The following is a 263887-nucleotide window of genomic DNA, read 5'->3' on the forward strand; positions in this document are numbered from 1 at the left end:
AAGCAGCCAATCCAGCCTCCAGGTCGGGGGTTGGGTGTTGGGCTAACAACCCCACCCCGTAAAACAACTTCTCGTTACAGAAACTTCAATAACACACCAACGAATGCCAGGTCCAAATGTTTCCCAGCAGGACACTGAGTTGTCACAAGATGGTCGATGTTATTTACGTCTTCTGTCAGTGGTCATAATGTTATGCCTGATCTGTGTATATATATGTATATCTCCTGTGTTTTGTTGATCCATCAATCCCTGTCAACCTCCTCTTTCTGTGGACTCTGATAACAGTCGTGATCGCTCCATCCTCTCGGGGGTAAACGGCTTCTTTACTCGTATATTTTAGCTGATATCAAATATCAATTCCATTTCCAGTTCCAATGCAGCTCAACAAATTCCTAAATGAAAAATGTCTCCTTGTGTTAATAATCTCACTGAGAAATTATGTTGCTTGTTTACTGTTTTCAAAGTAGTAGTTAAATGCAATTTCCAGGGGACAGAGTTGCCTGGAAACACAGACGATAGTTTCACTAACAAAGAATAAAACATCTTCTCTTCTCTTTAGTCCACATGCCCCGTGGCTGTGTGGTATTGTGACTAGTTGTTATTGTGCAATGAAACGGTGTTCAGCAGAGTCAAAAACACCCATGTAATTGGCTCACGCTACATCCTTAACGCAATGAACTGTTGGAGTATCTGCAGTGAGTTGAGAGCTAACGATTTTAGCAACACATTTGAATACCTCAACGTTGTAGCATATGCTCTATGTATGATCTGGGTTTCAGCATCTAAATCTAAATCTTGCCCTGGCCGCCGGTTAGCCGGATCGCTTTTAACTTCTTCACTAAACAAACCCAGCTGCAGTGAGACCACTTTAGCAGCGGAAATGCAGAGGCCGGCGAAGGAGCGAGATCTGGACGCCGTTGCTTTCATAAGGCAGTGGGCAGCGTCGCTAAAGCACATCCAGTCATTCTAAAAGCTCCCACTGGCGATGAAAAACCCTGTTTACAACAAAACCTCGCCTCTCAATTTTTCAGCGCATTCACCGAAGCCGCTCGGCCTTGACACGCTTCTTTTTTTTTTTTTTGAAACACTAGAAGAGAAGCGGAGCTGCAGATTTGCTGTCGACAGCATCGCCCAGCAAAACAACTTAATGGCCTATTCACAAGCCGATGCGCGACCTTGGCCCGCATGTGCTCAGATATTCAAAACGCAGCCGGAATCACCCTTAAAAGCCAAAGGGAATGCTTTTCTATTAAAATAAAAAAAAAAAAAAAACTGGTTTTATGCTGCAGGGGCACAGAGGCGTTCATGAATGTTACAAGTGAATTAAAATAGAATGCAGTTGCGAGCGCTTCCCACATAATCCGCATGTCGCTCCACACAGGAACCAGTTTTTCATTTCAATCATGCCAGCTGGGTAAAATGTTGATTCATGTGTTGGATTTATTTTTTTGAAAACGGCCCTGACTCCTCTCCGCTTGATTTTCGATATAAATTTCTGTTGTTGTGACATTTTGTGATCCTGCAGTCTTTCACGTCTCCCCGCTGACTCCGGGCCCCGGGATGTGAATGTCACCGTAATATTGCCAGCATTTATTTTTATTTTTTATTTATTTGCTGGTGTTCGCCTCTGATGCGTGCACGTTTGAAGCGATCGGCGAGTTATTTCTGTCCCCGTTAATACTAATGCAACACAAGGTGGGTCCTTGAAGAATAAGATGTTGCACGCCAAGCTCATCATCCTGTCTTTGCGTGCAGCTCTGCATGTAAGTGTGTGACACTCCTTAGAGGTTACTATGGGATGCGTCTTTCATTGTTCCACCGTGAACCTCATTCACTCACTCATCAACGTCTGTCATGCATGCACACTACCTTTTTAATGTTAGGATATCCTCAGTGATGCGCCTGCATGCAGAAATGCCAGGGCACACTGCGGCTCATTATAATGTGTTAAAATACCAGGGGAAGGAGATGCAGATGTTCTATAGGAGGCAGCAGCAGCAGCAGCAGCAGCAAGGCCAGGTACAGCTAGGGCTGACACGTTCAAAGCAAAAAATAAAAAGATTTCAGTCGAAGCCAAGGATCAATGTGTGCGTGTGATGTGAAACGGATGAAACGGCATGGAAACGCTGCATCCTCCAGAGGTATCCGGACAAACCTTTTCCAGGAAACAGAATCTTTAAGGTTACACTTCATCGCTCTCTGTTGTGCAGCGTAGTTCAGGGGAAAGATTGTGATTAATTGCTGTAATTTACTTCTCCTGCGCGCCGAGCCTGTGCTTCTGCCTCATTTCCTACGAATCCCCACAGTGACTTCAGGTAACCTCCGGAGGTTGGACTTGTTGCGTTGAGTTGGGGAGAACGCTCAAGAGTTTCACTGGGAGAGGATGACGCAGAGTTTCCAGTTTGAATGAGGTTTCTCTAATTTGGGAAATGAACCATCTTTGCTTTTTTTTTTTAGCAACCTTTCAAAAGTTTGCTTAAAGCCGCTCAATCGAGAAAACAACCTTTATCCTAATCAATTCATATCTCTATAGAACGCCAAAAAATAAAATAAAATAAAATCCAGTATGGCAATATAAACATTTTTTTACAATTTTTGCTTAAACTATTTTATTTTATTTTATTTTACTAGATGTGTACTACATTTTTTATATTTTATTTTATTTTACAAGATTTATACTAGATTTTTTATATTTTATTTTATTTTACTGGATTTTTACTACATTTTTTATATTTTATTTTACTGGATTTTTACTACATTTTTTATATTTTATTTTACTAGAGTTGTACTACATTTTTTATATTTTATTTTGCTAGAGTTGTACTACATTTTTTATATTTTATTTTACTAGAGTTGTACTACATTTTTTATATTTTATTTTACTACATTTTTACAAAAATTTTTACATTTTATTGTACTAGAGTTGTACTACATTTTTATATTTTATTTTACTAGATTTCTACTACATTTTTTTATTTTCTTTTTTTATTTTTAAACAATGTTTTTGAAGATCACCAGAGGTAATAAAAAAAAATCCAATAAACTTCGAATATATCATTAATTCCTGTCACTAAGATGTGATTAAACCAAGGCTGTGGGGATCACTTTACTTATTACCTCCTCTCCGTCATGACGCTGCTGTAATCAGCTGATTGGGGGAGTTTCTGGTTTAACCTGCCGCGACCCTCCTTCTGCCCCGTTCACCTCCAGTCTTCATATCCAGGGTCCGGGTCAAGCTCATCAGAGTCCACCTCTCATCCCATGCAGAGCTCCGGCTTTATTCTCCCACCACCGACACCACTGTCTAGACCCAAGGGGGTTTCCTACACTAAACCTAGACTTGACCCTCTACCCTCCACGTCTCTATTGGGTCTAATCGCCAAAGACTTGTTCATTTTTTTCCTTTTTGCATGTTTGCACAGAATAAAAACTGAAAATAGTAAAAACAGTGTTAACAGAGGGTTTTTGCTTGCTCCTGGAAGACGAAGAGGAGCATCCAGATTGATATTCTGTCATTAGTAACAAGCTACAACGTTGCTAATTATAAAGTACTCATTTGAGGACATTGGGATTTCATTGTTTGCAATTATGTCTTTGCACGACGGTGTTCAGGCATGAAAATTAACAGTTTTGAAAAGTTTTGTATTTGAACAATGGAAAAAAGGTGGTTGTTTGTAATGTTAGCCGTGTTCAGGTATTAAAATAAACAGCTTTATATTTTGTTACACATTGGTGACTTTATTGTAATATACAGTGAAATAATCCCCATGTCCACATATGAGGACATTAGTTTTTTCAAAAACTACTTCCTGATCAAAGATGATGTTTAGTTTTTCTACTTCTTAGATCCTACTAATCCCAGATATCCCAAATAAGCTCAGGTCTCAGGAGGATAGGCCGTGTTGTACAGAGACAAAGACATGCGATGATTCATAATCCTGCAACAACTTCCATAAAACGACAATGGTTGTCATACATGTCGTCTTCTTCTCAAGAAAATGTGTCTGCACTAACCGCATTAACTCTTCTTAGAGTTTAGAGAACCAAGGAGAGGTTTTTTTCCCCATAAAATGTTTTTTTAAGCTTCAAAATACTTTTAAAAAAACATGTTTTTTTCCTCTCTCGCTGTCTAAAATTGATCCAGTGTAGTCAGTGTAGAATACAAGCCTTTGCTTTTTTGAAAAGGTACAGTTGCTTCATCTCAACTCAAACACGGTTGAAGGCCTTTACGTGTCTCAAAGCCGAGTTTTGAGTAACTAGGCAACAAAAATGTTCTAGATATTAGAAAATCTTTTATCCCCAGGATTAAATTCTGTGAAATTAATTTTGTAGCAATTAAAATTCAATAGCCAAATGGAAATTAGCTGCGGTCCGTTGTATTGTGTGAACTGCAGCAGCTTGTAGACAATTTAAATCCCAAAATTAGACACAATGGAGACACAGACAAAAAAATAATAATAAAAATATTAAAGAAAAAATAAAACATTCAGCAGCTGTTGTAGCAAATTATAACCAACCTCATTACGGCACAGTCTAACACACTGAGAACGGCATTGCCAGCTTTGGGCTGCCAAGTCAGTGTAGTGTAGGATGAAATAAATGAACCAATAAATATATGTAAACAGCTGGCATACATTGGGGATGTTTGGGCAATAATATGTTTAATTTATACTGGATGTAACCATACTGTACTTACAGTACCATTAATCTATTGGTCATTACAACATTTTATTATCTTTATTAAAACCATAATGGAAGTATAATGAGTACAAAAAAAGAGAATCATGTAACGAGTGGAAAAATATAGAGTCATATTTTATATTCATCAAATCAGACACTGATTAACTTCCAGCTTCAGTCACTGAGGATGGTTTCCAGTTAACAGTTGTGTGCTTGTGTATGAAGGCAGGGTAGGTATACACCAAACAGTTCTATTCACCAGCTACAGCCCGTCAGAACTTTGAGACATGAAGGTCAAGCCTGCCAAACTTCAAAGTTTCTCCAAGTGCAGTCATGTAAACCCCTGCGATGCCGTGGGAGTACGTTCAATAGAGTTATCAACCTTAACAAATAAACTATTCATAGCGTCTCAGATTAGAGCCCACATCGCTGCTCCTCACAGTTCAAGTAACGAACGCTCCAAAATCTACTGGGTTTTTTTCGCAGGAGGAGGAGACCGAGTGAAGGGAAGCCAATATGGAGAAGATAAATTCATTGAGCCAAGACACACAAAGAAGAAGAAGAAGAAGGCAGGGGGAAATCTGTACTTTGGTTCCAATTTAGGATCTTGGTTCCAGATATCTCACAATGTCTCACTGTGGGATGCAGGGAAGATGATGCAGCTCATTTTTTTGGCTGTTTATTTATTTATTTATTTTTTAAATTAAATTCTGACGACTATTCTTCCACAAGGTAAATTGCTTGGTCACAGTAGCTCAGTTGCACATTAAAATTCTTTTTAAAAACACTATGAAAAGACTAATGAAAAGAAAAATAGGTTGAAGAAGATATTTAAAAAGGTAAAAATGAAAAAATAAACAAAAATAATTAATAACAAAAAATATAAAATAAAATAAATAAAATCTAGTAAACAAGTTCATTCATTCATTCATCTTCTGTAACCGCTTATTCCTGTTAAGGGTCGCGGGGTCTGCTGGAGCCTATCCCAGCTGTCATCGGGCAAGAGGCAGGGGTACACCCTGGACAGGTCTCCAGTCTATCACAGGGCTAACACAGAGAGACAGACAACCATTCACACTCACACCTACGGCCAATTTAGAATCACCAATGAACCTAACCGGCATGTCTTTGGACGGTGGGAGGAAGCTGGAGAACCTGGAGAGAACCCACGCAGACACAGGGAGAACATGCAAACTCCACATAGAAAGGAACCAGTCTGCCCATGGATTAGAACCCGGGACCTTCTCGCTGTGAGGCATCAGTGCTAACCACCTCGCCACTGTGCCGCCCAGTAAATGAGTTCATAAGCAAAATTTGTAAAAAATAAATAAATAAATAAAGTTGAATTTTTATTTTATTTTATTTTATTTTATTGAAAAAAGTTGTATTTTATTTTTATTTATTTTACTTATTTTCATTGAAGATCGCCAGAGGTAATAAAAGAAACCTCATAAACTTTGAATATCCCATTAATTTCAGCTTATTCCTGTTATTAAGATGTGATTAAACCAAGGCTGTAATTGCAGATCAATTTACTTATTACGTGTAATGCATCCGCTATTCATTTCTTTGGAGGCATAGAGTCCAGATCCCATATCATTGTTTCTCATTGTACTTATTCATGGTTCGGTTCAGATTTAATGATGTGTCCTTACAGACCCTGTGTCTGTTGTGATGAAGAAGTATGGAAGGACTTGAACTATAAGTTCCCTGAAAGCCACGATGCAGTGGCTAAAAAAAACAATCTCCTTGTGTAAATTGTCCTGAATGAACAAAAGAGACGGGAGCATGTAAAGCAGGATGTCAGAGATGGGAGGTAATGGAGGTTGTTTGGGAAGGAACCTAATTGTAATGAAAAGGTCAAAAGTCACCGGTGAAAGAGCGGTTGGGTTTATAATACCACGTTAACCATTGCTTTCTGGGAAAATTGCTTAAATTACCCACTTAACTGGAGTGTGAACCCAGCCAGGAGGGAACACACCCCCACCATTAGCCTCCATTTAACAAATTAGGCTACAGCTTGGGCTCTTTGCACCAATATATTAATTTGAGCCTCAGTGCGTTTGTTTTCGGACGCAGGTGAATGTGAAGACAGCAAGCCGCTGAGTGCCACGGGACATACGTAACTAACCTGGAGTCATTAATAATACGGCGGATCTGTCAGGCTCAGGTGGACGGGAGATCTCCAGGACCGCGCGCTCGCTCGCTGCTGCATTTCAGATCCCGCTCTGCACACCTCACAGCGAGATTTTACAGCCACATCCAATTCCACCTCCAAGTGCAATAAACCAATTAAGGCGGTCCAATTAAAACCCAATTCCAGCTGAGACCAGCATGCCTTGTGCCTAATGGTTATGTTGTAATTAGCTCCAGAGAGATAGGCCTCTGGGATACACTTCTCTGAATTGTCACTCAGGCACATATACACACATATTTCATCCTTTTATTCTTGGCATACGCTATTACACCTCAAAGGGTATTGATCGGGATGGACAGAGAGCATCTAACGCAGGCTTTTTAGCTACGTCACGGTGGAAAAGGCTGCCGTCGTGTCAGAGCTGCAACGCCGTAATATAAAGCACACACACCTTCAGTCTCTCTTCTGCCGGAGAAAGGAGATATAGAGTTCAATGAAAGCAAACAAAGCCTCATATTTACACCATCCGCAAAGGGCGACGACTCTTTATGAGGATAGATGACTTTAATGGCCGGACTGTATGTGTTCTGGGCACACTCAGGGCTGTTAAACAGGAGCGGCCAGATGGAGGCGAAAATTGCATTTTCACCTTTCACATATGTGTTCCACTAAATGATGAGTATTGATTTGACGGTTTATCTAGCACTTTCCCTGTACAGTGGCCGCGGTAATAAATTCCCTCTGGGCCACGGGCCACAATTTTACCCTCATATTCTCCCGTGACCTTGTGCAGGGGTCAGGTTTGAATGAGCGAGGGGATGGGAGGGGAGGGGAGGGGAGGGGGGGCAATAATTGAGATAATTACAGCCAAACGCGAGGCAAGAAAAACAAACAACGCATGCATTACGCTCGTTGGGTGCAGAGTGATTGTGGGAATGCTGCAGCGTTGCACCACATGATCAGTTATGATTTATTGATTGTTCTTCCCTGTAATGCGTAATGCAATTGCTTTTTATTGCTTTACATAGACCCGGGCTAATAAAACATCCTGACAGTCCGTGTGAAAGGTCTGGGAAAGTGCTGTTAGACGGAGAACAAAGGAAGAGTTTGTGAAAGCTCAGAGAGCGGAACATACTCTTGAAAGGAAAATACATCCTTGTATTGATCAGAGACTCCAGTTCATATTGAATACTGATGCATTATTACATCCCTATGCTTGCATGATATATTTAGAGCTACACTATTTGGAAAGGAAAAAAGAAGGCAGTGGAAAATCTGCAGTTTGGTTCCAATTTAGGATCTGGGTTCCAAATATGCCACAGCGTCTCCCTGTGGGATGCAGAGAAGATGATGCAGCTCATTTTTCTAGCTGTGTTTTAAATTCTGACAACTTAGATTTAGACTTTATTCATCCACAAGGGAAACTGCTTGGTCACAGTAGCTCAGTTGCACATAAAAGAACCACCAGTAAAAAGAAAAACAGGTGAAAATAGTTAAATAAATAAATAAATAAATAAATAAAATAATTGAAAAATAAAATGAAATAAAATAACATTACAAATCTAGTAAAGTAGTATAAACAAAAAATTTACAAAATATTTGCATATGAACAAATTTTCTTGAGAACCACTAAAGACAGTTAAAAATAAAAAATTTAAAAATTTGGTTCATTTATTTCATCCTACACTACAAAATTTAAATTATTTAAAATATTTAAAAAATAAAAAAATAATAATAATTAAAATAATTCATAAAAATAAAAAGATTATATTTTATTTCACTTTAATAGCTTTAGTATTTAAAGCAATGCTATTTTAATAGGATTTTCAGTGCTTTGTTCTGATGTCGTATCAGTTGTTTTCTTTAAAGACATAAGAGAATGACTGACAGCGGGCATTGCGCCGGCGTGAACGGAAGAAAGAACGAGAAATAAATGAGCAACTTCCAGAATCCTGTTTACTTGGACTTTTCTTTTAATTTAAAACATTTAAATTCAGCACAGCTCTCCCCTCAGTATCTCCTGCACATCAACATTTACATCCAGCGCCAACCACCAGCACCACTGCACAGGATGAAATACGGCTTAATACAACCGACCGGCAACTATACGTGCATCATATCTACAAACAAACCTTCAAGAGGTGAATACAATCTTTTAATTTTCACTAATCCTCTTTCTGTTCCATCACAATAACACCATTCTATATATTATTAAATAAATAGTTTCACATACAGTGATTCCTGAGCCACAGACCAATTTAATTAGTCTTGAAAACATGGCAAAAAGTTCCTTTTATTTGTAATTGCTATTTGATGCACACACATAAATAAACCCAGTAGACCGTGTTCATTTTGCTTCTGAATTCAAGCTGCAGCCTGATCAACATGCTTTTTGTACATTTTGAGCTCCAGCTGAGATTTTTTTTTGGTTACACTCCCCCAAGCACGGAGGAACTGTCATAAAATCCTCCCCTTTAATGGAGCACAGAGAGCTGCAGCAGGTTTGAAATTGATAAAAGGTCCGGTGGTATCCTGGTGCACATCCTGATTTAAATATGTTTGTTTTTATCTGCTCGAATGAATCAAACTAAGAGAGTAAACTCCTCTTAACATGCCTGGTTCACAGCAAGCTCTGTGGGAGATTCTACAAAGAGGAGAAAAAGAGAGGTATTTTTTTTCTGGTTTGAGCTTGTTGATAGTCCCTGTGACTCCCCCCTATTTATTTCTTAAAAAATTGCTAATGCATCTGTGTGTGACTGTATGGAAGATCAAGAGAAGGATGAGGAGGCGGATAAAGAGCAGGAGAGTGATGCATCGGCATAGGCTCCTTTCATTCCTCAGGGAGACGATGCAAGAGACACATAGCCGTCAGGCTTGGGAAGTTGTGCTCGGGAAAGGCTTGACAGCAGAGCCTTGGGCAACTGAGGGGAGAGTCCTCTGCTACGGCGCCATGAGAGCGACTGAAGAGCGCGAGTGCAGATAGAGGAGCGAGAGATGAAAAAAAGAAGAGAGATGGAAAAGAGTTGGTAGGGTGGCTTAAAAAGAACTGTGGTGTGAGGAGGAGCGGAGAGAGACGGAGGGAGGAACGAAGGGAGAGAGGGGACTGTGTTCTGCAGCCATCTGGCCCGTTCACTGATCCAGAACGTTGACACTGGCAGCTGAAGAAGAGGAGAGGAAGGGGAGTAAGGGAGCAGAATAGTCCTCAGTTCTGCGTCTGAAGAGAGAAGTCTGTTTGTGTTACTTTAATCTTATTCACTGCGGTACATGCACACACGTGTGCGCACGCGTGCACTCGCAGATATATGCACAGCGCACTGTAGTAATAATAGGTGGCTTTTGTTGAGCTTATCCAGAGCCGTGGAGGCACATGCAGGGACAGACTTTGCCAGACAGGAAAAGTGACGCCTCCCTCGTCATATAGACAACCAGCCGATCTGTTTTCTCAGCTTGCAGATATGCAGCCGCACAGGTGTAGGAAACACCTCAGGCGTGTAAACTCGTCTTTTGTGTGAGTTTGAATTAATTCCAATAACAGGCAGCAGCGTTGTTGAGGATGACTTGCAAGGATATCTAAAAGATGTGCAGAGCATACGAAGAGAAACGATTACAAGAACCTTAAACCTTTGAAATGTGACTTCATATTGTGGCCAAATAATAATAAAACATTTCTTTCTGTTGTTTCCACTGTGAATATTCATAGCTGATAGTTTTCTAGTTCCATAATGAAAAATTAAAATATTATTTCTCTTCTCGAACTTTTGAAATGAGATAAGACTAGCAATTAGGATTGGGTTTGGTAGGACAGACCCAGATGTCCACGCTAGTCAGCGCTGAGCCGAGGCTGAATCCAGCACTGAGGGTTGTTCACACACAGGATCGGAAAAAGATGGCATATCTAGCCCGAACAGATGGCATGTGTATGCCCGCATGAATGAACACACACAAGCACACGCGGTGCAGCTACCCACACACACAGACACACAAAGGTGCAGAGAGCAGGAGGCGGTAGTGGTGGCGTGGCGATGGTATAGAGTCCAGGACCAATCTGAGACCGTGCGGAGGCAGAAGTATGGAGGAGAAAGAAAATAACAGCTGGAATAAATGCAGTCTCTCACAGTGTTTACACTGAATGCTGTGTACGCTGAATGCACCTGTTGTGTGACAGTTAACTGGATGCATGCTGTTACATGATTAAATCATTAGAACATTACAAAGTGCCTCACGAAGACGCAGAAATCTGCAGTTTTAGAAACAGGCACGTCAAGCAACAAAAAACGCACAAAAATACAATAAAAAACTTAATTAAAGCCCAATTAAAACCTCATTTTAAACCCAGAAAGCCTCGACGACAGAAGTATGTTTCAAGTGGAGACGACTGACATGAGTCAGCTGACCTGATTTCCCCGGGCTGATCATTCCACAGCCGCGGGGCCGTGACTCATTCGTAACCGGCAGAAATGACGGCAGTCACGAAGAGGGTGCTCGGCTGTGAGCGAAAAAAAAAAAAAGCTCAGAAATCCTGGCAGGCTTAATTGCTGAATTATGTCTTGATGGTGCAGAATAATGAGCGGATATCTGGATGGCTGCTAATCTGATAGCACCTGTTTTCTTTTTTTAATCTTGTTTCACGGTTGAGTTCAAATTCAAAACATGCCTTTCTCACTTTCTTTTCCTTCTACCGGGGAATTTAATCCAGCGCCGTGTAGATCAAGGTCCCGCAATGCATTTCACCCAAGGGCCGAATTTTGTGAAGCATGCCGAGCTAAGGGCCAAAACATCCCAGTTGTTGTTTTTTTTTTCCCCCAATAACAGTTGTTTTATGTGGAGATTCTGGTTGCAAGAAGGTTCTGGGTTCTCATCCATCATGGGCTGACTGTGGCCTGGAGTTTGCATGTTCTCCCTGTGTCTGCATGGGTTCTCTCCAGGTACTCCAGCTTCCTCCCACCGTCCAAAGACATGCTGGTTAGGTTCATTGGTGATTCTAAATTGGCCGTAGGTGTGAGTGTCTCTCTGTGTTAGCCCTGAGATAGACTGGAGACCTGTCCAGGGTGGACTCCGCCTCCAGCCACTCTGCAACCTTCTAGAGCACAAGTGGCTACAGAAAATGAATGAATGAATGTTTTGAGCATCGTACCAGGAAAACGAATGCACATGAGGATTCAACAAAGTTCAAAAAGGTTTCATGACTGTGTTTCCCAATGTATGTGAAGGTTCTCAGTCATCCAGGTCATGTTCTATCCGACAAAGGTTCAAAAAAGGCAACTGGACTTGTAGAGTTTTTTTTTGAGAAGACGTTTCACCACTCATCCGAGTAGCTTCTTCAGTTCGAGGGGACTGTTGGGAAGTTTGAGTTTTAAATAGGAACTCCTATTTTGTTTGTTATGCTAGCAACCAAAAACTGGTGCAGCTAACTTCCATTAACGATTGGGTACTTACCTGTTGTTGAGGGGGGACTGTTTTTGTCCCCCTCCTCTTCCCTATGAATGGTGCTCTAACGACCCCTGTCCGTCAGAGGCTCCACCTCAACAACAGGTAAGTACCCAATCATTAATGGAAATTAGCTGCACCAGTTTCTGGTTGTTAGCATAACAAACAAGTTTTCAGGAGGAGTTTAAACCTCAAACTTCCCATCAGTCCCCTAGAACTGAAGAAGCTACCCAGGTGAGTGGTGAAACGTCTTCTCAAAAAAACTCTAAAAGTCCAGTTGCCTTTTTTGAACCTTTGTTGGATATGTGTTTCCCAGTGTTTCTAATAGATAATAAATCAGTTAATTGCTAATGAAGAAACTGCATATTTAATCAGAATTACAAGTATAATAATTACTCATTCCAGTCACTAATAAGCTGCACCGCCCTTCAACTTCTCTACAAGTCACATGAATAATAAAACCCTCCTACTGTAGCCTCACGTTCTCCGGCTCGCTCTTGAAGCTGCTCATACAGTAAAGCCCCCGCATCAAAGCGTCCTCCTCGGTGCGTCTACTGTAACTGCCAGCACGGAGTTCTGGTGATGTCTGTGTTTTCGTTAACAGCCCGTGGCTAAGGAGCAGCTCGTGGGACATCTCTCTCTCTCGTCCCGGGAATGAAACTCGCAGGGGGGGGCTGAGCTGCGAGAATCCACCAAAAATGGTTAAAAATGACGAGCAAAGTCGCAGCAGGAACTGTTTTTTTTTTTTTTTTTTTTAATAAAAGTTTCATCCCTGTGCTCAAACTGTGAAGTCTATAGGAAGAAAACTTTGATTCACAGATACTATGTCAGACTCTCCCAGTGACTACAGAGATCATTTATTAATGCCTTCTTTCTCTTCATCGCTGATCATCTACTTCGGTTCTTTTTTTAAACGGCCCCCGTAAGCAGCTGTTTTGCATAACGACTGCACAGCGAGACCCGCGAAGCTCAAATGACCTTTTCAGATTTGACACGGCGCTGTACTACACTGTCACCATCCCTGTTCTGCCCTCCCTCTCATTTTGTCCCCTCTGCTCATGTGGGATCAGTCTGTCTCTGTGCATGCAGGCTGGCAGCTCTCAGCCATGTTCACCACCCCTGAAGGAGAAGCGAGCCTGTCCCAAAGTCGCTGAGAGGGATTAGGCTGTCCTCTCTCTCTCTCTCTCTCTGTCTCCGCTCCCCATTTCAAACATTTTGGAAGGGCTGAGGCTGTAAAACAACCACAGGCTTAAAGGGTTGCCAAAAGTTTAGGCATTTGTTGAAGCAAGTGAAGGCAGCTGAGTCTTTCACAGGAATTTGAAATATTTTGAGTTTGAGTTAGTGAATCTGGATTAAGCTTAATGTCTACAGGCTGTGGGACACCAAGCCAGCGGTTAGGTGTCTGTTGGTGTCAGATCATTGTTGAGTATCTATGGGTGTAGTTTTGGGGATGCGCCCTGCACCGACTAAGACATTGTTTATTTATCCCACGTATGTCACAGTAGCGCAGAATCTGACAAGAATATTACAAAAAACTATAACATATATAAAATATATATACAAAAAAGTAACTATAAAACATATTGGACAAGACAGTGAGGTAGTCATTTGTGCAGCATAAGGCAGTGCTGTCACGCCTGCCGATATGATTTGGACACTATTCTCAAACACAAACCCAAGGCCAGTGGTTGTGGTGATAAAACCGGTTTATTGTAGAAAACAAGAAGCAGGTGGATCAGAACCAGATTGTGGGATTTCCAGGGAGAGCAGGGGAAGAGGTGCAGGGAGGAAGGCTGGCAGACTGGTGGAGCTGGTGAGGATCCCAAGGAGATCATGAGTGAGTTGATGGGTCCGGTAGCTGAAGACAAGGAAACAAAAATAAGTAATGCAACACTAGAAGAAATAGCTAGAGACATAAGCCACTGCACTGTACCACTATGGTAAGCAGACGATCTGGCAATGAGTGGAGGACTGAACCAGGATTATATTGACAGGTGTGTTTGCAGGTGTCTCCAGCTCCGCCCAGCTCCAGGCCAACCTCCAGTGAGAAACAGAGACAGACAAATCCAACAAGAAACATAGATCCTGACAAGTGCAAAAAGCAGATTTATTTGTGCAAAAAATAACTGTAAAAACCTAAAACAAGGCCAAGTCTAATGTGTAGGTTATTGTTGACTCAGGCTGGTGTTGTGCGGCCTGATGGCAGCTGGGATGAAGGACCTGCGGTAGCGTTCCTCCTTGCAGCATGGATGCAGCAGTCTGCTGCTGAAGGCGCTGCTTAGGTCCCAGACAGTCTGATGCAGTGGGTGAGAGGGGTTGTCCATGATTGATGTCAGCTTGGCCAACATCCTCCTATGGAGTCCAGAGAGCAGTCTAGGACAGAGCTGGCCCCATCTGACCTGGCTTGTCGAGTCTCTTCCTGTCTCTCTCTGAGCTCCCACTGCAGACCACTGCATACAGGATGGTAGAAGCCACCACGGAGTCATAGAAAGTCCTGAGGAGTGAACTGCAACACCTCAAAGGACCTCAGTGAGAGATGCACTTTTGAACGAGTGCACGAGAAGAGAAACAGACGTGATGAAAGTAAAGGAACAAAACGATGAAGGCACACACAGAAAGCTCTGCTGGTCTTAAATCTGCACCTAATCTGGACATTCGAATACGGCGCGGTCATCGAGAACGAATGAACCGAAGACCAGTTGATGTGCAGGATTTAGGAGAGGCCACAGATTTAGGGATTGCACTGCTTGCTGGACACCTAGCCTTCCAGTTTCCCCTTCTGAATGTCAGACAGAGACTACTGCCACCTGCTGGTGTGGAGAGTTATTTTCATTCACACACACAGCAAGAGAATGCATGAGTCAGCCGGCTGCTGAGAGTTGTCTTTTTATGTCAGTTTGGTGTGAATGTTCATTCCCTTGAGAAAAACATGAATAAATTAAGCCTGCTTTTGTGGCTTTGTTTTTAGACTTAGACTTTATTCATCCACAAGGGAAAATGCTTGGTCACTGTAGCTCAGTTGCACATAAAAAAACACTCTTGAGAACCACGAGTAAAAAGAAAGATAAAATAAATATAAAATAGTATACGCAAAAAAATTTACAAACTTAGCATATGAACAAATGTACAAGAAATAGAGACAGAAGTAAATGTATATTTATACACACTAGAAGGATTAATAAGGTGCAATAATGTGAGTTAACTTGAATGACATGGAGTTATCTGTGGCAGTGAATGGTCGTCTGTCTCTCTGTGTTAGCCCTGAGATAGACTGGAGACCTGTCCAGGGTGGACCCCGCCTCTCACCCAGTGAGCTGGGATAGGCTCCAGCCCTCCCCCTGCAACCCTACAGAAGACAAGCAGAAAATGAATGAATGAATAAATGAATGAATAAGTCTAGTTTTTACGAGCAAAGAAAAAAAGATTTATTCATTTTTTAAGAGATAAAGTTCTGCATGGCACAAGGAAGCTGCAGTATAGTCCACCTGACCATGAGAGGAAATAACCATCGCCTGCGTCTTGACATTGCTTCATTAGGAACTCTTAAACCCCTGCGTAAAGTTGACAAACTAATAACACTAGCATCTATATAACTTAAAGACTTGAGCCTAGATCAAAATAAAGCTTGATCAAGCTAAACAGACAAGACATAATCAGCAGGTCTCCAGTGAACTAAGAGAGCTTTATCTCATAAAAATGGATTTTATTGTCCCAAAAGAGAAGGGTAGGGAGAAAACTGAATAGTTGACAAACCGTCCTAATTACCACTGAGGAGTCTTCCATATTATCATCATTATGTCACTGAGCTGAAAGAATCTGAATTTTGAAGTCATAGTTGAAACCAGGCAGGTGAAGAGTAGGTTTGATTAATTAAGTCAACACGGAGCATAGACTGTATATAAATATGGATGGCAGAACTGCTCCTCAAAAGTGAAGCCAAAGCAACTGGAGCTCCCCCTGGTGGCTGGCTGCAGTATAGGTCATAAGCCCCACCCCCTCCATGTTAGTGGATGGGACTTAGGCCAAACTAAAACACTAAAATACACGTCAAATCAACAATTTTCAAGGATAGTTTCTGTAATTTTAGGTAGTTAATATAAATGTTGATTCGTGTTCAAGTGTTAGTTGTTTGGATAAGTTTAGTTTTAGTTCGTACTGATCAGACTCTGGCTCCAAACTCGCAAAATGGCGCTACCCGTATCCCTGGGAAAGTAGCTTCGGTTTGACTAATGAGAGGAAGTGGAGACGTTTTGTCCATATTTATATACAGTCTATGGAATGGACATGTTGTATGTGTAAAATACAATTAAATAGATATAGTTCCATAAATGTAAACTCTCACCTGGAGCTATGATGTTTTTTTTTTAGCCATTTCCTGGAAACAGTTTGCTCCAGTGAGCTAAATGCTTCAGCACCATTTGCATGCATGTGGGGTCCCACTTAATTGCACTTTTCTCATTAACTGAAAAAAGCCAAACTGTGAGTCATCACTCTACCATAAGATCCCAGCGGCCACCTACCTTAGCTCCTCCCTGGTCGATTAAAAAGCGCTCAACGCAGAATACTTCTGCATCTCAATCATGTCTGTGAAGTGCCAGGTGACTGTTGTTTGGATTAATTACGTTTTTCCGCCGCGTCGGGCGTCAAATAAAGACAAATATGAGAGTGAGTCTTAAGCTAAACTGTCTCACTAGCGACTCGACTCCTGAAACTTTTAATCAAAGGCCAAACGAAAGGTCGGCTTGGATTGCAAAGTTTTCAGATAACGCAGGTAGAGGTCTGCCTCAGCTGGGAACTCTGCAGAAATTGGTTGAATTGAGGTCCTCTGAATGCCTCCTTTCACATATCTCTCTGACAGGGTAAAGATTGCTTTTCAGACGGACAGATTTTTACTGTCATTTTTATTTCAGGCAGTTAACTCCTGTTTCCTGTGAACGCAATTAAGGAAAGACGGGGGCCGGGGATGGTTATACTCGCACAAATGTTGCAGATGTAAACCTCCTGCACGGGGCATGCACGCACAGCATGCACATACATCAACATATGCACCTGTTGCTAGACAAATATTACACTGCTCTATACATTTATTGGCCTGGCCGTATGCTTGTGAGCCTTTCCCTCCAGTTAGTGACTGGAATACAAATGTGGGCAGACGGAGCTCAGTACTTTGACCCCGGCTGTCATTATCTCGTCTCTGGTCAGTCGAACACGGTGTGGCATCACCAGCGAGCGTATCTATAATTAATGGCGAGGCCACTATGCGAGAGCACACAGGGCCAATCAGCTGTGTTTTCAGTCAGCCCCTCTAATGAAGACACTAAGTCGAGCTGTCTGTGTACACGGCCTCCCAAAGTGCTATTGGGTTATTCCAATGCATGTCCTCAATTTGATTTAATTCACAAGTCCCGTTTGAAGAGATGAGTGGCGCCCTGAAACCCATCACTCCTCTGACACGTCATTCGGCCCGCCACCAGTCACATAAATTGGTCAGCAGAAAGTTTCATTTTGTCCTTGTGAAGTTAATCTACTCATTGGAGCACCCATAACCCGGGAAGCAGCCCATTTATTGTCTCCAAAAGGGAGATTTCTTTTTTTGTTTTTTTTCTTTCCTCTTCCCCCGGCCTCCATGGCAAATAGGCAGAATCTCACATTAGTTTTCTCCCTGGGCGGACGGCCTGTTCTGTTGTAGGCTGGAGCCTGGAGTGATTGAATAGGTCCCTGAGGAAGAGGCAATTTCACAACGAGAGCTTCTCACCACTGAGAGAAACCACAGAGCAAGAGGAAGGTCAGAAGTGGAAGTGTCAATGACAGGTGCTGTGTGACTGTGTGTGTGGTTAACAGTGTTGGGCAACTTAGAGGAGCAGAAAATTACTCTGAACTTACTTCCTGCTGAAAAAAGTAATTCTTAAATACTTAAAGGAGCACTATGCAAAAAAATATTGCGTGAAGCCACAACATTATGACAACTGACAGGAGAAGTGAATAACATTGACCATCTTGTGACAGTTCAATGTTCTGCTGGGAAACTTCTGGACCTGGCATTCATTGGTGTGGATGTTACTGAGACATGTAGCACCCACCTAGACCAGACCAGGCACCCCCACCCCATAGCAATGACACTCCTTGATGGCAGCAGCCATCCCCAGCAGGATGCAGCCTGACACAGACACACACACAAAAACACTTTAGGAACAACTAAAAAAAAAAACATGAAGAACAGCACAAGGTGTTGACCTGGCCTCCAAATTCACTAGATCCCAAACGGATCAAGTATCTGTAGGATGCACCAGAACCAGCCTGATCCATAGTGTTGTCAGTCGCCCAGGTCATGGTGGATCCAAAAAAGCTGAAACAAGGTCACCTGGACTTTCTCGAAGACATTACATCCAGGTCTTCAGCTCTAAAAGACTGGTGAGGAGTTGGTGTTGTAACAGGTGACTATCTTGTCATTTACAGACCAAATTCATGTAAGTTTCTGATGGGTAACACCCACAGATGTTCTTATTTAAACCCCAACCTCCCCACCAGTCCTTCAGAACCAAACACTTGGATGAAACGTCTTCAGCGTCTCGAATTGTCTTGTAATATCCACATTCAGAACTTGTAACCCTTAGTCCATTCATTACAGCACAAGGTGTTGACCTGGCCTCCAAATTCACTAGATCCCAAACTGATCAAGTATCTGTGGAATGATCTACAGAGGCCCCTCCCCTCAAAGCCCCCCCACTAACAACATCCTCTCCTGGTTTTGAATTTTGAGTATTTTTCTGTGACCCTGTATGGTTTTCCTCGTGTTTCCAGTTTTTATTTCCTTGGTGTTTCTTGTCTTGTTTTCCCTTCTTTGATTGGTCGGTTGGGTTTCTCCTTTTGTCTCCATCCTCATTAGTTTCACCTGTGTCTCCCCTCTGCTCAGTTGTGTGTATATATAACCCTGTCTTTCCATTTCTTCTCTGTCATGTCGTCTGCGATATTTTTGTCTGTGAAGTCAGTCCTGTTGATTATCTGTGTGTTTTTCACCTTGTTTTTGTTCTGAACCTGTTTTTTTTTTGGTTTTGTTTTGGTTACCTTGCTTTTTTCCGCAGAGCCTTTTGTTCCCTCGAGTAATTCAGCATTAAACTGAACGTTATCATTTCATCTGTTTTTTTTTTTCCTTGTGTTTGTGTCCTACCTCGCCGTACCTCACCAAAGTTGACCACAGTTAATATCTCCTCCGTTTCCAAATAGAAATAGAGGAAAATATAACGGTAGCAAGAGAAAACGGGACATTTCAACAAGCAGGCATGTTATTTTGGGCGGTTCAGTGATCGCTCAGCAGACCCACGTTCGTGGATAATGTCATCTGTGGATGTGCGTGTTGTTTGAGTTTCCTGTTAAGCACATTGACGGGATGTTGCTCTGCAACTGACATGCACTCCGGGGTTAGCACCTCATGTCTGTATGGAAGTGAAAATTGAATTAATCTTTGTCCTCTTTACGTAATCTCTGATCCCTCTAGACTTAAGACTTTTATGTGGAATACATGTTTTCATGTTGGAAATGATGAATGGCAGGAAATACAAGTTATATCACCTCTGGCTTATTTTGAAAGGAACTGAAACATGTTGTGCAGCAGTTGTTTTCTTTGCCCTTTGCACAGACGCCAACCTGTAGCTTTTCAGTAGGCAAAAGAATAAAAGTAATAAAATAAAGAATCCTTTTCAATCAGTCTTTAACTGCTCTCCCGATCATAAACACAGATCTCGGGGTGTTCTCTGAGCAGCGCTGAGACAAATGTCTGCGTGACTAATTAAAAACCACAGAGCACACGGCGACAAAGCTGAGTCATAACGGATGCGCAGAGCCGGAGCTCACCGCTGCACGATCTGAGGATATCTTGTTACCTCCGGAGCGCTCCGTCACGGTGTTATGACAGCTCTTTAATTCAGTCAAAATAAACCGCTCGGGACATAACGTGAGCACAGGCCGCCTCCGTTTGAAACAAACTCATTTTGACCTTTGTGTTGGGTATCCTGCGAGTTTTTTGTTCTCCCCTCCACCTCGACCCGTGGCTCACTGACAGTCGTGCAGATGCATGTCGACAGCTCTTTTTTTTTTTTTTATTCCCTTCGGGGTGCAGAAGAAAACACAACTCTCAGCTCATGAGAACGATTTGGTGTTATTCTGAACGGCCTTGGCGACACAGAGCAGGAGTGCGTGGGCAGGAAGTCGTGCTGCTAAATGGGAACCGTTCTCGGCTTTCACAGGGTAAAAACTTTGGGAGAGGAGCATAAATTTCGTGCCAATTTCGCCGCTGTCAGGGTTTTCTCTGATGAGCTAAGGAGGCTTTGTGTAGTTTACTGGCTTAATGGGCCTCGTTTAGTGACTCACACCAGCGCTGACAGGACTGATCACATCCTGAGTTATGGTTTCCTATAAAGATGCAAAGACTAAAGTCACACTCCTCAACAGATATGACCAGGCAACTGAAGCAACTGTGCCGTGAGCAAGCTAATTAGTCTGGAAGCCAAGCCAAAGAGCCTAATGAAGGGATAATGCACCGTGCCTCAGAGATATTCCGTAGTAACGGTTTTATTTTTTTGTAGGTTTCAGGTTTAAAAAAGATTTTGTGACACCCGATCGTAGATATTAGCGCCTAAGAAGAAGGGTTCCTTCTGTAAGTTGTTGAGCAGAATTAACTGCCATGTTAAACCCCTGCAGATGCACACCGATCAGCCACAACATTATGACCACTTACAGTATAAGTGAACATCATCGACCATCTTGTGACAGTTCAGTGTTCTGCTGGGAAACTTCTGGACCTGGCATTCATTGGTGTGGATGTTACTTAGACATGTAGCACCCACCTAGACCAGACCAGGCACCCCCACCCCATAGCAATGACACTCCTTGATGGCAGCAGCCATCCCCAGCAGGATGCAGCCTGACACAGACACACACACAAAAACACTTTAGGAACAACTAAAAAAAAAACATGAAGAACAGCACAAGGTGTTGACCTGGCCTCCAAATTCACTAGATCCCAAACTGATCAAGTATCTGTGGGATGATCCACAGTGTCGTCTATAAAGGTTCTCAGTTGTCCAGGTCACGGTGGATCCAAAAAAAGCTGAAACAAGGTCAACTGGACTTTCTCGAAGACATTACATCCAGGTCTTCAGCTCTAAAAGACTGGTGAGGAGTTGGTGTTGTAACAGGTGACTATCCTGTCCTTAACAGACCAAATTCATGTTTCTGATGGGTAACACCCACAGATGTTCTTATTTAAACCCCAACCTCCCCACCAGTCCTTCAGAACCGAACACTTGGATGAAACGTCTTCAGCGTCTCAAGTTTTCTTGTAATATCCACATTCAGACTTGTAATCCTTAGTCCATTTATTACAGCACAAGGAGTTGACCTGGCCTCCAAATTCACTAGATCCCAAACTGATCTAAGTAGTATCTGTGGGATGATCCACAGAGGCCCCTCCCCTCAAAGGCCACAGGACACCCTCAGAAGGCCCATGTCCATTCTCTGATGAGTCACCACAAGTGAGACCTGCACAATATTAGGAGGGTGGTCATAATGTTATGCCTGATAGGTGTAGTATTGCCAATGGTGCGGTAAAATCACCGAGGTGATAAATAGGACTTTTCTTTTTATTCTGGTCAGGTGGAGATGAGCACTGGGTCATCGCAGGAAACTCTGTCTCCCTGCATGCACCTCAGTGGCGTGCAAATGTCGCCCTCAGCGCTCGGGGGACTGTTTACGAGGCTCGTCGCTCAAATTTCGACAGTGAAAGGTGTTACTTTCCCCCTGAACTCTGTCTAGCCCTGTGTCCGTGCTGAGAGCAGCAGCAGCAGCAGCAGTGAGAATGGTTCAATGGCAAGTAAAAGCTCCCAGCTTCACACTGCTGCTGCTGCTGCTGCTACTGCTGATGGCTTTTAGCACCAACTCAGCATCTGTGGAATCTGACAGGCTGGAAGCAGAGAATATATATAAAAAAAAAACTCACACAAGATGCTCAGAAAGCAAACGATTAATGCAATTAATCCTAACTTGTTTAGGTCTGTGCAGACATTTGCATCAAAATAACACTAATCGAGGAAAGTGTGAAAGATGAAAACAAAAGAAATGACAAAGAAAGATGTTCGGTGCAGAATCTAAAACTGGATTCTCCCTCAAGCAGGGAAAGAAGATATTTGCAGCAGGTTTTTTTGTTTCAATTCCACCTGATAAAACCACAAATGACCTATTTCCCAGGCCGGAATATTTCCAGTCTGAAAGGGAAAGTGTGGAATGCCTCGCTGATGTTGCTGACAACTTCGGAGTAATGAGGAGATTGCTTTTCTCAGGGAAGCGCAGCAAATCAAGTAATCAGGGGTCAGTTTCTATCCTCAATCAGCAAGTCACTTCTCAGAGCGCCTGGAATGGACAGCAGCTGCCACCGGCTGAATTCAAATGATCCGCGGTGATCACGACCCTCAGCGGCTTATCATCGCTGAGTCACGTTTCCTCTGGAAAAATAACAGACGCAACGTAAACTGATTTTGACTCATCCTAATAAAATCTGTTTGAGCAACTTGCAGTCCAGTGAAGACAGTGTTTTAAAATTAAAGCTGCGGTCGTGTTGTTTTGGATCACTGGGGGCCACAGATACATTTAGATATGCATCAGCAAACAGGTGTCTGTCTGTTTACCAAGCTGCAGCCTCAGGATGAAGAGCTGACAATGGGCCCTGAGGGCTGGGTCAGTCCCCTATAGCTGGGGAGTTAAACTCAGTTTGGTGATGTCAAGGGTTCCTAATATCCTCCTCTTCCTCATTCCCCTCCTCCCCATTCTTCTTTTCCCCTCTTTTTCATTTCCGTCTTCCTCCTCTTTCCACATCTTCCTCCTACTCACTCTTTTTCTTCTTTTTCCTTTTTGTCTTACTCCTTCTCCTCTTCCATCTTCCCTCTCCTCCCCATTCTTCTTCTCTCTTTCTCATTTTCATCTTCCTCTTCCTCCTACTTCCACAACTTCTTCTTCTCCTCTTCCTCACTCTCCCCTCTTCTTTCTCCTTCTCTTCCTCCTCCTCCCCTTCTTCATCTTCCTTTTTGTCTTACTCCTGTCCCCTTTTCTTCTCCTCTTCCTTCTCCATCTACTTCTCCTTCCACTTCTCCTTCTCCTCATCCTCCTTTCTCTCTTCCTCCTCATTCTTCTCCTCCCCTTCCTCACGCTCCCCCCTTCTTCTTTCCTCTTTCTCCTTCTCCTCATCTTCCTCCTTCTCCTCCTCCTTACTCTCTTTCTCCTTCTCTTCCTAGTCAGTCTTCTTCTTCTTTTTCCTTTTTGTCTTGCTCCTTCTCCTCTTCTTCTCCTCCTTACACATCTTCTCTTCCTCCTCCTCCTCCCCATTCTTCTTCTCTCTTTCTCATTTTCGTCTTCCTACTTCTCCTCCTTTCACATCTTCTCCTTCGCCTCCTCTTCCTCACTCTACTCCTTCTTTCTCTTTCTCTTCCTCCTCCCTCTTTATCTTCTTCCTTTTCCTTTGTGTCTTACTCATGTCCCCTTTTCTTCTTCTCTTCCTCCTCTATCTACTTCTCCTTCTCCTCATCCTCTTGTCTCTCTTCCTCCTCATTCTTCTCCTCTTCCTTTGCAAATTCATCCCACGGGGCCAGATCAGAATCAGAATCAGAATCAGCTTTAATGGCCAAGTATGACACATACAAGGAATTTGACTCCGGCAACTTTTCTCTCTGGTACAGCAGCAGCTTAAATAAGTGAAATAAAATTAAAATAAATAAAATAAAATAAAATAAGATAAAAATACAAATAAGTCTGAATCTGTACACATAAAATATAGGATAATATATACACCAAGGATTATTGTACAGTGAGTATATACAACAGTGCAGAGTTATTGTTTAATGTTCATGTGTATGGTCTGACACTCTGTGACTGCTCAGAGTTCAACAGAGCGACAGCCCGGGGGAAGAAACTGTCCTTGTGACGGCTGGTTTTGGCGTACAGCGCTCTGTAACGCCGGCCTGAGGGGAGGAGTCTAAACAGGTTGTGACCAGGGTGTGAGGGGTCTGTGGTGATTTTCCTGGCCCGCTTCCCGACCCGGGACCGGTACAGGTCCTGGATGGAGGGAAGATCGGTACCAATGATCCTCTCTGCAGACCTGACTGTTCTCTGCAGTCTGTCCCTGTCATGCCTGGTGGCGGATCCAAACCAGACAGTGATGGACGTGGTCAGGACAGACTGGACTATTGCTGTGTAGAACATGATCAGCAGCTCCTGAGGCAGGTTGAACTTCCTGAGCTGACGCAGAAAGTACAGCCTCTGCTGGGCCTTCTTCCTTTGAGTGAGATTGAACCCACTTGGCCTCACCCCTGCCCTAGAGGTTCACTTACTTTTGAAAGAACCCTCCAAATATGTAATATTGGCTGATGTTCCTGAATAAACCGATACCAAACCATAATGTGTATTTAATCACACTTTATACAATTGAATTGTTGAATTCCTAAATACAATCCTCCCGACTGTTCGCTTGTGAAAACTGCAAATTTCTGTGAATTACCCTCTTAGATCAAGTGGGACATGATGACAGCCGTCTCCATGAGCCTCAGGCTTGGCACGCCGCTCGCATTTTCACAGATGTATAATAGCGGATTATTCTCAGTGGGAGAGCACAGCAAAAGACTGCACGAGAGAACGCTTGCCATTTACTTTTACAAGGTTAGTTAACAGAGCAACATTTTGGGTTATTCAGCAGAGCAGAAAAACCCGAGCATCCCTCACAGAGCAGAGTTTCTTTATCACAAACCTCCAGCCGCTTGTGAGGAAACGTAGCACAGCATTAGCATAGTGCTGTGAATGAGTGGCTACAGAGTAAGAAGAATGAGAGAGTGCAGCAAACAAGAAGAGCAACCGGTGATTTACATTCTGACATGCAATAAAACCGCCGTGTCCTCCCGTCGCTGCTGCATCACTTCAAACACCAATAAACGATCTCCTTTCTTCTTATTAATAACATCAGCGTTGAATAACAATGAGGTCATTATGAACTGCACCAAATTACACTCTGACTTTGAGCAGGGCATTCCTCCTGCACTGTGGTGCAGTAAAACACGTGTCATTCAGGCTCAGTTTGATTCATAGCTTCAATTAGCGGCTTCTCTTGTGCCTCCCAGTATTGTGTTATTCTGTTGCATAGACTGTGTAAACATGGACAGCGAATCTGCTCCTCTAAAGTGAAGCCAAAGCAAGTAGAGCTCCCCCTGGTGGCTGGCTGCAGTATAGGTCATAAGCTCCACCCCCTTCATGTTAGTGGGCGGGACTAAAACACTAAAATACACGTCAAATAATTTTTTATTAAAGATGGTTTCTGTCATTTTAGGTAGTTTATATAATGTTGATGCATGTTCAAGTGTCAATTCTTTGGAAGAGCTTTGCTTTCGTTCGTTATTTGATGCTATATAAACAGGATGTGACATAATGGCGACCAGCAGTTGCCATGCCAACTGCTCCGTAAAGCAGGAAAGCGGAAAGTGTATAATTCAATGTTTACTTAGTGGAGGTAGAGTAGAGCGTATTATTAATTAAACGAAAAATGCGAGTGAGTCTGGAGGAAGTGTGGGCAGGGCATCGATATCCCGGCTCCGCCCTCGGACCGTACTGATCAAAATCTGGCTCCAAACTCAGATGGCGCCGCCCGTATCTCTGGGAAAAAAGCATCAGTTTGACCAATAACAGGAAATGGCCACGTGTTGTCCATATTTATATACAGTCTATGCTCTGTTGCCATTGTAAATATCAGTGTAGTTGTTTTAATTTAAATATGTTAATTAAGATGTTTCACTGTGTAATCAAGGTGGTGTAGATATTCTCGTATTACAGTGGATACTTCCTGTGTGTGTCCAGTTCTTTTCATCTTTACAGACTATTATGGTGGCTTTAAATTGCTTTACAGGTTGTAACCAGGCAGCTGTTTTCGGCAAACAAAGTCTGATAGCCCTGCCGCACAACGCCTGCCCGTCAGCACATGGCACAGGCAAAATTTGCACCTAACTGGTGCAGCGTAGTGTAGCATTTAGCAGCTAAAAGAACACATATGCTTCTCAGGAATTAGCAGAGACCAACACAGCTGAGAAAACAGTGACGTTTGCATTCACACCGAGCCTTTTTTACAAAAACAAAGCTCCAAATGAGTGTTAATTTTGCTCTGCAACTGTTTGCTCACATGCGCATCACTTCAATTAACGAGGTGACAATATGCCGGCGCCGTGTTTACAGCACATGGTGAAAAGAAACGGTTTAACTTACAATAATATTCAGTTTCTCCTTTCAGATATTTTATTCATTTATATTTCAGAAAAGTGTAGCCCTAAAGGCTCCTGAGGACTTACTTATTTATTTCTTTTCCCCCTTCTGGATGAAATGAAATCACATTAAAGGAGTTTTGAGGTGCACTGTACTGTAAAAGCTTCAGTGTCCTGGACTGCCGGATGCTGAATATGTGGTGGAAAATTTGTAAGCTGCAGATTTTTGTATGAGTAAATCCTAGTGTCCTTGTGCCAACATGTATTTTCGTACTTCAGTGAGTTGTTGTTATATCTTCCCCGCGAGTGAAACTCCTTTTACAGTCATTGAACTCTTGGCTCTGATTCAGGATTGTAAATAGTTAGAATTTGGGTCAAGCTTAAGCGAGACATTTTTCTCAAACAGTTCCTGTGCCTCGCGCTTCTTTTATAAACAGCTAGGGTCGACGTGTCAGGAAAAAATTTATCCCGTGCACAATGTGCATTTGTTACTGAAGTCAGGAACTCAATCCCTCCTTTCTCTAGCTACTAAATACTGCACACGCTCAAAGGAGAAATCAATGCTCTGCGGTTTAATAACTCACACGGAGGGATCAGTTTGGAAGAGTGCAATCTCAGTGCCCCAATTTCTCCTATATTTCCCATGCACACAGTGTTTGTAATCCGGTTAATAAATTATAAAGTGCAGTGTTTATGTAGACAAACACGTCTGAGCTGTATGTATCTGGTTCACAGAAATCAGCTCTCAGTCATTTGTTAACTTTCTGGTTGGCATGGCCTCGTTAAGGGTGAGTGACATACTGCATCAGTACTGTAGATCTACATGTTTCTCATTAATTATACATTTAATTCCTTCCTGTACCAACCACATGATACACAGTAGGGGTTTAATAGCTTCGGATTTTTAATTTCTTGGCGAAAGTCGAGTCGACGCCAACTAGTCGATGACGTAACACATAAAAACACAGTAGAAAGTACTGAAATCTATATTCTTGACCTGAATACATATTGTAGCATCACACACAAGAAAGCACTCTGACACTTCTAATATGTTTCTGTAGCTTGGCAAAAAAATAAATAAAAATACGCTCTACAACCACAGCAACAATGTCTACTAATAGAACACAACAGAACTGCACATAAACACATGCAGATATATTTAGTCTATATAAATCAGCGTTTAAATCAATAGCGTTTAATAGTACTTCACAGCTTGTTGTTAGATAATATAATGTAGCCGGGATAAAAAAAAAAAAGGCGGTAATTCTCTGAATCCTTCTCCGTGCACTGCAGTTAAAGGTCTAATAACTTTATCAAATAGTTGATGTGCAGCCTCCTTCTCTCTGTTACCACAGGACGTTTGGTGAAGTTGTTAACTGACTGCTGTCCAGAGGATTAGCGTTAGCCTTTTCAAATGCATTGCAGTTTGTTGTATTTCAGGACTGACATGTCACGGTAGTATGGGCTTCATCTTTAGTGAAGTATTTCCACACACTTGATGAACCGCTGCTAGTTTGCTGCAACGACCCACTGGACTCCTCACCTGTCTTCTAGGAGGCGTCCATGTTGTTACCGTCACGTGATCAGAGACTAGTCGACGTGATGCTTAAAGTGTCACGGCACAGCAGTGACGTCAACTAGTCGGTACAACCCATAATACACAGTAGCAAACATTAGCTGTCTAAAAATAAAAAGTCTCCACCTGGATTTAACTAATCATATAGGTAGGAGCCTCCTATTGGATAATTACTGCATGGGTGATTATCTTTCAGCTGGCAACAAGTTATTTAACCCCAACTGATGCAATGAGTAGCTTCTCATTTCTTAAACAACCATGTCTAAAGACACATCCTGTGGTCGTGGAAAAGATGTTAGATGTTTTCTCTGCTTGATGCATGCCAATGATTTGACCCTTCTCAAACAGACTAAGGAGATTGTAGAAACTACTAAAACTGCGTTAAGAACTGTCCAACGCATTATTAGAAACTGGAAGGATAGTGGGGAACCATCGTCTTCCAGGAAGAAATGTGGTCGGATAAAAATCTTGATTGATTGTTATTGAGAATCTTTGGGATGGGAACGCTGGATGGAAATGAATCTTGTGACATTCTAAAACGAATCTTATCCAAACAATTGACACTTGAACATGCATCAGTATTATATTAACTAACTAAAATGACAGAAACCACTTATAAACAGTGGTTAGAAACAATTATATATATTTGACGTGTATTTTAGTGTTTTAGTTTGGCCCAAGTCCCACCCACTAACATGGAGGGGGTGGAGCTTAAGATCTATACTGCAGCCAGCCACCAGGGGGAGCTCTACTTGCTTTGGCTTCACTTTACTCCACATCTATGATGTGTCCTATGAGGACTGGTGTATTATTGTACAAAGAGAAAACCTAAAGGGATGATCCATCTTGATTGTGATTGGTCCAAAGGAGTTATTGCATCTTTATCCTGCGTACAGAGCGCTATGATTAAAACATTATGACTCATGTAGCATCAACCGTAATGTACAGTGCATCTTAGAAGATAAGTCATGTGATAAAGGATATTCTGTTCTATTCTGATGTTGATTCACTGTTTGAATCTGATTGGTCCACAGGAGTTCCTACATCGCACGTGTGGGGTGACGGTGTGATTTACTTGTTACTATCTGAACCCTCTGAAGAAAGACTTTTCTCATTTCGTGAAGCTGACGTTAAGTGACTCCCTTCAGCTGGAGGCAGCTCGCGTTGCCATCTCTCCTGGAGTTTTGCAACGGTTTCTTATAATGAAGAGAAGTTTGTTTGAGGAGGGAGCGATGAGCTGGATAGTGAAGAACACAGGTAACGAAAAGATACTGAGAGGGAGTCGACGCTCCCCGAAGTCTGAGAAGACATTTATTTAAGCAATTGTAGGCACTCAATTACACTAGATCAATAGAAAGGCACCAGCCCTCACCCTCCTACCACTTTAGATTGCATATAGACATCAAATCGGTGCTTGCAAAGAAAGGAGAGGGGGACTTGTTTGCGCCCGGTGATTGAATGACCCCTGTCGGTATCTCTCTCTGCCGTAAACCGCCGAATGCCAGTTAGTGAGGCGGTGGAAGGGAGAGCGTGTAGATGTGCTAAAGGTGGGAAGAAAAAGGTAATACTTTCTTGATAATAAAGAATCTGACTCATGACACCTCCGTTCATTTATGAGCTTGATGTTTGATGGGGTTTGACTTGATGTGACTCATCTTGCTGGAGCAGGGGACGGCAGGGTGCGAATGAAAAGTCGATACGCTACTCTATTAAGACCAGAGAGAGGACTCGGAGAGAGATTAGCTATGATTGTGTCTCTGCAGGGGTGGGAAGACAATTTATATGTATATATATATATATATATATATATTTTTTTTTTATATAATAATTTGTGTAGCCGTGTTCTCGGTTTATTAGCCCTGTATTTCCTGTTTTGTTTTTTTTACGTACACGGTCAGTTTACTGCTAGTTTCAAATCATGAGAAGCTTAAAACAGTTGTATAATAATGTAAACTATAAGATATAATTATCTATATGATTAGTTTTGCATCACTTTATCATTATTATCAGTTTCTTTATCACCGAACATTCAGGCGATTTGTTTTTCTTCTTTCCTGTGCAGTGGGTTTAGTGAAGGCCTGTCTAGTCTGAAGTCGTTCAACAGAATCAAACAGCGTTTTCTGATTATTTAAACCTTTTATTTTTCTTTTCCTGTCTCTTCTCCGAAGACACATGACATGACTAATGCTAGATTAATGAACGTGAATGATAGATGGTTCAGTACGCAGCTCCTCAAGGTGCCATAGATTTTTTTTCCTGTTCAAGGTGTTTATTTTTTCCACTTCACTGGCGGCAGGCTTATTGAAACTGATCGTTGAAGATGAAGAAGGTGAAACTGTCAACTAGTGGGAGACATAATGAGTCAAAGCCTCTCCTGTATCAGTTCTATTTTACCTCTGATATGGAGGTTTTATTATTCTGACTCTTTTTCCATTAACCTTTGCTTAGAGTCGCGGCTAATCTTCAGATTCTAAGTTTCTTCTGTGGAAAAGAGACCGGAGCGTTTGGGTTCAGATGCAGAGGCGGTTCTAGTCTGTCTAGTGCCCCTGGGTAAGCATCAGTAATGCCGCCCCCACCGAACAAAAACATTTCACAAAGTAACCCTCACTGCTTATTACTAACACACCATTTAAAATTAAACATTACATATATCTCATAAATATGCACTCGACTACAAAGAACATATAGAAATAAAATACAGATTAGTCTAATGGAGGTGGACGTCTCCTCATCTTCACCAGAGGGTGCTCCAAAACATTTGAGAAGTGCCCTTAATGTTGTATTGAGAGGCAATACAAACCTTTACAGGCATTTTTGCACATGTCATTGTGAAAGTTGGAGGGTGCACATATTCTACATTCAAAGTGAAACCGTATCAAATTAACAAGACGTGCTGTGCAGGGCGTCCTGCCCCTGACGATATGGGCGTCTGCCCGTGTCGCCCGTACCTAAATCCACCTCTACTCAGACGTGAAGAATAAAGTTTATTGAGTATAGTATACAGCATATAAAACCTGAGTTGCCTCCAGAGAACAACTGGTTTAAGTTTGAAAATCCATCTCCTTTCATTCCCCAGAAAGTCCTTCTTTAAACTCCTCCAGGTCTTTCTTAATCACTCTCCAAACGCCTTAATTTTACTAAAGTCCATATACTACTTGGCTACTACTCATTGTCCAATTTACTGCAAGTTGTCAGTGTTATAGGCGGTTCCCACAGTACCTTAAATGATATTTAACTTGTGCAAGCAACAAAATATTGCCATTTAGATTCACTCATACACAACACTAGCTAGATGTCAAACATGAGAACACAAGCAGTGGTTAACAAGACTCATTTTAACAAGAAAAGATTGTGTTTTGTGACAGTCAGAGACTATTACTTGAGGAGGATACAGTGACTATACATGTCCAACCTACTGCAGTCCAGCTAAACAGCTACAGTATGTGACTATCCTTTCATGCATTTTACAAAGTTTAGTGTGCATTATCCAAAAAACAAAGACAAAACAAGGGCAGCTGGACTTGTAGAGCTTCTTGAGGCTCCGCCACTCATCCAAGGAGCTTCTTAAAGTCTAGTGGTGAACTGGGGTTTAATCTGTGAAACAACAAGTCCAGCTGCCCTTGTTCAGCTTGTTTATTTGGATAAACCATGAACTGGATGACTGAGAACCTTCACAGACAGGTTCAGTCAGTGGTTATCTTTATTTTTAAGGTTTGTGGCATTAGCTGTTACAGAGTTATTCGAGCTGTTTCTTTCTTTTGGGTTCAAAATGCCACTGTTCCGTATCCTGCTTCCCCTTCTCCCTCTCCCCTGGTTGATTGAACTCACCTGCATCTCATCTACTCATCAAGTCTTGCTTTACCAGGTCATTCTGTCTCATTTAGTGGTGATAGTTTACCTGGGTGAGTTTTTATCAACCTCTGCATTCTCCAGACTACGGTACTATGATCAGCTGCCTAGGGATTCCACCACCTTCAACCATTTTCCACCTCTTGTGTTTTTTTGTTGTCATTAAACAGTTCAGTTGCCTTGGTTTGTGTCAGTGTCTGCATCTGGGCCCTGTTGTTGAGGATACCTAATGCTGAAAGATTAAAAGGAACAACTGTGTGTAAGGATATAACAAAACACCAGCTGCAAAATGGTTATAGTATAACCAAATGGGTATTTATCTGCTTTTAGCCACTCAGAGGTTCTTATAGCATCGTGGATTCCTAGAGAGATAGACATGTGTGTCTAACAGAAGTCTTATTCAAGAAGAACTTTCACTCTGTCTCTTGCAGAGGGTCCGTTGCTGCAGGAGGAACAGTACAGGTCTGAGTGACAGATTTAACCATAAGCAGTAAAGTTACAGAACTGGAGCACAAACTATAGCTTGCTTTAGTCCCTATTAATAATTTTAATCCAAAAAAGAACAGATGGGGAAATAAAAAAACATGTTTAATAAAAACAATATCAGAAACATCCTTAAATAAGACTTTTTTTTTATGGTCAATTCTTTATTGAGATAAAAGAACATACAAACACAGACTTTTCCGTTAACACCCACACCCCATTGGTGACAAAAACTAGCTCTGGGGAACATCTGAACTTTTTACGGTCCATCATGTTGCACTCTGTCCTTCAGCAGTCTATGAGCTACCTCCCACGCCCAGAGACTTTTAAGGCTGGCTCCATGAATTCAGGCAACAGAACACTCCATCAAAACATTTTCCACAGAATACGTCTCTGTTGCAGGGACAGATCTAAAGGAGAGTCGTCATTAAGCAGAAGCAACAGCGGTGAGAGTGGGACCCCCAGTATATATGCATAAATGCATATGCATGCACCGCAGGACGCCTAGACTTAGACTTATATAAACTTTATTCATCCACAAGGGAAATTGCTTGGTCACAGTAGCTTAGTTGTACATAAAAAACACTCTTAAGAACCACAGATAAAAGAAAGATTAAATAAAATAAAAATAGTATAAGCAAAAATGTACAATTAGCATATTAGCATATGGACAAATGTACAAGAAATAGAGATGGAAGAATATATATTATATACACAGGGTAAGGTGTAAGGTGCACTAGTGTCCATTTACATGAACAACATGGAGTTATCTGTTACAGAAAGGTGAGTTGTTGTACAGCTGGACAGAAAATGGTATGAATGACGTCCTGTAGCGTTCAGTGTGGGAGCGGAGCTGGATCAGTCTGTTGGAGAATGAGCTCCGCTGTCCCTCTATTGTCTGGTGTAATGGATGTGACGGATTGTCCATGATGGAGAGAAGTTCGTCTAGTGTCGTCCTGTCCCTCACTGAGACAAACGTCTCCAGCCTAAGGAACAAAGTTCACAATTGGGAAATGCGACGCAGTTCTTCTCAAGGAAAGACAATGCAATATTTGGCTTGCTACAAATGTTAAGGTTGTACCAAATAATTTTTGACATCCTTTACAAGATTTCAAGACATTTCCAGATTCTTCATTGTCAAATACTCTGTAGCAATGCAGCGTCACTACCAGTAATGAAATTCTTGGTGCGTGGAGCCCACTCGACTTCACAGAAGCAAAAATACAATAAAATAATATAGAATACAAAAGATATGTGGCAAAATAAGATAAATATATAGAAACAGAGCAAAGAAAAGGGTGAAAAGGAAATTAGCGTCGACAAAGCTGAGGAATATGGCTCAAAAGCCTCCATTTTTGCAGGCTGCATCTAAAAATTACTTAAATATAACTCTAAATAAATCAGTTCTTACATTCATTCATTCATTTTCTGTAACCACTTGTCCTCTGGAGGGTCAGGGACGGGGGCTGGAGCCTATACCATCCTATCCCACCCTGGACAGGTCTCCAGTCTATCACAGGGCTAACACAGAGAGACACTCACACCTACGGCCAATTTAGAATCACCAATGAACCTAACCAGCATGTCTTTGGAGGGTGGGAGGAAGCTGGAGTACCTGGAGAGGATCTGGATTCAAACCCAGAACCTTCTTGCTGTGACGTGACATCTATACACGTATTTCTCTAGCTGGCATCACTTGTCATTAATCATTCCAGCATGTGAGTCAGCAAATGCAATTTAAGTCACGCGACTACGTTAGTTTGGGGGCAACCAAGTTGACAAAGCAACGAATGCAAACAGGTGCATTACTTGTCCGGCTTCTGCATATCTCGCCTTATTTCACGGAGCGTTGCTGCGGTAACTGTCATTGGAGTGTGTTTAATTATCCCATTAAAGTCGCAGTGCTACGAGCGGCAGCTGACTTTAGAAAAGTAAAGTATTACAAGTGGGACAAGCGAGCCATAAGGTAGCCTCTGAAATGGGATAGGTCTGGTGATTTATTTTTAACTCACCCTCCAGAGATGTACCTCCGGCCTGCATAGGTGTGCTCAAGTGTCATTACTGCCGACATTAGCATATTCCCGGAGACTTCCTCTGACACTTGCAATGCCCAAAGTAAAGCAAGTCTTTCAGTGAATGAATTACATTTGACTCTTTGACCGACAGAGGTTTAGAATCCTCCCCCAACGGCAATTAAGTCGATTTTCTCAAACCTCTTTTCATTCGGTTCCCCTCAGCAGCCTGATGAGTCAAACGTCGTGCGATTGAATCGTCAGCGTCTGTCTGAGGGAATATAATCGTCAACGGTTGCTCATTAACTTAGAGTACGTGAGACAAACCTGTCCGTTCATTTTATTAGCCGCAGCTGTGTTTTCCATGCTGACGCCTCTGTGCAAAGGCGGCGGCACGGTTCCCTCGAGAACTGAAGGTAGCTATTATTACAGCTGCAATTTATTTATTTATTTATTTATTTTCATGACTCTTTACCCGATGGTCCAGCGAGCTCTGGGGAGTTCTGTTGTTAATGCGGCATCATCACCGCGGCGCCTTTAAAGGACGCGTGGCAGGTTCATTGACTCATCAGTGTCCCCTCTGTTTAATGAAACAGAAACCTAATTAGTGGCTGAAATCCAATTCACCCAAGAGTGATTCATGACCTGCTGAACCAGGGACCAATTTAAGCTCGGTTTTTGTGTTTACCTTAGCAGCTGACCCTGTTCACTAGTATTGACTCAGGCTTGCTGCTGATTTTTGTCACTTTCAAATAAGCATGACCTGAGAACTGACTGTACTCCTGGGATAGGAAATAAAATACAGGAAATATTTCAAATGACTCAATAAAGTACAAAAAGCTAACTTTATTAAAAAAATATTCCACCGGAGATGGTGATGGTTAAGGCTAAGGGCAGGCTTAGGAAGCCCATAGTCATGTATGAATATACACCGATCAGCCACAACATTATGACCCCTGACAGGAGACGTGAATAACATTGACCATCTTGTGACAGTTCAGTGTTCTGCTGGGAAATATTTGGACCTGGCATTCATTGGTGTGGATGTTACTTAGAGTTAGGGTTAGAACAGCACATGAAGAACAGGACAAGGTGTTGACCTGGGGCCTCATGTACGAACGTTGCTTAAGTACAAAAACGTTACGTAAGTACTCGCTCACGTAAAAGTTTAGATGTATCAAGAGTGAAATGTCCGGGAATTTTGTACGTGGCTACGCCAACGACGTGGCTGGCGTAAGTAGGATTCTACAGATATCGATCCTTTGGTGACACTTAGAGGTGATGCCGGGAAACTGTCATCAATGTGTAAACTATTACTCCGACCGATCGGGACTGTGCCGGTCGACCCTGAGCAGAGCCATGCCAGCAGTGTGGGACGGAATTATCCTCATGTCAGCCAGGTATATCAGATTCCCATACAATGCATCTGAACAGGTCAACATTAAAGAGCAATTTGCAGCGAGAGACGGTTTTCTGACTGTAATCAGAGCTATCGACTGCACACACATTGATATAAAAGCGCCATCGCATGAATTTGTAAATGTCAGCAGGAAACATTTTCATTCGATCAGTGTGCAGATCATACGTGATGCGCAAATGCAAGTAAACATTGTGGCAGCGTGCCAAAGAGCACATTTTACGCATCCACACTCCAGTGAGTAGCGTCTCTAATTCTCTTTCTGTGAAGTTCTTCTTCTTTCCCGTCTTACTCATTCTTATGTTTTCGTTTTCTGATCGCGCAGAGATGGGAATCTCAGGTGCAGAGTCAATTTAAATATAATTTCCATATTTAAAATGGGCGTGGACGGGGAGTTGCATATTTAAAAGGGGCGTGGACAGGGAGGAGTCGGGTACGTTCAATCGGGATGTACAAAGGAAATGTGCTTCGAAATGCTTCTAAATCTGAGCTTACGTCACGATTTAGAAGGAAATCTACGCAACTGTTAGTACATGAGGCCCCTGGCCTCCAAATTCACTAGATCCCAAACTGATCAAGTATCTGTGGAATGATCCACAGAGACCCCTCCCCTCAACCCACATATATATTGAAGGTATACCAGCTAGCTTCAGCCCGTCCCATCTCTTGATACCACACGAAAAGTACAGCACTCCTTCTTCTATACCCCTTCCAGTGGTCATATTCTGACTTCTTGTCAATCACGTTGAAGCAATAATCTGTAAATGCATCAACGGCTGACGCTTTTAGCATTATCATTTGCTCCAGACATAAATCCACATTTAGCAGCTAAGAAAAGAAATACAAGAGTTAATGTTCCACCACTGGAGCCACAAACTGTTCCAGTAATACAAAGGATGTTTTTTAACTGTGCAAATATAAAATCAAAAGAAAAAACAAGACATCAGACTGTCAGTGCAGCTTGTAATACATCAGTGTTTGTCATCTGCATTTGTTGTGGTCTGGACAACTCAAGGGAAAGGACCCAGACGTGAGACTCAAGAGTTCAGGCTCAAGGACAGAACTTTAATGAAAAACAAAACTCGAGCGAAGTTTGATCAGGAGGAGCTGGCTGCCGAAAAAGGCTGAAGCACCTGGAGCAAACAAAGAAGAGCAGGTTAATCGGATTGTGCTAAACGACAATAGCTGGTTCTCGTGTTACTACCACGGGGGTAAACTGAAGAACTGGGGACGAGTGGGAGAGTGGAAAGTCCTTAAGTAGGGTTCAGCTTGATTGGATGATGAGAAGCAGGTGAGATAGTAGCCCAGCCCCAGCTAAACGACCAGGACCAGCTCAACTCCAAACACCTGAGGCAAGAAAGAAAGCAAACAAATGCAAAAGCAAACCAGTGGAGGGTGACAAGTCGCCTCCTAACAACAGTAGCTGTCTTGCAGACCCAGGGAGTTTTATGCAGAAAACAAACTAATCATTGTGACTTTTAGATTGAGGAACTTAGACTGAGGAACAAGACCATGCTCCATCTCATCTTGTGTCCCATGCTGTATAGGTGCGTCTTAACTGTCTCTCTCTCAACCCCCACCCTCCACGTCCCTCTGTCTACATTTTTCTTTCTCTTCCATCTTTCATTATAGAAATCAGGGGGACAAGGAGCTGATGCTTCCTCCCTTCCTCCATTCCCTTTGACCCCTCACATCTCTTCACGTCAGCCTCTTTCATCCCTTCAATCTCTCTCATCCTCATCATCATCATCATTCAAGGCTTGGTCTTTGTCAGTCAACTTTCTGGTAAACTGCCGCCCTCCTCTGTTGATCGTTTTAGTTAATTTTGGACGTCAAATCCCACACAACCCTTAATAACTGGAATAAAAATGCCCTTTCAGAGCATCCAGGGGTAGTGAAACCTATTGGTGAAGATTAATAGTTTTGCAACAGGTGTGCACCGTCATTAAAACCCAGGGCAGTTTCAAGAGGAGGCGGTTGACTTCTCTTTTCGGGTCGATAGCAGAGGCTCACCGAGAAGGACTATCCTGCAAAGCCCTCGGGGATTTGACTGAGTCAACGTTGTGTCCTTGCGCTGCTGCACCTCGGGGCACGGAGGAGCTGCGACGGCCGTGGTGTACGGTACATCTGTGGCGGCCGCCAGCCTCTCCGGGGTGACGGGGAAAACAGCAATCAATAATCTAACTATCACGTGTCAACGGCGGGATGCACGCATGCATGCACACGTACCAGTGCACATATTCTGTTAGCATACATCCTCTTCTCCTCTCCCCTCCCTGTCTTTCCTTCCCCTTTCTCTCACACAACATGTAACTTCCCCCCACATGACCATCCTGCTCTGAGCCCTCATTACTAGCTTATTGATCGTCTCCACGGCGTTTCTTCCTCATCCACCTCTGCGGGCTTTGTCGCAGTGGTGTCTGTGTACGGTAGCGCCATCACTTCCCGTTTAGAAACAGAAATGAGGTGCAGGTGCTGCCATCTCCTTAGCGATCACATAAAACAACTGCAGCGAAGGAAAAATGAAGGCATAGGATAAGGAGTATGTATGTGCGGGTAGAGGGGTTGGGGGGGAGTCGAGGAAACGGCGCCGCAGATAAGCTAAAACAATATTCATCCTTCAAAAAAACACAAAGAAGATCTTCTGTCAGGTCTGTGCATCTGTGCGTGCTCTTGTTTGCTCACAACCAAACCTCAAATCCCTGTCACTCCACTGTCGTTTCCCCACATCACTAACGCTCAGGTGTGTATACGACTGAGCTCCCCCAGCCGCAAGAAAACATGCATTATGGTGGGAGGAAAGAGAAACTAGGATCAAAACCCCGTCCCCCCTTTTTTCACCACTCTAGTTTATCCAAACCAGCCACCAGCTGAAGTGGAGGGCGGTGTCGTCACATAATATGACGGAGGTTTGGATCCACAAAGGACCTGCGTCTCTTATTCCATCCATGACAGAGAGCGCTGGGATGGTGGGCGTCGGAGAGGGGGCTTTGTGAATACTTGATGAGTCCGACCAAGGAGGTTCAATCAGGCCTGCGAGAGGAGAAGGAGAAGAGGGAGCGGTGGGTGGCAAGGCTCTCTCATCCCTCTCCTGTTTCTCTCTCTGAATACATTCTTTTCTCAATCTTCCCATCCATCCATCCCTCTCCGTCTCCACAGCCTCCCATTCCTCCCCGCTCGGCTTGACTCTCTGAATTCCTCCGTCGCTCCATCACTCTCTTCTGTCTCTTCCCCCCCGCTTGCCGCAGTCCCGTGAGGGCCACTTTAGCTAAACAAGGGATTTGAAGATCAGAGGCCAATCTTCTGCGAGGGGTAAACAAAGGAGACTTCTGTGCAGAGGCGACGACTGAGGATGAACGTATCGACAGGGCATAGTCAGTCAACTGCATGTTAAGGGGGATTACCGCTGATATGAGTCATTGGCGGTTTCTTTAATTGAAAAGCAGCGTGAGGGGAAATGACAGGGCAGCGGCGGCACGTGAATTCACAGCGCTGCGCTCCCGTTGAACGGTTCACCCTTCACCCATTCAAGTCGTGGGTCTCGAGTAATGTGGCTGAAAGGCAAAGTGAAAGGAGGGGAAGAGGAATGTCAACCGCATAACGCTGCAGAACAGACACAGATCATGTCTCATGAGATATCATGGTCTTGCATTAGGATTTTGTAGTGCCGAAACAATTAGAAAAAAATATTTGATTAAGTTTTAGAATGGCGGTTCAGTCTTGACCGGTGAAATAGTAGTTTGACAAAGCTGTGTCTTTGAAATGTCTATGGTTCATTAACAAAATCTGGCAAATTGGATAATCACTCAGCGTCACGTCTTGATCAGGCATAACATTATGACCACCTTCCTAATATTGTGCAGGTCTCCCTTGTGGTGACTCATCAGAGAATGGACATGGGCCTTCTGAGGGTGTCCTGTGGTGTCTGGAAACAGAAAGTTGTTAATGGGGGGCCTTTGAGGGGAGGGCCTCTGTGGATCATCCCACAGATACTTGATCATTTTGGGATCTAGTGAATTTGGAGGCCAGGTCAACACCTTGTGCTGTTCTTCATGTTTTTTTTTTAGTTGTTCCTAAAGTGTTTTTGTGTGTGTGCCGGTGTCAGGCTGCATCCTGCTGGGGATGGCTGCTGCCATCAAGGAGTGTCATTGCTATGGGGTGGGGGTGCCTGGTCTGGTCTAGGTGGGTGCTACATGTACAACATCCACACCAATGAATGCCAGGTCCAGAAGTTCCCCATCAGAACATTGAATTGTCACAAGATGTTATTATTTACTTCTGCTCTCAGAGGTCATAATGTTGTGGCTGATAAGTGCAGGTTACCTGAACAGTCAAAAAATAATTAATAATTGCCACATTATCATTATCCATTATGTAGCTAGGGTTAGTGTTAAAGCGTTTAGCTCCAAGTCGAATACAATATGCAAAGCGACCTTAACGCAGGTCACGTTAAACATTTAATGACGCCTCACTGCTGTCCTTCCCCTCAACATCAAAGTTAATGTTGCCCGCAGAGCAAAACGATGCGCATTGTTTCAGAGTCGGCCGTTTGTGGACCGAAATCCAAAGACCAACAAGCCCGCGTTTGTCACGGCCTCATTAAGGAGATGCGCCTCGACATTCCCAGTGATCCAAGATAACAACAAAAGCGGCGCGTGGCCCTTTGTTGTGGTTACATAAGAGCGCTCTACTGTAAAAGGTTTGCCGTCGGTTAAGGAACCGCGTAACCGCCAGTGGCACCGTGTCCTGGCAGAGCACACGAGGAGGCAACGTGATGCAAAGCGCGCCTGATGTAGGTGCACGCCATGCGTCACTTCCTGAAAAGTCAGCTCGTTCAAAGAAGAAGATGCACACGCTGGGGTTTGATGTGAGATTTGTTTTATGTCAAAGAAGGACAACTGTGGTGGAAGAGGATCTACAGTGGCTGATAAAGTGGCTTTATGAAGTGCACTAATGAGATGACTCTTATGGATAAGCCCTTATTAAAGGAAGAGGGTTGATGTAAAGAGAAGAAGACTACTCTGAGGAAGATGTTTAATCTTTTATTTCAAAGGGGGCTTCTGACGGCACTGAGGATGTTATGTATATTCAGAATTAGGGCTGGGTTTTAAAAAATAGATTTTCTGATTCGATCGATGTTCATTTGAAAGATAAATATTGATTCATAAAATTGCTGGAGACGTTTTTTAAATGTATGCCGTTTCCCTCATCCTCTCGGTAGAACATTTTGCTGCAGTCCTGCAAGACCGGATTCTCAGAAGTATCAAGTCTGTACAGGCCGGAAAAGCTGATGTGCGGCAAATTTGTTGAAGGACGACTTCTCTGTTGGACGACAACAGAAAGAAGCTGGAAAAGAAAAAGCGAGATGTGGCAACTCCAGATTAGAATACTGCGGAAATAGCACTAAACTAAACTAAATGAATGCGCTTGATCTGGACTGGATTCTTAGTAGCATTACTGGGCCTATTCAATACGCCGGTCAGGGCGTCGTGTGGTGTCTGGCTGCAGAATGTTTTTAGTGGGGGGGCCTTTGAGGGGAGGGGCCTCTGTGGATCATCCCACAGATACTTGATCAGTTTGGGATCTAGTGAATTTGGAGGCCAGGTCAACACCTTGTGCTGTTCTTCATGTTTTTTCTTTTTAGTTGTTCCTAAAGTGTTTTTGTGTGTGTGTCTGTGTCAGGCTGCATCCTGCTGGGGATGGCTGCTGCCATCAAGGAGTGTCATTGCTATGGGGTGGGGGTGCCTGGTCTGGTCTAGGTGGGTGCTACATGTCTAAGTAACATCCACACCAATGAATGCCAGGTCCAGAAGTTTCCCAGCAGAACACTGAATTGTCACAAGATGGTCAATGTTATTTACTTCTCCAGTCACTAGTCATAATGTTGTGGCTGATCAGTGTATGTCACTCTATATTGTGAGGTATCATGTTCTTAGTTATTTTAGGCGTTGTTATCTACAATAGAAGCAGTGGCACAAAGAGAATAAACACTGAAACACCCGTAGAGGGGATTCCACGACGCTCAGGTCTCGACTCACATTCTGTATTCATCCCCATGCCTATGTGCGCATTTCCTTCCCACGCTTACCCAAAATCCTCTGGGACGCAGAGAGTCTTCAGCTAAGGGTCAGCAGAAACGGGAGAGGTGTTGGCAAGTTGCAGGTGAGGCCTGGAGGAGGAATGTGCAAACGGTAGTTGTGTGAGTGTGACGCAGATAAAGCAGTGGAACCGCTGGAGCAGGTGTTAATTGGATACATCTGTGTACTGTGTTTTTTTTTTTTCTTCCACCCTCTTGAGTGTTGGAGGAAGAGAGCTGCCGCCGCAGGAGCAGCCGTGGCATTGTGATGACTGTGAACCGCGGCGGGGCGTTGATTATGCATCGCCGGATCCTGGGGGGGGGGTGACGGATGCACCGGGACGGGGCTGTATTTAACCAAACGCTCTGGATGCGGCCCCAGCGACTTTAACGTGGGTGTGTGCGTTCACACTCCTCCTCAAACCCCGAGGAATCAGCCTCGGGATGGAAAGGCTCTTCTGGGAAAGACTTATTACGATGCTTCCTCTCTGCTTCTCCACTGTTTTCTCCTCCCAGTACCTCCAGCATCTAATTTTTATCAGTTACCTGTCCAAATCTCAATCTAGCGGCGACCTGTAATGACAAACAATAGCAGTCATAACATCTCTCCCATGGCAACCATTATTTCAGTTTAATAGCAGCGCTCCCACCCTGGGTACTTCTGCTATTGTTTGCTGTGCTGTAAGCAAAAATAATCAAAGTCACAATGACTGCTAGGATGAAATCGATATTCTTCGCTGACTAGCATGTGGGGGATTGGGATTCAAACATTCATTTTGCTCTGTTAATCAGTGGGAGTTTGTGCAACAGACAACCAAATCCCATCAGAGGCCCCAGTTGCCACATGTCATCCTTCAGGCTGCGGGAAATGGATGTGCTTCATTTCGCCGCCCATAATATCTGCAGGGGTAACCACTCGACTCCCCAGAGGGCATGTGCTGCTGTATTAAAACTGTCCATCGTCCTGGCGGTCATGTCTCCCGCCTTTTCAGGCGACCTGCCCCGAGAGCCGAGGGAGATAAAGGTTCGCGGTGTGTGGAGCCCGACGTCTCGCGGCTCGAATATTGCTCATCTGCACGGCTAAAAGTGTCTGACTGAGTCAGTCGCCGGGCGGATAAAGTCACGGAAAAGTCTGCGAAGCGGTGAAGTGACGAGGCGAGGGATTGGAGTCAAAACACGTCAGAATTAGTTGCTTCTCTCAGCAGAAATGGTACTTTTCTTTTTCTCCCCCCCGCCGGGTTTCTTGACTTTATTAAAGTTCACGTTTGAGCATGAATATTACACCGATGCCGCTGCGCCCTATCTCTGCACCGGTGACAGCTGATTTCCTGCAAACAGCTGAGGACATGAAACTGTTTGAGCAGCTTGGGTTGAAGGGACGGGGAAACGTTAATCTGCTCATGAGCCAAAACGTTTTTGTGAAAATACCCAGTGATTGCCATGATCAGGTCACTACTCGGCACTGACGCACGTTAAAAAGTGAGAGGAAAACGTCCCATATGCCTGGATTATAAAATAATAGCGCGGGGGTAAAGCACGGAATGAGTTTCCACCGAGGAGGAGGAGGAGGCGGCGAAGGAGGTGATGCACTGAGGAGTTGGGAGGGTGAAGGAGCATGCAGCTCATAAACAAGACAGCCTGCTCGGATGTGCATTCATTTTCATCTTTTAGCAGCAGGGTGCAACGAAAATGTTTGCTCGTTCACCTCCATTGTTTATTCATCCAAGAGAGTATGTTCCATGAATATTGAGGGCTCCATAAAACCGTGGCAGAAGGAAAACATCTTACAGCGCCTTAACGTTTAGAGGTGAATACAGATTTTTAATTTCTGATCTTTATTTATCATCATCATCATTGTAGGAGTGTTACCTCTTTGATTTTATTTCCTCTTATTTCTACATTATCTTTTATAGTTGTTTTAGTGTTTTTTTTTATCAGTTTACTAGGGAGCAATGGATAACATCTGATGCTCATCTATAACTCTCACAGCTGCCCTAAAAACGTCACCGCGCCACCACCGCATCTCCCCGAGGGCCACTATCCTTCCCCGCGCTGCACCAGCGAGAGCCTCGTCCTCGCTCTCCGTCGTCTCTTACAGCCTCCCTCGCCCTTTCAACCGGTGCTGGGAGCCGAGGCTTTTCTTTTCTTTTCCCAAACAACAACAAAAAAAAAGAAGAAGAATCCCAGCATACATGATCAGACACGTTTTTTTAAACAAAGGCCTCAAAATGATGCAACTTAGCTCTTTGATTCGATGTCGTTTTTGCTGTTGATGCGGACGCCACGCCGACACGCCATGTTTCTTGTTGTACCCTGAGAAAAGGAGGGAGGAAGGAGGGCGATTAGGATTCAGCAGGAGTGGACCAACATCTTGGGGAATGCCCACAAAGATCCAAAACCGCATCCAAACTGATTCAGCCGAGCTCCTATCCTCTAATACAGGGGTGTCAAACATACGGCTCCGGGGGCCAAAACCGGCCCCGCCACATGGTCCAATCTGGCCCGCTGGATGAATTTTGTAAAGTGCAAAATTACATTGAAGATATTAACTGCAGTTTTTCAGTAAAATTAACTGTTTTAGTAAGAGTTATGGACATAAGACAACACTAAGACCTAGACTTAGAAACTGCACTTCTTATTCTTAAGAAATGTCCTGTTGCTGATTGCATGTTTTGTAATAGTACAGTTCATTAAATGTGAACTTTTTCATAACGTACTTGTTCTTCTTTGCACTAAAACAAAGGGAAACATTTGGAGTTGTCATTATTTATAGATTAATACGCTATTGTGTTACTGGTCCGGCCCCATTGAGGTCAAATTGCACTGTATGTGGCCCCTGAACTACAATGAGTTTGACGCCCCTGCTCTGATACTTCTCTATTACTACTCATGTATTTGTCTGCTACTGCTGTACAGCATGTTGATAGGTGTGTCCCTCCCCTCTCCTGTATTTCCTTCTATCATGATTCGTTTCTACATGTATGCATTTAAACCCCTGACAGGACATATAACTGGCTGACATACGGATATCTCCATCCCATGCTGCTGGCATGGCTCTGCTCATGATCGGCCGGCACAGTCCCGATCGGTCGGACTAATTGTTTTCACATTTATGACAGTTTCCTAGCATCACCTCTAAGAGTCACCAAAGAATCAACATCTGTAGAAGCCAGCGTACGCCAGCCACGGCGTTGACGTTGGCACGAACAAGTTTGTGGACATTTCACTCTTGATACATCTGAACTTTTCCGTGAGCGAGTAAACTTTGTACATGAGGTCCCAGGCCTCCAAATTCACTAGATCCCAAACTGATCAAGTATCTGTGGGATGCCGCTCCCCTCAAAGGCCACGTGACACCCTGAGGAGGCCCATGTCCATTCTCCGATTAGCCACCACAAGGGAGACCTGTACAATATTAGGAAGGTGGTCATAATCTTATGCCTGATCGGTGTATGTACCTATGAGAGGTGTTTATCGGCCTGGCCTCAAGCAGGCTTAAGGTTCTGCTGAAGGTTTCTTCCTGGTTTAAAAGCAAGTTTTCGTGTTTTGCTCTTAGAGTTTCTGTAAAGCGTCTTGAGACAACCCGCTTTGTTCTGGACGCCACATAAATAAAAGTGAAACGTCCTGCGTCGTCTCCAAATGACCTGATCATATCGCTCAAGGTCGCTAACCCTTTTTCTGCCGGCGTCTTCCATCACGTTGCTCCCCGTCCCTGCGCCGGCGGCCTAGAGCTGCTCTGATTACTGACAACTGCAGCATATCATCCTCTGCAGTGGGAGAGGAGGACGCCTCGGAGTGAACCGTCTAATTCCTCCCGCGCTGGCGTCAGGATAGATTAAGCGGTGGGAGGTTACCGTTCATCCTCTTCCGAACTCAGACAAATTTGTACAGTTTTTTTTTAATTCTGTGAAGCGAAAGCAGCGCCGCACGCAGAATTCCCCAAGGTGATAATGTGTATTTTTAGCAGGGACGGAGCCTGGCTATTGTTCCCGGAATAGGTTCATGATGGACGTACCCTAATGAGATACCAGCCTACTTGTAGCGTTGTGTGTTTTTTCTCCTCCAAACAGTGTGTGAGCTGATCTCCAGCGCAGACCCAGTAGGACTCCAATTTATCCAGCACAGCTTGATGTCATTGTTCGATCAGCTCTGTGAGGAATGCGCTTGGGCTGACTGACTCTGCCCTTCATCAGGATACGCAGGGACAAAGCTGCAGCGGCGAGCCCGGGCTTCTAGGTATGTCATGAATAGTGGTTAAATAAACAAGCATGTTGTGTTTATTCCAGTCCCAGCCGGGCCCTACTGGGGCATGTTAGACGTCCATGGCTGCAGGAGAGGCGGCAGAACAGAGAGGGAGAGAGAGAAGAGGTGCAGCTGCGAAATCACCTCCGCGGCCCTGATTTGTCTTCCAGCCCATCTCTGCGGCTCCCTCAGGAGAAGCTCATGCTGCAGTCTCTACCCCAGTGTTTGCTCTTGCTTTGCACTCCTTCTCGACTTCTTTGTATTCCGCTGCTCCTCCTGCAGCTCTCATTTTCGCAGCCAGTGAGATGCACGTGAAAATTTAAGATTACAGGGCGAGTGCGCTCCCAAAAAGACAGCCCCCTCCCCTCCCCACCCCCTACCCCCGGAGACGGAGAGCTTTTTATTCAGGGAAACATACTTGTTCAGTCACTCAAATGAAAGCTCTGCTAATTAGATTCTGGGAAAGAAAAAATTAAAAAAGGCACGAGAAGCTACTGATTTTCAATTACATCCCATATGAATCATTAGTCATCTAATTTACTAATATTAGATTAGGTGCTAGCATAATCCTGGTATGAAAAATGAATAACTCCAGAGGTTTTCCCTCCTCCTGGAAGGCCGTCCGCATCAAGCTGTACAGCCGTGAGCTTCTGCCTCAGTGTGGTGACTTTCAGGGGTGAATCCTGCGCACTGCAAAGATCAATTAGCCGCTCATTGTGCCGTTTGTTTCCAAAAACACGGCGACGAGTCGAGATCCATCGTCCTGCTGGCAGCAGATGAGAAGTTTCCAGTTCTCCTTCGTCTTTCTGAGATGTATAAGAAGAGGCAGATTGACCCAGATAGGTGGACGACGAGTGACGCAAAGGTCGGGCCTTGTAGAAAAATGCAGACATTATGAAGAGATAGATCAGGCTCACGAAGACTTCTGGATCCCCTCCACCCCCAGATAGCTGGGAGAGGAGAATCCTGTTAATATCCTGGCAAATTACACTTTCAGCTCGCCTCGAGGAACGAGCCGCTCCGAAATAAGAAGCAGCGCCTTTCTTAGGCCTCGTCGAGGACGCGCGGGATTCTGTGGCAGCACAAGCGCAGTGACTCTCACGCCAGGGGACTGAGAAACGCTTTGACTGTGATGCTAACCTGTCCTAATAGATTCCATTGCAAGGAGCCTCCTCGAGCGTGCAACCGAGATGACTGGAGTTTAGAGCAAACTTCGCTTAAGGGGAGTAACACTCCAGCAGTCGGGGTATGTTGCTCTGTCATCTCGGTTTACAGTTATGTGGAGTGGAGGGAGTTTGCTTTTGGGGAGAGAGTGTTCTTTTGTTTGGCTCTGAGGCACTGACGATGATACTGCTGAAGGCCTACGAACCAAATGGTGCAAGCCCTCGTCTCCTCGTCTAACTCCCACCGCAACTCTGACGCATATTATAGACCAGCAACTGAATCTGTACTATGAAACCAACTATATCCACATTAAACAAACTTTTGCACTGATTCTTTTTTTACAAACGACTTTGAGTTGGGAAACTTTTGGACCTGGTATTCATTGGTGTGGATGTTACTTAGACATGTAGCACCCACCTAGACCAGACCAGACCAGACCAGGCACCAATGTTTTCTGGAACTGAAAAGTCAAAGGTTTACAGAATGTTTTAATTGCAGCATAAAATAAAACCTCATTCACGCACAGAATTATGGGGGAAAAAAAGGCAATTATTTACTGACTTCTTTGTGAAAATGACAAATTGCAGCATGCAGCCACATTTGCTGGGACCTTAGTGCTCAATGATGTCAATGATGATAGAAAATAGAGTTAGATTCTAGTCCTAAATACACATTAAAACAGACACTCTCTCTGGTATTTCAGTCTACTCCAGTCAACTTTACGCTCCATCTGCTTCATATCAGATAGATTTATTGTGCTATTTATCCGACAGTGGTGTTTACCAGTTGCACATTAATATTTTACAGCCAAATTAAAGTTGACATTTTACTTTGAATCGGCCTCACCTTTCCGTTTTATGTGTTAACGCCTTAGCAGTCATCATCCATTTATATAATAATACGATATGGAAGGAGCCTTTTAATGTCATTTGTGCTTTTTTATAATACTTATAAAACACTAATATAATACTACGGTTCTTAGGGCGACACAGTGGATGTTGTGGTTAGAACTGATGCCTCACAGCGAGAAGGTTCTGGGTTCTAATCCATGGGTCGACTGGTTCCTTTCTGTGTGGAGTTTGCATGTTCTCCCTGTGTCTGCGTGGGTTCTCTCCAGGTTCTCCAGCTTCCTCCCACCGTCCAAAAACATGCTGGTTAGGTTCATTGGTGATTCTAAATTGGCCGTAGGTGTGAGTGTGAATGGTTGTCTGTCTCTCGACCTGTCCAGGGTGGACCCCGCTTCTGGCCCCAATGACAGCCGGGATAGGCTCCAGCCTCCCTTTTGCGACTCTCCAGAGGACAAGCGGTTACAAATGCATGAGAATGAATAAAATACCTTCAACTTCCTCCTATTTCCGCAGAACAAAAGGCCGTGAAAAACGAACTGCAGCTGGTGACACAAACGTAACTCAATGGTCAATAGTATTCCTGTAATAATCAGAATACTAACCCAGTTAGAATAAAACTACCTCAATGGGAGCACACTGAGAGCTGTGGTAAAGGCCTTTGAGATTCTGTTCATTAGCATCTAACATCCATGTAAACACTTGACTCTAATAAACTCTCTCTGGTTGGAACAAACACAATCCGGTTTACTCATGGCCCTGGTGCCTCAAACGAAAAAGACTCCCTGACATAAATACGTTCCAGAGTGGCCTGATTGGCTCTTAAAACGTTGATTCTTTCACCAGCGAGGTCACCCTTGCCTTCCACCCCCCTTCAGGGCTCCATGTAGTGGTGCTCTAACTCTCTTCTGTCAGCGGAGATCAGACTATCCGAATGCCTTTTTAACCTCCGGTCCTGGAGAGGAGCATTTATTCCAAACAAACCCTCCAAGCAAGCTGTCTTCTCTGGCACTTGCAGGAACTGCCACCACTAATCAGGATATAAGCGCTGTGGTGGACGGGCACGCTTCCCGCTGCGCCTGTTGATGCAGTCCCGAGTGTAAAGAACGTAGAGACGTGGACGCCGTCTCTACGCGATCGCATCCTTGACTCTGCGAAGACATAAAAATAAAAATCAGTTTGTTAGTGGCTGTGAGGAGTGAAACAGACAACACTGCAGAATCTCCATATTTAAGACACGTCTGCTAATTATGCAGCCATCCCTCAGGCCATATTCAATCAAACTGGCTCATTGAATTGCAAGTGAAGTCGAGGCTTATTTCTCTTCCTCCGCAAGAATGCAGCGCTTGCAGGAGTATATCATAACCCTTTGAAACTTGAACACTGACAGCCGGTGCAGCACTCTGCCTTGTTTTGAGAGCGGCGCAAACTATTGTTGATGGCAATTTTGTTGGGAGCAAATTAAAGCAAGCCGCTGCATAAATTAAAGCGGGCTCCTATTGTTGATTGCATTTCGGCTTAACAAGGCCCGGGCTTTCCGGACGGCCCCGGCGCTTCCATTAAGCCCCGTCGGAACAGAATGGAAATGGAGGAGCAGATCTTTAACATTCTGGCCTCATAATTGGCTGAAAAGGAGCTGAACGTTTAAGAGTTGTCCCCTGGCCCCCACCCCGCCCCATCCCCTCCCTCCTCCTCCACAGACCAAATATCGTTCTGCGGTGCCTCGTAATTAAGAAACACTGATTGTCGTTTTAATGACTTCCTTCCTGTGCTCGATATATTTGCAGTGTGTGTGCGTGCGTGTCTGCGCGTGTGCAGGTCTGAGAATAAAACAGCCATTGTGACAGGCTCTCCAGGGAGCCGAGGTGCCATTCTCAACCCATTATCAGACCGGATCCTTTTCATTCCCCTCGTCCACACCTGTGATTTCTCTCTCGTACAGCTCACACACACACACACCTGCACACATACACTTATTTTGACTACTATTAAGCCCAATTATTATCGATAGACAAATCATTTTTGCAGAGTTTTTTCTTATCTTAACTGATGCTCTCGACTACCGCGTCCTCCCTTTATGCGACGGAACTCGTGTAAAACCTAAACAACTTGGGAGAAAAAACATCCAGCTCTCTGACTCGAACACCCCTGGGTGCCAAGACGGTGCAACGTTCGGATGCAACACCACTGCGTCTGATAATTGCTGCCAGACTGGCAACGTCACTCTTTGAGAGGCAGCAGGAAACCAATATCGCTGGTGCCAGAAAATCACAGAGGCAACCTAAATTCGGTGGCTCGCCTTGCGCCGTATTCCTTTGTTAGTCAGGTTGAACATTTTAGGATGTGTCCACACTAGCTAGTTAAACTATCGCCTTCAAGAAAGTGTTGAGAAAGGATGGGTTTTGATAAGTTACTCAGCAAGGTTTTAGCAGCACCCTGTAGTGGTCTAGAAGAAGAAAGCCCAAATTATACAGAACGACGTTACTGACCAAAAATCTGTGTATGAGGTAGCATCCTGTTTGCCAGGTAAATGTTAAAACCTGAAATTTAGTTTGGCTTAAAATAATTGCATCTTTATAACTTGCTCATTTTATTTTATTTTATTTGTAAATGTTTTAATTTTGAATTATTTAATTTAATTACTAGCTCATTTTATTTTATTTTATTTTATTTGTAAATTTAAAAATTTTGAATTATTTAATTATTTTAAAAATTTAGTTTGGTTTAAAATAAGTGTGTCTTTATAACTTGCTCATTTTATTTTATTATATATGTAAATTTTAAAATTCTTAATTATTTAATTTAATTAATTTTTTTAAATAGTTTGGCTTAAAATAACTGTGCATTTATAACTTGCTCATTTTATTTTATTTTATTTGTAAATTTAAATGTTTCAATTATTTAATTTAATTATTTTTAAAATTTAGTTTGGTTTAAAGTAAGTGCGTCTTTATAACTTGCTCATTTTATTTTATTTTTAAATTTTTAATTAATTCATTATTTTATTTATAAGTTTTTCATTTTATTGTTTTAAATTAGTATTTTTTTCATTTATTTATTTATTTTACTCATTTATTATTTACTTTTACTGTTTTATCTGTCTTACACCTATGTTTCTTTTTACTACCAGTTTTCAAGGGTTTTATTTGTGCAACTGAGCTACTGTGACGAAGCAGTTTCCCCTGTGGATCAATAAACTCTGTCTAAGTCTTTGCTCACAAACATGTGGTGACACACATGTGGACCGCTGGACCTCTGTTGTTGCAGCCGTGCTGCTAATAAGCCATCACAGCTCAAACCTCACCAGTTTTTAGGAGATATTTACTCATGCTGCAGAAAGCGGCACCAACCCGCCCTGAGCCGGGTCGTGTTCCTCTCCGCTCGGTACATTACATTAGTCTTGATGAGCAAGATACCGGGGAGCTGCGGCTGAGAAGGCACCGGTGGGATCAAGAACAATTTACAGGAATTATCAGCCACTGTTTTACTTTCATTATCACACCTCCACTGCCGGTGTTTGCTACCGAGTGCTGCGTGCTCCTCGGTGGTGCCGGCTTATTCAAATAAATGTGTAGCCGAGGCAGATGATGCTGCGGCTCTGCTGAAAATTAACTGCCTCCTGTAGTCTATGGTCTAACCTAATCAGCCAGCGTAATGCACTGAGCCGCACCGTCCGTCATCTCTCCTGCGGGGGTCTCTCTCTGTATGGATCGCGCTCCGGCTTTCAGCAACAGGTTTTGGGAGCTAATGTGGAGATTTATAACCTTGAAGGTTTGATCATTAGATGTGTTCCAATGAAATTAGAAAGATACAGCAGTCAGCCACAATATTAAAACCACTGACAGGAGAATTCAGGAAACCTCTGGACCTGATATTCATTGGTGTGGATGTTACTCAGATGTGTAGCACCCACCTAGACTAGACCAGTCACCCCCACCCCATAGCAATGACACTCCTTGATGGCAGCAGCCATCCCCAGCAGGATGCAGCCACAAAAACACTTTAGGAACAACTCAAAAAACACATGAAGAACAGCACAAGGTGTTGACCTGGCCTCCAAATTCACTAGATCCCAAACTGATCAAGTATCTGTGGGATAATCCACAGAGTAGGCCCCTCCCCTCGAAAGCCCTCGCCACAGGACACCCTCAGAAGGCCCATGTCCATTCTCTGATGAGTCACCACAAGGGAGACCTGCACAATATTAGGAAGGTGGTCTTAATGTTGTGCCTGATTGGTGTTTTTGGTTGTTTTTGTAATCTGCTCAGATTGTCAAACAGTGATTTCTGTTTTAAATTCCTCTGCAATCCTTCCAAGTCCCTCCCGGCAGAAGTACCCCTGAGGTACAATGAGTTCTGGTTAGAAATCATTGCTTCGCAGCAACACAACAACACAACAACACAGCCGTAGTGAAAACATTTCATTTATCGAGGCAAAACATCATGATTTTGGAGAAAGGCCTGACCTGAGGAGACCTCTGAAGAGCTTTGAACCTCTCAGTTCAGCCTCTTGGTTTCTGCTTTGCCTCCTGTTGTGCTTTGAGTGGCGTTGCCAGAAGTAGTTGTTGTCTCGGGTTGTTTACTTTCTTTTCAGTTGCTTCGGTTTGGAATGAGCGCCGGCCCGGCCCCTGTCTGCTCGTGGCATGAGGTCGTTTTTTTTGTTTGCAAGAATCCCAGCATCTCTGCATCTGAACTCCTCTGGAGATGAATACATGAATGTCCAAACATCCTGGTCCAAGAAGTGCTGGGAGTCAGCTCTGTTTTCTTGCACATTAAGCAAGGTCAAGGTGTACTCTCGTGAGAGGGAGCGGGGGGGCTGGATCCGGAAACTTTATGAAACTCGACAAAAACGCTAATAAGGACAGAGCTCGCCCAAGGAGACCGGAAGCTTGACGAAAAAAAGAAAAAAGCGAAACTGATAAACGCCGATCAAGAAGTTGCTGAATTATTTATCACCTCTGCTCGTCTGTCAATTTGTTCCCGCCATTTGGTTTTGCTGTAAATGAAATCTGTTTGAGCTACAGATGGAATTCAGACGAATGGCCCGCGAAATATGAAGAGAGGGATTACGCCTTTCTTTTGTTTGACCGGGAGTTTTGTGCAACATTACCAAAGCCCCACGGCAAACAGAATCATCTCCCAATGAGCAATCGGCAAATAGCGTGGGCGCTGAGAGATTTAATTACGCCTAATTGCATCTGTTTCAGTGTGGTCCCATCAATCAGTCTGAGCCGTCTTCGGTCCCTTATGCATATTTCAAGAGACGGAATCACGATTCTTTGATATCGACGAGAGCATGGGAGGAGAAAGAAAAGGATTGTCGCTTATATAAGACGCCGCGGCCTCTATACTCGACATATCAAGGCAGTGCTGGCTTGCGCGCGAGCGAGCGTGCCATTGATGTTGTTGTGTTTGATCACCCGCTTCCATCGCTGCGATTCTGCATGATGCAACCGCCGAGAAAGCGCGCCGCGCACCAGCCCGTGGCTTAAAGAGTGGCACACCACCAACAACAAATGTCACGGCGTGTGCCCTCCAGACTGTTATCTGCAAACCTGTCTCGCAGCCTCTGCTCTCCGAGTCATCTGAGTCCGCCTGTGAATGTCCCTTCAGGCTGAGCCCCCCTCCCGAAACCACAAGATTAGTTCCACCTCCTCTCACCCCCTGAAGTATTCCTCTAAAGAGCTTAGCCTTCTTTATCTCCCCTCTGTTTATATTTACCACTATATATTTGTGCTAGTGTGGGGTGCTCTGACTTGTCAGCGCCCCTCCTTGAATCCTGCAGGTGTTCGTTTCACAACGCTCTTCGGCATACCGTCAGCTCTGATAACGGATCGACAACGGGCGGCTGCTAATAAGAGGAAGACCCGTGACGAATAAGACTTTTCTTATACATGATTTTACAGTGTCTGAAAGGCTGGACATGCTGTTTTCAGCTGAGACTAATACTTTTAACTGAGAGCCGTCAGCTGGTGAAACTGTTGAGGACAAAGACTGGAACCAGGCTCTGACTGATCTCTAGGCCCGGCTCGTGCAGCTAGCCGCGAGAATTAATGTGAATTGCAAGACACATTGATCTTCGACACTTCGAACGCACCTACGCCTGTCTGAAGGTCGCCTTGCCATCAATCGGGAAGCCTCTGCCTCCTATGGCTGGGGGCTTTTTGCAGGCGGCCTCGGCTGCCTTCGTCCCCCAAAGCGCAGACTGTCGTGTTTAGGGAATTTGAAGTCGATTCACTATCGGGTTACTCACTGATTGAACAATGTGTCTTTATCCAGTCAGGTAATTAACGTTGTTGGATAAAAGAGTATAAACTAAGGACAAATTAATCATTTGTGGGCTGGCATAGTAGGTGTGGTGGTTAGCACTGATGCCTCACAGCAAAGAAGGTTCTGGGTTCTAATCCATCAGCTGACTGGTTCCTTTCAGTGTGGAGTTTGCATGTTCTCCCTGTGTCTGCGTGGGTTCTCTCCAGGTACTCCAGCTTCCTCCCACCGTCCAAAGACATGCTGGTTAGGTTCATTGGTGATTCTAAACTGGCCGTAGGTGTGAGTGTCCAGGGTGTACCCCGCCTATCGCCCAATGACAGCTGGGATAGGCTCCATCTCAGACGATGCAGAGTTATTAATGTTAATGCACATTATTTCTCCTTATTAATCCTTCTATCATCCTATATATTTAATATATATTTACCTTTGTCTCTATTTCTTGTACATTTCTTCATATGCAAAGTTTTACAATTTTTCTTCACCTATTTTCAGCTATTTTCCTTTTTACTTGTGGTTCTCAGGAGTGTTTTTTATGTGCAACTGAGCTACTGTGACCAAGCAAGTCCCCTTGTGGATGAATAAAGTTTGTCTAAAGTCTAAGGTAGTTGGGGGCAGGACGCCCTGGGAGTCTAGACACTGGTGGTGGTAGTGGAGAGGAAGCAGAAGTCTGATTTAGACTTCCTGGATGACCATGAAGAGGAGGAGATGGGGAGGAGGAGGGTTTATAGTGACAGTACGACAGTTAAAAGCACAGGGACGATAGACTGGAGACCTGTCCAGGGTGTACCCTGCCTCTGCCCCAATGACAGCTGGGATAGGCTCCAACACCCCCACGACCATCAAGAGGACAAGCCGTTACACAAAATGAATGAATAAATGAATGGTTTGTCATTTCCCCCTGCTTTATTTCTGTGCATGTCTTTGCGTGGCTGTCAGCTGTCTCACCTGCTCCTGCTCAACCTATGACGGCCGGCACACCTGTGCTTCATCAACTCATCATCTCCTGCAGTATTTAAATCCTGATTCCTGAGTGTCACCTGGTGCAGGTCGCTGTGATTCAGGCCTCTGCTTGCGTTCTTATTATCATCTTGTGTTCTTACTGTGTTCTCTTCATCCTCATGCAGTAAACTAGTCCTCAACCAGCTCTCCAGTTTTCAGCCAGTCTACTCCACCTTCCTCAATCCAGCCATCTGCCTGCCCACTCACCACTGCCATGCCAGAGCTCCTCAGTCTACCAACACACTGGATCTCTGACACTTTGTAGAGTCAATCCCCTGAACCGTTCCCAGTCTGTGTCTGTATTTGGGTCCTGCTCAGTGCAAAGCCAAACATCAACATGTTTCCTAATCTTTCCCACATGTTGCCTTTTACTAGTTTTTATTTTTTTTTACGTGCAGCAACTGAACAAGAGTCCAGAGCACGGACTCAGTGATGAGCAAGATACTGGGGAGTCAGTGTCCGATTTAAAAACATATGAATAGGAACAGCTTAAATTCACCATTTGATTGTCTGCTTCCACACTAACTGGTTATGTTTCATATCCCATATCAGCTTTCTTTACACACATATAAGTAAGGGACATATTTGGCCAAGGAAGAACGTTAAAGCTATGCATGTGTGTGAAAAAAAAAAAAATGTATTTCAGTTTTGAAATGAACAAATTAACAAGACTATAACATTTGAATTGAAAAAATAAAACTAAATCTTAGATGGATAGATGACAGATACTTTATTTATCTCATGGGATACATAAATAACGAATAAACATGAATAAATATTCAGTTGTTTTTAAATCTTTATATTCTGATGATTTGATCCATTTTTAATTCACACTGTTCAACGAAAGTTCATTAATTATTCACCACTTCCTGTTTTTAACCAAAAGTCCAGTTTTGAGAAGTTTTTAAGTTTAGATATACAGTTTTCCATTTCGGGTATTCAGTGCATTTGACTCGGCGTAGAAGAAGACCAACAGCAGAACAAGCATGAACCTGTTGCTGGCTAGCGTCCTCTTCCATGAGGCAGACCATAGACAGTATAGTCTCTATGTGTTAGCCCTGAGATAGACCCGAGACCTGTCCAGGATGTGGAGACGCATTGTCCATATTTATATACAGATTATATGTCAGACCAGCAAAGCCTTTAAATCTTGAAATGGCCTCGCCCTGCCTTATCTCTCTGAGTTCGGTGTCTCCAGTCAGCTGATCAGCTGCTCCTGGAGGTACCGAGGTCCAACCAGAAGCTCAGAGGGGACACCGTTTTTTTTTGCCGCTGCCCCCAAATTATGGAACGATCTACCACTGCACATCAGACAAGCCCCCTCACTGTCCATTTAGTCTTAAAACACTAAAAACTTACCTGTGGTTGGGTTTTAAAGTGCTCTATAAATAAAGTTGAGTTGAGAGATTTCGCAGTTCGAGGTGAGGCCCAGCTCGTCGCCGTCCCCCCCGACTGCACGTCCCTGATGCTGACACCTCTACTGTCATGCTGTACTTCAAGGCTTAGAGACAGATGCCTACGTCTGCATTGTCGCACGCTTGCTCTAACACTCATTGTTATCTTCTCTTTCAGTCAGCCAAATCCTACGGAATAGATGATTATGTTATGTTTCGCATCCGGTCTCTGATGTCCTCACCACCCGTGGGGAAACATCAAGCTTAGCTCAGCGGGGAGCGAGGAGCAATGAGGCTATCTTCCACCTGAAAGGGAGCAAGTCAAACTGGGATCCTACAGGTGGACGCCGTGGAAGGAAGGCTGCGTGGAGGCATGCAGCGACAAACAAATCGATTTATAACAGTACACTGACATGATTAAAGGGTTTTGTTCATGCTAAATATTAGCCCCTTAACATGATGTACAGACAGGAAAGCAACAGGTTAAAGGGATTTACTCTGTAATGGTCATGAATGTCATTTATTATATTTTTCTTTATTTTTAGATTAATATAATTAGATTATATTTGATATTTTCCACATAACTGGTCTATACGCTGATCAGCCACAACATTTTGACCACTGACAGGAGAAGTGGATATCATTGACCATCTCGTGACGATTCAGTGTTCTACTGGGAAACTTCTGGACCTGGCATTCATTGGTGTGGATGTTACTTAGACATGTAGCACCCACCTAGACCAGACCAGGCACCCCCACCCCATAGCAATGACACTCCTTGATGGCAGCAGCCATCCCCAGCAGGATGCAGCCTGACACAGACACACACACAAAAACACTTTAGGAACAACTAAAAAAAAAAAAACATGAAGAACAGCACAAGGTGTTGACCTGGCCTCCAAATTCACTAGATCCCAAACTGATCAAGTATCTGTGGGATGATCCACAGAGGCCCCTCCCCTCAAAGCCCCCACCCCCCCCCCCCCCCCCCCCCCCCCCCAACTAACACCACAGGACACCCTCAAAAGGCCCATGTCTGATGATCTCTGATTCTCCTCGAATGTGATTCACTTTATTCCAACAAACAATTACACACCCACACACACACATACACACACAGGCGGTTCAGCTCTCCATCAACCAAATGTAACCGCACTCAACAGTTTGTATTGAAAACGAGAATGAGTTGTCGCTCCTTCTTGTTCTTTTCCAGAAATGAAATGTGCCGTTTCCCCCGGAATTGTTTCATCACACGTGCGTCGGCCTGCGTCGTGTGGAGCTGCCATATGGGGTGTAATGCTTACGGCTACAGCTGCAGTGCTTGTCATCGAACCCCCGAGCAGCTCCTGCTGTCTAATGGCACTGACATACTTCCTGTCATATCTCCAGTTACTGACATTACAAAAAGAGTACTTTCCAAGACGACTTATGCGGCCATTACGTTCATGTTTCATGTGCGGGCGGAGGGGCGGAGGGGGAGGGGGTTGTGATCTGCTATGGAAACTGATGGCCGGCGTGATATTTCAAAAGGTTACGCTGCATCTTGCTCAGCGATTGTTTTCCACAGATTTATATTTGTTTAAAGGGAAGAGGGGAGGGGGGGTTGTGGTTGTCAGCGATAACAAATGCACTGACAAATAGCCGGGCAGTGTGCCATTTGGAATTCATTTAGCACGACAAGGTAGAGATAAAGGCGCCACCCCCGGCTGTCTGCGAGCGACACTTCGTAAATCAGAGGACGTCACGGATGAATAACGGTCGCCGAGGAAGTCTCTCCGCTGAAGGACAACAGCAGTGGGCCTATTTACAAGCAGCCGGCCGGCAGCATAGGTCAGCGCTCGCTGCTTCTCGCGCTGTCCTTTTGAAAATGGTACAACGGGGCCACGATGCAAAGAGAAAGGACAGAGAGTTGAGTTGTTTGAAGCCACGTCGTGGTGGTATATCAGCTGCTCTGTGATCAGCGTGCCACATCTCTTCACTTACACAGGCAGTAAGCTAGCAGCAGACGGTAACAGTATTTGTCTTAGTGATGGATATCTGATAGAAATCAAATCAAGATTTATCACGTCCGGCTAAGGAGTTTTCTTCTTTTTTTACGGCCCCTTCCCACTGCATAAATGAAGTGCAGCATTAACCGTGGCGGTATTGTTTTACATCAGTGACACGGATGAGCAGTTTTGAATCTCTCTGTGGGGATCTAGCCTAAATGCATTCGAAGAATCCTATTAAGGGATGAGAGCAATATTCAAATTCACTTTCTGTGATGACAAATTAGTTTATGTGCAGAATGCAGATATGAAGGAAAAGGAAAAGCTGGAAAAGTCTGCTTCTACATTAATTTCTAAAACTTGCTTCGACATCGGGCTCAGTTTTCATGAATCCCGCCGCATCTTTGATTCCCAGATGAATACCATCACTACGCTTTTAAAAAAACTTTTTCCAAAATGATTTCCTGTTAAAGGGGAACTATTGCTTTTTACAACCTGGATCTTATGTCTGGCATAAAATACGATCGTTTACTCACCCATTTAAGTTTTGTGTAATTTGGAGTCGTTCGGGAGATATTTAGATCTGCATATATCCATATAGTGTGAGTGACTGGGGCACCGAAAAGCAGCCTCTAAATAACGTATTATCTGCCGCGAAGTAATTTGCTACTGCTAACCTCAGAATCGGAAAAATATTCTGCCATGTTGCAAAAAACTAGCAGCAGCAAATTACAGGTAAACAAGCCGACCGTCGCGGGTGCATGCGGCGCTCAGAGATGACATCATCCAGGCCAGAAGACATCATCCGGGGTCTGTAGGTCAATCTACAGACCCCGGATGATGATAACAGGTAACTCTGGACTCAATTTGGAATAGCACTAGTGTACGATAAAAAAAATATTGGTGAAAGTAACAAGTTTCGTGGCAGATAATGTGATATTTAGAGGCTGTGTTTCGGTGCCCCAGTCACTCCCACTATATGGATATACACCTATCTAATTATCTCCCGAATGACTACAAATTGCACAAAAGTTATATGGGTGAGTAAACAATCATATTTTATGCCAGAAATAAGGTCCAGGTTGTAAAAAACAGTAGTTCCCCTTTAATAGTGAACCAGAGTAATACCGTATGAACTCATCAGACCACTGAGCTAAATCTGATCATGATCAAATCTGTGGGAACCTTTCTTATTGTACCCTTCGGTCATTGTGGTCCAAGGAAAGTCAATCCACTCACCTCTGCTGAACTGAACGGACGTCATTAGATTTTACGTGCAGAATTGAAATAAAAGAAGACTTTGCTGGTGTCCTTTATTGTACCATTCTTTATTCACTGTTATTCCCCAAATTTCTAGTTTGATCAACAAGCTCTGCATGAAGCAAAAATATTTTATTCAAATTGCCTTTAATGAAAGCCACCGTGTGCAGAGTTTTTAAGTGATAGCATCTTTCAAATCACTGCTTCCCCCGGTGTCTTCTTGGTTTTTGTTTGTGTTTGTTGCTTTCCAGGCTGCACATAATTATCCTGCATTCATTCAGCATGAGGTCACGTTCAGGCTTAGCTCGACACGCTTTGTTTCGTGTTGCTCTTAACAAGAAAGATGTAACGGTGATATATGCTCAAACAACTTGTGCTACAATCTCCGCCATGTTCTCCTCTGGTTTCTCTGTCCAGTTGTAGGGAAGCTTGGATAACATCCTCGTAACCACCCGCTCCGTGATTCCCTGGTCAGACTCAGCCAGAGACTGAACCTGTGGTCATGTGAAATACACCGATCAGGCATAACATTATGACCACGTTCCTAATATTGTGCAGGTCTCATCAGAGAATGGACATGGTCCTTCTGAGGGTGTCCTGTGGTGTCTGGCAACAGAATGTTGTTAGTGGGGGGGCCTTTGAGGGGAGGGGCCTCTGTGGATCATCCCACAGATACTTGATCAGTTTGGGATCTAGTGAATTTGGAGGCCAGGTCAACACCTTGTGCTGTTCTTCATGTTTTTGTGAGTTGTTCCTAGAGCGGTTTTGTGGCTGCATCCTGCTGGGGATGGCTGCTGCCATCAAGGAGTGTCATTGCTATGGGGTGGGGGTGCCTGGTCTGGTCTAGGTGGGTGCTACATGTCTAAGTAACATCCACACCAATGAATGCCAGGTCCAGAAGTTTCCCAGCAGAACACTGAACTGTCACAAGATGATCATTGTGTTACGTCCCTAAGAGGGTCCAGGGGAATTCAGGGACAAACACAGTACAACCAATGAAACCAAGTCTGGGTGTAAGGAAAGTTTAACAGAATTTATTGGAATACAAAAGGGTGACTAAACAAAAATCTCCTCAAAGCAGAAACAGTGGGGAAGATTTTGACTGTGTGGTTGTGCCAAATAAATGAAACCAATAAAACAAAACTAGGCCTGGCCATATGGGAAAACAACAAACAAAAGGATTAACTATCTTCTCTACTAAAATGTTTCCAAAACTACATGGGTGGCACCAACCAATAATCCTAGTCTGCATAACAAAGGATTACCTACGTGGTGGGGTGTAAAGGGTACCCCAATCTTACCTCTCTCCTGTTCTCCTGTTGGTGGTTATAATGTTATGGCTGATTGGTGCATACGGTTGAAATGACAATTAAAGAAAAAAGCTTTGACCTTTGACCTAACGTAAGTCATAATGTGGCTAAATCTTTTAACTGGATGCAGCCTGACACCTTTTAACTGAAGACCCAGTTCATCTTCAGGATGACTTTAACCCATATCATCCTGAACATGTACACACGTTTCATAGCCAACTTGTTAACGTCCAACTTTTTTTCTCAGTTTAGGCTAAATCTGAAATCTATGCAGCAATCTGCCGCTCCTTTGCTCTGTGACATATGGATACAGTATGTCATTAGCATACTCTTACACAGCCTCTCTCTGTGGAAACATCTATCTCCACTACTACACCTCGAGCCCATACGTCCAAAATGTCATCATTTTTTAACTCACTCTTAACGTACCTCGTGGCAACTCTTTTTTTTTCTTTTTCACAGTGACAGCTGGTGTGAAATTGAACGGAACTGCTTGTTTTCTCTCTCTGATAAAATACATTGTCGGTACGTTTGTCGGTGGTCAGCTCGGCGCAGACGCACGATCCGTCAGCGGCGAACGAGTGGACGCAGAAACGACGCGACTGGTTCATATTTCTCCTCACTCCTTGTCTGCATTATGCATGCAGAGTCCAATATTTAACCGTGCCAGGAAACGCCCAAAATATGCTGAGATATGCAAAGAAATACTCCAGTGCGGCCTGTAACGTTTCTGACATGATTTATTTTCTCTGGATCTCTTTAGAGGAGAGGCGAAAGAAATAAAATGCAACTTTTATGCACAGAAAAGAAAAAAAATGCTGCACGGTCGTGGAGATTTTCCTTATCCTTCATCATCTCGGCCCGACATTTGTAGTCTGTGGACGACGGGGGCAAGTTTTAAAGCATGATTCAAAGTCACCTTAGCGTCAGTGTTTACAGGAGCTGATCCAGTCTGACACTCGAGCGCGATCGGTTGCGCGCCTTGTCAATACATCTTTGTAAAGTTAGCAGCGAATGATTATTTAGCCTCCAGAGATATTTTCATATCCCTTCTTTGTGGCCCGTTGCCAGATATGAAGTGATCAATGTGCTCACTGGAGTTCTTGTAATTTGTATTAAAGCGGAAAAGTCTGCGTTTAGATTTATTCTGCGATAGGATCGATTTGAGGTCAGCGAGTATTTGGCACTTCTGATTTTATGATAGCGCCATGAATTTTGCATTATTTAAATGGAATACCGATATCTGTTACGGGAACGTGTTATTTTAATTCGGTCAAATCTTGCGTGAAGCAGTAACATCAGACAGCAGACGGTGTGAGCCAGACAGCAGCCTGCTACACAACACCCACAGACTTTGAACAGCCCACGTTAGTTTTCCTTCTTATTTAATTATAAAAGGCGGTGGACCAGACCCACAGCCCTCTCTCTGTCTGTCTCTCTGTCTGTCTTCAAACACTCTTAATGACCTCAGACTAGTCTCCCTGTCTGATTCAGATTCTAGGATCACTCATTCTTCTTAGATGCAACAAACAATATAATGCAAATGTGCAAAGTGTAAAATCAGACGGGTATTAATTTAGAGATAAAAAATGTTAAAAGAGGTGCACGGATTGTTTTTCATGGCCTTTTGTTCTACGAGGCGGAAATAGGGGGAAATAAAAAAAATGAACGTATTTTATTTATTCTCATGCGTTTGGAATAAAGGTGTTTTATTTTCTACTGAAGGGGGGGGCTGGAGCCTATCGCGGGTGTCATTGGGGCGAGAGGCGGGGTACACCCTGGACAGGTCTAGAGACAGACGACCATTCATACTCACAATTTAGAATCACCAATGAACCTAACCAGCATGTCTTTGGACGGTGGGAGGAAGCTGGAGTACCTGGAGAGAACCCACGCAGACACAGGGAGAACATGCAAACTCCACACAGAAAGGAACCAGTCGGCCGATGGATTAGAACCCAGAACCTTCTTTGTTGTCTTTATTAAAGCCAAACTTTACATTTTCGTAGTGCAAAGTTACACTCTGTGAAATGCTAGCAGAAGAACGGTCCAAATCCTCGATGGGTCTCAGTCTGGGTTCTGTAAAGTTACTCGAGAATATCTGTATTGTTATTGACACTATATATATATATATACATATAAAGAATCAAATTAAAGTGAAACAGACATGACCCTTCTAATGACCCAGCTGAGACTAAACAGAAACATTCTCAATAATCCCCCCCCAAAAAAACTTTCTTCCTTCTTCTAAAATCATTAAATAAATCATAAAACAAAAGAAGATGATTAAATGTGACTTCAGTTGGGCTCACGCCGCCCGTTTTCACCGTTGCTGTGAACATCATCATGAATGGATTTAAAATAGCACCGAGAATTTAACAAGATTAATGTTTTTGTAACTTTCGGGACTGGATCTGATGACGCCCCGTCACAAATATTTCAATAAGGAGAGAGCAAGCAGGTGAAGAATGAACATTTATTGAGGAAACATGAACAAGGTGCAAGGTGATGGTTAGACTCAGAGAGTGACGGTATCATATAGCTGAATTTTCCTTTCTTTAACAGATAACTCCAAGTTATTCATGTTAATGTTCATTATTAATCCTTCCACTGTATTTAATGTATATTTACCTCTGTCTGTATTGTCTCTATTTATTTCCTCATATGCTAATTTTGTATATTTTTTGCTCATACTATTTGATTTTATTATATTTTATTTTGCTTTACTAGTTTTTTCTAGATTTTTACTTACTTACATTACATATATTATATTTTACTTCATTTTATTTATTTTATTATGTTGTTTTTATTTTTTTAGCTATCTCCACCTATTTTCCTTTGTACTTGTGGTTCTGAGCTACTGTGACCAAGCAAATTCCCCTTGTGGGTGAATAAAGTCTAAAGTCTGAAGTAGTTGGGGACAGGACGTCCCGTGAGTCTAGACACTGGTGGTGGTAGTGGAGAGGAAGCAGAAGTCTGATTTAGACTTCCTGGATGACCATGAAGAGGAGGAGGGTATGTAGTGACAGAATGACAGTGACTTTAAAAGCACAGGGACGAGGGAACTGAGAGAGGACGGGGTTCATTGGATGGGGGTAGCGATGTGCCGATTACGGGGCGGACTGATTTTGACAGCGTGGGAGCGATAAGGAAATACAGCGAGACTCGCGTTGACTGACCAGAGGGGAACAGACTATTAAAGTTTCGCCTGAGCTTCATTTGTGGGAGTATAAATTTTCATTTTGTTGTAGCAGCAAACAGAATATTTCCAGCCTTTCTTACCAATGTTAGTCCTTCTCTGAAAGCAAACAGATAAAACAGGAAAAATAAAAAGCCATGCTGTAAATTATGCACAAGATAAAAGAAAAAATAAAACACTACTTCCATTCATGAGAAAAATACAGATCAGTGGGGATGAGGCCGGTGATGGAGTCGGATCTTTGAAGGTTACCCTGAGTGTTTCAGGTGGGGCAGGGCAAGTGGTCGGCTTTGTTTCCTGAGCTGAGTGGCAGATACAGTACGACGCTCCAGTGCACTCAGAGCTCTTCACTGTGGGCCCAAGCATGTGGCCTTGATTTAGGTGAATGAGCACATCCAATTTATATTCAAGCAATCAGCAGTCGCTCACACAAACACACACACACAATCACGTTTGACTATCTCTCCTGCCGACTCTGCTCATTACGCAGCTCAGACGAGGGAGAGACGGGAAAGCAGACTCGGAAGGAGACCCCCCCACCACCCCCCCACCCCTCACGCCCCCCCCCCCCCCCCCTTCACCAGACACAGGGGAGATCTTGCTCCCACACCCGGCTGTTCAGTCCACGCCAGCAGTCAGAGAGTCAGTGATCCTGGAAGCAGCTTGTTTCTCCCTCTCCTCTCCGCCAGGGAGGTCGGGAGTGACAGGCCCCCAGACTCCAGACCTCCAGGCCCCCCCAAGAACCCTGCTCATGCGGTGCAGACCAGGTGTTCCCGCAAGGGACTTCAAGGAAGGGGGATAGAGGTGGCAGGTCGGTGAGGGTGCACGGAGAGGTAATGTGAGGACGGGTCAAAAAACCTGCAAGACACTGAAAAGAGAAAAAGTTAGAAGATGAAGAGAGAAAGAATGAGTCTGCACTTATGAAAACACAGGCCGTAACATTATGACCACCTTCCTAATATTGTGTAGGTCTCACTTGTGGTGACTCATCAGAGAATGGACATGGGCCTTCTGAGGGTGTCCTGTGGTGTCTGGCAACACAATGCTGTTAGTGGGGGGTCTTTGAGGGGAGGGGCCTCTGTGGATCATCCCACAGATATTTGATCAGTTTGGGATCTAGTGAATGGAGGCCAGGTCAACACCTTGTGGTGTTCTTCATCTTTTTTGGAGTTGTTCCTCCAGAAAACATGAAGTGTCAGGCTGCATCCTGCTGGGGATGGCTGCTGCCATCAAGGAGTGTCATTGCTATGGGGTGGGGGGCCTGGTCTGGTCTAGGTGGGTGCTACATGTCTAAGTAACATCCACACCAATGAGTGCCAGGTCCAAAAGTTTCCCAGCAGAACACTGAACTGTCACAAGATGTTGCATTGTTGCAGGAAGCTGAATGAGTCTGTTTGAGAGTGAGCTCCACTGTCTCTGCAGAGTTGCTGTGGAGTGGGTGGGATGGAGGGACCATGATGGAGAGCAGTTTGTTCAGTGGCCTCCTGCTCCTCACTGACTCAGACATCTCCATGTTCTGTTTCAATGAGTCTGCCAGCCTTATGGAGCAGTTTGTATCATCCTACAGCTCAGACCACAGCACAGCAGATGGCTAAAACAGACTGGTAGAAGATCTCCAGCATCACACTGAAAGATCTGAGCATCTTCAGAAGATAGAGTCTGCTCATCCCCCTTCCTGCACACAGCATCGGTGCGGTCCCTCAAGATCTCCATGCCCTATCTTAGGTGCAGACACTGGAGTGATGTCCACTAGATGCATCTTTGTGTCTAGTGTAAGCGTCATGCAGGTAGACACAGTGTCAGAGCAGCTCCTGTAGAAAGCCTGGTGAATTAAAAGCTTTCGTGCTTCTGCAGAGTCATCGCTGTAATTATTTTTTTTCGGGGGGGGTACAACTCGATGGCAGCGGGATCAGAACCAATTTCTGCCCCTTTGGTTCGACAGAGCTCGCTACCGCTTCCTGCAGCTGCCTCTCAAGATACGCACTTCAGTCACATACACAGGATTATTATAGGGAGCTGTCAGCGTGGAGGATTATGTTACCAGCTTAATTAGACTATTGCTGCGCTCGCCGTGCTGATAACAGTCATTACTATGTGTATGTAATTGTAGTCAATGATCAATTAAATCATCTCTTGCGTTGCTAAACTGAATTACATGTTCCACTCTCTCTGTGTGTTTATGGGATACCAGGATCCCTTGAATCCTAGTAGGTGTAGGTGTGCTACGCCGATATCGTTTACGTGGCGGCGGTTATGACGGCGACACACAACGCGCTATTGTTCCAGCAATTAAAGCAATAAGGGCGATGGAGGATGGATAAACAGGCGGGGCATGGAGAGATGTGCTGACGCGACAAGACTCGCAAAGGAGGCTCCCGCTTCGCCTCAGGCTTTTATCAGAAAACATCAATCTGCTCTTGTCCAGACTGACATAAACAAAACAAATAACACAATACCTGACAAGTGCGTGGTAAATAATAAATGACCGACTAAATTAACAATGATTCACCGTGTTGGATTATTTTCTCTGTAATAAATAGCAGTGTTATGCAGAGGTAAACGTCGAGTAATACGGGCGGACGTGACATCGTGCATGCCTCCCCCCGGGGGGGACGAGCTTTAGTTTAATCTGAACGCTGAAGATGGAGATAGCTCGAGTTTATTTGTTGTTGAGTGACGAGATTAAAATCAGCTGCAACAGGCAGCAGTCGATTTCATTAAGTGAACCTGATTGCCTGAACTGATTATTTGGATTTTTATTACCTTGGAGTGTTCTCATTGATGAGATACAGAATGATGCCCTCTGCAAAATGACACCGTGTCGTAAATATATATATTAAAAAAAAAAAAAAAAGGATAAGAGCAGAGACTGATAAACTGCAGGAGGACAGATATTACTTTGAAGTCCGGCGCTTGCTTTGAAACACTCCATAGGTCAGGTTTCATCTGTAGTGCTGGCAAGAAAATAATACAGCAATCAGCCATAACATTATGACCATCTTGTGACAATTCAGTGTTCTGCTGGGAAACTTCTGGACCTGGCATTCATTGGTGTGGATGTTACTTAGACATGTAGCACCCACCTAGACCAGACCAGGCACCCCCACCCCATAGCAATGACACTCCTTGATGGCAGCAGCCATCCCCAGCAGGATGCAGCCTGACACAGACACACACACAAAAACACTTTCGGAACAACTAAAAAAAAAACCATGAAGAACAGCACAAGGTGTTGACCTGGCCTCCAAATTCACTACATCCCAAACTGATCAAGTATCTGTGGGATGATCCACAGAGGCCCCTCCCCTCAAAGGCCCCCCACTCATGTATTTTTCTGTGACCCTGTTTGGTTTTCTTTGTGTTTCCTGATTTTATTTCCTTGTCTTTTCTTGTCTTGTTCTACTTCCTGTGTTTCCCCTTCTTCGATTGGTCGATTGGGTTTGTCCTTGTGACCTCTGCCCAGGTGTGTGTATGTATAGCCCTGCATTTCCATTTGGGTTAGGGTTAGGGTTAGGGTCAAGTCTTCTCTGTCAAGTCATCTGTCAAGTCAAGTTCCCAAGTTTTTGGTTTTCTGCAGCACCTTTTGTTCCCTCGAGTGATTCAGGACAGGACACCCTCAGAAGGCCCATGTCCATTCTCTGATGAGTCACAACTGTTTTGGAGGCCTACACCACATTAGGAAGGTGTTCATAATGTTATGCCTGATCGGTGTACATCTTCTACATGTATAGCTTGTATGCGGTGTTGCTCCTGCAGCTTATAAAGGCGTGCTGGACATGCCTGGACCCCCACAGAGACATAGATAGGAGCAAATTACATTCCCTGTCAACACTGAACCACATGTCTCGGCGTCGGTAAAGGATGTCAGCAGCGTGACTACAGTCTCAGGATACACCGACGAGTGTCAGAGGAACGGTGAAATGCTGTCGCGGGTTTTCTCACTCGCCACATGCCTTAGCAACCTGCAGCTCTCTTACTCTGCACACTCCCTGGATATAAGACTAATTTTGAAAAACTCGATGTGTGCTATTCTTTGAGCCGTGGAAAGTTCATGCAGGGTTTGTGGAAAACTTTTCCCTCCAAAAGCTTCAAAACCGGAGAGCTGACACTCTAATCTGCGTTGTCACATCGATGTACAGCCCGGAGCTGCTCCATTAACTATGATAACAGGGAGGAACAAACTCTTTTTTTTTTTTTTCTCCTGTTTCTGTCTGTGGCAGCCGGCGCTCACTGTTAACTAATACAGGCTGAACTCTCCTAAGGCGACGAGATGACATATCTGAAACCTCAATGCAGCGGTTCTCCCTTTTTGTATTTCCACCACCTCCGAGGCTCTAGCTGAGGGTTTGGTTTATTGTTATTTTAAGAACAAGGCTGAGATTTCCAGGGACAATGAAAAGAAATGAATATTTCAAGCGGGGATTCAAGAGCCAAACTGGGAGATTTTGGATGTAATTAAGCAATAATCACTCAAATTTCTGTCCCAGTAGTTCCCGGGAGAGAATGACTCAGCTGAGCACCCTTTTCCTCACCTCTGATTTGGTTTATTTCTTCTCTACCATCACTCCATAACCAGCAGGTATAAGTTCTAAACAATTGACTGTTTAAGATCAACCCCAAGGGAAGATTGTGCAATGATTTTTCTCAAGTACTCCTTAAAGGTGAACTACTGTTTTTTACAACCTGGACCTTATTTCTGGCATAAAATGTGATCGTTTACTCACACATATAACTTTTGTGTAATTTGTATTCCTTCGGGAGATATTTAGATCAGCATATATCCATATAGTGGGAGTGAATGGGGCACCGAAACGCAGCCTCTAAATAACGCATTACCTGCGGCGAAACTTGTTCATTTCACCAATATTTTGTTATCGTACGCTTGTGCTGCTTGTTTACTTGTAATTTGCTGCTTGTTTACCTGTAATTTGCTACTGCTATGGTTCATCTACAGCCTCAGAATCGGAAATATATTCAGCCATGTTGTAAAAAAACTAGCAGTAGCAAGTTTTGGTGCCCCAGTCAAATTACAGGTAAACAAGCGACGCTCAGAGACGACATCATCCAGATCAGAAGACATCGTCCGGGGTCTGTAGGTCAATCTACAGACCCCGGATGATGATAACAGCTAACTCCGGACTCAACGGGGAATAGCACTAGCGTACGTTAACAAAATATTGTTGAAATGAGCAAGTTTCGTGGCAAATAATGCGTTATTCAGAGGCTGCATTTCGGTGCCCCAGTCACTCCCACTATATGGATATACGCAGATCTAATTATCCCTCGAAGGAATAAAAATTACACAAAAGTTATATGGGTGAGTAAACGATCATATTTTATGCCAGAAATAAGGTCCAGGTTGTAAAAAACAGTAGTTCCTCTTTAAAAAGTGATAAATCCAAACATCTATCTCTGCCCCATTGTGTGAACTCGATTCAATAGATCTGGAAGTGTCTTTAACTAGAATCCTGTCTCTTTAAATAGAGCGACCATCTTAAACACACTCAGGCTATGTCCCTTCAGTCCCATCCCTCTGCTATATCTCCTCTTCCCCTTCAGTCTCTCTCTCTTGTTTGGCCTGGTCTCTCTCTTCCCCTCCCCTTATCTTCCTCTGCCCCCCCTCCCTCCAGTATTTTTCCCTCTAACGCTGCCTCTCCAGTCCATCTCTCCCTCAATCCCTCCCTCTTTTAGTCTTAAAAATCCCAGCTCCCATCTTATCTCCAGCCTCCATGTAGCATTGCCAAGCATGACCAAAAAATAAATAAATACAGCGAGGACTTACATTTCCTTGGCCGGTCGCCAAGTTCCAGCCTTTCTCCTTCCCCGCGGTTTTCAGCAGGGTCATGTATCTGCCTGCCAGCGAGCCAGGAGTTGCAGGAGGGACAAATAAATAAAAAAAATATAAAATAAAAAAAAGAAGAAGAAAAGAGTCCGCTTTGCCTTGAGTTGGCAGATTAGCACTTTTAACACGTTATCTCTTCAGACGTTGGAGCAGTCTGCTCGGCTATCGCTCATACGTTCGTGTCTACGCGGCCCCGTGAAGAACAGTTTAAAAAAAAGGGACAACTCGAGTTCTGAATGACCCGAGGACATTTCCAGAAACGTATTTCATGTTTCAGTCTCAGGGGACTTCTTATTTATGGCACAGAGAACAACTTCCAGCTCAGAACGGGGAAGAAGGTACAGCTCAACGTGGCTGTGATGTGAAAATGCCACGTTTATTCCACACAATAGCCAACAAGAAGATTTTTATTGTCAATATAAAATAAACACTTGAAAATATAATATATAAAGTCCACCTACACTGTATTGCCAAACGTATTCACTGACTCATCCAAATAATAGAATCCAGGTGTTCCAATCACTTCCATGGCCACAGGTGTATATATAAAATCAAGCACCTAGGCATTCAGTCTGCTTCTACGAACACTTGTGAAAGAATGGGTCGCTCTCAGGAGCTCAGTGAATTCCAGCATGGTACTGTGAAAGGATGACACCTGTGCAACAAGTCCAGTCGTGAAATTTCCTCGCTCAGGCCGAGACTCACGGTCCAACGAGCAACCTAAAGCGTGATTTTTACTCCTGTGATCGGTCTATGCAGCACCTATGCCGTAGGGTTGATACCTGTGCGCTGATGTGTCCGCTCATGCTGAATTTGAAGTTAATAAATGTGGATCAACAGTCAGTGCTGTTACATACCCCGCGAGAAGTGGGAAATGTGTTCTCGCTCCTTGGTTTGCGAGAACAACAACAAAAGCTCTCGCTCAGGAGTTCTTGCAGCTTGTTCTCGGCCAGAACCGGGCAGAACCTTTTTCACGTGTTGTGTCTGGTTACTGTTCTGTGATTAGGCTAGCGGAAATGCTAGGGCCGCTAGCGTAGCCGGCTTTGTTAGCTCCCAGATGCTAATATTCGCAGTGTGACTACTAATCTCTCCTGGGTAGAGATCGGCATACTGTGTGTTGGTGCAGGCTGAATGAACGTAGTCAGAACAACTGACCCACGTCTCCCATAATGGTTAGCATGTGTGATGTATGTTGCAGTGGGAGGGGCCTATGGAGTTCGGCACTTGAGTTTCTTGTGAAGTATAAATGACCTGGCCAGAATGAACTTTGTTCTTGTTTTCTCAGCCCTAGGAGTAAGAACAAATATCTTGCTTCTCGTAGAGTATGGAACAAGCCACTGAGATACGTGAGCAAGGAAATGCATTTCGGACTACGCCGTACCTACGCCGTCAACGTGACACTATAAATTGCGCTTTAGGCGTGAGAATGTACAGTACTTGAGTACGATATGACTGTTCAAATAGGATTCAAGTCAATATCACTGACTGCGTTTACATGGTCTTTAGTATCCCGATTTTGAGGCTTATCCCGGCTTTGAGCATATCCGGGATATGGTGTTTACATGGAACACAGAGAAACCCGGTTATTCATATCCCCGTATACATGATAAATACCAGTAACCCGTTTTCTGATCACTGTATCCTATCTGCGCATGCGTGTTTCACGTCTTTTTCAATGTTTTCCAATGCGACCTAACTTGTTCAACGGAGCGAGGTGGAAAACCAGCGTCACGTAGCTTTTCCCCAACAGATTTGAATACATCAGCATGTCGGTGTTTTCTGTCATCTAAACACGTCGTTATGTTTAGTTCTTTCATTACTTTAAGGGAAAATTCTGTCTCTTCGTCGCTCCAAAAGTGAGAAGTTCTCGTTGCCGCCATGTTGTTTGTATATCTAGTGCGTCACTTGGCATCACTCGCGCCTGCGCAGACAGTGGGCAGCCGTCAGAAATCGGGATAAGGTTTATACATGCTCCAGTATCCCGGCTTCTATCGGAGTACTCCAGGTAGCAAAACCGGGTTTCTTGAAATCGGGAAATGAGCATATCCCGATTTCTGAATTCGGGATATGGTGTTTACATGGACAAACACAAAAACGGGATACTTCAAAAACTAAAGATACTAAAGACCATGTAAACATGGTCACTGTTAGCACTGTGGGTGTGTAAATGCATATTATTAGAGAAGATAAAGACACTAGAGCTCATTGTCATAACTTTTAGTGAGGAGCAATACACAACCATCCAACTCCCAGACTCTATCAGATCCCTCTTTTGCTTTCACCCCAAAACAAAACAACTGGACTTCAGCAATAAAGCTGATATGACTGAACATGAAATAAATGAAAACACAACGCTCCACTGGAACATGAATGCCCCAACCGTTAAGGTACGGTAAATTACCAAAATGAATTACCTTATTAAATGAATTAACTAACAGCTCGTCACTATTTCTTCTCACATTAAGACGAGCAGGCGGAAACCAGAAGTCCTTAGCTTTCAGATTTAATATTTTCATTTGCAGACATGTGTTCACAGAGATTAAGAGGCTTCACACTACGGGGCGGCAAGGCTGCAAAATCAATCCTATGGCACCGAGAAGCGATTAGAGGGAACACCGGAGTGGATCGTATCAACCCTGCCTCTTATCAATTACTATTCTGCACCCCCAAAATAATTGTTTCAGAATCATTGTCTGAAGTGTGTTCAGGGGCGACGTGTAGCTAATGAGAAGATTAGGAAAATACCGGTTTGGAATAAATGTAAATAATCATCCGTCACTAACCATGAGCTGTGAGTGAGTGTCTAAAAATAACCACTGATAAGTTGAATGATTGAAAATATATATTGTGCAACGAGATTGCATATTCCTGTCAGTGAACATATTACTGGTGTGCTCAGTATTATCAGACATGTTTGCTACTTGACATGTTTCCTTTAAGACTCATTCGCTCTGGAAACATGTGTCCACACTTCATTCATCTGGAATGATTCATTCTCTGGGGATCATGTCTGTACTGAAGCTTATGCAATCCACTCAGTAATTGTTGTGTTTGAGTTTGCAATAAATTGAAGGACTGACACAGATGCATCAATCAGGCATAACATTATTCAATTCAATTCAATTTTATTTATATAGCGTCAATAACAATACAAATCGTCTCAAGACGCTTCACAAAAACCCGGCCTGAAACCCCCAGAGCAAGCCTGAAGGCAACGGTGGCAAGGAAAAACTCCCTTTTAACAGGAAGAAACCTCGAGCAGAACCCAGCTCATATGGAGGGACCCATCTGCCTAAGGCCAGCCGGGTACAGGCAGAAGAAAGAGAGAAGAGAACAGCAAGATAAACATACATCTGTCATAGATACACATATCTGACTAAAGCGTACATGTGGAATCTTATGATACAAACTGATGATGTTACATGACAGTTCGAAAATGTAAGAGGAATCATAGGCAGGTTGGAGAATTGTTCATTCAGGTAGGAGTGGATAACTTCAGGATTCCATGAAGACTGGGCAGGCTGATGAGACCACGACAACAGATGTAGTATAGAGCTCCACAGGAAACGCACAACTCCAGGCCAGAGATACTCACAAGAAGAGGGGGGAAGGGGGGGGGGGGCACACAGCATTAAACAGTCTACATAGTAATAGCACAGAATTGCATGACTAGTAGTAGATAGGAAATTAGAGGGCAAAAGCTCTGTGCCAGAGAAAAGAAAGTGGAGGATGCGCGAGAGGAGAGAGAAGAAAGAAGGAGGACATGTGTTTGGTGCATCGTCCCCCAGCAGCCTAGGCCTATAGCAGCATAACTAAGGGATGGTTTAGTCCAGCCCTAACTATAAGCCTGATCAAAAAGGAAAGTCTTAAGCCTGACCTTAAAAATAGTTATGACCACTTTCCTGATATTGTGTAGGTCTCCCTTGTGGTGACTCATCAGAGAACGGACATGGGCCTTCTGAGGGTGTCCTGTGGTGTCTGGCAACAGAATGAGGGGAGGGGCCTCTGTGGATCATCCCACAGATACTTGATCAGTTTTTTCTTAATTTTTTTTTTTTAGTTGTTCCCAAAGTGTTTTTGTGTGTGTGTCTGTGTCAGGCTGCATCCTGCTGGGGATGGCTGCTGCCATCAAGGAGTGTCATTGCTATGGGGTGGGGGTGCCTGGTCTGGTCTAGGTGGGTGCTACATGTCGAAGTAACATCCACACCAATGAATGCCAGGTCCAGAAGTTTCCCAGCAGAACATCGACTTGTCACTTCTCCTGTCGGTGGTTTTAATGTTGTGGCTGACTGATGTATGTCTCCCATGATATGCAACTTAAAAAAAAGATCTCATACAGGACCCTGTGGAACCAGTCATCACATGTAGCTGACAAACCAGTCAAAGAAACCGTAGCTGGCTATTTACTAACCAACACCAGCTTTATTTCCCATATTCTTTACAACATGACATCTGACCAGTATCAAAACAACCTTGGCTCTTTGAGACCAATTAAGGGGAGTCATAGGAGTGTCATTGCTATGGGGTGGAGGGGTGGGGTGCCTGGTCTGGTCTAGGTGGGTGCTACATGTCTAAGTAACATCCACACCAATGAATGCCAGGTCCAGAAGTTTCCCAGCAGAACACTGGATTGTCACAAGATGTTATTCCCTTCTCCTGTCAGTGGTCGTAATGTTGTGGCTGATTGGCTGCCATCAAGGAGTGTCATTGCTATGGGGTGGGGGTGCCTGGTCTGGTCTAGGTGGGTGCTACATGTCTAAGTAACATCCACACCAATGAATGCCAGGTCCAGAAGTTTCCCAACAGAACACTGAATTGTCACAAGATGGTCAATGTTATTCACTTCTCCTGTTGGTGGTCATAATGTTGTGGCTGATCGGTGTAGCTAAACAGAAAAGCGAACTGAAAGAACCCAATAAAAAAATTTAAAAACACAATAACCAAAAATGTGCAAGTTTCATTTAAGTGATGTTTAAATACATTTCCAACGAGTAGTTGGTCCAGTTTCCACAAGTCTTTGACTGTTCCTCATGTTTCGCAGCTTAGGAAACGAGATACGAGAATTGAGAGAATTAATCTTAGACTAAAAAGCGTTGGAGTCTTAACTGACACGTATTATTTCATGGTATTCTCCTGAATGGACCACTTCGACTGCTGTGAATTCTAGCAAAACCGAACGCTAACACAAAGCCTCTTTGCTCTGACGAAGGCTCCTAAAGATGAAAAACCTCTTCAAACATCTTTTGGAGCTTTGTCTTTTTTTATTTTATTTTATTATTTTTGGGATGGAGCAACAGGGAGCAGAGAGAGGAGGTAAGTACTCCAAACTCTGAACGTTAATGCTCTGTCATTAATGCTGTTTCAACCTCACTTTCACCTGATTTATGCAAATTGCGAGCCAACAAATTAGTATTAATGGACACCCTGCTGTTGTGTTGTGGGTGTCAGTGATGGGACACATTTGCATCATCGCCGGCCTGTTTTTGTTGAATAACCCTGTTTATGTGGCACTTTTCACCACGGGCTAGAGAGCCGTGTTCACTACATCCCAAATATTTAATCATCCTAAATATTTAACGAAGAGGGGGTTTTTATATATTTATGAGATGATTGCTATTAAATGTAGACCAAACTGCATCACAACGGATTCATGTGCGGATTCATGAATGGGGTTCTGGGGATGTCTTGATTATCTAACGGGGTCTGACGGCCTCTGCTTTGCTCCGAGACGCCGCGAGATCCCTCCTTCATCACTTCTTCCTCTGAGACACCGTTTTAAGCAGATTTGCACGTACGCCGCAGGTATTCTTTATGAACGCTGCCCCCGTAAAAATCATAATAACGCTCCACAACAGAGAAACAAACATTCCTCACGTCGCGCCTGGGAAGCCTCATAAATCGCCCGCGTGCCCCGAAGATCCGTGGCAAGCTGTGACAATCAATAAGCGTATTTACCATGGGTGCTGAGTGACTCATGAATTTAACATAGATGGAAAGTCTCTTTCCAAAGTCAATATGTCATTATGAATAATTCGTTGCATGTTGAACGCTCCCTCGAAGAAAACAAAAAAGAAAAAGGAAACATGAATCGAGGGAGGAGGATGAATCTTTAACAAGGTGGAGTGTGGGAACCGAGTTGGATGATGTATCGGCAGATGTGCTTTCCAGGGCAGTGAAAGAGAGAGAGAGAGAGAGAGGGAGATACAGTATTTGAGAATCACGTCTGTCGGTTGTTGGTGAAGTGGTGCAGCCTGCGGATGCCGGCCATCAGCTCCGGGGCACGAGGCTAAACAAATGTGCAACGAGTCGAAGGCACGAGGCGCGGCGGCACACGGCCAGCACCGTTTCCTGTGTGTTTGTTTTCAGGAACATAATTATGACACCCACGCGTTGATATTATTACTACCCAGGTTTCTGTTCTAGCCAAACAGTGTGAGCCTCAGCATAATAAATAATAAAGAAAACTGGGAGGAAAAAAAAAAAAAGAGACATAGAAAAGCCAAAACATATTTGCACTGGAAATGATGAATAATTGAATCTGGGAGGCATACACGCAGATGTAGACACAGACGTGCCTCCGTGCACACACACACACACACACACACGCACACATATATATATATACACACACAGGGGCGGATGGTGCACCGGGTCTCCAGTGCCATCTAGAGCTGCTTTGCAGAAATGTGCACAAAAAAACATGCTAAAATTAGAATTGTGATTTGTATGAGTGTTGTAGTCACGGTGGCTCAAAGAAAGGAAGCAGACCTTTAGCAGTTAGCATGCTCCCCTTTATATTATTTTCTCCCTTCCTATTCAAAGACATGCAATTACCCCTGAATGAATGACTGAATGAACGTCAGTTGTTTCTGTGCCTTCCAGTCAGCCCACCGTGACCCTGAGAAGAAACAAGCCGGTGCAGGACTTTAATGACTGAATATCTCTTTTGAGCCATTTGAAGGTCGTTATGGGAAAATTAAGACTTTCATGCTGCAAGCCCTGCAGCGTCAAGGTGAGTGCTCGGTTCTCAGCCGCCGCCATCAAACGGCCGAGGGCTCGCCGCGAGGGCCTCCTCGCCGCAGCCCCCGTGTCTGGCAGCTGTGCGCCCGCTCACATATGTTCCTTGCATTAATGAGCAGACGTGTCGTTCTTCCCGGCTGACCGCTCCTGACGAAGCGAGAAGCCGCGCGTGGAGTTTCATCAGCTTGTCGACACCAGCAGAATCGTCCTCCCTCAGTGCATCCGCTTCGTCTGCATTCCTTTTGAGGACTCCTTCCTCGTTCTGCTTGCTTGGCCAAAAAAAAACATGTGTTTCTGAATGTGTTTGAATGTGAAGATTTTGAACTACCTTCCATCATATTTTTCCTAACAAACCATATTTGATTATAATTTACAAATCTCAATGCAAATTGTGTATAATTCGATGTGGAAATGTGACGATCACCTTCGGCCTCAGCCATGCGTGACACACTGGATCCTAACCAGCGTACTTCTCGTTGCCTTGTGTGGTCAGAACCAGGCTGAAGATGCCTCTGTCAGGCAAACATCATACTGCCATCAGTGCTGGTAAATGCTGCCAACATTGTTTGGTGCTAAATCTGTTTAAAATTGTCTGTCATTATCGGAGTGTTTCAGAGGCAAACCAGTTCTCATCATTTTAAATCTTGTAATTAAATTCTCTATCCCCTTGGTCTGCATCAAATTACAACCGATTATACGCAGAGAAAAACAACTTCACACAACCGAAGCAATAAAGCAGCATCATTAAGCCTTTGTTTATACCACAACCTTGACTAGAAACCTTCTATCCTGTGCTGACAGTCATGGTGCTAACAGATAATGTGATGGAGAACCCTTCACTATTAACCAGGACACCATGTACTGCCTTACTTTCTAAATACCGCGAATGTGTGTAACATCTATTTCATCATGGATAGATCTATCTATCTATCTATCTATCTATCTATACTATGTAACTATGCTAACTAACTGACTAAATATACTGTACTATCAAACTATCTATACAGCTAACTGTGTAACTATGCTAACTACACTAACTAACTATGCAACTATCTATCTGTGTATCTATACTAACTATACCTACTACAATAATGATGCTAACTATACGAACTAACTAACTATGTCACAATCTGTGTAACTATGTAACTATACCTACTATAATAACTATACTAGCTATACTATCTATCTGTATAACCATGTAACTATACTAACTATACTAAATGTACTATGTAACTATCTTTCTGTCTAACTATATTAAGTATACTAACTATACTATGTAACTATACTAACTGTGTAACTATACTAACTATAGTAAGTATACTAACTGTGTAACTATACTAACTATACTATGTAACTATACTAACTATACTATGTAACTAACTATGTACCCATGTATCTGTGTAACTATATTAACTATACTAAGTATAGTATGTAACTAACTAACTGTGTAACTATACTAACTACATAACTATACTAACTATACTATGTAACTAACTATACTATGTAACTATACTAACTATAATATGTAACTAACTTTGTAACTATACTATGTAACTAACTATACTTTGTAACTATACTTACTATACTATGTAACTATGTAACTACGTAACTATACTAACTATACTATGTAACTAACTATAATATGTAACTAACTAACTTTTTAACTATACTAACTATAATATGTAACTAACTAACTATGTAATGTACTATGTAACTATACTAGATTTAAGTTTCAAGAATGAGTTTATTGTCATGAGCACAGTGTAGAAACATGTTTCCCTGTACAATGAAATATAACTAAACTAGTGCTATGCTATACCTACTGTAATAACTATGTAACTACACAATATACTATATCTATCTATCTATCTATCTATCCTAACTATACTAACTATACTAACTATCTATACTAATGGTAAAATAATCTACAATAATATAATAACACACCAGTTCCAAATGCTCCAGTTTAATTCTTGAGTCATGATGTTAAAAATAATCCTGTTAATTGGCTTCACAGGTTTAAGAGAAATTAAAAATGCATGAATGCATCACTTTTGCTTGTGTATTTTATTTTATTTTTTTTCACTTTTCCTTAAACAAAGACTCTAGAATAAATCACTGCTGTTTGGGTTGTTATTTTCAGTTTGACTTTATTTCTCTAACGCTGTGCTCCCTATGCGCAGTAGGTGCATGTAGGGAGCACACAGGCACAACAAAATTCCAGGAAAACTTCAGACGCACACATCACATCTGACAACCTGGCTTCCCTATGGGCGCTGGCACGGGAATACACAACATAAGCAGCTGTTGTTCTTTCCACCGCTATAGACATTAACGCTGTGGTTCCCACTGGCAGCGCTTCAGATGCCACTGGCAGAACCTGCGCTCTGTACGTGGCACCGCTCCAGAGGCTTCCCGTCCCGGGTCAGGGGCCATACTTCCCTCGCGGGGGATCGAATCCACTGCAGGGTAAGGCAATATTAGTCAGTGAAATATAAAAAGAAATAAAAAAATGGGCAACGCTACGCTTTGGACGCCCCGCTCTATCGTTTGATCCCTTTTCTTTCGCGGTGGTGCAAAAAAGAGCAGCCAATACTGAGAGGCAAAGAGGTGGAAGGGAAACTTTTAATTGGCAATGCTGAGCACAGCTGTGTTCTGTCGTCCCCTCCTCCCCCCTCCCTAAATTCCATTTGTCAGAAGTGCTGTAATAGGGAGGCAGGCACCTGAAACTAATACTTACTGTAAACACTGGTGGCAGGCTTTACAGAGGGACGGTCACCTACCAGAGTCGTCCATCTTAATTCGAGCTAACTGACCAGAACAATGCTAGAGCACTCGTTTAATATGCAAACTATCATATTTGTGAAAAGACAGAGAATGTGTAGCTGCTGAGTTTTACGTATAAAATATCTGCCCAGTCACTTTTCCATGTTTTATTCATTCTTCTTGACTTCAGGGAGGCGAGGAGGGGAGGGGAAGGGAGGGGAGGGGACGCTGGAATCAAACCGTGTTTCCAATCAGCGACGGAGTTGACTCATTTCACTAATCATTACTCCAATGAGACTGATTTGCCCCCACACACTCCTGCGTCCAGCCGTTCAGATCCGAGCCGACTGTCCCCCCTCCCCTCCCCTCGCCCCTGCTGAGTGGCACCTGAATGGCCCCCAAGTTCCCCCAACAATAAGCTCATGAATACTGAAGTAGTGTTTTATTTTTCTCCGCCTGCCTCAAACCTATTCACTGTCATAAAAGAAATGAAATCCACTCGAAAAGGAGGTCTTTCGGATCATTTGCATGCGAGCTCGGCCCGGTAATGGAATGAAATATGACACACCAATTTAATTACTGCTTCAGAATTGTCTCGCCTCCGAGTATAAATATTGATTCGGGCTTCTCTCTCTTTTCAGCTCCTCTTCCACTAACCCTTTCTGCTGCTTCCATCTTCCCCATGTGTAGTATTCCAGTCTCCTCTCTTTCTCTTGACACCCACTCCCTCAGAACCTCCTCCTCGGTTTTCCCTCCCGGCCTGTCCACCTCTCATGTCCCTCCCTCGGCTGCCCCGCTCCCCGGCTCTGTCCATTCCGTATTCTGCTGCTGTCATGTGATGCGTGTCGTGCTGTCGGTGCAAAGGCTTGGCAAAGGAGCGGTGAATGTGAGATTCTGCCCTGGGTGATCTCCTTGCTCCGCTGTGATGATAGCCGCGCTCTATATATGCATGCCTGCGCTCACACCGTTAACGGTCCCTGAAATTACACACAATTTCCATAGCAATAGGCTTTATAGAAGGCAAATGGGCCCCTGAGGGGGGAGGGGGGGGGCCCCAGCCACGCCTGTGCAGACGTTGGACAGCGCAGGGAAGGAGAAGATAGGCGGCGTGTACAAAAGCACAGAGGAGGAGTAGGACGGGTAATTTCCCTGCAGGCGTCTCCCATGAGGACTTCTATAAACTCCTCGGCCCCGCCCGCTCCTTCTTCTTCTTCTTCTTTTTCTGGAGTGTGTGATGGGTCAGCCTCCCGGCAAACCCCCGGCTCTCGGTGGGAGCGGCGTGGTCCTGACTGTGAATTCGTTCGGCTGCGTCGTGGCTTCCTTCCCAGACGGCCGCCGCCGCCATGAGGAGGCAGGAGAAAGAAACAGAAACGGCTGGTGAAGTCAAAGAGAAAGAGAGGCTGAAATGAATTAAACACATTGAGCTAAAGACGCCCCTTTAAGCATTTAAATGGAGCAGATCAGAGAGCGTTGCTCTTAGCTCCTTGGACCTTTTCTCCCTGAAGCTTTTCTGAGTCGAAGGAAAAAAACAGAAAAAAGATGCAGCATCCTTAAAAGCCCAGGCGTTTTGTAAACAACAGATCCTTCCTCACAAGGACTAAGTGTTTCTCATGTTTTCACGGAGCTCTTAACAGGCTGAATGCCTAACAGGAGTGTCCAAACAAGACATGGAGAATTGAAGCCTTGTCAGAGGGTTAATCCGTGAAAAGTGCACAGCTCTCGTTATATCATTTATATTAAAATGATTCCACAGCACACCAGAGACGCCGCTTTTTAACGAGGCCGTCGCAAATAAGAGGCGAGTCAAAAAGACGCATCCGTCAAACTATTTGTGCACCTCGTCCGCCTCGCGTGCACCTATGTGGAGCTGGCTATGTGGGCTATTAGGGCGCCTGCCTCTCAGGAAAGCCTGCACTTTCAACCCACTCGCTCCGGCTCCTCGCAGGGGTTATGAAAACATCTATTTCCGAGCGGCTCGCCGGCGTGCGTCGCGCCGTTATGGCCTCGAGAAACGGTGGCAGCGTCGCCCGGGCGCGTGCCTCGTTAACACGGCGTCGCTGGAGTTAAAGGGAAGGGCAGATGCACGGCCCGGGCTGCAGATGAATCCACCTCGAAGAAGGAAGGAAGTCAAGGTCGGGCAAGGACACCAATAACGGCGCGGACAAAAATAACTGCGAACATGTGAAGTAAAACAACAAAAGGTGTGAAAGGAGAGAGAAGAAGGGGAAGGGAAAGCAGATGTTTAGCTCAGATCTCAACAATTATGCAGCAACAGCAGCAGCAGCGGTCTCTGATTAATTTTATTTTTGTCTTCATCTCAGTGTAGAAGGTCTCACCCTGACTTGTACTAGACCTTTCAGTTGGCTGTTGCCGCTCTGTTTGTGTAACTTGTGCACAAAAAAGAACCAAAGGATAATTTTAGGTAGCGGTCTGGATTTTAGAAGGCAAATTCAATCACGAAAATCACTGCAGTGCAATTAAATAGCACTTCAGTTTTTACCTACTGAAGCACTGAAAGGAAACTTGGACAAAAAGAGAAAAAAAAAAAGCGACTTTTCTTTCCAAAACAGCCCTAACGCCTTTCATTTATTTCAGTCACGTCGAGATGAGTTTTCGGACGGACAGAAAAGACTTCCAGCTCACAACAAAACAAACCGACTCATTAGAAAAGCCCCAACTATCCCTTTAAGGGGGGGCAATAAGTATGGTTTTTACAACCCCACAGCACGAAAAAAACGACCATAATATATCTGCAGAGCGTTTATAGGGTTATGCTTTAAAAACTCATTTTCTGCCTCATGCTCTGTTTTAAAGCAAAAACTTTTAACTCCCAAAAGTCCAAGGGTGTTTCAAGGCACGAGCATCCTCATCTCGAGGCTGCACAGTCGATGACGAAGCAGTTTTTCTGTCGTTTATTAAGGATTTCTCTGTTATTTATCACTAATTTAATTATTTTATTTCCGTCGACAGTCCCTGCAAAGTGTCAGGTGGATTAAGGGCGGGGCGTGCTGCAGAGATTTGCCACGAATGCTGTAATCATCTTGCACATCTGCAGAGGCGGATTTAAATTAGATGCATCCTTTAAGTAGCATCCAGCAGCTTCTGGGGTCTGACAAAAATCCATGTATGGGGAAGCTGAAATACCTTAATCCACGCGCAACTCCATCAGCAGCAGTAGTTCTGCATGCACAAGCACAGATGGAAATAGTTTGCTGCTTTTGCTGCCCCGTTCCAGAGAGAACATTCATTTGAAAAGTTGAAATTTAACGGTGCTAGTAGATTCTGTGACTCGTTGGTCTTAAGAGTCTTGCAGGATGTGCTGCAGAATCTATCCCAAAGCAATGATTGTGTGCAGTTCTGAAATAATACAGAGGTTTCTGCTCGGCCTTGAAACGCTTCTAATTTGTATGCTTTCCATATGTGCGGGAGCCCGCCGGGATGAAATTAATGAATGTGTGTTTGATCATTTAAATTTTAATCGAGAGGTGAGAGCTTGCAACATTTTTTTATTTTTTTTTTGCACCGCAATCCCAGAAGAGCTGAAAGCAGAGCAGAGTGCAAACATTTTGAGTTCATAAACTGGAACAAATTAAATTCTCTTGCTTTCTCTCGTTGAGACATAGGCCCTCTTAACCTTGATGAATAGTTAATGTTCCTATTCAGATATATTGGTGAACCTGGCGCGCTACGGCTCGCTCCTGCACAGTCACAACCTCTGGAAAATAAGCTCTGGATCAGACAAAAAAAAAAAAAGAGAGAGAGGGATAGTTAAAGTGGATGACTTCATTTATCATTTTCATATTCTTGCTGCAAAGCTGGACAACTTGCAGGTTGAATGAATAACGTACGAGGGCATTTCCAGCAATTTCAGATCTTACAATATGTAGAATATCGGGTCATTTTATTCCTGATGATGAGACCTGCTCGTCGTATTTTGAAGAGAAGGGTCTTTTACTGCAGGAAAGATTGGAGGCAGAACAGCCGGTCCTCTCAGATAGCAACTCTTCACCGTGATAGTACAATATGTGGAAGTCGTAACATAAAGTCTGGTCCTGAGACCTGCCAACAAGTATTTAATAGTGTTGGCTCTGTATCTTAATTCTCAGCTGGAGAAGTTTTACCAAAACTTATTTGCATCCCCGTTAGCGGCCTCTGACGGGGATGTAAATAAGCCGAAGCTTGCCGCCGGCGTCCCTGAGGTCAAACCAGGTACGGCTGCAGTCGCATTTTGCAGGTCTAGCAGGTTTTTCACACCTGGACGAGCAGTCCCCTCTATCTCCATGCCTTTAACAAAAAAAATAAATAAAAATACGCGTGGGCATTGGGCAGAAAATATACTCGGGCCAGCGAGTCAGAAAGCTTGTCTGGTTAGGCATAATGAAGCAGGCGACATCCTTAAGCCCTCCAGTTACTGGTGCAGAGCACTTCCCCTCTATCGGAGCAGCATGCTGCCCCACGCAGGCTAATGTCAACTCAGCTGTTACATCTGCAGGGGCCCTCCAGATCTCCTTAATTCCTTCAGCGGGCAGCGGGAATCAGCCGAGGGGAGCGGGGGAGTGCCAAAGATGGAGAAGCAGTTAGCAGCCTCGAGCCCTTAATGTGTATTTTTAAAAAAGTTAAAGCCTCTCCTGTAATGTCCTTATTTTATAAAGTGTATAAAGCAGTAATGTATAATAGGTCATCATCAGAATGGTTATTGCATATCTGTGCAACAACGATATGCTCGCTAGAACACTTGCATTTGCTCTGCCGGGGGAATAACCCCCGTTAGAGAGTATATCAGTGAGAGGAACATTTAAGAGGTTTGAGGGAGAGCTGTGAAGATAAGCGGCTGTAAAAGAATACTAATCCAATTACAGCTATTCCATTACATTAAATTACAAAAAAAATATCCCTTTTACTAAGGTGTTACCAGGGGAGGGGTCACAGTGCGGCTGGGTTTCCATGGCTACGGTCGGAAACCGGCGTGCTGAATGAAATTCAGAGTGAAACACAACACCCACGCTTGCTACGCGGCTTCAAAACTTCAAAATATTTCCCCTCATCAGCCGGCGAAGTATTTGTCAGGCGGCGAAAAAAACACACACACACTAGACACACAGAGTCACACTAGACAACCACAGCAGCGTGAGTTCATGTAATTGATGGATAGGCAGCAGCAGATGATATTTGTCTGAACAGTCAGGTAGAAAACGAACAGGTTTAAGCACAAGATTTATTATTGAGATGTTCAGGTGGAAGAATAAGGTGAGAGAGAGAGAGAGAGAGAGAGAGAGAGAGGGAGACGAGGAAACATTCACACAGAGGTGGGGAATTCTGATACACTGGTCATAATGTTATGGCTGATCAGGGAGTTTCTCCTTGCCACCGTCACCTTCATGCTTGCTCGGTTTCAGACCAGGATTTTCTAAAGCGTCTCGAGACAATTTGTATTCTTTTTAACACTATATAAATAAATCCACAGAGGCCCCTCCCCTCAAAGGCCCCCCACTAACAACATCCTGTTGCCAGACACCACAGGACACCCTCAGAAGGCGACGGTGGCAAGGAGAAACTCCCTTTTAACAGGAAGAAACCTTGAGCAGAACCTTAAGCCCATCTGCTTGAGGCCATCCGGGTAGAGACAGATAAAGAGAGAGAAGAGAGCAGCAGGATGAACGAGATAAACATACATCTGACTAAAGTGCACATGTAGAATCTGAGGGCGATACAAATACAAGATATAGCTGATGCATGTTACGTGACAGTTTGATGGGCAGTGGATCAGTTTGGGATCTGGTGAATTTGGAGGCCAGGTCAACACCTTGTGCTGTTCTTCATGTTTTTTTAGTTGTTCCTAAAGTGTTTTTGTGTGTGTGTCTGTGTCAGGCTGCATCCTGCTGGGGATGGCTGCTGCCATCAAAGAGTGTCATTGCTATGGGGTGGGGGTGCCTAGTCTGGTCTAGGTGGGTGCTACATGTCTAAGTAACATCCACACCAATGAATGCCAGGTCCAGAAGTTTCCCAGCAGAACATTGAATGCTCAATGTATTTCACTCCTCCTGTCAGTGGTTTTAATGTTGTGGCTGACTGATGTATGTCTCCCACGATATGCAACATAAATAAGAAGTTCTCATACAGGACCCAGTGGAACCAGTCATCACATGTAGCTGACAAACAAGTCAAAGAGACCGTAGCTGGCTATTTATTAACCAACAGCAGCTTTATTTCCCATATTCTTTACAACATGACTTCCATCTGTCCACTATCAAAACAACCTTGGCTCTTTGAGACCAATTATATGAGACAGTCTGCAAACACTGAGTGTGTTACATTATTAATTTTGACAAGTGGTCTATAGGAGGGGGTTGTTTGTTTTTTTATGTTTCATTTGAAATGCTTTCTGTGAATAAGTTTGACTTGTGCCCAAAAACATATTTTATTTTTATTCAGACTATCAATTAAATTTAGCAATGGTGGCAATTTTTCATTTTGACATGTGGCTGAGTTAAAATAATAACACCAGTGATGCTCAAATTCAGATTCCAATGTTTGCCGCTAATAGATTCAATAGTGTGGAAGATAACAGTCATTAATTTCTATTTAGCTCGATGAAAAAGACGCTGGGCGGAAATCTGTGCACAAGACACCGAAAAAAAAAAAAAAAAAAAAAAAAACAGGGATCGGATTCCTAGCTGTCGAATGAAAACGAGTAAGATATCCTGAGAGTGTTGTTTTCCACTCAGGCGAGGGGGTGGGGGGTTGTTTTGTGGAAAGATACCTGCTGAATGAGCTTCCTCAGGTACAGATCAGACAGCGTGACGTGATGTCTTCTCTCGCTGGATGAACATTTCTTTTTATTTCTAAAATGAACTTTGTTAACTTGCGATGCGTCAACGGTTTTGCTTAAGCGGCATGACTAAAGCTGATCAGTGGATACAACAAAACATCCACACTCATGCTGACAACTCACCTTAAAGACGCATCTGCACCGTAGACTGTATAAAGACAGACATCGGAACTGCTCCTCTAAAGTGAAGCCAAAGCAAGTAGAGCTCCCCCTGGTGTGTGGCTGCAGTATAGGTCATAAGCTCCACCCACTCCATGTTAGTGGGCGGGACTTGGGCCAAACTAAAACACTAAAACACACGTCAAATAACATTTTTCAAGGATGGTTTCTGTCATTTTAGGTAGTTAATATAATGTTGATGCGTGTTCAAGTGTCAATCTTTCTGATAAGTTTCGTTTTAGTCAGTTATTCGACGCTACAGAAACAGGATGTGACATGATGGCGACCACCAGTTGCCATGCCAACCACTCTGTAATGTGGAGACAGTTGTAAAAATAATAATAATAATAACAAGTACAGTGTATAATCCAACATTTCTTTGTAACTGGTGGAGGTAGAGCAGAACGTAGTATTAATTAAACGAAAATGTGAGTGAGTCTGGAGGAAGTGTGGACGGGGCATCAATATCCCGGCTTCACGTGGCTCCACCCTCAGACCGTACTGATCAGACTCTGACTCCAAATTCGCAAGATGGCGCCGCCCATATCCCCAAGAAAATAGCATCAGTTTGGCCAATGAGAGGAAGTGACGACACGTTGTCCATATTTGTATACAGTCTATGCTCTGCACTCAGACAGTGATTCATACACAGTATATCATCACAGGACGAGTTTACGATCACGCCATTTATCTGTATTGTTTTTTTTTTTTCTTTTTACGCAGGCCTAATCATTGTAAAGTTTTGAGGGCCACAGAATTACAGGATACAAGCATCGTCAATCTGTCACTGTCTCTGAACTCCAGCTCTCCTGGCAGAGATTCAGGCAGTGAATTAATCAAAGGAGCCGTTATTGCCAAATTACTGACATGGGTTCAAAGATAAATGTCTCCTGGCTGACGCCGAGTGACAGCCCCGAGAGTGATTAATTTCACTCTGCTCCGGTGATTGGCAAGAGACTCAAACCGAGGATGTTGAATCATCATCACCACCATCGTCCTCCTCCTCGTGCCACGCGGCATCACATGTTGCTCGGAATCTGGATTAGAGCAGCAGCCCCCATTACTTACCCGCTATTACTCTGCGAGCCGTGGAAAACTTATCTCGGGTGTTTTTTTTAGCCGAGGAAGCGCCGAAGCCCAGGGGTCAGCGGCACGGCACTTTCTCAAATGTTTCAATTTGAGCTGCCGACAAGATTGAGTTATGTGGTCAGTGTCCTGTCAAATGCAAGGAAAGCGAGGCAGAGACAGAGGCCCTCGGCTTTCCTCTGCGAGACCGGAGCTTCATATAACACACTCCCGGTACTACCCGCTGCAGGCATTAATGCGGTTATGTTTTCATTTCATGGAAAGGCCGGTCTGCATCTTCGCCTTGCAGATTTACGTGGGTATTGGTGATGGTTGGAGACATATGGGACCTCCCTGCAAAACGTCCTGTTGTAAATCACGTTCAATGTAACATGTCAGGTTGAAAAAAAAAACAAATCCAGCAATCAACCCGACACAAATGTGTAAGTAGCGCAAAAAAAAAGAAAAACCTTTATGTCTCCGGCCGTTAGCCTAAACACCCGTATCGGTCTTGATATCAGCCCCGGTGAATGAGACGAGATCAATCAAGTCCATTATCTGTCTTTTGTGTTTATCGCGCTTTAAAGTTGCAGCGGGGGCTTGCGTTGTCATAGAAACAGCAGCAGTGGAGAGAGGTTAGACTGTCGTTGAACTTGGTAGGATGCATGGAGTAAAGAGAGTCATCATTAAGTGAGATATCAGGAGCGCCAGCGGAGAGAGGGCTGCTGCTTCTTTTGTTTGCTTAAAAGGCAAGGCCTTGCAAATGAATGTGTGCACTGGCGCCCGCGAATTCTCCTCCCCCTGCATGAAAAAAAAAAAAAGGGGAAAGAAAAGAAAAGCAGGAGAATATGGCGAAGCTCTGGGGTTATATTGAGTCGAGGCAATATGCAGCCACAGGTGCAGGGATCGGGCTGAATTCCTGCATAGTGATAAAACTCAATGATAGAATTTTGTTTTCAAAGCGCAGAATTGGTTTATACCTGCACAATCCAATCGTCTTGTCTTCCTTCCCCTTAGAAATAAATCCTGTCTGGCCCACCTGCAGTAAAGCTGAGGTGTGATGTCTCTTTACTTGAAGATTGCGCATTAGTATTCACAGCAGCTAGGGGAGCTTACAGAGCGCCCTCAGTACTGCTTACAGTCTCCGGAACGTTAGGCTGTTTGCAACAAGTGTTTTGCACTTCATTTCAATTTTACAAAGATGTGAAAGTGATGCGCACGGCCGTTTTCCCACACGGAGATCATAACATTGCCTGGTATGTTTATCCGGGGTGAAGAGGATATTTGATGCAAAACCGTCTCACAGTCTAGCGTTACCACTGCAACAGTGGCACAAGCCGTGCGAAGCCCGCATTAATGAGGATTCTTAGTGAATTATCACCCAGGTGTGTGGTTCGTTGCAGCTCATTGGAGCGTTTTAGTGTCTTTGGGCTCACTGATTTTGTTTTAGTGTTTGCTCTCTAATTTCTGGCCTTAAAGGGGAACTCCGGCGCAAAATGAACCTGGGGTTAATAACACATGTGTACCGAGTTCGAACGTTCTCTGGTATTTGTTTTCATGCATTTGTTTTGTTAGTCAAATGTGGCCAGTTTTCTTGCAAACCGCTATTTAGCGTATAACGCTAGCCTTCGGGGCACACCTACACATTAAAAGAAATCACTATTTCTATACCACTAACAAGGCTCACAATATCACCACACTTACACGGTAGCATAACTAGGGTCTCTACATGTAAACCGAAGCGTTGAGAACTTTGCAAGTATACAGGCAGTTTATTAAAAAAGGAATACAGTACCGTTTGCGTCTGGCTCGCATATCCAGGCGGGCGCCATCTTGGGGAAACTGAACTCTCTTCGTTCAGTGCTTCTCTATGCTCTCAGTGCTTTCTTCCGGCAACAGACAGTTCAGTTTCCCCAAGATGGCGCCCGCCTGGATATGCGAGCGAGACGCGAACGGTACTGTATTCCTTTTTTAATAAACTGCCTGTATACTTGCAAAGTTCTCAATGCTTCGGTTTACATGTAGAGACCCTAGTTATGCTACCGTGTAAGTGTGGTGATATTGTGAGCCTTGTTAGTGGTATAGAAATAGTGATTTCTTTTTATGTGTCGGTGTGCCCCGAAGGCTAGCGTTATACGCTAAATAGCGGTTTGCAAGAAAACTGGTCACATTTGACTAACAAAACAAATGCATGAAAACAAATACCAGACAACGGTCGAACTCGGTACACATGTGTTATTAACCCCAGGTTCATTTTGCGCCGGAGTTCCCCTTTAAGGAGGCTTCATTTAGAAAAAATAAAATAAAATGCACTCTATCTGACCTGCACCAAACAGCAGATGGATAAAGTTTGCAACTAATAGGCGATTTAGGCTTCTGCATCAATTTGATGCCGTAGCTACGGCGACAGCACAGACCCTACGTAGATCATAACACCATAACCAGATGTGCACATCCCCAGAAATGTAACTATGCGTCCCGGCGACACAGATCACAAGAACTGTGATTGGTTCGCTTCTCCATCTCCGCAACTTTTGAATTGATTGTTTTGGATCAATGAAGATTGAACACATGGAGGAAAGGTGGAGGTTCAGAGATACTAGCGCGAAAGTTTCAGTCGCCATTGTTGAAAGTAAAGCAGGAAGTAGAAACAGAATTAACTCGACTGGCCGTTTGGGTGGTGTTGTTGCAGAGCGAGTCAGACTGACGAGCGCACACGTATTAATGGCTCGCACCGACGTAGGCTACGTACGTAGGTAACTGCATCTAGTCCCGCTTAACCTTAAATGAGCCTTAAAGGGGAATTATCATTTTTTTTACAACCTGGACGTTATTTCTGGCATAAAATATGATTAATACAATTAACTTTGGTGTCATTTGGAGTCGTTCGGACGATATTTAGATCCGCGTATATCCATATAGTGGGAGTGACTGGGGCACCGAAACGCAGCCTCTAAATAACACATTATCTGCCGTGAAACTCAGTCATTTCACCAATATTTTGTTATGATACGCTAGTGCTATTCCCTGTTGAGTCCAAAGTTACCTGTTATTTACCGGTCTGTAGATTGACCCATTAACCTCTGACCTGGATGATGTCATCTCTGAGCGCGGCTTGTTTACCTTTAATTTGCTACTGCTAGTTTTTTTGCAACATGGCTGAATATTTTTCCGAGGTCGTGGACGACGACTTTGTTTATGATGGACGTCCTCACCGTTTTGAGCCAGAGTATACGGATGAGGAGCTCGTTGAAAGGAGGATGCGGAGGCAGAGAGAGGAACAGCTGGCCAAAGAACAATAAACAGGTAACTCCAGACTCAACAGGGAATAGCACTAGCGTATCATAACAAAATATTGGTGAAATGAATGAGTTTCGCGGTAGATAATGTGTTATTTAGAGGCTGCATTTCGGTGCCCCATTCACTCCCACTATATGGATATATGTGGATCTAAATATCGTCCAAACGACTCTAAATAACACCAAAGTTATATGGGTGAACGATTATATTTTATTCCAGAAATAAGAAAAATGGTAATTCCCCTTTAACTAATGAGCTTAGGTAATTATTTCACTGTCAAAGATAGGGTGGAGACCACAGCTAGGCCAAAATAATAGTGAATATTGTCAGACACATTACTTATCCTTATACAGTGCAGCATTGATTCTGAGTAAAGAGCCTAGTGTGTGCTAACAAGTTCAACTTTTTATGTTTAAAACTTAAAAAAAAAATTAGATGTTGGAGGCAACATCTGTTTTTTTTTTCTCTGAATAACAATTTGCACTTGTTAATCACTAAGTTATGAGTCTTGCAGAGACAAGAAGATGCAACAAGAAGTTCCATAGCTGTTTTTCAGAACTCTGTGAAAGTTTTAAGCAGCTTGAGCCGTCACTGTGAAATCCAGAGCTTGATTAGGCACAGGAACACCATGCTGTCTGACGTCTCCAGATGACGCGGGAAACAAACAGACCAGATCTGAACCGAGGACAATGTGATTGCTGTGAGATAGGCTGCTGGGAGTGTCTGCTGCAGAGCGCGGGAGATAAGGTGAGGGGAGCGCGCTCACCAGGGGCGAGCGGTTTGCACCATCGCTCAGCTGAAAGTGAATGGCTGATCCGCGTTTCCGCACACACACCTTGTTTAAAAACCGCCGGTTCTTCGCCTTCAAAGACTTTCCAAACTCGAGAACCACAAAGGAGCCTTTTGAAGCAATATCTCCTGGCGTTTCAATGGGACAGCTGAGCGCCAAAAAGAAAAAAATAAATCCCTCTTCACTTGCAGATCAACCCGCTGCCTGCTTCCTCACAGATGTTTAATTAAAACCGGACTCTGCTTCTTCCTTGGAGATTGGCGTCCTCTGAGCTGGGGAAACGTTGTAAACATTGCAGATATTTGATATTTGTTTTTGCTGGATTATTTGACTTTGTAGATGCATTCTGCCTTTAGTCCTACTTTTTGCACGACCCCACCTCCAGGTGGAAGACACTGCAGACGTAAAATATGGAACATCAAGACTGTGCAGGGGTTTGCAGTAAGCTTCCTGCACAAGCAACAAGAAATACAGAGTGCAGTTTGTTTAAACATTAAGTTACGTCGACAAAGTTCGGGCTGAGCAGAAGTGGCGACCCAAGGACTTGTATTCAGCAGAAAACAATATATGTGGTATATGTATTGGAAAGTCCTGTTGAGAAGTAAGAAATCAGAACATTTTGGTCTTGCAGTACGTTCAGTTCAGCATCTGCAGACACAGCACAGACAAAGCACCAAGCATTGCAAAACAGGTTCATCTGCTGAAGGTCACATTGTTCGCTTCTTTCCAGCTCCTCTGCCCTGAGAGTAATTTGCGATGAAGGATACAGCGATCATCCACAACATTATGAGAAGTAAATAACATCGACCATCTTGGCATCCATGTAGATGTTACTTAGACATGTAGCACCCACCTAGACCAGACCAGGCACCCCCACCCCATAGCAATGACACTCCTTGGTGGCAGCAGCCATCCCCAGCAGGATGCAGCCACAAAAACACTTTAGCAACAACTCAAAAAAACATGAAGAACAGCTCAAGGTGTTGACCTGGCCTGCAAATTCACTAGATCCCAAACTGATCAAGTATCTGTGGGATGATCCACAGAGGCCCCTCCCCTCAAAGGCACCCCCACTAACAATATTCTGCAGCCAGACACCACAGGACACCCTCAGAAGGCCCATGTCCATTCTCTGATGAGTCACCACAAGATAGACCTACACAATATTAGGATGGTGGTCATAATGTTATGCCAGATCAGTGTATTTGGCTGCATCAAACCCCGTATCATTTGAGTGAACACATGTGATAAGATGCTCTGGGAAAGGCAGTTGATAACAGGATTACTTGTTGGCTGCTTTTTGGAGGGATGACTACCCATTCTTAGAAGTCACAGGGATTTTGAAGATATGCAGCAGCTACAACCACGGGTGCACAAATAAACAAGCAAGCTGTGCCTGAACGCGCAGGCCTTTTGCCTCATATTGTCGAGGAGAGCAGAGACTTCCCCAGAAATCTCTCAGCAGGGCCCGTATCAAAAGCTTAAAGTCTGCCGCGGCAAGGCGGGGGCACCTCAGGGAATTCTCCCCTCAAACGTAGCCGAGAAGAAAGGCGGTTATTGTCAAAGTGTGCTCCGATTTGACTTCTAATTACATTCAATGAGGGAAAAGCAAGGCAATCTGGAGCGCTTGAGATATCACTTTCAAAGTTTTAATGAACCGATTCCCCGTTAAAGTAGAAAGTAAAGTGAGAACGACAAGCGGAGAAACAGACGATTGCCAGGGAGAGGGCTGAAAGCCTACCTGCGAGTTTAAAAAGCAAGAGATAGGGAAAAATGAAAGTATTTGTATCATGTTGCTAACTTCAGTTTCCATTTCATCACTTCATTGTGTCATATGATACTAGCAGTCATAAAACGGAGCCTTACTGCAGCGTTGTTAGGTCCTGACATCCTTGTGCAGAAGAATGTAGTCAGAAATCACACTTTGTCTGTTTTAAAACTCAACATTTTCCAGAGTCTGGGAGGATTCAGATCTAAAACCTTTAGAAAACGCTGTATATGCACAGAAAGAAGAGCTGTAACTTCAGAGGTTCATATAGAGGCAAAGACATCGGTCAGTGGAGAGGTAAAGCAAACATAAAAACATGGATTAAGGGCGGGAGGAAAACCTAATAGCGGCAGACTATAATGGCATTACTACCTGGTGCTCCGTGGTGAGACACAAGTACACACAGCAGGCTTGAGGTGTCTGCGGGTTTGATGGGAGTGACACTCGGAGGCTGAGTCACACAGAAGCTAAGCAGAGGGGCGAGGATCATAAAGGCTGCTGCTCGGCGGCGAGGGGAGAAAGAGCGATGCTCCAGTGAGTCATCCTCCACTTTGTCAGTCAGACCTTTGGAGGCTGCTGCCTGTATCCATAGCTGAAGGTCTGTATGGAATCCTGTGATGTTTGTGCCGCCTCATTATGAGCCACAGACTCGATTATAATGAGAACTGCTTCCATTAGGGGCTCTGTCACGAGTACTGCAATTGTGTTTCAGAGGGGCCACCAGCGTTTCGGTCTTAATGTGATCGTGAGGACATTGTTATTAAGACACGTGTCCCGAGAACACATTAATCTTGGTGTGATATTTATGTTGAGGTCATATGGTGATGATTAATAACACAGTCGCAACATCCACTGTTAGTCACCTTATTGGAGGCTTATTTAGACCCTGGCTGAAATACACTGAACTGCTAAAAGTATTGGCTCATCTGCCTTCACATGCATATGAACTTAAGCGACATCTCATTCTTAATCCATAGGGTTTAATAGCCTACTACCCTCAACCTGCTGGAAGAAAACTTGGTGTGAATTTTGACTCTGCCTGCCTTCATTCATTCATTCATTCATTCATTCATTCATCTTCTGTAACCGCTTGTCCTGTGAAGGGGTGCTGGAGCCTATCCCAGCTGCCATCGGGCAAGAGGCGGGGTCCACCCTGGACAGGTCTCCAGTCTATCACAGGGCTAACACAGAGAGACACTCACACCTACGGCCAATTTAGAATCACCAATGAACCTAACCAGCATGTCTTTGGACGGTGGGAGGAAGCTGGAGAACCTGGAGAGAACCCACGCAGACACAGGGAGAACATGCAAACTCCACACAGAAAGGAACCAGTCAGCCCGTGGATTAGAACCCAGAACCTTCTTGCTATGAGGCATCAGTGCTAACCACCACCACACCACTGTGGCGCCCAACTCTGCCTTCTAATTAAGGCTTCTTAGTAAGGTGAAGGCCTACCTTTCCTCACGTGATTTCAAGAGGATTCTTAATGCCGTCATTACCTCTCGTTTGGACATTTATTGTAATTCTTTGTTTGTTGGACTTGACCAGTCGTCAATACCTCTCCTGCAGGCTGTGCAAAATGCAGCAGCCCGCCTTATGACCGGGGTAAAACAACGTGATCACATCTCTCTTCTACTGGCCTCCCTACACTGGCTTCCAGCCTATTTTAGGATCCAGTTTTAAAACTGCATTATTGCCTTTCTAAGAGTCTGAATGTCCGGGCACCACCTTACTCGTGTGAGCTCGTACATCGTCAAACTCCAGCCAGAGCACCAAGGTCAGCAGACCAATTGTTATTGAACTCTCCCAGAGCCAGGTTCAAAAACGGAGGTCGATGGAGCTCTTTTCAGTAGTGGTGCCCAAACCATGGAACAGCCAACTGTTTCATGTTAAAGCTGCCCAGAGACAAAAGTGTAGATTTTAGACTAAAGACTTAACAAAAAACATCTCCTGCAGATGTCTGTGAAGGTTCTCAGTCATCCTGGTGAAGAGGTGAGGTCTGAAAAGGAACATCTGGTGGGTGTTACCCATCAGAAACTTGCATGACTAGTCATTTTGCTGTTTCAGTGGAAACAGCCTATTTAAACCAAACTATTCAGTCCTTGAAGAACTGAAGAAGCTACTTGAATGAAACGTCCTCCTGTAGATTTCTTCTTTAATCTTCTTTAGAGGCTGTCACAGACTTTATTTTTACTTAAATCAACATTTTTTCCCCACCTCGCTTTAGTGTTGTTTAGTTTGGTAACATATATCAACAGTTGCACTGCCACTGCTGCTGGGCAAGAAACAGCCAAGGTCATAACTTCCATTTGCTTTTGGGACAGATCACACAAATTATACACACAATAAAGGTGGCTAATTTTATTTAATTGGGACCGAGCATGTCGCTATTCTCCCGTTTCCAGGCTTCATGCTAAGCTATGCCAACCAGCTGCATGCAGGAGCTTCTCATTTAGGGGACAGATGTGAGTGGTATCTCCTCATCTAACTCTCTAAATTGAATGAGCCTACTTTGCAAAACATCAAACCACTGCAGTAACCGAGGAGAATTTTATTTACTGGGTCATGTAGACCTTTATAGAACATTTGAGTTAACCAAGCGCATCATAAACCAGTAAACACTCCCCCAAGAGCAGCAGCAAATTATGAAGTGTGCCTGATGCTGACATTACTCATTCTGGAAGCTGCATGGTGGTCACATGCAGGTCCTCTGCCAAGCGCTCCCATCCAAGTCAATTTCACAGCTCGGCTGTGGTGAGTTTCCTTCCCTTTTCGTTTTTCTTTCAAACTCAATTTCAAAGACTTCTGGGAGACGGCTGTGGCCTCATTGTTGGTCGATCACATTTTCTCATTAATTTAAAGGTGCCGTAGATGCCTCCCGATTACGGCATGAATAATAAATGGGCCCGTTAGTCTCCTTGTGGCAGGAGAAGCCCTGTTTAATTCACTGTCTATCCATGTGTATTAAGGAAACTGCTTCGCCTTAAATCGAAAAAAAGAAAGACCTCAGACATGTGACATTGTTGTTCAAGGCTTAATAAACTACCAGTCAGGATGTGTTACAGTGGGATGCTCCAGTGGGTCCAGAAAAACAAGTGCCACTGTAAAAAAATAAAAAGAATATGCATAATATAGTTTAGGGTGTAATGCTAGTGTGTCTCAAATCACATTTTCCATACGCCGTGGGATCTAATCCCACATCCTGCTATCAGATTAAGTGACTTCCACATATTTCATAGCAGTTACACCTGTATCAGTGTCTTGGATCAAAAGCTGTGATGTGATTTGAGCTCCAATTGGCAAAGTAATTACAGATTATGACAGTGAAAAAGTAACTTAAATGAGGTGGATGAGAATGTGGACAAATCTACAATTTTGATGCATGTTTAAATATGCTGCAGGCATATGTGCACGGGGTTAATATACATCCATTTATGAGCTAAAGCCTACATAGATCAGAGACTTTTGCCTCATCAAGTAATCTCCCTTCAGCGGGGTATTCCTGATTAGCATGGTGCGAATGCTACATGTGAAGCCCGCGTTAATAATTCAGCAGGTTGTCTACCTCAATTAAAGACTTCCTTCTGGCCTCATATCTGCTTTGTGCAACGTGCAACGCTCTTCTTCTGCAAGAGCGTTGCCAAGGTGTTATGTCTCCACCTAAAGGGAACCTGAGGAACTGGGGGAGAGTCCCGCGTCCTGTCCGGGAGCCCCCCCCCCTCCCTCAAGATAAAAGGCTGAACTGATAGGCAGGATAATCATGTAAACAGTCAGAGCAGCACTTTAATCAGAACCAATTATAGATCTCTGTCATATTTAATGACACATTAGGTACAAGTGGATACAACTAGGGGTGTGAAATTAGTGGGATTCAAGGGAGATATTGTGTACGTCCCACATTTCTATGCACCAGTCAATTAGAGAAAACATCTGATAAAGAAGTAATCACCATTAATTGTGTATAATGCATCACAAGTAAAAGGTTCTTTATTGAGCTTGAGGAATATAATTACAAGATCCCGAGACAAATGTACAATAATTTGTGGAATTCAGTGCGAAAACGTTAAATAAAGTGACACGGAATAAAAATCACATGAATTCAGAAAGTTTTTCCTTCACTTTCTCTGCGATGTTTGCATAGTATTTCATCTGGGCAAGCAGTGCTTTGGCAGCTTGAAGCTCTCCTGGTAAAATAAAATAAAAAAGAGAGAGAGAGAGATGGGGAGAAAGAAGGAAAGCAAAAAGAAGTTCAATCAATGACTCACTCTGTGATTTCAGGGGGAAGCTACAGCGTGGATTGCAAAACAAACAAAGGAGTGAGTGGGAGGAATAGACGGTGCTTCGGCGCTCCGTCTGAATGTAATACCTTTACGAAGGGCAGAGTCTATCTGCTCCGTCAGGTCTGCCAGTTTCCCTGCGGGTGAGCAGAAGATGAGTTTCCAGTTCGGCACATGTTAACAAGACATAGCACATATGGCGCTTTTCATTCCTAGAAACTCGACGGTGCGCTCGCCTCCGAGAGTAGCTCCTTGATTTGAAGTGAACAGACAGAGGCAGACATTATCTGTTAATGGGGTTTGAAGTGTGCACAATGCAGCAGAGGGATACCGGGGAATGTTTAGGTTTACAAAATGGGACGGACGTCATAGACGGACATGAATCTGTCATGCATCTACAGTTTTTCAATCATACCGACTGTAATTATTCACATTCTGCAACCCTTTAAGATTGTTATCCCAGTTGTAGCTTTTATTGTTAGTGCTGAAGTCTGCCCTTATCACTCTTGACTGAAAAGGCCTCCATGCGCTTCAACTACAAAGGTGATTTGTTTGTTTGTTGGTTTGTTTGTTTGGTTGGTTGGTTGCTCTGTAAATGGGTAAAACCAGCTGCTATTCAGTTGCATCTCTGACAAGAGTGGCTCCAAGAGAGGAGCACTGGTTGTAGTATTACATTGCACTTGCTGTTGCCATGGTTACGACAGGTGTTTCCAGATCAACCGGAGCTGAAATCTTAAGTATTATAACTTTAACCCTTAAGGCGCTGCATGTCTCAGCCAGTGAGACCTTTCAGACGCGCTTATGTGCCAATCAGGCACAACATTACGACCACCTTCCTTCCTAATGCTGTGCAGGTCTCCCTTGTGGTGACTCATCAGAGAATGGACATGGGCCTTCTGAGGGTGTCCTGTGGTGTCTGGTAACAGAATGTTAGTGTTAGTGGGGGGGGGGCCTTTGAGGGGAGGGGCCTCTGTGGATCATCCCACAGATACTTCATCAGTTTGGGATCTAGTGAATTTGGAGGCCAGGTCAACACCTTGTGCTGTTCTTCGTGTTTTTTTGGCTGCATCCTGCTGGGGATGGCTGCTGCCATCAAGGAGTGTCATTGCTATGGGGTGGGGGTGCCTGGTCTGGTCTGGGTGGGTGCTACATGTCATGACATCCACACCAATGAATGCCAGGTCCAGAAGTTTCCCAGCAGAACATTGAACTGTCACAAGATGGTCAATGTTATTTACTTCTCCTGTCAGTTGTTTTAATGATGTGGCTGATCTGTGTTTGGTTATATTTTAATCATTTTTGGAGGATGAAGACATGTTGACTTCTTAACAGTTGGGAAAGCACGGCTTAATGGGGCACTAAAAGGAACTACCCATTATTAACACACAGTACCACTGATCTTCTCTACTGTAACATCTCAAGATGCCTGACATGAACGAGGTACATATCTGACGTTCACATGTTCAAGATCAGAGATCTCTTCAGAACGATCCGTCCCAATCTGCTCACCTTTTGTGTCTTGGCCAATCTTATCAGCTTCTTCTGAACTCTGCGCTTCATCGAGTGCTTCATTGATCTCCATCAGCTCCATCAGGAAGCCAGAATCAGCTCCAGAGTCTGCGCCGTCTTCTATGCGCATGCCCTGCAGCTCCAGCTGAAACGTGCCACAGGAGGCCCATCAAACTCAGCTTCCCTTTCATATGCACATCGCTAGTCTTCACTGTCAGATGGTGAAGAACAAGCGTTCAGACGGCCAGAGCTCGCAGTTACCAAGCTAAACTATTCATTAAAAGCCGAGTCAAGGATACCAAACTCACCATGTAAAGACCGCGGCTCAAAGGCTTCAGCAGAGTCTTGTACGCTTTGTTCACGAGGGCAGACTGGCTTTCTGAATACTCCTGTTCTTTCTGCAAAGGAGGGTTTTGTAAAGTTTACTTCCAATGTTGGCAAGTTCAGTCCGTAATGACTCATTAAAGAAGGCAAATAAAATCCGTCTAAGACGCTATGAACCCGAAACAACCAGCTTCCGCGGTATCCACGGATACGCGTCAAACTGTGACGAAAGGGAATAACATCCGAGTTATTTTACACCTTGTCTCCAACAATCTATACTACTGTCAGATTTTTAAACACAGAATCCTTGGTGATACTGACAATTAGGTGCACGGCACGCAGCTACTCCTTTGTAGTCGAGCGGTCGGGGAAGCTTTAAGAGATGCAGGTGGAAGTTTGATGCGACACGTGTGTGGAAACAAGACGGGGAGGGAAATACCTCGGAAACGGCTGGCAGATCTGAGCACACTTTGCAACTATCAGGTCTGTCAGCTCCCGTGAAAATCAATAGTCTGAAGTCGTGGCCCACGGGCCGCTCGCGTGAAGCCGTTTCTGCAATAACAACCAGTGCGGTGGGCGGCTGCCTCGTAGCCTTGTATAAGTAATGAGCTCTCTATATACAGTATGATGAAAGCCCCCCCGAGGCTGGAAGATGTCTAATTAAGAAAAAAATGGCCAGAAGTGGTTATAAATAAAACAAAATGAGGGTAATACTGGACAGGTTGTGTGTGAAGAAAACATTTACGCTGCCTCCTCTCACACTCCGCTCACTTTAGCTTTCAAATCATATCATGACAACATTGTGCATTTCCACCTGAGCGTACAGAACAAATTACATCCAAAGCAACTTGTCTCCTCTTCCATCTTGTATTCATAACGCTCATTCTCCCTGAACTGCCGTGCATTTTTCTTAACGAGCTACAAGAAGGAAACTGGATAATGGGGGAATTTAGCACCATTTGCCAGTTTGTAAAATGACCTATGAACACGATCAACTTTAAATTGCTCCGGTTCAGTTGGACGAGTCTTATTTCTTTCTGTGAAAAGCTGCACCAGTTGAATTTTTTATGCTAAATATAGGCCTGACTGTCTCATCAGCTTAAGTGTGGCGTGCACTCGGTGTGATTTGCCAAGTGCCTCGAACTCATTTTATCTCTAGAAATTCAGGTGTTAGAAAAATACACCTGTCTACGAATAAGAGGCAGCAACTGAAAAGGGAGGAGGAAGAGAAGAGTAATTGTCTTTCCCTAACATCGGGGAGGAAGCGAGTTTCTTTTTCCTTTATTGTCCTGTGAGTTTGCTGAGAAGTCAAGCCCCAAAAACATCTGTTGTGTGTGCAAGACCCTCCCTGGGAAACATCCCCATCGAGCCGAGATGACCCCGATGGCATCACTGTGTCATAACCATGGCCATTTTCTCTGAGCTCCTCCAGAGAAACACATGATGTGACAGGAAGCCATGTTGTCTCTGGCTGCAGCTCTTCACTACTAGATAGTGACTGACCTACATGTGGAGAATCAGTGTAGTTCTGTCATAATGTTGGAGTTTAAGTCAGCCAGAGTTATTAATATGCAAAGCTGCCTGCTGCAGCTTGTGTACATTATCTATTCAATGGCAAAATCAACACTCACTTTTCATCAGTTCATTGCGAGTGAAAACAAATGCAACATAAAGCAGTGCAGCGCTGTACCTAAGTCTAACTACTGGACATCTTCAATAAGCAAATTAGGGATGCACCGAAAATTTTCGCCCAAAAACCGAAAATGCACTTTCGGACCATTTCCGCCTAAAATTTGCCGCGGTTGTTGCGTGCATCATCACAACATCCTGTTTCGGCCACATTCTTAAGGCGATAACTTTTCGGCCGAAAACCGAAAAAGCACTTTCGGGCCATTTTCGGTTTTCGGCTGAAATATTTCAGACCTTTATCGCCGAAACAAGCAAGCAACAACCGCAGCAATTTTCGGTGGAAAATGGCCCGAAAGTGCATTTTCGGTTTTTGGGCGAAAATTTTCGGCAAAATGACATTAGTTTCTGTAGATATATGCAAACTCACCGGCCGTTTCATTAGGTACACCAGTGAGAAACATTCAAAATCAAAAGGTCCTGCTCTAAATCCTCCTTCATCGCTGCTCTAAGGTTCAGTTGATGCTGAAACAGCCTCAGAAAGGTGGTGATTTAACTGGATGTTGCTGTTAAACTGGACTGAATTAAACACTTAAGTGTTTCTGTTATTTAGCCTAGCCCACCGACTAAACAAATAGCTGCCAAAATAATAGGAACATGTGTCGGTGCAACACAATACAGTTTAATAATACCACAAACCACAGTTTAAATCAGCAGCTCACTCAATTATCTGAAACTAATGCTGAATATCATAGCCTCCTGAAACAGCCCAGTCACCCCGGACACTCTCTCTTCTCTCTACTGCCATCAGGTCGGCGTTTCCGATGCCTGAGGACAAAGACTGAGAGGCTGAAGAAGAGTTTCTACCCACATGCCATCCGCCTGCTCAACTCTGAGCCTTAACCAGACTTAAATACCATTGCACCGCCGCACTTTATTCATGTAGTTGCTAAATACTGTAAATGTATGTACATAAGTTTACACTTGAGTCTGACAGTCTATATTTTATTCTATATTTCTATTTCTCTCGGTGTACATATATTGCTTACCTTGTGTATAAACTACTGTTTTACTGTAGTACTTTTTTTTTACTACTGGCTGCAGGTACAAGAATACATTTCACTGTGCATTGTACTATGTATAACTGTGTATGTGACAAATACAACCTATCTATCTATCTATCATGAAGAGATAAGACTTAGTACAGGACTGTTATTTAAGAATGCATTTGTTTTTATGTGTACCTAATGAATTGGCAATTGAGTCTATGCTCAGAGCTTCACTTCATAGATATCCTATACCTGTATATTAAACTACAGCTGAAACTGCTAACTAACTTTAATTGAATTTTCCTAACTTTATTAAACAGAGAATCGAGAAAATAGCCGGCGATCGTAAAAACAGCCACTGGTTGCTGCCCTACATTTGATTTGCTTTAAATAAGCTGCTTTTCTGGTGGAGTTTCATCTGTTTACTTTTCCTTGTCAGCCCAAAAAAGGCCATTAAGCCAATATTTGGATTTCAGCTTTAACTGGGCAGAGCAACATGAGCCTCTTCCAAGTGAAGCGGTTGAATGTAAATCCACTCTCGCAGAAGTTCTGACATATATGAAGAACAGAAGGACCTCCGCTCCAGTAAGACGACTCCGTTTCTTGCTTATCGAAGATGTCCAGTAGTTAGACTTCGCATCAGAAAACACTGGTAAAGGTAAGGGGAGGTAAAGCGCTGCACGGCTTTATGTTGCATTCGTTTTCACTTGCAGTGGACCGATGAAAAGTGAGTGTTGATTTTGTCATTGAATAGATAATGTACACAAGCTGCAGCAGGCAGCTTTGCATATTAATAACTCTGGCTGACTTAAACTCCAACATTATGACAGAAGTACACTGATTTTGCTTGATTCGCCTTCACTTAAAGCAGTGATGTTCAAATGCTGACAACATTTAATTTGTTTTGAACTATACTTTTCTGGTTATCTTTTGTTTAGCCTCCTTCCCTTCCTTTCTTTTGTAGCTGCAGTTATCTGTGCAGTGTTTTGTTACGGTAAATATCTTGACACGTCACAACAGGAAGGTGTAATTGACGCCGTCGGTAAAGGCTTGGGTAATAGTATAGTGCATGCAGGCTTGCAGGTTCGTGTCCCGGGATGTTTTCCTCTAGTCTGTCTTCATTTCTTTCTTAACTAAAGTGTTTTTTTGTCTTTTCAGTAGCTTAGCTTTAGATTCCTTGAACTGGCCTCGACATCGTTTAGCAACTTAATAAAAGGGAAAGCTGCATCGAGAGGGTCTAAATTTGTCTTTTAGCAAGCCCATCTCTCTTAGTTTGCCCTGAGCTGTCCCCCCCTCGACCACATCACGCTGAATCGCACTAACAACACAAAAAGGCACACTCAAATAGGCAAGTCAAACGGGGACACGGGGTCAGGCCCGATTTCCCAGCGTCACAGTGCTGCTAATGGATAGGAAAGCAGCATCCTCTGACTCAGAGACCATCTCGCTCAGCTGATCTCTACCCCCACCCCTCTGCATACCACAGATTTCTGGCCGAAGTTGTCCGGATGCAGGGACCGCTGGAGCTGCAAATATCTTTTCTGCAGCTTTTGTGTGTCCAGCGTGAATGTGTCGTCACTGAAAACAAACAAAAAAACAACGACACATGGCAAAATGAGAAGTTTATGTGGATAATAAATACTAATTAGACACAAGACACTCACCAGTCCATGATCTTGAAGTAGGACGCCCCTTCATCAGGAGGCTGGACTACTTTGCATGACATGCAGAAGAATGTGGGTGTTGTGTCAAGAAGCTCCTTGCACTTCCAGCAGTTCAGTTTAACTTTACTCGTGCTGCAGCTCCTGTGTGAGGAGACTTGCTTAGTGTAGTTTAACACGTCTCTCCCCTTCCCCGGGGCTCTCAGGTTCACGCTGCTGTGCCATGTGTCCTTCCTGTGGAAGCTGGTGGACATACAGTGAGCTGAGCATGTAACAGCTTTGGAGACAGACAGCCACTGAGGATGCAGCGCAGCCCGGGACGTGAACAAAACCCGGAAATAGTTCAATGACAGCATATCTGACAGTAAAGAGGAAAAAAAAAGCACCACGAGCTGATGTCAGTCAATACTTAAAAAGTCCCCCCTGGTCAAAACATGGACATGATGTCTCTTTCGTAAAAACAGTGGAAGGAAGCGGCGTTTTCTTCTTCTTCTTCTACGGTTGCTGAAGCACCACAGCGCCACCGCTCGGCTTGGTGGTGGTGGAGGTGAAAGCAGGAGCGCTGTCTCGATGGTACTGGAAAAAAAACAACAGCTAGCTAGCTTAGCGGCTAGCAAGAACGCACACAATTTGTTAGCAACTAATGAGTTTAAAGCAGCGTTAGATTTGAAAGCGGCACTCCGTACGAAGTAAGTTGAACACCCGAGACGTTTTAATGCTTACTAGAAACGTACAGGCGGCGTTTTAATTATTAGTTTCACGGACGTAAACTTCCGATGACCGAAAGAACCAGTTGTCAACATCTAGCTAGGTTAGCTCGCTAGGCTAATAGCGCCGTAGCTTAGTTTGCTAACGTGTTTTAAAGGCGCTAATGTTACTGTTTTTTGGGGTCAATGCCGACAGGGAAATGTGTAAATGTGCTTCCAAGCAGATAGCGAGTCACGTTATTATTTATCGGCGTACTCAAAACAACACCCTGCTTAACTTTCTGTGAGGTAGCTAGCTCGGCTACATAGCATAGATGACAAAGAACATCCCATGCTAACGGTGCTAGCGGTGACTGATGGACAGCCGGCTCAACCATCTTAATAATGACTTAAAGTGTTTGACAAAAGATATTCTGATAGTCTAATCCTTAATTAGTGTCACAATTTGTAGTGTTGTCAACGGTGGAGTTTATTGTGATTAATACAACTTATTATTATATACATATACAGGTAACTTTCTTCACTTTCCTTGATAATGAATGTCATTTAAGACCCTCCAACTCCATTTTTCCCAATATCCTTCTCAGATCTGCTGTTAAACCGCGAGGCAATGAAAGGAGCGATGGTCCAGGAGGAGTTTTGGATACACACAGAGTGGCTGGTCCACCTGGGACATCACCGGGCTCTGGAGCACAGATAACACCTAGACACTGGCGAGTATTTCATTTTACTGAGTGGACTTCTTGCCCGCTGCGTCGTGTGTCCATCAAGGCTCGCTGCACTGGGACTGTTGGATAAAACTTTCTCTGAAGTGGGGCCAGTGTAAATACGCTCATTTGGCAAAAGATCAGACTGTGGCGCCGCGACTCCTCGCCTTTTACAGCTTCCTAACAAAGTACAAGTTGCGACGAATGCCAACTCTTGATTCTTGTTGAGTGAGCGAGTGTGTGTGTGTGTGGGGAGGTGTGTGTTCTGGGGGCGGGCAGGGGTGCAAAAGGTGACGGTGGAGTATTCCAGAGAGACAGTTGTTGGAGACAGCAGCTTCTGTAAGGTAAACAGGATCTCCTCTTGAAGGTCGAGGGAGGTGCTTCTCAAGGCCCCCACAGACAATACTCTGGGTATTATTAACGGAAATGGCTAAGAATAGAGAGCAGGGGAGCAAGGTGGCTCCTCTGGCGGGTCGTGTTGTTTGGGTTAAACAAGCCAAAACGGAACATCATCTTTAGAAGACTGACTTCTCGAGCTTGCGTGCTGGGTGTGGCGCCACTGGCGCGAGGCAAGACGTCGTTTTAGACGGCTTTATCTGGCTCTGAGTTCAGGAAAGTAGCCGCGGATCGCTCCTTACACTCTACGCATGGAGTTGTTGTGCTCTGCGGTGTGGATTCGTAAGTAAAGCCATATAAAACTTTATTATTATCTGTCATTTCACATAAGGTGTGCCTTCGTCTGCCTTTTTGAAGAAGAGTAACTTTGCTGCATCTTTGCTGTCTGCATGTCAGGTGTACATTAAGACCGCGCGGATACATACAACATTCATCCCTAGTTACGAGTGGATAAAACCCTTCTAATACAGTTTATGTAAGTTTACAGTGATATAATCTTCTAATTAACGTTATAATGGATGCAATAACCTTAAATGAATGTTTGATTTGGGCTAATGCAGCGAATGCGATACCCAACAAACAGTGCTTGCTTTAAAACACGTCTTGCTTATTGATTTTACAGCATTGCCCACTTTAGCCTTACGCATGTGAAAGGGATAGATGTCTTTCTCATGGTTAATGAGTCCCTATTGCCTCACAGTTGATCTAGTCCTCATTAGTAGTGATAAATCTATTCAGTACCTTGGATCGGTATCAGTTCAATTGGTGATACATTGGTTGTTGACTAAAAACATGACTGATCTCTGCCTTTATCGCTGTTTGTGTCACAGTCTGGAATTTATAGACTTTAAAGGCTTTTTTCCTAATTTAATTGTCCTTAGATTAAGTATTATAATCAGCATCAGTAGAGAGAAGCGTCATTTTTCTGTGCTTGCTAATTAGACCGCTGATGAAAATCTGACATATAGGTTTTTTTCATAATTAAGCCACTGTGAAATTATTGCTCTCTTAATTTGCTCATTTATTATGTTTACGGCCTGCGTACATATTCAAGACAGCTGTCTCTTTGCTAGTGTGTCATCTCTTTTTTTATAAAAAATAATTTTCATCATTGGCATGGCCCATTAATTCTTCATCCAAATCTTACAGGGAGTAAATTAAAATTCAGACAAACTGGCTTTGTATTTTATCGATGTCTGGGTTGCCATTTGAACGTAGCGAATTGAAATGCCATGTCCAGTATGAGAACCTTTTGAAAGTGCAAATTAATTGCTCCTTTTTAACAATAGTTAAATCAATAACATGGTTGCCCACTCGGTGAAGTCAAACAGGAAATTCTTTTGTCTCCGTCTCAGTTTTTCTTCTTCATCTGAAATGTTTGACCTTGTTGGTTGGCATTGTAGTATTGATTTTTTCCCTTTGTTCATGCAACGAGGGAGCTCTTTGTTTTTCATTTTGTAGTGTTTTGATGTTTGACAAGGCTATTTAATTCAGTATGGCATTGTACACAGTTATGATAATGACCTCAACCTTTTTTATTCCCTCCCCCCCCTCACAGATAAGCCATGATCCCCATCACTGAGTTGCGGTACTTTGTGGACACCCAGCCGGCATACCGCATCCTGAAACCATGGTGGGATGTGTTCACCGACTACATCTCCATTGTTATGCTCATGATTTCTGTATTTGGAGGCACGTTGCAGGTCACCCAGGACAAGATGATCTGCCTGCCCTGCAAATGGGTGGTCAACAATACCTGCAAGAAGAACTTCAGCTCCGCCGTCCCCACGTCATTGTTCTTGGAGCCCAAAGGGATCCAGTATGATCTGGACCGCCATCAGTACAACTATGTTGATGCAGTGTGCTATGAAAATAGATTACACTGGTTTGCCAAGTATTTCCCCTACCTAGTATTACTTCACACACTCATTTTCCTTGCTTGCAGCAACTTTTGGTTCAAGTTTCCTCGGACTAGCTCCAAACTAGAGCACTTTGTATCCATCCTGCTGAAATGCTTTGACTCTCCATGGACGACCCGAGCACTGTCAGAGACAGTGGTTGAAGAGAGTGATCCAAAACCGATGAAAATGAACGGCTCGATGGACCACAAGGAGTCAGTAATCAGCGAGGATGTTGAAGCAAGCGTTCCTATGCTCCAAAGGACAAAGACGCGCTTTGAGCAGGGCATTGTAGACAGAACAGAAACGGGAGTTTTGGACAAGAAAGAGGGCGAACAGGCGAAAGCTCTGTTTGAAAAAGTCAAGAAGTTCCGCATACACGTGGAAGAAGGAGACATTGTGTACAGACTGTACATCCGTCAGACTATTATCAAAGTTATCAAGTTTATATTGATAATCTGCTACACAGGGTATTACGTCCACGATATTAAATTCAGCGTTGACTGTTCCGTAAATATAGAGAGCCTGACCGGTTACAGCGTGTACCGGTGTGCTCACCCACTGGCTACACTTTTTAAAATCTTAGCTTGTTTCTACATTAGTTTAGTGGTGGTGTATGGTTTGATCTGCATGTACACGCTTTGCTGGATGCTTCGGCGCTCTCTGAAGAAGTACTCCTTTGAGTCAATCCGGGAAGAGAGCAGCTACAGTGACATACCTGATGTCAAGAATGACTTTGCGTTCATGTTGCACATGATAGACCAGTATGACCCTCTGTACTCTAAGCGCTTTGCTGTGTTCCTCTCAGAAGTCAGCGAAAATAAGCTGAGGCAGCTCAACCTCAACAACGAGTGGACACTGGACAAGCTCAGGCAGAGGATCACTAAGAACTCTCAGGAGAAGTTGGAATTGCACCTTTTCATGTTAAGTGGCATTCCAGATACAGTGTTTGACCTGATGGAGTTGGAGGTTCTTAAACTGGAGCTAATCCCAGATGTTACCATTCCCCCAATCATCGCTCAGCTGGTCAACCTGCGAGAGATGTGGCTTTACCACACCCCAGCCAAAATCGAAGCCCCGGCATTGGCTTTTTTGCGCGAGAACTTGAAGTCTCTACACATCAAGTTCACCGACATCAAAGAAATCCCGCTGTGGATCTACAGTTTGAAGAACCTTAGTGAACTCCATCTGACAGGGAATCTCAGTGCTGACAACAACCGTTACATTGTGATCGACGGACTCCGGGAGCTCAAGAGGCTCAAGGTTCTTCGTCTGAAGAGCAATCTCACCAAGCTACCTCAAGTGGTGACTGATGTGGGCATGCACCTCCAGAAGCTTTCGATAAACAATGAAGGCACCAAGCTGATGGTGCTCAATAGCCTGAAGAAGATGGTGAACCTGACGGAACTAGAGCTCATTCGCTGTGATCTAGAACGCATACCGCACTCAATCTTCAGTTTGCACAATCTGCAGGAGATCGATCTGAAGGACAACAACCTGAAGACCATTGAGGAGATCATCAGCTTCCAGCACCTTCATCGGCTGGTCTGCCTTAAGCTCTGGTACAACCAGATTGCCTACATTCCTATACAGATTGGTACCCTCACCAATCTGGAGAAGCTCTACCTGAACAGAAACAAGATCGAGAAGATCCCCAGCCAGTTGTTTTACTGCCGTAAGATGCGATTCTTGGACTTGAGCCATAACAACCTAACCTATATCCCAACGGACATTGGCTTCCTCCAGAATCTTCAGTATCTGGCTGTGACGGCGAACAGGGTGAGTAATCACTGCTCCAACCATTTTATTATTTGTCTATTGTACATTGGATTTTATTCTTTGTGCTTTGTTTGCAACAATTCCTCTGCCGCTGCAAATGGCGACAAATTCTAAACTCTTTCCATTTCTTTCCCATGCCTTAAAAAAAATAAAAATAAAGATTGAGAGCCTCCCTAATGAGATGTTCCAGTGCAAGAAGCTTCGCACCTTGAACTTGGGAAACAATTGCCTGCAGTCTCTGCCGTCACGATTTGGAGAGCTGACGGCGCTGACACAGCTGGAGCTGAGAGGAAACCGTCTGGAGTGTCTGCCTGTGGAGCTGGGAGAGTGCAGACTGCTAAAGAGAACGTGTCTTGTGGTGGAGGAGGACCTATTCGCCACGCTGCCCACGGAGGTTAAGGAGCAGTTGTGGAAAGCTGACAAAGAACAAGCGTGAGCTCTGCGAGTAAAAGCAGGAACTGACCAACTTGGTGTGGACACTTAACGCCCATGCTGCCCCAGAGGCTTACAGAAGAAGGCAGGAGTCCTCCTGCAGTGTACTGCCAGTAAGGTTGGGTATCGAGAACCAGTGCCAGTTTGGCGGAACCAAAATACTGACTCTTGGCAGCTTCTGGTGGATCTCTTAGTCCGTTTGTTTGTTTTATTTTTTTTGTCCTTTTCACTTCGTCACGAACAACTTCTCAGGCCTTTACATTATGACCCATTAATGATGGTTTTAGCAATAATGTAGCAGTGCCATTGAGATCAGAATCATGTGTTTACATTTCATGCTTCTCGGTGGAGTTAAAGTATGCAAAACTGTGGGTCGGCTTCGTTAAAAACACGAGTAGGCCGCTGTTCAATACTAAAAAGATTATGTTCTTGTCGAATCAAGGTTTAACAGATGAGTTAAAATAATGTGTTGGTGGTTTGAACGGACAAACGAGACCCCAAAATGACCCTCCACTTAATTTTTGTGTACTGATTATCACACTGTAATCATCACGTATTCCATTTTTTAAATTTTTTTTGAGCAACAGAACACGCAAACGTATTAATAATGAAAGATTAAACATCTTGAAATTTATTCTGAAAAATTAAGCACAAGTTTAAGATATTTGACAATTCCTGAGACTGAGTTATCAATATATGCGTATAGGAAAACACAATTAACCCGCCGTGCCGGAAAGTGTGTTAACTATAGACGATATCAAAGCGTCTGAAAGTCCAATCCTGATGGTCGCAAGGTGCGTCCAGACCCACCAATCGCTCCTCTCCAGCTACTTCACGCCGTCCGGCTGCAAAAACGCCAACATGGCAACGGCCAGATGCCAAAGTTGCAGTTTCATAAAGATAGTCCACAAAGAAATAGGGGACGTCACTGTGGCTACATTCATCTTTCATGTCTTGTTTGTTTGTCACACAGAAGCCATCCTCTGACACTGTAGGTGATCGAACAGGCCACCTGTCACAGTTTAACTGCTGCACTCTGAGGAGTTTTGAAAGCTAGCAAGCAATCAGTGCAGCTAGCCATGTAGTTAGCATGTAGGTAGACAATTCAAACTGAATTTACATATAAAGGGGATACACTGGTGTCTGTCTCTACTCGCTGTCATCACTATTTATTGTTCTCCCACCTGAAACACACCTGTAGCAGGAAGTTGTTCCTCATTAGACGCTGGTTGGTTGAGCGACTGGTTCGGCCAGAAGCTTAAACCACGTTGTCTGGATTGACCTGGATTGTAAGTGTACTGGTTATTGATGGGTGACGTCAGGAAGGGTTGTAGTCGTGCAAAATGGGTGTAATAGGGTTGCCGGTGCAAGTTCTGTAGAGGGGAAAGAGTTATCTGGTCTAAGTCTTGGTAGCAGTGTGATGTGGGATATTACACTGGGGTTGCTGGGTTTGGCAAATGTTGGTAGCTTCTTTTTGGGGAAAGATGTGTGTGTAACTGAGTGTTTAAGGAAGAGCAATTTACCCCCTGAATAATACCCATTGGAGCAGCAGGATACCCAACCCTTACTGCTAGTATACTCTTCAGTGGGAATTAAGAGAATTGTTGTTTCATGGTCGTGCTGTATTTCTATTTTTTCTTTGCAGTGAATTGCACAAAAAAAAGGAAGAAATGTGGAGGAAATGCTGAAAAAAAAAAAAAAATTCAACAGAGATGAGTAATGCCACAATAATTCTAATAGAAGCTTGTGTGATAACTGCTACTGCCGAATATCGGCGATATGTCTGACACAGATGTGGGTGCTCACCTGGTTTATGGGTTTTGGTCCTTGTTGCGGGGGTGTACTTGTAAGTACGCCCTGACAGAGTGTGAATCTGCTGTACCTAGCCTTGTGTTCATTTCAGTTTATTATAACATTATAATATGATGTTACTCAAAATACTGTGTTACATATTTGTGCTGCACATAGACTCTTTCTTTCTCATTTAAAAGAGCAATGCAATAACAACCATGTCACTAAGTTCACAATTTGAAATCATGCTTCTACAAAGACAGATTGCATTCCATTTAAAAGCGAAAAGTTAGAAAATGCGAATCTAACAAATTAGTTTTGACCCTGCTAACAAACAATTTATGCGTGTGATTATTTTTGGAAAGCCACGTCCTTCGGATTAGTTGCCTTAACTTTTTTGTTGTTTGTATTATTTGTGGTTTAGCGACCGTCGTCTCTTGACGCAGTTAATTGTCACTTGAGCTGCTCTGGTCTGCTCGTCTCCAAATGGAAGTGTTTTCTGTTTGTTTTATACTTTGCTCCAGTGTTTGATTTCATTTCATCCTGTGGACACGTCACCAGTGACAATACTTGACACGTTAACTTGCCGAGGGCTACACATCAGTGTTGCTGAACTTTAGAGTTTAAGTTAACATCTACCAGAGTTTGGTTTAGTGTTTATTGAAGATGCAGACTTAAAGTGTAGTTTTTAGACATTGATCTTTTTTATTTTTTGCACTTCTGCATTTTTTTTTAAGTACTCGAAACCAGTTCCTAACTAGATAATTTAAAAAAAAAAAAAAAAAAAAAAAAAAAAGACAAAATTAGGAAGGGATTTGTCCAGCGTCTTGAGACAATTTGAATTCTTACTGACGCTATACAACTAAAACTGAATTAAAACTTTGAGCTGCTGCCTCAAGCAAGCGTGCTGCCCACTGGGCAGGAAAAAAGTTTGTCTTAACTTCTGAGCATTTCTGCCTGATGTTCATTTTTATTTGCGTCATTCTTAATTTATCCTTATTTTGTCTCTTTTCCTTTCAACGTGTGTTCATCTGTAGTTTCTGCCTGGAGTTTAACACACAGCACAACTTCTTTTATTTTGCATTTACTCCTAACAGAAAAACATTCTTTCATGTTCTAATAAACTTAAGTGTAAGCTCACGTGGACAGTAGCAATATACAGCATAGTAACTTGGGTGAAAAGCATAGAAGTAGTGGGAGAGCGGTTTGCATCTATTTCAATAACTTGTTTTTATGCTATATTTGTGCAATATTGCCTTTATTTAAACTATTAATGTTAGTAGTTTCTGATGTGCACTGGCATTCCTTTTATCACATTGGGTTTTTACTACGGGCATGACGAGAATGAGAGATTTTTTTGATCCTAGAGAATGCACTATAGCACCTCTCCAACAAGTTAACAAGAACTTGTATGCGACACATGTTTTGGCATGTTTTTTCCTGTATGGGACGGTTCAGTTTAACGACTGCCAGCCATGAGATTAAAATGGTGTTAAATGAGTATTTATTAGAGTACTACTAACAGGAAAAACAGTTAATAATTGCTCCTTTAAATTCACAAACGGAGCATCAAGAAACAAAATAACCAGAATACGTCAGCAATGCACCTCTGATGAAGACAATCAACTGTTCTGATTAAGAGTGACGTCAGAAAATCTAATGTCAAACTTAACGTGTTGCCGGAAGTACTGTCAGTTCGTAAAAAAATAAATAAAAATAAAATAAAAAAATAGGTAGGTTGATAGCAGAGTGGTGTCAGTATTTAGATTAGGTTATTTTTCTCATAGCCAGTGTTAATCCTAAGTACAGTATTTTCACTCCTGTTATTGTTTGAGTCATTTTATTTTTTCCCATTGTGACAGCTAATAGTAGTATTATAGTTGAAATTTCTCAGGAAACCAGCTAGTAACTTTTTTTTTTTTTGCCTAATTTTTATTACACCAGGTATTTTTATTAATTTAAACAGTTGTGATAACATTTTTATATGCGTTTCTATGCGACCTTTTTCTAGTTTGGTGTATTTAATATGGACTAAAACCTAAACGTGTTTGTGAAACCACTTGGTTCAACCTTGATTCTTTTGTTTTTGTCAATTACCATGATGTGTTAATTGAACCGTGTCTTCAGTGTGAGTACCGCAGATCGAGTGTGTGAGTGTGTGTGTACCGTGTGTGTGTGTGTGTGTTTGCGTGGTGGGACTTGTAATTTTCCACGTTTGTTCCTTGTCCCTGTCCTCGTTATTTTGGGTACATAAAACATTTTCAGTGTCCCCCTGCTCATTTACAATTATAAGTGATGCACACGTTTGGTTTTGTGCAGTGTTTTTCTTTTTTCGCCAAATTTTTATTTTTTTATTTTTTTTTAATTAGAAGGAAAATCATCAATGCAACAGTACTGACATGAACCACGCAGTGAGTGAGTGTTCTGCTTGAACATGTCTCATCTTCTCTTGTGCACCATTCACTTGGGGTAAAATAAAATAAAGTTGGCTGACCACATTTGTGGGTGTGATTCTTCTGATGTTTTGCAGAACAACAGCTGCAACAAAAGGAACACATGCTCAATGCTGAATAAATGCACTTTTTTTTTTAAACTCCTGCTTACAATTCCTGCTCCTCTATCATCTTATTTTTAACTTCCATCATGTTTAAAGACCTTCATATTTTTAGATTTGTGCTCAGTTGTTATTATTCTGAAATGAGTTCCACAACCCAACACACAAATTTGACAGTATCATACATAACACAGAAAGCTTTCAAAGATGGATGTTTACATTAATGGCTGAGAAATGAGAAGCTTTGTCCGTGTGTTAACGGCATCACCAATTTAGGTTTAGCATGTCCATCTTTAATATACTTTAATAAAACACTTTAAACTCAAAAGGTTAATTTCCAATGTAATAGACCCGAGATATAAGAAGATTTATACAATATAAAGACGACAAAACACACAGTTCCTTTACATTTTGACGTGTGCGTCGGTTTTAAACGTCCGGCGGAACCTTTGAATGCAGGGTAGCGGCGACCCGCCGGACATATTTCACCGACGTACTCGGACACAGACGCGACGTTTGAAATGGTATATTTCGCTGTAGAAACTTCCAGTAGATTCTCGATACATTAAAAGTATAAAATAAGTCTAGAAGCTATTAATTAAAGCTGCTGATTAATCGTGCTAACTTAGCTACGAGTTAGCCATTTAGCTAACTAGCTGCAAGGCGTAATTTACTTGTCTGCTACAGCCGGCTAAGCTACGAAGCCCAAAAATAATCACTACTGATCTATGTGTCTCCTAAAAATGGACGTTTTTAAATATTTCGTAATATGTTTGTTTGCTTTCTTACAGGCTGTCACCCTTCACACAGATCTAGGAGACTTTAAAATTGAACTGTTTTGCGAGCGCTCCCCGAGAACCTGTGAGGTGAGTTTCATGCTACTTCAGGCTACAGACAACATTCAGCTTTCATACCGTGTAAATCAAGTTACAGAGACTTGAGACATGCTAGATGTGTGTTATAGGTGTTCGTTGTGTTAATGCTGCAAAAAAAGAAAGGTCCCACACTCTAATAGTTCGTTGGACCTCCTTTAGCGTTGAGTCATTGTTTCCATCACATTCTCCAATGTCACCAGATTTATTTCCATCCAGTGTTGCATTCATTTTCCACCAAGATCTTGTATTGATGATGGGAGAGTCTGACCACTGCACAAAGCCTTCTCCAGCACATTCCAAAGATTCTCAATGGGGTTAAGGTCTGGACTCTGTGGTGGCCAATCCATGTGTGAAAATAATGTCTCATGCTCCCTGAACCACTCTTTACCAATCTGAGCCCCATGAATCCTGGCATTGTCATCTTGGAATATGATCCATTGATGGAATAACCTGGTCATTCAGTATATTCAGGTAGTCAGCTGACCTCATTCTTTGGACACATAATGTTGCTGAACCTAGACCTGAGCAACTGCAGCAACCCCAGATCATAGCACTGCCCCCACAGGCTTGTACAGTAGACACTAGGCATGATGGGTGCATCACTTCATCTGCCTCTCTTCTTACCCTGATGGTTCTCCACTATCCTTCTAGTTTTTAATAATGCGTTGGACAGTTCTTAACCCAGTTTCAGTAGTTTCTACAATCTCCTTAGATGTTTTCTCTGCTTGATGCATGCCAATGATTTGACCCTTCTCAAACAGACTAACATCTTTTCCACGACCACAGGATGTGTCTTTAGACATGGTTGTTGAAGAAATGAGAAGCTACTCATTGTATCAGTTGGGGTTAAAAGATAATCATCCATGCAGTAATTATCCAATAGGAGGCTTCTACCTATTTTGCTTAGTTAAATCCAGGTGTCAAGTTTTTTTTAACATAGTCTTTCTGTTAAAATTGATCTTAATTTGTGCACTATTTCATTGATTCAGCTTGAGAATATTGATCCTTCAAGGAAATTGTTTAGTTCCAGTTGCTCCCATAAAATGAGAGTTGCAAGGAGAAATAGAATCAAATAGATCTACTTGATTAAGTGTGCAATGTGCGACTGTATAAAGAGCAATAAATGGGGCTCGTATATGACGTCATTTTCCAGAAAGCAATTCCATACAGCAGGCAAGTTTAGCCACAGGATTTGTGTTCGACTCTTGGCAGCTTTGACTCTAGCCAACCACCGTTAAAACAGAAGAAGAAGACGACCTTTCTTTTTGACGGTACAGGGATGTGGTTTTGGTTTATGGCAGACGTAAAATAAAAGACTACGAATCCAATCCGATTATTTTAAAAATGCCTGGATTGGCCCCGATACTGATTGACACATCCCTAGCTACAGTATATTTTACATCTAACACTGGAAAAATAACTAGGGTTCTTTCATGTTGTCTGGTCCTCCCCTAAATGAGGTATAATATAACTCAAATTGTTCTTTTATTTTACAGAACTTTCTTGCTTTGTGTGCCAGTGGCTTCTACAATGGTTGTGTCTTCCACCGAAACATAAAAGGCTTCATGGTTCAGACTGGAGACCCTACAGGTATTTAGGCTGTTCCTGTATCTGATCAATATCTGATAAATGTCAGTAATCACATGCTCATCTCCTGTTTGTCTTTGCATTTTCATCAAACACTCCAGGCACAGGCAAAGGAGGCACAAGTATATGGGGACGCAAGTTTGAAGATGAGTTCAGTGAACACTTAAAAGTGAGTAAATCTTCGTGTTGGTTGGTTGGTTGGTTGAAGTTTCACCTTGATATCTTTTCAGGGGTCAGTGTTGAATATTGTCTGCATTCTTCTGATTTCAGCACAATGTGAGAGGAGTGGTCTCGATGGCAAACAACGGCCCCAACACCAATGGATCCCAGTTTTTCTTCACTTACGGCAAACAGCCCCACCTGGACATGAAGTACACCGTCTTTGGAAAGTAAGTAACTCAAACATGACGATAAATGGGGGTGATTATGTGGGGCGACACTTAATTCTTGCTTCCGCTTCACTTTGAACAATGGCGACTGAAACTTTCGCCGAAATTTTACCGAAGATGAGTCCTACAAGTGTTTGTATCCTCCATGTGTTCCATCTTTGTTGATCCAAAACAGTCAGTTTGAAAATTGCGGAGATTGAGAAGCAGCCGGAAATACTAAAGCAGAAACACGCTACTACCAAGCGGACCAATCACGACTCTTACGGTCTTTGTTACATTTCTGGGGAGGTGCACGTCAGCTGCGGTGCTAGAGTCTGGGCTGTTGCTGTAGCTACTGTGTCAACTTAACGCGGAAGTCTAAACCGCCTGTTAGAAGGAGGAAAAATGGGCATGTGGAAAGATTTTGAAAAGGGCCAAAGACGAGGAGACTGACGAGGAGAACATCTCCAACGGCCTCATTGATTCACTTGGGGAGCGTGTGGTCTGATCCAACAGATGAGATGCTGAATCTCAAATTGCTGCAAAAGTTCATGTTGGTTCTAATAGAACGCAGAAGAAAACACAATGCATCACACTTTTTATTGTATGGGGCTGTTAGCCGCAGACCAATCAGGGTGCTCATGCTGACCACTGAGGAATGGAAGAAGGCGGTCTAGTCTGGTGAATCACGTTGTCTGGATAGACGGGTGCCTATGGAAAGCTTATCTGGGGACCACCCCTTTGTGTTGCCATGGGGATGTGCTTGGTCAGCGACAACGATCAGGTGTAGGCAGAATGCCAGGAACAAGAACATCAAACCGTAATGAGATGATCGGTGTTATTCACTTCACAGGCTGGTGATTTTAACGCCGTGGTATGATTGAGGAGTATCCATAAACCTTCTTTTAACTCTGCCCCTTCGTGACCTTGGTGGTTAAATCTAAATCCTCCCACTGATTCTCTCTGACACACAGGATCATTGACGGCCTGGAAACACTGGACGAGCTGGAGAAGCTGCCTGTGAACGAGAAGACGTTCCGACCGCTGACTGAAACCCGGATAAAGGATGTGACCATACACGCCAACCCGTTCGCTGGATGAACGACTCTCAGCTTCAAATATGCAGATTGGCCTTTGAAGGAGACCGTGATGTTTCCAGCGAGTCATTTGATGCAGCGTGTGTTTCCTAGCCAGAGTTAAAATGGATAACTTGTCAGAGGCTGGAAAACCTCAAGATGTTAAAACAAAGGACTTGATACTGATTTATTTTTAAGTACATCAGCCTTTTCTTGTTGAAGTTTGTAATGTAAGCCAATCCAGTGTGACTGCTCCAGTTTTTATGATTAGTGATTTTAAGAAATGGCTGGTACCCCACATTTAACCCATGTTGATGTGAGGGTTCAGAGGGTTTGTAATGAGAAGAAGTTTTCCTCGCCATAAAAAATGTACAACACTGCTACAGATCATTTGTTCTGGTTAGATTATGTAAATACATTTGTTTTGTACTAAATACATTTTTTTATATAATAAATGTATTGTTTCCTAGTATGCTTTCCACAATATATTCTGGGTGCAAACAAGAGTTTTCTCAAATGTCTCCACTTCAGCCGTAACATTAAAACCACTGACGGGAGAAGTAAATACCATTTAAACCATCTTTTGACAACTCATTGTTCTGCTGGGAAACTTCTGGATCTGGCATTCATTGGTGTGAATGTTACTTAGACATGTAGCACCCACCTAGACCAGACCAGGCACCCCCACCCCATAGCAATGACACTCCTTGATGGCAGCAGCCATCCCCAGCAGGATGCAGCCACAAAAACGCTCTAGGAACATCTCACAAAAACATAAAAACAGCACAAGGTGTTGACCTGGCCTCCAAATTCACTAGAACCCAAACTGATCAAGTATCTGTGGGATGATCCACAGAGGCCCCCCCACCAACACCACAGGACACCCTCAGAAGGCCCATTCTCTGATGAGTCACCACAAGGGAGGCCTACACAATATTAGGGAAGGTGGTTTAGTTTAGTTTATTGGTTTTGTTTGACAGGGACCATGCATAGAATAGCTTCTATACCAGGGTTAGCTAAATAGCTAATTTACACCTGTAGTCCCTGGGCAGGATGTTCAAGCGCAGTAAAAAACACAGACACAGACAAGATGAAAAGACAACAGGATTAACATTACAAGTATAAGAAAAACTAAAAGAAAAACAAAGATCAATGATCACAAGCTTGATTGTCTTTCAGCCATGTCTTCAAAAACTTTTTAAAACTTTTAAAACTTGAAGAGTCTCTGATATGGAGTGGGATTGAGTTCCATTTTCTAGTTGCTTGATATGAAAATGCTGATTGGCCAAAAGTGGTCTTTTTAAATGTAGTGTAACAGTCACCTCTCATTGCAGCCCTAGATGCCCTAACATTGTCTCTACAGAATGACACACATTGCTTAAGTGGTGGTGGTGCAAGATCATGGGTCAATTTGTACATCAGGCACATATCAGAGAACCAAATAAAACTGTCAAATGTTAACAGGCTATGTTTTTTTTTATAATAGTACAGTGATGATAATTTCTTGGTTTTTTATCAAGCACTTTCACAGCCTGTTTGTATAGAGAGTACAAGGGTTTCAGAGTGGTCACCCCTGCCTGAGACCAACTTGTAGTGGTCATAATGTTATGCCTGATCGGTATATAAACTCAGTTTACATACAAGTTAGAAAGCAGATAACTTAATGTCAGGAGTAAAATAAAAAATAAATAAATAAATAAATGGTGACATGCTCCTTTTAACATTGATGAATTATTTTTTATAAATATTAATAAAGTATTTTTTTTCTTATTTGTTACACATGTAACTGACTCAAAATACAGATTTGTTTTAATTAAAAATAAATAAATAAACCGACATTTAAAGCGTTTAGCTGTAGCGACGTAAAAACTACAAATGGGTGGTCGCGTTTTAATTGCGTCATCAACAGTGGCTCCTGGAGCTCGTTCAGGCTACAATCATGGCTTCAGACGAGGCGTGTAAAGTAAGTCCCTGCGCGTTTGTCTTACTTTCTGTGGACTTGTCACTCAAATAGTGTCCACTATGAACTAAGTTACACTTTATCCACGCGTGTCATGTGTTCCTGGTGTGTTTTTCCCCCTCCGCCTATGTGTGTGTGTGTGTGTGTGTGTAGGTGTATTCCCTAAAGGGGAAGGTGGCCCTGGTCACGGGGGCCAGCTCGGGCATCGGTGCAGGCACCAGCGTCCTGTTCGCTAAACTAGGAGCTCTGCTGGCTCTGAACGGACGCGACGTGGACAACCTGGCCAAGATAGCCGAGCAGTGCACGGAGTGTGGAGCTGCTGAGGTACACGGACACACGGACACACGGACAGGTTCATGAGCTCCACTCAGATGTGCTGACACTGTGGAAAAAAAAGTGTAGTGGAAAGTCATTCTCTCTTCACAAAAGTCACCAAATTAAAGCTAGATGTGGAACCACAGTGGAGCATGTACTGTGGGTTATATATTTAATACACCTTTAGATTAGACAATAGTTCATTGTCAGATTATGAAATGCAGCATGGATGTACATGCATGTATTGAGGTTTTTTTTTGTAGCTGCTAGTTTGTCTCTATCACTTTTACTTAAGAAGAGTCTGTCCTTTATAAACCGATCAGTTCTGGCCGGTCGACAATAAATGTTTACTTTAGAGAAAGTATATTAAAGTTAAATTACCCACTGAACTTTTAGAATCAGAATACTGTACGGATCCTTGGAGGAAGTTGTTTTGTTGCTCCCCCAAAGTGACGGTTGCAATTGCACTGAGCAAAATGCAAATAGGATCAAATAAGAAATAGAAAAATGTAAGATGCATAAAAAAATATATATATATACAGATGATCAAATAAAATACAGAATAAAAAGGTAAAGCGTTGAAGTTGTTGCACAAGTACGAGATAGTTAAAAAAATCATATTGCACCTGGATTACTTTGATCCATATTTACAATTAGCAGAGGACGGCTACATTGAAATGTTAATATTGAGCAACACTCAGCAGGAGGAGGTGTAAAGTCTGATGTCCTCAGGCAGGAATGAGCTCCTGTGGCGTTCTGTGGTGCATTCTGGTTGGATGAGTATACTGCTGCTGCAGGGACTCCTCAGACTGGCTGTATGTTTTGGAGTGGGTGGGACAAATAAAGTTTTCTGAATCTTCATCTTAACAACCTCCTCTCTGACAGAGAGTCACTGGCCACCACACGCTGTTACAACATCCTCAGCGTTGTCCAGCAGATGTTGAAGGACCTCAGTCTCCTCAGAAAATAGATTCAAAGAGTTTATCGTCATGCGCACGGTGTAGAAACATGTTTCCCTGTACAATGAAGTTCTTCTTTTGCCGTCCACCCAAAATGCCTAACAATATAAAAAAAATCTTAGAAATGGAATATTCAAAGATAAATATAATGGCATGAAGTAGTCCATGACTTTAGTCTGTGATTCTAGACTAGTGGCAGTGGGGAAGAAGGACTTCTTCAGTCTTGAGGTCCTGCATTTCACACTCCTGTACCTCCATGTGAACAGTCAGTGTTGTGTGTGGGTGGGGGACTCTATGCTTGTAGATGCTCTGCATAGAGGTTCAGTGGAGTCCTGGTGATCCTCTCAGCAGTCTTCACCGCTCTCTGCAGGCGTTTCCGGTGCATGACCGTGGTGCTTGCGTCCCACACGGTGATGCAGCACTACGGCCATGGTCCGAGTCGGCTCTGGGCATTCCTATAGAGTGTGTCTGTGTTCTTAGACCGGTCCATTTTATTGTCCATGTGCACTAACACTTATAAACTGTATATAAACGACGTGCATGTCTGTGCAGCCGCTGCTCGTTCCCGGAGACCTGACCGATGAGGAGACGGTGAAGAGGACGGTGGAGCAAACCGTGGCTCGCTTCGGCCGGCTGGACGTCCTGGTCAACAGCGCCGGCATCCTGGCCATGGGCGGCATCGAGACGACGGACCTGGCTCAGTACGACAAAGTCATGAACGTGAACGTCAGGTAGGATGTCGCTGGAGCATCACACGCTGAGTGTACAGCAGCCGGGACGTGTCTAATGATTAGAAGGGTCGTTTCATTCACCTGAGTCTTCAATTCTAAACATTGGGGACATCTGAAACCCCAGCTCCCCTCAAATCTTTTAGAACTGAAGGATCTACTTGGATGAAACATCTTCACGAAACTCTTCAACTCTGGTTGATTTTCTTTAGCGGTTTTGGATAAACTGTGACCTGGATGACTGAGAACATATGGGTTGTTGGTTTCTTAAAGAAATATGTGTCTTGTGCAAGAGGAATCTAGTATTTGACTTATAAATTCTATGTTTTTAGGACTGAGTAATGTTCATAGTGTTTAGTTAGATCATTAGTTCCCATTTTCAGGGTAAAACATTCAAAATGTGTAAAACTAAAAATGCAGTTTTTAGCTTTCAGCTCAAGAATGAAACATAAAATGATCTCCATTGCATTTAAATATAATTTAAAATCAACAAATTCACAATCCTGGTTATTTAATTTAGTAGTTTTTTCAAACAGATAGCAGTAGTGTTTGCTGTTTTGTGCGTGGATCCAAATATTTCTCGCTGTGTCGACTCAGTATGCATGACTGTGTCGGGACGTGACTGAAAGTCATTCTGATAAATATGCAGGAGAATATCTGTGTGAATATCTGTGTTTTATAGTCGCCGTAATCTAATGCAGGACTGGCGCCTGCGTATATCACTGCACTAAATCAAGTCGTGCTGTAAACAGAGGTGAACATTCAGACCAGAAGTTTTCTTTGCTCTCTCACAGATTTCTGTAGAGAGGACGTCAGCGCACACCGCCATAAATCTACGGGAGCGTTAGCCTAGTCATTGGCTCCATTCCCCGGCCGTCTAATCTAAATGTGTCAGGGTGGGTGTATGGGTGTAGGTGTGATACTGCTGTTATCACACAGTGTGGATCCAATCACAGACTTGTCTTTTACAGACTGACGGTGTTACCGAGACACAACTTTATACTCTACTTTAAATGATGTGATTTCAGTTCATGTGTTCCCTAACTTTACTTTCATATTCCAGATCTGTGTATCACCTGACTCAACTGTGTGTGCCCCACCTGATCAAGACCAAAGGCTCCATCGTCAACGTGTCCAGCGTCAACGGACAGAGATCGGTGGGTGTTACGCATCTGGACGCAAAGTTCTGGGGCAGATCCAGGTGCCTTTTTATGATCGGAACAAATCGGTATCAGGCTTCGGCCTGATCTTTTGTAGTTATTTATTTGAGGTCTGCCGTCATCCAAAACCACATCCCTGTGGCATCAAAATGTCTTCTTCCTCTTCGTTGGCTACCGTCGAAGCTGCCAAAACTTGAAGTAGAGGAACCGTGTGACTAAACACAAGTGTCTGCTGTTTGGAAGTACTTTACTGTAGGAAATGAAGTCAGTCAGACAGAAATTATGCAATGAGGATGTTAGTGGCGAGGTGGTAGTAGGAGATCATTAGTCAATGCTAGCAACTTGATGCGTTTAAAAGAAGAGAAAAGTTTCCTGGAGACAGAGTCAAGGAGGAAAATCTTCCAGAGAGGGTTAGGGAGTTTATGGCAGCGTTGGATGACCAGAACATTCCTGGAGTAGAGAACACAAGGTACCAGCTACCCTCTCCAACTGAATCCAGTTGCACGGTGCACACGTGATCTAGAAGAATGTAAGGAAGAGAAGAAAAGCCTTTATGAATCTAAAGGGGAGGACATTTGGTTTGTTTAAGTTGTCTGGACTCTGATCGGGGGTTAAAAGACCTGATTGGGACATCCCTACTGATAAGCTATAAGCTGGTCATGAACACAGGGCAACTGAATGCAGTTGATGTGTTAGAAGCAGAAAAACAGGAACGTGGAAGGATATGAGCCACTTTAAAAAGAGACAAATCTTCCCGGCTAGACTGCAGATCTTGCAGGATGCTCACGTCTGCAGTGGTCAGGACAATTGGGCTACTGTCGAGCAAATTGTTGAAAATTTCACCCCCAATTTGATGGAAAGGCATCAGAAGACCGAGTGGATCACGGTTCGTTTTTGTATGGGGGATGTGTAGCTGCAGACCTGTCAGGGTGCTAATGCTGACCCTTGTCCACTGATGCAAGTGCCTACAATGGACATTTGACCATGGAGCAGTAGAAGAAGGTGACCTTGTCTGATGAATCGTGTTTTATTTTGCATCGATTATACGGTGAACACCGGGCTGCGAGGAACACCCCTTTGCCGTTGCCATGGTGTTGAGCATTACATTGCATTAAGATCGTCAGTGTTATTCTCTTCAGTACTCTGTGGTTTTAATGCTGTGGCTGATCGGTGGATCGTACCTCCACTGGATGCCGTATATTCCAAAGCACCTTTCAGAAATGTGACTTTTCTCTTTGCAGTTCCCCGGTGTGTTGGCCTACTGCATGTCCAAGTCTGCCATTGACCAGTTTACACGGTGCACAGCACTCGGTGAGTCGAGACATTTCATCCCCGTTCGTGAAGCAGCGTAGAAGTTATCAACGGCACATGAGCATCGAGTAAACTGCTTTTCATTTCAGAGCTGGCATCGAAGCAAGTCAGAGTGAACTCCGTCTGGTACGTGCAAGAAAGATTTTGTTGGTGCATGCATTTATTTTTTTAGTTGAGTTTATTTTTGTTAATCATACACCATTTGAGTTGTTTCTGATGAAAATGAGCATTTCTGATGTTTCTGTATTTCTTCTTTTATCTGTTTAGTCCTGGTGTGATCATCACTGATGTCCACAAGAGAGCAGGTCTGGATGAGGAGCAGTACGCTCAGGTAACACATCATCATTATACTGTAGCATGGCGCCACAAAAACAGCTGTGCAGGTCCACATTATATACATACAACAATCAAGCATAACATTATGACCACTTTCCTAATATTGTGCAGGTCACCCTTGTGGTGACTCATCAGAGAATGGACATGGGCCTTCTGAGGGTGTCCTGTGGTGTCTGGCTACAGAATGTTAGTGTTAGTGGGGGGGCCTTTTGGGGGGGGGGGGGGCTCTGAGGAGATACTTGATCAGTTTGGGATCTAGTGAATTTGGAGGCCAGGTCAACACCTTGTGCTGTTATTCATGGTTTTGTGAGATGTTCCTAGAGCGTTTTTGTGGCTGCATCCTGCTGGGGATGGCTGCTGCCATCAAGGAGTGTCATTGCTATGGGGTGGGGGTGCCTGGTCTGGTCTAGGTGGGTGCTACATGTCTAAGTAACATCCACACCAATGAATGCCAGGTCCAGAAGTTTCCCAGCAGAACATTGAACCGTCACAAGATGGTTTAAATGGTATTTACGTCTCCTGGTCATAATGTTATGGCTGATCGGTGTAAAAACACTCCTTTGCTTAATGTATTACTACTTCTCCGTCCTCGTTTTCTCCCCACCACCAGTTCCTCGCCAAGTGTAAGCAGACCCACGCCCTCGGGAGGCCAGGTGAGGTGGAGGAGGTGGCCCAGAGCATCGCCTTCCTGGCGTCCGACGCTGCCAGCTTCATCACCGGAGTCAACCTGCCCATCGATGGGGGTCGCCACGCCATGTGCCCAAGATAGCACCGTGCACGCTAACGTGCAGCATTCTGCTAATACACAACTTTCAACCTCTTACGTCTGCCTGTGTCTTTGTGTCGCATAAAGCTGAGGGAAGTTGCAGAAAAGAATCATTAACTTCAGACTCCATTTTTCTGGCAGGACTGGACCGGTCCAGGTGTGAAATGAGCAGCAGGCAGCGGAGATGCCTCGTCACAAGCAGGCAGTTTAAATGCATTTTACTTTCTAATGTTATGAAGTTTTCTTTGATGGAGGAAAGAGAAACTGAAAGCTGCTTATCAACAAAGGTTTTAGACTTTTATTGAATTACCTGTCGAGTTGTTAGACTTCATTCACGCGGCGTAAAACGCAGCACAGACCAAACACTTAAGAACTCATGTACCGTGAGTTTTTTTTTTTTTTTTTTGTGAAATCCTCTGAGTAGATCGTTTTGTTGTTTTTTTTTTTTAAATCTCCAAATGACCAAAAGAAAATGTGCTGAAAGCATAACTTTGATGCCTGCTTTTAGAACTGGAAACCCAATGAGAATTTAAATAATATTTAAATAGAATCCACTGATAATAAAAGTTGCATAATTATACATTTACATTTTGACAAAACAAACTTAACTTATAGCGTGAGACTCGTACAAAGAATATTGAAAAAAAAAAGTTAAAATAATACCTTGAAAATATAATTTAAAGAAACGTGTGTGTGTGTGTGTTTTACAGTCTTCCCTTTTAAAGCACTTCGGAGCAGCTTTGCAGAGAGCTGACGGGAGAGTTTTAAGAATTCGAGCGTCAACCGTCGGAGCACCAGGTGTCACCCCTGCGTCGTCCCGCCGGGTTAGATCAGGCGACGGCTCGCGTGCTGGGCGGTAAGGACGAGGCGCAGAACGAGGTAGCATAATGACACACTTTGTGGGAAAACTTTGCTCCACTTCAGCAACGGGAAGAAGCAGCTCACAGCAGTTGTTGGTGTGAAGACAAACGTGGCGCGTCTCAGCTCTGGACACTTCGCGGAGGCTCAAATGGACAAATACCTGGAGAGACGGTGTGTCTGAGGCACACTGTATACCTGAATGAGTGATAAGATACTGTAGATCCCTAAAAGGCTGTGAAACAATAACTATTGCACTTTATATTACAATATACAGTACATATACATGTATAAATAATACTAAAAATGAAAATAACTGAAGTGAAGTTTGCAGATGGAGCTGGTCCACATCTCTGTACAGATTTTTTTTTTTTCTTCTTCCCAAAATCGAGTATCGGACCGTGAAGGGAATATGATACAACATGGTCCGAGAGATGAGGGAAATGACAAAGTTCATATTACTTCCTTCCAAAAAGTGGCATCTGGGCACATCTTCAGTGACGTTCCTGGATTCATCGAGCGTTTCGGGTCTTTCCACCGGGTCATACGCCCTCCTCCAGGTGACCAGATGGCTACCTAGCTGCTGTGCCCCCTCCTCATGGTTCTCCTCTCTGGCTCTGACCAGAGATCGGGGCTGCAAAACCCCTTCATCCAACCTCTATTGGGAGGCACCTAGCTCTCCATCCGGCTTGCTGACAACAGCTAACCGGTCCTTCGTACGTGGTGAGCGGCCTCTACCAAGCGGTCTTCCCAAGGAACTGTTAGCTCCAACGTAACCGCCCGCTTGGTGGACTCGGACAGGAGAACAGTATCCGGTTTCGGCGTGGTGGTTGGGGAATTTTTAAGTTGTCGTTCCAGGTCCACCAACAGCTGCCAGTCCCTTGCGGAGTTCAGAAAGCCTGCGGATGTTCTTGCACATCCAGGAGCTTGTATCACACAAAACAAGTCTCTGAAAAAAGGAGCTTATTCTCGTCTTCCGTAGGCCGATTAGTCCCAGAAGTCTTATCTCTGCTAGACCAACGGGTCTTCTTTATTCTTTATCCGGCGCCTTCCTGTTCCTGCAGTCCCAAGCATATTTTGTGGAGACAGAACAGAAGTGTTGCTCTGGAAAACAGACACAAAACAAACCAAAAAAGTCTCCCCTGTCCAGAAATCTTCTATGCGGACGTTACCACGCGGAGTATTCCCGGCCCCTCCGCTCCACGGGGTCCTTTATAAGAAGCACACAGGTCCGACCTCGAGGTGATACCGGGCCCCAGGCTCCGGTGCCGGGAGGTTGTACACATCCACAATAGGGAGTAAATTTGGGTCCTGGCTCTGGAAGATGAAATTCGTCTGATGCCAGCGGCCATCTTTGATCTGAAAGCATCAAATCACATGATATAAAATGAGATAATCCTTTTAATTTATCCCACATTTAGCGGTGACGTCCACATCTGCAGCCAGATCTTAGATTTTTGGGCTCACACTGACAATGTAGTGACAACTGGAACTGCATCTGTGCTGCACAGAATATTGGAAGACATCACAGCTAAAAAGCAATTTGCCATTTCCGTGAATAATGCACCAGTTATTCCGGATAATCCACAGACTTTACTGGGAACAGTTTTCATTAGAACTGCCTTCTATAAGAGAGACAGTCCTTCCACGAACTGTTGACGGTGTGGGGTCTGTGGATTATCCGAAGGAACTCTGGCACGGTTTATAGAAAGCTGATGATCCCGTGAACAAACTCATTTCCATTCTCTTCCACTACATTGAGCTTAGGACAGAAATATTAGAAAATATTACAGCACGGTGCTCAGGACAAGATGTTGATTATCCCGTGCTTTAAAACTGGTCTTCGTAAAACCCACTAATTAATACGCCACATCCTGTTTGTTTAATCAGTGCACAAAGCTGTAAAAACGCCAACTTGAGTTAGAACGGGGAGTTGTTTAAGCTCCACCAAGTCTCAAATGCAATAACGTTTTTAAAACTCCCTATTAAAAGCTTTATGGCTCTTACATTTCTTGCTGTGCTGAGATTCAACAAATACAATTAGGGAGGTTGGATAAGTGCAAAACATAGACTGTATATAAATATGGACTACACGTCTCCACTTCCTCTCATTGGTCAAACTGATGCTATTTTCCTGGGGATACAGGCGGCGCCATCTTGCAAGTTTGGAGTCAGAGTCTGATCAGTACGGTCTGAGGGTGGAGCCACGTGGAGCCGCGCTATCGATGCCCCGCCCACACTTCCTCCAGACTCACTCGAGTTTAATTAATACTACGCTCTGCTCTACCTCCACCAGTTACAAGGAAATGTTGGATTATACACCGTACTTGTTTATTTATTTATTTTTACAACTGTCTCCGCCTGTCTCTGGTTGGCATGGCAACTGGTCGTCGCCAGTATGTCACATCCTGTTTCTAGAGCGTCAAATAACTAACTAAAACTAAACTTACACAAAAAATTGACACTTGAATATGCATCAACATTATATTAACTACCTAAACTGACTGAAACCTTCCTTGAAAAAAAGTTATTTGGCGTGTATTTTAGTGTTTTAGTCCCAAACACTAACATGGAGGGGGTGGAGCTTATGACCTATACTGCAGCCAGCCACCAGGGGGAGCTCTACTTGCTTTGGCTTCACTTTAGAGGAGCTGTTCTGCCGTCCATATTTATATACAGTATACTTCATATATACTTCAAATGTATCAGACATGACTAGTATCAACTCTCGTGTCGCAAAAAAAGCAAAAACGTTAAAGTATTAATTTATAGGATGAATACATTTTGAGTATTAATATATAAACTTCTGTGCCATAATTGAGAACGGAGCATACCCAGCAGTCGTCCCTGGGTACGAGCGGCTCCAGGAGGTCCCCCGCCTCGATCCTCTCCCCTGTCCAGGTCTTGAAGCCCACAGCTCTGGACGACGGTAGCATGGAGGGTCCCAGCGCCCACACGGGAGCGTTGAGGCAGTGAATGGTGATGTGCTGCACGGCCTCGGTGCTCAGAAGGTGGATGAAGTTCATCTGGATGCGACCCACGTCAATCTCCAGCTGTGAAGCACGTGGATGATTGTTGTTATTATTATAAGCTGGAACTGTTTTCTTGTAATATATGCTCGTGTAGATTTGACCACTTATTTTGCCATATATTTAACTCAACTATCAAGTTAATTGACAGATTTAGGTATTTGTTTTTAAAGACAAACATTCCCGACGTAAATCATAATCATAATCGATCTAGAAGGTCATGGCAAGCTCCAGCTCTGGTATGAACTGGAATGAGTTACATCTGGATCACAGATTGCAACTTAAGACTGTCTGTCCCCATTATTGCATTTACAGTTTGTGCAGAAACGAATCACTCGTGTCAGTGCAGTGTCTGAAATAAAACTCCACAACAGAGGCATTAAAAGGATGAAGGGCAGCTTGAGTTTCTGCAGGTTTACTCGCCAGCTGAGCGCACGTTTGGGACAATGGGACACCCTAAGATCCAACGCTGGAGTGATTCATCCAAATAGTGCTAAAGTTGACTGTGGCAGGCCAGAAAACGAACAGCTGTCTTCCTTTTGTAATCGGCTTGAGCGACACTTTGCACACACACGGCTCTTCTAAAGCTCTAAGCTCCTCTACTTCTTGAGGGAATCCTTAGGAAAACCGTTTGCATTCTTATCTGTATCTAAGTGTATCAACCATCTAGCTAAGGTAAATGGATAAAACACTGCAGAAACTGAAATCTAACTCATCAGAGAACGGACATGGGCCTTCTGAGGGTGTCCTGTGGTGGGGGGCCTTTGAGGGGAGGGGGCTCTGTGGATCATCCCACAGATACTTGATCAGTTTGAGATCTAGTGAATTTGGAGGCCAGGTCAACACCTTGTGCTGTTCTTCATGTTTTTTTGAGTTGTTCCTAAAGCGTTTTCCAGCTGGGGATGGCTGCTGGCATCAAGGAGTGTCATTGCTATGGGGTGGGGGTGCCTGGTCTGGTCTAGGTGGGTACTACATGTCTAAGTAACATCCACACCAATGAATACCAGGTCCAAAAGTTTCCCAGCAGAACACTGAACTGTCAAGATGGTCAATGTTATTCACTTCTCCTGTCAGTGGTCATAATGTTGTGGCTGGTTGGTGTATATGTGGGTTCTTTTAGGCTAGATGTACACGGACATTTTTTTAATTACTTTCTTGTTTTTTTTAGTTGAGTTTTAGCACTGAAGTAAATGTCCTAACCTTGGAAACGGTGATGGGTTTCAGACAAGTCTGTCCTCCACCAGTGAAGTTGCACGTCACCTCAATAGTGTCGGCGGCGCAGCCGAGATTTGGGTCGATCCAGTAAGTGCCTGTCAGAGAGGGGAACGGCTCTATTTAACCAAAACAGAGTCACTATATATTTATACATCTAAATGCAGAGGAACGATGTCAAAACGTCTCCTCACCATCGTGTAGCCTCTGCTCGCAGTTGTAGAGGTCGCGGCAGATCCGCGCAGGGTTGTCACGGGTTCCCAGCGGGTTCTTCAGACTCTGGATCAGAGTGCTGAGATGCTGCAGGGTCTTAAAGATCTCTGTGCCCTGGTCCAACATGGGCATCTCCATGTTCTGATAGTTCTGGTCGAAAAAAAAAAAGAAAAAAATAAATATTGGCATGAGGTTACATTTCCATTACGTTTATATTCTGACCAACTTTTGGTCAGTTGTTTTGTTTGTTTTGTTTTTTAAATCAATGATGACGTCCTAATCAGAATCAACATGTACTGTAGAATAGAATATCTTTGGGTTCAAGGATTCTCTCTTGGAATAAAATGTATTTCATATATTTTATGAATTACTCTAGTTTACACTGTAAAACTATCACGTAAAGTGTGTGAAATGTCCAAAAAATTGTGAAGTTGCACAGTTGGAAAAAGTTGCATAGAGACATGTAGAAAATGCTCACATATTAGAGGTTGGACAAGTTTAACAGAAATATGTGCTGCAGTTTTAAGCTGCTCTAATAAAACTGTAAAAACAACTGATTTATCCTCATTGGAACCAGCACAGTGTCCCTCAGTACTGACCTCTTGTCTCAGTGCAGTGTGGGAATCGATGAGGACTTGAAAGGCAGTACCAAGAGCTTCATTTCTCTGTCAGAAAGAGACGGCATGGCAGTGAGACAAGCACAACACTTTGGTTTGTACTGTTGTCATGGTTGCTAAAAGCCAAAATCAACAAATGAGGAGGACCATACTTACAAGGGAAAGGGCAGAACTCGAAATACCCTAAAAAAAACAACGGAGGAAACAATAAATGTTATTCCATTTATATCCCTAAATGAATTACTGAGGCAACGGCCAGTGCTCAGTTATCACCCGATGTGCAGATAAGTGCAGATACAATCATGAATGCACAGGACATGAGGCATGATGGACGCAGAAAAGAAGAGCCGCTGACTATAAGCTATTTATATTAGACGACTGTGGGGAAAAGAGCAGGTCTAAGCTGTTAGCTTATTCCCTCAATAATGTGCTTACAGTTCAGTTAGGGTGTAGAAGTGCAAATAAGTGCGTTCTTACGGATCTTACGGAAGAAACGATTCCAATTTTACAAATACGGAGAGACGGTACCGTTGAAACTATAGTCTGAAAAGATATTCGCATGACAGACAACAAAATTATTAAAGCTGCAACTACATGAAAAATTAAACTGGATCCTGAAAATTTATCGGATTAAAAAATGTTTTTATTGGATTAAAAGCTCATGTGAGCTAATCATAAAACTGGGATTGTTTCTTGGTGGATCATTAGAAGAATACACTTATTTGTACTACTAGACTTTGGACGAGTTTTACAGTGTAAACCAGACTAATTCATAATGCCATAAAATAATTTTTTAATCAATGATGACATCCTAATCAGAAGTAATATGTAGAGTAGAATAGAATATCTTTGGGCTCTGCAGAAAGAAGTGTGCAGAAATGAATATATTTCCCCAGGACTAAGGCTGCAGCCAACCACTAGCATTATAAATCAGTCTGGTTTACACTGTAAAACTATTATCCAAAGTGTAGTAGTACAAATAAATGTATTTGTCTAATGGATCCAACTAGAAACAATTCCAGTTTTATGATTAGCCCCAGCGGAGGTCATGTAATCTAATCCTTACACGTGTTCAAGTCAGATCAGCTCCTTCGAACAATTTTTCAGGATCAACAGTTTAATTTTTAATGTACTTGAAACTCTTTCAAATGTGACAGTTTGACTCTGGCTCCGATTCTGTTTGGAGAGACAGTACTGTTGAAACTATAGTCTGAAGAAATCAGTGATGACGTCCTAATCAGAGTAACTTTGGACTCCGCAGAAAGAAATGTGCAGAAATGTATTTAGTCTGGTAAGTTTTGGGGATCAACACTTTAATTTTTAACCTAGATGCAACTTTTTTTCAAATGTGACAGTTTCAGTCTGACCCTGACTGTGTTTTGACTAGCACGGAGAGACAGTACCGCTGAAACTATAGTCTGAAGAGATATTGGCATGAGTTTACATTTCTGTTAGAATCAGAATCAATATGTTGAATAGAATATCTTTGGACTGTCAAGGATATATTTTATGAATTAGTCTAGTTTACACTGTAAACTCTCATGCAACGTGTCAAAGTACAAATAAATGTATTCTTCTGATGGATCCACCAAGAAACTATCCTAATTTTATGTAATCTAATCCTTACATGAGTCCATTGCAGATCAGCTCATTTGAACTATTTAATTTCAAAGTTTTCAGGATCAAGAGTTTAATTTTTAACAGAGCTGCAACTTTTTCATTGTGAGAATTTGATGCTGACTCTGCAGAGAGAGACAGTACCGTCAAAACTATAATCTGTTTGAGCTGTTAGACTAGGTTTTCCCTTTATCTGTTTCCCTTAGAGACAATTAATTCAGCTCCACATTGTTGGGACGTGCAGGAAACCCACTTTTAACTGAACTTAATTCTCTTTCTAGATTAATTTTTGCACTTGTTAAACCTCTCAAATCTAGACCTAACTGCACATTTTTCATCTGTGAAGTATATACAAAAAAAAAAGAACTCACTGGTGGTCCAGGTGGTCCACGAGGGCCGGGAGATCCCTGAAAAAAAATAAAAAATAAATCCCATCACCACATTAGGGCTCAAATTATTTATAACACGGCTTTTGTGGAAGATGAGAGAGTTTGTTCTTTCTGTCTCACACTGTGAAGAATTATGATAAAGCTACGGGAAATGAATAATTACTCACTTGTGGTCCTTGCAACCCCTGTTGGAAATGAAACACAATTAAATTAAAATTCATCAATGATTTAAAAAAAGAAAGCCGGACAGGTATTACACTGCCATCTACATGTTCAACAGAATAAACTGCTATTGAATCACCATCTTGCGTCTCTCAGAAATCTTATTTCTACGCAGCAAATCCTGTTTTCTCACGGCAAACCCTTACGTGAACGTTGGCGTTTTTTTAAAGAATTATGAGAGATGAGCAAGCTGCTGACATTTATCTCCCTGACAGGATTTCCACAACTTCTAAGTGTCACTGTGAGTGTAGCAACAAACGCTGGAACACAATAGGAAATGAAAAGTGCTGAGGGCAAAGGAGTCTGAGCGCCGTGCCGTCTCCATACTAAGCATCCTATCCGGTGCTCACAGTACAGACAGAAAAGGATTCATCAAAACAGCGCCACGCACCGTCTCCCCCCGACTTCCTTTGTCACCCTGGGGTCCCTGATGGAGAGAAAGGAGACAGAGCGTCACTCCATCACTGCCAGAAAAGCCGAGAGAAGTCGCATAAAGCTTGGCAGATGAGATGAGATATGAGGTACATACGGGATGACCGCTGGGGCCGATGATGCCAACAGGGCCCAGAGCTCCCTCCATACCCTGAAAAGTAGGAGCATGGTAGCGACAGAAGACGTATGATGGAGCGTCTGATGAAGCGGTGTGTATTTTTCATGCCAAATGTGCGGTTTGTGAGAGTTCAGTTCGGTAGCGTTGGCACTAAGTTACAGAACTGACATTAATCTTCATCTTACCATCAAACCACGTGGTCCTTTTGGTCCCTGGATCCCTGCTGGGCCAAAGTCTCCTGGAGGTCCCTGGAAGCACACAAACAACAAAAAAGGGGAGTATATGGGGTGGTGTAACTTAAACCCTGAGCCAGAATTAAATGTTTGATTAATTCATTTGGCTTTGCCGCACCGACAAATCTGTGCCAACCGGCGTCATAAGGCAAAAGCAGCTGCAGTTCATTAGGTGACAGGAGCCAAGAGAAACTGACTGTGTCCCAGTCCCATACTGCATATAAATGACACAGTCAAACGGGAAATAACACAAAACTTCTACAGCTTTATGATGTGGCCATTAAAAACACTTAAGAGGCACATTTGCAATTAATTTCAGTTCGCAGATAAAAGTGTGCATCCAGCGCCACGCTCAAAAATCATATGCCTGCACACAACGGTTTCACTTTATCCCATATGTGTCAAACATGCGGCCCGGGGGCCAAAACCGGCCCACCAGAGGGTCTAATCTGGCCCGCGGGATGGATTTTCGAAGTGCAAAAATTACATTCAAGACATTAACTGCAATTTTTCCAATAAAAGTAACTGCTATTCCAACGTTTGGAGGGCTATCGTGTTATTGGTCCGGCCCCCTTGACATCAAACTGGGCTGTATGTGGCCCCTGAACTAAAACGAGTTTGACACCCCTGCTTTATCCTAATCAGAATTAAAATATGCCGTAGGATGGAATATCTTTGGATTGTGCACAAAGGAGCAAAGATTCAAGGCTTTTCTCTTGGAATAAAATGAATAGATTTCCGCAGGGCTGCTACGGCTGCAGCCAACCACCAACATTACGAAATGGTCTAGTTTACACTGTAAAACTGTCCAAAAGAAAAAATGAGATTTCTCAGATTCTTGTTTGAAATCCAAAGGCAATACATTTAAAATCACAGCACACAAAGACAATCCTGACATATTAGAAGTTAGACAAGTTCAGAAATATCCCTTCAGAACTGCACTTTAAAACATCTGCCCCAGCTGTTTAATAGAACATTTAATCTGCTCCAGTGTAACTGTAAAAACATGACCCTGGCACGTTGTTTTTGCAAAATAAATTCTGTGGAAGCGGAACATTTCCACAGCAAAGTGCAAACCTTTAAGAGTAATAGTGTTGACTTTAAAAGCACAGCATCGCTCCAGGGTTCAAGATGCTTAAACTGTTCCTTTGACCTTCTGATCTGACAACTTCACTGTAATTAATTACCCTTACATCACTATCTCTGAATTTTCTCCTGCTGTTCTCTTCTCTCATTTTCTTTCCCTAACCGGCCGGCCTTAGGCAGATGCTTTCCTCCATATGAGCTTTAGGTTCTGCTCAAGGTTTCTTCCTGTTAAAAGGGAGTTCATCTTTCCACCATCACCTTCAGGCTTGCTCAGGGGGTTTGTATTGTTATTGACGCTACATAAATAAAATTGAATTGAACCGAATATGAACGACGATTAGAAAAATCCAGTGAACACAAACCTCATCTGCTTCACATATCCCTATCCTACTCCCGCTGTAGGAAAACCTCCAAATCACTGCGAGGGTTTAAATTGAAGAGTCGGACTCTAATAAAGCCCGCTCTCTGTTTCTTCAGCTGGTAACGATCTATAAGGCTGTATAGTAAAACAGATTTGTGGTGTAGCAGATGTCGTCCCGGGGCGTGTTACAGTAGCGCCCTGACGGCTTTCATACCGTATCTTCAGTAATATAAAGTTATCTACCTCCTGACAGTTTGAGATGCATCAATTTTACGAAGGCACTTCAACTTAAAGTTGAGTTAAACCCAGAGTTTAATCATTTCACGTCTTACCTTTGGCCCGAACAGACCAAACACTCCTGGGAATCCTTGTTGACCAGTGTCCCCCTGAAAAACAGACATGGGGGGAAAAACAGCAACCTTCATTGAACGTTGTCATGTAAAGGAACTGGAGTTTTTAATATTAGGTAAATCAGCGCTCACAGGTCGCCCTTTAGCTCCCTGATCTCCTTGTTTTCCCGGCAGTCCCATCCCTCCAATGGAGCCTCTCTTTCCTGCAGGTCCGGTTTGGCCCGGCAGACCCCTCTCGCCCTGGAGGACACACAAACACAAACATCTTCTTCACATCTGACCCTCAACCCTCAGAACAGAAACCTGGACAAACCAGAAACCGCTGATCTTTAACAGACTTCCTACCAATGGACGTTGCTAATTGCATTTAGTATAATCCGTCACCAACTTGGAAGCGGTACTGCAACCTAAAATGTGCTTTTACCCACACATTTCCCTGGCTCCCTCCTTGAATTCAATTACATTTCGATGTTGGAAAACCAAGCTACAGTTACACAACAAGCTGTCCAAACCCAGCAAACGCCGGCTATACGAGCGAAAATATTAACAATTCAGAACGCAACTTGACGCTCTTAACACGAGCAGCGAGGTGAAAACTGGATCCAATAAATAAATAACGGCTCTCTCTGTGCGTCTGTCACAGTCACACACACACACACACACACACTGGCATTTTATTTTATATAATACTGGCGAGGCTGTGCAAATAAAGAGCGCGCCAACTCGTTAATATTTTGCAACACTAGCTTTGCAAAATAATAAAAAAATAAAATGATTGGAGCGGTTAGGGGGTCTTGTGAGGGACGGCGTAAAAGGCTTTATGAAGAGTTTGGCCTTTGAAATGAGAAAAGGCTCCAAACATAAAGGCAGCGTTACGGTGCCAAGGGAGGAGGTTCCAGTAGATTAAAGCTTGTTGGCGGTTAATGTCGTTATTGGCAGTAAATCTACTTGCATTGACATCTAAGCACAACTCATACATCATTCTTACCTTTGGACCAAAGGAGCCTTGACTTCCTGGAAGCCCCGTCACACCCTTTCTACCCTGCAGCCCAGGTTTTCCAGGTAAGCCCACCTCTCCATCTCCTCCTTGCTCCCCCTAGTCACAGCAAATAGTTGATGAGCAACAACAAGATCAGTTTTTCACAAAAATATCCGAGACACGTCCACCGACAAGTGTCTTCACCTTGACACCTTTACGTCCATCTTTACCAGGCACGCCGTCTACTCCAGGAGGACCCTCAAATCCTTCCCTGCCCACGACCCCACGTGGACCGGGAGCCCCCTCTGGACCCTTGCAAAAGACAATCAGGAAATATTCCTATCAGAGCTTGCTTTGGTTTTTTAACTGTAGCTTTGATTGTGCGTTCGACTTACCGGTGGTCCTTTGGTCCCAGATGCCCCTCTTGACCCTGATTTTCCTTTCGGACCCTGGAGCATAAAGAGTTCATGGTGGCATGACATAAAATACAGCGCAGTAATACTGCACGTAGAGTTGAAGCTCCTCATACACCTGCTAACTGTTTATGTCCTTACTTGATCACCTTTGGATCCTTTCCGCCCCCCTCGTCCCTTTGGTCCAAGACGTCCCTGAAATGGTAATTAGATCACTGTTAGAGAGTATTTGTACGGACACGTTGACGCTGTCCATTACACTTTAGGAGACATACAATAGAAACTTACAGGAAGCCCCGGGGCACCAGCCGCTCCTCTTCCTCCGTCCACTCCGATCTGACCCTGAAACATTTCATTTTCTACATTTCAGCGTCACTTTGACCCAGAGCGCTGGACGTTACGGCTAATGTGAAAACAGGAACACGGCCCCTTTTTCTAATTTCACTTACAACGTGTCCGGGGTCGCCGGGTTCTCCTCTCTCTCCTCGGTCTCCGGGGGGACCCTGGGTTCACGTGGGGACGAATAATAATTAAACAAACAGCCGGGGACACAGCTAACAGCGCGTAGAGTAAAATGGTGCATGTCAGAAACTCACTCTGTCACCTTGGGGACCTTGAGGACCTTCTACCTTGCTGTCGTCCCCCTGCTCGCCCTTAACAAGCCCAACAAAATAAAAAAATAAATAAAAAAACGGACAAACAAACAACAAAAAACAATCAATGGGACTTTCCTCAAATCCAGCGGTCTGTGCAAAATCAATTCCTGTTTTATTTGAAGCACATGGCCCGCTCTCTTTATATGAGCGCAGAATCATTACATGCGCGATTACCCACAATGATCCATTTCACTTAAATGGAGCCAATGTTTGTTCCAAGGTCTTTATGGGATTCATTAAACAATAGTCACGGGCGTGCGTTGTGCATTTGTCGAATGAAATAAATAAACGAAGGACCCAACATGCAATCTAAGAGCAGAAGAACAATTAGCGGTGGCCGGGGAGGACGGCTGATTTAAACCAAACTATAATACAGATCTGTGTTTATCCGCGGCGCGCTTTATTGACAGCTTTTCTCAACTGACAATCATGAATTTCGCAATGACCCACGCGATAGGATGATACTGATTTAATTAGAGCGAGAGCGCAGCCATTATATCGAGGATATTGGCAAAGAGAAAATTACAAATCTCCCCGTCCAGATGGCTTCCGCTCAGGGACTTTAAAAAAAATGCAAATGAGTGTCTCTCTAAATTCTGGTGGAGTGGTGTGTTATATTGTGTTGCTGCTGCCGCTCCTGTCAAATAAACGCAAATTATGTGGCTAATATCTCACAAAATCACAAGCAGGGGAGTCCAGGTGCTTGGCTAATTATGTACATTTGATGGCGCCGAGTTAATTGGGTGTGTCCTGGTTCGTAGCATCCTTGATCAGATTAGGGATGACTTTGAGAATATTGCAAGAACAACAGGACAGACAAAGGAAGCACTAATTGGGGACATAACTGAAGTCCCAGAGCAACTAATAATAATAATAATAGTAATAATAAAAAACTGACCATGCACTTAAAGACAATAGTGCTACATGACAGTTTTACACCGTTAGGGGCCGATCGCGGGCCCCAGGAGGTCGTCAGACACAATCAAAGCCCTGACAGCTATTAGTGACAGCTAATAAGAGAGGAGAATGTACCTTTTCACCTTTTGGCCCCGGAGGTCCCAGTGAGCCCTGTGGTCCCGCGTGACCCTGCGACAAGAAAAAAGACAGAGTGACCTAATTTCATTCCGAGGACTTTACCGTGTGATGTAAAGCTACAGCTTGACTGGAAGCCAATAAAACCTCCAGCGACGGCGTCATCGATCATCGTTTCCATCTTCAGGTCATTTTCAAATTCGTTCGTCAAGTTGTGGCGACAAACAGCCTGATTATAATCTAGCCTTTAATGTACAGTGAAGGATTTCTGGTGTAAATCTTAATTTAAATCGAGTTTTTAACTCATTCAAAGAAGCATCTCACTCCAGTGTTTTTACTATGAAGAGCCTTCTGCAGCCGTATGGTTACATAGAGCAGGGGTTCCCAAACGTTTCCATACCAAGGCACTTTTATTCACTATTCAATAACTATTACATTTGTTTAGCATAAGTGCTGCCTCATATTTTCTGATTTTAGTTGGCTAGGAGTTCTTAGTTTTCTTTTTTGCAGTAGTGTCCCCCACGACAGGGCTGTTGGTCTGTTCCTTCGGTCTCTTTCTTGTCAAAAACCTGTCCATTTTGCGCTAGCTACATGCAAGCTACAGGCTAGTTACATGCTAGCTTTGTTAAATTACTGTCGTACACAGACAGGGTGTGGCGCAAACCGCCAGGTCCACACAGATTATGAAGTCATGAACGATGTTTTGACTGACAAGGAATCAGAAAAATGAGCATGGCAAATAACATTTAGACATGATATATTATTAATAATTAAGTTTTATGATAATGATTTTTAAAATAATTAGATTATATTTTATAATAATGGTTAAAAATATATATATTTTTTTCATCTTTCAAATTTTTTTCTTATCTTCCCTCCAATTGTCTGAGGCCGCCCTAGCGCCCCCTGGTGGCCCCCCAGGGGGCCGTGGCCCCCACTTTGAAAACCACTGACATAGAGGACTGGTGCATTTGTCTGGATGTGCTGATTGTTGTGTCCTTGCTTTCTTTCAGCACATAATTTTAAATGAAGGCAGTTTAACGTTCAGAAGCTTTTATTTAAAAGTCACAACATTTTGCATTGTCACGTTTTTACCATTTACATATCATATACATATTCACTTATTTTATAATTCTTGTAAATATTGTGTATACAGATTTTTTTGGTTTTGTTTTTCTATTTTCTATCTAGTTTTTTATTGTTTATTTTAGTTTTTTGTATTGTGAAATTCCAAAGTTTGGGATTAACAAAGCCTCCATCCATTCATGGATGTTCTATGAGTCTGTGGTGGTCAGTGCGCTCCTGTACGCCGTTGCATGCTGGGGCAGCAGGCTGCGAGTGGCAGACGCTAATAGACCCAACAAACCGATCCTCAAGGCCAGTGATGTTGTAGAGGTGGAGCTGGACTCTTTGAACACAGTGTCGGAAAGATGGATGTTGGCAAGAGTGGAGACCATCCTGGACAACACATCTCATCCACTCCACAACACACTGACCAGTCTAAGGAGAACCTTTAGTAACAGACTCATTCTACCCAAATGCACAACAGAACGCCACAGGAGGTCATTCCTGCCTGTGGACATCAAACTTTATAACTCCTCCCACTGAGTGTTGGTCACTCTTAACACCGTCAACACTTCAGACGCTGTTAATTTATTTGCAACCTTTTACCTCTGTATATTGTGATTCTGATTCCATCCATCCATCAACCAGGGGTGTCAAGCTCATTTTAGCTCAGGGGGCCACATACAGCCCCAATTTGATCTCAGGCATGGTCGGACCAGTAAGATAAAAGCATAATAACCTATAAGTAACGACAGCCCCAGATGTTTTTCCATTTGTTTTAGTGCAAAGAAGAATAAGCAACTTAGGAGAATGTTTACATTTAATAAACTATTCTTTCTTCCTCTGAAATTTCTTAAGATAAGTTTAGTCCTGGGTCTCAGTGTTGTGTTCTGTCCACTTCTATTATTAAAACAGTGAGCAAATTAGGGATAATTGTTTATTTCCATTGAAAAATTGCCTTGTCTTCTATGTAATCTTTGCACTTTGCAAAATTCATGCTGCGGGCCAGGTTGAACCCTCTGGCGGGCTGCTTTTGGCCCGCGGGCTGTATGTTTGACACCTGTGACTTACACTCTTAACACTTATAATTTAATTCTGTAACCATTTTACCTCTGTCAAATTGTGAATACTTGTGCAATATTTGTTTTTTATGCATCTTACATTTTAGTTTTTATATTTTTTTATGGGAGCAACAAAACATTTTCCTTGAAGGATTAATAAAGTATTCTGATTCTGATTTACAAACTGACAGCAGATTAAAGACGGGACCTTTCCTCACTTACATTTTTCGTACAGTTCAGTCCTTGTAATGAGGAAGGGCCTACCTGGTAACCTGATAAGCCTGGCTCTCCTTGTTGGCCCATTCTCCCTGGAGCACCCTGAGGAAAGATATATATTTAGCCCACACACTGTACACCAGCTAATTAAGCCCTTTAATTCCTCTGTGGAGACCTTACCACTGGCCCGACGGTCCCCCTTGCTCCCTTCTGTCCGACGTATCCCGGCACCCCCGGCTCACCGGTCGGCCCGATCTCACCCAGGTGACCTTGGTGACCCTTGCTCCCCTGGAGAAACGCCATCAATGAGCAGGTATGCACCGAGCGTACAAACGTCCCAGAGCAGCTGCACGGGCAGTTTGGCAATTCAAATATTTGATTCTAAAAGTCTGACAGGCGCCTCCAATCTTGTGCTTATGGAGGTTACTAACCTCACGGGTTTGTTTACTACTACGGCGGAGAAGCATTCAGCTCCTTGTACAGGAGAGTAAACTGACAGACATCCAACAGTGAAGGCTGTATTTAGCTCCAAGCAAGTGAACTGACAAACCTTTTCTCCTGGCTTTCCTCTTTCCCCAATTTTGCCAGGTTTACCCTCCTGACCCTGGTAAACGAAAATCGAACAGGGTTGTGAGTGGACAAAAAAAAAAAGAGCTGTCTTGTTTTATTGAATGAAATGTGGAGTTGGCAGCCGAGACACTCACCCTCACCCCGACTAGTCCAGGGGGCCCAGGCACTCCTTCCTTTCCTTTTTGACCAATTTCACCCCTCTCTCCTTTGGCACCCTCCTGACCGGCGTCCCCCTTTTCACCCTGGAAAAGTCAAAGGAAGGAGTTCATAATTGCAAGTAGCATCCGCCAGGACCTTGATTGAATAAAATATGCAGACTAGAAAACATTTTTCATATCCTATTAAAAACTTTAAAAAGTACAAATGTCATGTTCACTTAATGTAAAATTTCATCCTTGATATGATACGGTCTACTGCATACCACATATATCATCCATTACCTACCTACAGCTGTCGTATTAAGCCATATACACTGATCAGGCATAACATTATGACCACCTTCCTAATATTGTGCAGGTCTCCCTTGGTGGTGACTCATCAGAGAATGGACATGGGCCTTCTGAGGGTGTCCTGTGGTGTCTGGCAACAAAATGTTCTTAGTGGGGGGGTCTTTGAGGGGAGGGGCCTCTGTGGATCATCCCACAGATACCTGATCAGTTTGGGATCTAGTGAATTTGGAGGCCAGGTCAACACCTTGTGCTGTTCTTCGTGGTTTTGTAAGTTGTTCCTAAAGTGTTTTTGTGACTGCATCCTGCTGGGGATGGCTGCTGCCATCAACGAGTGTCACTGCTATGGGGTGGGGGTGCCTGGTCTGGTCTAGGTGGGTGCTACATGTCTAAGTAACATCCACACCAATGAATGCCAGGTCCAAAAGTTTCCCAGCAAAGCACTGAACTGTCACAAGTCTTTGTTATTCACTTCTCCTGTCATTGGTCATAATGTTGTGGCTGATTTGTGTATATGGTCGATACAAGATATCCTGAGTGAGTCTGACATTCTTCTATCAAATAAGGAATTGTGTTTAAATCTGTTTCCAGATTACGACTGAACCAATTACAAATCCAATAAATCTCATTTGTATTTAACAAATTAATAAAAATATGGATCGTCTCGACTCTCAAGAGCAGCCGAAATTGTGTTTTGGCACTTCCAACTACTTACTACGACAGCTTGAGCTCGTTTACTTCTGACAGCATTAAAAGTCACGAGCAGGGATCATTTCACCAACTCTGAGACTAGACTGTAAATAATTATTCACTAATGATAACAAATGTCACATTAGGGTCCACGTTATGATGCCGTAATTGCTCACGTGTCTTGAGAGCGTTAATGGCTGATCACTTGCTTGAATGTCAAGTTCATTTTTTTTGCAAAAATAATGTGACAATGAGGCACGGCTACGCTCTGACTTTCATTCCCCTCGCAGTAAAAGCCCTCAGCAAGGTTTCTAGCCAGGAACCTCTCAAAGTAGTTTACTCTCCTGAATAACAGAAAGCGTCCTGTACGGTGTTGAAGCTGAGCAGGCTCTCTGCTTGACTGTATTCTAATCCCCTCTCTGTACTCACATTTTACCACCTTCTCAAGGCCAGAAGCGGTTTGTGGGTCTGTCAGCCATACTTCCAGCAGTTTTTTTTTGCTGAACAAGCAGGCCTCTTTTTCGTGAATTCGTCCTTTTCCATTTTTTTCACGTCAAACTACTTGCCAGACAGTAGGGCTCTCAAAATAGCCCTGCTATCTGTTTTCACCAAGCATCAACATAATGTGGCTCCATCTGTACGAAGGCCAACATCGCACAAACAATAGTCGACTTTTTGTAATTACAATAATCTGCCACAGCAAACAGGGGGAAGTTCATCGGGTTTACAGACGCTACGGCTTCTGGATAGAATTAATCACAGTTGAAGTCGGTGACAAAAATTTGACGACAGGCCAACGTCTCAGTAAACGTTTTTCCATTTACTGTCGGCCTCCCGATCCATACAAACTAAAACCAGCGCCTTTATTGTTTATGATGCCTATCTTCAGCACATCTTATTTCCATACTTGCCTTGGCTCCATCAGGTCCGCTCAGTCCAGCCTCCCCATCAATGCCTGGCTCGCCCTGACAAGACAAATAATAAAAGTATTATGGATGAATTTGTTCCAGCGCGACGGTGGTTGTAATCCCAGGAAGCGAAAGCAGATGTCACGCAAGACAAACAACTGGTGAACCTGTAATTGAGCGCATGTTGAAAAGCCATTTACCACTTTGCTTCAACTTTGTGGTGCAAGCGATGCCTCTCGCTTTTGAGGGTTAGTCAGAATACATCCGGTACGCTTTAAATCATTAGGACTTCAATTAAAAATAAATACTTACTCTCTGGCCAGCTAGGCCCTGCTCCCCAATGTTACCAGATAGACCAATGTCACCCTGTCAGGAAAAGTAACATGAGGGAAGTGAGTAAAGAAAACTTTTTTTGTTTTTTTGTTTCTTTTTTTGTTTTTTTTGCCAATACATTGTTTAAACAGCCATCGTTTTTTACTTAATAAGACAACATTTACTTAGATTTTTCTTCCACAGTTTCAGACAATTCAGATTAGCTGCTTTGTTTCCCGACTGATGGAAAGATAGGTAGAGCCAATAAGAAGTCACAGGTAAGTGGGATAAATTGAAGGATTATCATATCGCATCGTATCATATTGTGATATATCATTGGTATTGTAATCGATCGTAACAGATCGTATCGTATCGCAATAGTAATATATTGTATTGTATCATAATAGATCGTATTGTAATTGATCGTATCGCATCGTATCGTATTGTAATAGATCATATTGTATCGTAATGTAATAGATCGTATCATATGGTATCGTAACATATATCGTAACATGTATCATATCCTAATATATCATATCATATCTTATCATATCGTATTGTAACATATCATATCATAACATATATCGTATCGTATCGTAACATAATAGATCATAATATATCATATTGTATCTTGTTGTAATATAACGTACCGTATCGTAATATACCATATCATATCGTATCGTATCATATCGTAAAATTATATATCGTATCGTAACATAATAGATCATAATCTATCATATCGTATCTTATCATAATATAACGTATGGTATCGTAATATATTGGATCGTATCGTAATATATCATATTATATCGTATTATATCGCAATATATCATATGGTATAGTAATATATCACATCGCATCTTATCGTAGTATATCGTATCATATCTTAACTTATATCGTATTGTATCGCAACTTAATCGATCATAATCTATCATACCGTATCTTATCATAATATAGCGTATGGTATCCTAATATATCATATTATATCGTATCGTATCACAATATATCGTACCGTATCGTAATAGATCATAATATATCGTATCATATCTATCGTATTATATCGTATCGTACATTGCTGTAACTCCAGCTGTCTGCATTTGTAAGGCACACCTAGCATGCAGGAAAACCTCAAAGCAGAGACTCTGCAGGAACTTGAATAATTATTTTAGTAATAATATTTAAAAAAATGTGCCTCTGGTATGAGAATAACCAGTAACTGCAGGAAATGTTCCACAGCTCCACACCGAGGTTCAGCAATAATACTATTATGCTGCTGCACCTTATAGTGTGCTGTGGGTAATCCTGTATTCTGCTCACTGGCTAAAGAACTGTTCCGCCGCATTACAATTTACAGACTATTTGCACCACTGCTAATATAATAACATTACGTTATTTGCACTATTACTAATACTACAGATTATTTTATTTGCATTACTGCTAATACCACATATCACTCTTGCACTGGTGAATTTGCTCATCTGGTTTTGTGTAATACTCAAGGTGTAATTGCAGCAATATATCATCCTCTCCACCTTCTCTCCGAGTTCACCAGGCGGTCCTCTCTCTCCAGTCTTCCCCGGCGGGCCCTGTCAGAAACAGTGATTATTATTTTGCGCTAATCTAAAACTCTGCGGGTGTTCTCAACACCGGCTATGTGATCCACTCACCTCTGGCCCCATCTCCCCCAGCGGCCCGATCGTTCCTTGAGGCCCTGCTGGTCCCTGCCGCAACAAAGCAGATGAGCATCAATAAAAAAAAAAAAAGGTTAAGAGCACTACTTGGACAAATCTTTGGACAAACACCTCTGAAAGTGACAGTAAAGGAAGAAAATGTGTGGAAAAGATAAAAGAAGAACCAGGCAGAAAGTGTGGATTTGTGGAGATAAGTTAATCTGCACGGGGCGAGAGCCTTTCAAACACTGAGCCAAAGCTCCTGAAGGTGATGAGGACTGGCCCTGCTGTTATAGAGACACATTCAGGCCGCTATAAAGCTGCCTCTACAGGAAGGAGATGGCGTAAATCAAATTGTCTCAGACCCACGACTTCTCTGCTCGCGTCTGAGAGACTTGGGCCGAATGAGAAAAGGAGGATTAGGTTGTTGGGGGCTTTTTTTTCGGGGCCGGGATATGGGTTTCTGAGAAGAACTGAATAAAAGATGAGAAAAAAGGAAAATTCAGTCTATAAATATGACAGATGAGTGCACAGAAGGCACAGTCAAGGGTCACTGCAGGTCATTAAACACAACTATAGTTTGTGTTGTAGACCATTTCTTCTAAAAAGGATCATTAAACCAACAAGTTCACCAGAATAATAAACATCCACATATTCAATTAATTAACTCACCGGCTCTCCTACAATTCCTTTGGCTCCTGGAGGTCCTGATGGCCCCTGAACACCCTAAAAATAAAACAATAATTTTTTTTTTAACACACGCACAACCACCACCGTATTCATACACATGTTAAAAATCTGCAGTACCCACGAGAGAAACCTCTTCTCCGCTACTACTGTTCCACCAAAATGTCTCCGCCCCAGAAATTAAGACTGACCTAAAAGAGAACTCTGTTAGCCCCAAACCACTTACTGGGAATCCCTTAGGACCAGCTTCACCTGGCTCGCCAAGCTTTCCCTGCAGCGAGGAAATGACACAGATAGAAAATAATAAGTTAGAAGACGGGACCAGATACTTAGATTAGAATGAGGCTGTTCTGTTCACTCTCTCACTACTTCACACATCATATTACCATTTTACACTACTTTCTGGGAAGGGCACCGTGCACTTTATTTTAACTAAGTCTTTTGGTATTTAGCTTTCTGCACAGTTCACTCTGTCTGCCTTACAGTTGCATGTTTGTCAAAATGACAATAAACCTCGATTTTATTTTATCAGCATACGTGCTACATTCATACTTGATTCTGATTCTGAGGAAGTTGGAGCATTTTTGGTTTCAGACACATTTCTCTTTTGATTCCTATTCATACACATCAGTTATATGTTTGGAAGACAATGATCAGTAAGTTCTGAGAAAGTAATACAGTTCATCTGTCAAGACTAAATCACAGAATCAATTCACGAGAGCAGGCAAAAAATATTTTATTCCAACTTTATGGGCCGCAGTATATAATGGCACCTATCTTATCTTGTATTGTTCACTTGTTTATATTTTATATTCAGTTTTATATTTTAAACATTTAAGATCTGTTTAAATTTTAATATTTTTGATTTGCATATATTTTCTGTTTTCTGCTGCTGTAACACAAGAATCTATCCATCAATCATCTATCATCTACCCATCTATCCATGAATCATCCATCCATCCATCCATATATCCAACTATCTATCCATCTATCTATCCGTCTATCTATGAAGCATTCATCATCCATCATCTATCAATCCTCAATCTATTCATCCATCATCTGTCATCTAACATTTATCTATGAAGCATCCATCACTCATCCATCCATCCATCATCATCTATCTATCTTCAGTCTATCCATCCATTCATCCATCCTTCATCTATCCATCTATCTATGAAGCATCCATCCATCCATTCATCCATCCATCAATCTATCATCTACCCATCTATCTATGAATCATCAATCTATCTATCCACCTATCCATCCATCTTGGTTAAGAGTGTTTTTTTATGTGCAACTCAGCTACTGTGACCACGCAATTTCCCTTGTGGATGAATAAAGTTTATCTAAGTCTAAGTTTCCCAGCAGAGCTCCACATCTACTCATGGGTACATTGATACGTTTAATAATACTAACGTACTTTCACTTCAGTCAGATGACGACAGGGTGTTTATTTCTAAAGGTACAATCTTAATATTGTTGTACTAGTACTTATATTTAGATGCTTTTCCCACATTCTCAATAAGAATAGACTTTATATGAAGGTGTTACAGCGGCATAGCAAAAAATACAAGATACAAATAGAATAATTAAATAAGAGTAAATATATTTTAAGAAACACATATGATATCATGATATCAAGAGGACTGCTCTTAAAAAACAAGTATTGCACCAAAAAATTACACAATAGCATGAATGTACCTGAGATATGTGTACTATACACCATGAGCATGACACATGATACCACATCCTGGTTATCTAACATTAATTCTGCAGCCTTGAGAACTTTGAAAGGTCAAATCATCAAATGTGAGCCAGGAATTTTCCTCACCGTCTCCCCAGGGAGGCCCAGTTTTCCCGGGGGACCATCAGGACCCTGCATGGTACACAAATAAACATCAGTTAACCGAGCTCTCATGGATCCCCGAGTTAAACTGCTTGAGACTGCCAAGCTCTGACTAGCAGCGTCATGAATGTTTAAAGGCTTTGATTTAAGCTTCTGTTGTTAAATCTGTGTTTAACAAGAGAGTGTCCTCTAAAGATTATTTAGATTCTGAAAATAGTCAATAATCACAAACGGCACAACAAAGCCGCTTGTTAAAATTCCCATGGTTTACTGGCCCTTATATTAACAGAAAGAAGTTTTTTCTTCTTTGGTCTCCGTGGGACATATTTGATGTGTGCAATTTGGAAACTTCAGGGGGAAACATGGCTCTAAGGCAACTGTATAATAGCGTCATTAGCAATTAGCTTTAATCTGGAACTCAAAGGGAGACTCTGAATATGAAGTTATTATGACTTAAGTTCAGGAACAAGACCACAAAACATTGGTTAGGACACTTACCTAGTGTCATTCATCACCTTCAACTCTTCTCATCTCTCCCTCTTGACCTTTCTCATCCATCCCTTTCAACTCTTCTCATCCCTCACCTTCAATTCTTCTCATCCATCCCCTTCGACCTTTATCATCCCTCCACCTCGACCCTACTCACCCCTTTCTTTCAAAGTTTCTCATCCATCCCTTTTGACCCTTCTCATCCCTCACCTTCAACTCTTCTCATCCATCGCCTTCGACCCTTCTCATCATGCCCTTCAATTCTTCTCATCCATACCCTTTGACCCTTCTCATCCCTCCTTGTCGACCTTTCTCATTCACCCCCTTCGAACTTTCTCATCCCTCCTCCTCAACCATACTCATCCCTTGCTTTCAAACTTTCTCATCCATCCTCTTCAGCCTTTCTCATCATGCCCTTCAGTTCTTCTCATCCATCCCTTTTGGCCCTTCTGATCCATCCTCTTCAACCTTTCTTATCCATCCCCTTCAACCTCTCTCTACCATACCCTTTGACCTTTGTCATCCCTCCACCTCGACCCTACTCACCCCTTGTTTTCAAACTTTCTCATCCATCCCATTTGACTTCTCTCATCCATCCCCTTCGGCCCTTCTCATCCATCGCCTTTGACCCTTCTGATCCATCCTCTTCAACCTTTCTAATCCATCCCCTTCGAGCTTTCTCATCCATCCCATTTGACTTCTCTCATCCATTCCCTTTTGACCCTTCTGATCCATCCTCTTCAACCTTTCTCATCCATCCCCTTCGAGCTTACTCATCCATCCCCTTCAACCCTTCTCATCCATCCTCTTTGACCTCATCCCTCCACCTTGACCCTACTCAACCCTTGCTTTCAAACTTTCTCATCCATCCCTTTTGACCCTTCTCATCCATCCTCTTAAGCCTCTCTCATCTATCCCCTTCGACTCTTGATTAACCAATGTTGACTTTTCCAGCATGTGCTCACCTTTATGCCTGGGGACCCTTTGTCCCCCAGCGGGCCATCAGGACCCATTGGACCCTAGGCAAAGAAATAAAAGTGGTCATTGATGAATCACTTCAGAAGTCTTGCCCTTTAGCAGACCTGAGACGCATGTCATTTAACTTACTAAGGTAATGAATTCAGGCACTTAAATCTCTAGTTTTGTCATCCACATTTAACCCTGCAGCGCTTTTTTATTGTGTGCTACGGTTTAGCCCACACTGGAGACGCGTCATCAAAGATTGTGGCTGTTTAGTAAATACTTGGCATTTGTGAACGAGCTCTGCAGTGTGCCCAAGCTGCACTGTGTAGACGTTGTCCCTATTTTCCACAATCACACAGAGTGGTGCTGCCTCCACACCGGGGTTATTGTAAAGAAGCCTTGGGAAAAGGTCACACATCTTGTAGCTTATTGAGCAATTCAGAGTCAGAAAACACTGAAGGACATCAATTTATACACCAATCAGCCACAAGATTATGACCACTGACAGGAGAAGTGAATAACATTGACCATCTTGTGACAATTCAATGTTCTGCTGGGAAACTTTCGGACCTGGCATTCACTGATGTTACTTAGACTTGCAGCACCCACCTAGACCAGACCAGACCCCCCCTTCCACTTTATACATTATATAAATTGTCCTCTGCAGTGTGTTTCTTGACGACCCTGATGAAGTTGTTCAGCTGGAGTCTCGTGCTTTCTTCGGCTACTTACCCTCCTGCCTTTGGGCCCTCTGACGCCAACAGATCCCCGTGAACCAGGAGGCCCCTGCATGTGTGTGGAGAGACATGCTTTCAGTGTGACCGTAACAGACTATAGAAGCTAAGATGCAAAGCGCAACACGTCTCTTAGTGTCTTACTTTTTCTATTTAATATTTAATGTATTAACAGCGGGAAGTTAAATGCCGGTACATTAAGAACACAGTGGGAACTGGCACAGACTCCAGTAGAGACAGACAATTAAGGCTTCTCATATAACTGCCAGAGTCTGCTTTTTTTTAGTCCTTTATGGTGGGGAGGCAAACGTAACACAATGTCGGTGTAGTTGTGCAGAAGTGCAACAAGCTTAGCGATGTAACATGTTGTTTTCTGCTCAGTATTAAATGTTAGACAATGCTTGGTTGTGTTGATGACACCAGAGGCCAGTGTAGCGTCTGGTTTAATGATTGTGGGGTTAACTTACTGGGATCCCCTGCGGTCCGGACGGCCCGGTTTCTCCAGGTATTCCAGTGTGACCCTTCATGGACGCAAAACAAATCAGTTAATGGCGATATCAAACAAACCCAACCTGATTGGCCCCGTATTATCTGCATGATGATTTCAATCTGCTCCCCGACAAAACACATCACACCCCCGTCCCTTACATACTGTATGTAGGACTGAATGCCCCCTGGTGCGAGAGATGGGGTCCAGACTTACTCCTTACCATCGGCCCCGGTTCCCCTGGCGGCCCCGGGACGCCGGTTTTCCCTCGATCCCCCTGCGGGAACCACAAGATGCTATCAGCAAAACAAAAGTAGACCTGTCCATTGATGAGTTGGCGCAGTCCTTTAGCCACATAAAATATTTAAAAGAGACTAAAATCAGACGGCAAATTGTGGTACAAGAGAAACCGTACCAACCTTTTCTCCGGCGATGCCCATTTCTCCAACAGGCCCGATGAAACCAGGCCGTCCCTGAAGGAGAGACAAAAGACGCACTGTCTCAACTGTGTCTTGTTTCTAAGAGTCCTAAGAACTCTTAATGGGCTGCTCAGCTCTGGGGCTTCCACAAAAAGAGACATACACAGAGAGACGCAGCGAGCATCAAACAGAAATGAGCAGAAAGAAGAGGGGAGAAAAGCCTTTACCCTCTCGCCAAGCTTTCCGACCTCGCCAGTCATCCCGGTCTCACCCTACAGCAAAGCAAGCCAATTAGCATAACACAAACTTATTCACGGCTTTCTGTTTTTTTTTTTGGTTCAGTTCAAAATGTGAAATGTGCTTAGAGGCCAGCTCTCCTGTGGTAATGGGGAATTAACATCTAATTTACACATATTCAGACGACACATTATCATAAAAAGAGAAGCAGGGAGGGGATGTTCGGTTGAGGATGACAGAGGTTGGGAGGGGGTTGTGTGACTATCAGGTCTGACCTTTAGTCCATCTGGGCCTGTCAGTCCAGGGAATCCCTGCCTCCCAGGCCTGCCCTGAACAGAAAGCAAAAATGACACAGAGAAGTGCACCGGAGCGCCACAGAACAAACAATCGACTCTTCTGCGTCTCCTGTAAGAGGTGCAGTCTGTGAGTCTAACGCCCCTCAAGAGGCTGAGGCGCAAAACAAACCAACAGCTGATGCCAAAAGAAATAAACACAACAACACAACGTCCCTTTAAGAAACTTAATGATCAGGAAACAAAGCGCTGCTTCCTTCCAGTGTCAAAGCCTTTTCTTACTACTCGTTAAACTCTCTGGGTCATTTGCGTTTGCTTGCAGTGATCACTTGCGGGTTACACTTCTGGGAGACGGCAGACAGACTGAAGTCAACTGCTGTGAAAGTTTCATCTGGAAAAGTCTTCTCTATTGTTTCGCCTGGGATGGGACTGTTTTTCTTTCTTGTTTTTTTTTTTTTTTTTTTGGACAGAGACAGTCACTGTGGACCTTATTTATTCTGCAAACTGTTCAAAGTCAGCCTATTTGTAGTTTGGCCGGGATGCCCTCTTCATCCGCTGTGTTCAGACGCTAATCTAAAAGAATGCAAATCGACATATGGTGGAGATATTTGAACGACAAACAACAAAAGGAACTGGATCCAATTACTTTGACTGACACATTAGCTCTCTTGAATAAATACTACTATACGCTGATCAGGCATAACATTATGACCACATTCCTAATATTGTGAAGGTCTCCTTTGTGGTGACTCATCAGAGAATGGACATGAGCCTTCTGAGGGTGTCCTGTGGTGTCTGGGAACAGGATGTTGTTAGTGGGGGGCCTTTGAGGGGAGGGGCCTCTGTGGATCATCCCACAGATACTTGATCAGTTTGGGATCTAGTGAATCTGGAGGCCAGGTCAACACCTTGTGCTGTAATTCATGTTTTTTTTTTAGTTGTTCCTAAAGTGTTTTTGTGTGTGTGTCTGTGTCAGGCTGCATCCTGCTGGGGATGGCTGCTGCCATCAAGGAGTGTCCTTGCTATGGGGTGGGGGTGCCTGGTCTGGTCTAGGTGGGTGCTACATGTCTAAGTAACATCCACACCAATGAATGCCAGGTCCAGAAGTTCCCCAGCAGAACACTGAACTGTCAAAAGATGGTCAATGTTATTCACTTCTCCAGTCAGTGGTCATAATGTAGTGGCTGATTGATGTAAAATATTATAACATCAGCTCTTTGGTGGTTTGACTTCAGCTTACTTCCCACATCGGTCTTCATTGATGGTTACATTAAAGAAGAAAAACGTGACTTGAATCCAACTTGAATTGTCACAAGATGGTCAGTGTTATTTACTTCCACTGTCAGTGGTCATAATGTTGTGGCTGATCAGTGTAAAGTACTATTACCAGATCACAAATGAAAATGTCCTTTTTCTTGTGGATTCATTTTAACATTAACCAATCATCAGATACCGTGTATTTGGCAAATCTTTTGGTTTAACCCTTTATCACCTAAGCTTCAACATTTTTCCAGAATACCTGGAACTTTCAATATCTGGTCAGTTATTTACAATTTACTGAAAGTTATAAGAGTGTTACAAGTGAAGTTACCGTAATGACACCATATTAGCTGTAAAGCACAACGTCTCAGCTTTCAGAAAGTCCAAACTGTGACGCAGTTACGGTAATCCAAAGCACTTGCGCAAACGAGCCGCCATTTGCACATTTGGTTTTAAAGGGTTAACATTAAAAAAACTGTTTTTGTTTGTGATTGTGAATGTGCTGGGTTTTTTTATGACATAAAACTGCCTAGCAATTTGCTGACCCATCTGGTAATACGAGTGCACAGCGTCCAATAGGAAATCTTTCAAAACAGCTTTAGAACAATAGAGAAAGCAGTCAGCCAAAGGACTAGCTATCCATCTCTGGTCACAGTTATTCCCCTAAAGCTAAATCTGTGCAGAGACACATTGTGCACTAGTGTGTGTAGCAGGTATTGTGGCGTTGTGTGTGGATTCTTAAAGACAACTGTGATACTGTATTTTGTGACTGGCCTCGAGCTGCCGGGCTTATCCAATCAGCACTCACCTCGAGTCCAGGAGGTCCAGCTGGCCCGACTGGTCCCTCATCACCCTGACACAAAAAATTTAAAAATAAAATATGTGAGGGGGAAGAAGCAGCTCTTTTGTCTGTAACTCATTTTCAGAATATATTAAAATAACCTCACCTGAAGCCCAGGTGTTCCTCTTGGACCCGGCAAACCTCTAGTCCCTTGCTTTCCCTATGGATGAAACACTGAAGGTGAACCTTCCCTTTATTACTGCAAGCAGAGCTGCATTAATGTGACTCCACCAACCTTGGGTCCTTCAGGGCCATTTTGTCCTGGTGGGCCAATGTCACCTGGAAAGCCCTGTTAGAATGAATACGCTTCATCAGCACACGGTATCGTAGCTTATGCATGAATCATTTTAATTGACGAATGTAGTGAAATATTAACAGATTTGGTAAAAAAAAATTTTTTATCTGAAATTGTAATCAAGGCCTACCTCTGGGCCAGGAGGACCAGGTAAACCAACGGGGCCTTTTTCACCAGGTTTGCCCTAAGAAATACAAAAAGGAAAGAGTTATATAGATCGGAAATCCAAAAATAGCTTTGATAATTCATACCAGCAGTACGACAGCAGACAACCTAAATATAGTAAATAGGTTGTGCACCTACTAGTCTCTGATCACATGACAATAACAACATGGACGCCTCCTAGAAGACAGGTGAGGAGTCCAGTGGGTTGTTGAAGCAAACTAGCAGCGGTTCATCAAGTGTGTGGAAATACTTCACTAAAGATGAAGCCCATACTACCGTGACATGTCAGTCCTGAAATACAACTTAAGTACTACTGCAGTGCATCTGAAAAGGCTAACGCTAGCGGAGGAACGGTCCAAATCCTCTGGACAGCAGTCAGTTAACAACTTCACCAAACGTCCTGTGGTAACAGAGAGAAGGAGGCTGAACATCAACTATTTGATAAAGTTATTAGACCTTTAGCTGCAGAGAAATACCTGCTACACTATTCCATCTAATAACACTCTGTGGAGTACTATTAAATGCTACTGATGGTGCTACATGTTTTTATACAGACTATACATATCTGCAGCTCACAGTATGTTCTCAGCATATGTATTTAGGTCAATTTATTACTTTCTACTGTGTTTTTATTAGTGACGCCATTAGAGACTAGTCAGTATCAACTTGACTTTAATCACATAACAGTAGACTTTAAAAAATCTGAAGTCACGCAACCCCTAGCACCCAACATTGTGTGATATGTTACCAAAACACACCATTATAACCTTGAAAATAACAAGAGAATCTGCTTCGTAGCACCTAAAAGATGCATCTCTTTCAAGATCCAAGTGAAAAGAATTATAGCTTTTTTTTATAAACTCCAGCATGCACCGCAACAAATCCCCTCCAACGAATGGAGCACAAGTAAGATCCTAATACCAGCAATGGGTTTAACTCAGAAAGGCTACGATCTCCGCAAGATGCAGAAATCTGGTAGCAGATCACGCAAGCAGGAGATTGTGCTTTCCATGCGAGAGTCCCAAATCAGATCAGAGAGCACTGAACATGCAGCATTAAGGACACTTTAGATCACATGAGTGGCAGCTGGCGGATTAGTCCTCAAGCACAAAAAGAGCTTTGGCACAGAGAATTTGCCTGTGCCCTGCTCTTTTCAGAGGATGTTGAAAACCAAAAATCATCCCACATGGATGAGTGCCCAAAGTGTGTTTTTGTTCTCTTTTGAGGATTTCAACTCAATTCTTCTTGAAGAGCACCAGCGTTTTATCTTGAGTGCATGCTAAGAGTTACAGCACACATAATAGAATTTTAGTCAAGTCATAAAAACACCAAAGCAGTTAAACATGAAAAGAAATACTCTCAATTTTCATGCCAAAGCGTGAAACTCCACATGTGCAATCAGTGTTTTGTAAATCACTTCAACTTCATCTATGCTGAGACTCGAGAATATGGACGGAGGAAACAAAATACCTGTGGTCCTGGTTTTCCACGGGGACCCGGCATCCCAGGTGAGCCACGGCTGCCCTGTAACACAAAAGCCAGCTCGGTGTAAATAAGACAAACAAGACAAAAAAATGAAATATGCAGCCACACACAAGCACAATACTGTGCAAAGGCTTTTGGGACATTTAGACTTTTAGATTCTTATCCATCATGTGAAACCATCAGGTATTTGCATTTTTTTTAAAAGAGTCTTCAAGTTTAGTGCCTAAAACTGGCTACACAGAAATGGTAAATGGCCTGCCTTTATATCAATTCAATTCAGTTTTATTTATATAGCAACAATAACAATAGAAATCGTCTCAAGTTAGCCGCTATAATGATTGAATATAAGAGGAATCATAGGCAGGATGGAGAATTGTTCACTTCGGTAGGAGTGGATAACTGGAGGAGGGGAAGGAGAGAGAGGGACACACAGCATTTAACATGCTATACAGTAATACCACAGAATTGCATGGGGAGTAATAGAGAAGAAATTAGATAAGAAATTAGAAGATAGGAGCTCAGTGCCAGAGAAAAGAAATTAGAGGACAGGAGCTTGGTGCCAGAGAGAAGAAATTAGAGGATAGGAGCTAAGTGCCAGAGAGAAGAAATTGAAGGATAGGAGCTCAGTACCAGAGAAAAGAAATTAGAGGATAGGAGCTTGGTGCCAGAGAGAAGAAATTAGAGGATAGGAGCTCAGTACCAGAGAGAAGAAATTAGAGGATAGGAGCTCAGTACCAGAGAGAAGAAATTAGAGGATAGGAGCTCAGTACCAGAGAAAAGAAATTAGAGGATAGGAGCTTAGTACCAGAGAAAAGAAATTAGAGGATAGGAGCTTAGTACCAGAGAAAAGAAATTGAAGGATAGGAGCTCAGTACCAGAGAAAAGAAATTAGAGGATAGGAGCTCAGTGCTAGAAAAAGGAAATTAGAGGACAGGAGCTCAGTGCCAGAGAAAAGAAATTAGAGGACAGGAGCTCAGTGCCAGAGAAAATAAACTGAAGGATAGGAGCTTGGAGCAAGAGAGAAGAGAGTAGAGGACATGTGCTCAGTGCATCATCCCCCCCATAGCTGCCTAGGCCTATTGCAGCATAACTAAGTTATGGTCCTGCTTAGAGAGCAGTGCAAGTCTCATTAAACCACTCACACAAACGCACTGCTGGCCACAGGTGGATTCAGGCGCATGAAGCCAATCTGTTTATTTATGGACCATCACCTGAGCACATAAAAACACATTCCTACCTTGTCCCCCTGGTATCCAGACTCCCCCTGCTCTCCTGGTAAGCCGACATCCCCCTGGGAAAACACAGAAACATAACCAGAGTAGTCTCAGTGTTAACAAAAGAAATCAACGACTCCAGAGTCAGGAGGAACACAAGTTGTGCGCTTTAGCTTTAGTGTTATATGTTATATGCCTTCTCTCGGGGGGTCAACTTATAGCGTAGAAGGTTAGTAGTTAGTAGAGAAAGACATATGCAGATCACCTTATCACCTTTCAGTCCTGGTTCCCCTGGGTTTCCAGAGACTCCCTTAGAAGCAGAATAAGATGATAAGAAAATTAGTAAATGGTTTATATACTCTATACCAAGCATAGGTCAAACAGAGTTAAACTGCCACTTGAGGACATTCTGGATAAGTCACTAAACTGCTTCCATCCCTTCTTTTTCTTCTATCCTTCATGTCTTCCTACTTCCTCTTTACCTTCTTCCATTTATTTATTTCCCTTTCAGCTTTCTGAATGCTTTCTTCCTTCTTTTTTTCCTCCCTTTTCCATTTTCTTTTGTCTCATGTCTCATGTCTCATGTCTCATATGCTATTTAATCAGGAGTATATCATTTACCTTGAGTCCCGGTGGTCCTGGTGAACCCATGATGCCAACGGGACCCATGTCTCCCTGCAAACGACAAAAAAATTCTGACTCGTGTGTAATGAACATCTTTAAGGAATTGAATTTAAAAAAGGCTTTGTTGAGGATTACTATACAGTGAAGCTGACCTTTGACCTCTGGTGTACGATATACTGACACCACTTCATTATTTTTTACCTATCAGAACATTTGTCACATTCAGGCACAGTTAGATGTATTGGGTTGTGGCCCAAACTGTGTTATGAAGCCAAAGTGACCTTTAACCACAAATTCTGAGCAGTTAATCTTTGGGCCTGTTCAGACCTGACTCGGATCCGATCTGGGCAATCCAATCGCAAGTGACCAGCTTAAGGTATGTGTGTTCACACCTGGCATTACGATGCATCTCCAAACAGCTCTCCAGATCTGATCTCAGTTTTGTGCTCTGTATGCAAACAAACACTGACTTTAGGGAGGATTTTCTCTGCCACTGTCGCCTTCATACTTGCTCTGGGGGTTTCAGGGCGGGTTTCAGAATGGATTTTGTAAAGCGTCTTGAGATAATTTATATTGTTAGTGACGCTATATAAATAAAACTGAATTGAATTGAACTTCTTTTGAGGCACAGTAGAATATTATGAAATCGTCTGTCTCTAATGGATCTCTAACGCCGTTTCAGAACCAAGACCAGCGCTGCTTTTTCTTCTTTGCATTCAATAATTTTTAACAGCAGTTGTCTGTTTTTTTTCTGAATGAATGAGGCAAGACTCCGCTGAAGGAGGTCTTTATTGTGCTTCCACACTTGCAAAGGAATACGTACGAATTCAACCCAGACCACCGCTAAATGTGCTCAGAGATTGGATCTCTCAACGCGTCCTGGGGGTGTTCACACCTGTCTTTTACGCCGCTCACTTGCAATTGGCTTGCCAAGATCTGATCTTAACGCAGGGACTGAACAGACCCTTTGAGCCTAAGTGAATTCCCTCAAAGCCGTGTCGGAGATGGCACGTTCACAAGAATGGGACGAGCAGACGGTCTGCAAAATCTATCCAAAAGACTGCATTTCACCGAGCAGAGTCGTTAGATTTTCAAACAGTTATTAAAGCAGACATGTAGTTCCTGAACTAAAACATGTGGAAGAGCTGTGTAAGAATAAAGTTTATAAACTTCAAAACATATATGTATAAAATCAGTCATAGAACAGCACTCACAATGAGACCAGTGACTCCACACGGGCCAGGAGCTCCCAGTTCACCCTAAGAGTGAGGGGAAGGAAGAAACCACAAGAGATCAAGGAAAAGTAGTGTATAGTATTGTCAGATGGAGGGATAGGATGAAAGCATAGGGTATGTTCCTGATTATGTTTTGCTGATTAGTGTTTTCCTTCAGCCTGAGTCATGTTTTCCCCTCTGAATTTTAACACAGTGAGCGAGCGACGTGGGGCTCAAAACACAGAGCGGCCCGTTGTCCGAACGATCTGCACACACCATGCCTACATCCTCTCCAAGCCGCACATCCAGTGCAGAGAAGGAGCCCAGTGTGGCCTTCCTGTCACCTCCTCTCTTTTTCTATGAATGAATGAATGAAATGGAACATCCCTCTGGAGGGAGAGGAAATGAAGCCCGGAGCGGCCTCCGAGAAGGTCAGCCAATCACAATCCGGCGCCGACCCCGTCGATCACGAGCGCCGAGGGTCAAACTAAAAGGAGAGGAGTGGTGATGGAAACTGCTGATGCTGCCCTCATATCAGTACGGATTATGATGGGTGAGTGAGTTACTGGATGGCGGCGAGGACGTGGCCCAGTCCGAATAAAACATAACGTACAATATACAAGCCCATTTTTCAGAGAGAGTTCTTTATCTACCAGTCATATAAAAGTATTTGTTTTAATTGTCTTAATAATCTTGTTTCTTGTGAAGCAAAGGAGATGTGATGTAGAAAAGTGTGAGGTAATTTGTGCCAACAGTTATTCAGTCATGCATGAATCTGCATCCTTTCACTTACTGGGTTCCCATCAGGGCCAGGAGGTCCCCTCTCACCAAAGTCACCAGGAAACCCCTGAACACACAAACAAACAGCATGGTCATGTAACCAGAGGGGTTGAACGAGCTGCTTTATTGAGTTTACACTGTAAAAAACGCCCATTTGGATGCTGAACGCACAGAGACGCCACAAGGTTTTTCAGTCAAGTTATTGCACCTAACACAAAGTGATTCCCAAAACAGAAGTTTGCAGAGAAAAGCCAAGTAAATCCTATCAAATGCGCTCCCGGCGCTTTCATTCCCGGGAGAAATGGCAGGAAATTCCACGGCTGAGTGTTTCCAAGCGACGAGTGTCTGTGCGCGCACGAGCTGGCAGGGAGTGCTCAGCAGCCCGCGAACCAAACCCCCAGGACTTGCCTAAATGGCTGAATAAAGCTGCTTGGCCCGGGAACTGCTGACTGCGTGCCTTTTTTTTTTTTTTTTTTTTTTGCTCGGTGCTCGTAATTCTATTATAGAGGCAGAACAAGAGGCGTGATGCAGCCGCAAGGCCACACGCTCAATGCGTGCCTGTCAATGCGCCAAGGTCAACACGCAACACGCCGCACATCACGGCTCAGCACCCGCCTATAGACGGCGAGCGCTGAGGTTGAGCAAAATGATAAATGGAGGGATAACAGAGAGGTTCCTGTCACTTTCTCTCTGCAGGCGGAGAGGAAAAGAGCAGAATTTAAGCATGCAGATCTCCAGAGATGGCAGAGATAGTACTGTTTGTGTGGTTTCTTCAGAACATTAGGCAAACGCAGATAGTGCAATGAGCGGTAATTGGTGCAGTACGAAGCCCACAGGAAATGTGGAAAAATTGCCTCTATCCAAAAATGTCAATAACTGGCCGAGTTTTATAAGAAACACATGCACACGTCTTTGTTCTCGTATTGACAAGAACTTTCACAGAGGTTGGCGAGACTCGTCTCGTTACGGGATCTGTCCAGCTGAAGTTTGTGCAAAATCTAAAATCCACTTCGAGGCTGTTTTAATACATAATTAATCACGTGCTCTCTCTTTCTCGGTTTTACTGCTGCGTCAGGAGAGGAAAAAGTTCTAACACAAAGTGAATGACCTCACATTTCACCACAAGGGAAGAGAAATGGCTTGCTCATGACTTGGCTATTAAAAACATACTTTTTAGACCTCAGCACTGCACTGACCATTACTGCTCAATAATATTTAAAAATCATGTACGACCAGACTGAGCCTGGGAAAATGTCTGATTTATTCGAGTGGTTATGTGCTGTAGTAGTATTTTCCATGTAAGCCTTGGAGGGAAGGGAAAATTTACATCCAGGCGCCATTGACGGTGGAGTGGTCTGTGGGCTGGGACTCCAGAGGGCCAAAGCCACAACTGACACATCATATTATCATGTCAGTCTAATGCAAAACAAGCACATTAATAGGCACGCAGTGTAAGAGACCAAGTTTCCTTCAGCCTGAGAAAAGGAATCATGAGGACAGCGTTTTATAATTCACACACTTTAATGCGAGATTCCCCTAACTACTCACTTTAAAAAGAGAGAGTCTGCTGAACATTAAGTTACACTTACCACTAAAGGTTTTTCCATCATTCAGAATTTTCTACATTTCTGCATAAGAATGATTCAAAACATGTTGTTTTTACCCGAAAAGTCCTGAAAGTAGTCAAAGATAACCCAAACAAACAAACTGAAATACTAAATGTGCATTTATTTATTCACGTAAATGAATCATTTGTATATTTCTGAGAGTTGCAAAAGTGCCTCCATGTTTCCAGTATCTGCTGTGACCTCCTTGTAACTAAATGTTTCTGGTAACTGCTGATCAGTGGTCTACAGCAGCTTGGAGGAATTTTAGCCCATTCCTCAGAACAGAACCACTTCAGTTCTGAGATGTTGGTGGGTTTCCTCACATCAACTGCTTGCTTCAGGTCCTTCCTCAACATTTCTATTGGATTAAGGTCAGGACTTTGACTTGGCCGTTCCTAAGCGCTCATGTATTTCTTCTTTAATCATTCTTCTGTGGAACCACTTGTGTTCTTGGGCTCGTCGTCTTGCCGAATGACTCAGCTTCTCTTGAAATTCATTCATCCAAGATTTTCTTTTATAATTGGTAGAATTCAGAATTCATTGCTCCATCAATGACGACAAGCCGTTCTGGAACCAGATGCAGCAGAACAGGCCCAGACCAGGACATTACAACCCCCATGTTTCACAGGCGGGATGAGGTTCTGTTGCCAGGATGCAGAGTTGTTTCATTTCCAAACATGACGCCTCTCATTTAAACCACACTATTATACTCTGGTCTCATCTGTCCACTAAACATTTTCCCTATAGTCTTCTGGCTTGTCCACGTGATGTTTAGCAAATTGCAGACAGGCAGAAATGTTGGGCAGAAGCAACTTCCTTTGTCCTTGCAACTCTGCCACGCGCACCACGGATGATCCCTGATCCCTGATTTTTAAAACAAAACGAGGGACTGAACGACAGCTGAGTCTCATTACACTGACTGGAAGCACTTCTGAACAGATGGACTCTAATTTGGACTTGAATTAACTTGTAATCCCAGAGGCGCACCTCGCAGATATGTAATACTGGCGTTTTCCTGAATAAACAAATACACAAGTGGAATATTTCAGTTTAATTTCAGGACTTGTGTGCAAATCCGCTGATGTTTTGAGTCATTTTTAATGCAGAAATGTAGAAAATTCTTAGGGGTGCAAGCACTTTTCAGCAGCTCTGTAGGGTCCTTATATCTCTCCTTAGATTGTAGCAATGCCCTCTGTAATCACATCACTGTGCCAGTGAGGTTCTCTTCCCCATGTATTTATGAGTACGGCCAGGAGGGGATTTACACTGGACGAAGGTCTCTGTCAAAGCAATGGCCAAGTAATGGGCTCTAAAGTAGCTCTGCACAACAGTAAGATCCCACAGATAACAAACACTGCCACCGCCATAAAGCCACATTAACAATGTTGTCTGAGAAGTACGTTGAGAGAAAACTTTACCGGCCTACCCATCTTGCCCTTCTTCCCATGAACGCCAGGAACACCCTGGAAAGAGGACACAAAGAGCGAAATGGATAAGGAGCTAAAGGAGAGATTTAAGGTGCATCATTATTATTAGATAGCACTTTAAAGGGGAATTACCGTTTATACAACCTGGACCTTATTTCTGGCATAAAACACGATTGTTTACTCACCCATATAACTTTGATGTCATTTGGAGTCGTTTGGAAAATATTTAGATCCAGCTGAGTGCCGCGTATATCCATATAGTGGGAGTGAATGGGGCACCGAAACGCAGCCTCTAAATAACGTAATATCTGCCGCGAAACTCGTTCATTTCACCAATATTTTGTTATGATACTCTAGTGTTATTCCCCGTTGAGTCCGGATTTACCTGTTATCATCATCCAGGGTCTGTAGATTGACCTACTAATCTCTGACCTGGATGATGTCATCTCTGAGCGCCGCAGGCACCCGTGACGGTCAGTTTGTTTACCTGTAATTTGCTACTGCTAGTTTGCTACTGCAACAAGTAACTCAATGGGGAATAGCACTAGCGTATCATGACAAAATATTGGTGAAATGAACGAGTTTCGCAGCAGATATTACGTTATTTAGAGGCTGCGTTTCGGTGCCCCAGTCACTCCCATTATATGGATATACGCGGCGCTCCGCTTGATCTAAATATTTTCCGAACGACTCCAAATGACACCAAAGTTATATGAGTGAGTAAACAATCGTACTTTATGCCAGAAATAAGGTCCAGGTTGTAAAAAACGGTTATTCCCCTTTAAGTTCTGAGCTGTGTTAAGTTGTGGAGCACACAATTCACACACAAAAAAACGCAAACTATTTCTTGTTTTTCACTACAAGAATTTGACAAAACAACATCGAAATGTCCATTTAACAGCTGTTCTGGTGGTTTTCAATAATAATGCTGACTAAATATATCAGAACAGCTACTAAATGGATCTTAATGTGGGATTGTTTTGTTTGAATAACTCAGATATTGGACGTACATTCACTGACTGTTTGATTCAAAGGGCTGGATAGAAATTACCAGACTTGTAAAGGCACTAAAAGGGCCCACAGCATCAACGTAACGTGGCTAAAAACTGAACAAATTCAAAGTACGTGGTGTGAAAATCTTAAGAAATTTGGTGCCATTGTTTTTGATCCACTACCCTGGATGTTTGTGGAAAACTGAATCCTTGCTTGGCTTAAGTATCCACCTCCTACACTGTAACACCATCCGGCTAAGTGGATGCATTGTGGTGTGACGCCGGAGCCGGCCGACACATTTTAAAGCAGCCTGCACCGCGATAGGCTCAGCAAACAGTGATTTGGTGAAGCCTGCCTCAAGTGTCTCATTACTTTGAGGATGAATTCTATTTCTATTTCATCACTCTGGCCCGTGGACAGTCATAATGCGACCCTGGTACTCTCACAGCCGCTAATACTCACTCTCTCGCCATCAGGACCAGGAAAGCCAAAAAGCCCGGGGATGCCGATGTGACCCTGGAGAGATGAATAAAAGATGGAGTGGAGGAACAGACAACGCAAACACAGGAAGGAAAAGAAAAAAGGTGGACACAAGGACACGGTGAGAGGCAGCACAGTTGATTGTGTGAGACTGTTAACACCGACACATGTCTGAAAACCTATACAAAGACTTGAGGTGTGTGATTGATGGCGGTGCTTGTTACAGCTGAGTGGTCTTGAAGAGCCAAGCCTTGAGGCAAGTGTATATGCCCATGGACTGCATGGTGCTGGCTTCCACGATGTAGTCCAAGGGCACATACCCTCACGTCAGGGATCTCTGAAGATCTTTGTGCCATACCTACTCCGTGGAAAGGGGATGACACGAGGAGCACGCGTCCAAATGCGTTAAGGTTTCACTCCGCTGCAGGACGATAAAGTTTTATGATATTTGGACTGCGTTAACAGGAACAACACGGCCCCAGCAATACCTTAAGTACAATAACAAAAGCATCTGTCGTCGTCATCACGGAGTTAACAAGGGCAGACGGGTGGATTTTATGACACTGGCCTTTTCGTGGCCCTGCACTGGTGAGGTGATTCACTTAGCAGACATTTCACAGTCCATTTAAGAAAGGAAAAGTTCAACGTCTTCGGTTTTAGACAGAGATGAAACATGCTTCTCTCCACTGTGGCTGTCTGAGTGAAGGGGGCACGGCAGGAATATAAAAGCCAAATGATGAACAGAGAAAGAGGAAAACACTATTCACACCGATCAGCCACAACATTAAAACCACTGACAGGAGAAGTAAACGACATCGACAATCTTGTGACAGTTCAGTGTTCTGCTGGGAAACTTTTGGACCTGGCATTCATTGGTGTGGATGTTACTTAGACATGTAGCACCCACCTAGACCAGACCAGACCAGGCACCCCCACCCCATAGCAATGACACTCCTTGATGGCAGCAGCCATCCCCAGCAGGATGCAGCCACAAAAACGCTCAAGGAACATCTCACAAAACCATGAAGAACAGCACAAGGTGTTGACCTGGCCTCCAAATTCACTAGATCCCAAACTGATCAAGTATCTGTGGGATGATCCACAGAGGCCCCTCCCCTCAAACTTCCCCCCCACTAACAACACTGTGTTGCCAGACACCACAGGACACCCTCAGAAGGCCCTTGTCCATTCTCTGTTGAGTCACCCCAAGGGAGACCTGCACAATATTAGGAAGGTGGTCATAATGTTATGCCTGATCGGTGTACATCCCAGATTAAAGAATCCACATTTACTAAAACAAGCTGTATTTTTCTAAACATGTACTTACCCTGACTCCTTTTGGCCCCATCCTCCCTACAGGTCCAGGTAAACCCTAAATGGAACAGAGGGGACATATTCCTGTGGTTATAAACAAAGGCAGAACTTTATGGGAGCGCTGACTCAATGAAAGGTTAACAAAAAACATCAGCACCATGGCGGACATTTGCAGTGTTAACACGTCAGCGGCGTTCCCGTCAGTTTCTCAGAGACATAGCCGGCTAATCCAACGGTGCAGAAAATCTCTCTGTCTGCATCTATAAAGATCTCCCCACGGCAGAAGTGCAGCGTTCTCGACATAAAGCTACAGCCCCAGTGATTCACAGCCTACAGATGGTAGGGGGTGCTAAAGCCTAATCCATCACACACCACTAAGTGTCCACAGGGAGCAGGGTCCCCGTCAAAGAAAGTGAGCTAAGGCGCGGAGCAAACCCGTGCATGAACTCTGTGCTAACTTAAACACTCAGGGAATGAAATCCAGTCAGCACTCGTCCAGCTCTTTATAGAGTTAGAATCTGCTCTAAGCTAGGAGGAAACAGATTTAAAATCTAGACAAACCCTAATGCGTCCCAGGCCCTGGCTTCGGGAAGTTCAACATTATTCCTAGAAGTTGGGGCGGCGAGGAATAACGGTCAACGCTCGGAAGGACAGAGGAAGCTTATTTGTACCTGGAGAGCTGTGGCATTAGTCACACTTTTATTACCTTTTCTGTCTTCGGGGGTAGCGCTTACTATGGAAACCTTTTGACATTTTATTTTCCCTCGCTAGACTGGGGGCATCCATCGCTGAAATTCCACCACAGGTGATCCTCAGCTCCTTCTCCTTTCATTCCGCTGCAGATCTTTATTTGGATTTTGCTAAATTCAGTTTCCTGAGGCTGACGCTGAGACGCTGAGACGCTGAGATGCCGGTGGATTTTTTTACTTTTTTTTTTTTTTTTAAGCATTTAATGTCTTCAAATTTAATTATTTCCTCGCAAAAGACAACATACAAGAGTCCAGTTCTCCTCTATGGTTCTCCTTTACATTTGTCATTCTGACAGTAAGTAAAAATTATTAGATGAAATCTGATTAAATATAAAAGCCCCCCCCCCTTCCCCTACATTTTTAAAAAGCCATGTTCACAATGGAGATAATATCTCAGCAGCCTCGGTTTATTGTATTTATGCTCCATCTATTTTCAGTGTGCGTGTGTGTGTGTGTGAGTGCATATGTGTGTGTGTGTGTGGCCCTGCTACACCAGCACCGCAACACTAGATTTACTGCACCTGCCTGCCAGGATAGCCTTTGGCCCCAGGGCTTCCATCATCTCCCCGTACACCCTGCGGAGACAAAGACAGTACAGAAATCAGCGCTGGAAGAGGGGCTGGAGACTGAAAGTGGAAAGGGAAGGAGGAAAAGACTGCAGGATGGAGGCAGGGAAGAAAAAAATGGCATCTTTTAATGCACATATGCTTTCTGTTGTAGGCGCAGTGAATGCGGTAAGCGCTGTATGTTCAAGCGCTGTACTTGTGCAGTAATCAACAACAGTCAGATGCTCCTATAGAAGAATGTAAATCTCTCAGCTTTTCAATAAAGACCCCTTTGTTTAAGTCGGGAAAGAGGCCGGCGCCACGGCAGACGCTGCTCCTCTAACCGTCGGGTTAATCCAGCAGCGAGGGCTGTTATGATGCGGTCGAGCCACACGCTGTAAAGACTACTGTGAGGACAGCTTTTTGCTTAAGCATGTTTACCCTCATCAACACACAGTACGATGCATGAGTCATTCCTTCCTTGCGGCGGGACCAAACCGAGCGCTCGCCTCCCCTCAGAGAGAGGAATGTTTGATTCAACATGTATGGCGAAGAGCAAAACCGGATTAGTCGGTGAAGGCATGCAAGAAATTACAGGCTGGTCGTCCAGTGTAAGTCGACCACGTTCGTTCTAAGCGGGCAACAGTTGTGTTTCAGAATGTTCAGGGTCATTAAGGTGAACAGAGACCAAAATAATAATGTGTCACTATCTACGATGATGAATCTGAGGAACAGGAGTCATACCAGACGCTGCATTAGTAGTAGAAGAAGAAGAAGTGTTACGGCCCCTGTCTGTGCAACTGTTTTCATGTTTTGTGTCAGCTGTACTATTCATGTGTGACTGGATAAGCCCTCGATGGTTCATCACCTGTAATTAGTCCTGGTCCCTGTCTGCGCTCCAGACTGACTGGTGCGGTGGCATCCAGTCACAGGCACCGTCTGCTCAGGCTCTATTCAAGCATCATTCTGTGGTGACTGTGATTTCAAAGTGAGCATTTAAACCTAGTAAGTGTTTTGGATTGGGGTAAGCAGCAAGTTTTTTTTTCTTTTGTTTTAGAAAAGGACTTTGTCTACACCGATCAGCCACAACATTAAAACCACTGAGAGGAGAAGTGAATAACGTTGACCATCTTATGACAATTTAACATTCTGCTGGGAAACTTCTGGACCTGGCATTCATTGGTGTGGATGTTACTTAGACATGTAGCACCCACCTAGACCAGACCAGGCACCCCCACCCCATAGCAATGACACTCCTTGATGGCAGCAGCCATCCCCAGCAGGATGCAGCCTGACACAGACACACACACAAAAACACTTTAGGAACAACTAAAAAAAAACATGAAGAACAGCACAAGGTGTTGACCTGGCCTCCAAATTCACTAGATCCCAAACTGATCAAGTATCTGTGGGATGATCCACAGAGGCCCCTCCTAAGCTCCACTAACAACATCCTGTTGCCAGACACCACAGGACACCCTCAGAAGGCCCATGTCCATTCTCTGATGAGTCACAACTGTTTTGGAGACCTACACAATATTAGGAAGGTGGTCATAATGTTATGCCTGATTGGTGTACGTGTTTAGTTTCGTTTGTCCACTGGATCAGCAAAAACAATGAAACCTTCACTAAAACCATTAACATCCGGTCTGAAGTTGCACAGCTGAGTAATAGATGCAACAGATACAAAAGCCATATATAGCGTCAGTGGCCTCTAGATACACCTCTTGTGCAATGTAATGCAATAAAAGAAACAAAAAAAAAAAAAAAAACATATTTGATTTGGTTCTCTACATTTTTTATTCAATTAATTTCACACATACAAGGAGGACACTTGAAGCAGTGCCCGGGCAACAGTTTAGGGGTCAGGTGGCTTGCTCAATTGAGCCATGGATGTAGGAGGATCTACTTGTCTAACCCTTACTCCACCAGTAGGAATACATTGAAAGAGAATGCCGTAATTTACCAGCTCAAACTTTAGAGCAGAACAGTATTGCATTATACTGTCCAGGATAGTGTAAAGGTGCTTGGAGGGGAGGGGCCTCTGTGGATCATCCCACAGATACTTGATCAGTTTGGGATCTAGTGAAGTTGGAGGCCAGGTCAACACCTTGTGCTGTTCTTCATGTTTTTTTTAAGTTGTTCCTAAAGCGTTTTTGTGGCTGCATCCTGCTGGGGATGGCTACTGCCATCAAGGAGTGTCATTGCTATGGGGTGGGGGTGTCTGGTCTGGTCTAGGTGGGTGCTACATGTCTAAGTAACATCCACACCAATGAATGCTAGGTCCAGAAGTTTCCCAGCAGAACACTGAATTGTCACAAGTTGACCAATGTTATTTACTTCTCCTGTCAGTGGTCACAATGTTGTGGCTGATCGGTGTACGTAACAAGAATTACATAAAATGTTCCAGTATTATATAAAATTCAATTTTCAAGTGTCTTTTGGGAAGGAACTGCATTTAACTAATTAGTTCTGCTTTGTGCAAACACTGAATACAATCTGGTAGGAAAGACTCACAGTAAATGTGTTTGTTTACCAGAAATCTCCACAAAACACCCTCAAGAAATATACAAGTTCCACCAAATTAACATTCAATCAGGAGCGTTTACAGTAATTAAAAAATAATGTCTTCGCCGGGCGCCTTCAATCGACCTGAACGCAACTAAACGCGCTGCGCCGACTAACACAACACATACGGCAGGACAGAAATAACGGCGTTCAATCACGCTTCACGTTAAACCGCGCGCTGCATCATCTCCAAATAACATGTAGAGACCTAAGAGAAAGAAAGAGCACATTCCTCTAAGACGCATTACACAGGGTTTGAACTCGGCCGGGAGGGAGGAGGAGGAGGAATGACCTAGGCTGTTCAAACTATTTAGCCCACTTGTACTTCTGCCAAAAAAATGTCTTGCAGTTTTGCCGCCAACATTCCACGGTGACTAATATCTACGGCCTCTACTCCCAAAGTGTGGAGACACCACCGCTGCTACAACGTCCCAGTGTCTCTGTGTTAATATTTTCTCTCTGTCATCCCCTTCCTTTCTCCTGTTTTGTAACTATAAATGGAAAGACACGCCGGGGTCTTATGGGTAGCACTCTTAGCGCTTGTGTTTGATAAGTAAACACATGGTGATGTACAGCTAACGCACGCCGCCAGCAGACAGAAAGAGAACAGAGTGGACTGCACTTAGTCAGCAGAGACGAACATTAACATACGTGAAAGAGAATGTACGATGTTACACCGATCAGCCATGACATTATGACCACTGACTGGGAAGGAAGGGCTAAATGACATGCACCTCCCCAGAAATGTGGCGACGCAGAAGAGGTGTGATTGGCCCGCTTGGTAGTTTCCTCTTTACTATTTCCGGCTGCTTCTCCATCTCCGCAATTTTCAAATGGTTTGTTTTGGGTCAATAAAGATGGAACACATGGACGAAAGGTAAACTGAGGAGGTTTGGAGATACAAACATTTGGACGGCTCAACGTAGTCACCACTGTTGAAAGTGATGCAGGAAGTAGAAACAAAATTTAGTCGTTATAGAGCGAGCCAGACTGACGATTGCACAAGTATAAAATGGCTCGCACCGTAGCGTAGGCTATGTATGTAGGATACGTCGTCTATGCCCTGCAGTTAAGCCTGCCTCAAAGTGTTCTGTGGCCTTGAGTAATCTCAGACTGACTCCATAATATGGAGATCAGGGCTCAGTGGGAAGGCATACGATCTGAAGAATTGATCTAGGAGCAGGCAGAGGCCTCCCTGATGGCACTGCATGATGGATAAACACTGCCTAGGACATGTTTCAGTACTGCACATCAAACTGTAGAAATGATAATGGGGAAAAAAAAAAAAGATACTCACAGGTTCACCTGGGAGACCAGAAGGACCAGGATGACCTTTTTGTCCCTGTTGATGCAAGAAACATTGAGTTAGAAGATACACATGTCCGGTACTGTGGCGTATCTTGTTGAAAGTCTGATCACAAAACCTCGGCGGAGCACGACTCTAAGCGACGCACTCTGCAGAGAGATTATGTCGGTCTTGGGGAGAACAGATTTTACGGTCAGTGGTCAAATCCAATATCATTTTTGTTCTTATCACCTCGTGTTCCACAACGTCTCGGTCAACACAGCCGGAGCCGAAAGCACGCTGGAGGATTTTTCAATTGCCTCAGAGAGAACCTGACTTGTAAAAAGTTCAATAAAACAACTTAATAAAAACCTAAAGGGCTCCGTTTAAACTGCTCCGCGGCAAAGGCAAACCTAATAGCTGTGAAACTAATAGAGCACTTATCGGCGGCGTCGGCTGGTTAACCCCGAATAAAGCACTTCTTTACAATTTCTGCACAAAAACTTTTTTATTTTTATTTTATTGTTGCGGCGCAGCTCCTTGGCTTCGGGTCCGTCTAATCGCTGCCACCACCACGGCTCTCTCTGACAAAACAATTCAGAACCACCTTAATTAAACCAGTAAACCAATTAGGCAGTAACACGTGAAACCCCAAAGCGTAATTAACGGTCACCTTCACGCCCTGTGATCTCAAATGAGCCCTCTGGCCGGCGGCCGCTTATAAAACGTATTAATCTTTTCCACAATCGACGCCTACAGCGGAGCAGATAGATAGAGTCGTGAGAAGTCCTCGCTGGGGGAAGAGCAAGTCTCTTCTCCTCTCAAGTGTGAAGTCATTAGCCGCCAGCTGTGTTGGCCTGTCTGCAGCACAGCCAGTAAAACCACAGGCTCACAGAGGCTCAGTGTAAACAAACAAGTTACCATACGAACCATTCTCTCAAACCGGTGGCCGGGGCGTATACACGAGGATTACAAACGTCCTGTGAGACATTTGGTAGCAATTCAATTCCATTTTAGTTATTTATATAGCATCAAAACAGTAGAAATTGCAAGCAGCAAGCACTGAGGCGACGGTTGCAAATAAAAACCTTGAGCAGAACCTTAAGCCCATCTGCCCAGTAGAGACAGAAAAAGAGAGAGAAGAGCAGCAGGAAGAACGAGATGAACATGCACCTGTGATTATTACATACATATGAGTGTAAGACATTGCTGATGCATGTTACATGACAGCGTATTGAATATAAGAGGCATCATGGGCAGATTGGATATTTAATGCACTCAGGCAGGAGTGGATAACTGCAGGAAGCCATGAAGACTGGACAGGTTAATGAGACCAGGACCACGGATGAGTAGTATCAGCTCTGCAGGTCAGAAACACACAGCTCCAGGCCAGAGACACCTCAGGGATGTAAAGCAGAGTTCATCTGCCTCTCTGTTCATGCAGGTCTCAGTAACAAAGGGAGGCACATGCTGCTGAACTTGCATTATTGTGGCAGGCCTCAATTTTTGCGCATGAATCCATACACTTGCATTAAAGGAATAGAAGAAGATAAAGTCTGTTTTCACAATGATCATCCTCTAAGAACTAAGCCAGAGCCAGAAGATACTAAAACTACTAAAGGGCTAATACAGGAGTGGTATCGAGAAAGCAAATTCTTTTCCTCTTTAATCCAGCCAGCCAATATTTTTTCTCATATTCTCCCATTAAATTTTAAACTTGTAGAAAATGATGTTTACGTGGAGCTCGTTTCTTCAGCCAGAGACTCCGATTTAACCGTTAAACAAGGTGATCTGTTAAACTTTAGCAGCTGTACTACATGCTCCAGAACATCAATCAGGATCGAACTTTTCTTGTCAAGTCTGCAAGAAATAGGAGAAGATATAGACTACTCCAAAAAAATTAAAGGTACACTTTGAAAACATCAGATCTCAGTGGGAAAAATAAAAATAACTCATGCAGACTATCTGTACTGGTACGGGCTGGGACAGAGGGCTGATTATTATTAATGATGCTTCAGTCCATTCTGCAGAAATGTCATTGCAGCAACGCAAAATAGTTCCTCAGTAGTTGGTATGGTCCCATGTGCTTTACCCCACATGGGAAAACATGCTCGGAAGGAAAAGCATTTCATCCAATCAGAGAGAAACAACTGGATCAAGCTTTTAGATGATTGTTTGGTGCAGACTTTTCCTTCCGTTTCATTATTTAGTGAGTTTTCAGTTTGTTTCCTGTTTTAGTTTTTCTTAAAGGATATTTGACCTCGTCTTTCAGTTAGCTGTACTTCCCATCTCTCCCATCCTGCTTCCATGCCTTCTTTGTGTTTTGATCTTTCTTTGTTGCCTTTTTTTAGATTTAATCTGTTTTCTGCTTTTGGACTTCTTGATTTGTTTCATTAAAGTTCTTTTGTTCGTTTGCCAACAAAGAAAAGTCCTCCTGTGTCTGCATTTGGGTTCCACCTCCCTGCAATACACTGACAGATCTCATCCAGTCTGATTAATTATCAGTGGGTTATAGTAGCCCTCTAGGTTCAGTTGAAATTTCCTTCGTGTCAGATCAGTGCGGTCTGTTCTGATTGAGGTGGTCCCATGCTGCATTTTTATTCTGTTATACTAGCATCTATGTAAATTTGGTATCTGCTGCAATGCAACATATCCCAGCACAGTCTAATTTGCTCTTTTATTAACTTTCTTATACTCTGTAAGATCGTATGTGCTGTGAATCAGCGAACAAACTTTGGGCTCTTGATTAGAATTTAAATTCACAACTGTCTGGCAGCACAACGGGTTAATATTGATGGCTCCACCAGTGGGTCAGGCAGGGCAGAGTGAGACTGATGGGTCTGAAGCCGCTGAGTAAAATCTTGCAGACAGGCCGACGTCTCGTATCGAAGCCAATATCAGAGCCGTGCATCATCCCTAACCAAGAAATCGACATAATAACATGCAACTGGAGCATTTCAGCAGACGTATCACACCATCAGATGGGACTCAAGTCTGTAATATCATGAGGAGGGAGCTGATTCTTGAGCCATCAATGTGCAACTGAGTTAATCTTTTACCAAAACTCTGAGCAAAAAACTCACTGGAGAATAAATAAAGACACTGATAGAGGCAACTATATATATATATATATATATATTTATTTTTATTTTTTTTTTAAGGTTCTAATTATCTGTCACATCTAATGCAGTTTTCTGGACACAGACTGAAGCCAGAAGCCGCTCCGCTGGCCACAGTAATTCTCTCAGACACCGTTACTCCGCTTCTGCCAGGCTCCTGATTATTTGTCGATTTATCTGCAGACAGGCGGCATCGTGCTCGGAGTTAGAAATATTTTATAGGATTTTTTTTTTTTTTTTAGCGAGCAGACGAGCCTCTCTTACAGGAGCCGAAGCAACGCAGCCGTGAAAGGACAAAATAGTGAGCCTGGGCCGATACAGCTGAGTACAGTAGGAGCAGAGAATATGAAGCCTGTCACTGAACTGTGTGCGTCTGCATGACTGTTGTATACGGACCCAAACATAAAAATCCATTGTAAATCCAATGTGTGACACAAACATGGCAAAGGAACACATTCTCCCTTAGCGCTCCCTCTTCATGGAGAAGCAAACAGTTTTAATTAGTGTAACTCACAGCAGACCAAGCCTGCAGCCAACAGGAGGAAAGGAGCAGCATCTTTAAGACTCAGATACAGACAGTAGTTGTAGGAGTGGTGGTTCTGTCAGGGCCAGCAAAGCCTTATCTGCTTGCCTGAACATTATCAAAATCACTGACTTACATTTGAATAATTTCCCATTAATCTTATTAAATGATTCCCAATAGCCTATTCTTTTAAGGCTGTGGTGCTTCTGGCAGTGTAACTTTGCATCATGTGTTGCTGGAGTCAAAGAAATCTGCCTGGGCCTTCACAATTAAAACCGCAGGCGGCTGAAGCTTGAAACACATTGTAATGACGCTGTTCCTTTAACCAATCACATTTCAAGTTTTTTATTCTTAGTCCTTCTCTGTGGCCTACGGTAGCATCAGCGCTTTCTTGTCCTCTGATTGGCCGGTCAGAGGACCACTCTGTTTAAGCCAAGCTAGCGGTTCATGTTCATCTGTTGCTAGCTGCACAAGCATATTGTCCCCTTTAACATTTTGATAGCCATTTGTTGAAGCCACCATGGAGGAAGGAGGAGAGGCTATCAATTTGGTTGCAGATCTTCTCAGAACGCCACTGCTATAGAAACCATCAACATCATATATGATGTTGATGGTTTCTATAGCAGTGGCGTCCAAAAGATCGTAACCTAACCCCCAACTTGCTCCCCGGGCGCAGTCTGCTTATAGGCTGCAGCCCACTGCTCCAACTGTACACACTATTGTGTGAACGAATGGATGGGTCAAACGGCAGTAACATAATTTCCCCTTGAGGATCATTCATTCATCTTCTGTAACCGCTCATTCCTGTGAAGGGTCGCGGGGTCTGCTGGAGCCTATCCCAGCTGTCATCGGGCGAGAGGCGGTCTATCACAGGGCTAACACAGAGAGACAGACAACCATTCACACTCACACCTACAGCCTATTTAGAATCCCCAATGAACCTAACCAGCATGTCTTTGGACGGTGAGAGGAAGCTGGAGAACCTGGAGAGAACCCACGCAGACACAGGGAGAACATGCAAACTCCCCACAGAAAGGAACCAGTCGGCCCGTGGATTAGAACCCAGAACCTTTTTGCTGTGAAGAATCAGTGCTAACCACCTCGCCTCTGTGCCGCCCCCCTTGAGGATCAATAGAGTATAAATTATTATTAAGAGGCGTTTTGAATGAGGTTGGAGGTCATTGAAGGCCTAGGTGGAAAATGCACGGCCCACCAATGAGTTCTTTACCCAGACTTATTCAAAAACTCCAACCTGGCAGGACTAAAACTTCTTCCTTGGACAAATCCAACTCAGCAAATATAAAGTATGAGAATGTTATTATACACAGTTGAGTGGTAGGAAGGAAAATCTTGAGGAATAATAATAAAAAAAAGTGTTATTCCAGTGTGCCATGATGATAGCTGGCTGCGTAAAAGTCACACCGGTCCAACGCTGGTAATGCTCTCCACAGCGTTTCTGTTTGACACTCGCATGCATGAGTCCCCGTCTTACTTTACAGAGCAGACCGCTGACTGACTCGCATCAACCTTCCCATTACGTCTTCACACGTTCCACTCGGCGAGAAGGGATTTTTTTTCTGGCAGAGAGCCAGGGACAGAGCAGAGAGCTCAGGTCCGTCAAGCTGCGGCAGGTCACAGCGTTCCTGTCTGGTTAGAAGTTAAACCTCAAGCTTCATCTGTGCCAGGTTATGGAAGAATAAAGCCCTGGCTTAGAGTATATGATCAAAAAAAAAAAGAGCCAAGAACAGCTGCAAGCAATGAGGTGTCTGTTGGCTCCTAGCACAGCCAAGCTGATTGACTTGTTTTCTTTATAAGCTGGATGCAAACTGTATTTTAAAGCTTTGCACGGCTGTCGGCGGTTCCTTGGACTCAGATGAGTTCTGTAAAGTTGACACAGGCCGAATCCCACCAGAACCGATCAGAGGAACCGCGTAGCCTCTGCCCCAGTAAACATTCACAGTCGCCATCAGTCAGCAGAACGAATATTCCCCCTATCCCCATGACTCCATGTTCCATGAGTCACGACAAGAAGAGGTCTTCCTTTTTTAAGCCGGAGTCCTCCCCCTTACTACGCTCAATGGAGGAACCTTGAGCTCGCCAGATGGTTTTTCACAGTCAGCTCTGTCCGATTGCATAACAAACTGCTGGGGCTCCCGCCAAGACATTATTGCACTCGCACTATTGTGTCCCAAATGAGAACAGGGGTGTCTGTAGGCCCATGTGTCTCAGCGAGGACTAGAGTTGCTCATATTGCTGTCCTCACACTGTGTAATTACTGTTTTCTAATTCTTCTGGCATCCGAATCCCGGCCTTCGCTATAATGACGCACCGCTTTTACGTCTTTCTATAGGCCCACTCAGCAGAGTGTAATTTTGACAGCAGCCCACAGAAGAAGCTGTCTTCATTTAAATTGCACTCTTCCATAAGCTTTTTATGACTTTGTTTTTCTGCTGAGATACTGCTGCAACAGACAGTCAGGTAAATCATCTCGTTGCAGAGTTTTCCCCTTCTTTGGTCTCAGTTTTGGCCAGAATGAAAACAGTGTGCAACCTAGAAACATATTTTTTTTTTTAAACAGTTTGAAAAGCTTTGCTAGAAATTAAATTCTCAGCCGTGAAATAAGCGGGGTGGGTGCGCCTGCTTGGAAATCTCATAAGCCCAAATGAATTTCATGCATTTGGAAATAACCTGAGAATTTCTGCAAGGGGTTTTTTAAGGCCTGTTACTGTTACTGTAATCTCAGCTGAGAAGAGGAATCCTGAGGAGGTGTTGGAAATTAAGCGCACATTGTTTCCCTCTCCAGTGATGAGGTAGGTGTGGACATAACTTCTGTTCTGCAGAAACGGTTGATACCTAAGGAAGGGAAACTTAGGACTCTTAAGTCTCCAGCCATGATTAAAGCCATAACATTATGACCACCTTCCTAATATTGTGTAGGTCTCCGTTGTGGTGACGCATCAGAGAATGGACATGGGCCTTCTGAGGGGAGGGGCCTCTGTGGATCATCCCACAGATACTTGATCAGTTTGGGATCTAGCGAATTTGGAGGCCAGGTCAACACCTTGTGCTGTTCTTCATGTTTTTTTTGTTTTTGTTGTTCCTAAAGTGTTTTTGTGTGTGTGTCTGTGTCAGGCTGCATCCTGCTGGGGATGGCTGCTGCCATCAAGGAGTGTCATTGCTATGGGGTGGGGGTGTCTGGTCTGGTCTAGGTGGGTGCTACATGTCTAAGTAACATCCACACCAATGAATGCCAGGTCCAGAAGTTTCCCAGAAGAACATTGAACTGTCACAAGATGGTTTAGATGTTATTCACTTCTCCTGTCAGGGGTCATAATGTTGTGGCTGATCGGTGTATCAGGTAGCGTGTCGGAAACGGAAAATAATTCCCAAAAAAAATGCAACATTTAATCCTGTATGCAAAACATTTGCTATAAACCTGCATGTTTTGGGGGGACATAGCTTTTGAAACAAACATACATGTATGAGTGTGACTCCTCAGTAGGAATTAAGGGGCTACTTTATCCCTGCTTTTGTTGTTTTGTTTTATTATACCTCTTTCTATACATGAATAAATGAGCAATATATCTGATTAATAACTACAGTGGCCATGCCAGAATCTCTAATTCAAACCACCTATATAGAACAGCAAAGCGAGTCCGTAAAGGTTTAACATTTTATTTGCACACTGTGCATAGCTGGAAATCCCAGCAGGCTCTGGCCCACTTGAGATGTGCAATTACTGCTTGGGAAAAGGCCAAGGATGAAATGCACAAGGCCACGGAGAGAAAACACTCTGCTGCTAACCATCAATCTCTGTCAGGACAACCCGGCGCAGCGGCGGCGTGCAAGCAAAGTCAAATATTGCAGATCATGAGCAGGACCAGGTTACAGAACTAACCCACATTCATAACTGTCCTACTTCTTTAGAAGAAATGTTCTCCATTCTCCAGAGAGAATGACATAACAGTTGGAGAGAGCATGAAAAACTTTTCACCCAGTAATCGCCGTTTTTCCGTCCTCATCATTTTCGAGGCCCGTGCAACGGCCCTATTATTCTCATCTTCTATATTCCCGGTCCGCAGGGATCCAGAGCGCAGGTGTTCTCCTTGACGCCCCCGCTATGTCGGGCCGCTCTCCAAACTAGAGCTCAAACATTCATGTTTGGCTAAACGCCGCGATTGTACTGATTCCGCCTTCAAAGGCAGTTTGAGAGAGGGCTTGGCTCGAGCGCTCGTTTGATTTACTGATCCGCAATTTACGGAGCTCCGCTGATTCAGTCACTCATTCATTACGCGTCTGACTTATGTCTGAAAACACCGAGATTAGGAAGTTCCTTTCACACATACGAGACGGAGCCCGCCGCTTGTGGATTTACACACAAACACACAGTTTCACACTTTCTCCAAACTGCTTCTTTCTTTTACCTTTCGTCCATTTGGGCCAGGCAGTCCAGGGGGGCCAATGGCACCAGGCTCTCCCTGAAAAAGTCCAAAACAGATAACAAGATATTTACATGGCTGTGTCTGCTAACAATCAAGTCGTTTCACGGGAGGACAGATGATAATGTGCATACTTTTTGTCCTTTTGGGGCTTGACCAGGGGACAATCCAGGGTCTCCTTTTTGTCCCTAGAGCACAAAAACAGAGAAAAGTCTTTATCGAGACACTTTTTCTTTCTGCACACACAGTTAGAGACTACACCAGCATCCGTTGCATATTTTCTGCCCTGCCAGAGCGTTCCTCTTCACGAGGCACAGAGGAGCTCTCAGTTTACAGAACAGTTGCACTATCAAAAGAGTAATGAGTTCATCCCACTTATCGGTGAGTGTAGTGCTTGTATTTACACAAAGCGCGCAGTCCATTTATGCCCTCCTGTGACTCGGTTTACACCAAGCGAGCAAGGAGTGATGAGGGAGTGACCGTGCACATTCTTCTCCCTTTTCGGGCAGTGGGAATCCTATCAGTGCAGTCTGGGTAAGCATTCGATTTCCAGTTTCGCTTGTGCAAGTTACGGCGCAAGAAGCCCGCAGAGATCGCTTCCTGAGTCGGCGCTAAATAAAAATGTTCCGCGTCCGAGCGACGGCTATCTGCTGATTGCATGCGCTCGCGTTTCATTTGACAAATTGGAAGTTTAGGTGCGGCGATCGATCATTCGGCACTGTGACGCACTTCGGCGCAGTCCTGCAGCCTCGTTCCTAAAGGAGTGTGCCAAACCTCTTTGCAGTGCAGCATAGATGGTAACACATGCATAGAACACGTTTTATTTGCCCACATAAACATGCATGTTTGTTTCGCCTATAACTCGGCCCTGGACACAGTCTGGTTTCTTTACTGTGCCAAGGTGCTTCTACAGCCAAGAGTAGCACAGAGTACATATGTATTCTGCCCCTGCTCGTTTTGTGTGTGGCGTCTTCTAGCCTGCTACACCAGCTCGGCAGATAGCGAACAGTTTCCCAAGAAAGAAGCTGAGATTTCTTTTCAGACTTTACTTAGGAATCACTGTAAAACTAAACACACATACAAATACATATTATTCATCTCATCATATAATCTTTAACTAAATTCATTCACATACAAACATAAAAGTAGCATGTAGCAACTAACAGAAACGAATCCGCTAGCTTAATGCTAATTTATATTGAGAATTCCATAGCGATGCTAGCGGTTAGCATGAACGGATTAGCGAATATATTTTCTAATACAATTTGCGTTAATGAACGAAACATTCTTTAAATGCAGTCTTACAACATCTGTACATAAAATAATACTCACAGGCTAACGTTTTCTGGCCATAAAGAATAAAAAGATGTGTAATTAACTTAACGTCTGTCTCTCTGACTTCCTGTCTGAACTTCTCTGACTTCCTGTTATTTGAACTTGTCCCAGAATTCCTGTTGTCTGAACCAACTACGGAAACACTGAAGGCACAAAATTAATTAATCTCTGTGTAAATGCAAACCAAAACCAGAACATCACACTCCCCGCCTGTTATAATGCATTATAACACTACTCACTTTTCACAAGCAATACAACCTCTGAAACAGGCCTACAGTACATCTTCTGAGTACCATGTCTGACTACTTTAACATCTACCTTGCGGACTTTAGAGTCTTTGCTAGGAATGGCGTTCACCACCACTCCCACAGGCCACTCATTTCTCTTGACTTGTGCATCTTTGAGAAGCACAACATCTCCTTTAGTCAGGTTCGGCTTGTCCACATGCCACTTTCGCCTTGGCTGAAGTGACACCAAGAATTCTTGACGCCAGCGTTTCCAGAATGCATCAGCCAAAGCCTGGACTTGCTTCCATTGCTTGTTGTAGAGGTCTTTGAGGTCATACTCTCCTGGTGGTGGCAACACTGGCTCAACTTTCTGTGTTAAGAGCATGGCAGGTGACAGGACCATGGGCATATCTGGATCAGAAGACACAGGAACCAGGGGTCTGGCGTTTATAATGGCCATGACTTCAGACATGAGCGTAACCAGAACCTCATGAGTCAGGTGGGGTGTCTTTATCTTAAGCAGCAGTGCATCCAATATTCGGCGAGCGACTCCTATCATCCGCTCCCACACTCCACCCATGTGTGAGGAGTGGGGAGGGTTGAAGGTCCATGTGCTGCCTTGATCTTGAAGGTAAGTTGTCAGCTCTGGGTTTTCAGAGTTGATTTTTAGCTCTTTGCATGCCCCGACGAAATTTGTTCCTCGATCAGAACGGAAAAGGCGAACAGGACCACGGACAGCGGTAAATCTTCTCAATGCATTTACAAAGCTTGAAGAGGATAGAGATTCAAGCACTTCAATATGCACTGCTCTTGTGACTAAGCAGGTAAAGATGACTGCCCAGCGTTTGTTTTCTGCGATACCACCACGGGTTCGTCTTGTGCTGATGATCCATGGGCCAAACACATCAACTCCTACATTTGTGAATGGAGGACCTGGTTCGAGTCGTTCAGCTGGTAAGTTTGACATTTTTTGTTCTCCCGTTCTTCCTCTTAGTTTGTTACAGATTACACATTTCTGTATGATGTTTGATACCAGCCTTTTGCCTCCAACCAGCCACAGACCAGCAGAACGTACAGCACCTTCTGTCAGGTGCCTGCCCTGATGTGCCACCTGTTCATGGTAGTGTCTCACCAATAAAGTAGCTACATGGTGTTTCTTGGGGACAATGATCGGGTGTTTCTCTTCCCAGTTGATATCAGCCAAAGGGATGCGCCCTCCAATTCTCAACAGGCCATCTGCATCCACAAATGGGTTCAGTTTTCTCAGGGGACTGGACTTGGAGATGACATCACCCCTGGAAAGACATTTCATCTCTGCAGCAAACACGTCGTGTTGGGCATTTCTAATGATTATTAGTCTTGCCTGTGTCAGAGCATCTGTCTTGCTGTTCAGGTTTTTTGTATGTGCTCTGGCCTTGTGTATGAGCTTGGCTATAGCTCGTTTGAGTGTCTTCCAGGTGGAGAAGCGCTCAAATCGCTGAGAACTAAGCTCACCTTTAAAAGCTTTGGTTGTGAAAGCTGTGACTTGCTGTGCGCGTATATCTACGTCTGCATCAGGTTCTACAAGTTCATACGTCTCTGGCTGGGGGCAGGAGTCTCTGGACAAGAAAGATGGACCTTTAAACCAGTTGGTTTCTTTCAACATGGTGGCTGGCACTGAGCGGGTCCCGTGGTCTGCAGGGTTATGCTCTGTGCTGACGAAGTGCCACTGTTCAGGGCTTGTGGACTTCCTGATGCGGGCAACTCTATTTGCTACGTATACATAGAATCTTCTGCTTGTATTGTGAATGTAGCCCAAAACAATCCGACTGTCTGTGTAGAATGTGACCTTGTGGATGTCTATGTCCAGTTCATCTGTGATTAAGTCTGCCATTTCGGTGGCCAAAACCGCCGCACAAAGTTCTAAGCGTGGGATGGTGTGTGGAGGATGTGGAGCCAGTTTCGACTTGCCCATGACGAACCCGATGTGAGTGTTTCCTTCTGTGTCTGGTGCTTTCAGGTACGCCACTGCTGATATTGCCATAGTAGAAGCATCAGAGAAGATACAGAGCTCTCTGTATCTTGTGGAGCAAAGAGAAACAGGTATATATGGTCTGTCGATCTGAAGTTGCTCAAGTTCACACAGTGAGTCAGTCCACAGTCTCCACTGTTCTTCCTTCAATGCTGGCAGAGGAACGTCCCATTCAGTTTGTTCGGCAGACAGCTCTCTGACTAAGGCCTTTCCCTGTATCGTTACAGGTGCCACGTATCCCAGGGGATCATAAAGGCCGTTTACAGTCGACAAGATTCCCCTTCTGGTGAATGGTTTTTGGTCTCTGGATACGTGGAAGGTGAATGTGTCTGACTGCAGGTTCCAGGTAAGACCTAGACTCCGCTGTGATGGCAATGGGTCCACAGTCAACTCCAAATCCACCAGGTTTTTGGCCCTCTCTTCTGGTGGAAAGGCATCCATCACAGCACGGCTGTTCGATGCAATTTTGTGCAGTTTGATGCTGGACTCTGCTAGCATATCTTTGGTTCTTTTCAGGACAGTGATGGCTTCGTTGTCAGTGGGAAATGAGGACAGCCCATCATCGACATAAAAGTTCCTCATGATGAACTGTTTAGCTTCAGCACCATGTTCTTTCTCTCCATGCAGTGCTGCTCTTCTCAGGCCATAGATGGCTACTGCAGGAGAAGGTGAGTTTCCAAAAACATGTACTCTCATACGATATTCAGTGATCTGCTTGCTGGGGTTATTATCTTTAAACCACAAAAATCTCAGGAAATCGCGATGGTCTTCCTGCACGGTGAAGCAGTAGAACATCTGCTGAATGTCCGCTGTTACTGCCACAGGCTCTTTGCGGAAGCGCATCAGGACACCCAGCAAAGAATTGTTCATGTCAGGCCCTCGGAGAAGGACATCATTGAGGGAGATATTCTCATGCTTGGCACTAGAATCAAAAACCACACGGATCTGGTCCTTTTTCTGAGGGTGATAGACACCGAAAATTGGTAAGTACCAGCATTCTTGATGTGGCGTTAGCTCTGGAGCAGGCTCTGCTTGGTCTGAGTCGAACATGGCTTGCATGAATTTGAAGAAGTGTTCCTTCATGGTGTGTTTCTTCTCCAGCATGCGACGCAGGGACATGAGACGGTTGATGGCGTGTTGTCTGTTGTTGGGTAGTCGTGGCCTGTTCGGCCTGAAAGGCAGAGGTGCTACCCAACAGTTAGCTTCATCCATGTAAACCTCTCTGTCCATGAGGTCAAGGAACAGCTCATCTTCAATGGATATCCCAAGCTTGTCATCTTGATGTGTTCTTTGAAACACATTACAACCCAAGTTGTCATTGTTGAGGTTGGCTGCAGAGACGCTTGGGAAACTGTGGGGGGGCTCTAGGCTGTCAATCCTTTCTTTTACTACTAGGCTGCTGGTGCATGGGCTGAGAATGGAGTGACGCCCACTAACCAACGCACTGGTTCTGAAGACAGAGACATTGGTTGTTCTGTGTGCTCTTCCCAGGCACACGTCACCAATAATCACCCATCCAAGGTCCAGCTTCTGGGCAAACGGAGCGCTGTGAGGTCCATTACATTGTTCTCTTACTTTGTGCACCTGGATCAAATCTCGCCCCAAGAGGAGGAGGATGGACGCACCTGGGTCCAACGGTGGGATATTGTCTGCCAGGTGCTCGAGATGAGGATAGTGTTTGGCTACCTCTGGCGATGGTATTTCGGACCTGTCATCTGGTAGCATGTCACATTCAATCAAGGTAGGTAAGGGAATTTGTGTTCTGCCGTCTAATGATTCCACAATGAAATTGCTGACACGTCTCCCTGCAGTCTCAAACACCCCCGAACATGTCTTGAGGGTGTATGTTGTTTCCTCTCCTTTAATGTTGAAGTAGTCACAGAATTCTGTCCTGCACAGTGACTTGTTGCTTTGTTCATCAAGAACTGCATAGGTCTTCATAGCTCGGTCTCTTTTCCCTGCAGGATACACCAGCACAAGACAGATTTTGGAGCATGACTTTGAAGCGTTTGTACTGCCACAGATTTCTGTACATTTGGAGATCACTGACGGACCAGCCTCTTCTTGCTGCTGCTGCTCCCCGCCATGGTTTGCAGTGCTCTGGTGGACATCAGTTTTCCATGGAGCTGGCCCTGGGTGTAGTGCTGAGGGATGTCTGTCGCTGTTGCACTCCATGCATTGCACAGGCTTGTTACAGTCTTTAGCGACATGGGCAGATGATGCACAGCACCTGAAGCAGATGTGTTTTTCCTTCAGATATGCCTTTCTTTCTTCCAGTGTTTTATTTCTGAAGCCACGACACTTTCTTAAAGGATGAGGCTTATTATGTAGAGGGCAATGTTTGTCTGGATTATCATCAGGTAGGGCTGTTGTGGTGCTGTCACTGTTGTTGGTACCTGTTGAGATCTCAGTCTTTTTAACAGCTACTGGCGTTCTCAGGTGTTGGTTGTACGGGTTATTTTTCTCTGTTTTGGGAGCACACCATGCTGCTGTAATGCTGGTGAAGCTGGGATCATTGCGCATTTTTGCTTGTTCGCAGATGAAGTTGACGAAGACAGAGAATGGAGGATATGGGATTCTGTGTTGTTCCTTGTAACGTGACCCTACTGTGATCCACTTCTCTTGTAGGGCGTGTGGGAGTTTCTGGACTATTGGGCTGACTCCACGGGAGGTGTTGAGATATGAAAGGCCAGGTAGGTATCCATCTGCCTTAGCTGCTTCGAGCTCCATGAGAACGTCTCCAAGTTCTCTTAGCTTGTGATTGTCCCTGACTGAGATTTTAGGGAAATCTTCTACCTTTTTTAGGAGGGCATTCTCAATCACCTCTGGTGAGCCGTAAACATCTTCCAGTCTCTGCCATAGCATCCTGAGGCCAGTAGGTGCATTGTGAATGTGTACTGCTCTGATTCTTTTAGCTTGCTCAGACGATGATGGCCCAAGCCATTTGCACAGGAGATCTAGCTCCTCTCTTACAGAGAGCATTAAGTCGTCAGTTGAGCTGATGAAGGATGCCTTCCAGGCCCAGTAGTTCTCCGGCTTGTCGTCGAACTTAAGCAGGCCTGAACTCACAAGCTCACGCCGTATCAGGTACTTCCCCAGGTCTGTTGCAGCTGCTGCACCGGACGGGTTATCGTTGTACATTCGGAATGAATGAGTTTGATGTGGCTGTTGGGGCCTGTGACCATCGATGGTGCTGGGAAGTTCCCTGTCGCAGTATGATTTTCTTTTAGTGACATCCTGTGAGCGACCAGTGGTTTCCTTTCTGTGCGAGTGTTGTGGCGCCACTTCAAAAAACTGATAGTCACTGATTTCACTCCATGGCATATCACCCTGATTCCTGCAGTTCGGAGCTTCACCGTTGTCCATGGTAGGCTGGTGCACTGGTGAACGTGAACTTGTGGATGGCTTTGTATCTGGAGGTGAGTTTGTGACTGCATTTAATTTGTTGGCTGTTATTACACTCTGATAAGACAGATGACCTGGATGTTGAACAGGATTTTGCACTGTAGAGCTCACATTGTGTGTTTCATCTGGGTTCTGAGGCAGCATGATGTTTTTACTTTGCTGATGTGGGCTGTTCTGCTCAAATTCTTCAGCAGCTGCTTCTAGCAGCTCAGCTTCAGCCTGCGCAGCTGCTGCTGCTTTTTCCATTCTCAGTTCATGCAAACTAGCTTGTAGTATAGCTTGTTGCTTTAGCATCTCTGCCTCTCGTTTAGCGAATGCTAGTTCTGCACGTGCGACTTCAGCTTTAGCTCGTGCTTTCAAAGCGAGGGAGCTGGCTACAGACAGTTTGCTGGTTCGTGAGCAGCTGGAAATTTGTGATCTTGTTTCTAGTTCTTCAAAATCCATCTCTTGTTTGCTCTGTGTCATGGTGATGACTTGCTTTTCCTTTCTACTCACAGGATGGAAGATTGTCGACCGTTGAAAAAAAAGCCTTTTTACTATTCTGCCCCTGCTCGTTTTGTGTGTGGCGTCTTCTAGCCTGCTACACCAGCTCGGCAGATAGCGAACAGTTTCCCAAGAAAGAAGCTGAGATTTCTTTTCAGACTTTACTTAGGAATCACTGTAAAACTAAACACACATACAAATACATATTATTCATCTCATCATATAATCTTTAACTAAATTCATTCACATACAAACATAAAAGTAGCATGTAGCAACTAACAGAAACGAATCCGCTAGCTTAATGCTAATTTATATTGAGAATTCCATAGCGATGCTAGCGGTTAGCATGAACGGATTAGCGAATATATTTTCTAATACAATTTGCGTTAATGAACGAAACATTCTTTAAATGCAGTCTTACAACATCTGTACATAAAATAATACTCACAGGCTAACGTTTTCTGGCCATAAAGAATAAAAAGATGTGTAATTAACTTAACGTCTGTCTCTCTGACTTCCTGTCTGAACTTCTCTGACTTCCTGTTATTTGAACTTGTCCCAGAATTCCTGTTGTCTGAACCAACTACGGAAACACTGAAGGCACAAAATTAATTAATCTCTGTGTAAATGCAAACCAAAACCAGAACATCACAATATGTGAACATGGTGTCTTGTGCTTTCCACATCAACTAGATTATCCAAAGAGTTCAGGGTGAATGAGGAGCTAAATTGACATTGTACCTTCCACTGATTTAATGAACGTTCTGCGGTTTGAGTCATCACATTTTAGCTAATTCAGCATCATCTTGTCAGAATTTATCAGGCTCCACATAAACTGAAACAGAATTCAGCTTGTTTTTACTTTGTCAAAGCGCAGAAGCGTGCCAAACCAGACAGTCTGCTGCTTGAGGTTTGTGTGCAAATGGGTCAAGCTGAGCCAGCTCAGGTTTTCAGTTGGACTCCAGCGAACACATATGTACAAAATAAAAGTCACGGTTATAGGCTGCCCAAAGCATGGCATCAATTATGTTGTTTTTTTTGTTTAACGTTTGAAGACCGCGTGGAAAACGCTGAAATTCAATGCATTTAAAGAGATTAGGTACGGGCTTGAAATCGGAGCAAATTTAAGTTTTACTCCAAAGTCCAAAGAGGAGAAAATCAGACTGACATATAGCAGAGCCGTGCAAAGCTCCCTGTTGACAACTCAGATCATGGGGAAAAACAGACTGATGTCAAGCAGAAGCAAATTAGTGAGACAGAAGAACTTTAAAACTGCTGTTCTCTCCTGGAGGGAAACAAAAGACCTTTTTTTTTTTTTTTAAGAGGATACAAGAAGCCAGGAGGTTCAGACGTGCCAACTTGGTCAAATCACAAACACTGCATAACAAAGAAGAAGCCAGGAACACTCACTTTTCCTGTGTTAAATTACCCTCAGTTAGTAGATATGGAACATGAAGGAACTAGGGTTGTTTGCATGCATGCACCATGTAAATTTCTGCATATCATTAACCTCATTTGAAAGTTTTTACTTGCATTCCTGATCCCTGATCCTATCTTGCAAAGTGAATGTTCATAGGGAACAAAGAGGAACAAGAGAAACTTCATTGGAGAGTAACAAATATTAACGCCTCCCTAATGAAGAACTAGCAAACATTGCTAGGTAGAGCGACCTGACACTGGATAAGAAACTGAAAATGGATGGGTGGACACGCTGTCAGGAATACTGTATCCAAAAAAACCTAAAAGAACACAACTGGACTTGCAGAGTTCCTTGAAGACGTTTCACTTTAGCTTTTTTAGAAACCCTTTCTGACCAGGATGACTGAGAACCTTCACAGACACTCAGGAATACTGCTTTACACACAGCCCTGTGCATTTGTCTCAGGAATGTTTAGATCCGTATCCATCAGGAAATGCCACCAAGGAGACATCTGATTTCATTCTGCAGCATCACAACCATAAACACACGGCAACAGTTAAACACTGGGGTTGGAGTAAAATCCAAAGGCTCAGTTCACCATCTATTGATCTCAATTAGGGTTGTTTTTCAACCAGTGACAGCTACAGTATTTTGGGAATAATGTTTGACCTTTGGTGCCCATAACTTTTATTATTATTATTACACTATATACTGTATATTTTGCCCTCTTCCGACTGTCAGCTGACCATAACTGAAAATGCATGAACACTTAACAATAATGCAATAAGATAAGATGAGATATGGGAAAATGGGATAATGGGAAAATAGATTAAATGGAGTAAGCTATTTTAAAAAAGATGAGATCTGAGTCTGGATTTGAAGGTTGATAGAGAGTCCATATTTTAGATGTCAGGTTGAAACCCACAGTGGACAGTCGTGCAGGTGGAGCAATAAGTCGGATGGCCGAGGAGGATCTGAGAGTACGTGAGGGTTTGTATAATCGGAGGAGTTCAGACAGATCTGATGGAGCTTGGTTGTGAAGGCCGTCGACGGTAAGTAGCAGGATCTTGTATTCAATACGGGATTTTATTGGAAGCCAGTGGAGCTGCTGAAGAACTGGGGTGACGTGGTCCATGGAGGGAGTTCAGTCAGGGATGTGCGTCCGATATTTCATCGTTTACGATATATCGTCAAAAACATTCCCCACGGTAAGAATATGTCATGAAGGCGGAGCAGATACGCCGGGCAGCGAGGAGCTCGTTCCTAAACGAGGCTCCACCTCCATTATCTGGTTTGGTTTTAACCCCTTAACGCCTGAATTGATATAAAGAAATGAAATATTTGTATTTTTGCTTACCACTCCGGTCAGTCCTACGAGAAACTAGTGCTTGCAAAAGGTTCCTAGGAATTTTTTAAATGTGCACAAACTGACATTGGAGTATTACATGTGTTATTTCGGCTGCAGTCTGAACGGAAACAGTGCGTTGCGAATTCGCGACACTAGGCATGAAGGGTTTAAAAAGTCTGATGCAGAGCAGCAAATTACAACATGCAAGGTTTGCTAACAAATAGAGCATAAAAAGGACAGTAACACCACTAATCTGTTCCACCACCTCAAACACAAGCACAAACCAGAATATGAAGAAAGACAGGAAATGCGCAACGATGCAGAAGCAGCGTCGACTTCATCCAAAGAGTCCAGTAAAAAAACAACTCAGATAAAACTTGCCGATGCAGATTATGCTGAATTGTTGTTTATTTATCGTCATTACCGTGATGAATACCAGAAATTATCGGGATAATTTTTTTTAGTCCATATCGCCCATCCCTAGTTCGGGTTGATGATACGAGCTGCAGCATTTGACATATATGGAGACATTTGGAGGGTAGACTAAAAAAAAAGAAATGACTCATAGCTTTCAAGTCATTTCCTGCAACAGCTATGTATTGCAGCCACTGGTTGATTTAGTTGGTGGTGAAATCCGTGCAGGTATTCAGTGCAATGAAGGAGCTTTGGTGAACTATAGACATCTTTGGCAACACAGGCAATATGTATTGGAAGGCTGAATGTGGGATTCACTGACAAAGAATAAAAATAATATGAGATACTACCATCATTATCATGGCCATCAATTTAAAATGGATAAAGATTCCAGGCCAAAGCACGTTCCACTGACTCTTTGGTTTCTTTTTAATGCATGCCTAATAAATAGTCAACCAAAAATAGATGACTGCTCTGTGAGGCAACACTGATGCCGTACCTTCACTCCAGGTGGTCCAGGACGACCAGGGTTTCCATGTGGGCCGGGAGGACCCTAAAAAACAGAGACCCACATGATTAAGGGAGACACAGAGTAAAGGTGATCATGGGGGTCACAAAGCAATAACAGCAAAAGAGGAGGTGTGGGGGGGGGCTATATGTGAGGTATTCACACATGTGTAGTGTGTGTTTGTTATGGGACAGGTCAGCTGTGCCCCGGGGTCCCGCAGTGTTTGTGTATAGGTGCTCTGTGAGACGTACGCCGTCTCCTGCCTGTCCCAAGTTATGACATATGGATGTGATTTCCCTCATTCTTACACTTTTTCCACTGGTTGCCGGGGCTCCTCAACGCGAAGGCCACTCATCCATCACAACGCATTTCACATCCATCACAACGTATCGGCTTGTGCCGCAAAACTGTACGTGATATATAAGGCCCCCCCTCGCTGTAATTCATTGGGTTATCTGTGCCAAATGTCTTATCCTAAAGGGACACTCTCCGTGCAGGTCGTGGCGGCCGTGGGGACGTACGGGAGCAGAGAGCGAGGAGACAAAACCTATTTTTTTTCGGGGTTGAAGCGACCATAAATTCCTGCAGTCTGCAAAGAGGGATTGTTTGGAAAATTAAAGCCACAACTTCCTGAGGCATCCGAGTGTAGAGCCTTCAGTTCAGCTGCACACGTGTGTGCGGAGCGGGGCTGAAATGCTGAGCATGGAAAATTTTCTCCAGCGAAATTGAAAAGCACTGAAACATGTTCAGATGGCCCGAACAGGAAGCCGCTGTGTCTTCAGCCCATTCTTCCATTTTCCACCGGGGGTTGTGAAGGGAGACCTTTCTTCTCCCCCGAGCTGGAGGTGAAAGTGAGGGATAGGATTACTCTGAGTTAAAAAAAAAAAGAAAAAAAAAAGACTGGGCCGAGAGGTGTAAGTGCACGGCCGGGTGATCCAGCCGGTCTCTGTCTGCCTCTGTTATTTATCTGTGCTCTGTTATCACACTGTGGAATGGAGTCAAACAGCCCAGGCACTTCCCCTCCCCTCAAACTGGCCAGACCTCTCCCCTTGCAGGCGCTCGCTGCTGGACATATGGAGGCACTTAACAGAAGCCCATCTACAGATTTCCTCGTCCTCCATTCAGACCGTTCCCCCTCGATATTAAAACTTATGGAAGTCATTATCTCCAGATAGGAACCAAAGGGAGGAGGAGACGTAGAGAAAGAGGGAGATCGGGATTATTACAAATTGTGTTCTCGCAAGGTAAAAGGTAAGGAGGCACGGTGCTGATGACAAGGTGGGCGGATGATATCCCAATAGACACGAGAGTAATGAGGAGAGAATGAGTCACTGTGTTCATCTATCTTCATGTGGATGAGGAATGGAGGCCCTCTCTGCTTAATTACTGAAAAGCAACCATGTAGAGACCACCAGCATACACCGATCAGCCTCAACATTATGGCCATTCACAGGAGAAGTAAATAACATCGACCATCTTGTGACAGTTCAATGTTCTGCTGGGAAACTTCTGGACCTGGCATTCATTGGTGTGGATGTTACTTAGACATGTAGCACCCACCTAGACCAGACCAGGCACCCCCACCCCATAGCAATGACACTCCTTGATGGCAGCAGCCATCCCCAGCAGGATGCAGCCTGACACAGACACACACAAAAACACTTTAGGAACAACTAAAAAAAAAACATGAAGAACATCTCAAGGTGTTGACCTGGCCTCCAGATTCACTAGATCCCAAACTGATCAAGTATCTGAGCGAGGATCCACAGAGGCCCCTCCCACCCTCAGAAGGCCCCATGTCCAGAGTGCCAAACAGATGCAGAAACACACACCTTCACACCAGAGGCCTGCACATTAAGGACACCTGTGTGCCAGAGCTGCGACCAGGTTTACGACGTGCGCCGATGACTTTTACAGGAGTGACGCGTGCGAGAGCGCTACCGTTTTTATGGAGCGTTAACCCAGAACAGACCTGCTAAGGCCTCCTCTGGACGGCACGGATGGAAACATTGAGTCTTTGAGGGATGATTATCCAATAGAATGTACATTAATGAATCTTAACTTATTATAACGTTGGTGCTAACTGCTAAGTGCTCATCGCTGCTCTAAGTTAACCGTTGAGGTGTTTTCTTATAGACCTCTGACAATCTCTCCCAAAATGTAAAAATATAAATAAACAGATAAATAAACAGTGAAAGCAGTCTAAAGCTTTAAATGGTAACAACACAAGTGCCACTTTTTTGCTTCATAAATTGAACTGAACTAGCTCTTTTGCACATTTGCTCTTGTATTGAATCTGTTTATTTAAAAACCAACCCCTCCTTTGCACCAGTGCTGATGAAGGGTAGGTAGATGTGCAACAAATGGAAATAACAAATCTACAAATCTAGAGAACGACGAATGCAGACATTCAAGATCAGTACACTGGGTGATGAACTGGCTGTTGCTGGCATGTTCTGACTAAGTCCAACGCTGCTCTCTATCCACATAAATAAAAGCAATAAGGGAAAACATCTGTGTAACCAATACTGACGGAGAGAAATTTAATCAAGCCTCCGCTCATTCATGCCTACAGATGTGGTTAATTTCAGAAGAATCGAAATTTTACAACCTACATAAATCAGTTGAGTTTTCTGCACCAATCAAACAGAGCTTCCACTATTTGAGTCTCCACAGAGTCCTTAAATATCCTCGAAAACAATTATGCAAATGTTTTCTTTTTGAATTAACAAAACCCCAGCGTCACATACTAGCCGTGCATGCTAGCAGGTCCATCCCCCTGCACAAAGCCCCCTTTGATCCACTCTCAAACCTCCCCCCTCAGGGCCGGCTGAACTCCGGCCGGCTTACGTTGGGGAACGTGGACGTGCTCACGTGTAAGAGACAGTCTGCTCAGACGTGACACCTCGCCGTCAGAGAGGTAAAGCCCTAATGGTTCTAAAAAGTTTTTCCGATGAGTAGGAATTCCCACATTTTTCCCCAGACGAGCTGGGACAGCTTTTGGTGTCTTACTTCAACTACGGTCATCTGACCTGAAAGGAGAAGGTGAAATGAGATCACGATCTGCTCGTTGAAGTTCGGAAAATGAATTTTGACGAGGGGCTGTACAGACTAGTCACTGATCATGTGACAATAACAACATGGACGCCTCCAAGAAGTCAGGTCAGGAGCCCAGTGGGTCGTTGCAGCAAAGATGAAGCCCATACTACCGTGACATGTCATTCCTGAAATACAACTAAAGTACTACTGCAATGCAGCTGAAAAGGCTAACGCTAACGCTAGCAGAGGAACGGTCCAAATCCTCTGGACAGCAGTCAGTTAACAACTTCACCAAACGTGGTAACAGAGAGAAGGAGGCTGCACATCAACTATTTGATAAAGTTATTAGACCTTTAGCTGCAGGACACGGAGAAGTAAATGCTACTGATGGTGCTGAGGTGCTGCCTGTTTTTATACAGGCTATACATATCTGCAGCTCACAGTATGTAGCACATGAGCTGTCTGTTCTCAGCATATGTATTCAGGTCAAGAATATAGGTTTCATTACTTTCTACTGTGTTTTTTATCAATGACGTCATCAGAGACTAGTCAGTGTCGACTTTCATCACATAACAGTCGACTTAATAAAATCGGAAGTCGAGCAAACCCCTAGTTTCTACCAAAGAAGGAGATGAAGCTTTTCCAAAAACCAGCTTCACAAAAGTTACCAGGATTGTAGCCTGCATTCTTTCCAGTAAACAGCCTTGTTTATCTCTAAATAAATGTTAACTAAATGTCATTGAGAAACACACAAATAGTGTGCAATGAACCACAAACCAGTCACCAGTTTACAGAGCCACACTCGGTCTTGTTTCTAATATAAAATAGCTTTTCTGTAAGCACACTGCGTCTGAGTGTCAACACGATAAGTGGAAGCAAAAAATTAAAACCACTTTTAATCCAGATGTTAACAAAGACTTTGCAAGCCCTGAGCCTACTTGTGAGCTTTCTGCAGATAATGGGTGCAGCCGTGAGGTATTTTTCCCTCTAATCATGTGAACTATCCAAGAAAATTCTGACGTTTCATGAAAACAGTCAGGAAAAAAAAGCCTGAGTCGGTGCGGTCGGTGTGGGCTGCAGTTGGGTCTCAAGAGCTTGATGATGAATGAACTCTATAGAGGTTGGTGTACCACTGGATAGAGCTACTCAGCTCCAGACGGGGTCTTAAATGCCTTTAATAAGTTGGGGACAAAGCCCTCTTTCTTCCTTGTTTAAAGAGATTGGGTTCCCACAACCCACCACCCCCCTGAGGCCCAACTGCAGAGCGCAGTCTGCAGCAGGTAGTTCACTCGCATACTCCTCGGTGGCACAAGTGCTCTGCAGGCGCAGTTCAGCAGGAGCTCTGCAAATGAGTAGCCGCAACTGCAACCTCATTGAAACGCCAAGTTCAACTTCTGCTTTATTCAGTGTTGAAGCAGTTCAGAGACAAGCAGCTACAAACACAGGCATCGCTAATAGTGTCTTAAATAGAAACCAGAATAATAAACCATCCCCTGGGACACATCATGTCCCACAGATGTCTCTCTTCTTACATTTCTCCTGAAAACATGAGCTTGAAACAACATCTGCACCTTCACTGCTTGGTTCCATCAGCTGGAGACATGCACAACATGAGACACATGGAACCAGAGGACTCATACATTAGAAGTGCAATATACTTGGAAGTATTCAGCGATGTAAACATAGGACCTGGGCACGAGAAGCTCGGGACACACCGGGAACTAGAAATGTGATCGCAACACTTGAGGCTAGATCTAGGCTTCGGCAGTTTCTAAGAACAACATCCAAGATCGCTGCCCAAAAGAGTGCAGCCTTAGGGAACATTTAAAATACTCCGTCGGACCCTCAAGCTCCCAGATCTCTGGTAGAGGACCCGAATCGCTATAGAAACCTTACTTTTCTAATGCATCCATCTAACACCAGCCTTGTGTTTTTGATTTATTTTACATTGGCAACCCACTGATCTGTAAATTATGCTTGTTTGCTCTCCAGATTTACAAATGGACCTTGGCAGCAGGGAGGCTCAGCTCGATCAGACCCGGAGCCAAAGCAAACGTCTGACGTCTGGATGAATAATGCTCTGTAATCCAAAAATGTCACCGAGTGCTTGATCGGAATACTCAAAGGTGAGAACGGAGGATAGTGTCACACATGTGGATGCTATGGTAGAGCTGAAAAAGAGGGGGAAATGAAAAAAAAACAACAACAAAGTGGGAGGTAAAAGGATTGGATGTGGCTGGGACATGCTCACCCGTGGACCCCGCTTGCCTGGCTTTCCTGGCAACCCTGGAAGTCCTTGAAGTCCCTGAAAGGAAAAGATGAAAGATGTCAGAGCCAAAGAAAAGTTATCCAAAAAATACAGAGGAGGAAATAAGGACTTGAATAATAAAAGAAAGCAAGCTTTGAATAAAGGACGTCAAACTCTATCTCGGATTTTGTTTTTGATATTTTTTTTTTTTCTTTTTCTGATGACACATTTGGCTGAAGTTGGCTAAAAGTTGCATAAAGTCTGAAGTAAGAGGCTGTGCTGTTAAAAGTGCATTCAGCCGTCTGCAGCCGATACGACTTCAACCCAAAACGGCTGCGGCTCATAAACAGCGTGTCTGACTTCTTGTAGTGGCAGAGAGGTCAGCGCTGGTCCCAGCCACAGCCAATCACATTAATTATAAGCATCAGCTAGCTTTAAAACAATTTCATACATGGATTAGCAAAGCTCTGTAAGGTCAGATTTAACGAGGGGTCAATCTGAGGGAAGCTGAGTTTGTCTGAGATGTTAGGACTGTTACTTATTTTCCCACAGCTCAAGAAGTTTTAAGAACAGGAACGGCTCTGGGCTGGTCTCATACTGTCAGATGTATAGAGCACTTTCTGGACAGGTTCACCAGTGTTAATTACTCTCTTTCAGCCGGCACCACCAGACGAGCCGTCTGAGTGGCTGCTGGGGTTGATGGCAAGGCCATGTCAGAGCTCATGTCTTCAGACGGTTCATACAATTTAGAAATAAGAAAAATATTTAAGACCTGAAACTCTTGACAAACAATTTTGTCTCTCGTTTCATTGGTCAGTGACAAATAAGACGAATGAAGATCCTAGTGGTGCACACAGGAGAACTGATCTTAACAACACATACACCGATGAGGCATAACATTATGACCACCTTCCTAATATTACTTAGGTCTCCCTACCTTCAACTTAAGCTATCATCAACATGGCGACATATTTCTGCTGATAGCGGGCATTTAAAAACTGCTGAGACATTTAAAGTCAGGGTGATTCATCCTCTGGAGGCCATGAGTGGCTCCACCAATTTTCATTCCAATCCAATGAATACATGTCCCATTATTTTACTCTTGACTAAACTGGTGCATCCAAAACAGCTGTGACTCATCAGGGTATGGACATGGGCCTTCTGAGGGTGTCCTGTGGTGTCTGGCGACAGAATGTTGTTAGTGAGGGGTCTTTGAGGGGAGGGGCCTCTGTGGATCATCCCACAGATACTTGATCTGTTTGGGATCTAAGTAACATCCACACCAATAAATGCCAGGTCCAAAGGTTTCCCAGCAGAACACTGAATTGTCACAAGATGGTCAATATCACTGGCAGAGGTCATAATGTTATGCCTGATTGGTGCATGTCTCCTCTGATTGGTGTATTTGCCCATCATGACTTCTGAACCAGTACTAGAACTCTTCTAGCCAGACTGAAAACCCGCAGACCTTGGTATTAAAATCAGTGTCATCTGTGAGCGATGGTTGAATAAAGATGTTTTTTGTTCCGATGTTTCTCTGATAAATGTGACTACGAGAATCCCAATGTACCAAAAGGAGAACGCCAATCCTCTACTGAAGGCCCTTTTAATTATCATCACTTCCTTCCTCCTTCCTCTTCCAGATTTACATTATCTGCATAGCCGACATTGCGTCTATAAAGCAAAGTGGCAGTAGATCCCATCATGTGTCTTTCAAACACATTCCTCCTGTTGCGAGCTCAAACATAAGCCTCTGTAAACAGCTCATGGCTCACTAGCATCAACCCTAACCCCAGTGGAGGAGGATCAGAATCTGTGCAACGACTCAAAAGACCAAAAAACGGTAAATCGATTATGGAACATATTTCCAACTCAGCAATCTGTTCAGACTAAAATGTTAACAAGCAAAACAACCATGCAAAAGGAAAACCTCAGGGCCAGACAGCCACTGGTTTCTGCTCTCTCATGTCCTCGAGGACACACAAAGCTGTGGTTTCCCCCTCGCTGCCAAAGCAGGAAAGCTTTACTTAAAATGTTGTTTTTGGTCAAACATGACCTAATATGAGACAAAGAAGTCTTTATAATAAAAGGAAAAAGACGATAATCGTTTTGTGTTCAAAGGAGGAACAGAACAGGACCACATGAAATGAGTCTGCAGTCAACACCGATGATGAACGTCAAGATTTAATGCTTAGTCAAGTTTCTCTACTTTAATGTAACCATCAGTGACGATTGATGGTTACATGAAGATCAGCCACAACGATATGACCAGTGACAGGAGAAACGAAGAACATTGACCATCTTGTGACAGTTCAATCCTGGGAAACTTCTGGACCTGGCATTCATTGGTGTGGATGTTACTTAGACATGTAGCACCCACCTAGACCAGACCAGACACCCCCACCCCATAGCAATGACACTCCTTGCATAAGGTGTTGACCTGGCCTCCAAATTCACTAAATCCCAAAATGATCAAGTATCTGTGGGATGATCCACAGAGGCCCCTCCCCTCAAAGGCCCCCCCACTAACAACATCCTGTTGCCAGACACCACAGGACACCCTCAGAAGGCCCATGTCCATTCTCTGATGAGTCACCACAAGGGAGACCTACACCGTCTCATGGGCTTGACTGAAGCTAAACTAGCAATAGTTCAAAATTTTAATGAGTTCTTCACTTTACTTTGCCATTTTCTTTATCAAACTGTAACGAAAACATATTTCCTACAATCTCTGCACATGACAGAAACATTTCAACCCATCCGTGTTGCTCAGCAGGCCTTTGACCCTAGCAGAAGCATCCATTCTTAGAGCGGTCACACTCCCTTTCAGAGGAATCTGACACCTCACTGCCAGACCCTCCACTAACACAAATACTAAGTGGCAAAGGGCAGCGATGAAGCCGACTGCTCCCACCACTGCATCTAAAATAAAATACATCCACAGTTCTAGCACCGATGCGGTGTGGAGTGAAAACCTGAACTCACTCAAACTGGGACATGAGCTGAGTGATGTTGATTGAAGCGGTTCAGAGACGCTCCAGCAGAAAATGCTCGGTGACTACTTCCAGATTCCCAAAACCACACAATCAGGAGACATATCAGTTTGCACGTCAGCATCAAAGCCAACCAACCAACAAACCAACATTTAGACAGCGAGCTGTCAAACTTGTGTATCATTGTGATATGAAGATGTACTTGGAAACTGGGCCAAGAGCTGAAAGTCACATCTGCTCCAATCAAAAACGCTGTGATTCATGAGGTATTCATTCATAAAATAAACACTACAGAGTATAAACAAATCAGGTGACAAGAAAATAGCTATTCGTACGTATGTGTACATGCTCATTCATGGATTTCAGGTACAGGTTTGTGTTTGTTGAGAGCCGACACACTCACCGGCGGCCCAGGTTCTCCCTTTTGTCCAGGTGGTCCAACCAGCAGCGAGTACTGGGTCGGCTCCAGGTCAAATGTTTGGAAACCATCTGTTGCAGCTGGAGTGACTAGAATGAACGAGGTGGGTTTGACATCCTGGATGCTGGTCACTTTTGGCTCAGGTTTCTTTGGAGCTACCGTGGTTAGTTGCTCTTTATGGGGAGAGTAAGCATTTGAAGGAGACCCCTGTGGCGAAACAGCTGTGGTTTGCCGGAGGTTTGGCTTCATCTCTGATGGTCTGGTGGAAACAGGTAAACGCACACTGTTCCCAGAAGGTTCTGCAGAGTTGGTACCCCCCTGCTTTGTGTTCTCTCTGGCTGGTGAAGTCGGTTTTGGGTTTGGCGGAGTCCCTCTGATCCTTAGAGACGCTGTAACAGTTTGAGTTGGAACTTTAGACGGGCTTTCCAACCCTGGATGTACCGGTGGAGAAATAGAAACAGAACCAGGTTGTGGGGGGCTGCCGGTCTGATACACAGAGCTTTTGTTCTGCATCAGCGATCGGTCGCTTGGAACCAGAATTGTAGTCCTTGTATTTTCCCCAGTCAAGGCCAGAGTAGGTGCCGCGGCCTTCTTGGATGTCTCCGCCAGTGACAGCGGAGTTATGTGAGTGACAGTGATGTTGGGGTCCGTGGAAAATAGAGGTAGCAGGGGTGGAAAGACAGGCCGGTACGTGTCAGCTTCTCTGCACTGTTTCTTAATGTAATCACAATAGTTATGAGCTGCCTCTGCAGAGGGGTAAATGTCAAACTGACAGATGGCGCCTTCAAACGGCGCCGAGTTGTGGTTCATTTTGCCCAGCAGGAAAGAGCCCTCCGGATCCAGGGCCTCCTCTTTTTTGGAGTGCATATCTGCGTGTACGCTTTTCTTACCACAAGACGTGTGTAAAAGTACCTGGTTGCTTCGGATATCCAAAGCCAGACTGTGCCACTGGCCATCGTAGACTTCATAGTCAAAACTGACGGAGCTCCTCTGCCCCACGTGTACAAGGACCTTCCCCGGAATGAACTGCACTCCGAGCTGCACTTTCCTTCTCTTGGACAGAATGGAGAAAAGAAAGGCGCTGTTGGTGCGATGGACCGAGAGGCTGAGGATCAGGGAGAGACTGGTGGTGTTGTAGGCGGGAGGGATGACAGTGCGCAGGGGCACCTGGATACGTGCCCTCGGGGTGAAGATGACACCAGACTTGAAGGGGATGACGCCGTTGGGAATGGCTCGAACGCCTGACGACCCGCCTGCCCTTCGCCCGGAGAGCCCAAGCTGCTGCAGAATATCCACATCTTGAGAGAAACAAGAGAAAGAGACAGGGAGAGAAACCAGTGAGGCTTAAAGCATTTATTTATTATTCAGTATCATTAAATCTTGATTTCTGAGCTTATATAACATGAGGTGTTCGTCTTCGCCTATACATCACTGAAAGGTCTGGCTCCTACATATCTCTGTGATCTCCTGCAACCACAGAGTTGCAGGGACGAGGTAAAAGCTCAGGAGAGATCATACTTTCTCAGCTGCAGCCCCCAAACTCTGGAACTGTTTGCCTCTGCATATCAGACTGTCCCAGACACTGCCTCTTTTTATTGCGTTTAAATCTAGTACTTTTAATTTTCCTTTCTGTTTATATACACATCGATCAGGCTTAACATTATGACCATCATCCTAATATTGTGAAGATCTCCCTTGTGGTGACTCATCAGAGAATGGGCATTTGTCTTCTGAGGGTGTCCTGTGGTGTCTGACAACACAATGCTGTTAGTGGGGGGCCTTTCACAAACAATTTTGTCTCTCATTTAATTGGTCAGTGACAAATAAGACGAATGAAGATCCTAGTGGTGCACACAGGAGAACTGATCTTAACAACACATACACCGATGAGGCATAACATTATGACCACCTTCCTAATATTACGTAGGTCTCCCTACCTTCAACTTAAACTATCATCAACATGGCAACGTATTTCTGCTGATAGCGTGCTTTTAAAAATTGCTGAGACATTTAAAGTCTGGGTGATTCATCCTCTGGAGGCCATGAGTGGCTCCACCAATTTTCATTCCAATCCAATGAATATCTGTCCCATTGTTATAGTCTTGACTAAACTGGTGCCCACAAAACAGCTGTGACTCAACAGGGTATGGACATGGGCCTTCTGAGGGTGTCCTGTGGTGCGACAGAATGTTGTTAGTTGTTGGGGGGGGGATCATCCCACAGATACTTGATCAGTTTGGGATCTAGTGAATTTGGAGGCCAGGTCAACACCTTGTGCTGTTCTTCATGTTTTTTTTTAGTTGTTCCTAAAGCATTTTTGTGTCCAACCCCATCTACCATCAAGGAGTGCTATTGCGTGGGAGGGCAGTGTGCGCTACATGTCTAAGTAACATCCACACCAATGAATGTCAGGTCCAGAAGTTTCCCAGCAGAACACTGAATTGTCACAAGTAGCAGTGCATTCATCCACCTACCACTCGTGTGCATGGATATGCATCAGAAAAACAGTGCAGTGACATAAGTGCAAATTAAGCATGCTACGATTCCATGCCAGGGGTTCACAAGTTTAAAACCTGACTAATGGAAAGCCCGCGGCAAAAGGCAATTTAAAAAGAATGCATAAAATTTCCGATGTGGTCGTACATCAACATTTACTTTTGGGGATTTCTGCATATTATGTAATAATTACATCAGTCTTAATTAGAACGAGCTCAGGAAACGGAGCCTGAATGAGTCTCCGGGGAGGACGGCGGTTAGGTGTATTAGAGCAGAGGCAGAAAATACAAAATGCTATCTCACATTATCTGGTAATGTCTGCTGATTAAAGATGATTGAAGCCATGCTGCAGTGTTTTCTGCAGGTTTTAATTGCTACTTGCATCTCAGGGGAGGAACGTGTGGGGAATGTTCCCACATTACAGACTTGTGTGCGCTGTATATTGCTCCTAATTGGATCCACACCTTTGTGTGAGGGCTTAAATAAATCCACATTTCAGTGGCGCAAGGAACAGGCTTTCTTTCTTGAGAATTCTTGTGAATAAACGCACATTCTTGAAGTTAGACTGGATCTCAGACTGGTCAGTTAAAGACACTTAGGGCATACAGCTTCCTACTATTGTATTGCAGTGTGCACAGACAATGGATGCTATAAAATAAAACTGAAAAGGTTTTAACCTCAAGTCCAACAACTAATATGACCCCCAAATCTAAAATCTAAATTGGTGGCCCCAAGCCCCAAATCAAGAACCACTGAAAAAACAGCACCAAGGTTACTTCCACAAGCTTAACATTCTTTGGAGGCGGCTGTAGCTCAGTATGTAGAGTACTCACTGGAAATGCTCCCATTGTGCCATTGTCCTACACTGTCAACACTGATCAGCCACAACATTATGACAGGAGAAGTGAATAACATTGACCATCGTGTGACAAGTCAGTGTTCTGCTGGGAAACTTCTGGACCTGGCATTCATTGGTGTGGATGTTACTTAGACATGTAGCACCCACCTATACCAGACCAGGCACCCCCACCCTATACCAATGACACTCCTTGATGGCAGCAGCCATCCCCAGCAGGATGGAGGATCAAAAACACTTTAGGAACAACTAAAAAAAAAACATGAAGAACAGCACAAGGTGTTGACCTGGCCTCCAAATTCACTAGATCCCAAACTGATCAAGTATCTGTGGGATGATCCACAGAGGCCCCTCCCCTCAAAGGCCCCCCCACTAACAGGACACCACAGGACACCCTCAGAAGGCCCATGTCCATTCTCTGATGAGTCACCACAAGGGAGACCTACATAATATTAGGAAGGTGGTCATAACGTTATGCCTGATCGGTGTATTGCTATGCACCAATGCAAGCCATTAGTAGTATAAACAAAATGCCTTGTTTTGTTTCAGTTGTGAGGATAGATCACAAGGCTGGTAAAGATTAACATCAATAATTAATTCATTAATTAAAAAAAACAAATGACTGCTAAACGATGAATCGCGCCTCAGCGGCAGAACAACAACTATAGACACGAGTCCCGCTAGGAAGAGGGACGCCCTGCTCACTGTGTTCAGGCAGCAGGAGGTCGGCTTGGTTGAAAAACTCACACATGGAAAAGAAACATCAAACACAAACTGGAAACAGAACAAAGGCTGTGTTCAGTCAAAGTTCCTCCACAGCACTGATTTGAATTGTTAATAAGGTTTGAGAGAAGCAAAATTGTTCTTTCATTGCGCGACGTACTCTCAGGGCTTCCACCGCGTATCTGAATCTGAGCAAGTAGGCGTGCTGCCGCAGGCTCTTTGTGGCCTCCTGATGAGCTGGGGGAAAATAAATAAATAATAATAATAATAATAACTGAGAACCGGGTAGAACAGATCCCGGAGACAAGCGCCGCTAAAGAACAAACGTACCAGAAAGCACAAGTTTTCTCGGAAAGCAGGCGCGTGCACATTAGCATGCATTTGCCGCCGTCTCGACAGTTCCTGCAGCTGTCAAAATCTTGATGAATTGAATAAGTTCCTTCATTCAAATGATCACAGCAGATAAACTACAACTTCTGTTTGCAGAGAGATGGAAGTCTTCAAGAAATTAAAGCGTCACAAGGTGTCCTCTCAAGTAACCAGCTAAAAATACTCCGTTCATACCTGCAGCTTCGCGCTCTGTATGCAAATAAACCCGGACAGTGCAATATTCTAACATTTACCGTCTCTGATTAATCTCCACTGCAGTTTCAGAACCATGAACAGCTGTTTGTTGTGCATGCATCGGTGACATTAAAGACTTGGGGACATGACAAGTCTCAGAACAAGTTATTCTTCCTTAGATTTATGTATGATTTAGTTGGTCAACAGGTACAAGGAGGCAATATTTTAAAACCATTGGAAATTGCTGCAAATTTAACACTGAAACATCCACAGTACAATCCTGTTCTACTTAAATGCAGGATATAACTGTAAATTTTAGTTAGTGTGAAGAAATTCAGCTGAAAGGAAAGGAAACACTGTATTGTCGGAAAACAAACCTTTCCTTTGCTAGGTAGCGTAGCAAAATTTGTTTTCTTTAACTGGATTGTTGTCCGACTGTGTAATACTGATTAGACTTGGATTAATGCTGCATTCCAGAAAGCTGGGATGTAGGATTTATCCCACTTGGAGTAAACTAGATGAGACCTAAGAGCGTTCCAGGAGAACGAAGTCAAACATAAACAACAAGCATGGCCAACCACAATAAGATAATATTTGTTTTGTTTCTGCAGTTACTAACAATGATCAAAATTGAGGTCTCCCAAAGTTTTTCCACCAGCTGTAGGTAATATACTTCTCTCTTTTTGTTAACGTAAGGCTACACTTCATCTAATAACTTTATGCAGAGAGATTATAGCCGCCATTGTTCTGTGATATCAGGCTGCTGCATCTCAGTAAATTTGGGGTAAATCGATATGCACCGACTTCGCTGGTAGGCCCTCCGACTTCAAGTGGCATTCCAGAAGACTTTTCCTAGTAGGACGTCTGAAATTTCAAACCTCCCACTTTTCTGGAACGCAGCATTAGTCTCGGTGTATTCAGCTGATGTGAACAACTTTAAAATCAGCCTGTAGAGCCTATCCCAGCTGTCATAGGGGCGAGAGGCCGGGTCCACCCTGGACAGGTCTCCAGTCTATCACAGGGCTAACACAGAGAGACACTCACACCTACGGCCAATTTAGAATCACCAATGAACCTAACCAGCATGTCTTTGGATGGTGGGAGGAAGCTGGAGAACCTGGAGAGAACCCACGCAGACACAGGGAGAACATGCAGACTGGACTCGAACCCAGAACCTTCCTGCTGTGAGGCATCAGTGCTAACCACCGGCGATCATCACCGTTGCTGATTTATAGTTTAACACAGGGATGCATGATGTTCCTTCTCTTCTGCTGGTGAAAAGCTGTTGGATATTGGAATAATAATACTTGTGTTTTTAAGTGGAAAGCTACCCTTGATACCAAAGAGTTGCGCTGGATTTTTGAGATTTCTTTCTTTGCTAAATGCCTGATGTTTTGATTTTAGTTCTCTGAGAAAAGTTCATTTTAAAAGCTTATATTTAGTTAACAAAGAGACACATGGTCACTTTAAAGCTGTGTTATTCGTCCTATAACTTGAATTGACTATTTCAGATGCTACATTTCTACACTAAACTGAAATGTGGCATCTTTATAGCAAGACTGGCAAGGAATAATTGATCAAGTCACAATGTTTAGAAGAAAAAATTTAAAAATGATTCTCTAAATCCAAAAATATGGACAACATGTAGCAGCGTACAGTAAAATGCAAATAATTAGCTGCTAATCCTTTGCCTGTATATTAACGTAAAAGTGGAAAATAACAGATTTATGTTGTGATTAAAAAAAAACAACTGTGCTAAACAGCAAGATGCTATTAATTTTACAGTAACTGGCTGCAACTGTGCTGACAGATCTTTAATGTTTTCAGGCAGAAAAATCTTTAAGAGTCACTTACGGGGCTTTTTCCTTTACAGGCGATCACTTATAACCTGAATGAATGAGGCAAAACTCCACTTACACAACAGAACCCCTGTGGAGTAGGCGGCCCTTAACATGACCCAGGACGCGTTGTGTGTTCACACCTACCAAAAAGGAATTCAGTCAAACGTGTCCCAGACCACCTCAGTGCCTCCTGGATGTGTTCTCACCCGTACTTGAAGCTGGACAATAACCAGGTCTGAACAATAATGATGGATATTACCAAGCCAAACAGATACACTTCTAACATTATGAATTATTTAACCTCGTCATTATGACTCAAATGGTTTGCTTGTTGCAGAGATGCATTTGAGCTAAGTGTGACTGAGGCCCCAAACCTCCTCTAGGGATATTGCACCATGTCTGACCTCAACCAGGAAGGAAATGTGCAAGGCTAATAATGTATGTATAGCTGTGGGTAGTGTGCAAAAAAAATAAATAGAAATGAAAGCCCTGTCCACAAAAACAGTCTTGGACGTGTGTCTTTACTACACTGGAGTACATGCGGCGACACGCAAACAAATAAATACAATAGACTGTAATTACAGCCACTTTCCATAAGCATGACTTCCACAGCATGTGATCTGCATGCGAGTATTTATCTTGATCCAAGAGAAGTCTGCAGGTTTGTTTTCTGCTGAAGCACAGTGCAAATTCATAGTGTTGTTAGGATCTAAGTGTGTGTAAATTAACACTTGCTTGCATATAAAAATAAATCTAGGTCTTTAGACTCTCAGCAGTCATCAGAGTAAAGTATCATCTAATAAAATTCCCTGGAACTTGGAAGGAACGAGCTGAATAAGAACTGTCAGATTCTGATTGACAGGGATGTCTGACAACACCAGGGTTTTCAGGTTGTGTAACAGGAAGCTGACATCACGTAACCGACGTCGATGCACATCTGAGCGTGAGTGACAACAAGAAATGGAGAGCGGCGAAGACTTAGCGATGCATGGCTGATCGGTCACGTGACACCTGTATTAAGACGTCAAAGAGGCGTCTGAGGCTCGTCGTCGGGGCCGAACGGCTGCAGGTCAGCGGGTAATATCCAATAAATGCCTGGAAATGTTGTCTGTGAAGGTTCTCAGTCATCCAGGTCATGGTACATCCAAAAAAGGTTCAAAAAAGAGTTTTTTGAGAAGACGTTTCATCACTCATCCGAGTAGCTTCTTCAGTGGAAGCGGAACAGATTCTCCAGAAACATTAATGGAAATTAGCTGCACCAGTTTCTGGTTGTTAACATAACAAGCAAGTTTCAGGAGGAGTTCCTATTTAAACCTCAAACTTCCCACCAGTCCCCGAGAACTGAAGAAGCTACTCGGATGAGTGGTGAAACGTCTTCTCAAAAAACTCTACAAGTCCAGTTGCCTTTTTTGAGCCTGGAAACGTTGTAAGAAAAAGGCCTATTGTTTTACATATTCTCAGTTATGCGCAATGAAAGCAATTTGCTAAGATACTGGGTTTTCAAAATGTTTGCGCTGATAGTAAGAGACAGAATAAACCGCATCCCCGTCTACTCCTCTAAAACAAATGTCATCAAAGGAAAAATATAACTGGTAAAGACGTCTGAAAACAACCGCTTCAAGCGTCAAAGAGCAGAAAAGAGCAGCCCACAGGCGTCCAAGGGAAAGTAAACATACTGAATCTGAGTTTAGAGGCTTGATACACTGATCAGCCACAACATTAAAACCACTGACAGGAGAAGTAAATAACATTGACCATCTTGTGACAATTCAGTGTTCTGCTGGGAAACTTCTAGACCTGGCATTCATTGGTGTGGATGTAACTTAGACATCTAGCACCCACCTAGACCAGACCAGGCACCCCCACCCCATAGCAATGACACTCCTTGATGGCAGCAGCCATCCCCAGCAGGATGCAGCCTGACACACACACAAAAACACTTTAGGAACAACTAAAAAAAAACATGAAGAACAGCACAAGGTGTTGACCTGGCCTCCAAATTCACTAGATCCCAAACTGATCAAGTATCTTACCAGAGGCCCCTCCCCTCAAAGGCCCCCGCACTAACACCACAGGACACCCTCAGAAGGCCCAAATCCATTCTCTGAGTCACCACAAGGGAGACCTGCACAAAATTAGGAAGGTGGTCATAATGTTATGCCTGATCCGTTTACAAAAGGTACAGCTGACCAAGATGGATGCTGATCACTTTGGGGATAACTTGGACCAGCATGTGCATGATAACAGTCCCATGTCAGGTAGTTTACTGTGTTGCGTTGCCGTTTCCTCCCGATCGTTCCAGTCTGTTCTGATTCTAGCGTCCCTGCAAACCCACCGTGACCACCCAGGAATTGATTTTAATTTCCTCTCTCCTACAGTTTGCGAGGCGCATTTTGTGACACCACCTGCTCAGAAACAGTCACCCATCTTCCATCGTCCTTCAGCTGCTTACCTTGTGCTTGTGCCAGCCTTAGAGAGCAGGTGCAACAGAGTATAGTCCAAAGAATCAGAACTCTCCTAAAGAGGAAAAAAAGAAGGTGAGAGGCAGAGTCAGTCTTTATATTTCACAATTTAGTAGTCCTTCAAGTATATTTTCATGTTCATGCATCTTTAAATGCCCAGAATAATCAACGATCCATAAATCGTGTCTCTGAATGTTGTGGTGTTAAAGGTTGCAGGACAAAGTTGCAGGTCTAGGTTATAACCAAACTCTTCATTGAGAGTCGACCTCCAGCGGCGTCCGGACCTGCTGCTGCAGCATCGGCGGCAGCTCTGCTTTTTGTTCAACACGTGTTTCAAGACAACCAGCTTCATCTTATCTGGCTGCCTGAGCAGATAAGCTCAGTGAGCGCTCCCAGAAGGCCACCTCTGGCAAATATTACAAACCACTGCATTACCTTAAAACCCACAATTCCTTCAGATTGCACGAGACAAATGCTTGGAAAAGAAATGAGTTTCATACTGTATACTCCATCTCTATTGTAAGATCACTTCTGGTTTCAGTAAGCTACAGGTTTGACAGTTTTAAAAGCTTGCCAAATTGTCTCAGTCCACAGAAGTAAACTCCCGACTTGAACCAATTCAATCTGTGATGTCTATAGATGAAGACATGTGGCCTCCTCACACTTCCAGCAGAGCTAATGTCGCTCTAAAGGTGCTAAATCATCTCAGACGGGTGCAACGTCAAACTTGTCACCTGAATGACGCCATGTTTCTACACACCACAGCCTGTCATGTGTTTGAATGCGACCCGGACGCCTTGTTGAGTGAGCGCCGTTTGCTCTGTGACAAGCGCTGCAACGAGAGCAAGAGGCAGGAAACCTTTTACATTTGTGGTTTTCCTGCAGAAACCCACTGGTCAACCACTGGCACACACACTGGAGCTTTTAAAACTTCCTCTCCCTCTCCTGCTTTTCTCACACTAAATGGACCACAGGAGCGGGAACTAAAGCGTGGGTGTGCAGTTTGTCCAGTTATATGATGCAACGCTTTTCACTTTTCTACATCTCCTCCCTTCGGGCCGGCGGGCCAACCCGGCTGAGTGAGACATGCACAGCAGGCAGGAGGAGGAGAGGAGGAGGAGAGGAGGAGGAGGAAGCGAAGGCCGTCTCCTCCTCTCATACATCTCCCCTCAAATCAGTCCCAGACCGTTTGGCAGCTCATTCTGATACAAGCTGCAAAGTCATAACTTGGGGAGCAGTACAGCAGATTAGTTTCTCTGAAGTGTGTGGAGAGCACTGATCTGCAGCCCATTAAAGTGCACCACCTGTTCCAGTTTAGAGCTCTAATGTGTTTAGTTATTAGTTAAACTTGAATATCGGTCAATGACAAGTCTGTGGAAAACACTGCATCAATATCACCAACTTAACACCAGCATCTTCTGTGAAACTGATACCAGTTTAGACCCAGTTATAGAGGACTCCCTCTTATTACCAGAAGAAGAAGAAGAAGAAATAAGAAAAGAATTAAAATCCTGTTTGTTTGAGTGACTCACCCCCCGACTCCAGTGGATTTGAGTTTGGAGTGCGGGGCATTGTCCGGCTCCATAGCGGTTACTTCATTCTTTCTTGGGAGTTTTCACTACAGTCCAGATAAAGTTTTTCCATCCCAGGTGTTTCCAAGAGGGTCGCGCAAGGAGTTAACGGACCAAAAAAATAAACTAAAAAAACAAATTAACTAAGAACGAAAATGTTGCTCTGTGTCATTGTCGTGGTTCTTCTTCTTCTCCTCCTTGAGACATCTCCTTCCCGAAGGTGACACCAGTTTAAAAAAAAAAAAAAAAAAAAGACGCTCCGCAGAGCTCCACCTGTGCGCGTCCTTTATTTTTGCTTCCTTCCCTTCGCGCGTCGCTTAAAGAACAAAACCTCTCCAACCTCTCCTCTCGCAGGACAAGACGACGACCGCGGCTCGGCGCGTGTGTGTGTGCGTGCGTTAAGTGTGTGTCGACTTTCCAAAATGAAAGTTTATTGTGGACTGAGGGGAAATCTCGAGAACCGGGAAGAAGAAGAAGAGGAGGGGGTGCACCTCCCTCCCTCTATCGCCCTCAGCTGACATCCAGGGAAACTAATCTGGCGCTACGCGGAGGTGCGGCGCTCCTCCAGCTGAAGGTGTGTCCTCTCAGAGAGCGGGACCCTGTCTCGGATTGGACGTGTGACTCGGTTGCTTTTTTTTTTTTTTTTTCTTCTGGTCCTTGCAGGGACAGAAATGCTGCAGGTTTTGTGTGACCGCTTGCAGCTTGTTGCGCTGGAGCGTTTGCAGGGCCACAGCAAAGTTTTTTTAGGAACTGGTGTTGAGCTCAAGCCCCCACACCCTCCCCTGTAGAAAAGTCCAAAAACAATCTGCAAGACTTTTCTTTTGTTGGTTGATCTTTCTTTTCATTCATTCATTTCATTCATTTCATTCAGTTTCAGTCATCTTGGCTCCGGTTGCATTAGGATACCATCTGGGCAATCCGGTCGCGAGTGGCCGCTGTAAAAGACAGATGTGAACACTCCTGGGACGCATTTGAGAGATCTGATCTCTGACCACATTTAGAGGTGGTCTGGGTCACATTCTTCCACACACGTCCGTCCCGAGTCACATTAAAGACCTCCTACTCAACTGGGATGCATCTGGTGAGCTATAATCTGAGTTGTGTGCAGATCTAACTAGCTTAGAGGGTGGAGATCAATAAATAATAACTTAACGTGTGCGCCAAAGTCATGATGCACGCACATAAAACAGCGCTGTTCTCTGGTCTGGAGCAGCGGTAGAGATCCGTTAGAGGCAGCAGCTGTTATTTTATTCTACAGTCCGCCAAGAGAAGTCAGTGTTTATTAGCATACGGAGCGTGAAACTGAGATCGGATCTGAAGAGCAGGCTGGAGACTCGTGTTAATGCCAGGTGTTAACACAAGTAACCTAAAGCTGGACACGATTGGAAAAGCCAGAAGGTCTGTCAGTTTGATGACGTTAATGCATGCACTTTTTCACATATTTGGGACATATCGCAAATGTTCACTAGTAAAAGTGAAATTGTGGTTTTCATGGTTTTTCTTGTTATGTTTTTGTTCGTCTTTCCTCTGGGGGAAGAGGAGGTCAGTTTCACGACAGCTGACATGAGCGCGTGTCACCAACAGGGTGTGCTACGTCAAAAATTGAGCTTTTAAAAGCAACAAAGTGTCACCAGTCAGTATATTTGCGAAGATAAAAAACGTTTCATGCACATTTCCAGAGGTTGCACCAACCAGATACAAACAGGTCATCTCCAGCTGGATGCATCATGAGTCTGTTTTTTTGAAAATGTTAAGAAAGAATAGCCTCAGGTCAAAAGGGAATGGCTGTTAAAGGACAAATAAGTCTTTCTGACTGTCACACAGACTGTTTTTGCCGGCGTATTTTGATCCATCTGGTCCACTAACATTTGGAAAGTGCAAGGAGCTAACAGGAAGCCAGTCACATTTGTACATGCTCCCTACTTACAAGGCATTCTTTGTGGGCCCACAATGGTGCAAGACATGCGGGTACCCCGTGGATAAAGGTTTTAAAACCTTTCGTTTGACCAGCTGGAATGATTATAAAACCAAAAATCTGGACTCTTTGCACAGCTAGTCCAGCAACTGCACATCTGCCAGAGAGATAAACTGAACTCTAGTTTCATAAATGGTCATGAAATATGTGATGACAACACTGTGAATTACAACAGCCGTGTCTTTGACATTTGTGTCCTGCAATTTCCTGTTACTGTCTTCAGATATGTGTACTAAAACCATATATCAGACTTTGGTCAGACTCTAATAACAACTCCATGTCATGTCACAGACATCTGAAGTTGCTGAAACACACAAATTGTTGGGGGAGGGAGGGTTAAAAAAAAAAAAGGGACATGAGCTTAGTATCCAGAGCCTTTTAGATGAAGCCCAGTCACAGCAAAGGACTTTTGTGCAGTCACCTCACCAAAATATTTAATTTCTTGTGAAAAGGGTGACTGGACTTTAATGGTAGGCCTGTAATCTGTTTGACAGCTGAAAACGTCCCGTTTGAACACTCCTACTGTTTGCTCTTCACAACTACTCTGTCTGTGTCAGGGTTCATCAAACGAAAACAAATATGACGACCACAATTTCCACTTCAACAAACGACCAGCTCATTCAATCAAGTTGATATCTGACCCAGCGGGGCAGCTTTTTGTTGACGGCCTTTCTTCGCCTCCTGCTTCACCAACATTCACTTCCGTTCTCACCAGAGTGGCAGGGATCTGGGTCTGTGGACCTGTGTGTGTGTGTGTGTGTGTGTGCTGTCGTGTGCTGTGAAATTCCTCCGCCAAAGAAAGTCCTCATTGACCCGCCTTCGGCAAACACGCTATGACAGTGTCCAGGGGAGACCCAACAGAGCACCGATTCAGCTGCCTGCAACTGGATCCCTGCTCCTCGCACAGAGCCCCCCTCACAGTCCATCCTCTCGTGGCCAGGAAGGAAGGGAGCTCGCCACCTCCGAAAGAGCACTTCCCATCTACCTGTCAGATGAGCGCCGTCAGATGTGAGCTTTTGTTACCGCCAGGTTTAGTTCACGGACAAGAAGGCCAATGTCCTGACAGGGGAAGAGCCCTAGAGGAAAGATCTCCAATCTGGAGTGTTACGTTTCATGTGGTTTGTAATGATTATTGCTGCAGACTATGCAAGTAGTTCTCAAACTGTGGCACAGAGGCTGCCAAGTGTTCTTTAAGGCCTCCCAGCCTGGGAAATACACAACTTGCCAAGAGTTAGTTGAGAAGAAGAAGCAGCAGGCAGCTGGTTAGTGGTTAGCAGAGTGTAACATAAAAACTGTAAATGGGTTTAATGTCTTAACATCAACCAGCCCAGCGTGTTCACTGGCAAATTCAGAGCTTTGCTTTGTTTTCTTTAGACGGAGCTACATCTGGCTGTCAGTCTTTGTGCAAACACGGGTCTGTCCTCTCATCTAAACTCACGGTTATGCCTAATAAACTGGTCCAACTACTTAACGGTGGTTTATGAATTGTTTGATTTAAAGGAAAATGTTGGAAAACCTTCATACGTTACCAACAGTGCGTTTTGTGAATTATGACCACCTTCCTAATATTGTGCAGGTCTCCCTTGTGGTGACTCATCAGAGAATGGACATGGGCCTTCTGAGGGTGTCCTGTGGTGTCTGGCAACACAATGTTGTTAGTGGGGGGGGCTTTGAGGGGAGGGGCCTCTGTGGATCATCCCACAGATACTTGATCAGTTTGGGATCTAGTGAGTTTGGAGGATGTTCTTCATGGTTTTGTGAGTTGTTCCTAGAGCGTTTTTGTGGCTGCATCCTGCTGGGGATGGCTGCTGCCATCAAGGAATGTCGTTGCTATGGGGTGGGGGTGCCTGGTCTGGTCTAGGTGGGTGCTACATGTCTAAGTAACATCCACACCAATGAATGCCAGGTCCAGAAGTTTCCCAGCAGAACACTGAACTGTCACAAGATGATCAATGTTATTCACTTCTCCTGTCGGTGGTCATAATATTGTGGCTGATCGGTGTATGTGCATGTACATGATTGGTTGTTTCCATTTAAAATGACACACTTTGTTTTACTTAATAGATCATTTAAATTGATTGTTTGCTGTGTGTTTCTTGATGACCATCCACTGCAAGTGCTGCTGGAGTCATGACACCCCGTCCCTGCCTATGGCCCTCGTTCTTCATTCAGACTAAAGATGCACATATTCAAATTCAGGCATGGATTAATCTGCAATTGCATCAATATGTGTATACAGCAGGAGCATGGTGTACAGTTTAAATGGAACTTCCTCGCCCCCTGCTGCAGCGTGGCTCATTTCTTTTTCTTTCTTTTTTTTTACTTTTAATCATTTTTAGACAACAAGGTTCCTCTGACGTAGGCTACAGTGGCAAATCTTGTTAGTGTAGGTCTTTGCTTGTGTGTTTCCTGTGAAGGCTGAGGAAATTTGGCGTGTCAGCCAAAATGCTCAGCCAGTTTTACAGAAGTACAGTTGGGAGCGTCATCTCCATCTCGCTCACAGTGTGGTTTGGAAACTGCACCGCTCACGACAGGAGGGTTCCTCCAACGTGAGATTACAAAAAAAAAACTGCATAATTCATTTCTGGAGGAGGCGTCATCATCACTGCAGAACATTTACATGATCAAGGGCTTTCAGTTACTGTTTTCAGACAGTGTAAAGAAAAGTGAAGCCAAAGCAAGTAGAGCTCCCCCTGGTGGCTGGCTGCAGTATAGGTCATAAGCTCCACCCCTTCCATGTTAGTGGGCGGGACTAAAACATTAAAATACATGTCAAATATATTTTTTTATATAATTTTAGGTAGTTAATATAATCTTGATGAATGTTTAAGTGCCAATTTTTTGGATAGGCTACATTTTGTTTTAGTTAGTTTTTTGACGTTATAGAAACAGGATGTGACATAATGGCGACCACCAGTTGCCATGCCAACCGTTCCGTAAAGTGTTCCTATGGCACTGTAAAAACAAATTCAGTGTGTAATCCAACATTTTCTTGTAACTGAAATTCTGAAATTACTGAAAACTCGCAAGATGGCGCCGCCCATATCCCCGGGAAAATAGCATCAGTTTGGCTAATGCAAGGAAGTGCATATTTATATACAGTCTATGGTTCATCATACTCCTGGACAGTTCATACATGGCCTTCCCGAACCAGTAGCACAATGCACAGAACACTTTTTAAACTCAGGTTTTAACCTTTTTTAGCATTAAATTTAACAGATTTCTCTTGCACCTTGTTTTTTTTAGATTTTATTCTTTTGTATGTTTAATATTTCTTTTATTGCTTTAGTGTTGTTAGTAAGTGAGATTTGCCAAGTAAGAATTTCACTTTATGGTCTAAACTAAAGCTGCTTTTACTGTGCATATAACAATAAACATCTTGAATCTTTTATTTTACAGGATGTATTGGCAATAAAAAAGAATGTATAATATAATCTGACTTATCCCGCATGGACGGTTTGGAAACATTTATGGCATAGTTTTTTGTATATACTCTGCATTGTTCTATTTTTCGTTCCTTAAAAGTGTCTTGTGCTTGCATGTTATGCTGCTCACATGTGCCTTAAATCGCCCCCCGGGGACAAATAAAGTTTTCTGAATCTGAATTATCTGTAGAGGAGAGAGGGGTTGGTAATGTCTTTCCTGTGTCGTGCAGCCTGCAGAGAGTTATGTAATTGTTATGTAAACTCTTTCCATATAGGTTCCTTGGGACACATAAGGCGTTTTACGTCCAGGTGGCTCTTGGCGCTGTCTGTGGTGAAATTTTATCGCTGATTTCCTACCTGACATCAGTTCAACAAGTGTCTTCTTCCAAGACATAAATGAATTCCTCCGCTCTCTGAAGTTTGCTTCATGGAAACCATGAATGAGCTCCAGCGGGAAGAGTAACGACTGTAAACTGAGTTTTGTTTTGCCGTTGTTTTTTTTCCTTTTAAACATCCAGAGGCACGTTTTTCTATTAGTGTTTTATGAGTCGATTTTCTCCCACTCATCACACATGACTGCCACCCTAGTCTGTAACCGTTATCAGGTGTGGAAAGGCGCTGGGACTGTTTTTTTTTTTTCCTTTCTCCAGACCAGGGGTGGGTAATAGAAATCAGCTGCATGCCCTGACAAAACGACAACACAATTTCCCTGCAGGGATTAATAACGTTTACTTATATTTTTTTTCTGATCCTGATTCTAATAAGACGTTCAGTGCCCGCAGGAAATTGGAGGATTTTCCTGCAGACGGACGGTGACACTGTAAATAGCATCTCTATATTATATCCACATGAATCATTTTTAGAGGACTCACATTATTTACGGGCAACATTTGGTCGTGCAGAGCCTAAGTATTATGTTGATTTATCCCAGTGAACGTGGCAGTGATTTTTTGATATTGGTAAAAGCATCTGAAAACCAAGGGGGATTCTGAGTGTTTAAGGTCATTCCCTTCAAATTTCTACAACGAGCCTCCGAATATGAACTTAGCACGTAGCCAGAGTATCCTTTCATGTCACGCTCTGGTGATGGAAACTCTTGTCTGATAAACACAGACTCTTTTGTTGTACTCCCATGTCCCGGGGAATTGGGGCCAGCTGAATGCGGCAACCTCTGTGCAGGCACAGCTGGATCCAATAAGAGCATGCCCTGCTGCTCTGTTTACCCATTCCATACGTTGCAGCGGGGACACTTAGAGAGCAGCTCACACTGATAGAATAGTGTCTCTCTTTGTCTGATATGTTGCCCCCTCGGGATGAGACTATGCAATTAGAAGCGTTGATGCTTTGTCGTTCAGTAGTTGCATCATTTTCAGCAGTCTCAATTGAAAAGTCATGGTCTTGTGGAAACTATAAATTTTATTTGTTAGTCGTGTTTTAAATTTGCGGTATATGGGCTGATGATTTGGACGAAAGAAGAAAGTTCAATATGTCAAACGTGTATGGAAGTAATTAATTAATTTCCCACTATTTCCTGTTGTTAACAGTGCATTAAAACATTATGTTTCAACCCTGAGACCACCCACATAATCAATATATTTCTGACAAAAAAAAAACGTTGTATACAATTTTATCCCACCATTCACAGAGTTTCCAGGGTTTTCTTTTTATCAGGGAAATATTTGCAAATTTTGAAAAGGCTGCATCAAGAATGTCATTGATGTAGTTACTCATATTTCAATATGAATATTCACTTTATTAATTTACCCACCTATGCCGGACCATTCACCCCCCAACCCCATAGCAATGGGTTAGGGTTAGGGTTAGGCCAGCAGAGGTTGCACTTCCTGCGTCAGCTCAGCTCAGGAAGTTCAACGTGCCTCAGGAGCTGCAGATCATTTTCTACTCTACAATAATCCAGTCTGTCCTGACCACGTCCATCACAGTCTGGTTTGGATCATGTCACAACATGACAAGGAGAACAATCAGGTCTGCAGAGAAGATTATTGGTACTCATCTTTCTTCCATCGCGGACCTGTACCGGTCCAGGGTCAGGAAGCGGGCCGGTAAAATCTCCACAGACCCCTCACACTCCGGACACAATCTGTTTAGACTCCTCCCCTCAGGCCGGCGTTACAGAGCACTGTACGACAAAACCACCCGCCACAAAGACAGTTCCTTCCCCCTGGCTGTCGCTCTGACGAGCAATAACTACAGATCGAGATAAATTTTTTTATGGTTTTCTTTTTTACACTTATTTAAGTTCTGTGTTTTTGTACAAGAGAGTCAAAAGTTACTGGAGTCAAATTCCTTATATGTGCACAAATACTTGGCCAATAAAGCTGATTCTGATTCTGACGACACTCCTTGATGGCAGCAGCCATCCCCAGCAGGATGCAGCCTGACACAGACACACACACATAAACACTTTAGGAACAACTAAAACTAATGTTCTGTTGCCAGACACCACAGGACACCCTCAAGGGAGACCTACACAGTATCAGGAAGGTGGTCATAATGTTATGCCTTATCGGTGTGTGAGGCTTGTGGATGGATGCCTGTAACTTGCTGTTAAAGTTAAAGCCAGTGTTATATCCCTCAGAGATCTGAGCACTGTGATGCAAGAGTTTGCTAATTTCCTGCATCCGGCCTCTTCACCACTTATTTAGAGGACATCATAAGTCAGAGCACAGTATTGCAGTGATATGCAAAGCCAAGACTTTACTTCTCAATGAAAAGGCAATAAAGAAAAACTGAAAGGCAAAAGTGCTTGAGCAGAAAGTCTGAGCCTGCCTGAAGGCCACATTAGATGTGGTAATTATTGCCAATTCCTTATCCCGCCGAGCTGCAGAGAGACAGACGCTGCTGCCAAGGCAGAGGCATTGTTGTGGTGACATTTGAGCGGAGGATCAAACCGCCGATGAATAATCCATATTGAAAAGCTGCTCTTTCTGCCAAATGTCAAACAGCAGCGGGAGCCATTGTTCAAGGAGCGGACTGTAAAACTTTTCATTCATCATCATAATGCTGTGTCACACAGTGTTGTGAGGGTGCCGGCGCACTGAGCGCTGAACAAACAGTTGTTTAAAGTCTGCGTGGTTAAAGGACTGTAGCGTTAGACGTGATGCTCGTCATGTAATCCACCGCTTAGTTATAATAGACTTTCCCTCAGTGACTGCGTGACCTTTCCTCATGTTCTAACCTAACGCTGGTTTCTTTTATGGCAAACAATGAATAAAACACACACTTTAACACTTTCTATTTCACAGATCTTCTTCTGAAACACTTAAATATATGTTCAAGTCAGTTTTTACCTACAATTAGGACACTTTGCTTTCCTGCAGATTTGGATGCATCGTCATCATCGTCTATAAATTGCTCTCTGGTTGATGAAAGGAATATGTTATGAGATCTAAACACAGCACTGTATCCCTCAAATCTATGAGAGCTCTAGAAACCCTCCCTCTCATCCTCAGCCAGGCACTTCTCCACATTCATCCTCTGCCACGCTGCATGCAGCAAGCACGGGCCAACATCAACTTCCTGCTCCCCTCTCGCTGTTTACTGCTGAGAAGATAGTTTTCTGTGAGTGCAGGAACTCAGCTGATTTGCCTTTTTATTGTCAGAAACTGGCAGACGGAGGCGTTTTATAATTAGCCCGCCACAAAGCCGGGCAGTGTTTCAGGGCTCGCAGTCTGTCGATGGTGCGCATGGTTGTTATTATTTATTTGTCTTAATTAACAACTAACAGGTTCCAATTGAAAAAAAGCTGCACAAGTATCTGGGCTGATGATACGGAACAAATTAAAGTGCGTTTGCGCTTGTTCTCGTGGCACGGTCTCTCATGGTGGCGCTAGTGGAAGTGACGTAATGTGGGAGCTGCAGGGATCTGGTGTTTTCCATTAGTCCCAGAGTATTTTATACACATCTTTTAAGGTTTTAGGGCCATTTCTCATAGGCTCAATGCTTATGTTAGCATGCTAATATTGTCACAAGTGCAAAGATGTGTAGCTTGGAAGGTTAGCATTCTAACCTTTAGCTTCTTTAACACTGCAGTAAATAGAGAATAATCCAGGGAACACTCGTGGAAATCTCATGGGCATCTGTACATAAAGTATACACTATGGATGTCTTTTGTGCACTCTGTCCATTTAATAGTTGCTGAAATATACTGTACACAGTGGTGGTTCCATCAGGTCCAGCAAATCCTTCTCTGCTGGCCTGAACTTTATCAAATTCACTGACTTATTTGAATATTTTCCCATTAATCTTATTAAATTATTCCCAGTAGCCTATTCTTTTCATTATATGTCTTGTCTGTCTCTCAGCTGCAGTTCTTCTGGCAGTGTAACTTTGCATTAGAGCTTTTATCTAATCATATTTCAGCCATCATGTGTTGCCAGAGTCAAAGAAATCTGCCAGGGCCTTCACAGTTAAAACTGCAGGCAGCTGAAGCTTGAAACACATTTTAATGATGCTGTTTGCTGAACCCAAGATAGAGGAAGGAGGAGAGGCTATGGATTTGGTTGCAGATCTTCTTAGAAAGACATTTTCACGGCGGACTTGGAAGGAAAAGCTGGATATTGTGAGGAAAGGCCGTCCAACCCTGGAACTAGCTAGCCTGACCCAGCCGGGGAAACTTTCAGGTCAGCAACTATGAGCGCTACCCTTGGTTGACAGGCTCAGAGGAGAACTCTGAATAGTTTCTAAAGTTCTGGTGAGTAAAATTAATTATATTTACATCTGTTATGTATATTTTTGTCATTTTATTGGGTCAACATTGATGCTTCTGCTGGATTTGACGTATGTGGCGCTGGTGGCTGCAGTGAGTGAGAAGAGACTATGAATTGTTCTAAGGGAGTTTCTTGCTGTAGTTATGTCATTCATCTCTCTATATGATATACCTGTCTACAATGCGACATCCTGTTTTATTGCATATCCATATGTTGTTGATGGTTTCTATAGCAGTAGCATCATAACGATCGTATTAAGAGGAGTTTTGAATAAGGTTGGAGGTCACTGAAGGCCTCTGACTGTGCATAGTTCATCTAGTCCAGTTGTAGTTTGAGTCCACGTCTGTCCAGAATCACAGAATCACATATAATATGTGTAGTGACTTGTTATGATGTGGACAACTCAAGGACCCAGGCGCAGGACTCAAGGGACTCTCTGTTCAGGCACAAGGACAGGACTTTTATAAGTTCAACTAAAGCTGGAGCAGAGTTCATCAATTGCTGGTTCATGAGTAACTACCACAGAGGTAACTGAAGAAGTGGTGATGAGTGGGAGAGTATTAAGTCCTTAAGTAGGGTTCAGTTGATTGGATAATGTGATGCAGGTGAGATGGGTCAGCTCAGCACCAGCATAATGACCAGCAGCAGCTCTACTCTGAGCACCTGGGGTAAAATGGAGACAGCCAAACAAATACCCATAGAGGACAACTAGTTACCTCTTCACAACTTTAAATATGCAGAATATTATAATCTTACAGTTGACTTTTGGCCTTTTAGATGTAAAATGTTAATGCTGCGTAATCGATTTATCCCACTAGACATTTGTGTGAGACGTTGTCATAAGCAGATTCATGAATTATTGAATTTTTGCCAAAAATAATTGCAGGTTTCAGTTCAGCTGTACGTACGTTTTTATGGCGGCACTGCTTCTTGTAAATAAATCTTAATGAAGTTTCAAGAGTCTGCCTCCTACACATTTCATGGCTCACAACATCAGATGCTGATGGGTCTGTAAAGACATGCTGACCCTTTGTATACTGCAAGCGGAAGGAAGTTGCATCACCCTGCCCAGGAAGCTCAAAGGAAGTCTGAACCATTCAACTTCCCATGGGGGTAGATCACCATTGTTCATTTTTTGTCTTGTTCTTGCCCTCAGTTCAAGTCAAGAAACTCGATTCCCCAGACTTCCCAGGTTCCGCTTTCCAGTCCAGCTCGGTATCGGTGATCGGAAACTTAACATTTACGCTACTTTTCACGGCATATAAGATAAGATCATTTCAGACAGACTATCTTTTAGCAGCATGGATGTGTTCGTTATCAGCAAAACATTATCGCAGAACTGTACACCAACAGCGGATAGTGCAGCTCTGCCAACTCTACAGATACTTTACAGTAACCTACAAAGGCCTGAAAGGGAAACCCTGTAAAATTCCTAACAGATTGAGCCTCTGTGGTTGAAGGCCTTGCTTTTGGAAAATAAGGCAGCTGAAAGGAGCTTGTAACACTGCAGGATTTCTCCGGGGCCAAATGCATTAGCAGACGTACAAAGGGGTCACTGATCTGAGTTTCACTTGCAACAGAGAAGCACAAAGTCCTTATCGAAAGAGTCTGTGAATTACAGTGCGGCTCTTGTTTGCCAGCTTATGCTCAGCCGGGCATGATGGTGTACCACTTAGTTTTGTATTGAATCCATCACAAATGTGGCTGCAGAGATCTTAGAGAATATCAACAGTAAAAAAAAAAGAAAGAAATTAAACTTGGGCCTCTTTTTGCAGATAATAAAATCTCTATGATACAAGAAGTTGACCGTACACAAAAAGGAGACTCTGTATAAAGTGGACATCTTTATTTTGGTGGAAAAAATTAGTTTTTACGCCACAACGGCAGCTCGTCCAGACGACTACAGCCGATGTAATCTTGATGAACGCCAGCCTCATTTATCTGTCATCCTCCTGGGGGTTCAGGGAGCGTCTTTATCGGGGCTCCGCGGGAAAGGAATTTTGCAAAAGGCTGCAGATGAAATATGGACGGGTTGGCTTCAGCAGAATCACTGCCGGCAGCCCTGGGAGGAGGAGGAGGAGGAGGAGGAGGAGGAGATAATTACCACTCTGACAAGCTTTGATCAGGGGGTACAGTTATTCTCAGAACGTCTGTGTTGACAGAACAATGAGATGACGGCCTCGAAATTCAGGTGGATTTGCCCTAGTTTTAAACTCTGAACAGAAGCTCTGACTTGCACACGAGGAGACAGGATAAACAAAATGATTGTAGTCGACGCCGCGCATGGCTTAGCTGTCCGTTGCTCTCTTTTGATTTGCAGAAGCGGAGAGAGGCGATTGGATGAGGGCTACTTTAATGTTCTGGGGGGAAGAAAAAAAAGTCCACTTGGAAATACTGTGGGAGGAATGAATCACCACGCTTTCTTTCTTTCTTTCTTTCCTTCTTTCTTTTTCTGTGTCAGGAGGCAGCAATTTATTCAATAAAATGACAGCGGGATCAGTGAGCTTTGTGCCGGAGATGATTTTATAGCCAAGTAGGTGTAACGCCGGTGGGAAGAAGAAGAAAAATCTCAGGGTGAAGATGTAACCTCGCCACAAAGAAGAAAGGTTCAGTTCACTGATATCTCTTTGAAGCTGCATCCAGACCACAGCGCAGCCCGAGAGCAAACATGCCTCCTACACTACCTGGGCTAAACTGAGATGCAGCATTTGTTGGCAGGGCCACCCGGCTATAGGAAGGAAGAGATCTTTTTGTGTGCGTGTGCGTGTTTGGCGGTCGAACGAGTCGAATGAGTCAGTTTTTTATTTCTCCTCTCTGACCTCAGAACGTAAACGAAGAATCTGCCGAGTTTTCAAGTCGCTGCTTTGTTTACGCTGCTCAGTTTCTTGCGTAGCACCCCTCCCCTCCTGCGGAATCATTTATATTTTACCTCCTCCTGTATCCTGCTCATTAGCCCCGCGCTGATGTTGTTCTCCTGCAGGCTCAGATGTCTCAGTGGAAACTGCGTCCTGCAAAGCAGCGCCGCCACGATGTCATTTCCCCCCACATCGCTGACGCCGTTCCCGTCCAGATCCACCTGCAGCAGACCCGTGTTCTCTTTCAGCATGTCGGCCAGCAGCCTGACCCCGGGGTCTCCCAGGTTGTTCTCATCTAGGATGATCTGAGTCAGTGAGCTGTTTCCTTTCAGGCTGTCGAAAAGCTCCTTCCACGCTGCCAGGTCCGCGCCGCTGGTCTGGGCCAGCCCCAAGTACTGGAGGTGCGAGTGGGATCTCATGTACGATGCTATCGCCTTCACCCCGTCGCTGCCCAGGCCGTTTCCCCCGACGTCCAGTTCCAAAAGGGCAAAAAGCCTGAATGAGCTCCACCCGGCGGGGAGCTGCAGCAGCGTGTTCTGCTCCGATGGGAAAAGCATCGCCTGCTGGATGACGGCAGCAGCTCTCGCCGTTTGCTCCTGCAGCTCAGCTATTCCATTCAGCAGGGTCAGGACTCCATGGTCACGCAGTTTGTTTCCAAACAAGCTGCAAAGGAAGAAAATAGCTGTAACCATGGAGATACTTTACACTTCATTATGTGCATCCAGACTCCAAGTAATCTGATTTGCGTGTCCAAATTCTGTCAGCTTCACGACCTGAAACCTTGTGGAAAACATTCTGAATTACTCTTATGCACATTTCCCTGTGACTGAGTATGATTTTTCCGTTATATAATATAAGCAATTGAATAATCACACCGGCCTTTGAGGTGACAGATCCACAGATCCACAGACAACCCTTTCAACACAAGCAGAGACATGTTTAGTCTTACCCTAACAAAACACATTTGGGGTTATGCTCTTTCCTTACCGAGTTATGAGAAGATCAATGCGTCTCTCATGTCTGGCTTCAGTATAAGACCGTTATAAAACAGTTAGTCTAACTTGATCCAAGCATAACAAAATCAGTCCACTATCTCGGCAGTTTACACGTTATGCCTCGTTTGTTTTACTCATGTACAAGTAAAGTGTAAATATACCGTTTAAAGGAGGTTGAATGCTCGATTGCTGTTTCAAATGCTCAGAGCATTTATGCAAAGATAATGGGTATATCCAGTCTTCTACCAGAAAGCAAACATGCTTATTTCACTAAATGCTGAGCTGTTTTCTTCTTTTTTGTCATGTATTTGATTACCAGTTCTGGTTATGCTCTTTCTCACATTACTGCTGTACCATGACGCTTTAAGCATCACGACAACTAGTCTCTGATCACGTGACTGTTAACAACATGGACGCCTCCTAGAAGACAGGTGAGGAGTCCAGTGGGTCGTTGCAGCAAACTAGCAACGGTTCATCAAGTGTGTGGAAATACTTCACTAGAGATGAAGCCCATGCTACCGTGATATGTCAGTCCTGAAATACAACTAAAGTACTACTGCAATGCATATGAAAAGGCTAACGCTAACGCTAGCAGAGGAACGGTCCACGTCAAATCAACAACTTCACCAAACGTCCTGCAGAGAGAAGGAGGCTGCACATCAACTATTTGATAAAGTTATTAGACCTTTAGCTGCAGGACACGGAGAAGTAAAGTACTATTAAATGCTACTGATGGTGCTGAGGTGCTGCATGTTTTTATACAGGCTATACATATCTGCAGCTCACAGTATGTAGCACATGAGCTGTCTGTTCTCAGCATATGTATTCAGGTCAAGAATCTAGATTTCATTACTTTCTCCTGTGTTTTTATTAGTGACGTCATCAGAGAGTCTGTGTCCACTTCATCACATAACAGTTGACTTTATAAAATCTGGAGTTGTGCAACCACCTAGTCTGCACACACTTTAACTAAGTTTTTTTTTCCCCTGAAGCCGTGTCACAAAGCCAAGCTCCAACACATTTACTGTATTTTGTGCAGTAAAAGGAAATAACTCAGAGAGGAAAGGCGCTGGAGCCATTTCTTTGTTCACATTAAAGAGAAGGATTGTGCAATTTAACAGTGGAAAGCTATGATTTTTTTTTTCCTACAGACATATTAGAGTGCTTCTAAACGTGCCACGGTCCCGGGGGCTGCACGTTATTCTCTGTTTTCCTGTGTGACGTGGCTCAGCAGTGGAGTCTGGGACTTACTGCAAGCCTCTGACCTGAGGCTTCACTCGGAGGACGTCCAGCAGGATGTGAGCGCCGTACGGGCCAATGAGGTTGAGGTTGAGATTGAGCAGCGTGACCTCGGACAGGCTGCTCTTCAGGGCCCCCGCCAGGCTCAGCAGAAGGTCGTCTGTCAGGTCCGTGTTCCTCAGAACCAGCTGCTCCACCTCATCGGATGTGCTCAGCACTGTCATCATGGCGTCAAGCTGCACTCGCAAAGTGAGAGAAAGTCACAGAAGAAGTTCACATCACGTGTTGGTTTTTGAATCTGGACTTCCAAAAGTCAAAGAATATCACCAGAAAGTTGTCTTTCCTTAAGAACAAATTATGGGTATTCATTTTCGATTTGGGAAGATTTCATAAGGTCAGGGGCTATGAAAAAAAAACCTGAGAAACATTTTACACCAATGTATCTGGGCCCTAAAATGCATTTACTTATTTTATTTTCGAGGCTTTTTTTTGGTGTTGTGTAATCCTGGTGGGAAATGGTATCGCACACGGGGATACGAGCCTGCAAAGAAATGAAACAAACAGAAATATCTCATCTCGCTCCGGGTTCACCTCAATCGCCAGAAAGCAGGCTTTCATGAAATACAAAATCACATTTTGTATGACAGGCAGATTATTTCATGCCCCACACAGAAATGCATTTGGCATCCTGACCCTGAGAACAGAGCGTTGCTAACATTAGGTATTTACTGTTTGTGTGCGAGTGCAGCACGGCTCCAAAATGTGTTGCTGCCTTGGAAAGAGATGTGAGCGAGGCAGGTGGTGGAGGCTTTTCATACACAGAGACGAGACGGAGGTTCCAGAGAGACATATGGTCTGGCTGTCGGCCACGTCCACCGTGCCACTTTGCTAGACCTTGAGGAATTTTTCAGGCTCGGCTACTTTTTCATCGTGATCGGTCGAACCGAGCCAAAGGGCTGCCTGCTCCAGATAAAACTCAGGGGCAGTTTGTTGCAACTGTTTGTGTATTAACCTCCAAGAGTAATGGAACGACCCTCTGGATTGGAAGGCACTGGATTAATTCAAATTGATGTCTCCTTCCTAAGAACACCTGCCTGCCTGCCTAAGATCAGCCTCAACATATTTAAATCCTAACCTGCGTGTGATGTGTGATATTTTGTCGCAGGTTAATTTCTGCAGTCCCGGGAAAACAAATCATCTTAATATGTTTTGGGAAAGTGGCCAATCACTGCAGACTTACTCTGCATCCAAACTTTGTTCAATGCAACTTTAAATTCTTGGTGCAGATCCCAAAGTGTCCAAAGTATCCAGTGATGTGTAATATTTCCAGCTGATGGCACATGACCGCCACCCTCCACATCCTTCTCATTTCTTTTCTTGGATGAGATGTTGAAGATCTAAAACTAATATCTGATGATATAATGAAATGTAAACAAGGCGAGACTAGAATGATATTTGAATATTACACATTTAAAATACAGGATCTCTTCATACGGGCTGACTGTCTTTTAAAATGTGCTTCCCTGTCATGTGATTGGATAAGGGCCGTTAGCCTATCTGAGCTCAGTTAGCATTAACTACCAAAACTAGCTAGCTGCTACAAGCCCTGTGGCTACAAATGAGGAGGAAGAATCATCACCCTGATATTTATGAAGCTTCCATCACGATCAGTAAGATAACTATGAAAGCAATTTCCCTTGTGGATCAATAAAGTTTATCTAAGTCTAAGTCTATGAAGTTATAGAAGTCTCATCTGAGTACTACGAAGTTAAAGAAGTCTCATCTAAGTACTACGAAGTTAAAGAAGTCTCATCAAAGTACTATGAAGTTAAAGAAGTTTCATCTAAGTACTACGGAGTTAAAGAAGTCTCATCTGAGTACTATGAAGTTAAAGAAGTCTCATCTAAGTACTATGAAGTTAAAGAAGTCTCATCTAAGTACTATAAAGTCAAAGAAGTCTCATCTAAGTACTATGAGGTTAAAGAAGTCTCATCAAAGTACTATGAAGTTAAAGAAGTCTCATCTGAGTACTACTAAGTTAAAGAGGTTTCATCTAAGTACTATTAAGTTAATGAAGTCTCATCTGAGTACTGCGAAGTCAAAGAAGTCTCATCTAAGTACTATAAAGTCAAAGAAGTCTCATCTAAGTACTATGAGGTTAAAGAAGTCTCATTTGAGTACTGTGAAGTCAAAAAGTCTCATCTGAGTACTATGAAGTTAAAGAAGTCTCATCTAAGTACTATGAAGTTAAAGACGTTTCATCTGAGTACTATGAAGTTAAAGAAGTCTCATCTAAGTACTATGAAGTTAAAGACGTTTCATCTGAGTACTATGAAGTTAAAGAAGTCTCACCTGAGTACTACGAAGTTAAATTAGTTTCATCTGAGTACTATGAAGTTAAATTAGTCTCATCTAGTACTATGACGTTAAAGAAGTCTCATCTAGTACTATGACGTTAAAGAAGTCTCATCTAGTACTAGTACTTTACTAGTTGCTGTTTTGCTCTACATGAGGTTATTCCTCTCTGACTTTTTACTGACACATATTTAACCAGTGTGGTGTAAATGTAGTTCCTGGTAGGAATCCTTCTTGTGTTTGCTTCCTCTTTTATCTGTAATGATCCAACCTCGTAAATGATCAAGGACACCACTGCAGGCTACGAATGCGAAGAGTGTTGATACAGCTTGTTATCCTGATTCACACTCCTGCTTCATGTATGAGCTTCATTAAACTGGTCTAAAGTCAGAACAAATTCAGACTGATACGCATTTCTGTCTGAAGACTAACACGAAATCAAAAATGTCTGTCAACATGAACACTGCCTGGAACCCACTGGATGTTAAAGCTGACATGTTTCATAGTAAATTGCTCTAATGTTGACACTTCTGCAGAATGCGTGGGTGTTTCAAGGACTTCTATGAGATGAGTGCACATTCACAACTGTCATTTTTATCGCGCACACACTCACCTGTGCCTGCAGGTCTTGTTCTTTAGCAGGCTCTTCTTTGTCAGCGTTCTGGCTGGCTGCGTCCTCCTCCTCCTCCTCCTCCTCTTCTTCCTCCTCCTCTGGCTCCTCATCGTCAGGCTTTGGGCCCGAGTCACTCTCCGGGCTGAGCTCCACGTCTGAGCCGTTCTGAGCTTTCGGGCTCGATGACAGCCTCTTCTGGAGCCGACACCTCTCCAGGACTGGGCGCGAGGAGAGAAAATGAAACTCCTAAAAGCCGAGTACATGCAGCGATGCCGACATCCACTGTTGTTGTGAGAGTGTAAATAATAAATGATAAAGTTTTGGTTTCTGCGCTTGTTTGAGCTACAACAGCGAGCGGATCTTCTCTGATTTATGCACGCGGTTGTGTATACGTGTGAACACTGTCTGCATAAGCTCTCCTGCACGTCATCCATTCTCCTGCAGGCAGACATTCCTCAGTGCATCTCTTCTTTTTTTTTTACACAAATTCTACCTTTTCTGCTAAAGTGCATAATGTAAATAGTTTACAGCTCTCCAGGGGGACTCCAGCTCGTTCTTACTGTGCTGCGGTTTCTTTACTCACTGTTTGCCTTGAACCACTGGTGTTTGTTTGGGCCCTGCTTCAACGCGGCGCTCATTTCCACAAATTCCTCATAGAAGTCCTTCTGTCTTCCCCCATCTCTGGTTTTCCCATTTGATCCCAGGTCCTTCTGTTTCTCTCTGTTCTGCTGAGTCAGGGCTTCCTCATCCTGCAATGAATCTTTAAAGAAAAAGAAAAAGAAAAAAAAAACACTCTTGTTCTTTCCCATTTTTTTCCCTCTACCGAGTATTAAATGGAAATACCACATGCAGACGGCCTGAAGGTCATCTGTATCTGCACTTTTTATTTTTCCATCTTGTCTTACAGGAATGAAAACAACTACAATGAGTCAAACAGAGCTCACCGGGAACTTTGCTTGTCTTGTTCGCCAGCGGCCGCCCTGTCCGCTGATCTGCGACGTTGCTCGCTGTTTTTCCTTCGACTCTGGCAGGCGACGGCGGGTTTTCGCATTTCTCTGTCACCGTTGACCTTCCCGAGCCCTCGCTGTCCTGTCCCTCTTCCCCTCTGTTATTTCCAGCTGTCCTGCCTTTGCTCTCTCTCTGATTGGTTTGACCCTTGCGTCGTTTCTTCTCGGAGGTCCCTCTAATTCCGGCCACGGCGAGGTCCTCGCTGTCTGTGGACCCTCCGCCGCCTTCCTTGATGTGTTTTCTCGTCCTCCTGACTGATTTCTTCGCGGGCTTGGCCGGGATGAAAAGAGGGGATGATGGACATGACTCGATGGGGTCTGCTTTTGGAGACAGACAGGACGGGAGAAAAATGAAAGCTTTGTGGGACGTTTTGCTTTTAAACTAGTTCACTGAAATCAAGGACTGGGCTTAATGTCAAAAAAATGTTGATGAATAAGCTTTAGGAAGTAATGGAAAATTGAGACCCTCATTTCCAGGCTTTGTACCATTGCCAGTGTTCTGCTCTAAAGGGAGAATTAAGTTCTCCTTTGTGCCGTTGCTCAGCTGCTGGCAGGAGCTGTATTTGTTTCGGAGACTTGTACATCTGAAAAAGATGAAAAATGTGCTTTCATCATGACTCATATTTCCTCTCATGTACCACCACCAGCATCCCTCCCTCGTGTCATGCAATATGCATCCTTTTTATCCTCATTTGTCGACCCACAATGCATTGTGTCTGCAGAGAGAGCGGGCTTAGCGTCTGTTTTCACTGCTAATAATTTCTCATTTGCCGCTAATGTCACACTTTCAATCTCCCCCGAGGATGAAGTCTGACCTGTAGCAGGGAACCCCGCCGGCCAGCCAGGCCAGGCGGAAGCAGCTCTTCCTCCCCTGCTGGAAGCCGGGAGCGTAGCGGTACTCGCAGCAGGAGCTGATCCTGGCCGCCATGATGCCGTTAACGTACAACGTGGCGCTGAAGGGGTAACCTCTGTGTCTCTGAGACACGAACTGGAACTGCTCTGAAATAGAAGGGGACAAATAGTAAAGCTGAATGTGATTGTGTTCGATCTCCCTCGTCTTTGTCTTGTTTGGCTTACAGTTCAACACAGTTAGTATGGCAGTACTTAGAAATGTGTCTGGCTCATGGGAAGCAGTGCCTACTGACATTTCTACACATGTATACTTATACACAGGCAAGTAGTCTGCACACTTGAAGAAGTGGGCAGCCATGTGCAGTGCCCAGAGAATAGTTTCAGAAGGCTGGGTGCCTTTCTCAAGGTTATTTTTAGCCGTGGATGTTGGATGTTGCTTTATTCGCTAAATCCTGGTCTCAGGCCCGATCCTGTAACCCCTCGGCCACAGCTTCCCAGATTAGAATTAGAATCACTTCACTGTTGTTTTATGATTAAAGATCAGGATTTTATCAGCTTTGCAGCTACATCCATGTCAGAGGCTTTCAGAGAGCATTTCATCTTGCATTTGTTTATTGAGTTTCCCTGTTAGAAAGAGCTGGAACTGAAGGTTCACAGGTTCATGTCCTGCTGTGTCCGTGGCTGAAGTGCACTGAACGAGTACCTAACCCCCAAATGTAGAGAAGAATTTCGCAATGCACGATCAGTACAGTATAAATTATTAGTATTATGAAGTTTATTTCAGCCAACAGTGAGAAAAACTTAAAAGATGTTTCAGGGTCACATGTCTAGCTCTGATTTGAGGTTTGGTTCGTTTAAACCACGGGTTGTATAAAAAAAAAATGGACACCATGGCAGCTCCTCGAAAGTGAAGCCAAAGCATGTGGAGCTCCCCCTGGTGGCTGGCTGCAGTGTAGGTCATATAAGCCCCGCCCCCTCCATGTTAGTGGATGGTTTCAGTCATTTTAGGCAGTTAATATAATGTTGATGCATGTTCAAGTGTCAATTTCACGGTACTACGGGACCACTTTACGGTTGTAGTCTTCACGATGTCACTTCCTGTTTCTGTAGTGTCAAATAACTAACTAAAACGAAACTTAGTAGAAAAATTGACACCTGAACTTGCATCGCCATTATATTAACTACCTAAAATGACAGAAACCATCCTTGAAAAAAAATTATTTGATGTATATTTTAGTGTTTTAGTTTGGCCCAAGTCCCGCCCACTGACATGGAGGAGGTGGAGCTTATGGCCCATACTGCAGCCAGCCACCAGGGGGAGCTCTACATGCTTTGGCTTCACTTAGGAGCTGTCATGGCGTCCACTTTTTATACAGTCTATGGTTATTTGATGCTACAGATACAGGATGATAGACAGTCGCCACTGACAACCGCTCCCTGAAGCGATTAGGAAGAAAATAAAGTAAATAAATAAAAAAGTGCAGTGTATAATCCATCTATAGCGTGGCTACACTCTTGGACAGTAATGCTTAGACTCTTATTCCAAACTCGCAAGAAGGCGATATCCCTGGAATTCTAGCATCAGTTTGACTAATGAGAGGAAGTGGAGACGTGTCGTCCATTTTTTTTACAGTCTATGCTTTAAACACACTCAACACCTGAAATACAGACGTCTATGTACTTTGTGCAGTTCAACCAGAGGGTTGTGAAGTCTGAATAGGTAAAACTGTTCAACATTTCACAAGAAAAAACAACAAAGATCTAGCTCCTAGCATGTGCAGATTTTTTTCTCATGTGTAACCCCCTCTAGTTGGAAACAATTTGCAAACAGTATGTCATATTATCATAAAAAGGAAGCAGGCCTTTTCATGCGCTGACTTTCATGTTGCTCTGCCGTCATAACGCATTCCAGCTACTCCTTGAGAATTTAAAAAAAACTCGCTGTCAAACCTTCATAAGAAACAGTTTCTCCTCTGATTCACAACAAGGAAATGTTCATGAGAAGGATGCAAACAGAAATATCTGCACAGCAACTTAGCAGCATGGGGGTAAAAGAGGAAAATGCAGGGCTGGTTTCCAGAAAAGAACAGTAAACTCATGTGAGATCCAGCGTGGCATGTGCATTATAGTCTGAAATGAATCCACTGAAAGTTAATAAAAGAGAAGTAATGAGTCATAACAAATCTTTGGATATTGCCGTTGTGTTATATTCTCTGTTTGGACTGTGCTTCTGTGCATCATCTCCTCCTTTGTTTTACTCCCACAGAGGATTCTGTAAACACATCACATGCACAGTTTGAAGCAGAAATCCATAACCCCTCTCTAGTACATCTGCCCGACATTGAGATTCCCTCCCTGGTCTGACGGTTGTACAGTGTCTATCAACATGTAGCAGCAGCGAGGATGAAATAGCTTGTCTTGTCTGTTGACGTGTGATCGTAGAACGCCGGGTCACACACCAGCTTTATGTTCTCGTTCGGTTCAAATTCCGCCTCGGGCCAACGTCCTCATTGTTCCTATTACAACTCCGCCTCGAGGGCAGATGAGTGATTAAGTGCGTTGTACCTCTAATTTTGCTCCTCACCCATACACGGCTGTGTTTAATGTCGTGAAAAACCTTCATTTAATTTTTGAAAATCGCTCTTATGGCAAACCTACCTCCTGAAGTGACGAGGCCCTTGAAGACACAGATATTTTCACCCCCGTTGACTTGCTGGAGAACCTTCAGTTCATCCTGAGTTGACCCCGACCCTGAATCCCGACGACCTTGTCCCAGGTAAGTCATCGTCACTGTGACGTTGGATTTCTTTGCCTCTCTTTGGGCCTTAAGGTTACTCTGAAGAAGACAAACAGCTTGTGAAATGTCTTTCAGTTCTTGTTTGTGAAGGTTCTCAGAAAGTTCTCAGATGTAAATAACATTGACCATCTTCTGACAATTCAGTGTTCTGCTGGGAAACTTCTGGACCTGGCATTCATTGGTGTGGATGTTACTTAGACATTACTTAGACCATTCAAAAGCGTTAAAGAAAGGCAACTGCACTTGTTGAGTTTTTTGGAAAGTTTCATCCAAGTATATCCAACAAAGGTTCAAAAAAGGCAACTGGACTTGTAGAGTTTTTAAAAAAAAAAGTCTTCTCAAAAAACTCTACAAGTCCAGTTGCCTTTTTTGAACCTTTGTTGGATATACCATGACCTGGATGACTGAGAACCTTCACAGACATATTTCATCCAAGTAGCTTCTTCAATTCTAAAGGACTGGTGGAGGAGTTGAGGTTTAAGTAGGAACATCTGTGAGTGTCACCGATCAGAAACTCACTTGACTAGTGTCTCTTAATTACCAGATACTCAGCTGTCCTTGGACTAGACTGTTTTACCCTGTCCTCTTTCTCCAATAAATGCATGGGGGTGAAACCTCTTCTGTTCAGAGAAGGATCTTTCACTTCTTGAGATGTGGGTTTACCTGTTTCGGTGGGTGACCTCCTGCTCTCTGAGAAGCCACCGAGGAGAAAGACCCTCTCCGTTTGTCGTATAGATAAGGACAGGACTGACTCAGAGTCCCCTTGATTGAGTTCAGACTTGCCGCCTTCGTTGAGATGGCTGGCAGGTAAACATCACCTTTTCCTGGTCTGCTAGAACGGGCTGTTGGCTCATTCAACTTCATGCAAAAACAAAAACAAAAAAATAAATCAGTTTAATAATCACACTTTTGTTTTGTTGGTTTTATTCCACACATATTTTGTGAGAAAGAGAATCGCTAGTAACTATGATTTGCTACTGATATACGTGAGGTCTGCTGTAGGAGATGATACATTACTTCTACAGGTTGTCTCATAGAAATACAGCTGAGATTTATTACAGTTCTGTATGTGTGCTTGGTGTTGCCTGCACCATCTTTTTGTATTACGTGCAGAATATTCTCCCTGTGGTTGCATGGGTTTATTTTCTGGCTGCTTTCCCCCAAAGACCAAAGACGTGCATGTCAGATTAATTAGTGATTAGAAATTGGCACTTGCACATTCTTTAGTTGTGTGGTAGACTGTCGACGTGTCCACCTTGCCTCTTGCTAAATGCCAGCTGGAAGAGGCTCCAGCTCCTGCAACCCCTTCAGGTTGTCTGTCTTTTTTTTTTTGTATTCCTTTGTTAATTCATTCGTACCATATAGACTGTACAAAAAATGGACGCCATGACAGCTCCAAAGAATGTAGCGCTCCCCCTGGTGGTCCCCATGTTAGTGGATGGGCTTGGGCCGAACTAAAATACTAAAGTACACGTCAAATATTTGTTTTTCAATGATGCTAATGTATGTTTAAGTACGTATTTATAGTTATATGACACTATAGAAACAGGATGTGACATCATGGCAACCATTCTATAACGTGGACCCATAGGACCATGAGAGTAGGAACTGTGGGAATGACCACCGCGTCGTCCATATCTATGATTCATAAACACAGTAGCGACACTAAGGGCACTCCTAATGTCGTACCCTGGGAGCAGTTTGTTGGGTTTCGGTGCTTGCTCAAGGCATGCACACTGGAGGAATTCAAACCAATGTCCTTTTACAGACCTTGCGTCTCCAGCCACCACTTTCTTAATACAGTAATAGGTCTCTCTGTAAGTTAGGCTACGTGTTACATTGAGAGGTAAATGCAGACGCAAGGGGAGGCAGGCGCAGGAAACAAAAGAAACTTAATGAAAACGTACTAAATCTAGAACATAAAGTGCTGCAGGGTAATCCAAGAACCAAAAGTGAGACTCAGGAACACAAGGAAGACACATGGACCGATGAGTTGGGAAGTGCAATTAATCAAACCAACAAATCACACGATCAAAGGGAGGAGAAACAGAGGAAGTGAAGCAAGAAACAAAAACACCAAGGAACAAAACGGGAAACACTAAGAATACCAAACAGAATTACAACTGAGGCCCATTAACATGTTCAAGACTGCTTCTGTCACTGTGATAAACAGCTCTGTTTTATGGTTGTCAATGCTTTTCAGAACAAAAAGCACAAAGGTTCAGTCCAAAAGGTTTCAATTTCATGTTTAATTTTCCTCCTTATTCATTTGCTTATTAATTCATTGTTTGACTAAATGATTTCCACATCTCCTTCAAATGATTTTTCTTTCATTCAGTGAATGTGACGTGAGAATTTAGAAACTTCTCTGCTCATAAATATTAAAAAAACACAGCATATGACGAGAAAAAGATCTATTTAAAGATGTATGGTTGATCATAGCTGATGCATTTTAAATGTCTCATTTGTAAAACCACAGTAACACACTGTTCAAAGAGCCGCTGACCTTGTAGATCTCCACCGTATCGGGATTCTCGAGTAGGAGGAGTTTGCTCTTGGCTCGGATCAGGCTGGCGATGGAGTGAATCATTTTTGCATCCCGAGGCTGAGCTGGGATCTGCTGCACAGACGCACAGTCGATGAGCGCATTGACGAGCCAGACATGGATCAGAAACGCGTTAATTGGACGCTTACAGGTGTATCCCTGCCTCCGCCGTCAGCTCCCCTGTAAAACAGATCCTGGAGGAGGGTCCTGCTGTTTCTCCTGATTCTCCTCATCGATTCCTTCTGGTGCGAGTCCATCCTCAACTCTTGCGGCACAGGCAGAAAGACATGTATACGTTTGAGCACACGGTCCGTGAAAGATTTACCCACTTCTTTTATCTTTACTTACCTGAGAAGAACCCAAACTCTGTAGAACAGGAATGACAGATATCTGGAATAGTGCACCACTGATATTACCGAGCATACTTAAATGGTTATATATTATATATTAGAGCAATAATAATGTAGAATAAAGGCTGTCTGAAATGAGGTTATTGATAATCTGATGCTTTTATACCTGTTATGGCCTAATAACTGGGTAAAATCAGAGGAGTGGGTGGTGATTCAAAAGCCCGGAGCCAGATTAATATCATTTCCTAATATTACTTTACTGAGCTGCAGTGTAAAGTGCTACCTGGTGATGGTTTCACAGCGTGTGTGAGGTAATTCAATGAACACTGAAGTGGGAGAAATGGAAAAGGTACATTTTAAAATAAGAGCAAGTGCAATATAATTCATTTAAGCAAAGGAAGGCGTGAAGGGGTTTACAGGTGGAAATGGGTTCAGCTCAGGCACAAAAGATGCCTCGGCCGTTCACATTCTGGTACCTGATGTGTTATTAAGAACATATCCGTCCAAGGAAAATCTAAATTTAAAATGACACCTGTTGTTCCACTAACAAGCCCTCCATTCTCTCCTGTCAGCGAAGTAGCACCTGTAACCTAATCTCTGTGTCATGTGACCGGGCTGAGTGCGTCTGGGAGAGGAGGCAGCAGGCAGGCAGGCAGCCATCTCCTGAGATTAGTGGCCTATGTATGCATGAGTGCGTCTCAGCCTCAGATGGCAAATGGCAGAAGAAAAAGAAACAGGACTGAAGAAACGTTCTCTAGTGTCAGTCCGCTTTGCTGCCTCGAACGCCGTCGTAACTCCCAGACTGTTTCATTTCCTCGCTTCCTGCAAACGTTTAGAGCGGGGGTGTCAAATATACAGACCGTGGGCCAAATCTGGGCCACCAGAGGGTCCAGTCTGGCCCGCGGGATGAATTTGCAAAAATTATATAGAAGGTGTGAGTGTGAATGGTTGTCTGTCTCTCTGTGTTGGCCCCGTGATAGACTGGAGACCTGTCCAGGGTGGATCCCGCCTCTCCCCCTATGACAGCTGGGATAGGCTCCAGCCCCCCTGCGATCCTCCAGACGACAAGCAGTTACAGAAAATGAATGAATGAATGAGTGAGTGAATAAACATTAGCTGCACATTTTTTAATAAAAATGGCTTCTATTCCTAATTTGTCCACTAGGGGTCGCAGTGTTTTACTAAGAGTTTCAGACATAATACAACACTGAGAAGTTTTGAAAGGATAGTTAAACATTATCATAATGTGCCTGTTCTTCTTTGCACTAAAACAAAGGGAAACGTTTAGTTATTGTTATTTATATGTTATTATGTTAGAGATCAAACTGGACTGAATGTGGCCCTCAAACTAAAATCAGTTTGACAGTCCTGCTTTAGAAGCTAGATATCACCCTGGACAGGTCTCCAGTCTATCACAGGGCTAACACAGAGAGACACTCACACCTACGGCCAATTTAGAATCACCAATGAACCTAACCAGCATGTCTTTGGACGGTGGGAGGAAGCTGGAGAACCTGGAGAGAACCCACGCAGACACAGGGAGAACATGCAGACTCCACACAGAAAGGAACCAGTCAGCCCATGATGGATTAGAACCTAGAAATGTGAGGCATCAGTGCTAACCACCACACCACTGTGCCGCCCTCAGATATATTGCAGAGAAAGTATGTATATATTCCATCCACAAAGAGTAAAAGTGAAATGACAAATGATCATTTACTTCATTTAAAACCCAGAAAATGCATCAATAGATTGAATCTCTTGTTAGCAGAGCAGTTAACGGATTGACCCAGTTCTTTCTTAATCATCTTTTTTACCCACTTACTGTAATTATACACAGAATCTGGCACAACATTATGACCACTGACAGGAGAACTAAATAACATTGAACAATTAAATGTTCTGCTGGGAAACTTCTGGACCTGGCATTCATTGGTGTGGATGTTACTTAGACATGTAGCACCCACCTAGACCAGACCAGGCACCCCCACCCCATAGCAATGACACTCCTTGATGGCAGCAGCCATCCCCAGCAGGATGCAGCCACAAAAACGCTCTAGGAACATCTCACAAAACCATGAAGAACAGCACAAGGTGTTGACCTGGCCTCCAAATTCACTAGATCCCACACTGATCAAGTATCTGTGGGATGCATGTCCCACCAGTGTCCAGGTATATCTCTAACAAAGCTACATCATTTGAAGGCAGAATCTGATCATAACAGTGTTACTCAGTGAGCTTCTGATCTGTCTGAAGTGTCTAAACTCCCTCGTTTCCCATCAAACCCTCTCAGGACTGAGGTCTTACCTGCTGCCTTGAGCCGTCATGGAGCTGAATGTGACGTGATACCTCCTCAGCTGCTGATCTCCTGTTCTCTGCTCTCTCTCTCTCTCTCTCTCTCTCTTTTCACGTGGCCAGCCGGTGACACCTGAGCGAGTGACACCTCAGCCCCCCCACCCCCAGGCACTACTGCTTTCTCATCCATCTTTAATCGTCCCTGACCTTCGTTGTTTGCTCTCGAAGCGCCTAGTGTTCTTACAGTATCCTGATTGAAGTTTTACAGCTAAAACAGATTCAGTCTTTTTTGTTTTCACCTCTTTTAATGAAGATATTTATAAATGAACATACACGGTGATATGTTGTGCCAGTTTGTGACTACTAAGTTTAAGTTTTTCACCATGGAAGAAGTAATCCCTGAATCATAAAACCTCTAAAACCAATATGATCATCCATCTTCTCTTGGAGCTTTCCGTCACATTACATGGTCGTCATCAGCAGCTCTGGCTGCAGCTGAAATAAAGAGGGAAATACCAACATGTGAGCTCACACAGGTGCAGTTTATCTCTCCCTGATATTAGTCCCAGCCGTGCAGGTTAATCACTGGGGGTGATCTTTCAGACGTAGTACTCTTACTGGAAGCCTTTTGTTTCCACTGATAAGGCTTCAGTGCTGAGCTGCAGCAGCACAACAGCAGCGTAAAGAAAGAATGTGGTGATAAAACAGAGAGAGACTGCATTAGACTCAAATTAACTGCAGATCAGCATTTAAATGTACTTCTGCACAAACCAGGGACGATAGATGTTGTCCACCAAGCACAGCTACTGCTACAGCTGATTAGAAACACATTCTAACAGATCTTTAAGTGGTCAGTGTGAGCAGCAAGAATGATTAAAGCGAGAACAAGCCGCTTCAGGAGCCTGACTGTTGTTTTAACATGCCATCCTCACTACATAATAGCACATAGAGAGCATTCAGACCAGCAGCATCTCTGTGCAGCGTAGAAGCTGCAGGGGAGGGAAGCGGAGAAGATCACTGGGACTTCTTTTGTCTCCATACAGGACATCGCACCAAAGCTCTGCTTGTCCCGAGCCAGAAACATCACCAACGACTCCTCATACCCCCACCATGGACTGTCCTCCCTGCTGGCCTCTGGAAGGAGGTTCCCCAGCATTTGGTGCAGTGGTGGTCCACTAGGTTTCACTGCTACTGTACGTGAACATCCTGACCTCTATAGTCTGGAAACATGCTGCTCTCTACTTCAGACCTTTTCAATTGCTTGTATATACACACCAATCAGGCATAGGATAAGGGTCTTTGAGGGGAGGGGCCTCTGTGGATCATCCCACAGATGCTTGATCAGTTTGGGATCTAGTGAATTTGGAGGCCAGGTCAACACCTTGTGCTGTTCTTCATGTTTTTGTGAGATGTTCCTAAAGTGTTTTTTGTGGCTGCATCCTGCTGGGGATGGCTGCTGCCACCAAGGAGTGTCATTGCTATGGGGTGGGGGTGCCTGGTCTGGTCTAGGTGGGTGCTACATGACCAAACGAATTCCAGGTCCAGAAGTTTCCCAGCAGAACACTGAACTGTCACAAGATGGTCGATGTTATTTACTTCTCCTTTACTTCTCCGGTCATAAAGTTGTGGCTGATCGGTGTAAATAGTATAATTTAGGAAACACAGCTGGCAGCCAAACATCCTGAGGAAATACAAAAGGAATCATCTTGTCCTTTGTGAAATTAAGAACAGACTCACATGTGACCTCCATGTTTCCACCAGTGAATATAAAACAGCTGAAACGTCCAGTAAATAAAACAAGTGGAGCTCATCTAACTCTGTTCATGAGTTAACCAGAGGCTGTGCAGGCCGTCTTATTGTGTATGTAACACACGTTTTCCTCCCCCATAAAGACCTGCTCGCTCCCTCTTCATCTCTCCTCTCTGAATGGCTGCTCTGTGCTCACGCCTCAGCCCCTCTCAAAAAATCTTGACCCGCCAGACGCCCGCTGGCTCCATTGCAGGGTCTTATGCGCGGAGTCGTGCGTTGAAACGGCCTCCGGAGGCCAAACGGGCTCCGTGTGCCGGCTGGATCCATTACATTCATAAAGTGATGGGGGGGGTCTGAGTGTGTTTGGGTTGGCAGCGCTGCGTTCGCCTCCTGCCATGTTCACTGAGGCAATGTGTCAGTTTATTAGGGGCTCGCTGCCGCACACACCTCCGCCCTCCAGCGTCCGCGATGTGATGCATTACGTGACCGGGGGTTTGCAGGAAGGGCGATTTGTCACTTTTCCATTCTTTTTTTTTGAGGGTCAAGATTTGTAAAAGTCGTCAGTGATCAACGTGAGTTTGGAAGTGACTGTTGAGGCAAGCTGTCATTCATCACTTCACTTAATAGACGGCTTGTGTAATACACTGAAGGTCAGATTACTGATCATTCATCTCTGGCTCTCATGTGAGAACCAAAGATTCCATTTTCCACCTTTTCTTCTTGTTGTATAACGTCCGCTGTAAAAAGCAGGAGTGATTCTCAGATATTTTAATCTGTGGATCAGATGATATTCGAGCATTCCTGCATCCTTCTGCAGATGGGACGGCCTCCAGAAGGTTTGAGCAACAGAAAGTTGGGGATTCACAGTTAATCTGCATGTTTTAATTTATCTTTCACTGACTCACTAAGTAGTTTTTCTGCACTCTCAATTGCAAACATTTGGAGTTCATGTGTTGCTGCTCTCATCTTACTAAAACTGCTCATTTCTTGTTTATTGATTGTTTCATTTTTTTCCCTTTTAGCTTCAACTCACGTCTTGGAACCGTCTGCCTGGTCCGACCTCCCTGGAGGTTGGAGAAAAGCGAGACTGTGACCAGAATGATGTGTTTCATTCTCTGCCCCGGCACGCCTAACATGCCGTAGGTGCACAAAGTGAAAGAGAGGTGCATTGTCACCACCGCTCAGGGTGCCCTTCAGAATCGGCGGAGCGAGTTGATCTGGACTGTTTCCGAGCATCGGTGTGTGCAAGGGTCCCGGGGTGAAGAGAGCTTTTCTGAAAGAGGAAGCATTGCACTCAGTTAAACGACACATAAAGATTTAAAAACAGTTTAATTTAAGCAAATCATGACAAAAAAGACCAAATGTATTACATGCATATTATGCAAATGTCTACCCCCAAATCACACGTTGCACCTAATTTATCTCTGTCAAAGATCCAGCTGTCTATTCTCCCTCAGAACAATGGAATAATACATTTATTGTGTGATTTAGGAGATCTGGGATGTCAGTCTTGTGTTCTTTTGCACGGATGCATGCATCATTTTCTGTGACACGGATTAACAAAACCGTGAGGTTACAGGAAAGTAGTAACTCGGTCAAGTCACATGCACAAGGCAGCAGCAGCACATTAATTCCCTTATTCATTTATTCATTCATTCATCTGTAGGGGTTTTTCCTTCTCTGCAGCAGCAGATGATTTCCAACAGTGTCTGTCATTAATCACAATTAATAAGCCATACTAATGATTGTTTGTGGAGGAAGTCATTCATTCGTGACTGTCGACTCCCTTCCTCTGTAATGTGATAATGGTCATGCAATTGCTATCCAAGAGTATCCCAAACTTGTAATGTGTTTATACACGGCGTAAAAGCATCTGCACCCCTCCCAATTTCTGCATAATAATGATTCAAAACATCAGCACACATGTACTGAAAGTAGACAAAGAGAACTCAGTCAAACACATGAAATATTTTGCAAGTGTTTCCATCAGTGTAATGAGACTCAGGTGTGGTTCAGTTCCTGATTTAGTTTAAATAAATCAGGGATTTTGTCTGATTGTCTGATCTTCACAACACATGTTTGTGGACAAAGGAGCTTTCTGAGGAGCTCAGAGAAAGAGTTGTTGTTGCTCATCAGGCTGGAAAAGGTTCCAGAACCGTCTCTAAAGAGTTTGGAACCCACAAATAATCCACAGTCAGACAGGAGCGGTCCGCCAACAAAGATCACTCCATTCACTCATTAGAAACTAACAGCAGCAGCCATGTCTTCTGTGTCATCGTGTCGTGTCAGAGTTTCACCACTTGATGGCGCAAGAAGACCAGCCAGGCCTCCACATCATCCCACTCTGTCATGTTTTGTTTTTTTCCTCTGTTGGATGTAGGAAAAGTGTGCTGGCAGCTCTTTGAAGCTATGGTCTGTTGTTCCTCTGTGTCTAATTACCTCTCTGTGTCTGAATCGCTGCATCATCTGTTCCTGCTGTCGGAAAAAAAATAAAAAATACAACTAAGCTGAGGCTTCTCGTTGTGTCTCCTGGTTCTTCCTCCTGTCAGGTACAGCCTCCACAGCACACACTCCTGCTGCCGCCAGCCAGTCTGAGACGGAACAGTTTGCCGTCTGGTTTCCGTCCTGCATCAGATTTCATGTTATGGTTAAATTAATTTAATACCATTAAGCGGGAGTTCTATATGTCTCTCTGGGGAAACATCTCGTCTGAAAGGGAACTGTATGATGGGAGAAGAAGAAGCATTTCTTGCACACTGTGCTCACTGCACTCTGATTTCATGCACTTGGAATTAATCCTGACACATTATTTACACTCCTGTGCACTTCACATCTACAGTTTGCAGCTTTGGAGAGATCATTTGCTTAGCTCCATATTATCCCTTCATGGGGTGAGGAACCATATTTGGTAGCTTCCACACACATTTTAAATTGCATCCCAGTGCCTCTCAGTGAGGTTTAGAAGCAAGTGGTTTCCATCCAGCCAATCGGAGAAGATCAAGGCAACGTTCTCAGGTCAAATCAGGGTCTAATGTGGTCTGCAAGGTCCACCTCTGTATGAACGCTGAGCATAACGGCTTTATTAGGTACCACGAAGAAGAAGAAGAAGAGGCCTAATGTTGTTGTCTGAATCAGCACTTATGTTCTAATGATCTAAATGCATGTTTAGATTTATTTACCACTTAAGGACAAGGAACCATATATGGTAAATTCATTAATCTTGATTTTCTACGTGAAAATTTAAATTTTTGAAATATTTCACAAAAGTAATTAATTAATCTTATGTCCTACAAAAACACTAGGGTTGAAATTTAAAATTTCCAAGTATGACCAGTAATGGGCCTTGTCATATAGTGAATATTTACTTCTATTTCTAATTCTTGTATATTTGTACAAATCTATACATTTCTTTTGCTTATACTATTGTATTTATTGTATTTAATTATTATTATTATTATTATTATTATTATTATTATTTAACAATATAATTTCAATATAATAATTAATATTATTATTATTTTTTTAATTATTTTTTTATATTTTTTATTTATTTTATTTATTTTTTATTTTACTGTATTACACCTGTTCTTATTTTTATGAGTGGTTTTCAGGTGGGTTATTTTTTATTTATTTATTTTTTTTCATCTGACCTCCTGTGACCAAGCAATTTTCCTTGTGGATCGATAAAGTCTAAGTCAAAGTCTTCACCCCATCACCTTTTTGGAGCAGTCTCCATGGTAACCACCGCGCTCAACTCCAACTCTGTTCTCTCATCTTGAGTTGTAAACAATAACTAGAGGAAGTCTTGGCCCAGATATCTGTGATCTGTTCTCCCAGTGTCCACTCACCCCACCCTGAGTCCTGACTGGTAGCTTCTTCACTGTGTGGGTATTTCAGACATCTCTCCATAGAACAATAGCATTTGGGCCTCAGAACATAAAGTTTCCCCACAGGACCTGGTGCGATACCGCTCGTCTGGGATCCTAAGTTCACACAGCATCCGTGTTCTGTGTCATTGGATGGCACGAGTGGCCTGTCCCATCTGTGCAGGGCAGCAGGGGTGCCGGAGCTGGTCCCGGCAGGAGGCTGGCAGAGCCATGTGGCAAGCTGGCGCCTCGCTGACAGGGACAAGATCACGTGGCAGGGTAGGAAATACTGTAGTCTCACCCCCAGAGTCCTGATCCATTGTTCACTGGACATAAACAATACCTTTATAGTGGACGCTTCCTCTAATGAACTATTTTATGATGGCACAGTATGGTATCGATGCAAGAAGGAACGCTACTGCAGGTCCTTCATTCCAGCTGCCATCAGGCTGTACAACACCAGCCTGAGTCAATAAAAACTGTACTTATATTTCTAGTTCTTTCTCTCTATATTTTTTCAAAGTATTGTTATTTTTTGTATATTTCTTGTATATATTTTTCAAAATTTTGTATTTGTGTTTTCTTTTAGTAACTTTTTCCCTGTCGAAGTTGTCACTGTTTTCTGTATATATATTTTTTTTCCAAATTCCATGCCACTGTGGCAAGGAAATTTCCCATACGTGGGATTAATAAACATGTCTTATCTTATCTTATCTTAAATCCTGGACATGGGCCTTCTGAGGGTGTCCTGTGGTGTCTGGTAACATTATGTTGTTAGTTGGAGGGCCTTTGAGGGGAGGGGCCTCTGTGGATCATCCCACAGATACTTGATCAGTTTGGGATCTAGTGAATTTGGAGGCCAGGTCAACACCTTGTGCTGTTCTTCATGTTTTTTTTTTAGTTGTTCCTAAAGTGTTTTTGTGTGTGTGTCTGTGTCAGGCTGCATCCTGCTGGAGATTACTGCTGCCATCAAGGAGTGTCATTGCTATGGGGTGGGGGTGCCTGGTCTGGTCTAGGTGGGTGCTACATGTCTAAGTAACATCCACACCAATGAATGCCAGGTCCAGAAGTTTCCCAGCAGAACATTGAACTGTCACAAGATGGTTGATGATATTTAATTCTCCTGTCAGTGGTCATAATGTTGTGGTGGATTAGTGCATATAAATCTAAGTCTTAATTTGCCTAACAGCAGTAACACCGTGTAGAATGACTGATGTCTAAGCTGCAGGTGGACCAGCAGGGTGATTGTGTTACTACTGTGCGTTTGACCTTTGTTTCCAAGACAACAGAGAAACCTCCTCGTAATGGCGTAACTTATTATCTGCAACAGGACAACAATGAGAGCACTAATTACAAGGTGCATGATTAAATCAGCCTTTCAAGTCACTATGGATCAACCGTTGCTCATTAGCTCAGCTTGTGCAATTAGCTTAAATCTGCTCTTACACATACGTCAACCCTAGAGCGCTCCTTGGAAGTGAATGGGAAATTACATCTTCTTTAATGAAGCAGGTAAATCCAAGACGTGCCCTCTTGAACTCTTCCCCTGTCCTCCGCCTGACGTAAGGTGAATTGTAATCCCTGCCGGGGGTATTACAGGCAGGATATTGGTGTGTCTGACAGGCAGGCAGGCGTACCTCTGTGGGTCCACATGTCCGTTCATCAAACAGCAGCTTTGCCCCTGAACAAAGACGCTGATAAGGGTCTGTAAATACTGTCAGTGACTTTGATTACACGTCCAAAATATCAGGCTTTTAAGGTGATGATCTGCCATCGCTGTGTTTCCAGTGATCACAAGTCATTCAGCGCAGGTTTTAAAATGACATTGAGTTTGAATAGAAGTTGTACAAATAGCTTTTAAACGGTTTTTTTTTCTGCACATTGCTAATAACTGAATATTAAAAATTGCTTGGTCACAATAGCTTAGTCATCCCAAAAAACGAAAAACAGCAACAAACTAAAAAGTAAGGATAAAATAAGATAAATAAATAAATTAAATTAAATTGTATTAATTAATTTAAATTAATAAGAATAATTAAATAAAATATTACATATATATAAAAAAATAAAATAAAAACAAAATGCATATAAAATATAATATAATAATAATAATAAATATAAAGAAATAAAATGAAATAAAATGAAATAATATATATATATATAAAAAAAAATAAAAAAAAAAATATATAAATAAAATATGAGTAAAAATATAGTGAAATAAAATAAAATAAAATAGTATAAGCAAAAATTTTACAAAATTTGCATATGAACAAATGAACAAGAAATACTTCTGCTTCTATTTCCTGCACATTTGTTCAGTTAGTTTGAATATTTAACCCAGACAGGCTTGACAATTTCTTTGATTCTCGAGTTCAATGCTCTGCGTAATGTGCAGCGGGGAAGCCATCGTCCTTTCCGTGCAGCACATCATTACTATGCTGACAACAGCACCATCAACGCTTCCCTTTAGTATCACTAACACAGGTTCACGGTGGCGTGTGGGCTGGATGTTAAGGCTCTTCAGAGACTCGTCTGCGTTTTCAATAAAGATGTGAACCTGATTACTGAGGCCCTGTGTTTCAGGGACGCACTAATGAACCCCTGCTTCTGGTTTGTAGTGCATCAGCATCAGCAGCAGCAGCAGATCTGCCCACACTTGGTTGAAAGCAGTGGCTGGTGAGGGATTAGCAGTGATGTGAATGCAGCCATAACAATAATTTCTCCAACAGAAAACCCATAAAGCACACGTAGGTGGTTCAGCGTATTTATAGTGTTCTGATCAAAGGGGTATAATCAGCGTTGGAGGAAGTCCTTCACTTTAGCAGAATCAGGGAAAATCTGCAGCATGAAGGGTTCAGGTTTGAACCTTTTTAGCTTTTAACAGATTTCTCTTGCACCTTATTTTCTATGTTTTGGTCTTTGTAGGTTATTATTTTTGTTTTATTTAATAGTGTCGATAAGTCATGAAGTAGTCCATGACTTCAGTCTATGATTCTAGACTCCTGGCAGCTGAGGAGAAGTCTGATGGCAGTGGGGAAAAGGGACTTCTTCAGTTTTTAGGTCCTGCATTTCACACTCCTGTACCTTCAGCCTGAGGGTAGGGGTGTGAAGAGTCCGTGTTGGGGGTGGGAGGGGACCTTGGTGATGGAGGCAGCCTGTGGACTGTACTCTAGTAGTTGCTCTGCAGAGAGGTTCAGTGGAGTCCTGGTGATCCTCTCAGCAGTCTTCACTGCAGGCATCAGCGGTCCATGGCCCATGGTGCTGCCGTCCCACACAGTGATGCTGCTGGTCAAGCTGCTCTGAATGACGCAGCTGTAGAAGTTCCTGAGGATCTTGGGCGACATGCCTCCTCAGGAAGTACGGCCGCTGTTTAGTCTTCTTGACAAGCAGTGTGGTGTTCAGTGTCCAGGTGAGGTCTTCAGTGATGTGGACCCCCAGGTACTTAAAGCTGCTCACCCTTTCCACATCAAGCTATAATACTCCAAATTAACAGTCCCGCATCAAAAGTATGCATGATTTATTATTTAAAAGTACTAAAACCATCGTGTATACTATACAGTATATGATGTGGTGGAATATTATATCGTATAAATTCTTACTGATGGAGATGTTTATGGTTGAGCTAATATTAACTGCTGTATATATGGGTGGGTAGTTTAAATATACAGCAATGCATCATGTTCTGCCAGATCATCACATGTGTATTGTGTTACCACTGTCCTGAAAGAACCATGTGTCTGTAAAAAGTGTCTCGCACAAGATCAGAGGAACCGTCCAGCGAATACAAGATGGTTTAAGACATAGGAGAATGATCTTGACCCACGAATACATGCTTTTCATTGTAAAATGATGTTCTGAGTTGCACAAAGGGAAAAGCTCAAGTAAAACACAAGAAGGCTCCAAACTTAGTCAAAACCAGACACCAACGTTCTTCACAGCACGACTGATGTTGTTGCAGAGGGAACCAGCTATTGTTGGGCAATTACAATGATTTATGTTTTGTCTGAGTTCATCTGCAGGAAGTTGTTGCTCATCCAGTTTTTAATGTCATTAAAATATATAGTTATAGGTCCTCAGCCAACAAACACAACTGTATAATGATTTTATTTCTTCTTCTGGTGGGTAGTTTAAATATACAGCAATGCATCAAATTGTATCTGTATCTGTAAAAAGTGTCTCGCACAAGATCAGAGGAACTGTCCAGTGAATCCAAGATGGTTTAAGAAGTAGGAGGATGTTCTCAACCCATAAAGGAACATGCAATTGGGAATACATGTGAAAGGAAGGAACGCAATCGGAAAAGGCCCTGAGATGTAGTAGAATTGATGTTTTGATCAAGGCTTAGATCAGAATCAAACCAAAAAATTCACAACAAGACTGATGTGGTTGCAGAGGGAACCAGCTGAGAGCAGAACTTGCTTTGGCAGCTGTTTTCTGTGAAGGTTCTCAGTCATCCAGGTCATGGTATATCCAAAAAGCATTTAAAAAATGCAACTGGACTTGTAGAGTTTTCTGAGAAGACTTCTTCAGTTTCTAGGGGAAGTTTAAGGTTTGAATAGGAAACTCTGTGGGTAACCCATTAGGAACCAGCTTGTTTGTGTAAACAACCAGAAACTGGTGCAGCTAATTTAAGCTTGTTTACACAAACAAGCTGGTCTGAGTTCCATTAATGAAATAGAAATTAGCTGCACCAGTCTCTGGTTGCTTACAAAAACAAGTTGGTTTCTGAGGGGTTACCCACAGAGTTTCCTATTTCAACCTCAAACTTCCCACCAGTCCCTTAGAACTGAAGACGCTACTCGGCTGAGTGGTGAAACGTCTTCTCAAAAAACTCTACAAGTCCAGTTGCCTTTTTTAAACGCTTTTTGGATTTGGCAGCTGTTGTTCTCCAATTACGATGATTTATGTTTTGTCCAAGTTCATCTGCAGGAAGTTGTTGCTCATCCACTTTTTAATGTCATTAAAATGTGTAGTTGTAGGTCCTCAGCCGACAAACACAACTGTATAATGATTTTTCTTCTTCTTCTTCTTCTTCTTCTTCTTCTTCATTCATACCAAGACACATGACCATGGGAGGAGAATGTTTTTAACTTGACCATGAGCAGACCTCCGGGGCCTTGATCACAGATCCTCTGTCAGAAATGCCACCGAGCAACGCTGGGCAGCTGTTAACTTTACAGTCCTGGTGTCTTCTTCCTGGGGCACATTCCACGGCTTCCGTATCACTTTCGTCCTAACTGGGTTTTTGTGTCAGCTGCAGCACCTTTTTTTTTCTTTTTACAACCTCAAAAGTCACGTGACATCGCTGCACAACCTCCCCAGGCCGCTCTTGGCATGCGAAGGTCACGGTCGCCCCTGCGCTGATTCAGTTTGCCGAAGAGCTTCTTATTTGTCCTGTTTTGTAAGGGCTGGAAATAGCTTCTTTTTTTTCTCCTGTATGTATGAATACTGCACTATTTCAGGAGTGTGTGTGGGATGATTATACAATGATTCTGCAGCCGCTCTGCCTTCACTTACAGTAACACTGATCTAACCCGTCTAGACAGCCAGTTTATTTTATTTTTTTGCGTTGGCGCTGGAGAAGAGCTTTGATTTTTCTGCCGGAAAGCAAGACTTTAGATTTGAAGAGTTTATCTTTGTCAACACTTCCTCTAGTTGAGGTGATCTAAGGCTGCAAATAAATTTATATTGTACAGTACTGACATCCTGGCTAGCAAGATGCCAGTTGAGGACTATGTATAGAAATGAGCTTCTAGCTAAATCCAGCGTCACGTGTTTGTACCAAGTGTTCATTCATGTTCACTGTCCTCAACAAATAAATAAATAAATAAATACAAATGTGACTGGCATATTCACATAATATGTTTGTGGTAGTTAATGGTTTGATTTACAATAGAAACACAGCCAAACAAAGAACATAGACAGTCAAACCATTTTCTCCGTAAAAGGTGCATATGGATATCCTAGCCAAAGTTTTTGATGCTGAACTCAGTTTAATAAGTTTTCTAAACTTAAACTTCTACGCTGTGGTGTTCTGGAGAGGCAGCACTAAGAAGAAGGACATCTCACGGCTGGACAAGCTGATTCAGAAGGAGGACTCTGTGGTAGGGACAGAGCTGGAGTCCCTGACATCGGTGGTAGATGAAAGGACCTTGAACAACTCTGGTCCATCATGAACAATGTCCACCACCCTCTACAGGACACTATAGTCAGACAGAGAAGCTCATTCAGTGACAGGCTGCTGTCTCTGTCCGGCTTCATGGACAAGTTGAGGAGGTAATTTGTCCCTCAGGACATAAGACTCTACAATGCCTTTAGTTATATTATTATATAACTTAAACATCTTTCATATCTGTTTCTATGTGATGAAGCTACTGGACACTGAATTTTCCACAGGATAAATAAAGTATCTATCTATCTGTTTTGAGTTGCAAAAAATGATGGGGGAGGGGGAAACATGATATGATTTGAATCCTGGGAAATACAGAGGCTGACGCCATTTTTGCATTTTTTTAACTAGATAGAACTATTATTATAAAATGGAGATACCTTTGAAACAAGGATCTACAAAAGAGGATTAAACAACAGTATCACAACGACAGCAAACATATTAGCACCATAATAGACGGGTCTTCTGCGTTAAGTTGGCGCAGTACAGTAGCTATGGCAACAGCCCAGACCCTTCGCAGACGCTAACGTCGTAGCCTGACGTGCACCCCCCTCAGAAATGTCACGGGGACACAGACCACAAGAGCTGTGATTGGTCCTCTTGGTAGTAGCGTGTTTCCTCTTTAGTATTCCCGGCTGCTTCTCCATGTTCGCAGTTTTCAAATTGATTGTTTTGGATCAATAAAGATGGAACACATGGAGGAAAGGTTAACTGAGGAGGTTCAGAGATACAAACATTTGTAGGAATCGTATTTGGTGAAATTTCAGCGAAAGTTTCAGTCACCATTTTTGAAAGTGAAGCAGGAAGTAGAAACATAAATGAACCTGACTGGCAAAAAAGACACAGACTAGTGTTTGGGTGGCGTTGTTACAGAGCGAGCCAGACTGACGAGTACACAAGTGGATCACACTGGCATAGACTATGTACGTAGGTTACGGTGTCTGTGTCCTGCGGTACTTTAAAAGAGGCTTAAGTGTAATAGATGGGTGGATTCTGGAAGCTGTTTCTCTACTAGGAATAAATTCCAAAGTGGCCATGGTGGATCAAATTTAATTGTCGTCCTCTCTAAACGGCCTAAATAAAATAAATGTTAAAACTTGTCGTTAGCCGTCAAGATGAGAAATAAAAACATTACTGCTCTCAACTTAAAATGGCAGCTGATATGAGTTCAATTGATCTTAACTTGGAAATGTGAGTTCATCTGACAAGATAAAATGAGTTTTAACTCATAGAATCATGTTAAAACAAGAAACTTTTTAGCTTTTTGAGTTAAACCAGAGGTTTTCTTCAGGTTGAGTTTAGTCACATTTTTAAGGCAGCAACTTTTACTGACTTGAGTGTGTTTTTTCACATTCTGTCCAGGTGTAAAGATAAAACCATACTGACCTACTCTTGCTGCTTTTTCCCCTCCTCTCCTTTCCCTCTCCATTCCTGCATCTACAAAACCACCAGCCCACCTCACCCAGCAACACGGCGACCCAACCGGCGCTCGCATTCCACCGCAAAACACCGGTGTCATTCCAGAGTATATATTCTCCTGCTGTTAGAGGGGACGACGTGTTAAGGTTGAGGTTCAATTACACGGGCGCCGTTCAGCAGCGCGTCTTATTGTTTTACGGCGTGTGACTGGCAGGAAGCCTCCGGAGACAGCTGCAGGCCCGGCTACTCTGTAATGTGCATGTGACAGGACGGACACGTGGTCACCGTACCTCACTGTAGACTACGTCACCCACGTATGACCGAAACGGGGGTCACCTTTCTGAGTGGCTCATTTTTTGTGCATATTTTCTGAGGGATTCGACTGTGGGAGAACTTTGGTGCAATAACACTTCCTCTATAAGGGGATGGCAAATCTTAGATATGAACGCATGCATATGAAGCTTTTTGAGTCCAGTATAGTTCTCATAAACAAGGCATTTAAGAGGGACCTGGCTGTTGTTCGGATTCATGACATTCGTTTCACCCGGCTGTTGGTCAAGAAACAGCACCGGTGCACAAGGAACATGGATATTTTTAAGCAATATTTCATCTTGTGTTTTTGTTTTTCTTCTCCTTGACTGAAGATGAGATAAAATTCTTGTAAAAGATCGAATTAAAATTGCCAGCAAGCACATTTGACATATTCCTTAGAAGAGGGCACATAGTCAAATTCAACACCTTTTTACAATCGTCATCAATCAAATGACAACCTTGGAACATCACGTCATCTCCACCGTGACACACATACTTCACCGATTGAACCAGATCAAATCAGAGTCATGTGTGTCTTTGCACTGTTTTTTGTGCATAATAAATCATTTTAAATTCCATCAACTCCCGATTAATTAACTTTTTGAGCTTATTTATTTGAGTTTTTTACACTTTTGACAGGTTACTGAGGTAATTTCTCTCTGACTACCCTGCAGCTAATATTCAGAGATCCACTTATGTTCCTTAGTTATTTATTTTTTTTCCACGTTGATGCAGGTCAGTGAGGAGCTGCAGATACTTCCCATGCAGACCCGTTTAGTGTGAAGACGGCCTCTCAGCATCTTTTTTTAATCCCACAGGCTCCGTCAGTAAGCCCCCGTGACCTTTTCGAGATTTTTGGATTTTACAACCTAATGACTCAAATGGCACCTGGCAGGCGGGTGCGGCAGAGCCACCAAGGTCACAAAGTGGCAAAAGGAAAGCTGCCAGCCAAGTGTGAGGGTCTTACCAGTGAACGAGGAAGGGGCCACATTCACAGAATTTTCACCGGGACCTTGGAGGAAGTCTCCAGGACTTTCTGGGATAGAATCGAGGAATCGATTGTATTTCTTTACACCTCAAGACCTCGGACTCATCCCTCTCCCGGCGCGTATCTACAGTATGTGTGTATCTTTCTTCTCAGATTAAGTGAAATGTGCAGTAGAAGGCGTTTCATGTTGAGGAATGCTCAATAGAAACAACGCTAAATGTTGCATTGAAATGCAAGGAGAAGATTGAGTTCAGCCAAGGTTGAAATCAATCAAATAATTTAAGTTTTAAATTCAAGTCTTAACTGTGACTTTAACCCTAGGTGGAGTAAATATTTAGACCATTTAGACTTAGATTTAGACTTTGAATTAGACGTAGATAGACGTCTAATTCTAAAATGTCTAATAGACGTAGGGAAATTGCTTGTAGCTCAGTTGCACATAAAAACAATCTTGAAAAACACACACATAGATAGATAGATAGATAGATAGATAGATAGATAGATAGATAGATAGAAACTGAACAGAATCTGAGTTAAAATAAGACACAATAAAAACTGACAGCAATAAAAATTTATTTAAAAGAAAATGGCAATACTCCAAAAAAAAGGCACTCAGCGTAATGAGAAAGCATTCATTTAAAAATATTAATTCAGCGTTTTGGTGACATGTATATCTAGTATGTTATATCTCATCACATAAGGTTTGACCATGTTTTATGCAGATGAAACTCAGTTTGTCAGTCAGCGCGATCAGGCGGTACCACATTCCCAGGACACAGGGCTGCACAGTGACTACACTGAATTCGCATGTCGACCTATCCTCCGTGACCTATATGTGATGAATCATGACAGCATCTGAGAGGCTTCAGCTGCATGCAGATACAAATATAGACGTTCTGGACCTTATGAAGTCATGCAAACGTCAGGGAAGAGAAAGAAGAGACGAAATCAGTAACAGATATCCGGACACATAGGGTGGAAGATGGGAAATGGTGGGGATTAATGTTGCTGCCCTCGAAATAACATATCAGAGAGGGAAACCCCTTCTCCCTAAAAACAACTAGAACAGGAGATCATACAGAGAGTAGCACGATTAGTTTATGATAGGGCTTAGAGAGCCTAGCCGGTGTAAGGTTAAGGAGGAAATGCATGGAACGTACACACAATCCTTCTAAAATCCTGCATGGTGTCGTCTCGTCTGAGCTGAAAATGCAGCACAAGTCAGCAGCTCCTTTGGAATGACGGTTGTCAATAGAAGCTCATGTCTGGGTGTGTAATTGGAGGCTTGGGTTTCAGGCTGCCGGGATGTGGGATGAATCACTGGGGGAAGTTGTGCGAGGGTTTCGCCGAGGGGAGGAGGTTTTTGCTCCTTGGAGCGATCAGATATCCCAGTGTCCCTCACTGTAGAAAAGCAGAGACAACCAGTAGACTGAGGACAGACTGCAGGGAACATAGGACAAAGCACTAGAGGCAGGAGGCTTGACTGGCACAAGGGAGACACAAATCCTGACTGAGCCAAACACAGAGGACATAAAGCATGGGAATTTACAATGAGCAAGGGTAAGGTGTCTCCTGATTTAAGAGCTTTAACAGACATGAAATGTTGGACTTTAGACTTGTTTTTGGATTATAAATTAAATTTTACGATGTGGTATGAGGGTCACTGCTTCTTTCTCTCTCCTCGCTTTTCTTCATCTCTGCCTGGTCCCTGTGCGTCACAGGGCGGCCCTGGAGGACCCCGAGTCCCGTCATATGCTGATCAAGGAGAGCATAGAAGGGTCACTGCGCCAACGCCGCCAACGCCGCCCCCTGTCCCACCGCAGACGGCTCAGCAGACGTCCCCCAAAAGATGTGTTCAATGACATGATGTTCATGGGTCAGTGTCTGCGTCACAGGAGGCTCAAGTTTCAGTTCTTGTGGAAAATATGACACAAGAAACAAAAATTTAGAAACCAAGATGAAATGTTAAATGTATTCATAAGATCTGGATATTTTGGTCTCTTCTACGTCAAGTCCAATAACCTCTTAGCTCAACGGGCCTTTTCCCAATGAAACATTCGACTAATTAAAGTAGTAAATCTGCCACTAATAACCTCAACCCCATTCAAGTGTCCCATAAGACGTGATGCAGGGCCAGCATGCTTCGTACCAAGACCGCGAAATTGATGCAGCTAAATGAAATGTTAAACCTTCAGGTAAAAAACGTAGAGGAGCGTGCAGTGCTCGTTAAATCCTTCTCACCAGACCAATTAATGCTGCACTTGTGCCTGAAAACCATGTTATCTAGAGACTACTGTGGTCACCTTTGACAGTAATTGCCCCAGTCTGTTCCAGGACAGCAGCAGCAGCATATGGCTGTAGAGGATTTTCTGGAACACGTTCCAGGACTTCTGGCTCCACTCAAACTCCTCCATCATTATCTTTATTAGCAAAGATGCAAAGTGAAGTCAGGAACATGTCCATAAATTCAGCCTCTTGTTAGCATTTAACAAAAACTGGTGAAAACATAAGGACCAGCTACTGTACAACAGAAAGTTAAATCACAAAAACTTGTCGCCCGTGTGCTCAGTTGTTATCAGAAATTACTCATCGTCACTTCTGAGTTTGCTTTAGCGACGTTTCACTTCCCTGCTTCACATCTCTTCCTGCCAAGGATCGCCATGGAAACCGGTCAAAACAGCTCAATAACTACTGGATCCGTGCCTGCATCTATCTGTGCTGTTTACTGCTTCTGCTGCATATGGAATGAATGAATGCAAAGAGGCACACATCTTTAAATGATGTTTTTTAATGGATGTTGACCTTGTGATAGTCGTTTCAGGCATTTATACCTGCATAAATTCCTCAGGTACAGAGGTATACAAAGGACAGATGATGTGTTTATTGGTGCTGTGCCCTGTTTTGTGTCGGTAGTCGGAGGGTGGACCCAGGACGACCCGTCCTGTTTGGTAGAACAGTTCTGTCCTGACTTTAACGAGTGGAGAAAGGCTGCGCGCATGGTCAAACAACGAGGCCACGTGGCTGTGGGCACGCTGAACGGCAGCATCTACGCCGTGGGAGGGGAAGACAACGTCCGATGTTACAGCAGCGTGGAGAGGTGAGAGACTCTGCGGCTTCTAAATGTTCATTCACTCATTTATGTTACATAAAATTTGTGTTACTGGGCCCTGGACGGGTCACACTCACACCTACGGTCAATTTAGAATCACCTAACGAGCATGTCTTTGGACGGTGGGAGGAAGCTGGAGTAAACCAGGGAGAACATGCAAACTCCACATAGAAAGGCCAGGATTCAAATCCATAACCTTCTAGTTGTAAGGCATCAGCGCTAACCGTTACGCCACCTCTAAATGTGAGCTTCAAAATGTGTTTTGTTGAAAATGTATTACTAGGGGTCTTTATTTGGCATCTCATAACGTCACACTATATAAGTTGAGAGCCGGTTAAGCCCTTTAAGGCGAAGAATTTCTCGCTGCAAGCCTCTCACATGTCCCTTTGAAGAAACTCACTTTGTTTTTGTCACACGCTCCCTTTTTGTGAATTTCATGTTCCAGTTAAACGCCGGGCTAGATGAGAGGCTGCATACGGGAATTTGTTGATTTTCGGCGGTGTCGATTTTTCGGGGGTATTAAGATGATTCAAGCTGACGTTTCATTACCTCACATAGCAGGGAAAGGTGAACGCGAGCTCGGGCGACACTTTGAAACACCACTCATCTCTATATAGAGACAGGGTCCTCTGGAGGAGTCCTGCTGGGTTGATTTGTGATGGGTGAAGTCATGTAAATGTAACGTTAGAGCCATGTGGAGAGGTCAAAGGGCTCGAGGTCAGACTCTGAGTGCTGACAGTGGAAGAGGAGATGGAGGTGACCATGGTCGGCAAGAGAGGACCTGAGGTTACAGTCCAAACTATGAAGCTACCGTACATAGAAAGACGCCTGTCAGATGATTCATTTAACTTTTATTTAACCTGGAAATGGGACTAGAACTAAAGTAGCTGAATGGTAGATCTGATATCTGACAAAGAATCTAACCCTAAATACACGAATCACCGGACCTTCTGGACCTGGCATTCATTGGTGTGGATGTTCCTTAGACATGTAGCACCCACCTAGACCAGACCAGGAACCCCCACCCCATAGCAATGACACTCCTTGATGGCCAACTCCTTGACTTTTAGGAACATCTCAAAAAACATGAAGAACAGCACAAGGTGTTGACCTGGCCTCCAAATTCACTAGATCCCAAACTGATCAAGTAACTGACTTTGAGGCCCCTCCCCTCAAAGGCCCCCCCACACTTACAACGTTCTGTTGCCAGACACCCTCAGAAGGCCCATGTCCATTCGCCTGCTCTTCTGATTTTAAAAGGATTAGAAGCTGAATGTTGTGGAAATGGAACCAACACCCTAGTGGCACAACCTCTGCATTAATAAATGAGCAGCCTGTGTTGCGATTATGTTTCCTGAAAGCCTTTCCCCACCCGTTGTGGCAAAAGACTTAATTCCCCCTCACAAGCAATCCTTATCAACTGCAGGCCTGGGTGCTGTTTGCATCACCGAGCAGCAGAGGTCAGTATTAAGGCAGAGACTGAACGTCTACTTTAAACCCAAACTGTAACCATGAGCCATTTTATAACGAGCAACTGGCTGCACAAAACCTCCACTATATGGGATTTGCCTCGTCTCCTCGTGTCGGTCAGTGTACGCGCCCCTCATAGGAAGAAGAAAATCAAAAAGCATCTGGCTCTCTTCCCTATTCCTACGGAAACAGAATACCAGCCAGCCAATCCCAGTAATGATCATCCCCGGTTGGCTGTAAAAGCAGCGGGGGAAAGAGCGGCTACAGACCGATCAGCTCTTAATGGCCTGAACCGGCTGCAGCTCTCATTTTGGTTACCCGCTCGCACCAAACCCCAGAGGAGTGTTCACAGTGCTGCTGTGATATGTTGGTGGGATTTCTGACACCCCACTCAGGCACAATATCCCCAATTAGGAGAAGAGCGTTGTGTTGTGGGATGCTGGTGTTCAACTAAAAGCCACTGAGAGAGAAAACTATTTTAATAGCCTTCCAGCGGAGAGGAAACACTCTGGCAGATGTTTACACCGATGCCCACACAATAAACACAACTCTAGTACACTACTGCTGCTGCAAGCAGTGAAAACACTTCACAATAGAAGTTTCTATGTGTCGGTTCTACTCAAGTTGTTATCACCAGCCCTCTGACGTCTCCCCTCTCTTCCCGGTCTCCATCATTTCAGGTACAACCCAGACACAGACAGCTGGAGTACCGATGTAGCACCCTTGAACGGCCCACGCAGCGGAGTGTGTCTGGTGGCGATGGACGGATACCTGTACGCTGTTGGAGGACACGACGGCATCACGGCCATGAACACTGTGGAGAGGTGACGGCAGAATGTGACTGTGATTCCTCTTTGTGCGGAGCATTTAAAAAGCAGCAAAATACAATAGAAATATAGACTGTACACCGATTAGCCACAACATTATGACCACAGAGAGGAGAAGTGAATAACCATTGACCATCTTGTGACAATTCAGTGTTCTGCTGGGAAACTTTTGGACCTGGCATTCAGGTGGTCATGTAGCACCCGCCTAGACCAGACTAGGCACCCCCACCCCATAGCAATGACACTCCTTGATGGCAGCAGCCATCCCCAGCAGGATGCAGCCTGACACAGACACACACACAAAAACACTTTAGGAACAACTAAAAAAAAAAAACATGAAGAACAGCACAAGGTGTTGACCTGGCCTCCAAATTCACTAGATCCCAAACTGATCAAGTATCTGTGGGATGATCCACAGAGGCCCCTCCCCTTAAAGGCCCCTCCCTCACAGGACACCCCATAGACTGTATATAAATATGGACAACCGCTCGCCACTTCCTTGCTTTGGCTAAAGCGACGCTATTTTCCTGGAGATACTTGAACTTATTCAAATAAAATTGGCACTTGAACATGCATCAACATTATATTAACTACCTAAAATGATAGAAACCAACCTTCTAAAAATGTATTCGACATGTATTTTAGTGTTTTAGTTTGACCCAAGTCCAGCCCACTAACATGGAGTGGGTGGAGCTTATGACCTATGCTACAGACAGCCACCAGGGGGAGCTTTACTTGCTTTGGCTTCACTTTTGAGGAGCAGCTCCACCGTCCATCTTTATATACAGTCTATGGGACACCCTCAGAAGGCCCATGTCCATTCTCTGATGAGTCACAGCTGTTTTGGATGCACAAGGGGAGACCTAGACAATATTAGGACGGTGGTCATAATGTTATGCCTGATCGGTGTATATCAAGGATTGACAGATCGTGCGTTTAACTGGTCTGTTTGACCTTTTGTCTTGTCGTTCCAGGTACGATCCCAAAATGAACACGTGGAGCAAGCAGCCGCCGATGCTGACCAGACGGACCAGAGCTGTGGCGGCCGTGCTGGGGGGTCACTTATATGTGATCGGAGGGAACGACGGTGAAATGGCTCTGAAGTCGGGTGAGGGATGTCCAAACCTCGGGCTCAAAGAATTCAGGCACTAACTCAAGCACCGGTCGCTTTGCTCTGAATCCAAGGAAGTGATTTAACTCTACCACCGTTCAGATCAGAATAAATTCTCAGCTTTCTTTGACGGCTTTTTGACATGTGACAGCACTTAAGTCAGGCACGGTGACTAGCTTGACCTCAATATGTGTTTTCCACATTCACACAACCATACACAGGCATGCACACACACACACACACAGAAACACACACACTCCCATGTCCCACCCCCCAAGTCTCCAGCCCCCTGACCTTGTCAAAGATAAACAAGGGTTATGCTGTGCTGCTGTCTTGTCACTGACTATTTCAGTCTGTGAGAAATGTACGTCAGTAAAATTCCCACAACCTTTTTACCGTCACTTGTACGGTCTTGACTTACAGAAATTAATGAAACTAAACATTATTTTTGGGATATTCTTGGATTATCTGGGACTTCTATTGGATAATGAATTGAAAATATATTTATATCGTTTCTCAAACTGTGTCTGTGAGGTTGTGTTGCTCATTCAGTGCCTGTAGCCTGAGTGTATTTCTTCCATCTTCTAAACGTCCCACAGTGGAGAGGTACAACCCTGTGGACGGTACCTGGTCGATATGCGGCCACATGCTGAGTCCCAGGGAGAACGCCGGCTGCGGCGTCTACCTGGGACACATCTACGTGGCCGGGGGCAGAGACGAGCTCAACCTGGAGCTCTGCGCCGCCGAGAGGTTTGACCCAGAAACGATGAGGTGGATGCCAGTGAAGTGCATGAGGAGCAAGAGGGACGACGTGAGTAACGGATCCCGGCGGATCGCATGTCAGGCCTCCCCTCTGGTTTCTCAGCCTCAGCACGTCATAAAACAGAGGAGGAGAAACACGACTGATTCCAGTCACTTTCAACTCCACTCTAAGACCTTTTTTTCAGCTTCAGTTGGCAGGTATTTATGGTTATTTATTGAGCCTCTATAGGGCGGCACAGTGGTGTCGTGGTTAGCACTGATGCCTCAAAGCAAGAAGGTTCTGGGTTTGAATCATAGACTGTATATAAAGATGTACGGCAGAACAGCTCCTCAAAAGTGAAGCCAAAGCAAGTAGAGCTCCCCCTGGTGGCTGTCTGCAGTATAGGTCATAAGCTCCACCTCCTCCATGTTAGTGGGCGGGGCTTGGGCTGAACTGAAACACTAAAATACAAGTCAAATACATTTTTTTCAAGGATGTTTTGAGTCATTTTAGGTAGTTAATGTAATGTTTATGCACGTGAAAGTGTCAGTGTTTTGGATAAGTTCCGTTTTAGTTAGTTATTTGACGTTATAGAAACAGGATGTGAAAAGTGTATAATCCAACATTTCCTTATAACTGGTGAAGGTAGAGCAGAGCGTAGCATTAATTAAACGACCGTACTGATCAGACTCTGGCTCCAAACTTGCCAGATGGCGCCGCCCGTATCCCTGGGAAAATAGCGCCAGTTTGGCCCAGTCTATGGTTCTAATCCATCAACCGACTGTCTCCTTTCTGTGTGGAGTTTGCATGTTCTCCCTGTGTCTGCGCGGGTTCTCTCCAGGTTCTCCAGCTTCCTCCCACCGTCCAAAGACATGCTGGTTAGGTTCATTGGTGATTCTAAATTGGCCGTAGGTGTGAGTGTCTCTCTGTGTTAGCCCTGTGATAGACTGGAGACCTGTCCAGGGTGTGACCTGAGAACGTTGCCTTGAACTTCTCTGATTGGCTGGATGGAAACCACATGCTTCTAAACCTCACTGAGACGCAATTTAAAATGTGTGCTGAAGTGACCAAATATGGTTCAAAACAGTTCATGCAACAAATGATTTTATCTAATCATTTGTCATCATTTCGTAGATTGGCGACAATCTTGACGTCATTTTGTTGCTTTTTTCAGATATAACTTTAGCAGAAGTCAAGTTATCCAACAATAACTGTAAAATCATTTCACATTAAGAGACCTGTTATTCTCATTCCAGATATAAACCAGCAGCGCATATAAGATTTTATTACACTGACTCACAACAGTAACTATATGCAGATGTAAAGGAAAACACAGCAGAAATAAAATATGTGATATAAATATGTGTATACTGCACACTGTATGTTTTGTCCATTAGCACAGACACCAGAGTCCAGAGGTGAGTCCAGAGCAGGTTTGAGTGTGTGTGGGATGGAGCTGTTATAGAACTGTGATGCTGTGAAACCTCTCTCCAGAGGTGGTGGTGGTGGGGTGGGGGCTATGATGATGTTGTGGGCTCTGAGCAGCCGGCGTCTTATTTGCAATATCCTGGACGTGAGTAGGTGAGGTGCCAATGGTCCTTTCACCACTCTCTGCACCGACCTCTTGTCTGGGGCAGCAACCAAACCAGACAGAAAGGCGGACGGTCAGTGTGCGACTCTGTGCTGCTTCTGTAGAAAGTGGTGAGGATGGGAGGTGGGGGAGAAATGTGCTCCCTGCATCCGGTGACAAATGTGTAAATGCAGCTGTGCTCGCTGTGGAGACCAGGTCAAACTGTCCGTTGCATGCCCCCAGGAACAGGGTGCTTTTCACAGATTGCACGCCTGTGTTATCGACTAAGAGTGCTGTGTGTGTGTGTGTGTGGACTGGGTTGGTTTCTGCAGCCCGGTACGATACATCTTTTTTGACGTTTAAGTTGTTAATATTACACCAGTCCATTCGTGGTTTCATTTCAGTAAAGATGTGAGATTTATCAGTACGGAAAGAGACACGATAATTAAAGTGAACCCATCAGTGTTGTGTGTTGTGCACCACCTTAATTTAGCATGTTAGTGTGCATTAGCGCTTGGCAGGTAAAGTAAACATGAAGTACAGATGAAGCTGAGGTCATTAGTTCTGCAGGTTTTTGGTCATAAATCAACTAATGGACTAATTTAGTTTAACCTGATGATGGATGGAAACAATTATTTTACTGATATGTTACTGCCCTGCTGGTGGCACTAGATGAAAATGCACAATTCACAACACATATTACAAATAAACCATCTGTCCATGTCCAAGTTTATGGTGGTGATTGTTTTGATTTTATCGAGATTCGAGATAGTGGACTGACTCACCAACATCGACATCCAGAGAACCATTCTGAGAACAGTATTGAATTAGAGTATTAGTGCCATATTTCCTTTATTATACAATTCTTATTTATATTTTTACAAAAAGTATAATTGCTCTTAAAGAAATGACTGGACTAGCTTATAAAATTTTTTAAAAACGCTCTCACACTTGTGTGTTACACCTCAGGTTTCCCTTGTTGTCTTCAACGGTGCTTTGCTGGCTGTCGGAGGGTCTGATGGCATCACCGATCTGAAAACAATAGAGGTTTACAGCCATGAAACCAACACGTGGAGGTAAGGCGACCAGCTTTGTAACATCGCTAACACTAAATAATGGTGTATTGTCCACCTAGTCCTTCAGTGACCTCCATCCTCATTCAAAACTCCTCTTAATAGGATCATTATGATGCCACTGCTATAGAAACCATCAACAACATACGGACACACAATAAAGCAGGACATTATGTCTCATATAGAGAGATGAATGTCATTACTGAAGCAAGAAACTCACTTAGAACAATTTAAAGCATCTCCTCTCACTCCCTGCAGCTGTGCACCAGCGCCACATACGTCAAATCCAGCAGAAGCATCAATGTCGACCCAATAAAATGATAAAAATATACATAAAAGATGTAAATATAATTAATTTTACTCACCAGAACTATAGAAACTATGTAGAGTTCTCCTCAGAGCCTGTCAACCAAGGGTAGCGCTCATAGTTGCTGACCTGAAAGTTTCCTGGCTGGGTCAGGCTAGCTAGCTCCAGGGTTGGGCGGCCTTTCCTCACAATATCCAGCTTTTCCTTCAAAGTCCGCCGTGAAAATGTCTTTCTAAGAAGATCTGCAACCAAATCAATAGCCTCTCCTCCTTCCAGCATCATGGGTTCAACAAACAGCTATCAAAACGTAGTGCAGCTAGCAACAGATGAACATGGACCGTTGGCTTCGCTTAAATGGAGTGTTTCTCTGAACATCTAATCAGAGGATGTGGAATTGCTGACGCTACCGTAGGCCACAGAGTACCACAGAATACCAACTTGAAATGTGATTGGTTAAAGGAACAGCGTCATTACAATGTGTTTCAAGCCTCAGCCGCCTGCAGTTTTAATTGTGAAGGCCCAGGCAGACACACGATGGCTGAAATATGATTGGATAAAAACTCTAATGCAAAGTTACACTGCCAGAAGAACCACAGCTGAGAGACAGACAATACATAACATGAAAAGGCTATTGGGAATAA

General features: G+C 43.6%; 6 protein-coding genes across 10 annotated transcripts; 3 read left to right on the forward strand and 3 right to left on the reverse strand.

Moving 5' to 3' along the window:
- Positions 1–97833: 97833 nt before the first annotated feature.
- hscb (HscB mitochondrial iron-sulfur cluster cochaperone) lies at positions 97834–105056 on the reverse strand. The gene is made up of 6 exons (XM_084551158.1): positions 104601–105056; positions 104418–104514; positions 100246–100335; positions 99938–100082; positions 98518–98565; positions 97834–98335 (listed from the first exon to the last, which is right to left on the reverse strand). Exons 1-6 carry the CDS (start codon positions 104951–104953, stop codon positions 98241–98243), a joined length of 828 nt encoding a protein of 275 aa, XP_084407284.1. The 5' UTR covers positions 104954–105056; the 3' UTR covers positions 97834–98240.
- A 96-nt stretch (positions 105057–105152) lies between these two features.
- Positions 105153–115155, forward strand: lrrc8ab (leucine rich repeat containing 8 VRAC subunit Ab). 3 transcript variants are annotated; one of them, XM_084551155.1, is made up of 4 exons: positions 105153–105286; positions 105892–106017; positions 107966–110084; positions 110245–115155. In XM_084551155.1, exons 3-4 carry the CDS (start codon positions 107973–107975, stop codon positions 110518–110520), a joined length of 2388 nt encoding a protein of 795 aa, XP_084407281.1. In that variant the 5' UTR covers positions 105153–105286; positions 105892–106017; positions 107966–107972; the 3' UTR covers positions 110521–115155. The 3 variants fall into 3 exon arrangements, with proteins under 3 accessions (XP_084407281.1, XP_084407282.1, XP_084407283.1); XM_084551156.1 differs by lacking the exons at positions 105153–105286; positions 105892–106017 and adding an exon at positions 106410–106689; XM_084551157.1 differs by lacking the exons at positions 105153–105286; positions 105892–106017 and adding an exon at positions 106807–106882.
- A 184-nt stretch (positions 115156–115339) lies between these two features.
- Positions 115340–119216, forward strand: ppil3 (peptidylprolyl isomerase (cyclophilin)-like 3). 2 transcript variants are annotated; one of them, XM_084550629.1, is made up of 6 exons: positions 115340–115385; positions 115653–115727; positions 117233–117326; positions 117425–117492; positions 117594–117712; positions 118666–119216. In XM_084550629.1, exons 1-6 carry the CDS (start codon positions 115383–115385, stop codon positions 118790–118792), a joined length of 486 nt encoding a protein of 161 aa, XP_084406755.1. In that variant the 5' UTR covers positions 115340–115382; the 3' UTR covers positions 118793–119216. The 2 variants fall into 2 exon arrangements, with proteins under 2 accessions (XP_084406755.1, XP_084406754.1); XM_084550628.1 differs by having other exon boundaries at positions 115349–115727.
- Positions 119217–120662: 1446 nt separating this feature from the next.
- LOC311492622 (3-oxoacyl-[acyl-carrier-protein] reductase FabG) lies at positions 120663–126359 on the forward strand. Its single transcript, XM_084550952.1, has 8 exons — positions 120663–120730; positions 120881–121051; positions 122554–122732; positions 123793–123886; positions 125131–125200; positions 125290–125326; positions 125468–125531; positions 126147–126359. The coding sequence occupies exons 1-8, from the start codon at positions 120707–120709 to the stop codon at positions 126303–126305; spliced, it is 798 nt and encodes a 265-aa protein (XP_084407078.1). The 5' UTR covers positions 120663–120706; the 3' UTR covers positions 126306–126359.
- Positions 126360–126444: 85 nt separating this feature from the next.
- col27a1b (collagen, type XXVII, alpha 1b) lies at positions 126445–210885 on the reverse strand. Of its 2 annotated transcripts, XM_084550951.1 has the most exons (61): positions 210463–210885; positions 208921–208985; positions 199974–201286; positions 196581–196634; positions 191282–191335; positions 180274–180327; positions 180125–180178; positions 172071–172115; positions 168182–168235; positions 166925–166969; positions 165580–165633; positions 164116–164160; positions 161104–161157; positions 160311–160355; positions 159094–159147; positions 158738–158782; positions 158496–158549; positions 157244–157297; positions 155739–155792; positions 155549–155602; positions 155420–155473; positions 155281–155325; positions 153195–153248; positions 152910–152954; positions 152683–152736; positions 152487–152540; positions 152244–152297; positions 151775–151828; positions 151045–151098; positions 149576–149620; positions 147971–148015; positions 147730–147783; positions 147055–147108; positions 146920–146973; positions 145388–145441; positions 145079–145132; positions 143166–143273; positions 143012–143065; positions 142642–142749; positions 142510–142563; positions 140120–140173; positions 139028–139084; positions 138881–138934; positions 138720–138773; positions 138573–138626; positions 138414–138467; positions 138223–138330; positions 138028–138135; positions 137172–137279; positions 137022–137075; positions 135195–135257; positions 134989–135042; positions 134851–134886; positions 134405–134422; positions 134220–134255; positions 132388–132414; positions 132214–132279; positions 131596–131764; positions 131390–131499; positions 129995–130213; positions 126445–128519 (listed from the first exon to the last, which is right to left on the reverse strand). In XM_084550951.1, exons 1-61 carry the CDS (start codon positions 210513–210515, stop codon positions 128373–128375), a joined length of 5106 nt encoding a protein of 1701 aa, XP_084407077.1. In that variant the 5' UTR covers positions 210516–210885; the 3' UTR covers positions 126445–128372. The 2 variants fall into 2 exon arrangements, with proteins under 2 accessions (XP_084407077.1, XP_084407076.1); XM_084550950.1 differs by having other exon boundaries at positions 134851–135042.
- An 11886-nt stretch (positions 210886–222771) lies between these two features.
- Positions 222772–229872, reverse strand: LOC311492640 (NACHT, LRR and PYD domains-containing protein 5). The gene is made up of 4 exons (XM_084550974.1): positions 229633–229872; positions 228689–229448; positions 225733–225956; positions 222772–224149 (listed from the first exon to the last, which is right to left on the reverse strand). The coding sequence occupies exons 3-4, from the start codon at positions 225945–225947 to the stop codon at positions 223546–223548; spliced, it is 819 nt and encodes a 272-aa protein (XP_084407100.1). The 5' UTR covers positions 225948–225956; positions 228689–229448; positions 229633–229872; the 3' UTR covers positions 222772–223545.
- Positions 229873–263887: the final 34015 nt, after the last annotated feature.

This window comes from Chelon labrosus (genome assembly GCF_963514085.1).
Source record: "Chelon labrosus genome assembly, chromosome: 9".
Taxonomy (NCBI): Eukaryota; Metazoa; Chordata; class Actinopteri; order Mugiliformes; family Mugilidae; genus Chelon; species Chelon labrosus.

What these genes read in the sequence shown, in the direction of transcription:
- hscb (XM_084551158.1), bottom strand. Translation starts at nt 104,953, where the DNA reads ATGCTGTCATTGAACTATTTCCGGGTTTTGTTCACGTCCCGGGCTGCG. An exon ending in ACTTCGGCCAGAAATCTGTG is followed by an intron (nt 100,336 to 104,417) that starts GTATGCAGAGGG and finishes CCTCCTTTGCAG; the next exon opens with AAAGAACAGGAGTATTCAGA. An exon ending in GATTGGCCAAGACACAAAAG is followed by an intron (nt 98,566 to 99,937) that starts GTGAGCAGATTG and finishes GCTCACCCGCAG; the next exon opens with GGAAACTGGCAGACCTGACG.
- lrrc8ab (XM_084551155.1), top strand. Translation starts at nt 107,973, where the DNA reads ATGATCCCCATCACTGAGTTGCGGTACTTTGTGGACACCCAGCCGGCA. An exon ending in TGGCTGTGACGGCGAACAGG is followed by an intron (nt 110,085 to 110,244) that starts GTGAGTAATCAC and finishes ATAAAAATAAAG; the next exon opens with ATTGAGAGCCTCCCTAATGA.
- ppil3 (XM_084550628.1), top strand. Translation starts at nt 115,590, where the DNA reads ATGTGTCTCCTAAAAATGGACGTTTTTAAATATTTCGTAATATGTTTG. An exon ending in TCAGACTGGAGACCCTACAG is followed by an intron (nt 117,327 to 117,424) that starts GTATTTAGGCTG and finishes CAAACACTCCAG; the next exon opens with GCACAGGCAAAGGAGGCACA. An exon ending in AAGTACACCGTCTTTGGAAA is followed by an intron (nt 117,713 to 118,665) that starts GTAAGTAACTCA and finishes TCTGACACACAG; the next exon opens with GATCATTGACGGCCTGGAAA.
- LOC311492622 (XM_084550952.1), top strand. Translation starts at nt 120,707, where the DNA reads ATGGCTTCAGACGAGGCGTGTAAA. An exon ending in GTCAGAGTGAACTCCGTCTG is followed by an intron (nt 125,327 to 125,467) that starts GTACGTGCAAGA and finishes TTATCTGTTTAG; the next exon opens with TCCTGGTGTGATCATCACTG. An exon ending in ATGAGGAGCAGTACGCTCAG is followed by an intron (nt 125,532 to 126,146) that starts GTAACACATCAT and finishes CCCCACCACCAG; the next exon opens with TTCCTCGCCAAGTGTAAGCA.
- col27a1b (XM_084550950.1), bottom strand. Translation starts at nt 210,515, where the DNA reads ATGGAGCCGGACAATGCCCCGCACTCCAAACTCAAATCCACTGGAGTC. An exon ending in CAGGCAAGCGGGGTCCACGG is followed by an intron (nt 191,336 to 196,580) that starts GTGAGCATGTCC and finishes TCTGTTTTTTAG; the next exon opens with GGTCCTCCCGGCCCACATGG. An exon ending in CTGGGACCAAAGGACCACCG is followed by an intron (nt 138,331 to 138,413) that starts GTAAGTCGAACG and finishes GTCTTTTGCAAG; the next exon opens with GGTCCAGAGGGGGCTCCCGG.
- LOC311492640 (XM_084550974.1), bottom strand. Translation starts at nt 225,947, where the DNA reads ATGATGACAGTGCTGAGCACATCCGATGAGGTGGAGCAGCTGGTTCTG. An exon ending in CCTCAGGTCAGAGGCTTGCA is followed by an intron (nt 224,150 to 225,732) that starts GTAAGTCCCAGA and finishes CTTCCTTTGCAG; the next exon opens with CTTGTTTGGAAACAAACTGC.